Source organism: Salmo trutta, chromosome 13, assembly GCF_901001165.1.
Source record: "Salmo trutta chromosome 13, fSalTru1.1, whole genome shotgun sequence".
Taxonomy (NCBI): Eukaryota; Metazoa; Chordata; class Actinopteri; order Salmoniformes; family Salmonidae; genus Salmo; species Salmo trutta.
The window spans coordinates 5,364,521-5,587,292 of NC_042969.1; the positions used below are offsets into that span (position 1 = coordinate 5,364,521).

The following is a 222,772-nucleotide window of genomic DNA, read 5'->3' on the forward strand; positions in this document are numbered from 1 at the left end:
AGAGAGAGAGGCAGAGAGAGTGAAGGAGTGTCTACAGTTCCTGGCTCTAAGTAATAAGAATGATATGTAAGGATGGGTTTTGTCATCCGTTTTTGCCCTGGCTCCCCGTCTTATCTCAGCACATTTTCAGGTGCTTTGTCACAGAGGGACCACAGTCCACTTCAGTCAGAGAGCGGGGTGGAGAGAGGGTATATGTGAGAGAGAAACAGAATGGGAATGAATCAGCCTGCTGCCTTCTTGTCTGTACCTTCAGACTAACCTAATGCAGCAGGCGTAGAAAGATGCCTGAGCGGAGTCCCCACTTCCGTTTTTCAAGGGAAAAGTTAGGTCGAAAATACTGTATCCCTGAAAACCAGAAACATCTGTTTTCTACCAATGCCGCTAAGGGTGCCTTCAGACTAATGTTTATTTATTTTTATTATTTCACCTTTATTTAACCAGGTAGGCTAGTTGAGAACAAGTTCTCATTTACAACTGCGACCTGGCCAAGATAAAGCAAAGCAGTGCGGCACAAATAACACAGACTTACACATGGAATAAACAAACGTACAGTCAATAACACAACAGAAACAATCTATATACAGTGTGTGCAAATGTAGTAAGATTAGGGAGGTAAGGCAATAAATAGGCTGTAGTGGCAAAATAATTACAATTTTGCAATTAAACAATGTACCAGGATATACTTACTAGCTTTGAGGATAACGATGAAGAGGAGGGTAAAGGTGGTGGTGATGGTGGAGATGGTGACAATGATGTATTCTAGCTTTGCCACTAATTACAATTAAGTATTATACATTCAAATATATCAAATCAAGTCCGTCTCTGCACCTAGATCCAAATCAGCTACTCGATTTGAACATTTTAACGTTACTCTCAAACGACACTACAAATCAAGTAAAGCTTTGTGTCTAATAAATTCACTGCCCTTGTCAGGTATTTCGCCACATAAAACTAGTAAGCACCTGAATGTAGCCTTGTAGCCACTATACCCTTTCTTTGTAGCATACTTTAACATTCCATGACTGCATTCCTTCTCTATTTGGCCTTCAGACAGATCCTGGTGAAAGGACGTGACATCTCCACTCTCGGATCTCCTCAGCTTCAGTGCTGCCGTCTTCATCCAATTTAGCATGAACGGCTCCCAGACACCCCCATAATACTGCCCAGAGTATGCCCATTGAACACAGTCGACAATGCAAGAGCCCGGGCTTTACACACAAAACTGGCCATTGCTTTGCATAGTAATGTGGATGTCTGGTGCTTCATGATAAGGCGTGCTGGCAAAGGGACTGAATATTCACCCAGACAATATTTACTGGGAAACAGTGCATCCATTTGGTGGGGAGTACACACTACATGTGGAAAATAGGTTTGTGTACTGTATGTGGTCTTTCTGAATACATCATGCACTGTACCCAAGTAAGAGCAAAACCGGATTGCATTGGGTTCATATTGAATTGTTAAAATGTGTTCACGTGCATGGTTCATGTGCAATAGATGGCAATGGGATTTTGTCACGAGAATTTTCAATTCCAATGATGATAACTAAACAATCATTTAAGCTTTGACTAATCCCTGAGGTTTGTAAGACCCTGGGTTTAATAATAATTAGGCAAAGTCTCAGATACTGCAAAAGGTTCGTAGTTTATTCAGAGAACGTTCTTATGTCAAAAATGCATACACCGTCATTTGATAACTCTCACCCCCCACGCACGCACACACACTTTTCTACCAGCCTAAGCCTCCCTAGATTAGAGAGGCCTTGGAAGGGGCCTCTTTCCTGTTTTCCTTTGTTGTCTCAAGTCTCACATTACTACATAGTAACACAATGGTCTAGTCACGCGCACGTTATGGAATTATGACTCTAACTCATTTCATACAATTATATGATTTCAGGGTGTAATCCTTTAGTCATTACTTTAAACATACAAATTCCTTTATCAAAGGTCTACATGTTGCCTAGGAAACAACAGTTGGGGTTGCAAAAGGTTCTGTCAAAATACATGTGGGACTCATGTATCAGGTTAGGAAATTGTAAATATGCTGACAGAAGTGCCTAAGGAGAAATCTCTTGATATACATGATTCATATTGTATCATACACAGGGGACTGAAAGGAGTGCTGTTAGAAAATAGGCCACCGATAGTTCAGTGCTAAGCACCATCAAGGACTCTGAGGAAGACGTCAGTTTGACATTGAAACGTCAGTCACCTGTTCGCATCCTGTACAATGGATTAAAGTGAGCTAAAAGAAAATTGCTCCTTTCTGCTCCAACTCCTTTCTGCCTCAAATTAGTCCTTTCGGAAGTTTTTCTTGGTAAGCCCTTCTCACCATCAAGGACTCATTGAAACACATGATCTTGTATATAGGGCTCTATCCATCTATTGCCAATGGCCATAACATAAGCAAAATGATATACTCCTGTTGAATTACCTGAAACAGCTTTTTAGACGGTTCTTAATTTACTAGAATAGCCATCCACTGAAAAAGAACAAAACATGTCATTAAGAATGTTGTTGACACAATAGTAATTTTACACAACAGAGATGTTTGGGTTGAGATGCAATATATTTTGTTATATATATTCTGTCAATTTTACAAGGCTATCTCCAATGGATACAAGACAAGAGGTACAGCCAGAATGATAAACCAACAATGTCTATGTTTATCAAATAGCACACACACATTGTCCTTGGATATAGAGTTTTCAAGAGAAATCTAACCCCAAAGACCTATTTCCCTACATCACCTCCCCTTATTTACTCCCAACAGACAAACAAAAGAGTTCTGTCTACTGTATATTCATAATGTTTCCTTAAACATTGCTACTGGGAAACCCTACACAGAGGTTGGAGGAGTGGAGAAAGCTTTTAATTGCTGACTAAATCGACTTTGCCAGATAGAGAGACAGACAGGACCCATCTCTCACACACTCACGGGCGCACACATCAGATACACGTACTGTTCACTCTTCCCCACAGTGTCTCCTCCCTTTCCGCCTCTTAATCTGGCTCCTGTTATTCACTTCCTACTCCCCACACACCCAATCCTGATTAGCTCCCATTATGTACCAACTCTATCACAGACACACACTCTCCTTCAACACACTCCACTATCCGACACAATTACAACAACAGCTACTGTACTAGGGCCCACAATCAAGTCACAAACACACACAAGCACACTCACTCAATGCCATAGTCCCCTGGCACAACCATGGCTGAAATGAAATGGGCTGGCCGTGTGACAACAAAGAGAGAGGCATGGGGATAGGGACGAAACAAGTTGTTTGGCAGCCTGTGTGTCACGAACATCAAAGGCTGGGTTTGAAGCAAGACCTTAGGTAGGATATCATGTTTATTAGTGTCACACTGTGATAAAATGGAATCACAACCCCTTTGAAGACTTGATGGAGCCAAATCTCATTCATTTGGCCACATAATAACTAGCAAGCTGCTGCAGCCAGTGTTATTATGGAGACTATCGTTCAACACCACAATGGAGAGTAACATTGAGATTGTTACAAAGGCTATAGAAGGATAACACGAGGGCACTACAAATCTTAACCTTTGCATTTGAGAACAACATACATTACCATTCAAAAGTTTGGGATCACTTAGAAATGTCCTTGTTTTTGAAAGAAAATCATTTTTTTTGTCCATTAAAATAACATCAAATTGATCAGAAATACAGTGCAGACATTGTTGATGTTGTAAATGACTATTGTAGCTGGAAACTGCTGATTTTGAATGGAATATCTACATAGGTGTGCAGAGGCCCATTATCAGCAACCATCACTCCTGTGTTCCAAAGGCACGATGTGTTAGCTAATCCAAGTTTATCATTTTAAAAGGCTAATTGATCATTAGAAAACCCTTTTGCAATTATGATAGCACATCTGAAAACTGCTGTCCTGATTAAAGAAGCAATAAAACTGGCCTTCTTTGGACTAGTTGAGTATCTGGAGCATCAGCATTTGTGGGTTCAATTACAGGCTCAAAATGGCCAGAGACAAAGAACTTTCTTCTGAAACTCATCGGTCTATTCTTGGTCTGAGAAATGAAGGCTATTCAATGTGAGAAATTGCCAAGAAACTGAAGATCTCGTACAACGCTGTGTACTACTCCCTTCACAGAACAGCACAAATTGTCTCTAACCAGAATAGAAAGAGGAGTGGGAGGCCCCAGTGCACAACTGAGCAAGAGGACAAGTACATTAGTGTCTAGTTTGAGGAACAGACGCCTCACAAGTCCTCAACTGGCAGCTTTATTAAACAGTACCCACAAAACACCAGTCTCAACGTCAACAGTGAAGAGGCGACTCCGGGATGCTGGCCTTCTAGGCAGAGTTCCTCTGTCCAGTGTCTGTGTTCTTTTGCCAATCATAATCTTTTTATTGGCCAGTCTGATTTGGCTTTTCTTTGCAATTCTGCCTAGAAGGCCAGCATCCAGGGGTCACCTCTTCACTGTTGAAGTTGAGACTGGTGTTTACAGGTACTATTTAACCCCAAACTTTCGAACGGTAGTGAATGTTCAAGATGTGGCATTGTATTGAGGAATGAAGGTGGCATTATACACGGTCCTTCACATTAAAATATAGAACAGGATACAAAACCAACAGATGCAACGCTTAGTTTTGGAATGTTTTACCCAAGACTGCAAACAGAAAGGAACATCATCAACCCACGCTCCAATGCCAGCATATACAGTTGAAGTCAGAAGTTTACAAAACACCTTAGCCAAATACATTTAAACTCAGTTTTTCACTACTCCTGACATTTAATCCTAGTAAAAAAATCCCCGTCTTAGGTCATTTAGGATCACCACTTTATTTTAAGAATGTGAAATGTCAGAATAATAGTAGAGAGAATTATTTATTTCATTTTTTATTTCTTTCATCACATTCCCAGTGGGTCAGAAGTTTACATACACTCAATTTGTATTTGTATTTGGTAGCATTGCCTTTCAATTATTGAACTTGGGTCAAACGTTTCAGGTAGCCTTCCACAAGCTCCCCACAATAAGTTGGGTGAATTTTGGCCCATTCCTCCTGACAGAGCTGGTGTAACTGTTAGGTTTGTAGGCCTCCTTGCTCACACACACTTTTTCAGTTCTGCCGACAAATTTTCTATGGGATTGAGGTAAGGGCTTTAAGATGGCCACTCCAATACCTTGACTTTGTTGTCCTTAAGCCATTTTGCCACAACTTTGGAAGTATGCTTGAGTTCATTGTCCATTTGGAAGACTCAATTGCGACCAAGCTTTAACTTCCTGACTGATGTCATCAGATGTTGCTTCAATATATCCACATTGTTTTCCTACATCATGATGACATCTATTTTGTGAAGTGCACCAGTCCCTCCTGCAGCAAAGCGCCCCCACAGCATGATGCTGCCACCCCCGTGCTTCACGGTTGGGATGGTGTTCTTTGGCTTGCAAGCTTTCCCCTTTTCCTCCAAACATAATGATGGTCATTATGGCCAAACAGTTATATTTGTGTTTTATCAAACCAGAGGATTTTTCTCCAAAAAGTACGATCTTTGTCTCCATGTGCAGTTGCAAACCATAGTCTGGCTTTTTTAATTGCAGTTTTGGAGCAGTGGCTTCTTCCTTGCTGAGCGGCCTTTCAGGTTGTGTTGATATAGGACTCGTTTTACTGTGGATATAAATACTTTTGTACCCGTTTCCTCCAGCATCTTCACAAGGTTCTTTGCTGTTGTTCTGGGATTGATATGCACTTTTCGCACCAAAGTAAATTCATCTCGAGGAGACAGAACACGTCTCCTTCCTGAGCGGTATGACGGCTGTGTGGTCCCATGGTGTTTATACTTGCATACTATTGTTTGTACAATTGAACGTGGTAACTTCAGGCGTTTGGAAATTGCTCCCAAGGATGAACCAGACTTGTGGAGGTCTACAGTTTTCTTTGAGGTCTTTTGATTTTTCCAATGATGTCAAGCAAAGAGGCACTGAGTTTGATGGTAGGCCTTGAAATACGTCCACAGGTAAACCTCCAATTGACTCAAATCATGTCAATTAGCCTATCAGAAGCTTCTAAAGCATGACATTTTCTGGAATTTTCCAAGCTGTTTAAAGGCACAGTCAACTTAGTGAATGTAAACTTCTGACCCACTGGAATTGTGATACAGTGAATAAGGGAAATAATCTGTCTGTAAACAATTGTTGGAAAAGTTACTTGTGTCATGCACAAAGTAGATGTCCTAATCGACTTGCCAAAACTATGGTTTGTTAAAACCTGTTGAGGCCAGGGGGCAGGATCTTATCCCGGTATTGGGATTCATTGTCATGTGACCATGGCGGGGAATTCAAAACTGCAAGAGTAATCATTTCAAATAATCAAATAATCAACTATTTTCCTCCATTTGAAAGATATATCTCCTAAATCTAACCACGCTGTCCGATTTTCAGAGGCTTTACGGAGAATGCATAAAGTTAGGTTATGTGAGGAGAGTACATTGACAATAGCTGCGTGTAATGTTTAGCCAATTCAAAGAAGGGCATCAACAGACAGAAAACTAGCTAGAATTATGCACTTACCTTTGACAATCTGCATCAGATGACACTCATAGGACATTATGTTAGACAATACATGCATTTTTAGTTCCATCAAGTTCATATTTATATCCAAAAACAGCATTTACAGTCGCGGTGAAATTCAGAATTTTTTTCGGCTCGAATGCTCCCAGTGAATCCAGCATTACAAATCACGGAATTACTATTCGAAAACATTGGTAAATTATAATATTGTCATTCAAAGAATAATATATTATCATCTCGTAATTGCTACCGAATGGCCAGATCTCAAAATAACTTTACTGGGAAATCACATTTTGCTATAAACTGGGTACTATGCTAACAACATAAGCTAAGCTATAAGCTAAGCTAAGCTAAACCGTTAGCATTAGCATCATCTAATATCGATAATAACATTCTAAATATCCCCTTACCTTTGATTATCTCCATCAGAAGGCGCTGCCAGCGATCCCAGGTCCAGAACAAATGTGGTTTCTTTTGACAAAGTTCATAATTTATGTCCAAATAGTTAGCGTTCAGTAGGCTCCCACAAAATGAGGTGGGCAGTGTAAAGTCACGCCGAAAAGCTAAAAAAAACCTAGTAAATAATCTATTTATGTTTGTTCAAACATGTCAAACGTTGTTTAGCATTAATCTTTTGGTCCATTTTTAACGTGAAACATCAGTAAACATCAGTAATATTTTCACACAACCTATCAAGTGTCTAGAATAAACGATTATGACAAAGACACTCTTCTCAGATTCATGCGCAGGCGCAAAAAATGAAGTGATGACGTGTCAACTTGTAAGCTTTCTAATTCGGTCTGTATTCATGACAGATGCTTCCAACAACTTTCTAAAGATCGTTGACATCTAGTGGAAGCAGTAGGAGTTGCGAACTGAATCCTTTCTCACTGTGGTATCTGTAAAACAATGACACTAAATAGTACAGTCACAAAATTCTCATTTTTTTAAATCTATTTTTCACAGGTTTTTGCCTGCAATATGAGTTTTGTTATACTTACAGACACCATTCAAACTGTTTTAGAAAATTCAGAGTGTTTTCTATCCGAATGTGTTAATAATATGCATATCCTAGCTTCTGAGTTGGTGTAGGAGGCAGTTAAAAATGGGCACATATTTTTTTCAAAATTCTCAATACTGCCCCCGTGGCCCGTAGAGGTTAACAAGAAATTTGTGGAGTGGTTGAAAAACGAGTTTTAATGACTCCAACCTAAGTGTATGTAAATTTCCGACTTCAACTGTAGGTCTTTGTTATGTTGTCCTTCATGGTTACAGCCAGGATCGAACCTAAGTGTAGCTGAAGTTGTATTTTGTACATTGTATCGCATGGCAGATTTTTAAATGGACAAAGAAGAATGATGATGCATTTTCCATTTACTGCAATCTGAAAAGGTTCTCTAGAAATTCCAAGGTTAAAAGGAACTGAAAAATGATGGTTTACCACAATATCAAAACAAACTGGAGGTGAAGATCAAGGATAATGAGTACAAACCCAAAATAATGTTTTCAAATTTAATTTGAAGTTGCTGCAGTACTCATATGATGCTGCCGATAGAGTACGTCCACCATATTCCAAGTCAAAGGGTTGATGCTGTCCACTTACTGCAGCCCACACCACACTAGACTACTACATACGTAGACTTATGCACTTCCTGGACTGACACCTCCACGAGTTCTGTGGGTACAGGAGGCCGAAACAGGCCCACTGGCGCTCATCATCGGCACAACAGGAACTCATTTCACATGGTGTGTGTGTGTGTGTCAGACTGAGGCTTTTCCACTGTGATAGAGGGGGAACCAAGGCTATCTAGCATGTTTTATTAATGCGGAATAGGAATGTCTAGTTTAGAGCTACAGGGTGACTGAAACAAGGGGAGAGCAGTCAGAATGACTAAGCCCTAGAGCCAAGCTGGTATTCTCCATAGTGACACTCCCTAGATAGAGTATCTCTGTCTGTTTAAACTCACAGAATGACAGAAACATTTACTCAAAGTAGTCAGAATAGCAAGGTAATAGCTATAGTAGCCTATAGCAGTGTATAAATCGAATCCATTGAAGAAGAAGAACAAGAAGCCTATGGGTAGTATTATCAGATAAAAAATAATGACACTATAAGTTCTGGATTTTCAGTTCTATAATACTTTTGAGCAGGTGTTGAAGAGCTTCACTAAAAGCTACGTTTGTAATGTAGTGGTGTAATGTAGTGTAGTGGTGTAAAGTGCCTAAGTAAAAATACTTTAAAGAACAACTTAAGTCGTTTTTTGGAGTATCCGTACTTTACTTTAATATTTATATTTTTGACAACTTTTACTTCACTACATTCCTAAAGACAATTATGTACTTTTTACTCCATATACTCCCTGACACTCAAAAGTTCTCGTTACATTTTGAACGCTTGGAAGAACAGGAAAATGGTCAAATTCACACACTTATCAAGAGAACATCCCTGGTCATCTCTACTGCCTCTGATCTGGCAGACTCACTAAACACCAGTGCTTCATTTGTAAAGATGTCCGAGTGTTGGAGTGTGCCCCTGGCTATCTGCAAAGAAAATATATTTTTTTAAATGGTGCAGTCTGGTTTGCGTAATAAGGAATTTGAAATGATTCATACTCATACTTTAACTTTTGATACTTAAGTATATTTTATCAATTACATTTACTTTTGATACTTAAGTATATTTAAAACCAAATACTTTGACTTTTACTCATGTAGTATTTTACTGGGTGACTTTCATTTAGTCATTTTCTATTAAGTTATCTTTACTTTTACTTAAGCATGAATGTTGGGTACTTTTTACACCACTGAATGTATTGTGATTTTGCAACAAGAGAGCTTCCACCCTAACTCGTCATTAAACCAGAAAGAGGGAGTGGAGTCTAAGACTAATCTGAATGTTGGCTGCTGATGTACTGTTCGATTCTTTAGAAAATAGTGCCACCTTGTGCATGACACCACCATTTACAGAAGCAACTTTTTGAACTTCCTATACCACTAAGTAGAATCCCTCCATGGTTCATGAAGGAATTATTTGAGGTTGATTTTGGAAGGTTTTAGAATGCCTGGAAAACAAAGGGTAGACTTGGAATTTTAAAGGAGGACAACCTAACCAATTGGGTTGGCTTTAGCGAACAATATTACATTCTCAGTGCATTTCTCACTCCAATTAGTTATAAGGAAATTGTATGAATAAACATGGTAGTTGTATACATCGATATTTCTGGTATTATTATATAATTCTCAATTGTTAATATTATGGTCTGCATCTTCAGTGTGGTGTGTGGTGCTGAAAGGGCAGCGCGGCTAAACAGCGGGTATAGAGACTACGGGTGGTCCTGCTGGCGATTTTCGTGGTGCTGAAAACAGCTCTGTAATTCAGAAAGTTTCATTACGAAAACTCACGAATGAGAGCACACTTTGTTACAGTATATTATTATTAACTAAACCTACTGTATCACAAACGCACACTTTTTAAGTAGCTTAGCTGATACGCAAACTAAACTATTCAATGTGTATCCCCCTATTTTGCCCTAAGATCCGCCTAAATTGGTCGGGGCATGGACTCTACAAGGTTTCGAAAGCGTTCCACAGGGATGCTGGTGCATGTTGACTCCAATGCTTGCCACAGTCGTGTGAAGTTGACTGGATGTCCTTTGGATGGTGAACCATTCTTGATACACACCGAAACTGTTGAGTGTTTTGACACGAACGAGTGCGCCTGGCACCTACTACCATACCCCATTCAAAGGCACTTAAATATTTTGTCTTGCCTATTCACCCTCTGAATGGCACACATACACAAATCCGTCTCAATTGTCTCAAGGCTTAAAATTGTTTCTTTAACCTGTCCCCTCCATCTACACTGATTGAAGTGGATTTAAAAAGTGACATCAATAAGGGATCATAGCCTTCACCTGGATTCACCTGGTCATTCTGTGTCATGGAAGGAGCAGGTGTTCCTGATGCTTGTTTTTGTGTGAAAATTATATTAATTTTATTCATGATGTTGTTGAACTTAACAAGGGCCCCAGGACCAGTGGAAGCAAAACAGCCCCATAACATCAAAGATCCACCACCATATTCCACAGTAGGTAATGAGGTTATTTTCATTTTCTGCTCACACATTCTCATTTCAACGCCAAACCCACCAATGGTGTGTGTGGCCAAAGAACTCTATTTTCATGGGGAAACACTTTCCATGTAACACATATGCATAATGCATTATACATGTATTTATAATGCGCTATGATAGAGTAATAATTAAATATGAGCACAGTTCTAAACATACAAAGACTTACAGAATATAGACTCATAATTCCGTATACCAATACTCCTAATGCATTGTAAGTATAATCACTTATAATGTACAGCAACAGATTTAGGCAATTTGTGTTATGCAACCTTTTTGAATAAAGAAGAGTGAGAAGGAATGAAGAGCTTTGTGTTGTGTCCTCATGAAATGTGAAGAAAGTTTACTAAAAGCAGACAATGACCACAATATAATTATAAAGTAACAGCTTGGGGTATATGCCTTGGGCATTTTATCCCTTTACCTTAATCAAAGATGACTTTATAGTTGCTCATAAGTATGCTATAAAAACACACCATAACAAAGATTATGATGCAGTAATAATGATCTTTGACGAAAAAATGAGAAATGCATTACACTGATGGTCATTATAATGCTGTATGATCCTTGAGGAAAAGAATGACCAGCAATTATGAAGAACTATGTTGCTGTACATTATAAGTGATTATGATTATACTAATAATGCCTTAGCAGTATTGGTATACAGAATTCTGAGTATATAAACTACCGTTCAAAAGTTTGGGGTCACTTAGAAATGTCCTTGTTTTCCATGAAAACATACATGAAATGAGTTGCAAAATTAACAGGAAATATAGTTAAGACGTTGACAAGGTTATAAATAATGATTTTTGATTGAAATAATAATTGTGTCCTTCAAACATTGCTTTCGTCAAAGAATCCTCCATTTGCAGCAATTACAGCCTTGCAGACCATTGGCATTCTAGTTGTCAATTTGTTGAGGTAATCTGAAGAGATTTCACCCCATGCTTCCTGAAGCACCTCCAACAAGTTGGATTGGCTTGATGGGCACTTCTTACGTACCATATGGTCTAGCTGCTCCCACAACAGATCAATAGGTCAGATCAATTGAGATCCAGTGACTGTGCTGGCCACTCCATTATAGACAGAATACCAGCTGACTGCTTCTTCCCTAAATAGTTTTTGCAAAGTTTGCAGCTGTGCTTTGGGTAATTGTCCTGTTGTAGGAGGAAATTGTCTCCAGTTAAGCGCTGTCCACAGGGTATGGCATGGTGTTGCAAAATGGAGTGATAGCCTTCCTTCTTCAAGATCCCTTTTACCCTGTACAAATCTCCCCCTTTACCACCACAAGACCATCACATTGCCTCCACCACGCTTGACAGATGGCGTCAAGCACTCCTCCAGCATCTTTTCATTTTTTCTGCGTCTCACGAATGTTCTTCTTTGTGAGCCGAAAACCTCAAACTTAGATTCGTCTGTCCATAACACTTTTTTCCTATCTTCCTCTGTCTAGTGTCTGTTCTTTTGCCCATCTTAATCTTTTATTTTTATTGTCCAGTCTGAGATATGGCTTTTTCTTTGCAACTTTGCCTAGAATGCCAGCATCCCAGAGTCGCCTCTTCACTGTTGACATTGATGGTGACTGGTGTTTTGCGGGTACTATTTAATGAAGCTCCCAGTTGAGGACTTGTGAGGCATCTGTTCCTCAAACTATACACTAATGTACTTGTCCTCATGCTCAGTTCTAAGTTTGAGCCTCCCACTCTTTCTATTCTGGTTAGAGACAGTTTGCGCTGTTCTGTGAAGGGAGTATTACACAGTGTTGTATGAGATCTTCAGTTTCTTGGCAATTTCTTGCATGGAATAGCCTTCATTTCTCAGACCAAGAATAGACTGACGAGTTTCAGAAGAAAGTTCTTTGTTTCTGGCCATTTTGAGCCTGTAATCGAACCCACAAATGCTGATGCTCCAGATACTCAACTAGTCTAAAGAAGGCCAGTTTTATTGCTTCTTTAATCAACACAACAGGTTTCAGCTGTGCTAACATAATCGCAAAATGGTTTTCTAATGATCAATTAGCCTTTTAAAATGATAAACTTGTATTAGTTAACACAACGGGCCATTGGAACACAGGAGTAATGGCTGCTGATAATGGGCCTTTTACGCCTATGTAAATATGCCATTAAAATAAATCACCCGTTTCCAGCTACAATAGTCACTCACAACATTAACAATGTTATTTTAATGGACAAAAAAATTAGCTTTTCTTTCAAAAACAAGTACATTTCTAAGTGATCCCAAACTTTTAAACGGTAGTGTAATTGTACGTGTGGGGTACAGAGATGGGCTAGTCATTCCAAAATAATGTTAATCACTATTACAAAAACAAATCAAACACAAATTACATTTTATTTGTCACATACACGTGTTTAGCAGATGTTATTGCGGGTGTAGCGAAATGATTGTGTTTCTAGCTCCAACAGTGCAGTAATATCTAACAAGTAATATCTAACAACACACACAATCTAAAGTAAAGGAATGGAATTAAGAATATAAATACTAACGAGCAATGTCAGAGCGGCATAGACTAAGAGAATAGAATACAGTATATACATATGAGATGAGTAATGCAAAATATGTAAACATTAAAGTGACGAGTGTTACATTTATTAAAGTAGCCAGTGATTTCAAGTCTATGTATATAGGCAGCAGCTTCTAATGTGCTAGTGATGGCTATTTAACAGTCTGATGGCCTTAAGATACAGTGAGGGGAAAAAAGTATTTGATCCCCTGCTGATTTTGTACATTTGCCCACTGACAAAGAAATGATCAGACTATAATTTTAATGGTAGGTTTATTTGAACAGTGAGAGACAGAATAACAACAAAAAAATCAAGAAAAACACATGGCAAAAAATGTATAAAATGATTTGTATTTTAATGAGGGAAATAAGTATTTGACCCCTCTGCAAAACATGACTTAGTACTTGGTGGCAAAACCCTTGTTGGCAATGACAGAGGTCAGACGTTTCTTGTAGTTTGCCACCAGGTTTGCACACATCTCAGGGGGGATTTTGTCCCACTCCTCTTTGCAGATCTTCTCCAAGTCATTAAGGTTTCGAGGCTAACGTTTGGCAACTCGAACCTTCAGCTCCCTCCAAAGATTTTCTATGGGATTAAGGTCTGGAGACTGGCTAGGCCACTCCAGGACCTTAATGTGCTTCTTCTTGAGCCACTCCTTTGTTGCCTCGGCCGTGTGTTTTGGGTCATTGTCATGCTGGAATACCCATCCACGACCCATTTTCAATGCCCTGGCTGAGGGAAGGAGGTTCTCACCCAAGATTTGACGGTACATGGCCCCGTCCATCGTCCCTTTGATGCGGTGAAGTTGTCCTGTCCCCTTAGCAGAAAAACACCCCCAAAGCATAATGTTTCCACCTCCATGTTTGACGGTGGGGATGGTGATCTTGGGGTCATAGGCAGCATTCCTCCTCCTCCAAACACGGTGAGTTGAGTTGATGCCAAAGAGCTTCATTTTGGTCTCATCTGACCACAACACTTTCACCCAGTTGTCCTCTGAATCATTCAGATGTTCATTGGCAAACTTGACAGGCATGTATATATGCTTTCTTGAGCAGGGGGACCTTGCGGGAGCTGCAGGATTTCAGTCCTTCACGGCGTAGTGTGTTACCAATTGTTTTGGTGACTATGGTCCCCGCTGCCTTGAGATCATTGACAAGATCCTCCCGTGTAGTTCTGGGCTGATTCCTCACCGTTCTCATGATCATTGCAACTCCACGAGGTGAGATCTTGCATGGAGCCCCAGGCCGAGGTAGATTGACAGTTCTTTTGTGTTTCTTCCATTTGCGAATAATCGCACCAACTGTTGTCACCTTCTCACCAAGCTGCTTGGCGATGGTCTTGTAGCCCATTCCAGCCTTGTGTAAGTCTACAATCTTGTCCCTGACATCCTTGGAGAGCTCTTTGGTCTTGGCCATGGTGGAGAGTTTGGAATCTGATTGATTGATTGCTTCTGTGGACAGGTGTCTTCTGTGGACAGGTGTCTTTTATACAGGTAACAGAGATTAGGAGCACTCCCTTTAAGAGTGTGCTCCTAATCTCAGCTCGTTACCTGTATAAAAGACACCTGGGAGCCAGAAATCTTTCTGATGGAGAGGGGGTCAAATACTTATTTCCCTCATTAAAATGCAAATCAATTTATAACATTTTTGACATGCGTTTTTCTGGATTTTTTTGTTGTTATTCTGTCTCTCACTGTTCAAATAAACCTACCATTAAAATTATAGACTGATCATTTCTTTGTCAGTGGGCAAATGTACAAAATCAGCAGGGGATCAAATACTTTTTTCCCTCACTGTAGAAGCTGTTTTTCAGTCTCTCGGTCCCAGCTTTGATGCACCTGTACTGACCTCGCCTTCTGGATGATAGCGGGGTGAACAGGCAGTAGCTCGGGTGGTTGTTGTCCTTGAAGATCTTTTTGACCTTCCTGTGACATCGGGTGCTGTAGGTGTCCTGTAGCTTGCGTTGGACAGACCGCACCAGCCTCTGGACAGCCCTGCGGTTATTGCACACATGAGTTTATGCAACCTATTGACATTTTAAGCAAATTATTACTCCTGACCTTATTTACGCTTACCATAACAGAAGGGTTGAATACTTACTGACTCAAGACATTTCAGATTACATAATAATTGTTTTATTTAATGACTAAAAACAAAATTCCACTTTGACATTATGGGGTGTTGTGTGTAGATTAGTGACAACATCTTAATTATTTAAAATTTAGGCTGAAACACAACAAAATACTTTCTGAAGGCGCAGCATCTCTCTGACATGTAGGCGTCCTGGTTGTGCTCAATTCAGAATTTTGGAATCGACTCCAATTGAGTTGAAATTCAAATTGATTTTGCCACACCCTACAAGATGTAGAACTTGAATTTGAGTGACAGGAAGTCGAATTTAATTCAGTGCAATTCAAAGAAATTTCACTCAGTCATAGAACATTAGTTTCATTGAGCATAGTGCTTAAAAATAGTCTGTCCTCGGTTGCAACACTCACTACCGCGTTCCAAACTGCCTCTGGAAGCAACTTCAGCAAAATAACTGTTAGTCGGGAGCTTCATGAAATAGGTTTCCATGGCCGAGCAGCCGCGCACAAGCCTAAGATCACCATGTGTAATGCCAAGCGTCAGCTGGAGTGGTGTAAAGCTCACAACCATTGGACTCTGGAGCAGTGGAAACACGTTCTTTGGACTGATGAATCATGCTTCACTATCTGGCAGTCCGACGGACGAATCTGGGTTTGGCGGATGCCAGGAGAATGCTACCTACCTTATTGTATAGTGCCAACTGTAAAGTTTGGTTGAGGAGGATTAATGGTCTGGGGCTGTTTTACATGGTTCGGGCTTGGCCACTTAGTTCCAGTGAAGGGAAATCTTAATGCTACAGCATACAATGACATTCTAGACGATTCTGTGTTTCCAAATTTGTGGCAACAATTTGGGGAAAGCCCTTTCCTGTTTCAGCATGACAATCCCCCCGTGCACAAAGCGAGGTCCATACAGAAATGGTTTGTCGAGATCGGTGTGGAAGAACTTGACTGGCCTGCACAGAGCCCTGACCTCAACCCCATCGGACAACTTTGGGATGAACTGAAATGCCGACTGGGAGCCAGGACTAATTGCCCAACATCAGTGCCGAACCTCACTAACGCTCGTGGCTGAATGGAAGCAAGTCCCGACAGCAATGTTCCAACATCTAGTGGAAAGCCTTCCCAGAAGAGTGGAGGCTGTTATAGCAGCAAAGGGGGAACCAACTCCATATTAATGCCCATGATTTGGAATGAGATGTTCGAGCAGGTCATGACTTTTGGTCATGGAGTGTATCAATTTCTCTGGAAACAATGCTCATATATACTCCTTTAACCTCAGTGCTTTGAATAGCCAATTATATGTCCACCAACCATTTCACTTGTTTGGCTTCTTGAGAGTTAAACAAATTCATTCTGGGAAATGTAGTATTTTCCCCATATGGACAAAATGTAAGTGATTCATGAAATATAATAACTTAGAATATTTGCATACAGGTTTTGTTTTCCTTGATCATTCATTTTAATAGTTTGTCTTCAAAATGAATTGTTTAAAAAATAAAATATGCATATAACGACATGTTTGATGTTTTGTGTTCAAGATGTATATTTGTATAGATTACACATAAGATGTATTTGCATTTAATTGAATTTCACTGAATTCATTTCTATTTCCTTATTTCAAATTCTGTATCCTGTTTACTACTACAATTCAAATTCAAGAATTTAATTTGAATTATTGAGCACAACCCTGGTAGGGAATAACGATTATTGCGCACACAGTGAGTTGTGTTGTTTTTACAGGGTCAGCCATAGTGGTACGGCCTCACTGGAGCAAATTAGGGTTAAGTGCCTTGCTCAAGGGCACATCAACAGATTTTTCACCTTGCTGGCTCGGGTTTTCAGGAAACATGTTTTAGTAGAACCCTTTCGGTTACTGGCCCAATGCTCTAATTGCAAGGCTACCTGTAACCCAGTTAACTGTTAGAGAGTGTAATGGCTGTGATAGGAGAAAACTCCACAATACTAACCTAAATGACAGAGTGAAAAGAAGGAAGCCGGTACAGAATAAAAATATTCCAACACATGCATCCTGTTTGCAATGAGGCAGTAAAGTACTACTGCAAAAAAATGTAGCTAAGAAAAAAACTTTTTGTCCTCAATACAAAGCTCTAAGTTTTTATGGCGGTTTTGGAGCAGTGGTTTCTCCTTGCTGAGCGGCCTTTGTGTCGATATAGGGCTCGATATAGGGCTCGTTATGTCGATATAGGGCTCGTTATGTCGATATAGGGCTCGTTTTACTGTGGATATAGATACTTTTGTACCTGTTTCCTCCAGCTTCTTCACAAGGTCCTTTGCTGTTGTACTGGGATTGATTTTCACTTATCCAAAGTACGTTAATCTCTAGGAGACAGAACGCGTCTCCTTCCTGAGCGGTATGACAGCTGCGTGGTCCCATGGTGTTTATACTTCGTACCATTGTTTGTACAGATGAACGTGGTACCTTCAGGCGTTTGGAAATTGCTCCCAAGGATGAACCAGACTTGTGGAAGTGCACCATTTTTTTCTGAGGACTTGGTTGATTTCTTTTGATTTTCCCATGATGACAAGCAAAGAGGCACTGAGTTTGATGGTAGGCCTTGAAATACATCCACAGGTACACCTCCAATTGACTCAAATTATGTCAATTAGCCTATCAGAAGCTTCTAAAGCCATGACATAATTTTCTGGAATTTTCCAAGCTGTTAAAGGCACAGTCAACTTAGTGTATGTAAACTTCTGACCCACTGGAATTGTGATACAGTGAATTATAAAGTGAAATAATCTGTCTGTAAAAAATTATTGGAAGAATTACTTGTGTCATGCACAAAGTAGATGTCCTAACCGACTTGCCAAAACTATAGTTTGTTAACAAGAAATTTGTGGAGTGGTTGAAAAATGAGTTTTAATGACTCCAATCTAAGTGTATGTAAACTTCCGACTTCAACTGAATACACACATACAAATTATTATAATTTTTTTGTTGTTGCAAATTTAGAATTATTCTTCCACTTTGACAGATTATTTTGTGTACATCACTGACAAAAAAAGGACAATTAAATCCATTTTAATCCCACTTTGTAATATAACATTTGGAAGAAGTCATAGGGGTTGAATACTTTCTCAAGGCATTGTGCTAGTTCACAGAGCATACAGAACGTGGCCCCTGTGAGTTTCTTGTCACACTTACCTGCCACACAGGCATTGTGACATCAGCTCAGAACTCGCCTATTACTTTGATGTGACATACTGAACTATTAGGATTCTGAGTTCCACATGCTGCATAAACACAGCAAAGGAAATGGCATATTTGCCACACGTAGGAAAGTATTTCACATTTAGATCTCAGGGTTTAGCTAAGTTGGTCAAATAATCCATTTTTATTAAAATCATTTGGAGAAAACAGCAGTGCAAAGAAATCCTGGCCCCGACAAATTAAGGTGTGTAGCTAAAATAACCCAATCACTATTGTGCATTGTTCCTTTTGAGATAAATCTTGTCTTCAAAAAACATGCGAAGGCAAAAAAAAAAGATGTAGATTTATGCCTTAGAGTTTTTTTGACAGCGCAAAATGTCTGCTTAGAGAGACTTACTGTATATTTGGACTAGTGTGTATGAGTTTATGAATGAGGCTATATAGTAGGAGTTCTACCTGGAACCAAAGAGGGTTCTCCGATTCTAAGAGTGTAGAGATACACTTACTGTATCTGTCTATCTACAGGATGGTTGGTAGTTATTCTTCCCATTCACCACCATTGGAGCCTGGTCCCAGATCTGTTTGTGTTGTCAAACTCTTTCAGGGTAGGGTGTGAAGCTCTTTCAGTCCCCACTTGAAGATGATATGTTACGGCGCGCCCTCTGAAGAGAGAAAAATGTAAGAGTTGACCTCATGTCAAATCAAATTTTATTAGTCACACGCGCCGAATACAACCGGTGTAGACCTTACAGTGAAATGCTTATTTACGAGCCCCTAACCAACAATGCAGTTTGAAAAAAAATACGGATAAGAATAAGAGATAAAAGTAACAAGTAGTTAAAGAGCAGCAGTAAAATAACAATAGCGAGACTATATACAGGTGGGGTACCGATACAGAGTCAATGTGCGGGGGTTCCGGTTAGTTGAGGTAGTATGTACATGTAGGTAGAGTTATTAAAGTGACTATGCATAGATGACAGCTGAGAGTAGCAGTGGTGAAAAGAGGTGGTGAGGGGAGGGGAACTGCAAATAGTCTGGGTAGCCATTTGACTAGGATGTTCAGGATTCTTATGGCTTGAGGATAGAAGCTGTTTAGAAGCCTCTTGGACCTAGATTTGGTACTCCGGTACCGCTTGCTGTGCGGTAGCAGAGAGAACAGTCTATGACTAAGGTGGCTGGAGTCTGACAATTTTTAGGGCCTTCCTCTGACACCGCCTTGTATAGAGGTCCTGGATGGCAAGAAGCTTGGCCCCAGTGATGTACTGCACCGTACGCACTACCCTCTGTATTGCCTTGCGGTGGGAGGTCGAGCAGTTGCCATACCAGGCAGTGATGCAACCAGTCAGGATGCTCTCGCTGGTGCAGCTGTAAAACCTTTTGAGGATCTGAGGACCCATGCCAAATCTTTTCAGTCTCCTGAGGGGGAATAGGTTTTGTCATGCCCTCTTCACGACTGTCTCGGTGTGCTTGGACCATGTTAGTTTGTTGGCGATGTGGACACCAATGAACTTGAAGCTCTCAACCTGCTCTACTACAGCCCCGTCGATGAGAGTGGGGGCGTGCTCGGTCCTCTTTATCCTGTTGTCTACAATCATCTCCTTTGTCTTGATCACGTTGAGGGAGAGGTTGTTGTCCTGGCACCACACGACCAGGTCTCTGACCCCCTCCCTATAGGCTGTCTCGTCGTTGATCAGGCCTACCACTATTGTGTCATCGGCAAATGTAATGATGGTGTTGGAGTCGTGCCTGGCCGTGCAGTCATGAGTGAACAAGGAGTACAGGAGGGGACTGAGCACATACCTCTGAGGGGCCCCTGTGTTGAGGATCAGCGTGGCAGATGTGTTGTTACTTACCCTTACCACCTGGGTGCAGCCCATCAGGAAGTCCAGGATCCAGTTGCAGAGGGAGGTGTTTAGTCCCAGCGTCCTTAGCTTATTGATGAGCCTTGAGGTCACTATGGTGTTGAACGCAAAGCTGTAGTCAATGAATAGCATTGTCACATCGGTGTTCCTTTTGTCCAGGTGGGAAAGGGCAGTGTGGAGTGCAATAGAGATTGCATCGTCTGTGGATCTGTTGGGGCGGTATGCAAATTGGAGTGGGTCTAGGGTTTCTGGGATGATGGTGTTGATGTGAGCCATGACCAGCCTTTCAAAGCACTTCATGGCTATAGACATGAGTGCTACAGGTCGGTAGTCATTTAGACAGGTTACCTTAGTGTTCTTGGGCACAGGTACTATGTGAATCACTAACTCAGTATCTTCTCTCAGTTGACTACTTTTGGACAATGCTTGTAGCACCGTCTAGGTTGTGTGTTCTGTAGTAGCCTAGGCAAGCACTGTCTACAATTATACTGTTCTGCCTGTTGTCTCAGTAGCACTGAGTGCTGCTTTCATTGTGTGTAGCTTTCATTGTACTGTATCTAGCAGCTGCCTACAATGTGATCTTACTATCAAATCAAAATCAAATCAAATGTTATTTGTCACAAAAGGTGGACTTTACAGTGAAATGCTTACTTACGAGCCCTTTCCCAACAATGCAGGAGTTAAAACGTAAGAACATTTTGAAAAAGAAAAAGGAAATAGTAACATAATAAAATAATAATGAGACAATATAACAGGAGTACTGGTACCGAGTCAATGTGCAGGGGTATGAGGTAATTGAGGTAATATGTACATGTAGGTTTGGCTAAAAGTGACTAGGCAATCCGGATAGATAATAAACGGAGTAGCAGCAGTGTATTTGCAGAGTGTGAGTGGGTGTGGTGTCAATATGCACGCGTGTGTGTTTTATGTGAGAGTGCATGTAGTGTGTGTTGGAGTGTCAGTGCAGTATGTGTGTGGGTAGAGTCCAGTGAGTGTGCATAGAGCCGTTGCAAGAGAGTCGGTGCAAATAGTCAGGGTAGCCATTTGATTAGCTGCTCAGGTAGAAGCTGTTCAGGAGCCTTTTGATCTGGAGGCAAAAGAAACGCACACCTGTTTAGGTGAGGTGCTGGCTAGCGGAGTAGAACATTTGAAAATAGAAAAGGAGAGCCGCACGCTCTAGGACCTCAGATGCAATCATTTAATAACCTAATAACCAGCATTTCAACAGATAAGCTGTCCGTAGTTTATATAGTGTCAAAGGACACACACAGGTGTCTGTAATCATGGCCGGGTGTGGCTTGATATCATTGGTTAATTTACAGATATAAATAGAACATACAAAAAATATAAATGGATAGCATACGATCATAGATACAATTTGGCTACATAGACCTAAAAACACTTACAATGAACAGAAAAATCACAACAATCACAAGAATGGCTTCAGATCAAAGGCCAAAGGGAGCAAGGGTCTTTAAATTAAAGATCCAGGCAGCCTCTCGTTTTAATAATAAATTGTCAAGGTCACCTCCTCTCCTAGGGAGGGTGACGTGTTCGATGCAGATATAACGTAGGGACGAAATCGAGTGGTTCGCTTCCAAAAAGTAACTGAGTATGTCGAGTTTTTTGCACCTAATGGTGCTACGATGTTCGGAGATTCGTACTTTTTACTTGCGCTTCGTTTTACCCACATCATTTTTACACAAGGACAGGTTATAAGATAAATAACTGCCGTAGTGGAGCACGCGATAACACCTTTGATTGGGATCTGTTTCCCTGTTTGAAGGATCTACATTTGTAAGTGCCATTGCATTGAGCGCAGCCATTACACTTGTAGTTTCCATCTGGGAGAGGCGCAAATAGACGGGTGGTAAATCAGAGTTTACCAATTGTTCTGCCCAGCGAATACGACCAAGGCAGGGTCCGAAAACTCATTATCGATACTGTCATCGGATCTTAGAATGTGCCAATGTTTACCCGACGGGGTACGAAGAAACAACTACCAGAGGCAGAGGGGGTCGTCGTTTCTTCACTCAGAACCCACGGGACTGAGTGTCTTTAATTTATCAAGGATAGATATTGAGCCTTGCCCATGTGTCCTTGATTAAAAAAAGGGTTATTTTTTGTGCCTACAACTCAGTGCAATGATTTCGATGTTAAGGAAGACGTTTTAATTTTTTTTTTTTAGAAACATCCGTTTAAGGGAATACTTTAGCTCCCCTAATCGTGATATTTCAACTTAACATGTAGGCTGCTCAGCTGCACATACTCTGACTCCTTTTAGAAGTAAGAGTTATTTTGTACCTCCAGCCAATCGCAATCACTCTATTGAGACAAATTGCAGACTCGTTAAAAAAAGATGTTGGTAATCTCTTTAAGAACAAACATGAGTACATATCTTTCCATAATTTACCTAAGGATGAAAAACAAGCTTTGCTTAATTTACAATTCGTTAGGTCAGTTGTTACCTGCCCTGCTGATAGGACAGTTTATGTAAATGACTGTCAGACAACGGCTTGACCTTTTACATGAAACTCAGAAGTGACCCCACTTCTAAATTTCAGAACACTATCTTTACTGTCCTAGATGTGTATTTAAGTTTTGGTCAAATCACCCAAAAACAACATGACTTTTTGGCTATTCAACACCATAAAATTGCGACTTTCTATACTTTGACAAATTTACACAAGAATGTTACAAAACCTCCTGGATGGCCTATTTTAGTGGCCATTGATGCAGTAATGGCCCCTGTATCATCTTTTTTATTAGACCACTCGCAGAATAGCTCCCCTCCTTTGTATTGGACACAAGCAGTATGATCTCTATGATTGAATCTCTTGATCCTCTCCCTGAGAATACTTTGTTAGTTAATTTTGATGTTGAGTCGTTATACACAAATATTCCACACGAGGGCGGTAATGAAGCCATGGAACATTATCTTCTGCAACGTGACCCTAATGAACTACCTTCCAGTGCATACATTATAACATTGGCTGAAATAGTACTCACACATAACTACTTCATGTTTCTAAATATTCGTATTTCTGCGGGGATTCTAGCTCTTAGGAAACTTTGCAGCATTTCTTTTTTTTAAATGTGTTATTTCTTACATTATTAGCCCAGGAAATGTTGTGTTTTTGGATTTCAGAGCCGCGGTAACCAGCATTACAACCAGGAATACAACTTTCCAGAATCGGATCCTTTGTTCGTACCCTCCAGGGCAATTGAACTGATTCCAGAGGTTGTTCCCGTGTGGCTCAGTTGGTAGAGCATGGTGTTTGCAACGCCAGGGTTGTGGGTTCAATTCCCACGGGGGACCAGTACTGTATGAAATGTATGCACTCACTACTGTAAGTCGCTCTGGATAACAGCGTCTGCTAAAATGTAAAATGTTCCAAAATACTGCCAGCAGAAAAGTGGTACTCAGAGCGGACTTTTAGTCTGACTCAGGAGGCGCGCACACCACCCACCGCTTCCGAGTATATTACTCAATAATGTTCATTCTCTGGATAATAAAGTTGACGAGCTCAGGGCGAGGATTTCCTTCCAGAGAGACATCAGGGATTGTAACATACTCAGTTTCACAAAAACATGTCTCTCTCGGGATATACTGTCGGAGTCCGTTCAGCCAGTTGGGTTCTCAGTTCATTGCGCAGACAGGAACAAATATCTCTCTGGGAAGAAGGGTGTATGTTTCATGATAAACTATTCATGGTGCGATTGTGATGATTTTAACAAAGCAAATTTGAGGAAATTGTTACCGAAGTTCTATTAGCATATTGACTGTAGTACTCGCGCTGCTAAAACAATCAACCACTGCTACTCCAACTTCCGGGATGCCTACAAGGCCTTCCCTTCGGCAAATCTGATCATGACTCCATTTTGCTCCTCCCTTCCTGTAGGCAGAAACTCAAACAGGAAGTACCCGTGCTAAGGACTATTCAACACTGGTCTGACCAATTGGAATCCACGCTTCAAGATTGTATTGATCACGTGGACTGGATATGTTCCTGGTAGCCTCCGAAAACAACATAGACATTACAATGGCCCCGGAGGAGATGGCTGCCATTTTACAATCACCTAACCGATTGTGCTATTGTGTGTTTTTTGCATTATTTGTAACTTATTTTGTACAGAATGTTTCTGCCACCGTGACTTATGAACGAAAGGAGCTTCTAGATATCAGGACAGTGATTACTCAACCCGTACAGGAGGAATACCTTTTCCTTAACGAGTCGGATGGGAAGGATTTACTTCAGACGTCCAACAAGGCCCTCATCCCCATCATTCGCAGAAGAAAGAGACAGAGATATCGGGGACGAAGGTCCGGGTGCCTTGTAAGGATCCGGCGGCGAGCGTGTAATCTCCCTTTACCATCGGTCCTATTAGCCAACGTACAATCAATGGAAAATAAAATAGACAAACTACGATCACGTATATCCTACCAATGGGACAATAAAAACGGTAATAACTTATGTTTCACCGAGTCATGGCTGAACAACGACATGGGTGGCTGGGGACTTTAATGCAGGGAAACTTAAATCCGTTTTACCTCATTTCTACCAAATGTTAAATGTGCAACCATAGGGGGAAAAAAACACTAGACCTTTACTCCACACACAGAGACATGTACAAAGCTCTCCCTCGCCCTCCATTTAGTAAATCTGTCCATAATTCTATCCTCCTGATTCCTGCTTACAAGAAAAAACTAAAGCAGGAAGCACCAGTGACTCGGTCAATAAGAAAGTGGGCAGATGCTAAGCTACCGGACTGTTTTGCTAGCACAGACTGGAATATGTTCCGGGATTCTTCCGATTGCATTGAGGAGTACACCACATCGGTCACTGGCTTCATCAATAAGTGCATCGATGACGTCGTCCCCACAGTGACCATACGTACATACCCAAACCAGATGCCATGCATTATATGCAACATCCGCACTGAGCTAAAAGGGTAGAGCTGCTGCTTTCAAGGAGCGGGACTCTAACCCGGACACTTATAAGAAATCTCGCTATGCCCTCTGACGAACCATCAAACAGGCAAAGCATCAATACAGGACAAAGATTGACTCGTACTAAACCGGCTCCGATGCTCGTCAGATGTGGCAGGGCTTGCAAACTATTACAGACTACAAAATGGAAGCACAGCCACGAGCTTCCCAGTGACACAAGCCTACCAGATGAGCTAAATTACTTCTATGCTTGCATCGAGGCAAGTAACACTGAAACATGCATGAGCATCAGCTGTTCTGGGCAACTGCGTGATCTCCGCAGCCGATGTGAGTAAGACCTTAAAACAGGTCAACATTCACAAGGCCGCAGGGCCAGACGGATTACCAGGACGTGTAATCCGAGCATGCGCTGACCAACTGGCAAGTGTCTTCACTGACATTTTCAACCTATCCATGTCTGAGTCTGTAATACCAACATGTTTCAAGGTAACCCGCCTAAATGACTACCGACACGTAGTACTCATGTCTGTAGCCATGAAGTGCTTTGAAAGATTGGTCACAGCTCACATCAACACCATTATCCCAGACACCCTAGACCAGGCCAGGGCAAAAGCCGGCCCGGGACCCGTATGCGGCCCGCGACCCGATTCAATACGGCCCACAGAATATCAGATCACATAAAGAGTTTGCGATAGTAAAGTTTTGAACTCTCTCTCTTGCTTGTGATTTTGTGCATACCCACTAACAAAAGTACTGTCCACGGTGCTGAATGCACAGTGTACTTTTACCTCTGTGTAGTTCATTACATGTTTAATAATGAAAACACCTACCAAAAAGGAGAACATGGATGTGATTTATCTCTGTGCATGTTAAAAAAGTAAAATAAGTAGCATATCTGGGTGTGATTTACAGTATATATATCTGTCAACACAGTCATACACATTATGTATAATGTGAATCTTCTTAACAGCTTCTACCCCCAAGCCATAAGACTCCTGAACAGCTAATCAAATGTCTACCAAGACCCCTCTTTTACAGTGCTGCTACTCTCTGTTTATTATCTATGCATAGTCACTTGAACTCTACCTACATGTACATATTGCCTCAACTAAACGGTGCACCCGCACATTGACTCTGTACCGGAACCCCCTGTACATAGCCTTGCCATTGTTATTTTACTGCTGCTGTTTAATTATTTGTTACTTTTATTTTCAAGGAGATGATTGTGGACTACAGGAAAAGGAGGACCGAGCACGCCCCCATTGTCATTGACGGGGCTGTAGTGGAGCAGGTTGAGAGCTTCAAGTTCCTTGGTGTCCACATCACCAACAAACTAATCATCTAATCAAATGGCTACCCGGACTATTTGCATTGTGTGTGTCCCCAACCCACCTGCTGTATTCAGCGCTTGTGACAAACAACATTTAATTTGATTTGAGACAAATACACTGAGTTTATCAGGAAGTGTATAGGAGATGTTGTACCCACTGTGACTATTATAACCTACCTTAACCAGAAACCGTGAACAGATGGCAGCATTTGCACAAAACTGAAAGCGTGAACCATCGCAAAGTGACTGGGAACATGGCTGAATACAAACAGTGTAGTTCTTCCCTCATTAAGGCAATCAAACAGGCAAACCGTCAGTATAGAGACAAAGTGGAGTCGCAATTCAACGGCTCAGGCACGAGACGTATGTGGCAGGGTCTACAGACAATCACGGACCACAAAGGGAAAACCAGCTACGTCACTGACACCGACGTCTTGCTTCTGGACAAGCTAAACACCTTCTTCGCCTGCTTTGAAGATAACAGTGCCACCGACGTGGCCTGCTATCAAAGACTGTGGGCTCTCCTTCTCCGTGGCCGACATAAGACATTTATGCATGTTAACCCTCGCAAAGCTGCTGGGCCAGACGGCATCCCTAGCCACGTCCTCAGAGCATGCGCAGACCAGCTGGTTGGAGTGTTTCCGGACATATTCAATCAATCCCTATCCTAGTCTGTTGTCCCCACATGCTTCAAGATGTCCACCATTGCTCCTGTACCCAAGAAAGCAGGTAACTGAACTAAATTACTATCATCCCGTAGCACTCACTTCTGTCATCATGAAGTGCTTTGAGAGGCTAGTTAAGGATCATATCACCTCTACCTTACCTGTTACCCTAGACCCACTTAAATTTGCTTACTGCCCCAATAGATCCACAGACGATGCAATCGTCATCGCACTACACACTGCCCTATCCCATCGTGACAAGAGAATTATCTATGTAAGAATGTTATTCATTGGCTACAGCTCAGCATTCAACACCATAGTATCCAAGCTCATCATTAAGCTTGAGGCCAAGGGTCTGAACCCTGGCCTGTGCAACTGGGTCCTGGACTTCCTGACTGGCCACCCCCAGGTGGTGAAGGTAGGAAACAACACCTCCACTTTGCTGATCCTCAACACTGGGGCCCAACAAGGGTGCGCGCTCAGCCCCCTCCTGTACTCCCTGTTCACCCATGACTGCGTGGCCAGTCACGCAGACAACACAATAGTAGTAGGCCTGATTACCAACAATGATGAGACAGCCTACAGGAAGGTGGTGAGGACCCTGGGAGTGAGGTGCCAGGAAAATAACCTCACACTCAACATCAACAAAACTAAGGAGCTCATCGTGGACTTCAGCAAACAGCAGAAGGTGCACCCCCCTATCCACATCGACCGGACCGCAGTGGAGAAGTTGGAAAGCTTCAAGTTCCTCGGTGTACACATCACTGACAAACTGAAATGGTTCACCCACACAGACAGTGTGGTGAAGAAGGTGCAATGTTGTTTTAGAGAATTTGGCATATTGTCCAACCGGCCTCACAACTGCAGACCACATGTATGGCGTCGTGTGGACGAGCGGTTTGCTGATGTCAACCTTGTAAACAGAGTTCCCCGTGGTGGCGGTGGGGTTATGGTATGGGCAGGCATAAGCTACGGACAACGAACACAATTGCATTTTATCAATGGCAATTTGAATAAATAGAAATACAATGACAAGATCCTGAGGCCCACTGTAGTCAAATCAAATGTTTTTTTGTCACATGCGCCGAATACAATAGGTGTAGACCTTACAGTGAAATGCTTACTTACAAGCCCTTAACCAACGATGCAGTTTTTAAGAAAATACCAAAAAAATAAAAATAAAAAAGTAAGAAAAACTAATAATGAAATGTAACCGGTGCTGTACTGCAGCGCTGTAACTCTGCATTGTGTGTGGTTGATCGAGGCTATAGACGTGGACTTTGAAGATCAAGTTGTTTTAATTTATCAGAATTCACTCTCTGCATCCTGCATCCAAAAGAAAATAATACATTTTTGAGCACATACGTTCTGCAAATCGTCGTCTCTTTCTCTCATAGTGCATCAAAATGAGTTTTAGAGTACAAAAATGAGTACAGCCTCTCCTTATTATGCATCAACACATAACATATATTTTACATAGATAAAACCACATACCTGCATCCAAAAGAAAACATTTGTAGAGCACATATGTTCTGCGAATCGTCGCCTCTTTCTACAACAGATTAATGATTCCAGTCCCTTGTATTGTGCGAGGAGTTAGCCATCATTCACACATACAACAGCCTGCTAATACCTTAGTTAGCTATTAACCACATGTTGAATTCAGAATGTTAATACTGTAACGACCCTGGGTTTATAAGTAAGGATATCGACTCTGCCGCACGAGCATGCTTTTGCGGCACAGTCGATAGCGCGCTGGACTTCGGGCTAGAAGGTCGAGGGTTCGAGACCTGCTCCCTCCTCGTTTCATTACAATATCATCCTAAAAAGTACAATTACAAGTGCATCTTAACAATACCATCCACTTATGAGTAACCTCTAAATATACATCATTCATGAACAAAACACTGTGTATGACTTTGTGCTTAATACCTCACATAGTGCATCAAAATGATTTCAGCACGAGCACGCAGGGCAAAATGTAAGTACACACTCCCCTACTCCCAGGATGCAGGCATGCACCGGTGTCGAGGTAATTAAGATAATTATGTACGTGCAGATAGGATTGTTAAAGTGGCTATGCATGGATAATAACAGAGTAGTAGCAGCGGGGGGCAAATAGTCTGGGTAGCCATTTGATTAGCTGTTCAGGAGTCTTATGGCTTGGGGGTAGAAGCTGTTCAGAAGCCTCTTGGAAGTGTGGCATTCATCCCCCACAATGTCGCAAGGATCTGTACACAATTCCTGGAAGCTGAAAATGTCTCAGTTCTTCCATGGCCTGCATACTCACCAGTCATGTCACCCGTTGAGCATGTTTGGGATGATTTGGATCGACGTGTACGACATCGTGTTCCAGTTCCCTCCAATATCCAGCAACTTTGCACAGCCATTGAAGAGGAGTGGGAAAACATTCCACAATCAACAGCCTGATCAACTCTACTCAAAGATGTCGGTCTGCATGAGGCAAATGGTGGTCACACCAGACATTTACTGGTTTTCTGATCCATGTCGCTACTTTTTTTTTTTTTTTTAAGGTATCGGTGACCAACATATGCATATCTGTATTCCCAGTCATGAATTTATTTCAAATGACTGATTTCCTTATATGAACTGTAACTCAGGAAATGCTTTTAAATTGTTGAATGTTGCGTTTATATTTTTGTTCAGTATAGTTCTCATTGTATGTAGGCCTAGCTGTTGCCTTCTATACTATAATGCCTGTGCATTGCCTACTGCTTTCATTGTGCGTGTAGTACTCTTAATGTTTGTAGGTTTAATTGTATGTAGCAGTCTACTAGGCTGCCTGTGGGACTCAATTGTGCCAATTACTGCTTTCATTGTGTATCATAGGCTATACAGCTTTAATTATATACGTTGGCTACCTGAATCCAGTGGCTGCATTGGCTTCACTCAGTGAGCAAGGAGGAGCATCATGGAGCCTTTCAACCCTGTGTTGATGTGTAGTGAGCTACTTGCACCCTTAATGGCTCCATTGGCTTCACTCGTGTCTACACTTGACACTTACAGTGCCTTCGGAATGTATTCAGACCCCTTTTTCCACATTTTGTTACGTTAGAATTATTCTAAAAATAATTAAATACAAAAATCAGCAATCGACACAATACCCCACGATGACAAAGCGAAAACAGATTTTTCGAAATGTTTGCAAATGTATAAACCCCCCCTGAAATAACATATTTATATAAGACTTCAGACCCTTTGCGATGACACTAAATTGAGCTCAGGTGCATCCGGTTTCCATTGATTATCCTTGATGTTTCTACAACTTCGAGTCCACCTGTGGTAAATTCAATTAACTGAACATGATTTGGAAAGGCACATATTAGGTCCCACAGTTAAAAACCAAGCCATGAGGTCAAAGGAATTGTCAGTAGAGCTCAGAGACAAGATTGTGTCGAGGCACAGATCTGGGGAAGGGTACCAAAATATTTCTGCAGCATTGAAGTTCCCCAAGAACATAGTGGCCTCATCATTCTTAAATGGAAAAGTTTGGAACCGCCAAGACTCTTCCTAGAGCTGGCCGCCCGGCCAAACTGGGCAATCGGGGGAGAAGGTCTTTGGTCAGGGAGGTGACCAAGAACCCGATGGCCACTGACAGAGCTCTAGAGTTCTTCTGTGGAGATGGGAGAACCTTCCAGAAGGACAACCATCTCTGCAGCACTCCACCAAATCAGGCCTTTATGGTCGAGTAGCCAGAGGGAAGCCACTCTTCAGTAAAAAGCACATGACAGCCCACTTGGAGTTTGCCAAAAGGTACCTAAAGGACTCTGACCATGAGAAACAAGATTCTCTGGTCTGATGAAACCAAGATTGAACTCTTTGGCCTGAATGCTAAGCGTCACCACTGGAGGAAACCTGGCACCATCCCTACGGTTAAGCATGGTGGCAGCATCATGCTGTGGGGATGTTTTTCAGCGGCAAGGACTGGGAGACTAGTCAGGATCGAGGCAAAGATAAATGGAACAAAGTATTGAGAGATCCTTAATGAAAACCTGCTCCAGAGCACTCAGTGGCTTCAGGACAAGTCTCTGAATATCTGAGTGGCCCAGCCAGAGAAAATAGCTGTGCAGCGATGCTCCCCATCCAACCTGACAGAGCGTGAGAGGATCTGCAGAGAAGAATGGAAGAAACAGACTTTCTGAAGGCACTGTAGATAAGACTATCTGAATACGAAGCTTGCATAGAAAACACAGGTCTAGACCCACAAGTTGCTTTGTGGTCTGATTGTGTTCATCAGATCGGTCTGACCACTTCAGGACATGGTCAGGGAAGCATTGTGTGCAGATTTCTTCTGTCTGGATGCAATCAGGTTACTGAAAGGACATACAGTGGGTGACGTCATCAGCTCTCCTCCCACAAGTCTCCAGAAAACGTGCGTTTTGGGACCGAGAAGCACCGTTTTCATTAGAACGTTGGAGGAAATACGTTCCTAGCGTGTGGAGAACGCGTCTGCTGGACTCATAAATGCTAGCCAGCTCGTTAATATTTAGATAAGGATTTGTCTAGTTATGCTAACTAATTTGCAATCGCCTTAGCGTTGCTTTGGCTATAGTAGTTACCTATTGCCATTAGCTGTTGTGTTATCATATTTTGCCAATTCCACTGTTTATAGAATGCATACTGGCATTTGAATATAGCGCAGGAATGGACACAACATGGAAATGGTGGATACATTTAAATGCAGATGTTAATGCATGAATTCCATGATCAGAACACAAAAGCTGAATTCCATGATTAGAATACAAAAAAACTGCATATACTGTCAAGTCTAGACATGGCCTCAGGACACAGAGGAAGAAGCAGCATATTGGAGCCTTCCTAGCCTGTGTTGATGTGTAATGAGCTACTTGCACCATTAGCGGCTGCATTGGCTTCACTTAGGTCATCCCGGGAGGAAGGATGCACACGTTGGCGCCTTCCCACTGCATGAGGGGCTCAAAGACCCTCTATTTAGACTTTGGCTGTCTATAGTCAACTCATGCATGCTTCTGGATCTCTTCTGCCCTGGTGCTGTTCGGCAGCTTTTCACATAAGTGTGCATTTCCGCCAACTAATGGTTTACTGTAGCAATGAGATTTCTCCCCTGCCTCTTTACCAATTTAAAGATGGATTGAGCATGGGCCTGCAGTATGGATTGTAGAGATGGATTATCATCATGTGATTTCTTTACACTGTATCACACCAGAGACTTGGTAGGCTGTCTACTTGGCTCTCACCCCAGAGTTTCTTCATTCACAGTGGATAAAATTTAACCAATGTCTAATGCAAGGTCTGAAGGTACTCTAACGCGAAGAAACAAGGGGGCTTCAAAAAGCCTCATACATATTACATTGCTAAAGGGCAGGCTCCAGTCAATGGCCATGAACAACTTTAGTTATGAAAAGTTGAAAGGTGTTTAAAAAATATTTTTGGTAAGAATTATGATCAGTGAACATAAAACACACTCTCTCTGGTAGAAATCATTTGTAGAAAACATGGTTAACTATACCTTACATTGCTGTCACATTAATTGTAGTCATAACTATTCAAAATAAATGTACAAAAGTTAAAAAAAACTAATTATTTATATTTATATTTCTGACATACACTGCTGTCAGTTACAAAAGTATGAGAGTTACACATTTCAAGTCGCTTCCATGTCTTATTTTGTGCAAACACTAGAAGGTGTGTAGGTTAGGTCTTGGAAAGGAACAATATTCAAAAAGAGGAAACCTGAAAATGCAGGGAAAAAAGTAAGGGCATTTAAACCTATGAGTTGATAACTTTTGTCGTATTTATTGATTTCCCAGCTTCATACAAACTGGATGTTGAGGCATAAACATAGTACATTTCAACAAAAATATAACCAATATTTACAATTATTGTATTAAAAATACAAAAAAAACAACCGAAACATACTCCACCGATTGTCTTTTTAAAAGACATACAGGTCAAAGTAGTAGAAGAAAGTATGAGAAAAATCACCAGCTAAATGTACACTTCTCACTTGACATCACACATCAAAACGGAGTAGCAGTTCTACCTACTACAATTATCTTTATGCTTGTACAATGTTGTGCAACGGTTTTTTGTTTTTCGAAATAGGCCTTGGCCCTGCTAATATGCACATGCTCTTCAGAGCTGAATGACAGTGAATGATGGTGCATGTCACTATTGTATTATTAAAACGCATTATTGACAATCTATCGGCTGCCATGAAAATAATAAAAATGGACAGAAATGATAAGTGTATTAACAGCCCACAGTGAAAAACACAGCACTTGTTTCTTCTCTTCTTCTCAGTCTATCGTTTCTAACTACTGATCAATGTGATCAGCGCAACTCAGTGAAAAGAAAAACAACAACAGCAAAAAGTGACTAATTCTGATTGGCAGCCTTCAAAAGTTAATTCTTTCATCTAGATAACTTCCCCACCGGAGTCAAAAACAAACATATTCAATCATTTTCTTCAGTCAATTCCAACGATGTTAAGAAATGGTGGGAAACAGGTTGCTCTATGCTAGCATTGCCTAGTAATATACAAATCCATTGATCTTGATGCCTGGAACAGCGGAGGACTTTTCAATGAAGAGGAGGATGTAGCCGAGAGCAAGGTAGGAGAGAAGGTGTATTCTAGTTCAGTCTAAAAGTAACTGTCCAGTGTTTCGTTTCCAGATTTCTATGAAATATGACCTATAATAATTACACCATGAATGAAATCGTTTTCCTTCCACAACAAAAAAAGAAAAGCAGCTTGTGTGTTGGAATGGTGTGGGCATATACCTGTCATAAAACATATTCATGCAAGTAGACCGCTGACTGGCCAGCACATCCTCCTCTATGATGAAATAAGCATTTTTAAAAATGGTCTGTTTGAGATGTTTTTTTAAGTGTTTTTTCTCCAATTAATGTTTGGCGACAAATACGAGTATAGGATGAGTCAGTCAACATTATTTCGACATGACTTAACAGAATATGAACTATTTAAAGTTAGATTTTCACTGGACAGTTACTTTAAATGGTTGACAGAACCCAGGGAAAGTGTTTGGTTTTGTAGCACCACTGAAAGGCCTGAGACTCCATTCACCTGTACAGGATTTAAGCCTTGACTTGCCTTTGGGGTGTATAACTAAAAACACGTTCCCCGAGTTGGTTGATTTGCCAAATCGGGTATAAATACCCTTTGTGCTTATCTTTTAACATCACAACCCATTCGGGACAAGACTAAGCCAAGATAAATGTCCTGTAGTTGTCCTTTAAAATGCTGTCTAAATACAGAAGTAATACAAGTCACCAGATGACCTAGGTTAAAACACAGATATCAAATAGCCAGATAGACTCCCTAGTTGGACCACTGCTATGATCCACACAACCTGCCACATATCGTATATGACCTAGAACTGAAGATGTGGCTGGCCATATGGGAAACAGACAGATATCCAGGCCAAGGTTGGGAATGGAGGGTTGCACTAAAACCTAAAGTTGTACTGAGAAGTGCTGAAGCCAGACTTTCCCAGTGTGTCAGAACATTAGATTATGAACGTGCATGTTGGTCACCCCAAATGACATATTGGTCACCCCAACTGATTTATCTCACTGTGACTGTCCAGGTTGCAGTGGGGGTTGAGCCACCATTAGGATATGTCTAATATGTGAATGACAAGATAATACTGTGATTGTGGAATAAAACTCTAAGTTTCACAGATCTGTTTTTCAGAGTCCACACAGGGATATGAGACTTGGGTATAGCCGCTTTTACACCCCCCCCCCCCTCCCCCGAGTGCAGTAGTTCTGGAAAGAAGACCTCTAGAAACCTGGCAGAAAGTTCAAAAATGGATCAAATGTTATTTTTTTCCTCCATCGTCATTGTCCGTTTTGTTCTCGTTTTATAAAGTACAAAATTAAAAAGTGCAGACAAAGCTCAACACGTCATGATACTGTGTGTAAAGCGAGGTGGGGCTGGGATAGGGGGGGTTCATAGTCTTGGAAAGCTGTTCCAGGACAGCTGTGTGTGTGTGTGTGTGTGTGAGAGCGCGGTTGCCGCACGTAGCTGTGTTTTTTTCAGCAAAACCGTTTGGTTGGTTTTTCTTTTTTCCAAAGTGCCAGGCATTTTGTGTCTTTCTTTTTCCATCTCTCCATATTCTTCTACTTCTTCACAGTATTTTAATTTTTTTGCATGCAGGGTCATTCAACCCCCCATGATGCTTTAAGGCGAGGGGGGGATACGAGCAGAGGAGTCCACCAATGACGGAGAGTCCGGAAGACGAGGCAGGCAGGCACGTACGTACGTACTGGATTGGTCTGTCCATCAATCAATCAAGTCAGTCTCTCTTGTTCCGCCCCCATGGAAGGGACTTCAAGTCACTGCAAAGGACATCCAGCAGAAGACTGTTCTCAGACTGCTGATACCTGCTCATCCTCTGGCGAGAGAGAAAGAGAAAAAAAATGATATATTTTTTTTGCAATGTTGGTTAACACGATGGTAAAAACATCACAGAAGCAGAAACCCCCACAAAAACATCACTAACTGTCCTCTATGTGAACTTACCGTATCATAACAACTATCAAAACTGAACAATATGCATAATGACTACAAACAGCAATGTTAAGTGCAAAAAGTGTGAAAAACACTGCCAGGGATGGAGGTGCATGTGTGCAAGCATCGTCAACACAACTGTGCCCGCAGATGAATGACATTCGACACTACTTGTGATGTGAGAGACAGTAGAGAGTGAGGAGCAAAATGTTGCTAATGCCTGGTGAGCTTTGGTCCAAGCATGATGACTTCATGCACATGAGATGCCGTGGTGGGTTTGTGCTAGCCTGGTCACAGATCTGTTTGTGCTGTCTTGACATCTCCTGAGTGCTCATTCCCCATAGGAGTTGGCAAGACGGCACAAACAAATCTGGGACCGGACTAGGTTTGCGGTGGATATGGGGGTAGTGGTTCAAGTCTGTGTTGTTCCTGGTGGGCATGCAGGTTATCGTTGGTATAAATCAGTCATTTACCTCAGCCTGAGGGGGACCTGCCCTGTAACCCGTACACTCATCTCATGGCCTGGTTGTCTCTGGTGTTGTGTGTGCCACTGTCTTCCTCAGAGCGACTAGTTTGGGAGACAAGGACTCACCCTCCTCTTCCTCCTCAGGCTCTTCCTCCTCGCCTGGCGAGCGGGTGCGGTGGAGCCCTTGGCGCTTGGCATGTTGTTGGGCCTGGTGGTGGTGATGGGAGTCAGGCGACTGGGTGACCATGCGCGAGCGTTGCAGAGCCGTGGTGTAATCGGGCGGGCGGCGGGCGGAGTGGGCCGGGGCTGTGGGCGGCGACTGCGTCTGCCCTTCGCTGAAGTCAGAGATTGTCAGGGCAGTGTAGCCCGGCGGGGTTGGAGGGGGCTCGCGGTACCGGCTCTCCTTTCGCGCTGAAGGGGATGGGAGGATGGGGGGGTGAAAGATGGTGGAATTGGAATTAATACTTTACGCCACACACACCTCCCAGAAAAAGTGTTGGCATGGAGATCTTCACGTGGACATACGTCAGCTGACATGCACTTCGCTCCAAGGATGTATGCAAATCGTAAAAAGCATGAATGCATACATATGTGAGCAAGGTTTGGTATTTTCAGAACATTCTAAAAATCAGCCCTTTCACCAGGAGACTGTTTATTTTTAAAGGAACAGGTATGGACACCATAACATTAAATGTTTATTTGTTGAGGAACAGGAACATTCGCCTATGAGGGCAACTAAACCCTTCAGAACAGACAAAGTTCAGAGGTCAACTCACTGATAAGGCCCTTGTTTCCGGCAGTGATGGGTGATGGCGAAGGCCTTCTGTGCTGCTTGGCCTCGTCGGACCCCATCGATGTGATACTACTCGTCTCCGGGTCGGTGTTCACATCCTTCCCGCCTCGCCGTTTAATCGTGCCCGTGTCGCCCTCGGAGTCCTCACCCCAGTACGCCGCAGAGGAAGATGAAGAGGCTGATGCCCAGCTCCCTCTAGCCTGGGACGCCCACAGTCCAGCGGGGCCCCCTAGTAATGCTTCAGGCCCCCCGGGTGGGTGGACACCAACGCTCCCGCCGACGACACCCCCTGGACCGAAGGCCAGGGTCTCCCAGCTGCGTCCCTGCTGCATGGTCTGGATGTTGTCATGGGAGCCCGAGGAGCAGGAGGTCCAGGAGCCGCGGCCGCTATCTGCGGCGTCCAGGGAGACACGGTCCCCTTGGTCCTGGGTCAACTCCTCCGAGCTGGGGGAGGAGAGCACCATGGCGCAGGCGTACAGGCCCCGGCAGTCCTGCATGGACGAGTAGGAACTGTGTGGGAAGGGGATAAGAGACAAGCTATACCTTTACAATGTTTTCGCCATTCATCGACAACACAGTGGACAGGTAGACAAATAAAGGGCTGGGATGAGAAATCTTCCGTTTTCAACTTTTGAAATTAAACTCATCACTGTAACTGTAAATTGTCAGCATTGATTCATACCCGAGGCTGTACTGATCAGAGTCGGTCGTAGCCCTCCTCTCCAGACGCACACCTCCAGCGTGGGGGTCTCCCATCCCTCCTGAGTGCCTGAGCCCCTTCCTCTCCTCCTGGGCCATGTCGAAGGAGGAGTTGCTGACCAGGCTGGAGCGCGACGAAATCTCGCTGTGACCCGAGTCCGAGTAGGTGTCTCCCGTTCTTGGGTAGCCTGGAGAGAGGAGGGGGGTGGTTACAATTAACTGACTGATTCCAATCTACTAGTCCATGGGGTTGTGTTCAGAGGGTTGAAACGTTCAGAACCTCCTAGCAGCATGGATTAACGGCAGGCATAATAAGAGAACACATAGGCTCACTACAAGAAACGTATCATCTTTCTAACTGCACCTAGAAAACAAAACGTCTAACCTCTCAAATCACCACCTTCACTCAGCACACCAGCGAACGTAAAACTTTTAACACCCTCAAGTCACGATCAAAATAATATTCAAAGATCCCACTACCCACCTAGAATCACTAGCCTAAGAAAAGGATAGGAGAAATACACAGCAAGACCTAACTCTATAACAAACCTCAGAACGTGCTTGGGGCAGCGATCCAATCCAAAAAAAACCCGAAGATCCTCACACCTTTAGCCTGGAGTCACAATGACTGACATTACAAAGATATCCCATTCACACACATCAAGAACCCCATCTCAGAGTCATAAATCCTATCAACTTCCTCTCCAACTTTGCGCACCAGTCATCAAAAATGTGAGTCTTCTGTGACATTAAATCACTGGGCACGCCAACCTCCAGCTACCATTCAGAAAATGAAGTGCTATTCTAAGTCCGGTGGCCTAGCGTCAAGACAGTCTCTGAAACCCATCCAATAACTAATGCATTCGTTTTTCCCCGGTGGACCAAAGGGCTTCTACTGGCTTCTAAGCCCACTCCACTATCAAGTGGAGTAGTGGATATCAGTGAAGCAGCAGCAACTGAGCGTTCCATCTTCTGAAGCAACTGCCGTACTGCGTTTAATACTACTAGACATCACAGCAGCAACTCAGCTACTAAGACGAGTGGGGCGACACAAGCCCCCCCCACTATATACACAGGTTCCAACCAGTTCCTCTTTGTAAGATCAACTGGGTCGTGTTCATTTTTGGCAACGGAAAACAGTTTTATTGGATATGTTTAGGTAGTCCCTCCCCGTTTCTCTTTTCTTCCATTTAGTGCCTAATGAACACGACTCTGATTTGTTACTTCATCAAAAATGTTGCAATATTAGTCATAATTTAAGACTTGGTTGGAATTGAACAACAAATACCCTGCATATATAAAGGGGGGGATCACATGGGGAGCCCCAGTATGCGTTCTAGGCCAGCAGCGTCTGTCTGGGTTTAGGGCCGGGCTTAGTTTACCTGTGGCTGTCTGTTTACTGGTAAAGGTAACCTTCCGGACACTTTGGCCCTTCAGTGTCCCGAGCCCTACGTGCAGCAAGGCAAAGAGACCATCACACACAGACAGGACACAGGACAGCAACACAGTATGTAAGGGGTGAGGTAGTTGGGATGGGAGGAAGGGGCATCTGGGGTTGACAGCCGATTCCAATACGGACCAGTGTGGACTAGGCGCTCTCTAAGAATGGCTTGGCTAAGGGGCAGTTTAGTGTTGTGGTTAGGGCTTGGCGATATCCAATTCATTTGATTCATTCGAATGTGTTTTTTTTTGTTGCGCGCGCGATATTCCAAAACCATGTATCGCAAGAATCTAGGTTTTGTTCGTTTTCGTATTCATGAGCGTTTATGTCCGCTTGTTCTCATGCTGTATTTTGGTCTCGTGTCTTTCGCTCCTCTGTGCACCTTCCCATTTACACCAGAGATCTGCATAGAATGGCGTGATGCTCATAACTCCGCCCTAAAAATGGGAGTCGTTGTCCCGAAGGCGAGAAGGCAGGTCCAAGTTTAGGTACAAAATAAACCCATAGAAACGTATTGGCCTTTTTTTGGTCAGATTTTAGTGAGAGGTTGTTTCGCCTCATCCTTTATGGTTTACACAAACATACACCAAGCCCCTCCCACTTTCTCTCCCACCAACAAAGTTCAGAGATCACATCTTCTTATCTGACAAGCGGTTTCAACTAGCTATTTGCATTTGAGGTTTGGTCCAACAGAATCGGTCATATGAACACAAACACATTGAGACATTATTTTACTGCAATAGAGAAGATAAAAAGGGTATCGTTAGAAAAGTTATGTCTCAACTATTCAAATTGCGCGCAGAGCAGACACTACTAAAACGAGAGTATTAATGAACATTGATTCTGGAAAATGAATGTTCAGTTTGTCACGCGCGACATTTGGTTCCCACCTACCGCTAGCAGCATTATTAGTTAAGAGCTGTCTAGTCTGTGTTCTATAAATGTGCAATAAGCATTTAAAAACAATCATATAAGGAAATATAAGGAATTGGCAACTCGTTCTCATTCTGAGAAATAAGGTAGGCCACTTCATTTCAACATCTGAACAAAGTGGATAGGCTAGCATGCTGTTCAAACAGTTCGTGACAGACAGAAGGGTGTGTTCATAACAATTCAACTGTTCAACCTTGTTAGCTAGCAAATACTGTAGATCCAAGTTGGCTAAACTTGAAACACAAAGATTAGCTGGCTAGTGCCTAGCACGTGGGCTTGAGAGATTGTTGATGAGACCTGTGTTCATTTTCTATAGCCTAATGCCTGCTATAAGAAGTTAGTCATTATTAGTGAATGTGTACTATGTATGATTCTAGTTAAATTTGTAACAAAAAAGGGCATTTTCATACAGTAGATAGACTTGATCGCCAGATCAGTGATTATTGCAACAGCAAAAAAGCTATTTTGATAAAATAATACAATTATTAGTTGGTACGACAACGCTTATTTAGACAAGACGAAGAGAATCGAAATATATATCATGAATAGCCATCAGTTTGAAAAATGTGTAGATATGATTTAGATATCGCCCAGCCCTAGTTGTGGTGTGTGCCTTTTAATGTATTGTAACTCCACAAGTAAAGCACAACTTTCCATTTTCATAGGTCATGTCCCATAGCCCCCAAAAACCTTGAGTAACTGTTGCTATATCAACACGACATCACAGGAGGCTAAAGAAGTAGTTCCCCTCTATGACCACTAGGTGTCAGCAGTAATTTGCTGAGTCTCTGTATGGGTGAGGGGGGACTGGGCTAAGGTTGAATTGAGGGGATTATAATTTTACCCTTCCTGGGCGAGCTCTGGGGGGAGGTGGGAGGGGAGGAGAGCTGGGAGGCATTAGACACCGTGTCCTCCGTCTGACGCTTGTGACGCTCGCTGGCCTCCTCCGACAGCGATAGGATCTTCTTCAGCGACTGAGGGGAACTCGTGCCTTCAAAACAAAATAGTCAAAATTAGCATTTGCTAATTAGCATTCAGCAAGGGCCAATTTCCCAGACGCAGTTTAATCCTTAGAATCTCCAGTCCATATTGTCTAACTAAACTAGCTACCAACAATACAAGCAACATTGTGATCGGGTACATTTGACATGAAACTGAAATGAATGCATTTTCCTTAGAGGAATCACAGATTGTTTCTTTCTGACACCATACAATGTTCTAAAACGTGCATAATTGCCTCAAGTATGTTTTCCCCTTAACTTGTGCAGGTTCTTACCGAATGGTGGCAGGTCCTTGACTGGCACTTTCTTGCGGGAGGGGTAGAGGGCCACAGCGGGCACCTGAAGGGCCTGGTTGCCCTTCTGCAGCTGGCCCCTCTGCTGGCTGGCAGCCCTGGACACCACCGGAGACGTGTCTGGCCTCTTACCGCCACCAGCATTCTTGGGCACTGAGAAAGGGTTGAAGGAGAATGTGGTGTGTTAACAATCAATAATACCAGTGAGAAACTGAGTGTTGCTGCTGAACCAAAATGGCCACCCGGTGTGCTGGTGTATACACAGCATGCATGTGTGCAACATTTACATGTTTTGATGGAGGGCTCACATTGCAGTTAGAGAACACAAGCCTGTGTATGTGTGTGCACAGCATGTACTCTATCCAGCACTTACGTGTGTTGATGGAGGGCTCACACTGCAGCGAGAGGGTCTGCAGCGCCTCCTCGTTGGTCTCCAGGCTGAGGTTGGACAGGTACTGCTTGACCTTGCGGGCCATCTGGGCATCCTCATACAGCTTCTTGGCGTTCAGGAAGGAGCTGCGCCTCACCCGCTTCTTGTGCCCGCCCGTCTGGGTGACGTCTAGCACCGCCGCGTTGGCACTGCCCTGGCTAAGAGACCTGGTCACACGCGTACATATACACACACACACACACACACACACACACAGACAGACAGACAGACAGACAGACAGACAGACAGACAGACACACACACGCGCACAAAACACACACATAGAAATGGAGAGGGGAGAGCGAGACCACCATCAGACTATGTGTGTGTACTAATATGTAGATGTCCTGGAAGGTAGTAGAGAGGAGGGTCGTTTGAGAGTCTGACATGCAGAGACCAAGAGGCTTTGGGGGCATTCCTCTCAGCTCCAGAACATTCCATGCATTCTAAGGAAGAAGGGGAGGTGTGTGTTGTGGGTTCAAATAGTGATGTATAGTCATTTCTGTGGTAAACACCAAGGTAGTTGTATTGAAATGCCTTTTCAGCAGAAACTATGGTACATACTGAGTACATGCATAGTATAGTGGTATAGTACCTCCTTGGCCACTGTAATGCTGTAATGTAAAGCATGACTAGTTTGGCTGCAGGGCCTAAAATGAACTTTTTGGTCCGCCAGCCACAATGGCAGGTAGATGAAAAAAATCTACACAGATTTTTTTACCAGCCAAAATATTTTTGGGGGCATAATTACATTAAAAACAACAGATGACATGCTTTGTAATGTTTCTAAAACAAGAAACGTATTAGTAAGAAGTCATGTGGTATATTGCTAAATTTGATGTATTGTGACCCAGGTCTTTTAACCAAAATATCAGGGCCAAAATGTTCAGCTACCCTTAAGGCCTGGAGGTTACCATGGTAACGGAACCACTCGAGTCACGTGGGTCTTGAAAAACAACCGAGCTTGTGAACAAACAATGTAAATAGCCAAAAAACAAGGACAAAGTCTCACTTTGTAGACTTGAGTAAATGAGACCTGTGTGCATTGCCTCCAAAAACAAATCTATCAGCACTTCACTCCCCTGCCAGTGTTGCTGCGTGAGGATTCATATTTCTTGTGCGATTAGCAACTATGAAACAAAACAGCAGAAATACTTTGAAAACTGCTACGGCAGCATTTTTTTTAACCCTAACTTGCACATCTGCTCGACTTTTGACTATTTTTATTCGCGAACGTAATGCTTGCACTGTAGAGCCCTGCAAATTGACCACCCGCCATTGTGGCTGGTGAATAGACATTCTTACCCCCAATACCTAAATCTACCCGCATTTGGCAGGTGTTAATTGTATGCCCTGTTTGTCATTGTAGCACACTACAAACTTCCATGTTGAAGAAGATATTTTCAGTCTGGAGGCTGACAAACTGATGCAAAACAAAAGTAGGCATGCCATTTTTGGTAAGTAGGCTACCTTAGCTGGGAAAACACACAAAGTAATCACTTTTGCTAGTTCATGGATTGTGAATTGCATGGGATGCAAAATCGCTCTCAGTTTTAATGCATAATTGCAAAATATTTTGAGAATTCAAAAATGGTGGTGTGACCTGAAAAAAGCAAAAGTGATTTTAATTTCCATTTCTAAAGACATTTTTGCCAGAGCCAAGCAGTGTTAGAAGGGTATCAAACCAAACAGGGTAGTAAAATCAGCACTAAAAACAAACAAACAAACAAGGCCTCAGAAATGAGGGAGGGAGCGAACAAATGGGGCAAAAGAAAAAAAGCATGGAAAGGTCGGTCACCAAAACTTACCCTAAACTCCTCCATTTCTTCTTCCTAGAAGGGATAGCCATGAACAGTGAAGCGTGGAGGGCAAAGAGTGCACAGGGAGAGAGAGAACGAGAGAGAGAAAGAGAGGGAGACAAGCTTAGACAGGATAGACCACAAAGAGCCACCAAGATGAGCAAGTTTACCAGAGGCCCACAATAGCGAGAAAGAGACAAACATTGACAACAACCACCGACACCCGGAAGTGACATCACAGCATGGTGGACATACATAGTCACAGTCAGACACACACTTACACATGAGCACTGTGGTTTTTACGCCAACGATAAGTGGAGAGTACAGAATACAGGAAACAGTTGGGTTGCCCAGGGAAACAGCTGCTCAAGGGAAAAGCGTGGAAGCGCGGAATATTGACAATCTACATGTGAACAATCATTGACAGTGATTTGATTGGACGTATAGGGGATGGTGAAGCGTTGTTAGTCTTCTGGGATTATATTGGTTTTCCGTGTTTTTCCCGATGTTACCTGGTTCTGAACATTAGTGCAGGGTCCATGTTGACGGAGGCCATGCGACCCACGTGGCGGATCTCTTTGGCGATCATACGCAGCTTCTCAAAGTTCACCAGGCCGTCCACTTTTGAGTCGTTCCCTGGTGAAAGACGAGAGAGACTATTTGTTATAGCAGATTGATTAAGATGCCTTGTATTACAGTATTGGCATACAGTGGAGTGCAACATCCTATACAAAAATGGTAGACAAATAGCCAATGTATTTATCGTCTCTTGTGAAGGTCTGTTGGCGACACGTGCTGAATCTGACAGTGGAAGGGCTGGGGACGGGCTTTGGCAGAAGCTTTGAGAAGGGTGGGCGTTTATCTTAAGATTTGGTTCTGGGTTGCAAAATGAATGTTTCTGAACACATTTGTGACACAAAATGACAAAAATGTGTCATTGGCTACCTTCATGCAGGAAGGTGAGGTCCTTCTTGATGACGGGGAATAGGGGGATGATGGGTGGCTGGAGGTTCTGGTTGTTGAGCACGTTGCGGTACTTGGCCATGTTCCTGGACGGGTCAAACAGGTCCTGCAGGTCCCCAAACAGCTTCTCGTACTTACTGGGGAGCTTTTCCCACGTGCCCCGGAGTCTAGATACCGGGGCCAGGTTCAGACCACTGATGGGGGAGGACCACAGACAGACAGTGAAGTTAGAAGGCTGATAATGTAGAGGGGGTGTGCTAACCTCTGGGGATTAGGGTTTGGGGGCTAACTCTGGTTCTAGAGGATGAAAAGGTTTGCAGGCTTTTGTTCCAACACCACACAAACACAGCTGATTCAGCATAACTGCTGGACTTGGTGTAAAACTCTTCAAAATCGGTTTAACCCATCTACATCACAACAATACAACATGGCCACCTGGTCTCCTCTCGTCCTCCTCCTCTCCCACCTCACCTGATGATAGCGAACATGGAGTTGAAGTTCTTGCACTCTCTACAATGGAGAGCAATCTTGATGAAGTGCTTGACAATCTTCATGCGCTTGAGCTGGTTGGGCTCCCGGATCACCTCCGACGCCACCCAGAAGGTCTCTTGGTTGATGACCTCCTCGAAGCGCTTGAGGCAAAACGAGCCTGTCTTGGACTTGAGCTTGAACAGGTCATCGATGTACTCGGTGGGCTCGATGGCGCAGAAGAGCTCGAAGGCACGCATGGAGAGCTGCGTGGCTACTTCCACAGTGGAGAGCTGGAGGAGGGAGATCTGGCCTTCACGAAGAAGGTCCTGGGCGTCCTCGTCTGAACAGAGAGTCTCTGTCTCCATGTTGCTCTTCAGGTAGTATCTAGAGAGGGGAAGAGCAGGGAGCTCCTTTAGTATTTACAAGCAGGTATTCTATTGTAGACAGATAATCTGTCTCTATTTTGTTCGTCCAGTAGAAATCTCATCAACACAAAGCACTTTTGTTGTTAGAGTTATTCATAGTATCACGCTGAGTAATTATTAACAAGCACCTGGTGTTGTGACTATGATGTGACTCGAGTTTAAATAGAAAAAGATAATAAGGGATTATGGGAGAGGGGCGATTTGAGAGTATTTGCTAGCTTTTGTACAAGAGACAGGACAAAACTGTATAAATAATTGAAGAAAATGAATCAATAAAACCAGTCCTTACCTGCCACTGAGCTGTATCCTGTCTGCCAGCTTGGACAGCTGCTCTGGTAGCCGCCGTTGCTTGATGACACCCTCCGGCGTGACGGACACCTCGCACAGCGAATAGGCTTCGGGCACCGCGGTCAGGGCGAACTCCCGGATGGCCTGGGCCACCACCTCCTTGGCTGTGGTGTCCTTACCAATCATGATGTATCGACTCTGTTGGTCTGCCTTGAACACACGCAGCACCTGGTCGGACATGTCTGGGGAGGGAGGGGAGGGGGGGGGGTAGAGGTACAACGTCAACACAATGTTGGACAAACATTGGGGCGGAATCCTCATTTGGGATATGTTGATCACTTAATTGCATTGAAATTACCTGAACAATTACATATGTCAGAATTCAGCAATTTTATCATGCAGTCACATAATTCATGTACCATTGTTTTTTCCCCAAAGGTTAAAGAAAATCATGGCATGCCCACCTAAATCATTTTGATGTCACCATGCCACCCCGATTATAAGTGAAAACACACCAATATGCACTGAGAATGAATGGGTCAATGTAATACTGCTTATACTCCGTAAAAATTTTTACAGGATTGATTCCTTTCAAACTGTACTCCAGTTAGATTTAGGCATGCGAAACCCATTAAAACACACTGACTCGATGCCTGCTATTATCAACACCGACAAGCCCAGACCATAACCACAGTTAAAAGTTAGCCCTTTAGAGACAAGTTTTAGAAACACCATAGGACGCTTGTAAATGAAAAAGTAGTTAGCTGGCAAAGAGGACAAGCGTTGCCGTGGACAGAGCAGTAGCAGCGATACTCACTTGTCACGACCGGGGCTGAAAGAACACAAAGAGTGTGTGTAGGAGAACGTAAATGGGTGTGTCAAACGTGGATGCCAGACATCTGGCAAAGTATGTGCACGGTTAGCAATGTATATAAATGCATGCGAAATAGACGGCTTCAAGGGAGCTGAAGACAGCCAAGTTGTGCTTATCATATACAGTTGTATACTAGAGGTTCAAAGGAGGGGTGTCTGTCTGTCCTCACCCGGTTGGTTGTTGAAGTCCAGGATGCGGTGGTGGGACTGCAGCAGGTCAGGGTTGCTGGACGATAGGTTGCTGCTGACAGGCAGCGAGGCCGGAATCTGTTTGGACTGCTTCAGGCCCACGATGCTGTCGTCCTGCGACTGGCCCACGCCCACATCGCTACGGAAACACAGAGGGAGGGGTTAGAAGCAGTTCCACTTTCAGAGGATAGAGGGCGATGTTTGTACAGCACACAGGGTACAAAAAATTAAGAATATCCTAATATTGAGTTGAGCACCCCCCCACCCTCCCTGCCCTCAGAACAGCCTCAATTCGTCAAGGCTTGGACTGTACAAGGAGTCAAAAGCGTTCCACAGGGAAGCTGGCCCATGTTGACTCCAATGCTTCCCACAAATTGGCGGAAATGTCCTTTGGGTGGTGGACCATTCTTGATACACACGGAAACTGTTTAGCGTGAAAAACACAGCAGCGTTGCAGTTCTTGAGACAAACCGGTGCACCTGGCACCTACTACCATACTCTGTTCAAAGGCACTTAAATCACCCTCTGAATGGCACACATACACAATCCAGGTCTCAAGGCTTAAAAACCCTTCTTTTACCCGTCTCCATTCATCTACACGGATTGAAGTGGATTTAACAAGTGACATCAATAAGGGATGAGAGCATTCACCTGAATTCACCTGGTCAGTCTATGTCATGGAAAGAGATCAATACATCTTCAGAAATACAACAAATTAAGCCAAACCCATTTTATTCCACACTCTCCTCTTCTATTTTCTTCAACTCCACTATTATTATTATTATCCTTCTTCCACTCTCCTTTCCTCTCCTCTCCAAATGTGACGTTACATTTTCCCCTGGGATCTTACTTGTATGGTTTTGGGGGAAGGATGCTGGTAAGCGTCTTGTCGAAGATCTTCTTGAGCTTGTTCCTTCCTCCCACCGTGTTGGCTTTGGCCTTCTTACTGGCCTTCTCCAGGCCCATCACCTGCATTAAGGAGGAGGCAGGATACCATTAGGTTAGGCTTTAGGAATACCTTTACTAAGATAAAACCGGGGACATATTCATTAAGGCACATTGTAGCAAAACATTTTGAAACAGAAAACGAAAACAAACATTTGCGATTGGACAATGTCAGGTAGTCCCTTCCTGTTTCAGTCTTTTTTCTTCTGTTTGGTGCCTAATGAATACGTGCCTGATACCATACACAAAGCATTATGGGTACTGTAGTCCACCATGATAAATCACCTGCTCAACATCCACCGCCAGGTCAGGGATGGAGTAGCGCGAGCCCTTCTTGATGTCCCCAATCTTGGGCAGGTGTGCCGGGGCTCCATTCTTGCGTTCCACCTCTGGCGGATCCTCACCCTCTGCCTCGTGGTCGTGCTCCGGCCGGGCTAGTAGCTCCTTGAACACTGGGTGGATGAAAGGGGGGAAACGGATTAGTATTTCTTACCTGGTCCTCTTCATTACTGTGTGAAACAAGGCTTCCGTGATAGTGATACTGTTACTTATATTATTAGTTATTATACTGATCAAAAATATAAAAACGCAACATTTTCAAAGATGAGTTACAGTTCGTATAAGGAAATGAGTAAATTTAAGGAAATTCATTAGGCCTAATCTATGGATTTCACATGACTGGGAATACAGATATGCATCTGTTGGTCACAGATACCTTAAAAAAAGTAGGGCATGGATCATAAAATCAGTCAGTATCTAGTGTGAACACCTCATGCAATGTGACATCTTCTTCGCATTGAGTTGATCGGGCTGTTGATTGTGGCCCGTGGAATGTTGTCCCACTCCTCTTCAATGGATGTGCAAAGTTGCTGGATATTGGCAAGAACTAGAACACACTGTCGATCCAGAGCATCTCAAACATGCTCAATGGGTGACATGTTTGACGAGTATGCAGGCCATGGAAGAACTGGGATATTTTCAGCTTCCAAGAATTGTGTACATATCCTTTCGACATGGGGCCGTGCATTAACATTATGAAACCTGAGGTGATGGCGGTGGATGAATGGCACGACAATGGGCCTCAGGATCTCGTCACGGTATCTCTGTGTATTCAAATTGCCATCGATAAAATGCAATTGTGTTCGTTGTCCGTAGCTTATGACTTACCCATACCATAACCACACCGCCACCATGGGGAACTCTGTTCACAACATTGACATCAGCAAACCACTCGCCCACACGATGCCATACACGTACTCTGCGATTGTGAGGCCGGTTGGATGTACTGCCAAATTCTCTAAAACGACGGAGGCGGCTTACGGTAGGGAAATTAACATTACATTCTCTGGCAACAGCTCTGGAGGATATTCCTGCAGTCAGCATGCCAATTGCACGCTCCCTCAAAACTTGAAACATCTGTGGCATTGTGTTGTGTGACAAAACACATTTTAGAGTTGCCTTTTACTGTCACCAGCACAAGGCGCACCTGTATAATGATCATGCTGTTTAATCAGCTTCTTGATATACCACACCTGTCAGGTGGATGTATTATCTTGGCAAAATTAGAAATGCTCACTAACAGGGATGTAAACTGATTTGTGCACACAATTTGAGAAAAATAAGCTTTTTGTGCATATCATATTATGAACCAATTCTGTGATATGGGACCAACACTTTTTATTCAGTATAGTATTACATTCGTAGTTAGTTTGCCCTCAAAATTCTCACCTAAAAGATTGGTTTTCACAGAAATGGACAAGTGGGTGTTGTTCCTCAGGATCTCATTGGCTTTGGTGAGCTGGACATTTTCAAAGTTCTGCCCATTCACCTCCAGAATCTGTTCAAAGACAAACAAATAACTCACAACATCACATACAGTAATCATCCGCATCCTCAATCCTTTTAACTCCCGCAGGAGTCAAATCCACAACTCTGACGTAAGCACCCCATACTGAGCCACGTGAACTATTTTATTACATGACACTGAAACCCATATATCCTCCCAGGTGTTGGAAGAATCCTCCCTTCCCATGTCCTTCTCTCGAACTGCTACGCTACTTGTCTATTTCCTCTTAGCTGCTTTATGACCAGCGCTGCCTTGTCATGAGGACTTTGCATTTACACATGAGCGTGCCATCTTTCATTCCTCTGGGTGTACCAGGAAGTGATCTCTGGGTGAACAAGGAAGTGATCTTTGATCTCTCTGTGAGTGAGGGGCCTTCCCTCTGCAGTCATTACCACAGTGTTGATGGCGCAAATCAGGTCTAAGGGCTGTTTCTGGGTCAGCCCTTATTAAAAGAAACACTGGTCGTAAGTTTGGCTAAGAGGTCTCGTTAACAGGCCGATGAAAAGGGTAGTGAGATTGATAAGGATATTTGAGCTCGTTAGAGCAGCGTTTTCCATACTCAATCCTGGTGACCCCAAGGGGTGCACATTTTGATTTTTGCCCTAGCACTACACAGCTGATTCATATTATGAATTAATCAGCTAGCTTTGATTATTTGAATCAGCAGCTAAGGCAAAAAACCAAAATGTGCACCCCTTGGGATCCCCAGGACAGAGTTTGGGAAATGCTGTGTTAGAGTCACTCACTGTGTATATGGCAATACGTGAGAAGGTTTGACAGGAGAATTGTAAGAGTAAAAATGCTTTGCAGGATGCTATGGTTCATATTTCCTTTGGGAAGCAGCTGCAGGGAAGTGTTTAAGAGTATACATTTAAGCCACACAAAAGCACAGCCAAGCAGGGTTTCCAAGCTGGCATCCTGGATTTAACCTAGGATCTTTGGAACGCTTGGGGCAGAGTGGAAAAAAAAATCAGCGCTGAGTAAACTAGTCTAGTGAATGAGCACTCCTCACTTCTACACTGTCATTGCTGTCTGATATGTAGTGGTCTTTCTGGTGCAAAGCAGAGCCATACCATCAATCTGGTGGGTGCCACACATACACTGGTAGTGGATGAGGGAAGTTTTCCTTACTATTTTCTTCTATGTAAAGCATTTTGAACATATGAAAAAACGCTATATAAAAAAAACGTCTTGTTACTTCACCTGGTCTCCTCGTTTGAGGCCGGCCTCTGCGGCCTTGCTCCCGGGCTCCACGCTGTCGATGAAGATGCGGAAGCCCTTCTCTGAGCCCCCCAGCAGGGTGAAGGCTAGCGGGGCCTCCCTCGACGGCTTGGTCAGTGTCACTAGTCGCAGTTTGGCTTTAGCAGCACAGGCAATGTTTAACAGTCTAAGGTGGCCGCACATTTTCTGTAAAGGAAATTGAGAATGTTTAGTATATTGGACAATTCAGGGTTTGTATCTCAACTTTGTTACTATGTGAAAGAAAGAAAAAAAGCATTTTAGCACTTATTTGTGAAATAAGAGGCTATTGCAAGGCAAATATTTTGACAATTTGAATGCTTGACTGAATATATAATGAAGGCAAAGGTGGAGTAATGGTTGAACTGGATATGAAACATGCTATGCTTAACTGAGACACGGACCTCTCTCTCCAGATTGTTTTCGAACTCTTCTAGAAAGTGAGTCATTGCGGGGTCGCCTTCAAAGTCATTGAAGTGATTGTTCACCCACAGCAAGACTACCCGTGTAACCTGGGGATGTAAGAAGAAAGTTCATTTTCACTCACAGTAAAAAAAAAAAAAAAAATTTAAAAAGTGGGTGAGCATGGGCTTGGATTGAACGTTAGCTAGTTAGATGCATTTCCTCACACTTAGGTCTGTGTGTGCGTGCATGTAAGTATGTATTAATATCAATCTGCGTGCATGTAAGCATACGTGACTCGTTTCAGGAAACTAGGCGTATGTCGCACATCACTACTTCACAGGAACAATATAAAAAAATGTGTTGCCTTAATAACAAACTTGTATTCCATCCACAAATACAGATGAAATTGTTAAATTACGAGCCTAGTTGGTTTAGCGATGGAAAAAGTCAGGAACCTTCCCACTGGCCACGATTGGCTGAGATAATGTATGGGCTAGACATGCCGGGAGATGAGTTTGGATTGCTCTGCCATGTCGCACGCTTTTGTCTATAACGTGAGCACTTCAGTATGTGTTGACAGTACTTTCTACCTTGCCGGGTTTTTTTTAAGATAAAACGTTAGCCATCAAGAACTACAAAAGTTGTGCTACTTTTCTCAACAACATTGATGCCCTGAATTTAGCAGGCGCTACTGACAGATCATGAGGAAAAAAGTGATGGGCTACTTTCTGCACACGCCACGGTCAGTGTGAACCGGAGTGACTTGACATAAAGCTGACCAAACAAGACATAGCTACAAACAAAACGGAGATAAAATGGTTCCAGTCCACCATGAAGCATTCCGCCATGTATACAGGTAAGAGTCTAGCTACATTTTCCAGATCTAAGCTTCTAATTTTGTCAGAAAGTAATGTTTATCGCAAGTTAAAGCATACTGCAAGTTAGCTAGCTAAAGTTACATGTATGATCTGTGTAGTAATATTATTCGAATCAGAAATCCATTTGATTTGCTAGTTATAGCCTAATGTTAGCTAGTCAACATTGAACCTAGTTTGTTAGCTTTAGCTACCTGCAGATTCATACTGGAGCTATGACAATGTTTGTATTGGTAGTAGTATGAGCTGGGGTTATGCCGGTTCATTGTTTAGCTAGCTTGCTACCTAGCTAGCTACATGTCTAAACAAAAGACGCCACTTCGGCCGGGTTATTACATGACCCATCAAATTAGCAGGTGTGTCTGGGGGTGATTACAGCCATCGATTGCATTTCATGAACATGTGTACATGTCTAGACAATAGTGACCCATCCACTTAGCTAGATGTGGCTGGGTGGTGGTTATAGCGTTTCCTTCACATGGTCCATCAATTTAGACAAGTGGATCTGGTATGCGTCATCTAATAACGATAAAATATTTCTAAAAGTATTTTCTCTGGACACTTTCTGTTATTGATATTGCAAGTATGCAAGTACTATCACTGTGCCGTTTACGCCTTCTGTATTCTGTGCATGTGACAAATAAACTTGTGTTTACCACATGGCCTCATGTGAATCCTTAAAGAGGGTGGGTGCGACTAAGTCTTAATAGAGTGTGAACGATGCTGAATGGGTGTAGACAAAGAAGAACTCTCCAGTAGGGTTACCAAAACATTCAAGGGCCATTTTCTCAAAAGTGGGCTTCAAGTTAATCAAACTTCAAAGCAGAATTACTTTACCATTGTTCCTCAACTGCAGTACATTATATACAATTTTATAGCTCTGAGTCTCTACTTTTATCCATTGTTAAAAACAGGTGGTCAAAAACAAGCGGTCGGTCATATGTAAGAGTGTTGCATGCATGCATCTATAATCTATGTGGTATTATCTATGCGTTAGCTATTACGGATGTTAAGTACTGTCTAGCTTCCATTACAATACAATGACTGAAATACTTCACTGAAATGGATAGTAAAGCTTTTGAACTGGAAGCTGACCTTGTCCCTGAGGCTTGGGTCGTGGAACCACTCGAGGAGCTTCTTGCCCACGACCATGGGGCTGGAGAGGAAGGTTCTGTAGGTCAGCAGGAAGTCCTCGATGTAGGTGGGGTCCACCACCGAATGCTCCTCTACCAAGTGCATGGTCAGACGCTCCGTCGTACCCTAAGGGAGATGGTGTATGAAGAGAAGCGTTTTAATGTTTGTTTTGAGTCTCAAGTATTATGTCACTGTGAAGACACCAAAGGCAACTTTCCACATTTATGTGGACAATACTTTTTTCTGTTCTATTCACAAAGATAATAGTGATTAGAATAGAATCCTTTAGGTAACACTAAAAGTTGGATACATAGCATTTATAACACCTAATATGAATGTGTCATGGCACCTTTAACGAGGCTTATTCAAGAATGAACGAACTCACTTTGATGACGATGTGTCCCTTCCGGGTGCCGGTGCGGTCCAGCTCGCGGTGCTCCTTGACCATGACGATCTCGCCCTCCTCCTCCACCTTCTGCATGTTCTTCTCCACCTGGTTGAGGATGCAGCAGTAGTCCTGCTGCGCTATGCACACAAACTGGAGCAGAGAGAGAGTAGTAGCTCGCTTGGGGACACAATCTTTTTTAGACCAACATGGCTGAGATCCAATCTATTTTTTGATAACATTGACATAAATACAATCTCTTAGTAAATTAACCCCAGTGTCTTAATTTGAATTATTGGCAAATGGTTACAATTATAACTAGATACTTAATTCAAGCCTGCTTTAAAATACAACTGACTATCTGCACAAGTAAATAACAGGGTCTAGTAAATCACACAGCTCAATATACCAATCGTCCATCATAAGAGCCAGACGGAGTGCTGGACCTTACCTGACAGTCGTCCACCTTGGTCTTCATTACTCCCTTCATGTATTCCTTCTCCATGGTGGGGGAGACCCCAAAGCTGTTCCCCATACAAAGAATCTCAGGCCTGCCCTCAGGGTACGTCACCTCCACCGAGCCATTCAGGATCACTGACCAGGAGTCCAGCTTGGGGGGGTAAGACCACAAACACAAACCGTTAACAGTCAAAAGTACTCCGTGATCATTCAGTGGATAGCAATGGTTTAATAGCAGGCTAGGATCAACGTTGAAGGAAATGATCACCACAATGATCCTTTAAACGCATTGTGAAATCAAAATGAGCAATTAGTTATCAGGTTAGCCATGTCTGATTGAGGATTGGATCAATGATTAACGCTATTTATTGGCAGGGAATCAAATTGAACAAAAATCATGAGCATCACATTCTTTGACAGGTGATATCTTTAATGATTGGTCACAAATGTTTCAATAGTATAAAAACAGCGCAGTTTTAACGCTACAATAACTGGAAGCTTTTACCCTTTTATTACAGTAGTAAAAGATATCACATTTTATAGCAAGAGATCAATTTCTCCCTCAATTTCTTCCCTATAGCATCATCAACAATATATATAAATCCGACACTGCACTAAGGCAGTATCGTGGACATATTACTAACACACAAATGGGATGTTATTTTACATTGACTGGACTACCATTGAAGTAAACTGCCCTTAAGGGTATGGCTCTTCACTATTGGTTTGGATGCAAAAGCAGACCAAAATGGTTTCATTCAAGAGAAAGTAGATAAGTGATCTCTCTTCTGGTCCCCTTAGGGAATCTTAGGATCCCAAGACGCTTGGAGATGGCAGTCATTCATGTTTAATAGGGGGAAAAAAACATCAGAAACCTTCATTGGTAATGGCAAGGGCAAAGTGCATGCCCAGGCCATAGATGTGCAAACCCAGACACATTCAAGGCACACACACAATACAGACATAAGAGAGTCACTTAAGACACACATCCCCTTCCACACACACACACACACACACACACACACACACACACACACACACACACACACACCTCTTCCCCGTCATTGAGGACGATGGTGCCGGCCCGCTCGACCACGGCAAAGACCATGACGGCACACAGCTCCCTCCTCACCGACATGGTCATGTTGGCAAATGCTGGCAGCTGATGCATGAACTCCAGTAATTGCTCTGTGGAAAGGTTGGAGGGGGGGGGGGGAGAGGAGGTTAGGAAGGTCTTGACACATACACACACACAGAGAGAGAGAGAAAGACAGAGAGAGAGAGAGTCACAGAGACAGAGAGACAGAGAGCATAGGAGGACTTGGCAGTCCTTCACTCTTCCTTCACCTTCTCTGTGGCTTTGGACAAAAAAAGGGCACAGCTAGCGCGAGAGAAAGTGAATTCAATTCAACCCCACAACAGTGATGAGTACCCAACAACGGGATGATTAAGGCACTAAGGCAAACTATCAATTTCATTTTCATCGAGAAAAAAATAAAAAACGGTGCACGAGCGTAAAAGCAGACACCACGCGACCTTTTGCGTGTAAACATTTTGTGATCAATGTTTAATAGATACATAGGTTGAGAGTCAGCCACTTCCAAAACAAAATTCACTTCCACAGTGTGTCAACCTTAATTCACATTTGGGGCTGTCAGCTCAGCTGTATAGGTCATTGCCTATCCTGATTCCTGAGCCATGCATTTTTTTTGGCTCCTTGAAATAGCTTCCTGTGGAGTTTTGGGGGGGGGGGGGTTTTGGACTAAAACTGGAACCAGCAAAGGACTCCATCCCCTTCCAAGGCACCTAAAGCAAGTCTGGGGTGCGGGCTGACCTGTGTGGTTGGCATGGTAAACAGTGTCATGTGGGAAGCCTGCGGAAGCACTGAAACTTTAATGTGCCGAGAGAGGCGAGGATGTACGGCGTTTGACCTAAAAAAGCCTGCTGGCACAGAGAGCAGGGAGGGGCGGCAGGGAGGTTGGGGGGTGTAATCTCTCTTTCTGTATCATTCCCTCTTTCTGTATTTACATCCACTATATCATCCACAGACCACATCTAAGTTTCAAATGGGAGTAAATGTGAACTAGTCTCTTTTTTTTGGATCGCTATCACTGTATTGCTGCTAACAGGCCTATGATATCACAGGCTTTTGTGTGGCACAGACAGAATATCACTCTGGGCTAAAATAAATTCACCTAATGAAAGCAGTAAAACAAAGGTCTAGAGTTGGGCACATAATTCACAGTGGCTAGCTAATACAGACGGGCGGGGTTGAGACGCACTAAGGGCGTGGCACTGGGAGGAAAGGGGGGTGGCTGTGGAGCGTTTATTTAAAATCGTGAATGCTTTATTAAAAACTCTGATGAGCCTACAATGGGAACTCAGGGTAGGATTTCCCCTTTGTGAACAAAGCCGAAGCTAATTGGTTCCCATTGCTTTTCCAAATGTGTTGGCAAAAAAATAGCAAGCACTTACAAGATATTTTAGCAGTAGTACTGTAATCAACCAATGGAATAAGCATATTAACAGTTGTTTCTAGATTTAGCGTAAGGGTTCTATCGTAGTGTGGAATAGTCGTAGGATTCCCCTTTCTGTGCCAAAATGATCAATTAATACCAATAGGAGCCAAACTGAGGCAAGAAGCAACATAGCAAAGCAGGGAAGGGAGAGGGAGGCACTCTGCCTAGTGACTACTTAACAGTAGGGAAACACTGGCACACTACCAGGTAAATACATTTTTGCTCCCAGAATGTTGTGAGAAAGTTCCTTTTCAAACAATCAAAGGGGAACCTTTAGGGAATGTTAGAGGAACATTCTGTGTGCTCGCACGGACTCACCTATGTCGTCATCGGTGCGGTCCATGGGGTCCTTCTCCAGGCAGTCCCGCACAATGTCGCGGCTCATGAGGGGGTCCGACGCTCGCTCGATGTCCTCCTCGTCATCGTCCTCCTCTGAGTCGACGGCGGTCTCGGGCAGGCCGCTGAGGTCCATGTCGCCCGGTTCGTTCTCCGTGGCCTGCGGGTCAAAGGAACAACAATAACACAACAGTTAACGCCAACCATCAATCTTAACCAGTGAGTTTTAGTAACATGAGTGCAGGAAAATGGTCACTGGTCTGTACTAAGCATTCGTCAGCGCCATCCATCTCCTCCATGTAGTAATAGCTGTAAACTGGTGGGCTGAGATTAGAGGATGGTAAATATAAAAATCAGGGTTTTGGTGCAATAACTTCACATCATGGCGGGCAAAAAAATTACAAATAAAACTATGCTTATAAGCAGAACCTGCATCAATTCAATGCATCAAAAGCGACAACCATGTCAGTGGTAACACAGCACAACCAAGAAAAGACACCGCCAATAGTATTTTCAACATCTAGCCCGTTCCGTAAGACTGATAAGTCTAGGCGTATGTGAGAGACACTGCATATCAAGCATCCCGCTATGCATAAAACACCCAGCTAATTACCTCACAACTCTTTCTCTCGCTCCCCCACTCCAGCTTGCACTTAGAGCCCGACAACCTCTTTGAAAGAGTGAAATAAAATATGGAGGAAAGAGAGAAAAACTAACAACGAGAGGGAGCAAAAGTAATGCAATTGACAATGTCACAGAGATATTAATAGAAAGCTTGGCGCTGCGCATCCATCAAGGCTTCTCACACACTATAAATACCGCTGAGAGGCCATATTGCGTGTTTTGCGCTCTCAACACGAGCCCCGCCTAGAGAACGAAAACCACACATGAAACACAGGGAGATGAAAACTGAAAACAATCCTGGCCCAGATGTGTCGAGTGCTAACCAACTCCTCTTACCTGAATGCGGTCCCTAAACTCCTGCCTTTTCAAAGCGAGAGCTAAAAAACAACGTTGCCTTCGTAAATTGCCTGCAGAAGCCTTGTCCGAGATGCATCTTTACCGCCCGGGCTGCCAATTGGGTTTACATTTTTCCAAAATTGAAAGAGTGTCCGTCTTTCACAGAACGAATCCCTATGTCATTTCTCCTTAACCACCATGTGCAAACGTCTCAATGATTCAGGTTGCAATCGGAGTAGCCATTCAGGCATCATGAGGTCAGCGATGTGGGCGGGGCAGGAGCCTGATGGGGCGAGAGAGTAAAGGGGGTGTGGTTCTTCCCTTGGGGAAGGGGTTGGTAAAGTGTGGATTTGTGGAGGAGTGAAACAGCGAAAAATCGGAAGATCGAGGCATGTCGGTTTTCCATGCGACAGGGAATAACCGAGGTGCTGAGACGGAGAATCCTAGAAAATTGTTTCGAACTCATCTGGAAATCTCGGCAGCAGTGAAAGCAGAAAACAGATATCTGACTTCAGCTTCACCTTGATGTGAAAGTCAATGTCTATGGATGCCAAAACCCGGTAGAAAACATCTACATTCCACAGTAATAAACCATTGTTGGCAGGCTCCAAACCTCAGAAGGACACTGTCCTAAAATAGCAGAGAGATGAGTCACTGGGCATCTTCATTGACCCTATTACTTGTCTACAGTAGGATCTAGGCTAGTCCTCACCCAGTAGCTTTCATTGATTACATATTGTTGTATTGTCAATTCAATATTAGCCACCCACCTAGGTTTGTGAATCAGGCTTATAATATACTAAAACGCTCAGTAAAACGCTGATTCACCTAGGTTTGTGAATCAGGCTTATAATATACTAAAACGCTCAGTAAAACGCTGATCATAATTTAGAAGTGTGTTCGTGAGGGAGATGGCAACACCTTCAAATCTGATTCGCACAACATTTCCAAGGAGCTACACAATGTTCAGCAACCCACTGGGAATTCTGAACCGTTACAATCTACTCGAAAACGTCAAACGTTAACCTCGAAACACAGAGAAACTCTGAACCCCCTCGCTGTGTGTGCGCATGTACATGCATGTGTGTGTATGTGATGTATGATCCATAAATGTGTGGTGAGCGAAAAAAGAAAGGGGGGGGGGGGGGGAGTTAATATTTCAACAGGGCTATTCTTGGATCAATGCATTCAAGTGTCCTTCTGAAGAACCAATTTCATGATTTATTCAGACACAAAACAGTCGGCCATGTTTGCAAGGCAGTGACAGGGAGGACGCAGCTCCATTCTTCTCGCCCGGGAGAAAGACAATGGCGCACTCCAGCGGACACGGCTCGTGGATGAGAGGAACGGGCAGCATCGCCAAAAGCTTTACCCTGGCAGACATCTGTCAAGAATACTCCGAAATTTGAACAGTTGTCTAATTGTAGACAAAGTCTTATTAATAGACAATATTGTCTAAATATTGTTATTTAACCATGTAAAATATCTGAATTGGTCTCATCACTACTATGGAGATTGAAGCAACAAACAGTCACAGGTCCGCAGCTGCGGAACAAATCTAATTGGAGTCCCATGATATTGTTATACACTGTCTAAATGTTCCTGTGTTTTTTCCCTGGATCAACCCTCCTTCACGCCATCTTCCAGCCCTGATGTGGACAGCTATAAACCCAAAGCATGCTTGTCCAGGGAGGAACTACTACCATGTCATCCATTAACTCTAAGCTTTGAAGACGGTAAATCTAACATTCTCAGACGAAGTGATGGTGGGTCTGGGTCATCTCCATTAGTGAGAGAGTGGGACTGAATAGAAATGGGGAGGGACAGAGAGAAAGATATAGTGATGAGAAGCTATGGACAGATAGATCATAAAGAGAGAGGCAGACTGGCGAAGGAAAGGTGTTATGGAGGGAAAGAGGAAAGAGAGCGGACAATAGACAACGGCTTTAACGGAGACGCTACAGCAGACCTGTTAATGAGGACCTAGCAGATGGCCCTAAGACTGGATGAGGGCCTGGGCACAACCGGCCCCCAACGCTCCACATGCACGCACACACTTGCAGTATGTACTGTACACAGATAGTGCACTTGCACACACAGAAATGGCAACAGACTGACACAGACTAATGCACACCCGCACAGTGCACTCACACACACACACACACACACACAGCAGATGACGACGTAGGGAGCCAATGGGGTGCCTGTGTGTGGTAAGAGGATTAGGTGAGATTGGCTTTGGGGGCCCGAATACAGTCATGAGATGGTGGAGTGGGAGGGGACTGTTCTGTTCTATGGGCGTTTAGAGGGTGTTGGGTGGACGTTGTTGGGAGGTTATGGGGACAATTGAGGGAGGCCTGCTTACCTGGTTGGTTGCTACTTCCAGAGTGGGGGGGTTGGAAGGGGGACTGCTCTATTGACATTTAGAGGATGTTGTACGGACGTTTTTTATTTAACCTTTATTTAACCAGGTAGGCCAGTTGAGAACAAGTTCTCATTTACAACTGCGACCTGGCCAAGATAAAGCAAAACAGTGCGACAAAAACAACACATAGTTACACATGGGATAAACAAATGTACAGTCAATAACACAATAGAAAAATCTATATACAGTGTGAGCAAATGTAGTAAGATTAGGGAGGTAAGGCAATAAATAGGCCATAGTGGCAAAATAATTACAATTTAGCATTAACACTGGAGTGATAGATGTGCAAATGATGATGTGCAAGTAGAGATATTGGGGTGCAAAAGAGCAAAAATAAATAACAATATGGGGATGAGGTAGTTGGGTGGGCTATTTACAGATGGGCTGTGTACAGGTGCAGTGATCGGTAAGCTGCTTTGAAAGCTAATTCTGAAAGTTAGTGAGGGAGATAAGTCTCCAGCTTCAGTGATTTTTGAAATTCGTTCCAGTCATTGGCAGCAGAGTACTGGAAGGAAAGGCAGCCAAAGTAGGAGTTGGCTTTGGAGATGACCAGTGAAATATACCTCCTGCAGCGTGTGCTACGGGTGGGTGCTGCTTTGGTGACCAATGAGCTGAGATAAGGTAGGGCTTTACCTAGCAAAGAGTTATAGATGACATGGAGCCAGTGGGTTTGGCGACGAATATGAAGCGAGGGCCAGCCAACGAGAGCATACAGGTCGCAGTGGTGGGTAGTATATGGGGCTTTGGTGACAAAACGGATGGCACTGTGATAGACTGCATCCAATTTGCTGAGTAGAGTGTTGGAGGCTATTTTGTAAATGACATCGCCGAAGGACGGTAGGATGGTCAGTTTTACGAGGGTATGTTTAGCAGCATGAGTGAAGGAGGCTTTGTTGCAAAATAGGAAGCCGATTCTAGACTTAATTTTGGACTGGAGATGCTTAATGTGAGCCTGGAAGGAGAGTTTACAGTCTAACTAGACACCTAGGTATTTGTCATTGTCCACATATTCTAAGTCAGAACAGTCCAGAGTAGTGATGCTAGTCGGGCGGGGGGGGGGGGGGGGTACGGACAGCGATCGGTGGAAGAGCATGCATTTAATTTTACTAGCAATTTAAGAGCAGCTTGGGGGGGGGGGGGGGGGGCTGTGCTTACCTGGTATATGTCTGACAGGCTGCTGCTTCCAGAGTCGCTGGTGATACTACATCCTGAGTGGCTGGAGGAAACGTGGGTCACCTGTGGGTGCAAGCCGTCGGCCAGGTGGAGTCGGCTGAAGTCCGCGGGGAGCTGCACACACACACACACACCATCACACAAACAGACAGATGGTCAGTTTCACCAGTCGCAACCCACTCACACCACCGACGCACGGCTGTCAGGCGTTTAGAAGGCACTTGGCTACATGGTGGGTGCAACACTTATTTAGCCCTTACCAAAACATTGCAATCGAAAGAAGTGTACCGTCTGCATTAGACGTTAGTGCAGCCAGGGCACGAGTGGAGTTGGTAGGGGAATGCGTGGGAGCAGAGTTCCCAAAGTGTAGAAACGATTTGACATGTTGAAATCATTTTGGAGCCGAATTGCCCTTTGAATTGACAGCGAGCGAGTTCTGAGTTCCCAGAGTGATTTTTGATTTTAGATGTAATTGATTAATCTTCTTCAGTTCATTATGTCCCTCCACATTCATTTCATTTAATCCATCTCCTCCTCCTGTGATTACACAGCAGTCTTAATAGAACATGCATGAAAAAAATATTAATGAAGCCTGTGAGTTAACGCGGAACTTCTTCCAAATAATTCATAGTCAAACGAGCCGCCATTAATAACATTTCCCACTTTCATGGTATCCGTGGGGAACATTTATGGAGTTTAACAACATGTATTTATCTAACATAATAGATCATTGATTTTAAAATGTGTCTCGAAATTTTAAGCCCCCTGTGATAGTGTAATTTACTCAACATTTAAGTGCAAGATCTATTGTCAATTCAATTTGAAAGTGTAGCGTTTGGTAGGCAAACTTTACTGTTCTGCTAAGTGTCCATATTTGCTGAGCTCATCTTACGTGTATACAAAGTAGCCATAGGCCAAGCAGCGAGGGTAGTTGGGTACTGCGTCTTGCTTGCTGGTGTGACCGACTGGGATTCAAACCTGGTTCTCCAACACGTCACAAGATTGTGCTAGCCCATTGAGCTAAAGCCTTAACAAGACTTCATGACCAATGGCAACAAGCATGTACAATATAACTACCGGACTCCCAGAAACATTTTGTGGTGTTACTTACACACAGACTCATGATGAGGCAGTGAATTTAACATTGAGGCTTCAAGTAGCCCATCATTATGTGTTTAATATGGAAGAGTGCCTACTAGATCCAGTTGAAATGAATATGACCCAATTTCCAAGCTATATGGAGATGACAGACGCCCCACCACCAGAATTCCCAGGGCAGAATTAGCATTAAAGCTAATGGAAGAAAATGGTGCAAAATCTCAAAAGGGCTAGATAGAATAACAACAACTGCTATTAGCATTCTGGAGCATGAATCCGCACAAATATCTATCCGGACAGAACCAAGTCTATGTTAGGAGTAGAAAAATCATGAAACGTATCAAAAGGAGATATAGGCTACAGTACTCCAAGAGGCATAGTTAAAAATGAATATTTGCGAGTTTTAATGTTTTATTTATCTATTTATTACCATTCTCAAAGCTTTAAGGAAGGCACTTGCTCCTTAAACCCAACCCCTGGCAGCGACAGGGCATGAATATTTAAATCTTCACACCTAAAAGCACAGCGCATGTGATTAAACTGCATCAAATCAGGGCGTCACTGCCGGAAAGAAAATGTGAAAAGAAGAACATTGGCAGCGCTTCAGCTAAGAAATTTGAATACAAACTAGAACAGGAATATAGTACTGATCCAGATATTAGGCCTATACACCTACCCATGCTATTCACCACCACCAAATACATGCGCGCAGGTAAAAATATGTGTAGGGATAGAGTGAGGCTGTGGAGGAGCGGTATTAACATTGGTTTGAATGACTTAATCAACAGCTTTTAAAAGGGTGGGAAAAGTGATGACTGTTCTGCTCCTGGAATCAACACCTCCAAATTCTCCATATTCTATGGTGAATGTTTTTGGTTAAATCACCACTCCTCAATATTCTTCACTTTCATTAGGCTATATCATTTTTTTTTGACAGGAACCACCACAGAACTGTAGTAGATACTAAACAATGTCACGGAATTGAAAAATAGTTGGTGAAGAACTGCAATGACTTGTAAGTCACACTTTGAAACATTAATTAACTTGGGGCAACTAATCATGCTGTGAAGTGTGTGTGTGTGTGTGTGTGTGTGTGTGTGTGTGTGTGTGTGTGTGTACCATAGAGTAAAAAGCTAGCCCACACCCCAATACGACTGTGAATGTGATGTCATTACAGTGTATCAAAGACGGCAATCACATTTCATTACCCGGCTTGGTGCACAGAACCAAATAGTTAATCAGGGGGGCTAAAGCCAGGGCCAGGCCACAAGCCCCTCAGGCTGGTAGAGCCCCTCTCCCCATCTGAACCCCCTCCAGCTAAGTGGCCAGAGATTATTAGTGGACCCTGAATTGTGTTACAATGATAAAGATGTTATACATTTGCAGTCTGCATTGAACACACTGAACGACATTCCTTGGCACTATATATTAAGTGGAAATGTTACCGTCTTATATGACTGGACACCAGATTGTGTTCCAATGGTTCACGTTGACTACAATTGCAAACTGTATTAAAGTCTGCATTGAACAGCATTGGCATTCAATGGCACTATATAGAAGAAGAGGCAATGTCAATTTGTATTTTTGTATTGCATTCTTTCATTTCAAGAAAACATTGGTCTCAAAAATCAATGCTACCGATAGACTAGGGCACAATGTTATTGCCCTATTTGATAAGAATTCTGGGTGAAAAAAATCTATGCTGCCTATAGACTAGTCTGAGATGGCCTGCATTTTTTTATGTTTGGTGGAGCAGATTGCTGATTCCATCATGATGTAGAAGTGCATGGCATGGTGGACTAACAGAAAACAACCCTGAACATGAAGCAATGGGAGGTTTATCAAAAACCATATGGGGCGACCACAGGTTGGGAGTAGTACACACATGGTCGATATCCACATGTCAATAGCAATATCCAGGCTGTTTCCCCCCACCCTAAAGCAACTGGCTAGACCGCGCCCCCCCCCCCCCCCCCCCCCAGTTCATTGGCAAGGCCAGTTCTGAGAAAATGGCTGCTAACAACATCAACAAGGCTCGCTAAACTATTCTAAATCAGCGCTGCTGCTAGGATGCTAATCGCTATACATTTTTACATGTCATTACAGAGACCATTTCTCAAACTCTCTAAGGATGTGGGCAAATCATTAACACGCAATGTCTCGAGGTCAAAAAATAAATAAATCCAAAGCGCACGATTTGCCTAATCCGAGCCGTAGCCACAAATATTTACAAATCAACTGGTCACGATGGGATTAGAACAGTAGCATCGAGCCACAGCACTACATTTCCCAACCTTCCATGGTGAGCAGATGTGGTGCTCCTAAAATTATACTGTAGACCTAATGACCTAGATTGCCGCACTGGCGGCAACCCCGTGGATGTGGATGGAAGGGCTGGCCGGGGCCCAACCTCTTTATGGGGATTCGGTATACAGTGGAGGGTGAACCGCGAAACTAGGTCTGTGACCGACTTGGATGACCTAGCTTGGAGGCTATTCCTTCTACCTGGAGAATTAATAAAAGAGACTTAACTAAGGTAGATGGGGGAAATTGAGGTTTGGAGAGGTGGGAAAATGCTGATGTTGGAAGACCAGATACGGCAGGCGCTATTCCCAGAGTTCCCCTGGCTCCCAGACGGTGGGGGCTTCTCGCTTTCCTGAGCCGGGTGGATCAAGAGATTAAAGCCGTTTGGGCTGGGTGTCCGATTAAACAGGCCTGATATTCGCCCTTCCTGTGTTACGACTCTACTAAACCCAGCCAGAGCACATATTCACACACACACACAACATGGCAAAGAGATGGGGGAGAGCAAGTGAGATAAAAACACGCTTACCAACCAACACATAAGACATCCATTATAATATAACTTTGCTGCTGACAATCACCTAATACTCATATTGCAATCTAATATAAAACAAATGGGGCATTGTCCAATGCCTTTAAATGGACAGTAGAAGGGTGGGAAAGAGATACACACAGGGGTCAACAAATAGATGCACTAACTCATAACAGCCATGCTACTATGACAACCACCTACTCTCACTAAATAGGCATACAATTTCCCCATATTAGTCGCATGCATGATGCCGCTACTCCAGAAATATGATACTCTTCTTTGATTGCCGTCTCCCACTGTATTCGCTTATAAATATTTGCATACTTCTTACTTGCTGAGGAGGAAGAGCGAGAGAGAAAGAAAGAGTAGGCTAAATCTGTGTGCTACATAGATGTAATTTACCCTCCACAATCCGTCTACCGCTGTGATTTACAGCTATAGGCACGAAGCTTCGGAGGGTTGAGTGATGCCAGCGGTCGCTGACAGCCAATCAATTCATTTACGGCTCATGTGCAGGCCACTCAGTAGCCTACAAATGTCTGCATGATCGCTGTCTCTAGTCTGGCTGTCACTATTAGCACCATGGACAGCAGCCCACACAAGGCTGCCTCCATCAAACCGCACGTCTCAACACAACCCTTGCAAAAAAATTAAAATAGGATCTACGACACCTGTATTGCATTTGCACAAGACGTCGGCTAACCTTTATTTAATAAGGTCGCGTTGCGCAGAAAGACGCAAAGTATTGTCTCGTAAGTGCCTCGTAAAACTTAATGAGGAACCCAGATACTCTCGAGTCATGGTCGTAAACCATTCCAACCGTCTTGCAACCGGAGTGTGACAGCGAGCACATGGCCGTGGTGACTAGCCTACAACACTACCGGCACACGGGCTGACGGATAAATAAGGTTGAGATTCAACGCGTCCGCGCTCCTGTGTGGCGCTGGGCTATAGCCTAGTGGGCTGGGCCCGGCGTATTCATTAATCTAAGCGCGGCTTGAGAGAAACCCGATGGCCATCCATTAGGCTATAGAGTAGCGAATCGCATCCAGACATCGGGTCACAGAACAAAACATACACGCACACTTACCGGGTTTTTATCTTGCTGGCTCGGGACTCCATGGCTGGCTGCTGCTGCTAATGGTTTCATAATGATACAATATACGCCGGGCTAAAATGTAACATTCTGGGTCTAGCTCTCTATGCTACAGCGCGCCTCTTCCCCATCTTCCTCGTCCAATTCCTCCCCTCTCTCAGCTATTCTACCCGGGCTGTCTCTCTCTCTGGGAAGTGAGGGGGTGATGCTGAAGGGGGGTGATGCTGAAGGAAGCCGGCTTCGGTTTCAGACGCACCAGCAGCCCTGCATCGGGGTTCAACTCCAGCGAGAGAACAGCCCAGTCTGCAGTGCCGAGCGCACGCTACTGTCTTGCAGCGCAGGGATGGATAAAAAGGTTAAGAGGGAGAGAAAAACAATCGAGCGTCGTGCGTTCTTTCTTTTTACGCTGATGCCAATTAGATAGTTTCCTCCTCCAGTGAGCTCCGGTGTGTGGATAATAAAGCCGAAAAATAGGGGGGGAAAGGCTAAAATGGCTGACAGCACTTTCACTCACGTTCGCTCCCTCATCCTACCTCTCCCTTCCTGCTCTGCTCTCTTTCGCTGCCGATGGTAGGCTGGCTGTCACAAACACAAGCACGCCTACGCGCACGCAAAGACTCGCTCACTCGGCTTTTACGCGCCATTAGATTAGTCTGAGACCTAGGAGCCACCGCCTCCACGATCCTGGCTTTGTTAACACTACTCTCAGTACATTTGTGCACCAAAGCGGGGGACGTGTGTGTGTCAGTGAGTGTATTGGGGAGAGACGTGGGGGCTTGAATAGGGACCGCCCTCACTGATGCTGAGTCCAGCCGGTGGTGCCTGCTGTTCTTCTACTCACACAGTCTACATGGCTTAAAAAGAGAGAGAGAGAGGGATAAAGGAGGAGAGAAAAGGAGAGGGATGAGGATGAATAGGCTAGCTAGGAGACAGATAAACAGATACACAGGGAGATAGAGAAAAAAGAGAGATAGAGGACGCAAAGGAGAGCAAAACGCTGAGAGAAATCAAAAGGATACTAGTGAGAGGTGGGGAGCCGGGCGAGAGTAATGCCATTATCACACTCACTTCAGCAGAGGACCGCTGGCTGCAGCCAGTTGGCATGGTAACAGAACCAGGAAAGCAATTTCCTGGGCGGTGGAGAGAGAGGGGGGGAGAGAGAGAGGGGGGGAGCATCCTCTTCAGTGAGAGTGGAGAAAAGAGGAAAGGTGGACCTGATAAAGACTTGCTCAAAGACAGTGGGTAATAAAATGAAAGAGGACCATGGCTATGGAGATGAACAGAGCTCTCCTTGAATCAGTATGACAATGATGTCACCACTGTCAAACGGCTGGAGTATAGTAACCACGGCGACTGAGCATGACTCGCCCCCACGGGGCCTTTGGTGGTTGCTGTGGCGACAGAAGCATAGAGACACGGAAAGATGGAGGAAGTAGAAAGAGAGAAGAGAGAGGGGGGCACACGCGTGTCAGAGACAGAAGCCATCTCGTCACCGACTCCCCCGTCCGACTTTGGGGAAAAGGCCCCCATCGAGCATGGGCTGTGGTATCACATCATAGACAGTGCTGAAGGATCTATCAAATCATGACATGCAAGCACACACACACTATAACCACCCTTCACAATATACCACTAGGTACACACACACACACACACACACACACACACACACACACACACACACACACACACACACACACACACACACACAGGGGATGCCCATTCCCCTAGGGCTGGGATCAACTAGATTCAGCCGTGGGCCGATTTTGTCTTGAGTGGATGATCAGGGGGCCAGAACATTATTACAAAATCATTTGTAGACTGCAAATGGACTGCAAGAAGCCCAAACGGATATAATATTTAATTAAAACATTTTAAAACTTGCTTACATTTGGACACGATCACATACTGTATATCTCTCAATTATGAGTGGGAATACTTGGTGGGCCAAACAGCCGCCAGCTGCCCTAGGGGATTCGGGTTATTGGCAACACAAAGGGCCCCTGTCAGATATGAGGCCAGCGGGCCAGGCTTGGTGACGGACACTGAGATATGAGAAGAACAGCGCTTTAAAATGACGAAGGCACAGCGAACAATGGCTTAAAGGGCAATGCAAGGCTACGCGGCACCCAAATGGCACCCTATTCCCTACAGGCACTATGGGTCCTGGTCAAAAGTAGTGCACTATATAGGGAATAGGGTGCCATTTAGGACGCAACCCGAAACAATGAACAATAGGCAGCCGAGTGACTCGGAGCTGATATTATTATCTCGAAATGGCACAATAATAAACTGCCAATTCAAATGAGAATCAAAGCCCCAACGGGCAAATAGGAAAACCCAGTAGTGTTCCTACAATGACAGTCAAAGACAAATAGCTTTGTTGCACTAACAAAATACACTACATGACCAAAAGTATGCTCGTCGAACATCTCATTTCAAAATCATGGGCATTAATATGGAGTTGGTCCCCACTTTGCTGCTTTAACAGCCTCCACTCTTCTGGGAAGGCTTTCCACTAGATGTTGGAATATTGCTGTGGGTACTTGCTTCCATTCAGCCATAAGAGCATTAGTGAGGTAGGGCACTGATGTTGGGCGATTTGGCCTGGCTCGCAGTCGGCGCTACAATTCGTTCCATAGGTGACCGATTGGGTTGAGGTCAGGGTTCTGTGCAGGCCAGTCAAGTTCTTCCACACAGATCGACAAACCATTTCTGTATGAACCTCACTTTGTGCACGGGGCATTGTCATGCTAAAACAGGAAAGGGCCTTCCCCAAACTGTTGCCACAAAGTTGGAAACACAGAATGTCAATGTATGCTGTAGTGTTAAGATTTCCCTTCAATGGCACCAAAGGGCCTAACCCAAACCATGAAAAACAGCCCCAAACCATTATCCCTCCTCCACCAAACTTTACAGTTGGCACTATGTATTGGGGCAGGTAGCATTCTCCTGGTATCCGCCAAACCCAGATTAGTCCGTCAGACTGCCAGATGACTGCCAGATCACTCCAGAGAACGCTTTTTCACTGCTCCAGAGTCCAATCGCGGCGAGCTTTACACCACTTCAGCCGACATTTGGCATTGTGCATGGTGATCTTAGGCTTGTGAGAGGATGCTTGGCCATGGAAACCCATTTCATGAAGCTCCCGACGAACAGTTCTTGTGCTGACGTTGCAACCGAGGACAGACTATTTTTACACACTTCAGCACTCGGTGGTCCCATTCTGTGAGTTTGTCTGGCCTACCACTTTGCGGCCATTCTCCTGTCAATGGAAATTGCATGGCTGTGTGCTTGATTTTATACACCTGTCAACAATGGGTGTGGCTGAAATAGCCGAATCCACTAATATGAAGGGGTGTCCACAAACTTTTGTATATATATAGTGTATGTGTTGCCTTTCTTCAGATTTGCAACTTTTCTGTTTACACCATCCTTACATTAGCCTTGGATGTGTTGTGGCAAAGTGACCTATAGTGATTCTTGTTATTGCAGTGTTGGATAGGAAAACAACAACTACTGAACATGCGTATGTACAGTCCATCTATATATGGCTCTCTGATGTAGATCAATGTCGGTCAATGGAATAGTAAACACCACATTTACACAGCGAGTGTATCGAGTTGTACTTGAGGGGGCTATTTGTTCACGTATACGCCGTATAACTACTGTGTTAATAGAGACAATGCCTCAAAACCAGGGGTTGCATTTATTATTGGCCGGCTGGCCTCCATCCGACGGAACATGAGAATACCCACTGTGACATCATTCCCATCACCCTCTCTAGGCCCCGGGCAATGATGTAATGCATCACCAAAACAAGCTCAGGTGTTTGCTTCTGGTGCTGGTGACGGTGTCATTAGCATTGCTGGCAACAATAGTCAAGGGACCAGGGCATCATTATGTCATTACATCACCACGGCAATGGGTGAGGCAGTGGGGGGGTGTTGTTGGGGTCGTGTCTGGGGACCACAACCAGACACTCTTGGTTGCACTTTAACGCTTTCCAGTGACAACGAGACTACGGCTCCGTTCAAAATAGCATCCTATCCCCTATATAGTGCACTACTTTCGACCAGGGCCCATAGGGTGCTATTTCAGACATAGGTTATGGGGTTGGCATTCGGCTGAACAACCTCAATCTAAATGCAAAGGAAAGGCAGGGGCGCATTGATTGGACTTGATTGGAACACTGATGTAACAATGCTAGCGGTGCGTGACATTAATGGATTCTGATTCATTGGAGGGGGCAGGAAAGCCTTGACACCAGCCATTTGTAATGTTCTCTGCTAACCGCTGTGGCTATAAGTTTGTTCCAAACATTCTGGGTTCGGGATGCATAGCATTAGGGTCGTACAAAGTTTATTACCACGGTAGGGAAGATAAAAGCAAACTCACATGTATGTGCACAGATATACACAGGTGCATGCTGTAGGCAGACAACAAGCACATGAAAGCAAGAGTAATGTACTGTCTTTAGATAAAAAGCATTTTACAGTTAGTTTTATTACTAGCACGACTGCACATGATGAACAAGAAAATTAGGACATATATATAGGACATACAATATAAAAACCAAGTCTATTCCACAAAGCCACTGTATCAAAGATAACTATATTGTGAATCTACCAAGCTACTATAAAAAGCTAATCTGACATGGCCTTTCCCACTCACACACAGTACAGTAGCTGGACATCAGTACAAAGACTAAGAGCTCAAACGTTCTCTCTCCCCCTCTGCATCTTCCTGCAAGTCAATAAGTACCAGTCAAAGAAAATACCGGTACTAACACCTCGCCAGATAAACCACTGATATTACAATTTCAAAAGGTTAACCAATGCAAATACTCTTATCATTGGGTAACATTGGCCATTTCTTAAATAGGCCAATGGCATATAAGAAGAGATCTATTATGCCTGGATATAAATCTAAAAGTCTCGGTTCCTTTTTAGTTTTGCAACACAGTTGATTATTTCAACAACAAATATAAAACTGATTAACAACCTGTAAGCGATTAGCACTAGTCAAGCTAACCAAAGCAGCTAAAACGGATGCCACCAGCATGCCAATACTTAACATGGCGGTGTAATTCCCACAGTATATTATCTTCATGTCAGTATACGTGAAAGAGTCTAAAGCCTTGTTAAATTGCTGACTGTGCATATCAATAAGGGACCAGGACCCTTACTTATAAAAAAGTTGCTAATACACTGCTACCATCTCCTCCTCTAGGGTCGACTTCCTGATGCTGCTGTTCCCACGCCACTTGTGCCAGTTCAAGAGGCAGCAAGGTATTGTGTTGCTGTTGGCATGAGTTGGCGTGGGCACGTTTCCTGTCCGGGCAGGAAGTGGACAGGATTTGCGACCCAAACATGGTTACCACAGCCACAAAGTCGTAATTATGGCTAAACCCTGGCTATTTCAACAATTTCTCTTTTTAAAATCAGATTTTGAACCTAATCTTCAACCACACTGCTAACCTTATGCCTAATCTTAAATTAAGTCCAAAAAGCACATTTTTGTTTTCATGAACTTCTATGACACAGCCAATTTTGACTTTGTGGCTGTGGTAACTAGTGACAACCGATATGAGGGGAGGATGGGGAGGGCGAGGAAGAGGAAAGGCCTGAAATAATAGGCTCAGACATCTCCCAGGATGTAGGGCAAGTAAGCGGGATCAAAAACAGCCAGGGTCTGGTTTGCCAAAAGCATCTTAAGGCCATAGCTGCAGGAAGTAGGGGAGCTGGAGGTGCTGCAGCAATCACTGAAATTGAAAAAAATGTCCCCAAAAATATATTTTTATAAAAACATTTCTTCCAAAAACTATATTACTCCTGTCTGAACAGACAAATAAAATCAGTCAAAATACTACACCAGAGAACATAATTTACCCACAGAGGATCAATAGATAGAAAAAAATAGTGCTTGTGATAAAACTTTATCCACAGCTTAGTCGAGAGGGCCACAATTTGGGCAGCATGCTCGCCAAATATAGAACCACTTGTTGCGTTATGTCCATAGACATATAATCCAAAGAAGGGTTTTGGAACATCTAACCCTGGCAATTTGACTGTTAAACTCATGGGTACACCAGCAATGGCTGCCAGTTCTGACTTGAATGGGAACCAAATCAAATCGTTATTAGTCAGCTGCACTGAATACAACAGGTTTTTACAGTGAAATGCCGACTTATGAAGCTCTAACCAACAATGCAGTTTAAAAAAAGATGAGGAAGAATAAGAAATAAAAGTAAAAAGTAATTAAAGAGCAGCAGTAAAATAACAATATCGAGACTATAGGTACAAAGTCAATTTGCGGGGGCACCGGTTAGTTGAGGTAAAATGTACAGTTGAAGTCGGAAGTTTACATACACTTAGGTTGGAGTCATTAAAACTCGTTTTTAAACCACAAGTCGGTTAGGACATCTACTTTGTGCATGACAAGTCATTTTTCCAACAATTGTTTACAGACAGATTATTTCACTTATAATTCACTGTATCACAATTCCAATGGGTCAGAAGTTTACATACACTAAGTTGACTGTGCCTATAAACAGCTTGGAATATTCCAGAAAATGATGTCATGGCTTTAGAAGCTTCTGATAGGCTAATTGACATCAATTAAGTCAATTGGAGGTTTACATGTGGATGTAGGTCAACGCCTACCTTCAAACTCAGTGCCTCTTTGCTTGACATCATGAGAAAATCAAAAGAATTCAGCCAAGACCTCAGAAAATAATTGTAGACCTCCACAAGTCTGGTTCATCCTTGGGAGCAATTTCCAAATGCCTGAAGGTACCACATTCATCTGTACAAACAACAGTACGCAAGTATAAACACCATGGGACCACGCAGCTGTCATACCGCTCAGGAAGGAGAAGCGTTCGGTCTCCTAGAGTTGAACGTACTTTGGTGCGAAAAGTGCAAATCAATCCCAGAACAACAAAGGACCTTGTGAAGAAGCTGGAGGAAACAGGTACTGGTGGTGCTTTGCTGCAGGAGGGACTGGTGCACTTCACAAAATAGATGGCATCATGAGGTAGGAAAATTATGTGGATATATTGAAGCAACATCAAGACATCAGTCAGAAAGTTAAAGCTTGGTCGCAAATGGGTCTTCCAAATGGACAATGACCCCAAGCATACTTCCAAAGTTGTGGCAAAATGGCTTAAGGACAACAAAGTCAAGGTATTGGAGTGGCCATCACAAAGCCCTGACCTCAATCCTATAGAAAATTTGTGGGCAGAACTGAAAAAGTGTCTGAGTGCAAGGAGGCCTACAAACCTGACTCAGTTACACTAGCTCTGTCAGGAGGAATGGGCCAAAATTCACCCAACTTATTGTGGGAAGCTTGTGGAAGGCTACCCGAAATTTTGACCCAAGTTAAACAATTTAAAAGCAATGCTACCAAATAGTAATCGAATGTATGTAAACTTCTGACCTACTGGGAATGTGATGAAAGAAATAAAAGCTGAAATAAATCACTCTCTACTATTATTCTGACATTTCACATTCTTAAAACAAAATGGTGACCCTAACTGACCTAAGACAGGGAATTTATACTAGGATTAAATGTCAGGAATTGTGAAAAACTGAGTTTAAATGTATTTGGCTAAGGTGCATGTAAACTTCCGACATCAACTGTACATGTAGGTAGAGTTATTAAATTGACTATGCATAGATGATAACAACAGAGAGTAGCAGCGGTGTAAAAGAGGGGAGGGGGCGCAATGCAAATAGTCTGGGTAGCCATTTGATTAGATGTTCAGGAGTCTTATGGCTTGGGGTAGAAGCGGTTTAGGAACCTCTTGGACCTAGACTTGGCACTCCGGTACAGCTTGCTGTGCGGTAGCAGAGAGAACACTGCCTGGTGTAGAGGTCCTGGATGGCAGGAAGCTTGACCACAGTGATGTACCCTCTGTAGTGCCTTGCAGTCGGAGGCTGAGCAGTTTCCAAACCAGGCAGTGATGCAACCAGTCAGGATGCTCTCGATGGTGCAGCTGTGGAACCTTTTGAGGATCTGAGGACCCGTGCCAAATCTTTTCAGTCTCCTGAGGGGGAATAGGTTTTGTCATGCCCTCTTCACAAATGTCTTGGTGTGCATGAACCATCTTAGTTTGTTGGTGATCTGGACACCAAGGAACTTCAACCGCTCAACCTGCTCCACTACAGCCCAGTCAATGAGAATGGGGGTGTGCATGGTCCTCCCTTTTCCTGTAGTCCATAATCATCTCCTTTGTTGAGGGAGAGGTTGTTGTCCTGGCACCACATTGCCAGGTCTCTGACCTCCTCCCTGTCTCGTCGTTGTCGGTGATCAGGCCTACCACTGTTGTGTCATCAGCAAACTTAATGGTGTTGGAGTCGTGGCTGGCCGTGCAGTCATGAATGAACAGGAAGTACAGGAGGGGACTGAGCACACACCCCTGAGGGGCCCCTGTGTTGAGGATCAGCGTGGCAGATGCGTTGTTACCTACCCTTACCACCTGGGGGCGGCCCGTCAGGAAGTCCAGGATCCAGTTGTAGAGGGAGGTGTTTAGTCCCAGGGTCCTTAGCTTATTGATGAGCTTTGAGGGCACTATGCTGTTGAACGCTGAGCTGTCGTCAATGAGTAGCATTCTCACATTGGTGTTCCTTTTGTCCAGGTGGAGTGCAATAGAGATTGCATCATCTGTGGATCTGTTGGGGCTTTATGCAAATTGGAGTGGGTCTAGGGTTTCTGGGATAATGGCTGTTGATGTGAGCCATGACCAGTCTTTCAAAGAACTTCATGGCTACAGATGTGAATGCTACAGGTTCAGTAGTCATTTGGGCAGGTTACCTTAGTGTTCTTGGGCACAGGGACTATGGTGGTCTGCTTGAAACATGTTGGTATTACAGACTCAGACAGGGAGAGGTTGAAAATGTCAGTGAAAACACTTGCCAGTTGGTCAGCGCATGCTGGCAGTACACGTCCTGGTAATCTGTCTGCCCCTGCAGCCTTGTGAATGTTGACCTGTTTAAAGGGCTTACTAACATTGGCTGTGGAGAGCGTGATCACAGTCTTCCGGAACAGCTGATGCTCTCATGCATGTTTCAGTGTTATTTGCCTCGAAGCGAGCATAGATGTAATTTAGCTCATCTGGTATGCTCGTGTCACTGGGAAGCTTGCGGCTGTGCTCCCCTTTTGTAGTCTGTAATAGTTTGCAAGCCCTGCCACATCCGACGAGCATCAGAGACAGTTTAGTACGAGTCAATCTTTGTCCTGTATTGAAGCTTTGCCTGTTTGATGGTTCGTCAGTGGGCATAGCGAGATTTCTTATAAGCGTCCGCGTTCAGAGTCCCACTCCTTGAAAGCGGCAGCTCTACCCTTTAGCTCAGTGCGGATGTTGCCTGTAATCCATGACTTCTGGTTGGGGTATGTACGTACGGTCACTGTGGGGGGGACGTCATCGATGCACTTATTGATGAAGCCAATTACTGATGTGGTGTACTCAATGCCATCGGAGGAATTCCGGAACATATTCCAGTCTGTGCTAGCAAAACAGTCCTGTAGCTTAGCATCTGCTTCATCTGACCACTTTTTTATTGATCAAGTCACTGGGGCTTCCTGCTTTAATTTTTGCTTGTAAGCAGGAATCAGGAGGATAGAATTATGGTCAGATTTGCCAAATGGAGGGTGAGCTTTGTATGCATCTCTGTGTGTGGAATAAAGGTCTAGTGTTTTTTTCCCCCCTATGGTTGCACATTTAACATGTTGATAGAAATTTAGTACGACAGATTTAAGTTTCCCTGGATTAAAGTCCCCGGCTACTAGGAGCGCCGCCTCTGGGTGAGCGTTTTCTTGTTTGCTTATGTGTGGTCTTAGTGTAAGCATCAGTCTGTGGTGGTATGTAGACAGCTATGAAAAATAGAGTATCTCATGATAAGCTATAGACCACACTACCTCAGGCGGGCAAAACCTTGAGACTTCCTTAGATATCATGCACCAGCTGTTATTTACCAAAATAAACAGTCCGCCGCTCCTTGTCATCAGACGCCGCTGTTCTGTCCTGCCGATACAGTGTATAACCAGCCAGCTGTATGTTGAGAATGTCGTCGTTCAGCCACGACTCCGTGAAGCATATAAGATATTACAGTTTTGAATGTCCCGTTGGTAGTTTAATCTTCCGCATAGGTCATCAATTTTACTTTCCAAAGATTGCAAGCAGAATGGAAGGAAACGGGGGTTTATTTGATCGCCTATGAATTCTCAGGAGGCAGCCCGCCCTCTGGCCGCTTTTTCTCCGCCTTCTCTTCACGCAAATGACGGGGATCTGGGCCTGTTCCCGGGAAAGCAGTATATCATTCACATCAGGCTCGTTCAAGGAAAAAAAAGGATTCTGCCAGTCCGTGGTGAGTAATCGCAGTTCTGATGTCCAGAAGTTATTTTTCGGTCATAAGAGACGGTAGCAGCAATAGTATGTACAAAATAAGTTAAAATATAAAAGTTACAAACAACTCAAAGAAACAAACAAAAACCCAATTGGTTAAGAATACGTAAAACGTCAGCTATGTTCTCCGATTGATTGTGGCTGTCTGTTTACCTTTTACAAATTTCAAAATACAAATCGCTCAACATGTGGGAACTCCTTCAAGACTGTTGGAAAAGTATTCCAGGTGAAGCTGGTTGAGAGAAAGACAAGAGTTTGCAAAGCTGTCATCAAGGCAAAGTGTGGCTATAAAATATATTTGTTATTTTGTTTAACACTTTTTTTGGTTAGTACATGATTCCATGTGTTATTTCCTAGCTTTGATGTCTTCACTACTATTCCACAATGTATAAAAAAACCTGGAATGATAAGGTGTCCAAAGTTTTGACTGGTACTGTATGTACAGTATTTCATGAAGTGTATCAACGCAATGATGTGCCAAATATTTTATTTAGTGCATTATTATACAGTATAAGCACTAGAATAAGCTGCCTCAATATTTGCAGCCATATTGGTGATATCTCTCTAGGAGCTATTCGATCTATAGTATTATGGAATAATTCTAATGTTAAGGTAAGATTTGAATGTTGAAAGCTGATCAGAGAGCAGCGCTTCCTTTCTTTCGATCCTGTTAGTATCGACACATGCTCCAACGATGCACTTAGCGAACGTTCTCCGAGTGGGAAATGGATGTTACATCTTCGGCCGTTGTAGTAACGACACATCGTTAAAACAGTCGTAAGCCTAAGTTACAGTGCTATTGGGAAACCGGGCCCTGGTGAATAGGTAGAAATGCCCCTGTATTAAGGTGTGTGTCAGGGCCACGGTGAGGTGTTCAGTTTTAACAGATACACTCGGTCTGCAAACTGTATGATTGATGGCCATCAGTGATGGCCATGTGAAAGTGGGTCTGAGCATTGTACAATGTAAAATAAGGTATATGAAATAACAAGATCAGCAGTTGAAGTGTTTAAGCCTGGAAATGAACGTGGCTTGGTGAACATCACAGAATATTCAATCTCCCCATTATATTGGCTGCATAACATTTAATCTTTGCAGGCAAAACTGTGAGACAGTGTGTGTGATTGACTGACTACATGAGATTGAGTAAGGAGTAGAAGAGTACAGAGAAAGTCACAAACCAGGCACAATGCTGATGTCATCATCCAATGTTGACAGAGACATGGGACATTGAGGGAGAGTAGATGGCATAATATGACCCTCTACTAGGCCTACTCTTTCTATTATCCTTCAAATGTCTGTAAGCATAGTACTCAACACTGTTGCTTTGGAAGTTCAAACTCTTACCAACAGTCAGTGATGAGGGAATTGCCAAATCAGTCCAGGTTCAGGACAACAGTTCATATGCAAATTAATAGTTACAAATGTAGGCTACATAAGTCCATACATGCTTATCATGGGAATTGTGAACATTCAAAACTGTTCTGATTACATGAGGATAAAGTGCCCCCCCCCCTTACACCCCTTATCATAACTTGCCAACATAGCAGGCAAAAAAGAAAACGAAGATGTCTTCTCCCAAGTCGGTCATTACAGAAGCAAGTGCTTGGATCGGTCTCTATGTGTTTCTATGATGTTGTGTAAATCCTTTTAACCTGGGGCTTTTGCATCCGTGCAGCAGTTGAACCTAGGCACAGCAGAACAGGCCGCCACAAAGGACAGCTCTAAAAATAGGACCCCTGCTTTTCCACGGGCGCGTCTGTCTGACATGTTCGTCTGACTCCTCTCTCGCTCTCATTCATCTTGTGCTTAACTCTGAACTGAATGTTCACCTAGCACTCCTATTTTTTTTCCACCATCTCTAATCTGATTTTGTCCGGAGCCAGCAGCGTCCTCGAGTCAAATCGGGACATGAGAATACTGGAGTATCAGAACACCTGATAGAGAACGTGGGCGTACTACATTTAAAGAGTGGTATTCAATCTAAAGCAATAGCCAGCTAATTGGGTAACAAACACTATTCTTGGTAAATCCATTTGAATTCAATCGCTTGTTGACAGCATCCCTTTTGATTTTAACAAAACCTTACATACATATTTGCCCATTGTAGATATGCTCAGAAAGTGACTTCTTGGACCAGGACGCGAAAACATTCACGAGATAAAAGGTGCTCAAAGTTGACCCATTTTGCATACCCCACCATACCATGAGACATGCATGTCCATCACTGGAAAACATAAATGGCTGAGATTGATATCAGGGTTTTTTATGGATCAAAAAAGGGCTTAGGTAGTGGGCATGGCAATAGGCGCGGTCTGCCAGTTGAAGTGGCTGAATTTTAGAGAACAATTTTCGCAGTGTAGAGACATATTTTCATTATTAAGCCAATTTCCAGAAATTCTACACATTTCTCCATGGAGCTGTGAGAAATGTTTGCAGTTTTAAAGCTAATTTCATGCGATTCTACATATTCTGCCATGGGGCTGAGAGAACGTTATGTAGTTTTAAAGCAAATTTCCTTCAACTCTGCAATTTGCTATGGCTAATGCTGTGTTATTTTGCGCAAATTTAATAACATGTATAAACCGGGTAGTTTGGATACTGATTAGCTAAAACATCATTCAGTCGTGTGTATGTGAGACCGTATACCATGACTATGATGTTTAGCGTTTTCACCTCGATAAAATGGCTACATCAACAATAGTTTGACATGCCGATGTACAAAATAAGCACTTAGATTAACTTGAGAAACCGAAACGAAAAGAATATTGTGAAACAAACAAAGTGGGCACTTACCTGCTTCACTGACTGATGTGCAGAAAAAGGGATACATTGTGAGTTTGGGAATACAACATAAAAACGGAGCTGAACGTCATTCTACGGGACTTGTATGGTTCAGTGAGAAACATGAATGCCGAAGAATATGAGATTAGCAGCTATGCTGGACTTGAACCGACATATCAACGACCCCCCTCTCAGTTTGGCATGGAGTATACAGAAGGACACCGAATTCACAACGAGCAACAATGTGTCTGTCGACGTAATTAAAAAGTTGAGGGAAGAGGGGCGCGATAAAGCTGCCCACCAGTGAACGGCTACATATGGTATGCAACTGTTAGCTTGCTAAATCACGCTAATGTACGTTGACAATATAACCGGTCGCTATGTAGGACTAACTATTATCCTAACTATTAGCTAATGTCTTATGTTTCAGGTACACAAAAACGCCAATGGGAAATGAACATCCTCGCAAAAATGCTGCCAAAGATCTGAAAAAGAGCTGGCCCTTCGCAGATTTACAAACCGCTGCTTTCGAATCAACATGATACAGAAACTGTCGGATGACAGAGACACGAGACAGAGGTACGATAAATACTGTCTGTCAGAGGACAGATTCGAAACCTCCCTTCAAAGTTGCTGGAGGCCAAATCTGGAAGCGGTGGATCACTAGGCTCTCTGACAACACAGCAGCAGCTCCCCCAGTTAAAAGAACGGCATCCATTTCCAGCAGCATGGAGCCAACAAACGATAACATGTGCAAGCCAACAACAAATGATAACATCGGACCATTTTTTCACTAAATGGCAACATTCAGATCAACGTGAATAAATAATTGCCATGTGTTAGTCACTCTAGAAGTGGTGCTAATGCTCGGTTTTTGCATACATTTAATGTAAGCATGCAAGCTAGCCTGTGGTTGTTGCATAGCAACCAGTCTAGGATGAGACTTTTGTCCAGACTACTTTTTCTGGCAGTATGTATTTATTAGTTAAAGCAACATTCATTTTCAATTTAGATGTGTAGTTCCTTGGCTTACTGTGTTGGCAACCCGTTTACAAAAGCAATAAGGCCCCTCGGGGGTTAGTGGTATATGGCCAATATACCACAGCTAAGGGCTGTATCCAGGCACTTCACGTTAGCCGTGGTGTATTGGCTATTTATACAACGGGTGTCTCTAATCCTGAATGTTGATTAGTTAAAACCTTGCTGGAGTGCTGCATCAGATCACCTGACCTCAACCCAATTGAGATGGTATGGGATGAATTGGACCGCAGAGTGAAGGAAAAGCAGCTAACAAGTGCTCAGTATATGTGGGAACGCCAAGACTGTTGGAAAAGCATTCCAGGTGAAGCTGGTTGAGAGAATGCCAAGAGTGTGCAAAGCTGTCATCAAGGCAAAGGGTGGCTACTTTAAAGAATCTCAAATATATTTTGACCACTTTTTTGGTTACTACATGATTCCATGTGTTATTTCATAGTTTCGATATCTTCACTATAACTCTAAAATGGAGAAAATAGTACAAATAAAGAAAAACCCTGGAATGAGTAGGTATGTCAAAACCTTTGACTGGAACTGTATATGGATGCGGTAAAGAGGTCAATCAAACCAATGGAATTGCCATGGAAATGTGTGGGGGAAAGGGCCATTTGAAAGATCCCGAATCTCCTCATGGCCCCTCAGCAAAAATATTTTGCACTATGTTGAGGTAAAACAAATGTAGTTTAATGCTTGTATGGATGTCAACCCCAACACATGTTCGTGTCAGTCACCAATCAACTGCATTACAGTTAAAAACGACTGGCTACCACTACCGATTTCTGTGTGTGAGCTATACACCAGCTTATATGAACAAAAGTTAGCATTTAGCAGTCACTTCTTCTAAACCTGAAAAGGGAAAACTTCTAAATGTTATGCAGCGAAAACCGCCAAATATATCCAAATCGGATTTAAGTAACCACATTGTGGCCCTGTGACAATACATAAATCAATATGGATGACAAATATCCACTTTGTTAGATTAGATTTGTTGAACGTGCACTAATCTGGTCAATGGAACAGTCTGTGTTACATTGACCCCTTTACCTTATCTATTGCCAGGGTTAGAGGTTCCAAATCCATTATATTCATTGTATTTATATGGTTTTTCCACCCGAAAATGTATTTTCTGGAGATTTTATAAAAATATAAAATTACCTTTATCCAAAACCATTTTTTCCCCCCCAGATACACATTTTGTGTTGTGCCCGCCATTGGTTAAGACAACATGGTCTTGAATGCAGGGTGGGTGTCATGTTTTGGCAGATACATTTACTAAAAATAAATGGGAATATCTGTTGTTTTAAATTATACTGCCAATCCTCAACAGTAAACCTATTGAAATCATAGAAATACGGATAATAGAATAGACAATATTTAAGTTGACATTCGATGGTGGGTGGATCTTTTTGGTAGTAATTAGAAGTTAAAATGTCAATTCAATGAACATCTGAAATAGTGTACGAGCTAAACTGCAGTGGTCTGAAGGGATAGGTCAATTCAATGAGTTCTATTTCTATGATTGAAATGACACCAACCCTGTATTCAAGAGCATGTTGTGTCTCAACGTATGGCAGGAACACAAAAACCTCATGAAATAGGGTCTAAGCTACAACATATGAGAATGTTTATGCATTTTTAGATAGACGTTAAAGGTTTAAAAATGTCAATTTTATGAAAAAGTTGAGTTTAATAACACTAATCTTTTAAATTAAATCAAACTCAACTGTTTATCTTTTCCAGTGATGAAGACATGGATGTCTCATGTTATGGTGGGATATCCAAAATGGGTAAACTTTGAGCACCTTCATCTCCTGAATGTTTTGGCATTCTTATCAAAAATGTCACTTTCTGACCATGGGCAAACATGTATGGAAAGTTTCGTTTAAATCAAAAAGTATGCTGTCATAAAGAGATTGAATTCAAATGGACTCACACTTCTTCACTAAAGAATTTTACTATGCAAGAACGAATAGTCGTGTAGGCTACTCAACTCATGGTAGTCAACACAGCAATGTTCACACATAGAAACAGGAAAACCTCAACCCAATCACACATCGATTAAAAAGCATTCACAAACCCACTTACTGGTTTGGTTCATGATTGTCTAAACCCAGGTATAAAGTAACACCAATTTTGTGATACCCAATTAGTAGTTAGTCTCGTCCCATCTCTGCAGGCGAAGGTCAAGAGCCATGCATCCACCGAAACACGACCCTGCCTAGCCACACTGCTTCCTGACACACTACTCGCTTAACCTGGAAGCCAGCCGCACCAATGTGTCGGAGGAAATACCGTACAACCGGCGACCGTGCATGCGCCCGGCCCGCCACGGGAGTCACAGGGGCGCGATGGGACAAGGACATCCCGCGGGATCGAACCCGGGTCTGTAGTGACGCCTTAGACCGATGCGCCAATCGGGAGGCCTGATTAGACCATCTTGAACATCACTTTAACTTTGGTTCAGCGGTTGAGATTCGATGTTCCTCCAACAGCTAAATTGTGCTAATTATCTCAGTTTGTAATCATTAAGCGGTGCAGCAATCCAAGTTATCATGTTCACTGCACTGATTACGACCATATTCCATATCGCTGTTTAATGGGTATTGCAACATATCAGCGGAGAGGAGACTAATTTTCAGATGCGAAATTGTGAATCTCTATACAACCACAATTGCTTTTCAAATTCTTGTCCCAATAATATAGCTACAGGAAAATGCATTTGACACCATTAAATGAAAAGATATGCAAGTCTATATCTAAAGGTAAAGCTACCTACATACATGAAAGTGAGAGACAGACAAAGGCACATCAGACACACAAATAGAACTAGCACAGACAGCTGCAAAGCACAGGTTAGCGAACACACTGTACTGTTTTGTTCATGCATACATGTGTATAGATGTAATGTATCATGACACCTGTACCATGTATGACCATGATGGCTTTTCGTGTGTCAAACCTCAATGTGAGTGGTCCACAATGTGGTTGAAAAAAAATCTATATTTTGTATTATTGTATCGTTTAAGTGACACTTAAATACATTGTTCTAACTCCAACACACACACAGTACCTGAGCTTTAATGCATTCCTGGGAGCATTCAGGATGAAATGAAAGGCATGAAAAGAAGAAGCAGAGACGAAGATGGGTGTTATTAAACATGCAACTCAGGGATGGAGAGAATTAGGCCTGATGCTTCAATAGCTGCAATTGACAGCTGTTAAAAAGCATTATTCTGTGCCAGTTGGGCAGGGGTAGAAACACAAAAACATGTACATTATTCATTGAGCCAAACACTCCCATCGTCCTTTACCCGTTTCGCATCACAACTGAGCCATCTGAAGACAATACTTCACTGGTTGGGCATAAAAGAGACCTTATAACAAGACTCAACACAGACAGACACAAAAAGATTGAGAAATCGCAAGAAAGCCCAAATTGCATTCAGCAAGGGCACAGTCAAATAAGCGCCCATATTGTGAGACAAAACGGTTTCGGAATCATCATTAGACGCAATAACTACAATCCCCTCTGGGGAGTTTCAATTTTACATTGAAACAATTAACACCAATCATGGACGGAAATTAGCCTGTGGTTGGTTGGATACCGAGACGAAGGCGGGAGGTGATGTTGAGTTGAGGGGCATTGATTCGCTGAGGCCGCCGCAGGCCGCGTACGTCGCACCATTGAAATGAAGTAACAGCTGCTCAGGGCCTAGGCAAGACGCTGGCGGCCACCGAGCAGACCCCGAAGAGAGGGATTACTCATCTGTTTGAGTGGAGAGGGAAAGATGGTGAAATGGAGAGAGTGATAAAGAGAAATTGAGTGAGCAAGAAAGAGAGAGACACAAACCACCATCACAGAGACAATACCGTCTAACCCAGGGTTGCCATGTCAGCGGTTTTCTCACAAATTGGCCTATTTTGAAAACGATGTCGTGGGTGAAAATGTATTGGTCGCGGGTTGTAGGTTTTGGGGCTGCTTCTAAGTTGCACTGCCACCACCATGAAATTTCTCTTAAAAAATAAAAAATCTATTTCACTGTGACCTGCTGCTGACTATCAGGCAGTAAGGCAAGCTGTTGCTGAGTGAGTGAGTGAGTGTGTGTGTGGGGAACGCCAGAGGCGTGTGTGTTGGTTGAGAGAGCACTGCAGGTAGCTTAGTCCGCCTCTTACATTTTGCCCAACGCAGTTAAGCCAAAACCACGCACCGTTATTCAGAGGGGCGTTCTACAACGCTTTGAGCGCTCTCTAAGTCTCCACGTCCGGGGAAGTGAATATCATGCAGCGCGGAATTTACGTCACTGATAAATAACATTTGCCCTTGTATTTCAAGATTGAAAAATAGAATAATATCGTGGACCGATCTAGCCATAAACTTCCCTTAACACTCAAAGACATTCAATGGCTGTAGCATAACGTATTCGACTGAATGATTGGCTAATAAATATTTGAGAAATTATGAATAATAAGCATATGCTTTTACCTGATAGACTAATGACAATATAACTTCAAATACCGAGCTAGTAACGTTAAGTAGACTAGTTAAACTTAGCTGACCTTCAATTGAGGGAATTCAGCAGAGTTCTCTGAGACATTTTTACAACTCATTCAAACTCTGAAAATAAATACATGGGCAAATGTTGCCAAACATGAAGATAGTAGGCAGCTAATTGTTAAATGACACTTTCTGTCCTTACCTTGGAAGGCCACGGTCTTCCAACTTTTTACCAGTTGTAGGTAGGCTATTTAGATTATCATTATGGAGACACCTATTTCCAACCTTTTTTCCATAAAACATTAACATGCTAGAACTGATGCGCATCAAGAAATAACATTGACAAAGCACTGGAAAACTACTTTGGGGACATTAGATAAATTCGCTCTGCGGTGGTTTAAACTCCATGCTAATGTCGACTTTGCTTATGGAAAACGGTATCAAGCGAAGTGTTTTACGCATTTTGGGTCTCAGGGGTTGTGCGAGTGGACATTTTAAATGGAAGGTTTGAAACTCCCTCTCATGCTTCTGTTATGGAGGAAAGTCCTCAATGAAACTGTCATTAAAATGGAGAAGCCCGACTGCAGTGTGCATTTCGGGGCAGGGGGCTCAATGTGGGCAGAGTCAAACGTATTTAACCCGAACCCTTGAACCTCACCCAAGTTGAGGTTCAAGTCGAAGGTATTAAAGTCAACGAAAGCGAATCTTAAACGTAACCTACATGGATAAAAATATAAACCATGGAAGTGAGACTGTTATTATGCATAATGTACTTTGTAATATTCATGTTACACCAGTGCAGTGGTATATTTTTATATGACCAACTACCGCACCGATGTTAGCATAGCATTAATTAGCACCCATTTGCACGTGAGCTAGCTAATTGTTTACATTTAGGAAATCTAATCTGGACAAATTTGCCTACTTGAGCAGTAAGCCTAGGTTTACATGTACAGTTATGTAACCGATTTGATCATTGATTGCGTTTCTTCAATGTATGCCTTGTTGTGTTTGGCTGGATCTAAATGTGTATCGTTGATGCCGACAGCCATTCCCTAAGTTACACATAGCGAGTCTACACAGCCCACACATAGAATATACAATTATGAAATTAAATGCCTATTGCTTATTTTATGCCTTTCTAATTATCATGCCTTTTATGTCTATGCTTATTTTCTTTGATGTATAGAGACACTAGTGTGTTATTGGAGGGCGATAGTCTCCCCCCAAAAAAACTTCATCACTGCCCCTTCTGCACATAAGGCTGAACAATATATGGTCAACAACCACATCAAAGGTCATGCTTCAGTGAGGCACAGAGGTACTATTTCTTTCTTTGTTTATTAAATATATTTGACATTCCTGTTTTTTGATTTGCTCTATTTTTTCAGTTACATCAGTGTATTTAATTGTATAACTTGTTACTTTACTGTTATTCCTCTCTTTCAGCGTTCACAATCAAAGTGTGACTTCAGTTGTAGAAATGCGACACACGTTCATTGTTGCACGGCAACAATAATCAATAGAGCCGTTTCGGAAGCACCCAGAGGGACCTCAAGAGCACCCAGAGGGACCTCAAGAGCACCCAGACGTAGAAGTCACCAGAATCTCTGATCTCTTTACTGGGGCTGGTATAACTAAATGTACCAAATACATTCAGCTTGTCAGTATGTCTATATTAGAGGTCGACCGATTAATCAAAATGGCTGATAAATTAGGGCCGATTTCAAGTTTTCATAACAATCAGTAATCTGCATTTTTGGACACCGATTATATTGCACTCCACAAGGAGACTGCGTGGTAGGCTGACTACCTGTTATGCGAGTGCAGAAAGGAGCCAAGGTAAGGTGCTAGCTAGCATTAAACTTATCTTATAAAAAACAATCAATCTTAACATAATCACTAGTTAAACTAGTAATATCATCAACCATGTGTAGTTATCTAGCTTGTCCTGCGTTGCATATAATCGATGCGGTGCCTGTTAATTTATCATTGAATCACAGCCTACATCGCCAAACGGGTGATTTAACAAGCGCATTTGCGAAAAAAGCACTGTCGTTGCACCAATGTGTACCTAACCATAAACATCAATGCCTTTCTTAATCAATACACAAGTATATATTTTTAAACCTGCATATTTAGTTAATATTGCCTGCTAATATGAATTTCTTTTAACTAGGGAAATTGTGTCACTTCTCTTGCGTTCTGTGCAACAGAGTCAGGGTATATGCAGCCGTTTGGGCCGCCTGGCTTGTTGCGAACTGTGTGAAGACAATTTCTTCCTAACAAAGACAGCCAACTTCGCCAAATGGGGGGATGATTTAACAAAAGCGCATTTGCGAAAAAAGCACAATCGTTGCACGAATGTACCTAACCATGAACATAAATGCCTTTCTTAAAATCAATACACAGAAGTATATTAAACCTGCATATTTAGTTAAAAGAAATTCATGTTAGCAGGCAATATTAACTAGGCAAATTGTGTCACTTCTCTTGCGTTCATTGCACGCAGAGTCAGGGTATATGCAACAGTTGGGCCGCCTGGCTCGTTGCGAACTAATTTGCCATAATTATTACATAACATTGAAGGTTGTGCAATGTAACAGCAATATTTAGACTTATGGATGCCAGCCGTTAGATAAAATATGGAACGGTTCCGTATTCCACTGAAAGAATAAATGTTTTGTTTTCGAAATGATAGTTTCCGGATTTGACCATATTAATGACCTAATGTGACTCCGCCCACATTTGGCCCCATCCCAAACTGCACACTGCAGTCAGGGGTACTTGATGAAATGTGGAGAATTAACTCTACAAGCAACACTAGACTCTTATTATGGTGGGAGATTTTAATACGGTCTTCAATACCTCTATGGACCGTAAAGGAAATCACACTACAAACTATCACCCTCAGGCACTTAGGAAATCATGAATGTCATGGATATATTGGAATTAGTGGATATATGGAGGCTTAAATACCCTGACCTTGTAAGATACACATGGCGGAGGCTTAATCAAGCTAGTCGTCTTGATTACTTTCTTATGTCTATCTCTCTGGCACCAAAAGTTAAAAAAAAGTGTTGATAGGGGACAGAATGCGGTCGGATCATCACATAATTGGCATATATATATGTATATATATATATAAAAAACTCTTACAGAATTTCCATGTGGGTGAGGATATTGGATATTTAATCAAAGCCTACTAGATGATAAATTGTTTAACTAGGACAGAAGAATTTATAACTGACTTTTTCCAGACATACCATACACTTAGGTTGGAGTCGTTTAAACTTGTGTTTGAACCACTCCACACATTTCTGGTTAACAAACTAGTTTTGGCAAGTTGGTTAAGACATCTACTTTGTGCATGACAAGTAATTATTCCAAAATGTTTTACAGACATATTATTTCACTATCACAATTCCAGTGGGTCAGAAGTTTACATATGCTAAGTTGACTGTGCCTTTAAACAGCTTGGAAAATACCAGAAAATGATGTCATGGCTTTAGAAGCTTCTGATAAATTAATTCACATCATTTGAGTCAATTGGAGGTGTACCTGTGGATGTGTTTCAAGGCCTACCATCAAACTCAGTGCCTCTTTGCTTGACATCATGGGAAAATCAAAAGAAATCAGCCAAGACTTCAGAAAAAAATTGTAGACCTCCACAAGCCTGTTTCATCCTTGGGAGCAATTTCCAAACGCCTGAAGGTACCACGTTCATCTATACAAACAATAGTATGCAAGTATATTTTTGGAGAAATGTCCTCTGGTCTAGATGAAACAAAAATAGGAATGTTTGGCCATAATGACCATTGTTATGTTTGGAGGAAAAAGGGGGAGGCTTGCAAGCCGAAGAACCATGAAGCATGGGGGTGGCAGCATCATGTTGTGGGAGTGCTTTGCTGAAGGAGGGACTGGTGCACTTCACAAAATAGATGGTATCATGAGGTAGGAAAATTACGTGGATATATCTAACGGCTGAAGCAACATCTCAAGACATCAGTCAGGAAGTTAAAGCTTGGTTGCAAATGTGTGTTCCAAATGGACAATGACCCCAAGCATACTTCCAACGTTGTGGCAAAATGGCTTAAGGACAACAAAGTCAAGGTATTGGAGTGGCCATCACAAAGCCCAGACCTCAATCCTATAGAACATTTGTGGGCAGAACTGAAAAAGCGTGTGCGAGCAAGGAGGCCTACAAACCTGACTCAGTTACACCAGCTCTGTCAGGAGTAATAAGCCAAAATTCACCCAACTTATTGTGGGGAGCTTGTGGAAGGCTACCCGAAACGTTTGACCCAAGTTAAACAATTCAAAGGCAATGCCACCAAATATTAATTGAGTGCATGTAAACTTCTGACCCACAGGGAATGTGATGAAAGACATAAAAGCTGAAATAAATCATTCTCTACTATTATTCTGACATTTCACATTCTTAAAAAAAGTGGTGATCCTAACTGACCTAAGACAGGGAATTTGTACTAGGATTAAATGTCAGGAATTGTGAAAAACGGAGTTTAAATGTATTTGGCTAAGGTGTATGTAAACTTCCGACTTCAACTGTAGGTACAGCAGATCCCCTTATTGTATGGGACACTTTTAAATGTGCCTTTAGAGACCATGCAATTCAGTACTCCTCTATAAAACAAAAGCAATTTAGATCAAAATAGTCCATATTAACAAAATAAATTGAAGGACTAACAGTACAGTTAGATAGCAATAAAAACAGTACCATAGAGGCACAGAATAAGTTAGAGGAAAAATAAAAATAAATGGAGGAACTTAGTCAAGAAACATCCAATGTAATATATTATAAAAATAAAGCGAACTGGATGGAATATGGGGAAACATGCACCAAATGATTTTTCAATGTTCAATATAGAAATGCTACCAAAAAAAAATGAATTGAAACTTCTTACAAATGGAGTCACGCATGATTCACCGAATTATATTTTGAAAGAGGAAGTAAAGTACTTTAAGAATATGTTTTCGTTTCAGTCTCCTCCATCTTCACTAACCGAAGCTAATTGTGTTGATTTTTTCCTAATAATAATGTAAAATTAACATCTGTACAGAAAGACACATGTGACGGTCAAATTACAGATGCAATTAAAACCTTTAAGGCTGGGAAAACTCCAGGGCTGGATGGCATACCAGTGGAAGTATACCCAAGTTTTTTGATATACTCAGAGGACCATTATTAGCATGTTTTAACCACTCCTATATAAATGGTAGATTATCAGACACACAACAAGGTCTGATATCATTATTACTGAAACAGGACCCAAGAGGCCTCTTACACTTCAGTATTGTGATGCAAAAATCCTAGCTAAATGCTTGTCGCATTGAATAATAAACAAAAGTATTGTCAGATATTATTCATCCTAATCAGACAGGTTTTTTACACGGACGATACATTGGAAATAATATAACACAAGTACTGGAAACAATAGAATACTATGACATATCGGGGACACCAGGCCTGGTTTTCATAGCTGATTTTGAAAAGGCTTTTGATAAAGTACGACTGGAGTTTATATATAAATGCCTAGAATATTTCAATTTTGAGGAGTCTCTTATTAAATGGGTTAAAGTTATGTATAGTAACCCTAGGTGTAAAATAGTAAATAATGGCTACATCTCAAAGTTTTAAACTGTCTAGAGGAGTAAAACAAGGTTGTCCACTATCGGCATATCTATTTATTATTGCCATCGAAATGTTAGCTGTAAAAATTAGATCCAACAATAATATTAAGGGATTAGAAATCCGTGGCTTAAAAACAAAAGTGTCATTGTTTGCTGATGATACATGTTTTCTTTAAAAACTACAATTAGAATCCCTCCATGGCCTCAGAGGATCTAGATACTTTTGCAAACCTCTCCGGATTAAAACCAAATTATGATTACGTATGATTACGTATTATTATATTACGTATTGGATCACAAAAAATGGCTAATTTTACATTCCCGTGTAGTTTACCAATAAAATGGTCTGACGGGGATGTGGACATACTTGGTATTCAAATCCCAAAAGAAAGAAATTCTCACTCCAATAAAGTTTTATAGAAAGTTATCAATTTTTGCTCAGATACCGGTCTATTTGAAGAAAAATCACCCTGATTAACTCTTTAGTCATATCACCTATTTGCTATGGTTTTGCCTACACCTAATGACCTGCTTTTTAAATTATATGAACAAAAAAATTCAATTATATTTGGAATGGCAAGCCAGACAAAAAAATTAAAAGGGCCTATTTCTATAACAAATCTGAATTCGGAGGGAAGAAATTATTAAATATTAAAGCATTAGACCTCTTACTAAAGGTATCAGTCATACTTAAATCCAAACTGGTTCTCTAGTAAATCGGTCTCACCCGATGTTCAAGAATGTCCTTTTCCCCTTTATTCAGATTACAACTGCTCACTTTCGGTTGTTTGAAAAGGAAATAATCTCCAAAATATATATATATTTTTAAACAAGCCTTAGAAAGTTGGTTGCAATTTCAGTTTAATCCACCTGAAAAGACAGAACAAATAATATAACAAATATTGTGGTTAAACTGAAATATACTAATTGATAAAAAAAATGTATTTTTCGTTGAAATGTTTAAAAAAGTTAATTTTAGTGAATGATATAAATAGGACTGGTGGAGTTATGTATATAAATTGCAAAATAGTTGGGTAGAGATTTTCAATGTACCCATTCCATGGCACATGGTTTATGAATTGACACGTAAAACAACGCCAGATTCAAAACTTCCATTTTTTCAATTTAAATGACTATACAAAATTCTTACAACCAATATAATGTTATATATATGAGGGATACAATCTCACCAGCTCTGCAGATTTTGCTGTGAGGAGGCAGTCATTCAATCATTTATTTTGTTACTGTCCATATGTAGCTCATTTTTGGTCACAGGTCCAGGAAAGGCTGAAGAATTGCAATCTTTGCCTAGAACTAATGCTGCAGATAGAAATACTGGGTGATTTGAAAAGCCATAATCAATCAATAATATAATAATTATTTTAGCAAAAATGTTTATCTTTAATTTACAATCTGTAGAAGCTATGAGAATAGAAAGGTTCAGTACTTTTGTGAAACATCACAGCACATTTGAAAAATATATGGCAAATAGAAATTCAATATGAATGGTGTTAAGAGATAGATGGGAGGGGTTGAATGTAGCTGAAGGGTGGGAGTAATAACAAGAACCAATGTAAAACGTATATAGGTTCAGAAATGTTGTGAAATAGCACAGTTGGATGGACATCAGAAATAGAGGAAGGACAAAAACAAACAAAATATAACTATTGTAAAATAGATTGTCTGTAAAATGTATATAATAAGTATAAACTGAAGGTAGAAGCCTAAGTGTTATTGTTTATTAGTTTACTCCAATTGGGGGAAGGGTGGTAAGGTTTGCGGGGAATAATAAAGGTATATTCTAAAACAAATTATGTATATATGTATGAATGTTTATGTATGCCCTGTTTATGTATGAATATGTTATGTATGGGTATGTACATGGATATATATATATTTACAAAAAAAAGATATGGGGATTGAAAAAAAAAAAGTGGAGAATATGTTTGCATCTGTTGGCCATCTAGTAGCCTATTCATTTATATGCCATTGTAGGCTACTGTAGGCTACCATTTGACACAATAAATATGTTGAAAGTACAATATCACTGAAGTCATTGCAAACCAATTTGTGCCACTTGTGTAACCTACCTGGAGCTTGCAAACGGATTTAATAAATATCCTATAACTTCAGTTTATCGTTGTTGTAGCCTTAAATGGGAAGTTATGAAAGCTCTATCGCAATTGTCGATTAGTTATTATAACACATTAGATTGACATAAATCAGTCAGATTAGGCTACAGATAAAGATAAGCATATACAGATGATTAACATTTAATTCAGTGATTGAAATTAAGACCCCATCTTCAGTAGGCTATTCCAGCAGGCTATTGAGAAACAAGCACTTCCTACCTCGAAATCGACCCCCCATTCATGTATAATAAATGAGTCTGTCAATTTGAACTAAGCTAAATCGTTCAGTTTACATCTTGCCTAGGCAACTGTAGGCTATCTGAAATTATATGTAGGCCTATCAGGGGCTATAGGCTACCTGCATCTAGCTAAGCAAACCATGGCAAAGTTGATATCATAAACCCAGGTTTTAATCTGTAGCCTATGCCTATTGAAATGACAAGTCAACCTTGCAAATGGGCTATTTATAGCTAACTGTTTGTAGTCTTAACATCTGGCACATAATAACAGCACAGTTGCCAGAAAATAGACTAATATTTATTTTTTAAAGTTTGTCCAAGTGTTTCTGGCACACAGATTGAGATCCTCTGTCCAACTTTCGTCAAACTCAAACTCTCCTGTTGGATTAGTTCCTATAGCAAAAGGGATTTATATACAATTATAAACTGGGTGGTTTGAGCCCTGAATGCAGATTTCAGCTTTGAGTGTTGCTAGTGCAGGTAGCACATGGAATCATGGTAATTCTGCCAAAAAGTTATATTTTTAATTATAAACTGGGTGGTTCGAGCCTCGAATGCTGATTGGCTGAAAGCTGTGGTATTACAGACCATATACCAGGGGTATGACAAAATCTTTATTTTTGATGTTCTAATAACGTTTATAACCATCTTATTATAGCAACGGCTAACGGCTGTATTTAGACACTCCGCATTGTGTCATGCTTAAGAACAGCCCTTAGCCATTGGCCATATACCATAACCCCTCGTGCATTATTGCTTAATCATAGCAGTCAAACGAGTTAAACCGACATCCATTGATGGAAAATGATCTGGCGAGTTTCATTTGTTTTTGTTGTTGTTGACATTCAAATTCCTTTATTATGGTCACGTCATAATATTTTGATGAAAATGCTACTAACGTCATTACGTCGATATTCCTTCTTCATTGGCTTGATGTTGTTATGGAAAAAGGGTTTATTGTATAAATGTGGAAACTCCTACCTTACTGCGGCAAAAATTACTACATTTTTTTACTAGTTTTCAGGCCTTTTTGGCATGTTTTGAGTGGTCATTGTTATGGAAATGTTAACTGGACCTGGCAACCCTGATCGAACCACACTGTTGACAGATTCTAAATTGACATTAATTTTACTACATCATGAAAGAAATAAAGAAACCAAGAGAGCAAGAGGGACAAGGAGAAAAAGGAGAAAAAGGAGAAAAAGGAGAAAAAGGAGAAAAAGAGCCAGCCTGAATAGGTGGTGCCTATTCTGAGGACAGAAGGAGCTCAGTCAGTGTGGCCGACCTCGTCTGAGCGCGTGCGGGTGGTGTGTGATGCATTCTAAGATGTCTGATAGCGTCAGCTGCAGGGCTCACAGATAGTCTAAACCACAATTGCTGATTTGACGTCCGTTTTTAAGTCTGTTTAACTGCATTTTTCATTTGGAACTTGTCCTTTAGCATTGCTATTGTTTCAGTAGCTTGGTTTCTGCCTTTGAAGCTATTAGCCTTACCCTCATGTGAGAGCCAGGCTATTCTAGGCTTTTCATTTGGTGAAGCACCAGATCATTTTTGCTTTCTGAGACTGAGGTAAAATGGATGTCTGGCAAGTGACAACTATCCATTATTTAATGAAGCGTTTACCCTTGGGAGTGTCTTTTTCAGGGGAAGACCAGGACATTGGGCTACACACAGAACCATACGTCCCAAGGAGACCACCAGTGCTAGGTTAGCATGCCATTGGCAGTATACCTGTTATAATTTATTAAGACACAGTAGCTGTTGGTCACATCCCATCACATCAGGTCTACGCTGGGGGAACAAATGCTTGGGACCATCTCTTTGCTTAGAGGGCCTTCAATGGGGATGGACCCCACTGAAGGAAGGCCCACACTTAAACCGAGTGTCCTGTAAATTGTTTTCAATAAAGCACGTTCCTGTCAACCATAGATGATTGGCAATATTTCTATATATTTTGTTGAAGAAAAGAAAGGTGAAAGTAGAGACAGCAGATATATTTGGATCGGTGTCACCATAGGTAGATAGATACCTTGAATGAAAGACCCCTTGCTGTAAATGGGATATCCCCACAAAAACAAAATGTTCATGCAATACACCTATTCCGAATGTCTACCAAGTGAGATTTAAAGGGACGTAAATTTGAGTTCCGAAGACAAACCCAAGCTTTTGGCATGTTACACTGCTCTCTCTATTCCTCTGCCAAAAGTTTCTCTCTGGTGCATTTTCCACCTCTAAATGCGCCTTAGGGTTTGAGAAGGAAAATCCCAGCGCAGCCTGGCATTCCAAATGCGGGAGATTAGCGTGCTACATGTCATCTTAACATCCCAGCCCATCCAAGCTTTCCCCCAATGCGCTCAGCAGTATAGTCTCAACTGAAGTTATTCCCTCTACGTACTGCTTTACTTCAAGTGCACTACACTCCACTCGGGACTACTTGTTACCATGGCACCCCACTTATTCTTCCCACAGGGCCTCTGAGGAGAACTAGAATTTTGTGACAGGCGTCGTCAGGCCATGAGAAAGTTCAGGGTATCCTTTTATGTAAAAACAAGAGCCAGTCTACATTTAGGGGGCGGTGTTGGGGGGGGGTGGATGACGTCCGGCGCGTTTCCGCTTTGTACGACAAACCCAGATTATTCCATGGTGTTCCAAACGAGCCGGGGTACTCTCGCTGACACCATCCTCCCTTTGGAATTGCAGAAATAGGAGGAATGGATTGAAATAGGGCAGAACTGAGGCTCATGAAAAATAACATGGGGCATGGGGTGTGTTCACATCATGAGTGAACATGGGTTCCCATGAATAGCAATATGGGGTGTGTTCACGTGATTGTACTGTACACTTCATTATAGTGAACATGGGTTCCCATGAATAGCAATATGGGGTGTGTTCACGTGATTGTACTGTACACTTCATTATAACAGAACACACTTTAGGACCCATCTCGGGCACTGCTGTGGCCACCTCAGTGGACTGTGGTGTGCTCCATTGGAAAATAAGAGAGACTCCATCTCCACACATCCTGCCTTTTTAGAATATTTGAGGGGAGGGGTTTGCATAAAGATAGGCACAGCTTTGGGACTACATGATGAACAGGATCCCTGTTCTCTCTTCCACACAGACTGTTCTCTTCTCTCCCTTCACTCTCCTCTTCCCTCCTTTCCAGTCATGCTCCTGCTGATTTCGCTGGAGGAACCAGCTGGCTCTACAATTACCATCCACATCAACCCCTGGTGGGTGACTCAACACAGCTTCTCCCTTCAACTACATGGAACTCCTAGAGCTACACTGTGTAGAATAACAACCACCCTGACACCGCCTGGAGCAATAGGGGACACAGGGGTTATGGGGTGAAGGAAAGATGCAAAGGGAGTAAAGGCAGTGGGTATATGGGGGTGTTGCATAGAAGCACTAGTTCTAGAAAAAGGGCCCAAAGATGACACAGGAGGGTATAACCTATATATAGTCTATTAAGGTCAGACAGTGAGGTTGTAGCAAATGGTGCACAAGAGTCGAGTAGAGAAAGGTATACAAGGTAGCCTACAGCGAGGATAGCAAAAGGGTGCACGGCATGAACAATGCATTTTGAGTACAGGTACCCAGAAGGGTAGAATAATAATATAATGGCCAAACAAGGCACAGCAAGCCTACAGCAAACACGATACATTGACAACAACCTAACTATAGAGCACAGCAAAGTAGAAACAAGGGTGCACACAGATCAGGGTATACATGTAAGGTACTATAACTAGTAGGCTACACAGATCAGGGTATAAGGTATTCACTAGTAGGCTACACAGACCAGGGTATAAGGTATTAACTAGTAGGCTACACAGACCAGGGTATAAGGTATTCACTAGTAGGCTACACAACCAGGGTATAAGGTACAAACTAGTAGGCTACACAGACCAGGGTATAAGGTATTAACTAGTAGGCTACACAACCAGGGTATAAGGTACAAACTAGTAGGCTACACAGGTAAGCGCCCAACAAGCTTAGACTATGTTAGCCGACCCAAGCGGAGGCAAGGTAAGGAGTATGTTAGGCCAACACAGAAACTCAAACTACACAAACTAGACACGAGTGCCAAGCAACACAAAACAGCCTATTTACTAACTAAACAGGAGGAACCAGGTAGCTAGATGGTGACTCACCGTATGGTATCCCCTGGCTATGGGCGGCTTGCCGGTGGGGTACGGGTCCACCGTGTCGATGATGGTCTGCCGCTCGCCCTTCTGGTTGATCTTGCGGAACCTCCGGCGGGACTGTCGGTGCGATGCTTGCCGCTGGAAGTACTCCTCATTTTCATCCATATAGTCCACCTGGGGAAATCGGGTAGGAGGAAAGGAAGGAGTGACTGTCTCTTATTTTCCTCGCCCCCTCCTCCTCCTCCTCTTCCCGCCCCTCTCACTGCGTAAAAATTGCAGCGTGTGTGGGCTGCGCCTCAACACTCCTCTCCGACATCAAAGGAAGCTATCACAACTCCAGGAGAGGGGGAACTAGAGAGAGGTACATAATTAATTGGCAAGGGAAGTGTGTGAAAGGAAGAGGGATAAAATAGAGGAAGAGATCAAGAGAGGGATGGAGAGAGAGAGGAAGAAAACAAGATAGAGGGGAGACAGAGGGAGATGGAAGGAGAGATGGAGAAAGGGAGACATACCGGCCCCTTGCCCTGATGTGATTCAGATTTAGTCATGCAGTCATTCAGTCTTGAGTTCAGTCATTCAGTCAGATGCTGCCCTCCCTCCCTTATGATCACACTGCTCCTGCCGTCGATCACCTTCGGGAGTCACAGTCCCATGAAATGGCTCAAAATGACCGTCGTAATAAGGGATAATGGCACAACTGGCCTCAAATGATGAGTACAACTTGAGGTTGAGGAGAAAGCGAGTCACAAGGCAACGACCATCAGAAGACAGAAATACATGTTCTGCCTGCAAAATATTGCAACAACATCTTTTCTCTGCCCACAAAATGCATTTCAACGACTTAATACTTAACAGTCAAGAGTAGTAGCCTGATGAAATAGGCCTGGTGCTAGAATGACAAATTTAAGGCGTTTACAGTTGGCGCACACTCCTCCCTCACAAGCTTCTTCACTGCGGCTTCACATTTCACAGCACTCAGCCTTTGGGATTACACATAAAATCTCTCTACCTCTCTCCCTCTCTCTCTCTCTGCCGTACCAACTGCTGCTATGGCAACGGCAGGGGAGCTGTGGTGGATGAGAGAGAGTTGTGTTTGAGAGAGGAGCGAGAGTGCATGTGGTGTGTGTATCAATTTGGTTTGAGTGTGTCAATCAGTTGCAGTGTGTGTTGACTGTGCATATGTGTGTATGTATCGGTTTGAGTGCATGCGTCTGTGTGCGAGTATGATTTTGGTTTGCGTGTGCATGAGTTTAAGTATCTTGCGTATATCGCTTTTAGTAATGTGTTGGAGACTGGGGGCTTAAGAGCGAGAGCTGCTGGTGTCTTAGTATCATAGCACCCCAAAGCCATTCTCCCAGTAATTATAGGCTGCTTGTTGCGCCCATAATAGCTGAGGCTATGCCAGGAAGTGGTAATGATCAACAGTAGGACAGAGAGGAGGAGAGAAGGCTATTAGAAAAGCTGAAGCTTAGCGGTTGGAGCCACATTTAACAAAAAGGTGCCATCTATATAATTATTATTGTAGACATTCATAGGACACTATGATTACAGAGAATATCTTTGTGGCAGCCATACTGTAGGATAGTTGGTGATTAACAGTAACATGACGTAACTGGTAAGGTATGTTTGCTCTATTCAAAACGGAGCAATTTTTAGGCGATAGAATCTGTGTCAAATTGTAGTGTGCGTGTCTGTGTACGCGCTTGATTATGTGTGTGTGATTGATTATGTGCGAGTGTGATTGTGTGGTGTGTGATTGATTATGTGCGAGTGTGATTATGTGTGGCGTGTGCACGCACACGTCAGAGAGAAAATGACAGTGGGCTTTCATATCTTTAAAGATATAGCACGCCTCCAAGGCCTCCTGTTCGACAGCAGATTGTGTTGTGCTGCTACTTTTATATCCTGGTAAAGCTGGATTGATTGGTTTTCAATTTTGCTTTTTATAAGGTCTGTGCCAACGTTTGATGTTACCATAAAACTCGGTCAAACTTAATATCACTGACTGTAGCCTTATATCACTGACTGGAAATTACTGAAGCACTTTATTATATTCATTACATTTTTCCAAGTACGCGAGCGTGCAGTGAACAATAAAACAGCTGCAAGTACTATAGCTGAATGTATGCATGTCAAGTGAAGCACTAGCATTACTTATAGTTGGTTAGTCCACAATAAATAAAAAATAAAGGCCATTAAGTAGACCTAAAATCTAGGCACCTAAATTAGGTGGGGTGTAAAAGTCCTCATAAAACATACTAGGTCATTGCTAAGCCATGTCCCTATAAGTCCTAAGCCCTAAGTCGCATCTTTTGTAAACCACCCATCCCAGTACATCAGTGTATGAAGTGAGTGTGGTGTGCTGTTGCCTGATGCGACGCCACTGTGGTAAATTTGGCAATGGCGGCAGGACTCACCACAATCATCTCGGAAGGTTCCAGAACGATGCACTCGCATCCGCGTCTCAGGCTCCCTGCAGAACGCTTTCCAAAACTGGTGATGGAGCAAAGGAGAGAGAGAAGAAAGAAGAGTTTAAGGCAGGAAAAGGCACTTCTGGCATCATTGGGATTCAATCTGGAAATCCTGTTCCAAAGATGGAACAGACATACGAAGATTCACTCTAAAGTTCCTCAGAGTAAAATACACCACAGAAATACACCACAAGTGGAAAAGTCCACTTGGTGACATCACAGGCTCTACAGTATATGTGCTCTCCAGTGAGGAGGGGTGTAAAATATTGAAGTGGAAAAACCAAAAGTCTTGAAATGGGGCAGCAGCCATGGAAATTATGAGTAGGGTAAATTAGGAAAAAAAAAATTAAAAACTTGGGGCTGGATGAAGATTCGAGACTGCAAGCGTTGTATGATGCATTCAGACCCAAATTTGAGTCAAGGGCTCCCTTGTGCCGTATTTACAAAATGATCAACACCAAAATGTGTGTTGATGTGACCCCCCAAACTGATGCGATTATTTCTTCAACATAAACTCTAGTTACTGAGTATGTACACATAGTGGTCTGAGAAACATCCACCAGTTTGGGATATATTTTTTATATGCTGTGCAGAAGCCATTATTCTTGCCATTTCACCACCAAGTTGTGTTGCAAACGACTTTGAATAGGCATCATATTTACAACACCTCCTACTGATGGCAGCCTATCCTTAATCCAGCGGATCCCAAACTAGGCGTTATGGAAGAACTTCCAAAATCGCCCCAAAAATATATACATACAACACACAAACACAGTACAAGTTTTTATTTGTACTATTTTCTACACTGTAGAATAATGAGAATGTTGAGAGTGTGCAAAGCTGTCATCAAGGAAAAGGGTGGCTACTTTGAAGAATCTAAAATATATTTTGATTTGTTTAACACTCTTTTCGTAACTACATGATTCCATATGTATTTCATAGTTTTGATGTCTTCACTACTATTCTACAATGTAGAAAATAGTAAAAAATAAAAACCCTTGAATGAGTAGGTGTGTCCAAACTTTTGACTGGTACTGTGTGTGTGTGTGTGTGTGTGTGTGTGTGTGTGTGTGTGTGTGTGTGTGTGTGTGTGTGTGTGTGTGTAATATGTATAAATGATAGTCTTTGTATCTCAAAATCATTGTAATGTGGTTTACCTTAAAAATCTAAAAATGAAAATTATTAAAATCTAAAAGACAATTAAACCAGAGAGCGCCCTCAGATCATGGGAAAAGGCTGGACTTGACCATTGCACTTGAATCATTCCCACATTGAATGGCTACGTCCACTAATCTATGAAACCCACACACTATTGCAGAGACTTTGATATTACCGGCCGCAATTGATAGTGAAAACAATGTGTGGGGAAGGCAGATGCATAGAAAACTCACAATACCTTTGTCAGATAACCCTGGTAAATAAAGAATTTATGCTATTGCGAGCAATCAAGACGAAACTCTGACTGAACAACTCTCATTCACGGGTCACTATGGAGGAGTTTCGGTTTCTGACTCAAAGGGAATATCCTGCCGTCTCACTCTGAGCATTAATGCCACGTTCAAAACAACTGGGAACTCGGAAATCTCAGACTTCCAACTTCAGTGCGTTCAAGACAACTGGGAACTCCAAAAGAAAAAAAGAGCTCCGACTGCGTTTTTTTTTTTGAAAGGTCATTCAACTCGGGAACTCAGGCCTTTCTAGAGCTCCAACTTTCCGACCCGAAGATCACGGACGTCATAATTTGACCTCGTATTTTTTCCTGAGTTCCCAGTTCTAGTGAAAGCACCATAAAACTCACGGTACCCTTTCGACAGCTCATAACAGTGTGAAGCTGGATTCAGTGTTCTCGTCTGCAATAAAACTAAATATCGATTCAGGTTGAATGTGATAGCAGAGATGAGGTGCTCACTGTCGACCACACGCCCTGACTTTGAGAAACTCCGACGTGACATTCATCAAGTATCTCATTAGATATTATATGTCAGACTAATTTGCAATTGACTGTCATAGCCCCACGTTAAAAGTATGTGATGGTGAGTTGAGAAGACAGTCAGAAATAATGTTAGAATGTTTTTCAAATGACTGCCATAGCCCCAAATAAAAAAGTAAACATTGGCTGTTATTTAGATACTTTTTTCCTCCACATGGTTATGGGTCGCGAGAATTTCCAAAAATATCAAAATGGGGTCGTGAGCCAAGAAAGTTTGGGAACCTCTGCTTTAATCCAACCTGGATTATGCAATGGCATGTTACACTCTAATACCTGTCAATTAGGTACAAAATAATGACCAAAGAATTACCACCCATTCAATTAATTTATGGTCCATTAATTAAAACTCATAACTCAATTATTTCTGTCATTAGGGTGTTTTGAGATCAAGAGCTGGGCGAACTATTCACCATTACACCCATAGTCTCTCAATCCTCATAAATCGGTTAGTGCCGCGGCTAACTGCATCAAGGCCAGAACGCCCATCCATCATAGCCCCCAGCAACACAGTCAGGTCTGACAGGTAAGGACCTCGGGCCAGGCATTTCTCAAACGCTTTAGAGACCTCAGCCCATGGCGACATGTTGCCGGGCGGCCTTCGTCTGGCTCGCAGTCTATCGATGTGCACCCCTCAGGGAAATAGGCCTACACCTACACCTCCCCCTACCCACCCCTCTCGCTCTCTTTCTCAAGCCATGTGCCTCGCTAGCCTTCACCTGACTGAGATTTAGTATTACCTCCCTCCATCACTCTATTTTTTCTCTGTCAGTTCTGCAGTTGCCACGCCAAAGTTTTTTCTTCCAAGCGTGTGACCCTCTCAATGTTCCTTTCACATTCCTGTCTGTTCCCATTGATCCTAAATGCTAGTATTTAGCATTTCAAGGTTACATTTGATGAGTGACAAGAATGTGTTCAAAAGCATGTTAAAACTTGTTCTAAAGGAGAAATGATTTGCAGGGCTGTTGTATGTTGAGTGTGTTAAGCTGTGTGGGGTTAACGCCAATCATTACTGTTTGACATCACTGGTCATGTGACTGACTGAGCTGCAGCTTAATGCACTATTAGCTGTGTCCCAAACAAACAAACACACACACACTACGCCATAATGGGAGAACACCAAGTATGTTCAATCATGCCCTACCATTTACATAAGTACTCTGACACGCCATTTCACAGTGTTCTTTCTGCACTGCAAATGCTATGAGATACTAAGAATGGATTATGGATGTAGGACTTGTTAGGGGTCAATCCACTACAACTTTCCCCACCTGGCCAGACCAGTCATAACAATGCTGTGTTTGCTCTTCGAGAATGTAAATAAGAAGATAGAAACAATAGAGGTTAAGAATTCGATAAGCTGTGAAGACATGACACAGGTTTATAACTTGTTACATGTAAAGGATGGGATGTGATTAAGCATTGTGAAAAATCAAGGATTACATAGAAAATGATTCAGATGTTTTTTTTTTTTTATAAATCTGAGAAACACTCCAGTCTCAGTTCTAGTAGGTTAGCGCTAACAAAGTTTGGTTTACACACACGTTTCCTATGTTAGAATGTGTCCCGTGTGTGTGAGCTGACTGTCTAGCTGTAAGTGACTGACTGTAAGCGTCTGTTCAAACACTGACGCAGTGTAAATACGACATAGGACTCCATTGTGCTCTGGCTATCATTATCATTCCCTGCATGCCAGAGTACTACCAGTCCCTTTATTAGCCTTGGTGCGTAGGAATTCTCCCGGCATGTTGACGAACATCATCTCCCCTGCTCAGCAGGCCTCTATTTGGCATTCCCGCGTTACACAACACCCCAGGCGTCTGGAATGTCATTCCATGCCATTCCACACACACACACCGCCGGCCCCCCCGTCTGTGGCCCCCAAGCTACATAGAGACTGGCAGGTTTGGCCACATCAAAACCCCTGCCCTGGACTGTGTGAACTGATCCTACAATGGGGTCTCCACACTCCGCTAAGCCCTTTAACCAGGAGACAGGGAAGGATGAGAGCCAGGGTGGAATGGCTTTTTAATTTTTTTTTATAAATCATCCATGGCCCATAAGCCAGACAAAGATTAAACCCCTGGTTATACAACACTTTTTGTGCTTGGAGGTGGTGAAGCCAAAGGAGGTGGGCGGAAGGAGCGCCTTTCAAAACACGACCGGGAAAGGAATGGTTTACAGAATCCAACCAACCAACGGCTAAAAAGAAAGTTGGATGGTTAGAGGGCATCAAAAGGTGCCGAGAGTCAGATTACTTTTTGCCCTTCCAACACAAACAAATAATGTTCAGGCACACAGACGTCCTGAACTGGAAATAGCCGCTGACATCCCAGCAAAGAATTCACGAGTGACTTGTGACTTTCGCTTCCCGAAATATGACTTGACGATGCTTGAATGGTGCCGAAATACAGTCGAGTGCCTCAGAAACTTTACAAGACATCAATCATGCCTACAGCCTAGTCAACACGCAAATTTCCCAAACATACTCAAAGGTATAAGGGTACATTTAGTCAGTTTCCCTCTCCAAGTTTTCAAACTGATGTATAACCTTCTCGACCCAACAAATCTCTCCGGTGAGCTGAACTGGAGGAACAGTTTGCACGCTAACAATACCAAAAATAAACATTAAAAGAGATCCCTTGCATTCCTGACATCTTTCATATACTCACATGTTTTATAGCTACCAGCTCCCTTGCTGGAGAAGTTAACATTTCATCTACAACCTTTCTACTGTGCTACCATACGCCGTTACTCCTGGGGAAAACATATGCTCTCAGATTCACACCCAGTGCTTAAGAAAAGCTCAATGGATACTTACCCCTTGGCTATAAACTTGTCAGAGGGTTGACACTTGGTAGTATATCCACTTTCTCAAAATCCTTCCTCAGCGTAGAACTAGTCCTAGAAGTGTAGCTATATCCAGTTCAGGAAGTTCTGATCAATCCCAGCATTTCGCTCCGCTTGCAGTCGCACCCTCGTGCTGGTGTTTGAGTGAGTGTGTCAGAGGGTGTGTGTGGAAGCGACGGTCTCTGCCTCTTTCTGGCTACGCTGTGCGGACAGCCAACATTCCAGAGCACAGCTCACTTCATTTCAGCTACAACCTACCAGAGCACGGCTCACTCCCTGCAGGGCAGGGAGCAGACAAACCAGGAGTTTGGCCAGGGGTGGGATGGTGGGAGTGAAAGTGAGATGGTGAACCCGTGCTCCCCCCCACACCCTGCAGACCGTTCACATGAACCCTACGAGTGTATTGTGCAATACAGCACTGTTTTGGTCCTGGTTTTTGTCTTAACCAAGTGTTTAACCCACAATCAGGTTTTGATTCACTGGTTGAAATCAACAAGCTTGCTAATAGTTATGCAGTTTGTGTGATGACGATCAGCAAATTAAGTACACTACATGACCAAAAGTATGTGGACACCTGCTCGAACATCTCATTCCAAAATGATGGGCATTAATGTGGAACTGATAGCAGCAAAGGGGGGACAACAGCCTCCACTCTCCTGGGAAGGCTTTCCACTAGATTATGGAACATTGCTGCGGGGACTTGCTTCCATTCAGCCACAAGAGAATGTGATTAGGCCTGGCTCACAGTCGGCGTTCCAATTCATCCCAAAAGTGTTCGATGGGGTTGAGGTCAGGGCTCCGTGCAGGCCAGTCAAGTTCTTCCACACCGATCAACAAATTATTTCTGTATGGACCTCACTTTGTGCACGGGGGCATTGTCATGCTGAAACAGGAAAAGGCTTTCCACAAACTGTTGCCACAAATTTGGAATCACAGAAACGTCTAGAATGTCATTGTATGCTGTAGCGTTAAGATTTGCCTTAACTGGAACTAAGGGGCCTAGCCCAAACCATGAAAAAAAGCCCCAGAATTATTCCTCCTCCAAACTTTACAGTTGGCACTATGCATTGGGGCAGGTAGCGTTCTCCTGGCATCCGCCAAACCCAGATTCATCCTTCGGACTGCCCGATGATGAAGCGTGATTCATCACGCCAGAGAACATGTTTCCACTGCTCCAGAGTCCAATGGCAGCAAGCTTTATGCCACTCCAGCAGACGCTTGGCATTGTGCATGGTGATCTTAGGCTTGTGAGCGGCTGCTTGTCCATGGAAACACATTTCATGAAGCTCCCGAAGAAACAGTTTTTGTGCTGACGTTGTTTCCAGAGGCAGTTTGGATCTCGGTAGTGAGTGCTTCTACACCTGCATTGCTTGCTGTTTGGGGTTTTAGGCTGGGTTTCTGTACAGCACTTTGAGATATCAGCTGATGTAAGAAGGGCTATATAAATACATTTGATTTGATTTGTTGCAACTGAAGACAGACCACACTCGGCGGTGCTGTTCTGTGAGCATGTGTGGCCTACCACTTCGCGGCTGAGCCGTTGTTGCTTCTAGACGCTTCGACTTCACAATAACAGCACATACAGTTGACCGGGGCAACTCCAGCAGGGCAGAAATTTGATGAACTCACTTGTTGGAAAGGTGGCATCCTATGACAGTGCCATGTTGACAGTCACTGAGCTCTTCTGTAAGGCCATTCTACTGCCAATGTTTGTCTATGGAGATTGCATGGCGGTGTGCAATTTTATACACCTGTCAGCAACGGGTACGGCTGAAATAGCCGAATCCACTAATTTGAAGGGGTCCACATACTTTTGTACAGTATATATAGTGTACCTCAAAACAAGGGTTGGGCAACAACATTGCCTTAGTGAGTAACAATCAAAAAAAATAGTTCCAATGGTCAAGTTATTATGCAACTCCCACAATAGCAAAACTGGATGAATGTGCCAAGTCCGTTTTTCTGTCACAGAGTTGTCATTGTATGTCTTGCAGAGGCTTTACAGAAGTTCATCGGAGACAAAGGCGCGACCGGATCGCAATAGGAAATTACTCCGGTTACAGTGAGTAAAGGGTTGTGTCCCAAATGGCACCCTTTTCCCTATTGAGTGTACTATTTTTGACCAGAGCCTTGTGGGCAGGAGTCAGTTACACACACGATAAGGTTTACATTCCTATAAAACAAAGTGTGGGTGGTTTGCTAAGTTCAGGTGATAATATGGGGAAATGTGATCCATAAAGGGTTAATATAGGGCACTGCACCCATTAACCATTTCTAGCTCTGCTGGCTAACTGTGTTATATTAATCAAGATATACAAAGTTAATCCTAAATGGAGATGCTCAAACCACCTCCTAAAAGAAATGAAAGGCTACATGAATATTAAATGAGCGATTTATCAAGAGATTTCATATTTGGACAGAAGTGGAGTGGGCATCAGGAAAACATAAAACCCCCAGCGCTTGTACAAGTCAATATTACTCAACCTTTACTTTTTCTAAAACAAAAAAAGATTGTGACGCTTTTGACATTTGCACGTGTCGAAATGTATGCCAGCCAAAACATTTAGAACATGCTATTTATACCCAAACAAATTATTCTTTGTCTTTGATTTCACGTAGACCCTCATTTAAATAGGGCAGACTGCTCTTGTGAATCTTCATTTAATGACTGTCTGAGTCATCCTTCCTTCTGAGAAAGAGAGAGAGACACAGAGAGAGAGAGACACACACAGAGAGAGAGAGAGAGACAGAGAGAGAGACAGAGAGACAGAGAGAGAGAGAGAGAGAGACAGAGATAAAGCGAGATGGACCGCGAGCAAGAGAACGTGAAAGAGTAAGAGAGAATGAAGGTGTAAATGAGAGGAGAGAGTGAATGAGAGTGAGCGATTGAGAGAGAGGGAGAGGGGAAACTGGATAGAGCGAGTAAGTGTGAGAGAGCAAGAGCAAGAGACCTAGATTGAGAGAACAAGAGAGACTGATGGCATATCAGCTTCTCCCAACATGCCTGGTGGTGTTGAAATGAAGAGTGGGGCCTACGGCTGTTGCGGTGGACTGTATTACCGCCACACCGGTGGTCATGAGTCATGAAGGCAGTCAAGTTCCACGTGGCTGTTTAGTCACGGTAGTTAGACTTCTCCAAGCTCTGATGCTGCTGATGGTCATTAGTAGCCTACTAAACTTGTTAACTGCCTGGTACTCAGCACTCTATTGTCCCTCTAATAACTCTGACATCAATGCAAATGTAATTGAAAATCTAATCAAAACACTACATGAAAGCCAATGAGCTCATGTTGCGCAACATTTCTATAGGCTATGCAATTGCAGGAGAAAACCGAGTGATGGCCGCTAATTAAAAGAGGATCCCTTCAGCTTTCTATAGGCTTACTATATTTATTTCTCAACTTTCCTAATACTAAGCACATTGCTTATCTTTACAACAGGAGTATAGTCTACCTGGCTGGCATGAAAATAAACCACGGGGAAAAGCGTCCTCCATTCGCTATTTAAGTGCATAGATGACATGTATTTTTTCCCGCTGCCCGTTTTGATACAGGTGCATGATGATGGTCCATTCTAAATCAAAGCAAATTTCACACATATTATTTAGTATATGTAAAGACAATATTAAATCAAGTGTAGTCTGATGGGTGACAATATTAGCCTATCACTTGTGAATTATATGTTATCACTTGTGAATTATATATTATCACTTGTGAATGATACCCACTTTAAAAAAGGCAAGAAACAATGCCTTTTTTTGCGACTTTTCTAATCATAGTCGCACACCTCATGTAGCCTAGCCCATAGCTTTATTTGTTTTGATAAGGTTTGTATCACAACTATAGTGGCCAAATAACTTCTTAAAATGAAGCACATGTATCCGCTTTACAACGGGAGTGGAGCGTAACTAGCATACATTGTTTGCAATGCGTGAGTTTCAAGTTTGGGGAAGATCATTTTCACCATAATAAAAGCATTACATGCATAATCGCATTTGTGGTCCCTTTTGATTGATAATGGTGTTTTCCCGCTAAGGGAACATATTTGCGCTTAAAGCCTACTGCCGTGTGCGCATTGCAGCGGCTATGGTGTGAAAAAAAATGCTGAATATTTTATCAACATTTTAAGCTAAACGTTCTGATCTGTTGCGTCAGCCACATTGCAATTGTAGAACAACTATAGTTACATTAATAACAAAATGAAACATATAGGAGTACCTATTTGATTTTTTAACCACTCAACACAGAAAAAGGCGCAATATCCGTTCTATTTTATTCAGCTTTGTTCAATTGTACTCTTCACATAAAATGCCACGGAATTCTAAGCAAATCTTGTCTGCTAAATAAACCAGTGTAGCCCACAGCCATATGGCATAGCCAAATCAGGACCTAACATAAGGACAACCGCCACAGCCCTAGTGGGGCCCATTCCACCTAGTCTTTAAAAGCTCCAGGAACTCCCATCGGGGGTCTATTCAAGTTCATCGTGTCACAACCAATACCGTCGCCCTCGCCGGTAGCATGTTAATGGACTGGCTTGATGCAGTACCGAACGCTGATCGGCTGGTTCCTGGCCTATCACGGCGTGTAAGGTCACACGGCAACTGTGGTGATGACTTATCGTGCCATGACCTCTTGCGGCCTGCAATCAGATTGATGAGCGGAATAATTTCTATTGTGGGTCATCAAAACACATGATTCCCAAATGATTAAAGTGCACACATACAAACTACATACACTAGTAATTCCAAGACGTACCCAAGATGTTCATACAGTATCTTTCACTGCATGTTTTGTAAGGATTGGGCTGGAGCAGCATAGTTCTGAAAACAAGTGGGCTAATATTCAACCCATATAGCTCCTCCTGCATGACTTAGTGCATCTCTGCATGGTGCCTGAAACATTCGCTAAGTAAAACATTTTCAGACCCCTTCTCCCTAGTGGTTGCCTCTCAAGCATTAAAAGTGTAATCTGCCAATATCCTCAAATCCTTCGCACACGTTCACCTTGAAAAACGGAAAAGGGGGAGTCGCCGTCTGAGTCCTGACACTTTTCCCAATAGGCCTACATTGTGCCATTCTGTGGAAACGTTGATCCACGATGAGTTGTATGACTGATACGGACCCTGAGGTATGGGAGAATAATTAGTGCTAAGCTTCTAAAGTCGCTGTTGTAGCCTTGTATTACCAGTCTGTTACAAAGAAGAACGTTGTTTCAAGAAACCCACAGGTTGGGAAAGTGAATCCCATGTGAAAGACTGGATCAGATCACAGAGTTTATTCATTTTGACTAACATTTCAGTCGGGGGACAAACATTTCAGATGTTGACACTAATATTTCAGTCATAGACCATCGTCATTTTATTCACTTGTGTGCACCTATAGTGCCTGTAGTCTTGCATATATAGCCCTACTCCGATATAAGACTTGCCTGGTTACTCATCCACATCGCGCTGGCTAAAATGTCACGCCCACTAACGTACAGTTGAAGTCGGAAGTTTACATACACCTTAGCCAAATACATTTAAACTCAGTTTCACACTTCCTGACATTTAATCCTAGTAAAAAAATTCCCTGTCTTAGGTCAGTTAGGATCACCACTTTATTTTAAGAATGTGAAATGTCAGAATAATAGTAGAGAGAATGATTTATTTCAGCTTTTATTTCTTTCATCACATTCCCAGTGGGTCAGAAGTTTACATGCACTCAATTAGCATTTGGTAGCATTGCCTTTCAATTGTTTAACTTGGGTCAAACATTTTGGGTAGCCTTCCACAAGCTTCCCACAATAAGTTGGGTGAATTCTGGCCCATTCTTCCCGACAGAGCTGGTGTAACTGAGTCAGGTTTGTAGGCCTCCTTGCTCGCACACGCTTTTTCAGTTCTGCCCACAAATGTTCTATAGGATTGAAGTCAAGCGTTGTGATGGCCACTCCAGTACCTTGACTTTGTTGTCCTTAAGCCATTTTGCCACAACTTTGGAAGTATGCTTGGGGTCATTGTCCATTTGGAAGACCCATTTGTGACCACATTTTTACTTCCTGACTGATGTCTTGAGATGTTGCTTCAATATATCCACATAATTTTCCCTCCTCATGATGACATCTATTTTGTGACGTGCAGCAGCCCCTCCTGCAGCAAAGCAACCCTACAACATGATGCTGCCACCTTCGTGCTTGATAGTTGGGATGGTGTTCCTCGGCTTGCAAGCCTCCCCCTTTTTCCTCCAAACATAACGATGGTCATTATGGCCAAACAGTTCTATTTTTGCTTCATCAGATCAGAGGACATTTCTCCAAAAAGTACGATCTTTGTCCCCATGTGCAGTTGCAGACCGTAGTCAGGCTTTTTTATGGCGGTTTTGGAGCAGTGGCTTCTTCCTTGCTGAGCGGCCTTTCAGGTTGTGTCGATATAGGACTTTACTGTGGATATAGATACTTTGTACCCGTTGCCTCCAGCATCTTCTCAAGGTCCTTTGCTGTTGCTCTGCCTTGAAATACATCCACAGGTACACCTCCAATTGACTCAAATGATGATGATGATCAGAAGCTTCTAAAGCCATGACATCATTTTCTGGAATTTTCCAAGCTGTTTAAAGGCAGAGTCAACTTAGTGTATGTAAACTTCTGACCCACTGAAATTGTGATACAGTGAATTAGAAGTGGAATAATCTGTCTGTAAACAATTGTTGGAAAAATGACTTGTGTCATGCACAAAGTAGATGTCCTAACCGACTTACCAAAACTATAGTTTGTTAACAAGAAATTTGTAGAGTGGTTGAAAAACAAGTTTGAATGACTCCAACCTAAGTGTATGTAAACTTCCGACTTCAACTGTATCTTCTTCACGATAAGTCTGGATTTGCTTCCTTCCTGGCAACTTCTCAAATGCGAACACATTCAAACCATTCTGACTGGTCCCAAAAAACGATTTGCGTAATTTTGACATCAGCACAGACAACTTCTAGGATAGCAAGTTCACTGATGTATGGAGTGATCGATAGAGCAGCCAAATTAAATTCAGGATAAGTCATCAGGCAAATATAAGATACCCTCGGGTCAAAAACATGATTACAAAATGGTGGACAATTTGATTAAACACAGTATCAACTTGCTGTTGTTCATACCTGCTTCTTGGCAGGAACATGGACTCCTTGATGAAGACGGACCCGGACAGTAGAATAAACCAGCAGCTTCCAACGTCATCCGGGCTGTGAAAGAGAGAGAAATGAACACTTGAATCACATATCCAAACCCGCCCACACCCAAGTGAAAACACAGACAGCATGCTACAGTAAACTCACACTGACCCTAAACAGTTCAGCTCGCTGTCAAGTTATTAAAACATAGAAGATGACACACAGTTGTCCAGCTTCCAAATCAAAACTGTCTAGTTGGCATTTCCAGTGAAGAAACTGTCAGGTTTGCAGTTTAAAGTAGCCAGAAGCACCAGAGGACTACAGTACACTAGCGAATGAGGGAGGATTCAATAGTCCAATGAGAGGGTTTTCCGACAGAGAACCATGGCTTGCCAAGAAAACGATTCAAACAATAGTACCAACACAAAACCGCTCATTGATAATGAGGAAGTGCAGATCGAGGAGGAAACACCAGTACAGACAACACTGTTGTTCCTTCTTCTAAATGGAGCGTCGGAATGGGTACGGCTTTATTATGAGGGGATTTTGGCTTAGCCATATGAGTTCACACGAGACCTCAGTTCAATGGACAATGGTTTTCACCTTCCTATGGGCCTACTCCCCTAGTCTCTACCATATGACGCTATAACAAGGAATAGACTTTTGCTTCACCGTCACAGTTCAGTCCTACAGTAACTACGGAGTAGACCGCGCTATTGCTGTTCTTCAGAGTAAGCACAGTCTGCTGTGCATTGTTCATGTGCTTTTAAAGTGCTCGTCTAGCCATTGGACTCCCTTTAAAACCAGTGCTAAAATCGGCCAGTCATGTGTAACTATTGGTCAGCGAATTCACCAAGTCCCACCAGGGGATGGCTCTATGGCTCTGAGAGGTAGTCTGGAGGAAATCAATCAATGGCAAATATGGCACGCCCAAGGTTTGTGTCACACTCATATTTAGAGAGGAGGGATATATGGGGATAAATGAAGGCCCAAACAAACAGACGAGCACATTGCACACTCAAGTGCACAAGTATGTGCACGCATGTGAACATACAAGTACATCTATATACACACACACACACACACTTTAAAGACTTTATTTGAATCCACAAATCACATCTTAAAAAGGACTCAAACATTTCAAAGGTCTTTGATGCAAAACCACTTAAGGAATCAAAAAGCACCTTCTCCTGCACACAGCTTGGCTGCCCGTAATGGCTGAAACAGAGCAATACCAAGCCAGTTGTTTTTCAATCTGAAAGCCACATATGATAAGCCTACGTACGTGTACACACACACACACACACACACACACACACACACACACACATTCTCTGAGAAACAAAGTAGTCGCCCCATCCCCATCTTCCCTCTCTCCACACCTTCATTCGGGAGCTAATGAGGCTGAGTATAAGACACCGTACTGACGCAGCATGAATCCTCCTTCCCTTCCTCTTTCCATCCCTCCATCTCCCTCCCTCGGCTTCCATTTTCCCTCCTTTCCCCTGATGCACTCGTTGCCCCCTTCATCGTCCTCCTCTCCTCCCTCGCAGTCGCAAATGAAATTTTCAATTATTCATCGCTGGCATGCAGAGGCGCTCCCTTGCTCCTAGTTAAGGAGAGGAGCAAAGAAAACGAAAAGTAGAAAAAGACAGGAAAGTCTTATGCGCCATGAAGGCTTGACTGAACTGGGTCACGTGCATTTTTGGGGAAACGATCGTAGGGAAAGCACTTGGCGACAACCAGCCTGAGCCACTGGGAAGCATCTAGAGACAGGATGAAAGGTGGTAGGAGAGGAGCCAAGGGTCTGTTAGAAGCTGGAGAGGCAATTGTTTAACCATCAATATTTTTACGAGACACACCCTTCCTTATGACATTATGTTGATCAAATGTTGGAGTGAGAGGAAGGGGATTGGGGGAGGGAGAGGCAAAACAATGACCCGACACCATTTCTAAAGGGGTGGGTCTGCTAAACTACAGTATAGTATATATACTGTGCATTTAAAGTGTGCTTGAGATGATGGTTCTTAGTACAGAATATTGTTAACCCAAATACTGACATGACTCTCCCTGTGCATGCTTCATGTGCTTTAAAAGTGCATATTATACCATAGGGCTCCATTTAAATCTAGTGCTAAAATCGGCCAGTCATGTGTAACTATTGGTCAGGGCGTTTACCAAGTCCCACCAGGGGATGGCTCTGAGAGGTAGTCTGGAGGAAATAAATTGATGGCAAATATGGCACGCCCAAGGTTTGTCTCACACACATATTTAGAGAGGAGGGATAGATGGGGATAAATGAAGGCCCAAACAAACAGACGAGCACAAATGCACGCATGTGAACATACAAGTACATCGAAATACACACACACAGACACACACTTTAAAGACTATTTGAATCCACAAATCACATTACATCATAAAGGACTCAAACATGGCAAAGGTTGTTGATGCAGGAGCATTTAAGGAAACAAAAAGCAAATTCTTCTCCTCCACAATCAATCAAATGTATTTATAAAGCCCTTCTTCCCTGTAGCTCAGTTGGTAGAGCATGGTGTTTGCAACGCCAGGGTTGTGGGTTCGATTCCCACGGGGGGCCAGCACAGAAAAAAATGTATGAAATTGTATGAAATGTATGCATTCACTACTGTAAGTCGCTCTGGATAAGAGCGTCTGCTAAATGACTAAAATGTAAAAAATGTACATCAGCCGATGTCACAAAGTGCTGTACAGAAACAAAACCTAAAGCACCAAACAGCAAGCAATGCAGATGTCGAAGCACGGTGGCTAGGAAAAACTCCCTAGAAAGGCCGGAACCTAGGAAGAAACCTAGAGAGGAGCCAGGCTCACAGCTAAGCTGCCCATAATGGCTGAAACAGAGCAATACCTAGCCTGTTGTTTTGCAACCGTAAGCCTATGTACGTGCACACACACAGACAGACACACAGAGAGGATGGTTCTTACTACTGAATATTGTTAACCCTAAACATGACTCTTCCCAATTCCTACAAAAACCATCACTCTCATTGCGATTAAATCAGTAAAGCATCAATTGACACATTGAGTCTGCCTTTGTACACCCATCTTTACAGTCTTTTGTCCTTTACAGTGGTATTTCTCATAGTAAACTAAATATCAATATATATTAAAAATATTTTTAATCTAGATTTGCACATACAGAAGGATGTAAATGCAATGGTCCTAGAACAGAGGACATAAACACCATGTTCCCTACGCGTTGTCTGGATGTAACATAACATTTTTCCCCAGTTCTCATCCCTAATCGGATGACCTTGTTTCCAGAGGCAAGCGGGCACGTTCCCAGCTGATTACAGTAGGACCCTGGTGGGAATAGGAGCTGGGGTGGGGAAAACTTTCCGACAGCTGCGTGCGAGCGCTGCACACACACAGGAAGAGACACACACACACTGGGGAAGTTAGACACGCATGGACACATAAGACAGACAGACAGACAGACAACACATCAGGGAAGAGGAATGCCCAGATATGAGGACTGCTGAAAAGGTATAATCAATTCCCGTCAAGTGAAATACTCCGGGTTTAGGAACTCTGATGTACTAAGATGGCGGTGTATTGCCTATAGCACACGCACTATCAACCTCACTTTGGGGTTTCAGGTTTGGACAGAATTGGTTTGGAAGTGAGATGGGAGTTGCTTAGCCTTGTAACAGTTACAGCTCTTAACCTCCCAATCCAAAATGTGCCGTCTATGCCTTGATCTCAGGAACTGTGCAATTAGAGCTGGGACAATACCAGTATCACAATATATTTTTCAATGGCAAAGAATGAAAACACAAAGCAGACCGAACTCTTTGGTCCTTTATAAACCTGCTGTATGTTGTCCGCTTTAGCTTGAAAAATAATTAACTGACTCTGGATGACAACATAATGTTTGTTTCCAACATTAGGACTGTTTTCCCAAAGAGGTTAAATCCGCTTCGTGTTTTGTTTCCTTGCCACGATACTAACGAGTATCGCCATACTGCTATCGTCCCGGCCCTACTGTGCAGAGCAATGGGGGTTTACCTTTAAAAAAGGGGCCATCAGTATTTCTATCTTACAGCGTTTGGCTTTAATGCCTCAGAGTCCCCAGGTAGACAGAACTCATTGTTAAAAATAGAAAAGTAAAAAAGGGAACCATTACAAGTTAAAGATCCTTAATCAGATTCTCCACAGGGGGAGGCTGTATGTTATTTTCCCACTGTTTGCTCCCAGTACTTATCCAGGAAGAACCCCAGTCAATGACAACAAGATGAATCCCCTACCCTGCCCAGTAATATTCATGCAAGCATACATACTCCGTACACATTTGAACAGGCACGCATGTGCTCGCTCGCACACACAATAAAACACACACACACGTAAGCGTGGGTAGAAAGAGAGTGCTGAAAGTGTCTCCACACTAGCCCCAAGCTAGCAGCGGGGGGAACCAGATGCCCCCTCTCTCCACTACTACTTTTGTCCAATGGGAGCGCATACAGTTGAAGTCGGAAGTTTACATACACCTTAAACAAATACATTTAAACTCAATTTTTCACAACTCCTGACATTTAATCCTAGTAACAATCCACTGTCTTAGGATCACCACTTAATTTTAAGAATGTGAAATGTCAGAATAATAGTAGAGGGAATTATTTATTTCTGCTTTTATTTCCTTCATCACATTCCCAGTGGGTCAGAAGTTTACATACACTCAATTAGTATTTGGTAGCATGGCCTTTAAATTGTTTAACTTGGGTCAAACGTTTCAGGTAGCCTTCCACAAGCTTCCCAAAATAAGTTGGGTGAATTTTGGCCCATTCCTCCCGACAGAGCTGGTGTAACTTAGGTTTGTAGGCCTCCTTGCTCGCACACACTTTTTCAGTTCTGCCCACAAATGTTCTATAGGACTGAGGTCAGATCTTTGTGATGGCCACTCCAATACCTTGAATTTGTTGTCCTTAAGCCATTTTGCCACAACTTTGGAAGTATGCTTGGGGTCATTGTCCGTTTGGAAGACCCATTTGCGACCAAGTTTTAACTTCCTGACTGATGTCTTGAGATGATGCTTCAATATATACACCTAATTTTCCTACCTCATGATGACATCTATTTTGTGAAGTGCAGCAGTCCCTCCTGCAGCAAAGCAACCCCAGAAACATGATGCTGCCACCTCCGTGCTTCACGGTTGGGATGGTGTTCCTCGGCTTGCAAACCTCCCCCTTTTCCCTCCAAACATAACAATGGTCATTATGACCAAATCAGTTCTATTTTTGTTTCATCAGACCAGAGGACATTTCTCCAAAAATTATGATCTTTGTCCCCATGTGCAGTTGCAAACCGTAGTCAGGCTTTTTTTATGGCGGTTTTGAAGCAGAGGCTTCTTCCTTGCTGAGTGGCCTTTCAGGTTATGTCGATATAGGACTCGTTTTACTGTGGATATAGATAATTTTGTACCTGTTTCCTCCAGCATCTTCACAAGGTCCTTTGATGTTGTTCTGGGATTGATTTGCACTTTTCGCACCAAAGCACGTTCATCTCTAGGAGACAGACACGTCTCCTTCCTGAGCGGTATGACGGCTGCGTGGTCCCATGGTGTTTATACTTGCATACTATTGTTGGTACAGATCAACGTGGTACCTTCAGGGGTTTGGAAATTGCTCCCAAGGATGAACCAAACTTGTGGAGGTCTACAATTTTCTTTGAGTTCTTGGCTGATTTCTTTTGATTTTCCCATAATGTCAAGCAAAGAGGCACTGAGTTTGAAGGTTGGCCTTGAAATACGTCCACGGGTACACCTCCAATTTACTCAAATGATGAAGGTTGGCCTTGAAATACGTCCACGGGTACACCTCCAATTTACTCAAATGATGTCAATTAGCCTATCAGAAGCTTCTAAAGCCATGCCATAATTTTCTGGAATTTTCCAAGCTGTTTAAAGGCACAGTCAACTTAGTGTATGTAAACTTCTGACCCACTGGAATTGTGATACAGTGAATGATAACTGAAATAATCTGTCTGTAAACAATTATTGGAAAAATGCACAAAGTAGATGTCCTAACCAACTTGTCAAAACTATAGTTTGTTAACAAGAAATTTGTGGAGTGGTTGAAAAACCATTTTTAATGACTCCAACCTAAGTATATGTAAACTTCCGACTTCACACACACTGTACGTGTGTGTGTGTGTGTGTGTGTGTGTGTGTGTGTACAACTGTGTATGCACGCACAACTCTGTGTGTGTGCCCTCTGACTAGGGCATTCTGGGACAGCCCTGCTCTCATCTAATGAGGCAGCTCCTTGGCTAGGGCTAAACCGTATGGGGGAGGGGGGGGCCTAAGGGGGTCTCTGTGAGAGGTGCTCCAATAATAAAGACAATACTGGCTAATCTGCATTGCGTTTGTTTAAATCAGTTCCCGCGTCGCTCTTAATGAGATACTGAGCCCGTCTCCTGCACCTATATGTGCACACAGACACAGAGGAAAGAAGGAGGGGAGCCGATAGGGATCTAGACCACTCTTGGCTTTTGAGGAAATGATAGGGTTAACTCATTGACCTTTTCCTCACCTTAAAGCCACTGTTGATAAAGCTATAACAAGTCATTTTTTTATGAAGGTCATTATTTCTCTTCAGAGATATTTGACAACAGTTAAACCTCTCGATATGAGGTAAGTCCTAATACCAATTAGATAGGCACAACCACATTATAGAACATTTACCTAGATAAATTGCACAACAGCTACACCATTATATCCATCAAATGAAAAATCTCTCCACTGTTCAACCAAATTATACATTAACATTCTCTAACAATTAGATTAATAATTAACTACTCAAACAGCAAATTATACAAAAATCATTTAAAAAATGGACCGTTACTCCTAGTCTGTCAATTGCTTCTGGTGTCACTTAGTTTCAGAGGACAATTCCCATCTAGAAGGGATATTGGAGAAGAATTAACTCTTAATGTAGTGGTAATGGTAGCGTGGAGGATCTCTTTTGTTGCACACTCCCTTTGGAAACAAAAATTGAGTGTGAAATCACTGGGACTGTCCATGGTCAGGGTTGGGGGAAGCCTACTTGAGGGATAGGTGTGTGTGTGTCTCTGTCCGTTCTCAGGCTCTTGGCCTCATAACAGGATGTCTTGGGGCAAAGCAATGAGTGGCCCATGCCAACGGGAGACAACTGCGCCAGAGGGGTCCTTCATTCTCATGCACCAACATTGTGCGCACACGCACACACGCACACACCATAAAAACACCACATGCACACACATGCTCAAAAGCTCATACACACGGAGGTGCAGAGCATTTTCAACCCTCTGAAGGCACATCACTATCTTATCTCCGTCTGAATTGGAAGACAGAACGCAAAGCATAACCTCAAATAGCCTTGCTAGCCAGGAGCTAACGATCCAAGACGAGCGATTTAGAAGCCATTAAATCTACACTCTGCCATCAATCCACAACTCGAGGACTTGTAGAGTAGGCCAAATTCAATTGTTCCAGAAGACCTTGCAGGTCTCTGCTTCAGCGGTGCAGCAGAGTGGTTTAGAATCACTCCTAGGTAGCACTGAGAGTGTATCTGGTGACCGCGTCGATGCGCACGCCCATTTGTTTTCATTAGAGTCAATTAAATCATTCAGCTCTGTGCTCTGCGGCATTGGGGGCCTAATCGCAGTATGTCAATAAGTTGGACTTTGATCATGTCTAGTGTAAAGGCATCTGGCAGAGAATATGTAGATATGATTTATTAAGAATGGATGTATTAAGAATGGATGTATTAAGAAAACTTGCACTTAGGCACACACACGGGTACTTACTAGTAGAGCACTTCATTGGCTTCGTGTCTTTGATAGCGCACTGTCTCACATATTATCCTGCAGGGAAGAAGGGGAGAGAAGGGAAAAGACAGTCAGATATATGAGTTACCAAATACAATAGAACAGATGAATGGGTGGGTCCACGAAGTTCGGTTAATTGAGTTATTAACAGCTCACGACGGAGTTAACCTTTTTGAGAGGACGGAAATGTCACTCATATAGGTGTTTTAAAAGTAACTCGAGAGCCTACCGAGTTTGTGCAACTTTACCGTAATAAACAGCGATATCAAAAAAACACCACCTCCCAAACTAGATTCGAGCATTTGTCATGCATGTTGTTCTTGTTGCTCAAGGATTCAAAACAAGAGTCCCAGAGAACTAGCTACCGCAGAGGAAAACAACACATTCCTTTAATACAGATGGAAAATATCAAAACCTATAGCTTAATCCCATAGTTAGTGTGATTGTAGGGTAGTGGGATTTTTGCTAAAGGGTTAACATGTTTTAGACCGGTTGGATTGGTCTTTTCGACCAAAGGCGTTGGGGACATTCTTTGGGAATCCGAAGGGCAAGCAGGGGGGGGGGCTTGTGGTGTGTGTGTGGACAAGGGGGGAGCGAATGGGTCAAGTTGTGGAATGTTCTATCAGGCCCGGGTCATGTGCTCTGGTATTGTTCCCCAGCAGTATAATCCACATGTATCCACACATGGCCTGATGGGAACCGACCCCAGACTAAGGACTGTTTGTAGAGTGGACTAGGGTTGAATATTTTCCCAGTATTTTACAGCCCGAGAATAAATCCCTTTTCTCCCAGGTAACCCATTATTTCCCGCCAAAACCACAAGTGTCATTCTAAAGCATATAAATGTCTGAATTTGATTAGAGCTTTGATCAGCATGAAAATTCAAGCCTGATGAGCCATACGTTAAAATACATTTTATGTGCTAGACATATTTTGAGCCCAAGCCAAAAAAGCCCAAATGATTTTGCCGTTCTCCAGCACATGGATAGCACATTACGTACAACATCAAAAACATAAAAGCCCATAGATGTAACTATGCTGTCTTGGGTAAAAAAATTAAACAAGCTCCAGTAGGCTAATCTTTGAGTGTGGACTGTATTACTGTATTGTATTATACTGTATTGTATGGAATGTAATTACGCACCTCGTTCAAACCATGAAGCTGGGAGAGAACATGCAACGCTGGTGCAGGACATGCAGTCTTACAAGGTTACAATTATTTGATTTGAATTTTTAAATATAATAATAGAACCTATTTAACATGTTTATAATTAAGTAGGCTGACACATATATACACTACCGTTCGAAAGTTTGGGGTCACTTACAAATGTCCTTGTTTTTGCAATTTTCTGCAATTTTTTTGTCCCTTAAAATAACATCAAATTGATCAGAAATACAGTGTAGACATTGTTAATGTTGTAAATGACTATTGTAGCGATAAACGGCTGATTTTTTTTATGGAATATTTTCATTAGGCCCATTATAAGCAAATATCACTCCTGTGTTCCAATTGCCCGTTGTGTTAGCTAATCCAAGTTGATCATTTTAAAAGGCTAATTGATCATTAGAAAACAGTTTTGCAGTTATGTTAACACACTTGAAAACTGTTGTTCTGATTAAAGAAGCCATAAAACTGGCCTTCTTTAGACTAGTTGAGTATCTGGAGCATCAGCATTTGTGGGTTTGATTACCGGCTCAAAATGGCCAGAAACAAAGCACTTTCTTCTGAACCTTGTCAGTCTATTCTTGTTCTGAGAAATGAAGGATATTCCATGCGAGAAATTGCCAAGAAACTGAAGATCTCGTACAACCCTGTGTAATACTCCCTTCACAGAATAGCGCAAACTGGCCCCGGTGCACAACTGAGCATGAGGACAAGTACATTAGTGTCTAGTTTGAGGAACAGTCGCCTCACAAGTCCTCAACTGGCAGCATCATTACATAGTACCCACAAAACACCAGTCTCAACGTCAACAGCGAAGAGGCGACTCCGGGATGCTGGCCTTCTAGGCAGAGTTGCAAAGAAAAAGCCATATCTCAGACTGGACAATAAAAATAAAAGATTAAGATGGGCAAAAGAACACAAACACTGGACAGAGAAAGATTAGAAAAAAGTGTTATGGACAGACAAATCTAAGTTTGAGGTGTTCGGATCACAAAGAAGAACATTCGTGAGACGCAGAAAAAATGAAAAGATGCTGGAGGAGTGCTTGACGCCATCTGTCAAGCATGGTGGAGGCAATGTGATGGTCTGGGTGTGCTTTGGTGGTGGTAAAGTGTGAGATTTGTACAGGGTAAAAGGGATCTTGAAGAAGGAAGGCTATCACTCCATTTTGCAACGCCATGCCATACCCTGTGGACGGCGCTTAACTGGAGCCAATTTCCTCCTACAACAGGACAATGACCCAAAGCACAGATCCAAACTATGCAAGAAATATTTAGGGAAGAAGCAGTCAGCTGGTATTCTGTCTGTAATGGAGTGGCCAGCACAGTCACCGGATCTCAACCCTATTGAGCTGTTGTGGGAGCAGCTAGACCACATGGTACGTAAGAAGTGCCCATCAAGCCAATCCAACTTGTGGGAGGTGCTTCAGGAAGCATGGGGTGAAATCTCTTCAGATTACCGCAACAAAGGCTGTAATTGCTGCAAATGGAGGATTCTTTGACGAAAGCAAAGTTTGAAGGACAATTATTATTTCAATTAAAAATGATTATTAATAACCTTGTCAACATCTTGACTATATTTCCTATTCATTTTGCAACTCATTTCATATACGTTTTCATGGAAAACAAGGACATTTCTAAGTGACCCCAAACATTTGAACAGTAGTGTACCTTTCATAATACTTCCCCTAATGTTGTGCGACGTGCATATTAGCCGAACTCTCTCTATTGTTGCTTCTATCCTTCTTCGTGTTCAGCAGTTAAAATAAATTTGTTTCGTTGTCCTTACCGTCATCATTGTAAGGACATGCTTGAATAATACAGGACTAGAATAAGATGCTGATGGCCGACACTTCTCTTCACGAAAATTGAACAGTCATGGCTCTGAATAAATAGCTGGTATAACCTACCGCCATCGCCGGATCTCTCTTCTTTCTAGTGGCTGCTATATTTAACATTCAGCAAATAAGAGCTTACATCCTTCATCGAATACTCTATTTAATAGACTAGTCTATTTAATAGACTAGATTATTTTTTTTTTATAGCATGTGTTATACTAATAGACTCTATTAGTATAAGACATGCTATAAAAAAAAATGTCCAGCAAGCTATTCAAGGCTTTTCCTGAGACTCCAAGAGCTAAGAAGCATTTTTTTTAAGGAGAGAGGCCAGCGGAGTGCAGGTGCGAATTGCACAAGAGACAGAAGCTATAAATTAGAAGCTTATGAATAACCCATCATTCATTAGCTAAATATGAGGCTAATAACTGCATAGAATTTACGGTGCATTCAGAAAGTTTTCAGAACCCTTGACTTTTCCCACATTCTGTTATGTTACAGCTTTAATCCCCAAAAATAATAATCCCTCATCAATCTACACACAAAACCCTATAATGACAAAGCAAAAACTGATTTTTAAAAAATGTTTGCAAATTTATAAAAAAAATCTAAAACTGAAATATCACATTTACATAAGTATTCAGACCCTTTACTCAGTACTTTGTTGAAGCATCTTTGGCAGCGATTACAGCCTCAAATCTTCTTGGGTATGACGCAACAAGCTTGGCAAACCTGTATTTGGGGAGTTTTTCCCCATTCTTCTCTGCAGATCCTCTCACGCTCTGCCAGGTTGGATGGGGAGTGTCGCTGCACAGCTATTTTCAGGTCTCTCCAGAGATGTTTGATTGGGTTCAAGTCCGGGCTCTGGCTGGGCCACTAAGGAACATTCAGAGACTTGTCCCAAAGCCACTCCTATGTTGTCTTGGCAGTGTACTTAGGGTCGTTGTCCTGTTGGAAAATGAACCTTCACCCCAGTCTGAGGTCCTGAGTGCTCTGGAGCAGGTTTTCATTGAAGAACATCCCCACAGCATGATGCTGCCACCACCATGCTTCACCGTAGGGATGGTGCCAGGTTTCCTCCAAACGGGTCGCTTGGCATTCAGACCAAAAATTTCAATCTTGGTTTCATCAGACCAGAGAATCTTGTTTCTAATGGTCAGAGTCCTTTCGGTGCATTTTGACAAATTCCAAGCGGGCTGTCATGTGCCTTTTACTGGGGAGTGGCTTCAGTCTGGCCACTCTACCATAAAGGCCTGATTGGTGGAGTGCTGCAGATATGGGAGAACCTTCCAGAAGGACAACCATCTCCACAGAGGAACTCTGGATCTCTGTCAGAGTGATCATCAGGTTCTTGGTCATCTCCCTGACCAAGGCCCTTCTTTCCCGATTGCTCAGTTTGGCCGTGCGACCAGCTCTTGGAAGAGTCTTGGTGGTTCCAAACTTCCATTTAAGAATGATGAGGCCACAGTGTACTTGGGGACCTGGGGAGGCAGGTAGCATAGTGGTTAGAGTGTTGGCCCAGTAACCGAAAGGTTAGTGCGTTGGCCCAGTAACCGAAAGGTTAGAGCGTTGGCCCAGTAACCGAAAGGTTGCTGGATCAAATCCCCGAGCTGACAAAGTAAAAATCAGTCGTTCTGCCCCTGTTCCTCGGGTGCCGAAGACGTGGATGTCGATTAAGGCAGCCCCCCGCACCTCTCTGACTCAGAGGGGTTGGGTTAAATGTGGAAGAGACATTTCAGTTGAATGCATTCAGTTGTATAACTAACTACGTATCCCCCTTTCCCTCAATGCTGCAGATATTTTTTGGTACCCTTCCCTATATATGTGCCCCTCAGAGCTCTACAGACAATTCCTTCAAATTCATGGCTTGCTTTTTGCTCTGACGGCTGCACAGTAATGTCTCTTATCGATGGCGGTTATGATGTCGTTTAGGCCGTTGAGCGTGGCTGAGGTGCACCCATCACCAGCTCTGAAACCAGATTGCATAGCAGAGAAGGTACGGTGGGATTCGAAATGGTTGGTAATCTGTTTGTTAACTTGGCTTTCGAAGACCTTAGAAAGACAGGGTAGGATAGATATAGGTCTGTAGCAGGTTGGGTCAAGAGTGTCACCCCCTTTGAAGAGGCGGATGACCGCGGCAGCTTTCCAATCTTTGGGAATCTCAGACGATACGAAAGAGAGGTTGAACAGGCTAGTAATAGGGGTTGCAACAATTTCGGCAGATCATTTTAGAAAGAGGGTCCAGATTGTCTAGCCCAGCTGATTTGTATGGGTCCAGATTTTGCAGCTCTTTCAGACCATCAGCTATCTGGATTTGGGTGAAGGAGAAATGGTGGGGCACCTTGCCATAAGACAAAAGTGATAACTATGTAGCTTGGGGAACAAAACATCGATATTTTGGGTCCATGGCCAGGAAACTCCCCAGACCTTTATCCCATTGAGAACTTGTGGTCAATCCTCAAGCGGCAGGTGGACAAACAAAAACCCACAAATTCTGACAAACTCCAAGCATTGATTATGCAAGAATGGGCTGCCATCAGTCAGGATGTGGCCCAGAAGTTAATTGACAGCGTGCCAGGGCGGATTGCAGAGGTCTTGAAAAAGAAGGGTCAACACTGCAAATATTGACTCTTTGCATCAACTTCACGTAATTGTCAATAAAAGCCTTTGACACTTATGAAATGCGTGTAATTATACTTCAGTATTCCATAGTAACATCTGACAAAAATATCTAGACACTGAAGCAGCAAACTTTGTGAAAATTAATATTTGTGTTATTCTCAAAACTTTTGGCCACGACTGTACATTGATGAGGGAAACAAAAGAATGTAATCCATTTTTAGAATAAGGCTGTAATGTAACAAAATGTGGAAAAAGGGAAGAGGTCTGAATACTTTCCGAATGCACTGTAAATAGTAATTTATATGCTATTCATGTGTAAATAATTTGGAATACATATTTGTTAACTTCAACTCATACGATCAATGTGAAACAATTGGGAGCTCTCACCTCAGCTGGTGTTCTCTGAGGTTAGAAAGGGCCTCCATCCCGTGAAGATAGGAGTAGACTATCTCCAGGTCCTGTGGAAAGAGAGGAGACGGTCAGTTATTAGCTGTTGCATTTAAACATTTTGAATAATTCGAGGTAGTTTAGCAGATTTGACCAGGTGTATGAATATCATTGAAAAAAAAGGTCAGACATGAAGAATCAGCAGTTCTAAGCTGGATTATTTTATTCATGGACAGTACTCTCCCTCACACATAGGTCTTTACACTGAATACGAGGGAGTGGGTATGGAAAGGCAGGGGAATAGTAGCCTACTGCTGAGGGAAAAGACATGAGGTACCACTACGAATTCCCTATTCAGTGCCTCCCTTTATCAAGTGTCCAATTGAAGTCTCAGGTTGTGCCTTGGTTGTGGAGCTGGGCGATCTGAAAAAAAATCCATATCACGATCAATTGCCTGAATTGATGCAATAATGATAAATAGAAATATATTGTTCTAACATAACACAAAAAAAACCTACTGGGAACTAACAATCGCACTTGACTTTTTCCCCCTACATTACTAAAGATAAAAACATCTATGTGCACCATTTTTTTTAATGATCCTTTAAAGTACTACTACTACTACTACACTGGACAAATATATAAACGCAACATGAAACAATTTTAACCATTTTACTGCGTTACAGTTCATATAAGGAAATCAGTCAATTGAAATAAATTCCTTAGGCCCTAATCTATGGATTTCACATGACTGAGCAGGGGCGCAGCCATGGGTGGGCCTGGGAGGGCATAGCCAGGCCCAGCCAATCAGAATTCGTATTTTTTATTTTTTTACAGACAAAAAGGGCTTTATTAGAGACAGAATTACTCCTCAGTTTCATTAGCTGTTTGGGTGGCTGGTCTCAAGACAATCCCGCAGGTGAAGAAGCCAGATGTGATGGTCCTGGGCTGGAGTGGTTACACATGGTCTGCGGTTATGAGACCGGTTGGATGTACTACCAAATTCTCTAAAACGACGTTGGAGGCGGCTTATGTTAGAGAAATTAACATTCAATTATCTGGCAACCGCTCTGATGGACATTCCTGCAGTCAGCATGCCAATTGCATGCTCCCTCAAAAGTTGAGACATCTGTGGCATTGTGTTATGTGATAAAACTGCACATTTTAGAGTGGCCTGTTTTTGTCCCCAGCACAAGGTGCACCTGCGTAATGACCATGCTGTTTAATCAGCTTCTTGATAACCCACATCTGTCAGGTGGATGGATTATTGTGGGAAAGGAGAAATGATTGCTAACAGGGATGTAAACAAATTTGTGCACACAATTGGAGATAAATTAGCTTGTTGTGTGTATGGAACATTTCTGGGATCTTTTATTTCAGGTCATGATACATGGGACCAACACTTTACATGTTGGGTTTGTTCAATATAGTTTGATGGTTGCAGCCATCCATTGTCCCATTAACAAATCACCCATATCAGCAAACTTACTTCATTTCAAACTTCACATTTCTCTAGTATAGGCTACTTACTGTAATGAACGATATCGGCAAAATGCCTGCGATATGGTCGTTGTCTATAATTTTCAGTTTATCAGCCCCAGCTCTACTTGGTCAGTGGCACTCTTCCAAGATGGAGGTGAAACTAAGTGCCCATGCAGTCCACACAGCATAGCCAGTGTGTGTGGGTGCACACTGGATCAGTGTGCAGAGGGTATTGAGTCAGTGAGTGTGTGTGTGTGTGTGTGTGTGTGTGTGTATGTATGTAGAGTCCATTGAATGTGAAGGAGGGGGTAATGAAGGGGGGGTATTGAGGGGGGGGGCAAAGTGTTCGTAGAGTGGCGACTGGAGGTCGATGCGACGGGGGGCGGGGGGACAAGAGGGTCTGTGTTTTGACAGAGATCCCACTCTTCAGCCACCAGCCAGCTTATGTGACACAGCCCTGGGGCCCTGGCGATGCAACACTCTTCCTGCCTCCCAGACATCCTGCCCCTTCCTAATGCACAGGAGCAGAAGCACATGTACTCACAGACATACATGGAAAAGATGTGCAGATACACAGATGTGCAGATACATTTAGGCACAGACACACCTCTGCCATTCTGAACAACATAGTACACCACCACAGAACCCCAGAATTGTTTTTATTCTGAGAAGCACGTAATCTAAGAAATATTTATTTGGGAGAAAAATTCAAAAGAATAAAAAATTAAAAAAACAGGACGGTGGTGCTTCCCTTCATTTGTCTTGACTTTTTCAGCTGACAGCAAGTTCCTGGGCTCTGAGACCATCTGACACCAACGGGGAAGGAATGGAAGGGTCAACAGGTTTGAATCAACTCCGGTTAGAGGTCAAAGATTGAGAAAGGGAGGGAATGTTTGGTTAAAATGTCCCGTGGGTCGCACGAACTTAACACCCACCAAAGCGTGAGTTACTACAAATACAAGATCATAGATCAAACACAAGTTGTTGTATAGATCTGAAATCTGATCTTTTGCAAGTTATTATTAGAACAATTGCACATATGAATGTGTGCATGTTGAACAGAAAAGGCCTATAGGCTATTATGCAAAGTCAGATTTGCTAATAGGGTATCAAATATAGGCCCGATATCCCCTCAAAATACACTGCATCCATGCAATATAAAACACGCTTTAGACTGTTGGCTGTTGGTTGAATTAGAATTAAAAAACAAAACTAGGTTGGCCTTCAAAGCTCCATAGACTGGGTTACTTCACCCCATATTACATCATGCAGTGATTTCCCCAGCCTAATTGAAGCCTTATGTTCTGTTCTGAAATTGCCTACTGTTTTGTACACGGAGTAGGCCTGAGAATTCTGCATGGAGACTATGGGCTCTGGCGCCATCTATTGTAAAAGGACAGGATATTTGGGATTCGTCATAATAAAATAGTACAGTACATTGAAACAAATCATCTAGCAAGCTGATATATCAATAGAAATTGATAACACCAAAGATGTATTGATATATCCTTATAGATGTCTCTAGGGCAGCTGGTAGCCTAGTGGTTCGAGCTTTTCTCCGGTAAGCGAAAGGTCACTGGTCGGATTACCTGAGACGACATGGCAAAAAAAACGTTTGTGTTCTTTGTGCCCTCGAACAAGGCACTTAACCCTAATTTGCTCCAGGGGGGCCATACTACTATCACTGACTCTGTAAAACTATTTTGACTGTGCATGTCATGGCAGGTTTAGCAAAACAAATTGCTACCTAATTGATACAAATAATCATGTGGTAAGCCTAATTTTCAGTTTAATTTAATTGAGGTTTTTGGGGAAGGCCTTTCTGTCGACACACAACATGGTTATCATTAGCGTCGCTGACTGGCTACAGTGAGGGAAAAAAGTATTTGATCCCCTGCTGATTTTGTACGTTTGCCCACTGACAAAGAAATGATCAGTCTATAATTTTAATGGTAGGTTTATTTGAACAGTGAGAAACAGAATAACAACAAAAGAATCCAGAAAAACACATGTCAAAAATGTTATAAAATTATTTGCATTTTAATGAGGGAAATAAGTATTTGACCCCTCTGCAAAACATGACTTAGTACTTGGTAGCAAAACCCTTGTTGGCAATCACAGAGGTAAGACGTTTCTTGTAGTTGGCCACCAGGTTTGCACACATCTCAGGAGGGATTTTGTCCCACTCCTCTTTGCAGATCTTCTCCAAGTCATTAAGGTTTCGAGGCTGACGTTTGGCAACTCGAACCTTCAGCTCCCTCCACATATTTTCTATGGGATTAAGGTCTGGAGACTGGCTAGGCCACTCCAGGACCTTAATGTGCTTCTTCTTGAGCCACTCTGTTGCCTCGGCCGTGTGTTTTGGGTCATTGTCATGCTGGAATACCCATCCACGATCCATTTTCAATGCCCTGGCTGAGGGAAGGAGGTTCTCACCCAAGATTTGACGGTACATGGCCCCGTCCATCATCCCTTTGATGCGGTGAAGTTGTCCTGTCCCCTTAGCAGAAAAACACACATTTGTACTGTACTATTTATATTTTTCACAACCTTTGCTTTTTTACTTTAAGACTTTTACTCAAGTAGTGTTTTACTAGGTGCCTTTCACTTGAGTAAAAGATACCTTAATAGAAAATGACTCAAGTATGACAATTGAGTACTTTTCCCACCAATGCTGATTCACACGGGACGACAGGCCCCGTTGGAGGCTTAGGTGACATCCTTTAGTCCTCCCTTCCTTTTTTTGTGTCATCCGACCTAAAAATTATTTCTAGATGAATTTGATCTGTCATTCTCATTGAAAGCAAAACTAAGAATCAGTAGATGTGTTCTGTGTGTGCTATTTCTATGCTTCCCGGTCTTACATTTTGTTTTTGCATCTTTTACTTTTGGTTTTGTTACACCAGCTTCAAACAGCTGAAAATACAATTTTTTTGGTTATGAAAAATATATTTCACAGCGGTTTAGATGGTACAATGATTCTCTACACTATACTTGCATGTTTTGTCACATAAACTGAAATTAGTCCAACTAATAGAATTTTAACAACCAGGAAATGGCAGAGCGATTTCTGCACAGTGCATCTTTAAGTAGGCCTAATCACAGATTTGAGAGGTCAGGTAGGTGTACCCACGAAGGTGGAAACCTTGCTTTGACTTATCCAATCACATACAGTAACAACGACTATAACGTCAAGGAAGTGTGGTAAGGATTCAAAACACCGGAGCGCAAGTCCAATAGGCCCATCGACACAGAAGTAGACCTTACCAAGAACGACCACTAGGTGGCATGCTAATGCCGGTTTTCCTTTAAGCCTACAATTGCTCTGTGACATCACAGCGTGGGAAACAGCGCCACTCCTATACCACTCAGGAGCACCAGTGAGAGAGAGACAAATATGCATAACCATCAATTGTGGCTTCTGTCTTAAATATTTAAAAATTGTCTTTTGAGATTGGCTCCATGGAAAGAATGCGAGGGACCCCATTTTTCCACTCCCTCTCGCTATCATGCACTTTCATTTTCCGGTTTCGTGTTTTTGTATTGGATAATGTTTGCGACGTTGGGGCCGACCGCAAGAACACAGAGGGAGGATATCTAAGTTCATCTTGTATTGTATATTCAAAGCAATAATACACTCGGTATGAGTGTGAAGCAATTTAAAGTGAGGTGTGTGTGTGTGTGTGTGTGTGTGTGTGTGTGTGTGTGTGTGTGTGTGTGTGTGTGTGTGTGTGTGTACAAGAGAGCGCGATCGAAAGCACGGGCAAGCTTGTTATGGGTTTATTAATAACAGTGCTATTCAAGCGCAAATCAGGTTGGTCAGGAATTGCGACAAAGGTCTAGCCTATGATTTCACCCTGAGAGTAGCCTAACAACTACACCATGTTTCCTCTAGGCTTGGTGTGGTTGAAATTACATCCATCTTATATTCATTTCCTGACTTTGTACAAAGGCCTGACAAGGTTATGATCCAGAGTGGGGCAACGCTGGAGAGATGAAAAGGAGGTGGGCCAAGCCGGCTCAAACCACTAGGCTACCAGAGTTCCCACAGCATAACATCCCACAGCTGTCACCAACTGTAAATTCCAGGTAAATTCATTTCGGCAGTGATCCTTCCAGGAACTCTGGTGGACCCCTCCAAGAGCAAAATAAACCAGGCCACCCTGACTTCCTATTGTTGTTAAGAAAATACTTAGGATTCCTTCAAAGCTGCTTGTACAAAAAAAAGGTACTCATTCTGACCCTTTGCATTTTTGAAATACCAAATGAATAATATTCTAGTCTTTAATGGGTCTGGGACATTTTGCTCTGTTACCAAAGCATCCACTTCCTAACTTGTTCCTTAATGAAACCAGATATATTAGGGGGGATCTGATGTTTCACCACACCTCCGGGTCCAAGTCAGACAGTAGCAGTGTACCGTACCATACCGTAGGCAAACTACTGGAGGTATTTCCTCCCAAGAGGACATTAGCTAACAATGATAGCCTTGTGTTCCCTGTTTTGGGGGCCAAACACAATATGACTGAGGCTGCCTCTCCGGTCTCCATTCTCTATGGGTTGTTAAGCAACTCCGTTGGGAGAAGGGTGCAGAACAGGGCGCTGGGCCAACGTGTTGAGCGACATGACAATTGGGTCGGGCAGACAGAATTCAAGGAGGAAGTGGCAACGTCGAGCTAAGCAACGCACGCCCACTGACATCCTACCTCACCCAATGCACGTCCACTGACATCCTACCTCACCCAATGCATGTTGGAATGGGTTGAAGTTATGGGGAGAACTAGGCCTATGACGTTCGAGGGTGAAGAATTTACAACCTTTTCACCACACATTTTAGCCATTCCATCTAGCAATCCTCCACTCGCTCCCTTTCACTTTCAATAAAATGGGAAGGGACGCTGGAACAACAGAGCGTCGTCTAAATGATAAAATGGCAGCCACTTATCTCGATCCCACTGCTGTGTCTGCTAAAAGGAGGGAGCTTTCATTGTCCGCTCCCTTTATTGGCCTGGTTTAATTTGGGTCGGGGTGAATGCAGAAGCCCCTGCATCTTATCACACTGATACTGTAGACGGAACATAAAGGGTGGGGTCACAACCTTAAGACAATGAGGTCCTGTAGGGAAGGTAAAGGTGGACGTCACCTCCAAAGAGGACAGTACAAGTCTGCTGACCAAGACCTACTTAAACCTCATTGGCTTAGCCTAAATATTATGATACAAATTCTCACAAAACACTCAGAAATATTGTAATGTTTAACATGTTCAATTTTCTATTTGGTGCCATTAGATGGGTGGTTAATAGTGCAATCTTTGGTTTCCACAGGATATTACAATTATATAGATTTTTTATTTTTTTTGTTTAAATGTACCTTTATTTAACTAGGCAAGTCAGTTTAGAACAAATTCTTATTTACAATGACGGTCTACCAAACAGTGGGTTAACTGCCTTGTTCAGGGGCAGAACTACAGATTTTTACCTTGTCCGCTTGGGGATTCGACCCAGCAACCTTTCTGTTACTGGTCCAACACTCTAACCACTAGGCTACCTGCGCAATGAGAATTACAAATGGGTGCACTGACCTCACAAAGGGAAGTAAATCAATGATATGCGCTATGAGGGCATTATGTAACACAGTGTTACCATAAAAACCCTCTATCATTCAGTCAACAGTGGTAGCCTCTGCTGTAAGCCCTGCTCCGATGCATTGTAGCGTAGAGATTTTAAAGATCTGACAGTCAACGGGATTCACCTCTATAGCAGATCAGAGATCCCCCCCTTGAAGGAAAGAAGTATGGATGCATTTTAAAAGTATTCCTCAGGAGACACTCAAAACACTGGCCATAAGTGACAGAAATAGGCCAACAGTGAGGATTCCTTCAAAGCTGTTCACAGTGAACCACATCCTGTTGGCATGCCTGCAATGCAACTAGACTGGTTCTCCACTCCATCAAATCAATGTAGGGCACCTTAAATCGGGGGCACTTCGCACAGAGGATTTGTTGTGGTTCTGTTTCGGAGAAAAGCACAAATTAATCCCCCGCGACTCGAAGCTGAGCCGACCTAGATTCGCAACAATTGCTCACTTGTCAGAGACTGAGGGTGATTATTTCTCCATACCTTGAGGTTTTTTATTTTTTTAGGGGAGGTTTAACACTGAGCAATGAGACCCGTGGCAGCGAGTTCAAAGCTCAACCTAGTGACGGGTGAAACAGAAAAAGAAAGAGGGGAGAAAAAAAAACACCATCATCAGTCTGATTGCCACCATTCTGAATTCCAACCTTTATCCTTTACCACGTTGGGCCTTTTTTAAACCGGGTCGTCCCTCCCACCAGGCCGAGTCATGGTGTCAATGGATCCCCTTACCGTGACAGCTAGGAATGTCAGCTAGGGATGAGGCCTGCATTCCTCAGATGACACTGACGAAATAATGTCTGTGTCCACACAAATAACACACAAGGCCTATGCTATGCCCCCCGCCACTTCCTAACCTATAGAAGGTATGACATGCCGGGAGGAAGAGGCATCTAGGTTGTCCATTAGTTAGAACAGGTCTGGTGCCTGGCTACATTCTGGGGCTTACTCACTGTCAAGTTTTAGCCATCAGTGAAAATAACTTTTTTTTTTAAATGGCTAAACATGCCAATATCCTCCACATAAATATTTTTAAAAGGCATATTCTGCAATATGTCCTGCTGTACAATGGTCATTTATATTAATCTCATTGGGCTGAAACAAAGAGTTTAAAAAAAAATGTGGCTTTAAAGTGATCAGTATTTAGCAAAAGGCAGCAGACTGGGTGTAGGGTATGTGTGTATAATGAGATGCATTGGACAGTGAGTCAGCCAGACAGACAGAGGTGAAAGTCACCAGGTCAGTGTTTCCGACAGTGCATTATGTGCAAATGCCATATACAAGGTTCATACTGTTGGTTCAGCACAAACACGCCCAAGCCTCGTCAGCGTGCCAAGCTGGACTCATGAGGCCCCCAGCCCATTCAAAATAGCAAGGATAGCAACTTGCTCATAATGTTGCAGAAGATTTACACACCTCAGGCAGGCAGGCCCATGATGCTTGTGCAAGTGTGTGTCATTGTGGATGTAGCATCATTAATGTGTGCAGTGAATGTGTGTGTGTGTGTGTGCTCGTATTCCTGTGTATGCCTGTGAGTGAAGGGACATTTAGCTGCTGTCCTTGAATCCCTATTGACAAAGAGTGTGGGGCTTGAGGGGTATTTTTATCAATTGCCTGGTGTGAGCCAGGCAGCAGGTGGAACCTTTATGTGGTAGCGCAAGGTCACGGTGGAGCGGAGAGTTACACACCGTGTCGGTGGGTGTCCTGGCCAAAAGACAGCCAACTGTCTTGTTTTCAAAACTCAATGTGGGCTACACTATGGTAGGAATGTTGATGTGGGCCAAACCGTGTCCCCCTCCCGGTGCAAACTTAAAATGATTTGCTAAATAATTGGAGGTTGGCGCCAACACACACTTCACCAAGCTAAGTAGCTAGTAGTTACATTTGCATGGTTGTGCAAGCAGATCAGATGCTAACTCGTCACGCCAATCACTCGGGAAATTGGAATACAATACTACCTGCAATACTCATTTCAAGAACACCCAGTCTCTAGCCGTGCTTCACAGCCCGTTAGTGTTAATTGTGGGAGGAGGGACATGGTGGCTTTCGGTAACAGGAATCTGGGAGGCATGTGAATGAGCTTAGCACCCTCCAATTCAGCTGCCGGGATAAAGCCTTTAAGAACAAAAGTGGAGTGAGATTCTTTAAGAATGCAAATAGGATGCATGCATGCTACGCTAAAATGAGCCGTCTGTAGTGTTTAGTGGGTCACCCTTTGGACTACTTTTTCATATTTCTTAAATCAGGTTTGAGCTGTAAATCAAAATTGGCTAACCTGCATTGTAAATTGCCATTTACAAGTAGGAAATCTTCTACGCATTTATTCATAAGATAAATGGGGCCAATAGGGTGTGCAGGACTTGATGACGATTGGGGACCACTGCTCTAGCTATCATGCTAATATTCTATGTTAGCATCACAAAAGGACCAGGACAGGTACAATTCTCCGTAACACTGCATTCACTCAAAGAGCATCAAAGTGCATGGGAAACAAAGGAGGTAGAAAAGGACAAAAATGGGCACATTAAATATTCTAAATATTGGCTGTAGGGTGGTTCGGTGAACACGGCTGTCGAAGCAGTCTTTTAGGCCCCTTCACATAAGACTGCTAATTATTAGGGATTACATCTTTTGGTTATGGGCAGGGTGAGAGGGTGCAGAGTTAAAAACATGGTGGCAAGTTACTGATCGTAATCTCCAAATCTAAATTAGTGAACAATAAAAAACGGGCCCCATTTCTAAAGGCAATGGCCAATTTTCTCTCAGCGCTTGCCATGTCAAAATGGAGGAAGAGAACATCTAACCTCCCACCTGTCCACCGAGTCGCCGCGGCTGACCGGCACTGATGTAGTGCGCGTTTGTCATTGGCTGCATTAATCTAATTCTTATGGACCGCAACCTCATTACCTACATCAGCTATAGTATTAATACCTGGCTGTAGTCAATACTACCAAAATGGGACCGAACTCATGTCTCACAATCATAAAGATTGTGATCTCATAATAACAAGATAACAATAAGCTGCTGAGGTAAAAAAAAAATGGAGAAGCTTCAGTTATCAACACGACTCACTTGTTTATGTGAAACAATCTGATGGTAAGATAATCCCTGTCAGCATAGTTTCTATTTGACATTTTTGCAGATGACTTACAGTAGTGAGTGCATACATTTTCATATTTATTTGTACTGGTCCCCCATGGGAATCAAACTCACAACCCTGGCATTGCAAGTGCCATGCTCTACCAACTGAGCCACACAGGACCATCTATCAATCTCTCATACCCTCAGGCAGACAGCTAGGGGATAGGAACTTTAAATGAGACAGGAGTTCTGCCTGTGCTGGCATAACAGTAATAACTTCCTAGTTTTGCAAATTCAGCTAAACATTCCTTAGGCTTCATGGTGGGAAAATTGGTACATTTTATACCGCAAAAAAACCTATTGGGGATAGTTGCATTTTTGCAAAGGTTGTCGTCAGCATAGAGGAATAGTTTGCATAAGCAGGCTAGTTCTTTTTGTAAGAGCTACTATTACTGAATTATTATTATTGACAACAGCCAAGAAAATTCCACGTACAATATCATCAGGTACTCACAAAACTCATAAGCCATCATTTCTTGCTCAGAAAGCTAAATTCAGCCAACATGATTGTGTTTGTCTCCACAAACGAGAGCCCCCCTGGCAAAAACCAAGCAACTGATATCTTCTGAATAATTTATGTGGTAAATAAACATGTATGTATCATTCATGAGCATGTTCACCTTTCCTCAGAGTGGATCCTCAGAGAGGTAACAAAGATGGCAGCGGCAGTCCTGTTTGTGAGTAAACATGTAACAATGTCATTTTGGGGGAATGTCAGGAAACAGACATTTTAGGCCTAAGCCTATGTATAGAGTCTATACATAGGCTTATAGTGTCTATTCCATTGTCTATACTATAGACAATGGAAATTATGGGGATAGAGTGGGGGGGCTGGTATGATTGTTGGGGGCGAAAACGTGATCTAAAAGATAGAGCAAGAAAGGAGTTTTAACATCAGTGAAAAGAGTATCCATGTTGAATAATGCAGGGTGTGGACCCATCACAAAACATCAGATTATGCATTGTGAGGACACGACATTGTAGCCTTGCTATGCCTCTGGGTGCGAAAGAGCCAATCTGTTCATGCTAAATGAGCAATAGCTTGCCCGCAGGTCTTCAGTCTGGTGTTATTTTAACATTATCCACACAACATTAGTCAAGCGAAGTCAATACAGGAAGTCTTTTTATGCTCTGAGCAGGGCGTGAGTTGTGTGTGTAACTACAGATCACAATTATGTAAGCATGGTTAGTAGGGCTGTCTCCCCAAAAAATTATAATATTGGTCGACAGTCGTCGTCTGTTCTTCGACCAATCGACCACGTGACCAATGGGGCCTGACCAATAGCATATCATAATCACAACAATAAATTGGTTATAACAAACTCCAAACACCGTAACACGTGACAGCACAATGGATGCAGAGGACTTGACGAATGAAATCGAAAACGGGGGAATGTTTACTGGTTGTGGACTATTTGTGTAAAATACTGTAGATCAAGAAAAATAATTTAAGGAGCAAGGGCTGGGTGAATAATGTGTGTCAAACAGGTGCTGTTAGATTACAATATCATTTCTGACGGTTTGGAACATTGTAAACTCAAAATAAATTATAAATGTAGAACAGAGGGGTTTTTTTTGTAAAGCTTTTATTACAGCGAAGACAGGAATACAATTTCCGAAATGGAATGGTGTATTTATTGTTTACGCTAATTATTTTAAGGGTCACTTTGTTATTTTATTTTAAAACTAATGCTTGATTGCATTTAAAAATCAGGAATGACTCGTATGCTGTGTGATGACATGAATGAATGAATGATTGTATAGGCTACAGTACTGAATCAATCAGTGGCAAGAAAAAGTATGTGAACCCTTTGGAAATACCTGGATTTCTTCATAATTTGGTCATGAAATTTGATCTGATATTCATCTAGGGTCACAACAGACAAACAAAGTCTGCTTAAACTAATAACACACCAAAAATGTGAAGTTATCATGTCTTAATTGAACACACTGTGTAAACATTCACAGTGCAGGGTGGGAAAAGTATGGGAACCCTTGGATTTAATAATTGGTTGACCCTCCTTTGGCAGCAATAACTTCAACCAAATGTTTTCCGTAGTTGCGGATCAGACCTGCACAACAGTCAGGAGGATTTTGGACCATTCCTCTTTACAAAACTGTTTCAGTTCAGCAATATTCTTGGATGTCTGATGTGAACCGCTCTCTTGAGGTCATGCCATAGCATCTCGATCGGGTTGAGGTCAGGACTCTGACTGGACCACTCCAGAAGGTGTATTTTCTTCTGTTGAAGCCATTCTGTTGTTGATATACTTCTGTGTTTTGGGTCGTTGTCCTGTTGCGTCACCCAACTTCTGTTGAGCTTCAATTGGTGGACAGATATTTTGCAGGAGAATGTAAGACTGTCTTGATAAACTTGAGAATTCATTTTTCCGTTGCTGATCGCAAGCTGTCCAGGCCCTGAGGCAGCAAAGCAGCTCCAAACCATGACGCTACCGTCACCATAGTTTACAGTTGGGATGAGGTTTTGATGTTGGTGTGCTGTGCCTTTTTTTCTCCACACATAGTGTTGTGTGTTCCTTTCAAACAACTCACCTGTAGTTTCATCTGTCCACAGAATATTTTGCCAGTAGCGCTGTAGAAAAACCAGGGGCACTTCTGCAAACTTCAGACGTGCATTAAAGTTTTTTTTGGACTGCAGTGGCTTCTTCCATGGTGTCCTCCTATGAACACCATTCTTGTTTAGCGTTTTACGTATCGTAGACTCGTCAACAGAGATGTTAGCATGTTCCAGAGATTTCTGTAAGTCTTTAGCTGACATTCTAGGATCCTTCTTAATCTCATTGAGCATTCTGCGCTGTGCTCTTGCAGTCATCTTTGCAGGACAGCCACTTCTAGGGAGAGTAGCAACAGTGCTGAACTTTCTCCATTGATATACAATTTGTTTTACCGTGGACTGATGAACATCAAGGCTTTTAGAGATACCTTTGTAACCCTTTCCAGCTTTATGCAAGTCAACAATTCTTAAAACTTAGGTCTTCTGAGATCTCTTTTGTTCCAGGCATGGTTCACATCAGGCAATGCTTCTTGTGAATAGCAAACTCAAATTTGAGTGTTTTTTATAGGGCTATAAACAACATCTCCAATCTCATCTCATTGATTGGACTCCAGGTTAGCTGACTCCTGACTCCAATTAGCTTTTGGAGAAGTCATTAGCCTAGGGGTTCACGTACTTCCTCCAACCTACACTGTGAATGTTTAAATTATGTATTCAATATAAACAAGAAAAATATAATGTGAGTGTTATTAGTTTAAGCACACCATGTCTATTATTGTGACTTAGATGAAGATCAGATCAAATTAGATGACCAATTCATGCAGAAATCCAGGTCATTCCAAAAGGGTTGACATACTTTTTCTTGCCACTGTTTAAGTATTGAAATATAGGCCTAAGTAAGTTACGTATTAAGACTAAACAGGATGTGCTCCAAGCCTACAGCTCGATGGTGGTTATACAAGACTGCTATACTAAGCCTACTTATGATGATAATGACATTACTTATTATTATAATAATAAGGAGATCAAGAAAAATGGGGGTTATTATTATTATAATAAATATAGTTTGACAATTTGGGACAGTGTAAACACTAAATAAAATTAGAAGTAACACCAGACTGTTCTAATGAAAAAGTGTACAGCTTTGATTACAACATAGCAAAGATTAACAAAACCGACAGATTTGTGAAATTGCTTATTGACTTGTGGTTGCGTGAGGCTTGGTGCTCACGGAATCAGTAGGCTACACTCAAACAAGCAACAGAAGCAGGATCTGTCTTATTTGTGTTGATATACAGTACCAGTCAAAAGTTTGGACACAACTACTAGTTCTTTATTTTTACTATTTTCTACTTTATAGAATAATAGTGAAGACATCAAAAATATGAAATAACACAAATGGAATCACGTAGTAACCAAAAAAAAAAAGTGTTAAACAAAACTAACTATATATTTTATATTTGAGATTCTTCAAAGTAGCCATCCTTTGCCTTGATGACAGCTTTGCATTCTCTCAACCAGCTTCATGAGGTAGTCACCTGAAATGCAATTAACAGGTGTGCCTTGTTAAAAGTGAATTTGTGGAATTTTTTTCCTTCTTAATGCGTTTGAGCCAATCAGTAGTGTTGTGACAAGGTAGGGGTAGTATGCAGAAGATGGTCTTTTACTAAATAGGGCTAAATCCATATTATGGCAAGCACAGCTCAAATAAGCAAAGAGAAACGACAGTCCATCATTACTTTAAGACATGAAGGTCAGTCAATCCGTAAGATTTCAAGAACTTTGTGCAGTCGCAAAAACCATCAAGCGCTATGATGAAACTGGCTCTCATGAGGACCGCCACAGGAAAGGAAGACCCAGAGTTACCTCTGCTGCAGAGGATAAGTTCATTAGAGTTACCAGCCTCAGATTTTGCCGCCCAAATAAATGCTTCTCATAGTTCAAGTAACAGACACATCTCAACATGAACTGTTCAGAGGAGACTGTTTGAATCAGGCATTAATGGTTGAATTGCTGTATAGAAACCACTACTAAAGGACACCAATAAGAAGAAGAGACTTGTTTGGGGGCAAGAAATGCGAGCAATGGACATTAGACTGGTGGAAATGTGTTCTTTGGTTTGGAGTCCAAATTTGAGATTTTTGGTTCCAATCGCCATGTCTTTGTGAGACGCAGAGTAGGTGAACGGATGACCTCTGCCTGTGTGGTTCCCACCATGAAGAATGGAGGAGGTGGTGTGATGCTGCTTTGCTGGTCGACACTGTCTGTGATTATATTTAGAATTCAAGGCACACCCGACAACAACCCAATTGAAATGTTTGGGATGAGTTGGACCGCAGAGTGAAGGAAAAGCAAAAAGCAGCCAAAGCACTCAGCATATGTGGGAACTCCTTCAAGACTGTTGGAAAAGAATTCTAGGTCAAGCTGGTTGAGAGAATGCCAAGAGTGTGCAAAGCTGTCATCAAGGCAAAGGGTGGTTACATTTTTGGTTTATTTAACACGTTTTTGGTTACTACCTAATTCCATGTGTGTTATTTAATAGTTAATGTCATAACTATTATTCTACCATGTAGAAAATAGTAAAAATAAAGAAAACCCTTAATCCAGTAGGTGTGTCCAAACTTTTAATTGGTACTGTATATGGATAATTTATAAAGCCAGGCACATTTAACAGTTAGGCTATTGATTATAAACTTAAGTGAGGAAACCCCAACTTAATTTTCTTAAGGCAAGGGCTGTTTTCTCGTCTCCGAACTCCGCTGTTGCCTCCACAGCATTTTTCTTAACACCAATATGCTGGTAAATGTTGCTGTTACGCACATAGCATCATGGTCTAGGAAAAGATGCCAATTCAAAACGTGGGAGAAGGCACATGTTATAAAATAATATTATTTTTATTAGTGTTGCACCATTGTTCTTCCGTTATATAACCATAAACAATTTCAGTAGCAAGTCTTCGAGTGATGGACTGTGCCATCCCCACGGCCTCCACAATGCATTGGTACACTCATGATTCATAACTGCAACACAACTGTTGCCCAACCCGATAACTTTACCACAATGGCCCAGTATGGATTTAACCGTGGACTCTGAACCCTCGTTTAAAAAAAAAGGATAATTCAGCACTGTCATTCAACCATGTCATAGCAGGTCCGAGCTGGGAACAAAGCCAACTGTCCGGCCAAATGAAATCCGCTCCATTTCGCCCAAACAAAGACTTCAAAAGAAAGGTGCAGGGTAATTATCACAAATTTAAGCAACATCGCATTAAGATATATTAATGCTAATCCACCCCAAAATGAAGCAAACTGGGAATAACTATACAATACTTAAGGTGAATTTGTGCTCAAATCTATCGAACAAAACAAATTATTTGCTGTGTGTGGTCAAATATGTTTTTAAAAAATCCTATTAAAAAATACACACATTGGCAGGATGGGGCAAGGTCATGAATCAGAACTAGTTGGGATGATGAGGGGAAAATAATAAGTCAGGTCTGGGCTCCACTACAGTGCTGTAGTGACTGCATGCATTTCGGCCATTCTCTCCGCTCCTGTGGCCATTAATTCTCAACCTATCCTCCAATGTATATTTTCAGGCCTCCACTTGGGTATTTATGGAATCCAATCATCAAATCTCCTTACTACGTGCAATTTCTCCCCTCTGCATTCTCTGGATGGCAATTTCAGCCATGTGCTATGATGATATCTTGCCCCAGCTGCTAGAGAACAACCAGTAAAAAACAGCTTTGCTATGATCATGGCTTTCGTTAAGGGGGAATATTTCAGGCCCCAGGGGCATAAACTCTCTCCCCTTGCCAGATGGACATGGAATTTTAGGAGGGTAGTAAATCTGTGGTGGTAAATTGTGATATCCTCAGACTAATTAGAGGCAAGTTTTTCTCTTATCTTGTTGATGGGTTGTCAATGACAGGGTGGCTTCAGATGGAATTGGAATTGATATCCTTTATGATATGCAGGTCGACAGAGATGAGCCTGCTCACAACTAGTTATTTCTAACATTTAGAGGAAGAACACACGTGCATCCCTCTCCCAAATCACTCCACCTCTATACACACTAAGGCTGACCCCATTTAGTCGACTGGTCGATTATTTGGTTGATAGGCAGTTGGTCGACCAAGATTTCTTTAGTCGAGCAGTAGCAAAATAATATCATTTTTTAAAAATCATGGTGTACAAGACACCTGTCTGATTCACGCCAGTCTGAGTGGACTGATCCATTGTGGAGGCCATCAGGATGGCACAGTCCATCAGTCCAAGACATGTGCTACTGAAATTGTATATGATTATATAAATGTTAGAACAAAATGGTACAATATTATTTGTTTTAATATTATTTTATGACAAATGCGCATACTCCTGCGTTGGGTACTGGTCAGTGTCAGCGGGTTCTAAAACACATCAGTGCGCTGTTGAATTGGCACATTTTCCTAGACCATGTTGCTATGTGCATAATAGCAAAGTTACCCAGCGACTTGGTGTTGAAAACAATGCGGCAGAGGCAGCAGCTGAGTTAGGAGATGAGAAAAACAGCCCATACCATAATTGTCTAAGAAAAGTGAGGAGAGAGGAAACCAACTTAATTAGGTCTATAAAGCAATAGCCTAACCAAGCCTCACGCAACAATTTCACAAATTCGGGTGTTTTTCATCTTTGTTATGCTGTAATAAAGGCTTTAGACTTTTTTTCATTAGACCAGCCTCTCTCGTATACGAGTCATTCACTGTTCCAAATTGTCAATATTTGTATTTATTTATAATAATAACAACAATAATTGAGAACAACACTCCCTTTTCCTCGATCTCCTTATTCCTATTATGATCATCATTATAAAAATAAGTAATGTCATTATCATTAATAGGCTTAGTATAGCAGCCTTGTATAACCACCATTGAACTGTAGGCCTGTAGACATGTTCAGTCTTAATACCATAACTTATTTAGGCCTATATTTTAATACTTATTATATAGGCTACTGTATCAATCAATCCATCATTTATTTGTTCATGTCATCACACAAGTCATTCACGATGTCAAATGCAATCAAACATTTTAGTTTTAAAATAAAATAAAGCGAACATTGAATAATTAGTGTAAACAGTAAATAGGCCTAAACCATTTCAGACCATTACTGTTTAGTCTTTGCAGTAATAAAGGCTTTACAAAAAATAAAAAAAAATAAAAAAATAAAAAAAAGTTACTCTGGTACGCTTATCATTTATTTAGTGTTGTTTACATTGTTCCAAACAGTCTGAAAAATTATATTGTAACCTAACAGCACTTGTTTGGCACACATAGGCCTAATATGCACACAGCGCTTGCACCATACCTTCTTTTTCTTGATCACCAGTATTTTCCACAACTAGTCAAATTTATTCCACACATCTGACTTCCCCTTTACCTCCCACGCAACCAGTAAACATTTCCCAGTTTCAAGTTTATTTATCACGTCCTCTGCATCCATTTTGCTGTCACCTGTTAGTGTTCCAAGTTAGTTATAACCCATTTTTTTAAAATGTGATTATGATATGCTATAGGTCAGGCCCTATTGGGCACGTGCATAAAAAAAACATAAATGTGTCGTCACATAAAGAGAGAGCAAGAGTTGAGGGAATGTTTTTCCCTAAACAAATGAGGGCTTTCGGTAAGAGAACTTCTCAGTCAGAAATGGCGTTAATTATGTTGCAACGTCAACAATACGGACAGCTAGTCATTTGTGTCTTAATTATTTCATCAAAAGGTTTGCTTAAAGCATCAGATAAGCTCAGTGCATATATTTGACTTGATTAAAACACATAGGACGTGTCTATATGGAAAAATACATGTTTTAAAATTTCATCCAATCGATTGGTCGAAAGAACAGACTCTTGGTCAACCAATATTTTTTTATTTTTTTTTTAAGTCGGGGACAGCCCTAACACACACACACACACACACACACACACACACACACACACACACACACACACACACACACACACACACACACACACACACACACACACACACACAGAGTTAATCCTGACACCAACACTGAGCAGTACAAAAAGGCATTTCAATTGCTCTACCTTCCATGTCAAGGTTACTTTCCCCTGTCACCAAACATATGTTTAGTGTATTTCAAAAGGGGCTCTGACATCTGGAGGTTATCTGTGCAAGGACAACATCTTCCCAGTGATTCAGGTGCAGGCCAGAGGCGAGATGCCGTTGCTAGTAACCAGATGACAGTCACTAGCGTTCCTTCATCGTTCCAGCAGTAATGGAGATGGAACTCTCACCAGTCTCCTGTCGATCTCCCCTCTCTATCGGAGGGTGTGTATGTAATATATATATATTTTTCGTCTGTAAAAAGCGGCAATGGCACTTTTGTTCACAGTCTTCGAAAAACTTTCCTCATTGTATGCTGATGATGTATTTGGTTAAAGTGCAAGTGTCATTAAGGTGGATACAGGACCTTCCATGACCATGAGACATGTAATACTTATTTAGGTTATTTCAGTGTGGCTTCCCGGCACAGGTAAAATGGTCCATTCTAGTGCCACAATTAATTAAGGCATATAACATAACTGCATCTGTTATAGTACTTTGTATGAAGGCCACTACAAATCAACAGTGCTAATGAACATTAGCTGTTGCAATTACATTGGCCAAAATACAAAATGTGTATCGTTATGCAACTGTTTAGAAATGTGAAATCAGTGTTTATCCAACAGACCGAGCTGGCTAACCCAGCTAGCCTTTTAAATGTTCCTATACTTCCTGTTTACAGTTGCCTTATGATCCCCATCTAAGGCCCTAGCTCCACGCTACGTCTAAAATAGGGCCCCGAGCTACAGAGGGTGGTATTTCAAGCTACATGCTAAGGATGTTGTTTTACAAAAGAAACATGGCGGAATACATTTCACTATTGTGATTTGGCGGGACCCAAGTCACATACGTAGGCTTCCTTAAGCACTACTCACCCAGCCTAATCATGTTAGAAAATGAAAAGGTTTGATTTTTCGATTGGGTGTAATTCTCAGAGTTGTGGAGATTTGGAAAATGAAGACCCTGGATATTGGTGAATTCTGCTGGTGTGGTATAGAGACATCATTTCAATGTGTGTTGCTGAAAATGTACTAGACTCTACAAAACGTTTTTCCAACCAAGCTAAGTTTTACAGGTTGAGCAGGCCTAGGACACAGCTAGGCAACCAAGATTCAGCCGCGGGCCAATTGTTGTCGGCATGGACGGCCGGGGGCCGGAAAATTATTATCATTATTTGTACACTGCAAATTGACCACAACTAAGCCCCAAAATAGATTGCATTTGAACATAGCAATAATTTCATACCTTAATTACACTGTGTCTCAATCACATCTCTTTTCTATTTCGTGGAAATACTTGGGAACAGATGTCAAGAATAAAACTCATTTTAGCTTAATTCCTGGCGATTTGAATGATTATTTTTTACTAAAAGATTTGGGGGGGCCAAATCCACATTCACTGTTGCTGACACCTGGCCTAGGTTATATGTGTTTAAATATACATATTTGGCATGGGTACAACCACAGTCTGTGATAATGGCGCCAGAGGGGATGGCTGCCATTTTAATTAGTTTTTTCGCATTGTTTGTAACTTATTTTGTACATAATATTGCTGCTACTGTCCCTTTTGACCGAAAAGAGCTTCTGGACATCAGAACAGTGATTGCTCACCTTTAATTGGACAAATCATTTTTTTTTTATTGAGATGGACGGGAGGGATATCCTCCAGACACACAAACAGGCCCTCATCCCAGTCAATCGCAGGAGAAAAAGATGGAGGTTTCGCAGAAAGCGATCGGGGTGCCTTGTAAGGATCCAGTGACGAGTGGCTAATCTGCCTTTGCCATCGGTACTGTTGGCCTATGTACAATCGCTGGATAATAAAGTGGATGAACTAAATGCACGTATACCCTACCAACGGGACATTACAAGCTGTAATATCTTATGTTTCAGCAAGTCATGGCTGAACGATGACATGAATAACATACAGCTGGTGGGTAATACACTGTATCGGCAGGATAGAACAGCAGTAAGACGGGGTAGCGGTCTATGTATATTTGTAAACAACAGCTGGTGCACAATATCTAAGGAAGTCTCGAGGTTTTGCTCACCTGAGGTAGAGTATCTCATGTTAAGCTGTAGACCACACTATCTACCTAGAGAGATGACATCTATATTCTTCGTAGTTGTCTACCACTACAAACCGATGCTGGAACTAAGACCATACTCAATGAGCTGTATACCGCCATAAGCAAACAGGAAAACGCTCATCCAGACGTGGCGCTCTTAGTGGCCAGGGACTTTAATGCAGGGAAACTTAAATCTGTTTTACCTCATTTCTACCAGCATGTTAAATGTGCAAACAAGGGGGAAAAAAACATCAAACAACCTTTAATCCACACAGAGACACAACGACGCTCTCCTTCCATTTGGCAAATCAGACCGTAATTCTATCCTCCTGATTCCTGCTTACAAGCAAAAATTAAAGCAGGAAACAACAGTGGTCAATAAAAAAAAGTGGTCAGATGAAGCAGATGCTAAGCTACAGGACTGTTTTTCTAGCACAGTCTGGAATAAGATCCGGGATTCTTCCGATGGCATTGAGGAGTACACCACATCAGTCACTGGCTTCATCAATAAGTGCATCGATGACATCATCCCCCCAGTGACTGTACGTACATACCCCGACCAGAAGTCATGGATTACAGGCAACATCCGCATTGAGCTAAAGGGTAGAGCTGCTGCTTTCAAGGAGCGGGACTCTAACCCGGAAGATTATAAGAAATCTTGCTATGCCCACCGACGAACCATCAAACAGGCAAAGCGTCAATACAGGACTAAGATTGAATTGTACTACACCGGTTCTGACGCTCGTCGGATGTGGCAGGGCTTGCAAACTATTACAGACTACAAAAGGGAAGCACAGCTGAGAGCTGCCCCAGTGACACGTGCCTACCATACGAGCTAAATTACTTCTATGCTCACTTCAAGGCAAGTAACACTGAAACATTCATGAGGGCATCAGCTGTTCCGAAATACTGTGTGATCACGCTCTCCGCAGCCGATGTGAGTAAGACTTTCAAACAGGTCAACATTGACAAGGCCGCAGGGCCAGACGGATTACCAGGACGTGTAATCCGAGCATGCGCTGACCAACTGGCAAGTGTCTTCACTGACATTTTCAACCTATCCATGTCTGAGTCTGTAATACCAACATGTTTCAAGCAGACCACCATAGTCCTTGTGCCCAAGAACACTAAGGTAACCTGCCTAAAAGACTACCGACCCGTAGCACTCACGTCTGTAGCCATGAAGTGCTTTGAAAGGCTGGTCACAGCTCACAACACCATTATCCCAGAAACCCTAGACCCACTCCAATTTGCATACCGCCCCAATAGATCCACAAATGATGCAATCTCTATTGAACTCTACACTGCCCTTTCACACCTGGACAAAAGGAACACCTATGTGAGATTGCTATTCATTGACTACAGCTCAGCGTTCAACACCATAGTGCCCTCAAAGCTCATCACGAAGCTAAGGACCCTGGGACTAAACACCTCCCTCTGCAACTGGATCCTGGACTTCCTGACGGGCCACCCCCAGGTGATAAGGTTAGGTAACAACACATCCGCCACGCTGATCCTCAACACGGGGGCCCCTCAGGGGTGCGTGATCAGTCCCCTCCTGTACTCCCTGTTCACTCATGACTGCATGGCCAGCAACGACTCTAACACCATCATTAAGTTTGCCGATGACAACAGTGGCCTGATCAGTGACAATGACGAGACAGCTTATAGGGAAGAGGTCAGAGAGCTGACCGTGTGGTGCAAGGACAACAACCTCTCCCTCAACTTGATCAAGACAAAAGGAGATGATTGTGGACTACAGGAAAAGGAGGACCGAGCACGCCCCCATTCTCATTGACGATGGTGTAGTGGAACAGATTGAGAGCTTCAAGTTCCTTGGTGTCCACATCACCAACAAACTATCATGATCCAAACACACCAAGACCGTGGTGAAGAGGGCACGATAAAACCTATTCCCCCTCAGAGACAAGCATTTTAGCATGGATCCTCAAAATGTTTTACAGCTGCACCATCGAGAGCATCCTGACTGGTTGCATCACCGCCTGGTATGGCAACTGCTCGGCCTCTGACCACAAGACACTACAGAGGGTAATGCGTACGGTCCAGTACATCACTGGGGCCAAGCTTCCTGCCATCCAAAATCTCTATACCAAACGGTGTCAGAGGAAGGCCCAAAAAATGGTCAAAGACTCCAGCCACCCTAGTCATAGACTGTTCTCTCTGCTACCGCACGGCAATCAGTACTGGAGTGCCAAGTCTAGGTCCAAGAGGCTTCTAAACAGCTTCTGCCCCCAAGCCATTAATAAAATGTCTACCCATACAATTAGCATTGCCCCCCCCCCCCCCTATACTGCTGCTACGATGTTGTTATCTTTGCATAGTCACTTTAATAACTCGACCTACATGTAAATATTACCTCAATTACCTCGACTAACCGGTGCCCCCGCACATCGACTCTGTAGCCGGTACCCTCTGTATATAGCCTTGCTATTTTTATTTTACTGCTGCTCTAATTATTGGTTACTTGTATTTCTTTATTGGTATTTTTCTTAAAACTGCATTGTTGGTTAAGGGCTTGTAAATAAGCATTTTACTATAAGGGCTGTTGTATTCAGAGCATGTGACAAATAACATTTGGTAAAACAATTACTACCAGTGTTGGTTTGATGGTTTTTGACAAGCAGAAGTTGGTTTCAACAGGAGGCCATTGTGTCAGGCCCACACTTTCTGGTTGACTCACAGCGCCAGGGCCAATGGGGAGGCATGCATAAATGGCTGTTGTCTTTCCCTCCAATTACAATCAAATACAGTACTGATTAAAATAATGTTCTCAAGTTCTCATTTAGTCCCCAAAAAAACAGAGCAAAAAAATATTTCACTGCTGATTGTGAAGACAAACACATTATCCTCAAAGCAGGTAATATAAAGGAGTACCCTATAATTTGTGCCACGTCAGCAAGCCGAGTGAGACATAGCTCTAATTAACCTTAGGTCGGCCATAGACAAAACACATACAGACATACTCTCTACAACAACATGGCCTTTGTAAAAGGCTACACGTGCCCACGCATGAAGGTGAGACACTGATGTAAATCAAACAAATTGACATTGATCAATTAAATAATATTGTCTTAGAGACCACATGATACTGTATCTTTAAAGTGGTGTCAGAGCACAGCAAACAATGCTGGTATTAGGCCCCACTTCAAACAAGTCATTATAGTTACCCAATGGGAATATAGTTCAGTCCTTGAGCTGTTCTTGTCTATTGATGTTATGTATTATGTCATGTTTTGTGTGGACCCCAGGAAGAGCTGTTGTTGCATACTAACACTAAATGAAGCCCCTAGGACTACATCCAACCACCAACTGACGCTACAGAAATGTCCCCTTGTATCACATCTCACCTAAAGGAACTTGACAAAGAACACAATGTTTTTTTTTTTCCTCCCTGGACTGCAAATTGGGTTACTCCCATGTAATAAATCATTCACTAGACTGATCACCACTTGACTGTGCCTGACCTGGTTAAAAGCTCTGCGGTGGACAGTTGGTAATATGCAAATTACCGGATGCAACTAGCTTAGGTTCATTAAGTATAGGGGATTAGGCCTGAAATAGGCCTACGGTCACAAAATGGTACTTAATGTGACAAGGAAAAGCCTGGCAGTCATGGTGTACAAGACACCTGTCTGATACGCGACTGCCTGAGTGGACTGATCCATTGTGGGGGCCGTGGGGATGGCACAGTCCATCAGTTGAAGACATGTGCTACTAGAATTGTATATGGTTATACTACGTAAGAACAATGGTACAACTAAAATTATTTTACTTCATAACAAATGTGCTTTCTCCCGCTTTTGATAGCGCTAGCTGTCTGTGGTTCTGAAGCACATCAGTGCGCTATTGAATTGGCGCCTTTTCCTAGACCATGTTACTATGTGCATAATAGCAAAGTTAACCATCTTATTGATGTTGAGAACAATGCGGCGAAAAAGCAGAGTTTGGAGATGAGAAAACAGCCCATGACTTAATTGTTTAAGAAAAGTGAGGAGAGCGCAAACCAACTTAATAAGGTCTATCAACAGCCTAACTGTTAAAAGTGCCTGGATTTATAAATCATCCATATATCTTCGGTTTGCAAGCCTCCCCCTTTTTCCTCCAAACATAATGATGGTCATTACGGCCAAACAGTTCTATGATTTTCTAGATAGGTGATTGCTTAAGTATAACCTACCTGTGGTCTCCATTATTAATAAACCGCCTCTTTAGTCTGTATTTGAGAATCAGGCAGGCATCTCAAGTGAACATTTACAAAATTGTCCACAAATTAGCCTACCATCATCCGATCATATTAATCGATGAGTACTTTTATATATCTCTCTCAGAACTGTATAAGTACCAATGAGGGATTTTTTTCTTTTTTTTTACAATAACGTATAAATTAATACAGGAGTCCTTTTGACGACCTGCAAGAAGAGCACTTAGGGCAGGGGTTCCCAAACGTTTTGGCCCGCAAACCCATTTTTGATATAAAAAATGTTTTGCGACCCCACCATGTAAAAAAGTGATGTAATACAGTGCGGGTATTGCCTACATGATGAGATTATTATGGACAGAGCGAGATTATAAAAATGAAGTCAAACGGCAGCCAAATAACGATGATCAAGCTCATACCTTGCACTTTCACCAACCTGTTAAATTCATTACAATTGATTTAATCTGTAGTCGTATAAACTGCATGCGTTCCCGAGTAAAGTGAACACGTGATTTTAACCATATAACTAGCATCACGGCGATGGCTAAATATTGCATTGACATTGATTTTCTGACAGCCGAGGTCATATTGGAGCAGCTGATGCTCATCTCTGCAGCACACTTTGCTCTTAAGGCAGAGAGCTAGCAAGCAACACCAGGTCCGTCATGACCGTCTGTCTACTTGATGAGAACACAAAAATAATGAAAACACAAAATAACTCTACCCAATGCTTTCTAAAAGAAGAAGATTGCGCAAACATCTACCAGGAAAATGCACTAATATTGTGTTATGCAACAAATACCACATTCTTGGCTGTTGGGCCATATTGCATCAACACTATGTACGTACGACATTGGCAATATGAATACTAATGATGACAAGATGATTAATGCAAAGCATTTGTTCTCAGCAGGAATAGCTTATGTGCAAAGGAAATTCCAGACCATCTGGGAGAAACCTCTGGCAGTGGATGGCAGCTTGAGGTCAAGCCAGGCATGAGTCAATTAGCCAGGTCTGCGACAGATATGATGTAATCCTATTAATAAATGATGCGCTGTAATACATCAGGCAATTTAGAGCGCATCACACTGAGGAATTACCGTCCTCCCCTTCACCCTAAAAGTACAGAGGGAGGGCATCCTTGAATGATGTCACAGAGGCACCCCAAAATCAACGTGGACTTGGAAAAGGTGTCGTTACAAAAGTGTACACTACATGATCAGAAGTATATGGATACCTGCTTGTTGAACTTCTCATTACAAAATCATGGGCATTAATATGGAGTTGGTTCCCCCCTTTGCTGCTATAACAGCCTCCACTCTTCTGGGAAGGCTTTCCACTTAGATGTTGGAATAATGCTGCGGGGACATGCTTCCATTCAGCCACAAGAGCATTAGTGAGGTCGGGCACTGATGTTGGGTGATTAGGCCTGGATCACAGTCGATGTTACAATTCATCCTATAGGTGTTCAATGGGCTTGAGGGCAGGGCTTTGTGCAGGCCAGTCAAGTTCTTCCACATCGACCTCAACAAACCATTTCAATATGGACCTCGCTTTGTGCACGGCAGAATTGCCATGCTGAAACAGGAAAGGGCCTGTTACCACAAAGTTGCAAGCACAGAATGTCATTGTATGCTGTAGTGTTAAGATTGCCCTTCAATGGAACTAAGGGGCCTAGCCCGAACCATGAAAAACATCCCCAGACCATTACTCCTCCTCCAAACTTTACAGTTGGCACTATACATTAAGACAGGTAGCATTCTCCTGGCATCTGCCAAACCCAGACAGATTCATCCGTACGGCTGCCCGGTGGTGAAGTGCGTTTCATCACTCCAGAGAATGCGTTTCCACTGCTCCAGAGTCCAATGGCGGTGAGCTTTACACCACCCCAGCCGAAGCTGGGCATCGCACATAGTGATCTTATGCTTGTGTGCGGCTGCTCGGCCATGGAAACCTATTTCATGAAGCTTCCGACAAACAGTTCTTGTGCCGACGTTGCTTCCAGAGGCAGTTTGGAACTCGGTAGTGAGTGTTGCAACCTAAGACAGACAATTTTTCAGAGGTTCCGTTCTGTGAGCTTGTGTGGCCTACCACTTTAAGGCTGAGCCGTTGTTGCTCCTAGATATTTCAGCACTTACAGTTGACCAGGACTGCTCTAGCAGGGCAGAAATTTGATGACCTGATTTGTTGGGAAGGTGGCATCCTATGACAGTGCCACGTTGAAAGTCAGAGCTCTTCAGTAAGGCCATTCTGACAATGTTTGTTTATGGAGATTGCATGGCTATGTGCTCAATGTTATACACCTGTCAGCAACAGGTGTGGCTGAAATAGCGTAATCCACAAATTTGAAGGGTTGTCCACATATTTTTGTATATATAGCTTTTGTCACATCATCTGACAGACACACGTAACCGGTAAGAGTCTAGCGTACTGTCAAGGCCTTAAGCAAGTCTGAGAAATACATGTCGTAAGAAGCTAGCTTGTGGAGGCAGAATCACATACGCACAGTATGAGGAAAGACTGGTCGGCTAATCTTTAGGTTGACAGTCTGGTAGCCGAGTCTTTAGCCGTTAAAATATAATTTAGACGGAGGTTCAACCGAGGCAAGGCTCTACCTGAGATAATGACCCCTTTTTTTCCCCCAAAAGAGGGGAAAAAATATGAAACTGACATTCCAATGAGAATTGGATTAAGATCGGGCGTGGCTAGGAACGGACATTTTCTCCGATGGGAAGAAGAGGGACAGGGTCTTGGAAACGTGACCAGCCACAGGTCAGACAATGCCTCAGGGACCTACTACACAGGTAGGGTATCCCTCTATTTGAAACCCTATACCTCGATTCCCATCCACTGTACAGGGCACAAGAAACCATAGGGACGTAGGAGCAACTGAGGATTTCTCATTTCTGATTAAATATAACAATGTTGGGCTTAGTTACCGTTTTGGTAATGCAATTAGAGCCCAAATAACAAAAGTAGGCCATTTGAAAACAAATGTTGAAGACTGCGAAATGTAAAACAATGAAGTCCACTTCTAAGTAATCAAAGGAGCATGCGTCATTTTAACAACAACTGATGAAGGCATTGTGCGGTACTCTACTCACTGTAATGTGCTTTCCAAACTTGTAAAACATAGTCTGTGAGGACGGTAACATCAAGGCCAGGGTGGACTGACCAAATTTAAACTACTTTGCAATGTCCATGGATGTCTGGTACTCAGTGGGTGAGGATGCTGGTTACAGTGAACAGAAAGAAAGGGGACTCATGAGTAGGTGTCAGTGAGAGGTGGGGAGGTGACATTAACGGGAGAGTGAGTGAGAGAGAGAGAGAGAGATGTTGTGCAGACTCAGAGTGTTTTAATGCTCTTTGTTTGACTAGACAACAGAAAGACAAAGAAAAACATTATTAGCTGAACATAACAGTATGCCAGTGGAAGGGAGGACAGCAGCAGGTGACCCAACTTTGGTTTGTGACTTTTATGATTTCCCATTGTAGCCAATTCAGTTGTAGTAATTCCATTACAGATTTTTTGGTAATTCCGTTACCAATTTGGTAACGGAATTACGAGTTTTAAATCACTTAACGCAAAGAGAATTGATATCAGTAAAAACACTAACTAAATGGATGGTCTACGTCTACCTTGACGTGTTACTTGACGTGTTACTACTGTTTTCTTTCAGAATCCTCCCTCATAACGGAGAAATTTGAAAATCTCAGACACAGTATGTGGGTTTTTGTTAACGGAATTACAAGGCAATATTTCTGAAACTTTACAGAAGGTAAACAATTTCTCCAAAACTAAATATAAAAGTGTTGCTATTAGTTGTCAGGAGTCTTATACGTCAACAATTTTGTGTTTTGATGAATTTCTAATACCTTAAGACTTTCTGGTAGATGTTAAAGATTTTATTTTTTAAGGTTTATTCAGAAATCAAAGACTTTCCTTAAGACTCATTATTTTTGATGGAAATGGTTGAAGAATTCATCTATGCCTTCAATTCCCACAAATATAGACTGAGCAAATTTGATATGCTCCTATGAACTTCACATGCTGGTGCTAATGCTTCCTTTTAGATGGAAATGCCCAGGCCTGTCATTTTATTGTCCAGTTGTCTACTTTAATAAAATGTCAAAACCTACTTTTTTTCCCCCTGACGTTTTCTTTTGACAATGGCATCCATTAACAAAAGGCTGCTGTTCATGCTTGTGCCCATTTCATAAAGAAACGGATATGAATCAGCTATTTCTGTTCACATGTCAAGCAGTCATACCCTCCACAGCACAGTGGATACAACACAGCCTATGTTAGCATATGGTATGATAAGCTAAATTAATTAAATTTAGACTAGGTCTCAAAGCCCTTTACATTGTCTGGGAAGAGAAACTCCCCCACCATCCAACACTGATGTCTAGCAACCCCCTGGGTGATGCACTGAAGCAGTCTTGCGGCAGAATCCACACCACACATTGGCTTTGAAGGTAGATGGATAATTAGATGATCATGATAGCATGCTGTGAGGTTAACATCTCCACTTTTGAGAGAAACGCTTAATCCACCAGATGGTCTAGCAAATCAACTCACGTCAGGAGCTTGACTAGCACAAACCCAAACCTACAGAAATGCGATGATTACCATAGGACACAACTCTAACGCTGTACAGCGATGAACTTATCGTCGTCGCATAACAGGGAGGCTAGTTGAGAGATGGAGGGAGGGCAGTACAATGTTTCACTGCCGAGTAGGCTAGATCGTTTTTTCCACTGTTACTTGCGAGTGAGAGCATAGGTCAAAAGCATATTGAAGATTTGTGACTGTCACTCACATGCCAGATCGGATGTCTTTATCATAATGTCAGCAGAAAGCAAAATACAGTCAGCTTTGATTTTATCTGATCAGAAGAGATAGCGGGACAATCCCAATCTATGCGCTAGTTTCGCATAAAGGCAGAAGACAAATGTAAATGCTCAGGCAAGTAGGATGAGGGTTGAAGGACGGGCATGCATTTTGGCTTAGTGTTTGTTTAGACATTGATCAGTCACAGATATTAAAGGCGCAACATATATCCAGTCACCAGTGCTAGGGTAGTTCATCTAAATCATGAGGTTTCTTGAGCCGATATGTTACGAGTGGGAGTCTGGCAAAAGTTTCTGCTGGTAGTCCAACAACTCGAAAGGGGCAAATGGATAAGGTGACCCATGTTGGCCAAAAGTAGAGACAAAAACTGGCCAGTACAATACAATTTCATCTGTGCCCAGACGCCGACCCTTGACACTAAGATGGAAAACTTTGTAAACAAGCATTAGCTATATAGTGGACTATAGCCCCTTTGGATTTACAGACTTCTAATCAGGCAAATAATCAGCTCACCGTTTTATCCACTTCATGTCTGGCCAGTTCACAAACAGGAAGGATTACCCTGTGCAGTAGGGATCGAGGCCAAAAGGCAATTTTCACTCATAAGCCATTCTGGTGCTTGTTTTCTTCTAGTGCCATACCGTCCTGCATTAGATTCAATGCCAAGCACAGCGTGAGCCATGTAATACAATAGCAAAAATGTAAATATTGCGTGTCTGGGCATGTGCATGGGTTTATTCTCGCTCTACCCTTTGCACAATGTCAAGGACAATGGAAGTTATGTAAAGCATGTAGTGTTCAGTGATATGTTGATCTCTTGCATTCTGCAGTGAAGGACAATAGTTTACACTGTGGGGCCTTGACTCATGTCTGATGTTTTCGTTGCTTTTAAAAATATCTCATGAGGCATGCGAGCATAAGGAACTGACACGTGCCTTTTCCATGAGACAATGAGGGGGATTCATGCCTGACAAATGCATGACTGTCAAACCAATCGCGATCCATCTACATTTCAAGTGCTGACAGATATGGGAATCATGCAGCGCAAAGAAAGTAGTGTTTCCCCCCAAGAGCAGTGAGAACACATACAAAAGAAACAAGGTCTAAGTCTTGACTTTGCACTGCCCCGAGTAAGTATGGCTGCAGACCCAAGTGTACAATCACTTTGATCACAGAAACATGTTTTGCAATGTGATAGAAGAAAGCGGGCAGCCTAGTCACACTTCAAAGCTACAGTGTGAAGGGGCATTACCCGTAGTGTGCCTTCCACACATGAGCATTAGACCAGAAGATGAAAGAAAGTACAGAGGGAGCACTGGATGCTAACTACTTATTGGTTAGCATCCAGTCCATTGAATGAAGGCTATGTTGAATATTCCTGCTTGATTTGCACCTTTCCTTCTCGAAAAACAGTACTGTATCTGAAATATACTGCTCAAAAAAATAAAGGGAACACTTAAACAACACATCCTAGATCTGAATGAAAGAAATAATCTTATTAAATACTTTTTTCTTTACATAGTTGAATGTGCTGACAACAAAATCACACAAAAATAATCAATGGAAATCCAATTCATCAACCCATGGAGGTCTGGATTTGGAGTCACACTCAAAATTAAAGTGGAAAACCACACTACAGGCTGATCCAACTTTGATGTAATGTCCTTAAAACAAGTCAAAATGAGCCTCAGTAGTGTGTGTGGCCTCCACGTGCCTGTATGACCTCCCTACAATGCCTGGGCATGCTACTGATGAGGTGGCGGATGGTCTCCTGAGGAATCTCCTCCCAGACCTGGACAAAAGCATCCGCCAACTCCTGGACAGTCTGTGGTGCAACGTGGCGTTGGTGGATGGAGCGAGACATGATGTCCCAGATGTGTTCAATTGGATTCAGGTCTGGGGAACGGGCGGGCCAGTCCATAGCATCAATGCCTTCCTCTTGCAGGAACTGCTGACACACTCTAGCCACATGAGGTCTAGCATTGTCTTGCATTAGGAGGAACCCAGGGCCAACCGCACCAGCATATGGTCTCACAAGGGGTCTGAGGATCTCATCTCGGTATCTCGGTACCTATTGGCAGTCAGGCTACCTCTGGCGAGCACATGGAGGGCTGTGCGGCCCCCCAAAGAAATGCCACCCTACACCATGACTGACCCACCGCCAAACCGGTCATGCTGGAGGATGTTGCAGGCAGCAGAATGTTCTTCACGGCGTCTCCAGACTCTGTCACGTCTGTCACGTGCTCAGTGTGAACCTGCTTTCATCTGTGAAGAGCACTGGGCGCCAGTGGCGAATTTGCCAATCTTGGTGTTCTCTGGCAAATGCCAAATGTCCTGCACGGTGTTGGCCTGTAAGCACAACCCCCACCTGTGGACATCGGGCCCTCATACCACCCTCATGGAGTCTGTTTCTGACCGTTTGAGCAGACACATGCACATTTGTGGCCTGCAGGAGGTCCTTTTGCAGGGCTCTGGCAGTGCTTCTCCTGCTCCTCCTTGCACAAAGGCGGAGGTAGCGGTCCTGCTGCTGGGTTGTTGCCCTCCTACAGCCTCCTCCACGTTTCCTGATGTACTGGCCTGTCTCCTGGTAGCGCCTCCATGCTCTGGACACTACGCTGACAGACACAGCAAACCTTCTTGCCACAGCTCGCATTGATGTGCCATCCTGGATGAGCTGCACTACCTGAGCCACTTGTCTGGGTTGTAGACTCCGTCTCATGCTACCACTAGAGTGAAAGCACCGCCAGCATTCAAAAGTGACCAAAACATCAGCCAGGAAGCATAGGAACTGAGAAGTGGTCTGTGGTCCCCACCTGCAGAACCACTCCTTTATTGGGGGTGTCTTGCTAATTGCCTATAATTTCCACCTGTTGTCTATTCCATTTGCACAACAGCATGTGAAATGTATTGTCAATCAGTGTTGCTTCCTAAGTGGACACTTTGATTTCACAGAACTGTGATTGACTTGGAGTTACATTGTGTTGTTTAAGTGTTCCCTTTATTTTTTTGAGCAGTGTATATTTATTTTTGAAACACAGAGAGCAAGTGGTATTAGCAAGTGAAAGTCCAAATCTAAAGAATACATAGGCCTACTTGTTTAGTCCACTGTATAAGTATCCTAGATATTTCATAATTCACCACATTGGATATTACTGCCTTCAAAAGCCCAATGAATTCTTATCTTACCTTTGTAATGAACAGAGTAGAAACAATTCACTTCCAACAGATTGTAATGCAGAGATGGGAACTATACAGTAGCCCTGTTAGAGAGGTTCAGACAGAAGGTGTTCAGATGTTTCTAGAAGTCCAGGGTGGTTAAATTGTGTGCCAAAGTGCAGTGGTTTGTTACCAGTCTCAATGGTGGATTTGAATATAGAGGATAAGCCTACCTCACTGGCCTTCTCATTATTCAAATGTTTTTTACTAACAGACAAACACGAGTACCCTAGCACTCAACACCCTGGTATTCCAGTGAGATATTCCAGTACCTAGAATTTAAAAATGCAGACCGCAAGTCAAACCAGGCAAAATGAGGAATTCAGCCGTATTATTTTCCTGTCCTCCATTGCTACTGTTTGTTACAGAAAACTAATGGCTGCCCACTAGGTCACAGATTTCACATAATTTGAAGAGAATGGTGGCGGAGGTGATGGCTGCTGTTTTTTTATGGGCTCTTGACCAACTGTGCTATTTTGTGGGGGGGGGGGGGGGGGTTGCGCCGTTTTAAAGTTTCTTTGTACATAATGTACATTGTTTCCTATGTCCGAAAATAGTTTCTGGACATCAGAACAGCGATTATTCACCTCGAACTGGACAAGCATTTTTCTTTAAATGAGTCGGACTCAAAGGATATATTGCTCTTCCCGGACCAGGCCCAAATCCCTGTCATTCGTATGAAGAGGAGACGAGGTCGATGAGCCGGATTCCTGGGGAGACTACGTCGGCAAGTGGATAATCCACCTTTCTACTGGCAAATGTGCAACCACTAGAAAAAAAACTGGAAGGGCTCCATTCAAGACTATCCTATCAACGGGACATTAAAACTGTAATATCCTATGTTTCACAAAGTTGTGGCTGTACAAGGACATGGATAATATACAGTTAGCTGGGTTTTCCATGAACCGGCAAGACAGAGCATCAGAGGGGAGGTGGTGTGTGTCGCTTTGTCAACAACAGCTGGTGCGCGATGTCTAATACAAAGGAAGTCTAGAGGTTTTACTCACCTGAATTAGAGTACCTCATGATAACTCTTGGTAAATAGTGTGGTCTACAGCTGATCTATATTTTTCGTAGCCATCTATTAACCACCACAAACTGATGATGGCACTAAGAACTCACTCAACAAGCTGTATAAGGCCACAAGAAAATGTTCATCCAGAGGCGGCGTTCCTAGTGGCCGGGGACTTTAATGCAGGCAAACTTAAATCCGTTTTACCTCATTTCTACCAGCATGTCAAATGTGCAACTAGAGGGGGAGGGGGGAAACTCTAGATCACCTTTAGGCCACACACAGACACATTCAAAGCTCTCCCTCACATTACATTTGGCAAATCTGACCATAATGCCATCCTCCTGATTCCTGCTTACAAGCAAAACTTAAACAAGAAGTGCAGTACCAGTGACATGCTCAATATGGAAGTGGTCTGATGAAGCAGATGCTATGCTACAGGACTGTTTTGTTAGCACAGACTGGAATATGTCCCGGGATTCATCCCATGGCATTGAGGAGTATACCACATCATTCACTGGCTTCATTAACCTGCGCGTCGACGACATCGTCCCCACAGCGACCGTGAGTAAATATCCAAACCAGAAGCCATGGATTACAGGCAACATCAGCACCGAGCTAAAAGCTGCCACTTTTAAGCAGCGGGACACTAATTTGGACACTTATAAGAAATCCCGCTATGCCCTCCAACGAACAGCAATCAAACCAGCAACTCATCAATACAGGACTAAGATCGAATCCTACTACACCGGCTCTGGTGTTCGTCGGATGTGGTAGGGCTTGCAAACTATCACGGATTACAATGAGAAACCCAACCGCAAGCTGCCCAGCGACGAGAGGCTACCAGTCAAGCTAAATGCCGTCTATGCTCACTTAGAGGAAAGCAACACTAAACCATGCATGAGAGCACCAGCTGTTCCGGACGACTGTGTGATCACGCTCTCTGTAGCCGATGTGAGTAAGACCTTTAAACAGGTCAACATTCACAAGGCAGCAAGGCCAGACGGATTACCAGGACATATACTCAGAGCATGCGCTGACCAGCTAGGAAGTGTCTTCACTGACATTTTCAACCTCTCCCTGACCCTGTCTGTAATACCTACATGTTTCAAGCAGACCAGCATAGTCCCTGTGCCCAATAATTCTAAGGTAACCTCCCTAAATGGCTACCAGATAATTTGGCTGAGAACAAATTCTCATTTACTGCAAAGACCTGGGGAATAGTTACATTGGAGAGGAGGGGGGATAAATGAGCACCATCATCCCAGAAACTCTGAACTCACTCCAATTTGCATACTACCCCAACATATCCACAGATGGCGCAATCTCTATTGCACTCCAATCTGCCCTTTCCCACCTGGACAAAAGAAACACCTATGTGAGAACGCTGTTCATTGACTACAGCTAAGCGTTCAACACCACAGTGCCCTCCAGGCTCATTACTAAGCTAAGGACCCTGGGACTAAACACCTCCCTCTGCAACTGGATCCTGGACTTCCTGACGAGCCGCCCCCAGGTGGTAAGGGTAGGTAACCACATATCCGGCAGTGTGGTTCCTGGACAACAACCTCTCCATCAACGTGAGCAAGACAAAGGAGCTCAACATGAACAACAGGAAAAAGAGGGCAGAGCGCACCCCATTCAAATTGATGGGGCTGTAGTGGAGTGGGTCAAGTGCTTCAAGTTCCTTGGTGTCCACATCACTAAGGACCTATCACGGTCCAAACACACCAACACAATTGTGACGGGCACGACAATGCCTATTCTCCCCCCAGGAGGTTGAAAATATTTGGCATGGGGCCTCAAGATTCTCAATACCACAGCTGCACCATCGAGAGCATCCTGACCACTTGGAATGGCAAATGCTCTGCATCCAACTGCAAGGCGCTACAGAGGGTAGTGCGTACAGCCCAATACATCACTGGGCCCAGGTTCCTGCCATCCAGGACGTCTGTACCAGGAGGTGTCAGCGGAAGGCCCTAAAAGTTGTCAAAGACTCAGACTCTGACCCAAGTCAGAGGCTGTTTTCTCTGCTACCGTATGGCAAGTCTGGGACCAAAAGGCTTCTAAACAGCTTCTATCACCAAGCCATGACTTCTGAACAGTTAATCAAATGGCTACCCAGACTATTTACATTGACCCCTATATTTACATTGACCCTTATTTATTATAATTTTTTTGCACGGACTCTCTTGCACAGGCTCGATGTACACTCACTGGACTCTAACCACACATACTACTACACTGATAATACAGCACACACACACACACATTTTCACACTCGTCACATACGCTGCTGCTACTACTTGATGTTTATTATCTATGCATAGTCACTTTACCCCTACCAACACTGTACATATTTCCTCAATTACCTCGACTAACCCGTACCCCTGCACATTGACTCGGTACACCTTGTATATAGCCTCGGTATTGTAATTTTATTGTGTTACTATTTTTCCTGTATTTAGCACATTTTTCTTGCCATTTTGAAACTATAGCTGGTAAATGGTGAGTAAGCATTTCATTTGTCATTATGAGCTAAAATACATTAGCCAATGTGGGACTGCCTTAGACTAAATGTTGTGCTCTGAGCTAGCGTGGGCATCGTTCATTGGTGCATTTAGTGCTTTTGTTCACCTTTTTCCATTAAAATACGTAGCCTCTGTATTTAAAATGTGATGAATACGTAATTATAACCGCAATGTGTGTAACCATTTTAGCCAGAGCTCGGCCTCCACTTTCAATACAAGAATAACACGTGACATCACCTAAATTCCACAGGGTTAGCGGAGCAATGAGGCCAAGAAAAGTTGCTTTTGTGTTTATGGACTGGGAGTTTGAAGCATTTAGCCTATTAGCAAATAGTCAATGCTATATTTTCTATGGGCAAACTACAAGGTTCTGAATTAGGCCTGTTCAGTTTAACTCTTGCTATGGGAATACATAAATGATAGAACACATCAAATATACTGAGCAAAAATTTAAACGTAACGTGTAAAGTGATGGTCCCATGTTTGAGCTGAAATAAAAGATCCCAGACATGTTCCATACGCACAAAACGCTTATTTCTCTCAAATGCTGTGCACAAATTAGTTTACATCTGTTAGTGAGCATTTTTCCTTTTCCAAGATAATCCATCCACGTGACAGGTGTGGCATATCAAGAAGATGATTAAACAGCATGTTCATTCCACAGGTTCACCTTGTGCTGGAGAAAATAAAAGGCAACTCTAAAATGTACAGTTTAATCACAACATAATGCCACAGATGTCTCGAGTTGAGGGAGCGTGCAATTGGCATGCTGACTGCAGGAATGTCCACCAGAGCTGTTGCCAGATAATTTAATATTACATCTCTAACATAAGCCACTTACAACATTTAAGAAATCTAACTAAATAGACATATGAAGAACCATCTAAAGATCTATCTATATATCTATCTACAGAGAAAAAAAATCCAGAAAATCACATTGTAGGATTTTTTATGAATTTATTTGGAAATTATGGTGGAAAATAAGTATTTGGTCACCTACAAACAAGCAAGATTTCTGTCTCTCACAGACCTGTAACTTCTTCTTTAAGAGGCTCCTCTGTCCTCCACTCATTACCTGTATTAATGGCACCTGTTTGAACTTGTTATCAGTATAAAAGACACCTGTCCGCAACCTCAAACAGTCACACTCCAAACTCCACTATGGCCAAGACCAAAGAGCTGTCAAAGGACACCAGAAACAAAATTGTAGACCTGCACCAGGCTGGGAAGACTGAATCTGCAATAGGTAAGCAGCTTGGTTTGAAGAAATCAACTGTGGGAGCAATTATTAGGAAATGGAAGACATACAAGACCACTGATAATCTCCCTCGATCTGGGGCTCCACGCAAGATCTCACCATGTGGGGTCAAAATAATCACAAGAACGGTGAGCAAAAATCCCAGAACCACACGGGGGGACCTAGTGAATGACCTGCTGGGACCAAAGTAACAAAGCCTACCATCAGTAACACACTACGCCGCCAGGGACTCAAATCCTGCAGTGCCAGACGTGTCCCCCTGCTTAAGCCAGTACATGTCCAGGCCCGTCTGAAGTTTGCTGGAGAGCATTTGGATGATCCAGAAGAGGATTGGGAGAATGTCAGATGAAACCAAAATAGAACTTTTTGGTAAAAACTCAACTCGTCGTGTTTGGAGGACAAAGAATGCTGAGTTGCATCCAAAGAACACCATACCCACGGGGAAGCATGGGGGTGGAAACATCATGCTTTGGGGCTGTTATTCTGCAAAGGGACCAGAACGACTGATCTGTGTAAAGGAAAGAATGAATGGGGCCATGTATCGTGAGATTTTGAGTGAAAACCTCCTTCCATCAGCAAAGGCATTGAAGATGAAACGTGGCTGGGTCTTTCAGCATGACAATGATCCCAAACACACCGCCCGGGCAACGAAGGAGTGGCTTCGTAAGAAGCATTTCAAGGTCCTGGAGTGGCCTAGCCAGTCTCCAGATCTCAACCCCATAGAAAATCTTTGGAGGGAGTTGAAAGTCCGTGTTGCCCAGCGACAGCCCCAAAACATCACTGCTCTAGAGGAGATCTGCATGGAGGAATGGGCCAAAATACCAGCAACAGTGTGTGAAAACCTTGTGAAGACTTACAGAAAACGTTTGACCTGTGTCATTGCCAACAAAGGGTATATAACAAAGTATTGAAAAACTTTTGTTATTGACCAAATACTTATTTTCCACCATAATTTGCAAATAAATTCATTAAAAATCCTACAATGTGATTTTCTGGATTTTTTTCTCATTTAGTCTGTCATAGTTGAAGTGTACCTATGATGAAAATTACAGGCCTCATCTTTTTAAGTGGGAGAACTTGCACAATTGGTGGCTGACTAAATACTTTTTTGCCCCACTGTATAACTCATAGAACCTTACAGTTCCATGGTCTCACGTTGTAGAAGTGCTGATAAACGTACAAAAATAAGAATAAGATTTACATTTCCACTTTCAAAATGATACCACAAAGATGGTTGGAGGTCCACATATAAGATGATGTTGACTTGTATGGGAATATCTGTTATTTTAAATTATACTCTCAATCCTCCATAGGGAACCTATTGAAATCATAGAAATATTTATCATGGAATAGACATGACCATTTAAATTGACATTTAACAGTGGACATCTTTGTGGTAGTAATTAGAAGTTAAAATATAGGCCTCCCGAGTGGCGCAGCGGTCTAAGGCACTGCATCACTACAGCCTGGGGTTCGATCCCAGGCCGTGACCGGGAGTCCCAGCGAGCAGGTGTTAAGAAGCACGGCTTGGCAGCTCATGTTTCAGAGGACTTTTTTTTAAATTATAATAAAATAGTTTAACAACATTATAAGCTTTTAAATGACAAACTCAACTGTTTATGTTTCATGGTATGGTGGGGTATGCAAAACGAGTCAACTTTGAGTACCTTTAACTCCTGAATGTTTTGGCATTCAGGTCCAACAAATCACTTTCTGACCACTTCGTCCATGGGCAAACATATATCGAAAGTGTTGTTTAAATCAAAAGGGAGGCTGTCAAAAAGTGATTGAGTCCTTGCCTAGTCAAATAAAAGGTTAAATAAAATAAATTAAAACATTTAAATGGATTTACCTAGAAGCTAACTGCTAAGCTAACAAAAGCACGAGACCAAAGTTATTCTCAATCCATTTTATTTCTCAATCAAGCCCGTCTCACATGCTTCTGTTCTGACTGGGTGATCAAAATAGGACACACACAAACCACACACAAACACACAAACAAGCATCATAAAAACAGTCACTTCAAAAATGTTCTCTCCTCTCTTTTGCAACCAGCCCTTCCTTCCTGCCGGCCCGGTTCAAAAAGCATCCTGATGCTTCTCCACTCGCACACCGGGCAGGATGCTGTTCACTGGAGAGAGAAACAAGCTTCCACCCTCTCTCTGACCCTCCCGGGCTCCTGTCTCCACCTTCTTCTTCGCACTGCCTTTTCACTTGGATATTCCTAGCCACTGCTTGACTACTATGCTAATCCCTTGCTAAGTCCAGCACACAAGGACAGTCTGAGCTCCAACGTTTGAGCTATATGATTCACTGCCAGCCAGAGGTCTTGCTGACTGTACATGGCCTTTGCAGTTTTGCCGCCGCCTAAACAATTACAGGGAACAGACAAGCCTGACTCATTGTCCCTTCTTGGATGGCTCCTGCATCTTAGGCGAAAAAGTAGCCTGTGTGTTTCTAATTATAGATTTAATCTTTCCTCTCTGTTTCCCCAATAAAAATATTGTAGGTGCCCAATCAACATAATGCATTGTCAAACAATCATACTGTGTGTGTAGGTAGGTAGGTAGGTAGGTAGGTAGGTAGGTAGGTAGGTAGGTAGATAGATCGGTAGATCGGTAGATAGGTAGATGGTGGTTTGTGTAATACAGTCACCGCAAAGTACTGAACAGCAACCTAGGCAAGCAAAAGCAACCGTTCCATGGAAAATCTCACTCTGTCTCAGTAGGCTACCACCATGGATGCCAGGTTACGATTAGCACTTTAAGACGGCAAAATCCACACCAGTCCAAACACGATGTTAATCTCAAGAGGTCATGTGCCATCTCCAATAGGACAAACATGGTCAGTTGCTAATGGGGGACACTACTTGCTTAACATTTGAATGAGTGACAAGTTACAATTCCAAAACAAAAAGCGCAAGGGGGGCCTGTCCAGTTATAATTCAAAAATATTCTGGACATATTTCAAGGATAACTTGTCTGGTGACTGTGGTCAGTCCACATTTTTCAAAAACTTCTTTACTCATGTCATAATGGTATGCACCACCACTATGAGGTTTAATGAAACGTGCCTGAAATGTGTTGGCATACTCGCACATGGTTAACGAGTCAGCAATGACAACACTTGACAGCCGTTTAATTGTTTCTTCAATGTCAGATAGACAGATACATCAACATGTGGCTGTGTCACTGTGCCAGCAACAGCTTGCCCACTATTTTAATTGGTGGTCTATCGATTCTCTGGGCTATTGTTGTGCGTATCCCTTGCTGCCATCGAACCACAAGGCCCATTGCCTAATGGTTGAAATGTACTGGAAATACGAAGCAAATACTTGCAATAAACAATTGTGTGGGGGCACTTCCACAGTAGCGCAATTGTGCTGATTCAGATTTTTCCACTTAGAAATGTATGCAAAACAAAAACCATTGATTTCAAAGTTTAACAAACCATGCAACTCCGTGCACAATGACTTCAGTGTAAATTGTTAAATGTAAACTATGAAAACACATTTACTGGAAGAACTGTGCAGATTCAAAGTTTGATAACAGAATTTCAGTAAAATCTCACTCCGTTTTTTATGTGACCATAAAAAAATACATGCTCTGAATTAAGATTCAAAATGTCTGCAGAAAGAATGGGGTGTAATCTATGACATCGTGAGTTTGAAAACATATATTCTGGTTATTGAACTACAGTAAGTGACGTGGATTTACATCTGGTAACAAAATTGTGGCAATTGAATTTCATCATGGGTCCCTGACCTGTACTAGAAAGAAATGCATAATTATGGATATAAATGTAATTCACTTTATGGTGATATATCCTAAATAGGTACGCAAAAGGTAGAAATGTGCAATATCCTCATTTGCATAGTTGGGTGTTATTCTACGCACTAGCTATTATTTTAATGAGCGCCGCCACCAAACAAGACCAAATATGGACCAATCATAGACGTCTATGTTTCACAAGTTTGGACATCAAATTACAGCTCAGTAGAGTAAAATCTTGTTAATCTTGTGTATATTTTGTATTTTCACGAGGACCACAATGGAAATACATGTAACTTTGTGTCATCCTCAATGATTTTAATGGCATTGTACTGTATCCATGTTTGGTTGTATTGTGTTTTAAAAAAATTGTCAAATAAATCAAATACCTTTTTTTTTTCATCTTTTTTTTTTGTTGTACAATACAGCACAGAACAGTGGAGTAGAGTTCAATACAGTAGGCTATAGTATTGTCACGATACCAGAATTTTAACTTCAATACCAGGTTTAGTATGACGATACTCGATAACATCTAAATAATCATTACCAAAACGATACCAGAACAAAAAAAGAATGGCAATTGATCCAGACAAACTCAGCTACTGCTTTGTTCAATTGTTGGGCATGTTTTAAGTTCAAATATCATTACATTTGAAATGTTTTACACCAAAAATGTTTCAGAGACAGCCAACGATTAAAAAAAAATTATACAATCAATTTGCCTTTGTTTTTACCAATCTAACATTTCTTTGAATGGTAAATCTCTAATGATAAACTGGGTGAATCAAGATGTAGCCTAGGTCTATTCACAATACAGCTGAATGCATATTCAATAGGACTGTGGGCGTGCATTGATTGATTGAGCTTGTTTTGGTTGCTTTCATGGGGATACAGATGATAAACAACCTGTTTCCCTTCCATGTGGGACTTTTATTGTACTGATCGACATTTGCATAGAAGTAGCTTCTTTTATAAACATGCGCACTGTCTCCAACCAGTAATGACGTCCTTCACGAGGCAAGACGGGTACGGCTCGTCGGAGACCTATTCACACAGACAGTGTTCGCTGAGGCAATAGATCATCTCTGGCTGATGGAGAAACGTGACAGAGAGACCAATTAAGTGAACGAATAAAGTTTTTGGTACCGAACAATTTTGTTCTAGTATAGAAAAAGTATTGATGTTTCGGTATACCGTGCAACAATAGCATAGTCAAGTAGAGTATAGTACAGTAGATTACAGTACAATACAGTAGAGTATCGTTCAGTACATTATAGTTTACTCAACTGTGCTCTACGTACCAACGACGTGCGGTGGGCTGCCTTAATCGACATCCACCTCTCTAAATCAGAGGTTGGGTTAAATGCGTTAAACATTTCGGTTGAATACATTCAGTTGTGAAATCTGACTAGGTATTCCCTTTCCCCCCTCCTCAAAATGTTTACTGTACTGAACTCTACTTTTCTTTAGCGTGCCCTACTGTACTGTGCTGTCCAAACTTGTCAAACAGAGACATCCCTTTTTTGGGCCAAATGAAGGCTGGTCCAGATGTCTGTGGACGTTGAAATGAAAGGCCAGGGCGGACTGACATTTACATACATTTACATTTACATTTTAGTCATTTAGCAGACGCTCTTATCCAGAGCGACTTACAGTAGTGAATGCATACATTTCATACAATTTCATACATTTTTTTTTTTTTTCCCTGTGCTGGCCCCCCGTGGGAATCGAACCCACAACCCTGGTGTTGCAAACACCATGCTCTACCAACTGAGCTACAGGGAAGCTAAGCTACAGGGAAGCTACTGACCAAATGTCAACTACTTTTCAACGTCCATGCACGTCCAGTGTCGTTTTTGTGCTCAGTGGATGAGTACGCTGGTTACAGTAAATGGAAAGAGAGTGGTCTCATAGGTAGGTGTCAGTAAGAACACACACACAGAGAGAGAGAGACAGAGAGAGAGAGAGAGAGAGAAAGAGTCAAGACTTGACCACCAGATGACAGAAAGAAAACAGTTATCAGCTGAACATAACAGTATGCCAGTGGACGGGAGGACAGAAGCAGGTGACCCAACTGTGGTTTGTGACTACTATGATTTCCCATGATTATACACAATTCAATTGCGGAAATTGAATTGAAATCCCGGCGCTGTGTATAAACGTTTAGAAACATTGATAGTCACCACTTGCAATACGGCTTTAGGAACACACGGCTCTATCTTTCATCAGCGTGAAAGAATCCTTCAAATAAAAGATCCACTTCCTGCAGCAGATTCACACAGCTAAGGGTGCCGCCATCCAACGAAACTACACTTCCTGAGTTACGCTTACACACAGGTGTTCGGAGCACGCTAGACAGCCAATTAGTGCAGGTGGTTGCCGCCTGTCTTCCGTCTGTTTTCCGTAAACAAGCGCTGTAACATGGAGATATGGCCGTGTGAGAACACTAACCTTATAACAAAAAAGGTGTCTATTAATTTAAAACATTTTTGCTAATATGAAAGATATGATCCTTATGCTTCCAAAACCATACCACAAGCGATGTGTGTTAAAGTTCCGACTGAGCGTCGGGGTTCTTAACAAAACTCCCCTGTACAGAAGACGCCTTTGTCCAATGACTCTTATGTGTAAAGTAATGGGAACTAAGAGTCATGATCAAGGGCTAGGCTACATTATCTTAAACAAGGCAATACAGGCCAATACCCTGATATAGACTACAAGAGGCTACAGATTAGGAATCCCAAATGTTCAAATCAGTTCTAGGAGAGGCCTAAAGTGTACATCTGAGAGTTGATCATGGTCTATTAAAATCAACACACACACTATTGTATAAATGTCCACGCAAGCTCAATATGCCTGACACACATTTAAGGGTTGTTTAGACTTGGTTTACGCCTACAGCATTCGTGTAGGCTTATGTTTTTTTTTTTTTCTTGCTTACAAAAATAAAATACATCTAGCAAAATTGGTCAATTATTTGACTGTTTGCGAAACAATGCAGCCTATGAATGTTTACATAGCCGTTTGGGAAAACAGGAAACATTTGCTGGAATGTGCCAGGTCTGTGAATGTTCGTGACATAAGTGGCCGGGTTACTATCAAGTCCTGTTATGTTAAGTACCTCGAGATTATCTCCCTTGATAGAGCTTTAGCGGGATGTAGACAGGATACGTAACCCTGTAGCAGAATGGCAACGCACAGAAATAATGTAACAATGTAGCGAAGGAGAGTGGCTGCGGGAAACGATAGACCTATGTCATAGTCACCGAGTGGTTTCACAACACGTCGAGATTAGTATTTGAAGGTATATCAAATCATTATACTGACCTGTTGCGTTCTTTCGGCCGGATTCATCATCACAGCTTGACGAAAGCTGTTATCGACATAAGACGCCATTGTTTTGAAGACGAGTTTCAAATAATGAAATTGCTTATATTGTTGACAATGTGCAAATATTCGCGGGCTGGATATTCACAGACCAAGCCACAGTCGGAGTCGGTTATCCACTAATAAGAGAACTCCAGTGGTCTAAAGATCGGAAATGTATCAGTCCCCAGGCCACAATGGCCAGGCCACAATGTGAGCCTAGGGGTTTCTTCTGTCCCCAAACCGATATCAAAAGGCTGCCACCGATCCCAACAAAAAAAAAACTTGCTATTAAGGTGCGGCTCGAAGAATCCTGAATCCAAATCCCAGTAGACGTGTCGCTATACAGTTGTATTATGGAAAAACTGTTCCTTTATCTAAGCCGACGCTAAAAGCAAATATATGTATCTTCAGCATTCTTGATTTTGCCACAATTCAATGTATCCGCCTTCAAATAAAATAGCAAACTACTCATCTATCCTGACAATAACCGGTTGTCCATTTTTTTATAATAAATGTATAGGCTACATGTACAAAGGCAGCCTTTAAAAAATCATTATGATGGGTTTAAAAGTGACGATGGGTCCGCCGCCACAGCTTTTTGCTGTATGCCACCATGGTGACTGACACAAGGGGAGGCTCATGGGCGAGTCCATTTACAAAAATGGAGCCGGAGGACAATGTATTGTGGCCTACAAAGTTATCATTTGTCGCCATCCAACGACAGAAAGGGGGAATAACACATACAGATAGGCTATTCAAAGAGCAAATATGCCACTCAAATGCACATTTTGGAATAGTTCATCGTTACAATTACTTGTTTGGGGGCCTATTTGTTGAAGCTTTATTTGACTGGAATTTCATTCTGCATTGATCTATGGAGGAAAATGTCAAGTGTGGAAATAGGAAATGGGAAAAACTTATGTTCGATTGCATTTGATTTTATTAGATGTATTTCTACTATATTCTAACCACGTGTTATATTTGACATGCTCCAGTGCTGTTCAAGGTTTCCAGAAAAATTGGTGGACCATGGTACAATTACACTTTGTAAAATTGGACACCGAATTGGAGGTAATTATGACACAACAGAGTTAAGTACTAATGTCGCGTTCAAATACTACTCGGAACTAGGAAACTCGGAAATGTCCAACTTGCTGGTTCGTTAAATACGGCAGGTGGAGTTTAGCAAATCGGACATTTCCGAGTTTCCTAGTTCCGACTAATCCGGAAACGCGGCACTAATGCGTTCAAACACTGACACCGTGACAACCATTAGTCGCATGGCAACAGCCCACTGACCCTATGACTAGCGCCCTCAAATTATCCCCCTCGGGCGTGCTGCTGTAACCGTGTACTCGGCTGCTAGTATCTAGTCCAAAAATAACAGTTCCAATGCAGAGTAGCACAATGGAGGAAGGAAGGCTCCCCCAAGCCTATGGTCAAAGGATGCTTTTTACAGGTATGTGTCACATAATTATTGGGTTTGATGTAGAATGTTACAAGGGTAGAAATAGGTTACACAACAATCACCTCTTATTACATAGGCTATTGTGTGTAGCCTACATACTGTAGCCTACATGATGTATATAATTAGGTCTGTTTTGGAAATTATACATTAGGGGTCTGTCATTATAAATATTGGTATTTTGTGATTTTAATGACATGTAGATAGGTCGGGACAAGAAACTGTGGGGGTGAGTGGATGAGAGATACTTGACACAGCCTTTTCATTGGCAAATGAGCTTTCTGTAAAAGACCACTGTCAAATGAACTTTCTACCAACTGTGGCTCAGTTGGTAGAGCATGGTGTGTGCAAAAAAATGTATGAAATGTATGTATTCACTACTGTAAGTCGCTCTGGATAAGAGCGTCTGCTAAATGACCAAAATGTAATGTAATGTAAAATGTAACCACCCTACCACCCTATTCCTTAGTGCACTACTTTAGACTAGGGAAAAGTCTAAACGGGATCCTTTGGACATACCAACTCTGACGTCACCCCATGGAAGTTCACAATTAAAATGGTTAAGGTTAGGGTCATAGTTAGGTAAGAGTTAAAGTTAGGGTTTAGGGTATGGACGTCCCAAGATTTCTGGATAGCATAAACCTTTAGAGTAGGGCTCTGTGTTGCTCACTATTTTCTGAATGGTTATCACATTTCATTATGTTGATTCTAATAAGGTCCAGATGGAGTTGGAGACTACAAGGCAAGATTGATCGACTTTCCCCGCTACATTGGCATTGGCCCTTTGTCACCTGAGGGTACAAGCGATTTGAATTACCTGTGCCGGCCTGCTCCCTGCACCCCAGCCCCCATGCCCAAACAGTGCTGCATTGGAGGGGTGGGATGGGGCATGGAATATCACCAGCTGTTGAACCGTAGGACGCTGCTCAGCAATATGCAAATTAAGGTGGGGCCCAAATTGTATTTTATTTTGATTTTTTATTTCACCTATATTTAACCAGGTAGGCAAGTTGAGAACAAGTTCTCATTTACAATTGCGACCTGGCCAAGATAAAGCAAAGCAGTTCGACAACATACAACAACACAGAGTTACACATGGAGTAAAACAACATACAATCAATGATGCAGTAGAAAAAAATAAGACTATATACAATGTGAGCAAATGATGTGAGATAAGGGAGGTTTTGCCATGGTGGCAAAGTAAATAAAGTATAGCAAGAAAAACACTGGAATGGTAGATTTGTAGTTTGAAGAAAGTTCAAAGTTAAAATATAAATAATATGGTGCAAAGGAGCAAAATAAATAAATAAATACAGTAGGGGAAGAGGTAGTAGTTTGGGCTAAATTATAGATGGGCTATGTACAGGTGCAGTGATCTGTGAGCTGCTCTGACAGCTGGTGCTTAAAGCTAGTGAGGGAGATAAGTGTTGAAGCCTGTGAGCTGGATGTTAATTCGATTATTAATAAAGGAGGGAGTTAGGTGACCTTGATGAACATTTAGTAGATTAGCTACATCATACATTTTATTTCATAAGCCCTCAAAGTTCCATAATGGGGTAAAAATGTCAGCCATCTTGGTCAGGGAGAAACCCAAAACCAGTCTAAATTGGAATGAATGGCAGTAGAGGCATAGGTGACGGATTTCCTGCTTTTACTTATGCAGGAAATATAAAGTAAGGCATGTGATGTATCAGAAATTGTTTCATGGAATTATAGTCAACCTAAAATATTTTCAAATAATGATAAATACAGTTTATACGGGTTTTATACCAATTCTGTATAAATAACCTCTAAAATATATGTAAACAGTCCATAAATGTTACAGATTTTGTTTTCTTAGAATGCTGTGAGTGCTTATTATATGATACAATATCAGTACTTGTTGGATTTACAACTTGTCTAAATCCTATCATCAACTGCTTTGCGCCAGTGAATGGCTGTGGATTGGCTAGTGTTTGAATGAAATGTTGGCATATTGGCAGTTCATTTGAAAAATTAATGGGATAATTTCTCTAAAACTGGCTGGCTAGTTAGCTAACACAAAACAGTGCAGATACATTCTTCACTATCTTATCACAGCACTGGCAAACCATGGTTGACAAACTCCCTGACCAACATGGCTGACCTTTGGACCGTCATAAAAAGGTTAAAACACATTCTAGTATTCTAATTAATAATTATATGGTTATTATACTCACCTGTTACAATGGCCAGAATGTCATAAGAGAATACTGTAGTCATGAAGTCATAATGCTCACCAAGTGTTTGACTTGGCCAGGAGCTCACCGGAGCTTTGTACCGGCACCTCATGTTCTACTGCTTGAGCTCCTGTTCCTCTTATAGAATATTAGCTCAAAAGTATTGTGGAGCTCCTGCATCTGTAAATGTAAACAGTGCTGGCACCCAAAATGAGAGCCGGCACCTATTTAGTCCAAGTCAAGCACTGTGCTCACCTGTCACAATGCTCAAAACTGTAATCATGATTCTCAGCAAATGTCACAATGGACACAGTGCTCAGAATGTTGTCAGAAGACAACAATACTCAAATCACGATTCTCAAGTCATGACCCTATTCATTCTGATGCTGGCATTACATCGGTATTAAGACAAGCCACTTTAATTGAGTCAATTTATTCTATTCATTCAAATGTTATAACATACAACTTTCAAAGTGACTCGGACCATATTGTTCCTACAGAGAGCTGAATTCCGCTCAGCCCTTGAGGACAGAGTCACCCACAGATATCAAAACCCATGGTAGGCCCCACATGTGGTAACCCACACTTTTATATAGTATATTTTATTTTTCAACCAGTCAGAATCACTTTACCTGCAAGCTGTGCACATTTCCAATGTGAAAGTGATAGCATCACAGCAGGCTTGTGGAGTGTTGAGTGAATGTAGGTGCACCCTTCTTCATCCATTATTCACCATTTCCACTTTTGCAGGCACGCACCGCCCCACTTTCTAGATAAGCAATCTGTTGGAGCCCGCAGCAAACTCGCATGGACACACAAGTACGACTGTTATATCCAAGATAACAACAAACAGTTCCTTCTCAACAGGGTAAGTCATTAACTACAGGAATGTGACATTTCCTCCCTTCAAACACCAGTATGAAGGACACATTGCATAACTGGAGATATATTTGACCAACTAAACCCAATTGTAAGGGAGAGGATGAGGGGCCCCTCTTTTCACACGAACACTCCTATTTCTGCATAGGCCTTGTCCTCAGGGTGTATCTGACCTCTCATTTGACATATCACTTATTAGTACTATGAAACTATATACACAGCATTTGAGGAATTCGATGCAAATGCATTCGAAGTTAAAGGGTCATACGTGATACAGTGCCATACAAAAATGTTCATACCCCTTGGATTTCTTCACATTTTATTTTGTTACAAAGTGGGATTAAAATATATTTAATTGTCAACAATCTACTCAAAATACTCTAATGTCAAAGTGGAAGAAAAATTCTAACATCTTTTAAAGATTAATAAAAATGTGATAGCTAAAATATAGTAATTGCGTAAATATTCAGCCCCTTTGTTCAGGCAAGCCTAAATTAGTTCAGGGGTAGTCACATAATAAGTTACATGGACTCAATGTGTGAAATAATAGGGGTTGACAAGATTTTTTTAATGACTAACCCTTCCTTTGTCCCCCATACATACAACATCTGTAAGGTCCCTCGGTCAAGTATTGAATTTCAAGCACAGATTCAACTACAAAGACCAGGGAGCTTTTGGAAAGCCTCATAAAGAAGGGCAGTGATTGATAGATGGGTAACAATAACAAATCGGACATTGAATATCTCTAAGCATGGTCAAGTTAATAATTAGGCTGTGGATTATGTATTAAATCACCCAGACACAAAGATTCAGTCCTTAACTGAGCTGCAGGACAGGAATGAAACTGATCAGGGATGTTACCATGAAGCCATTGGTGATTTTAAAACAGTTACAGGGTGGGTGTGATGGGAGAACTGTGGATGGATCAACAACATTGTAGTGACTCTACAATAATGACTTAAATGACAGAGAAAATTATACAAATATACAAAATACATGCATCTTGTGTACAACAAGGCACTAAAGTAATACTGCAAAAAAACATGGCAAAGGAATATACTTTTTGGCCAAAATGCAAAGCCTTATGTTTGGGGCAAATCCAAGACATTACTGAGTAACTGCCTCCTTATTTTCAAGCATGGTGATGGCTGTGTCATTATATGGGTATGCTTGTCATCGGCAAATACTGAGGAGTTTTTCAGGATAAAAATAAATGGGATGGAGCTATGCACAGGCAAAATCCTAGAGGAAAACCTGCTTCAGTCTGTTTTACACCAGACACTGGGAGATAAATTATCCTTTCAGCAGGACAATAATCTACAACACATGGCCAAATCTACACTGGAGTTGCTTATCAAGAAGACAGTGAATGTTCCTGACTGGCCAAGTTACAGTTTTGACTTAAATCTGCTTGAAAATCTATGGCATGACTTGAAAGTTGCTGTGCAGCCGTGATCCCCAACATCTTGACAGAGCTTGAAGAATTCTGAAAATAATAATGGGCTAATATTGCACAATTCAGATGTGTAAAGCTCTAAAAGACCTAAGAAGACTCACAGCTGTAATCGCTGCCAAAGGTGTTTCTAACATGTATTGACTCAAGGGGCTGAATACTTATGCAACAACATTTTAGTTATTTAATTTCTATCCTTTAAAAAATGTTCCACTTCCACTCACATTAGAGTATTTTATGTAGATTGACAAAACATATATTTAAAAATATATATATAAAAAATAATTTAATCCCACTTTGTAACAATAAAATGTGAGGAAATCCAAGGGCTATGAATACTTTTGCAAGGCACTGTATATGAAAGGACATAACTTTGCTTGGTGAATGAACCCATTCAAACCACACATCATGCTTGACCATTTCTGTATGGAGTGTTTTTAGTGAACAGTATTCAATAGGATTATTATGATATTTTTGCCTGACATACCTATAACTCATAAATGCTTCTTTGTGTTTTTCCCTTTCTAGAGAGATTAACTCGTTCAGAGAAAAGCTGCATGTGCCTCACAAATGAGTTCCTTGAAATAGTTTGGGTGAAGAACGGATGATGATTCAATCAGCTGTGTTGTCCTGAAGACCTGACCAAGTGTCTGATTAAATACCACCTTTTCAATAGTGAATCAAACCATTTTACTCTGTCAGTACTCAATTACAACTCTCATTAGTCATTTGCATGATCGAATTCACTGAAATGGTTTAGGAGCACTGCAAGTAGGCTACTATACCACACCCTTACACTGGTGTATTTTGCAGTTAGTTATGCATCAACATTTACAGTAAATTAGGAATCCTTTCAATCCTCAAATAAAGATTTGATGAGATGAAAATATCTCCAAGTTTTGTCTGAAAGGTGAAAGTAAAGCTAAATGTAAACCATACATTTTTGGTTAAGTCCATTGGCTTTACTTTAAAATCTAAAAAGTTTTGCCACTTATCTAAAAGTACTCATATGTTCTGCTCTGCTAGCTCTACATGGGGAACTTTGAATGAAAATGTCAGTTCACCAAGGATGCCTCGGACACCAGTATTGCATACCACAGGTCCGGGACCCAGGTCTCTCCTGTCTTGTGTCATAGATTCAAACTTTCGATAACAAGTGTGTGTGAAGATAATCCATCCCCTGAGCAAAAGCAATTACATTTACGAAAGTCTAGCTCCGATAACTGCTGCTGACTCAGATTGGGAGAGGAGTTTTTACTGCACCAGAGATTTCCAATTGTCATGTAATGAGGCACACCGACATATTCTTGTAAGCTCAACTTCAATTTGGTGTTAATCTTTCCTCCATTTAATATCTGACCCTTTCTAAGACCTCTTCTGGCGATACAGAAATGACTTATTTTTTCATCTATTTTTCTACAGTGATTTTCTATCAATACATGGCCAACATATTATCTTCCTCTTCGGCACAGCCAGAAGAGGACTGGCCACCCCCCATAGCCTGGTTCCTTTAGGTTTCTCCCTAGGTTCCGGCCTTTCTAGGGAGTTTTTCCTAGCCACCATGCTTCTACACCTGCATTGCTTGCTGTTTGGGGTTTTAGGCTGGGTTTCTGTACAGCACTTTGTGACATCAGCTGATGTAAGAAGGGCTTTATAAATACATTTGATTGATATTCACATGCACACTTTTGGGACATATCTACTATCAAGTAGGTTATAGCAGTGGTTGATTGGAATGGGATTAGGCAAAAGGGTCCACTCCTTTAGGGTTGGGGACAGAACACTGGGGATAGAAAATATATTTTTGGAAAAATATACTAATTTTGGGTGGAGTAGACAGCAGTGTTGTTCCCTGTTTTAAAACGTATCAACGCGTCTAAATATAATACATTAAATATCGCGAGATTTAACGGATTTGAATATCCTTAGCGTCACGGCAGCAACATTAGCATGCCGGTAGCAACATTTAGACTTCCGGTTTTTGGATTTTGCCGTCAAAATAAAAGTCTGCTGTAAAACGCTAATTGCAGCATGATATTTTTTTTGCATTATGTTGAATTATAACTACACGGAGGGAACTGAATGAAAGATAATGACTTATTTATTTAATAAATAATATTATAAGGTGGAGCAAATAAGTTTGCATGGGGCCCCTGGACACTATACGGTACACACAGAGTTGGGGAGAAAGGGATTACAAAAAACGGTAACTGTAATCCGTTACATTATCAGCAAAAATATTGTAATCAGATTAGAGGCTTTTGAAAAACTAGATGATTACTTCGAAGATTAATTTTAAATTCAGAAAAGATGTTTGCGGAAAAAAATCTTTGACACTTCTGTTTTCTCAATGACATTCAAATCAGGGTGTTAAAAAGCGCAAATTTAAGTGTGTTCCACGTGAGCGAGTCTGACCACAAATCAGAGACGACTATGATGAATCACCAAATGTGTTTGATGGATAGCGGGAAAATAGCAGGAATAGGTTTTTGTAGGCTACAGTCCAAGCCATTTCTTCAAATGGTGCGACTGCTGTCAGCATCCAAAGATTATCCAATTTGAATAAACGCTTACAGGTAAGGATGACAGCAGTTTAGTTTCCTGCGATCCGGATATCACTTATTATTGATATCTACATATCGCATTGATGTGTATCCCACTGCTGCTCTCTCATTTAGCTATTTGCACCTTACGGATTGTGGTTGTTGTGGATGGCTGTTCACAAATTTAAGTGTGTTTGAACCCAATAATGGTTCAATTCAAGAAGTTTAAACTGCCTATCAATCATTGTTTTTGAAACCAGTGAAAAATGCGCTCTTGCAACAGCTGCATAGTTCGGATCCCAGCCTATGGAATAAAAGTTGGTATTGTATTACTCAATCTAATTCATGCTGATAAAAAATGTAATAAATCCATAGGCCTAATGGACACATGCTCAAACTCGCACACTTTTGATAGACTTAAAAAGGGTCAGTCTGTAGTTGCTATATCCGTTTTTGGACTTATAAATTATATATATTAATGTAAAGATATAATTTAATCATATTATTGTGTGTAATAGAAAGCGATGGTTTAGATTAGAAAAATCCTACATAACCAACCCATAAAGTAAAATGTAACATCCATAAATGGCCAGTTATGTAAACTTTAACATTGATTTATCCTGCAGTAGATGTAGTTCAATTGGTAACATACATTTTTGTCTTCTTCTAATGCCTCTTAAGGGGAAAGTAACTGAATGTAATCAGATTACGTTACTGAGTTTGGGTAATCCAAAAGTTACGTTACTGATTACAATTTTGTATAGGTAACTGGTAACTGTAACAGATTACATTTAGAAAAGTAAGCTACCCAACCCTGGGTACAAATATAGCACTGTACAGGAAAAACGATCAATTGTGTGTCCATAAAATCAGGGTCCAGTCTATTCACTAGAGTCCCTAGAATCCAAAACAGGTGAGTCTGAACAAAAATCAAGGTCATAACAAGTGTTTCTGGACTTTTACTGTCGTAAAATAGAGTTATGGACACTTTAAGGTACAAATATTGCACCGTACAGGCAAAACGATCAATTGTGTGTCCATAAAACCGGGGTCCCTAGTTTACCCTAGTAGACTTTTACCAGGTGAGCACAAGGCAATAACGTCACACAGTCACAAAAACCCCAACCCACACCCCTGCTACTTTCAGTCCAAAAACCCAAATCCAAAATGCAAACCTTTTGATTAATTGCGACCAGGATGGGTAGAAGAAAAGCACTGTTAACCTCCGTGATAACCGTTGATAGGCTATAGGCATAATTGTGGTGATACTAACCTATAGCAACATGATCTTACTATGATACTGCCTCAAAAAAGATATATGTTTGCCTAGCCAAATCGCTTGACCTGATGCGTGCCAGGGCGGATTGCAGAGGTCTTGAAAAAGAAGTGTCAACACTGCAAATATTGACTCTTTGCATCAACTTCATGTAATTGTCAATAAAAGCCTTTGACACTGATGAAATGCTTGTAATTATACTTCAGTATTCCATAGTAACATCTGACAAAAATATCTAAAGACACTGAAGCAGCAAACTGTGAAAATTAATATTTGTGTCTTTCTGAAAACTTTTGGCCACGACTGTACATCTCAATTGTCAGTAGAAACCACATTTTTTAAGCAAGTCTGCCATATCAGCTTTGTTTTTTTTAAAGGCAGTAAATTAGGCTGAATGAACTGTTTCGCTGCCAGACAAGATTTCGCTGGTGTAAGCAGTGGTAAGTATTCACTACACGGTGCTGAAAAGAAAGCTTTGCTGTTGGGACAGCTTTATGTAGGCCCCTGTAGGGCACCATTTGTAACCGTTATAGTGCAATTAATGTATTGTTTTGTGTTGTGGCTTTGCCCCACCAAGATGTACATGCTAAAATCATCACTGGCAAGCTTACTGAGACGAGAGCCCGAACATTCATATTCAGCACAGGAGATGCAGAGAAAATTCTACTCCCTTGGGACTTAACAACCACCATAGTCCCAGAGAAGGAAACACTGGAAGAATATGAAATAAAATAACCAAAAAAGTAAAATAGAGAGTAATTAGCTTAGAGCTCCACGCCAGAACGCTCAGCAAATACTACAACAGTAGAATCCCACGAGGCTAACATATCCAAAAAGAGCCTTACATATGGAGAGAAGAGTCTGAATTCTGCAGACACTGGTGCAAGATACTTAATTACTGTTCATTGGACCAATTGCTACGCATCATTGACCATTCCTCTAGAGAGCGTTCTACTATAAATCAATCTACAAATGAATGCAAAATTGACATTGAGCAGACGTACAGTACCAGTCAAAAGTTGACACCTACTCATTCAAGGGTTTTTCTTTATTTTTTACTATTTTCTACATTGTAGAATAATAGTGACAACATCAACACTAATGAAGAAACACATGGAGTCATAGTACCCAAAAAAGTGTTAAACAAATCAAAATATATTTGAGATTCTTCAAAGTAGCCACCCTTTGCCTTGATGACAGCTTTGTGCACTCTTGGCAATTAAAAAAAATGCTTGATGACTTAATGAATGATAACTCGATTAATATACAGATCAGATAAGGGAGGTGGGATTGTGATTTCTAATACCAACATGTTTATCGGAAAAAAATTATAGCAAATGTTACAAGAAATAGATTTTCGATCCTACCTCCAACTATAAAATTGAAGTGAATAAAGTCCTCGATAAAGGACTACAAAATAAATTGTTGACATTACAGGAATTTAAATATCTTTCATGTGTTCTAGCCATAGTCCCAGCAAGCTTTATCCATGTTCTGAACATTTTAGTCATTTAGCAGACACTCTTATCCAGAGTGACTTACAGTAGTGAATGCATACATTTCATATATTTATTTTTTTGTACTGGCCCCCCATGGGAATCGAACCCACAACCCTGGTGTTGCACACATCATGCTGGCGTTGCACCATGCTCTACCAACTGAGCCACAGGGGGGCTTGAGGGTTTACGTAGTTTGAGGTTGTCACCTCATACAATTGAGAGTATGGCTAGAAGGTACACTGTCCTTCTCTCAGCACATATCCAAGCCAGGGCCGGCCCCCAGAACGAATCAGTTGGACGGACATTTGATTTCTATAGGTGGGCCCATTTTGTTATGGGACCTCCTGCCAAGCGCACGCACACATTTTGTTAATGGGTGTTATATTAAAGACCATAGGCAGCTTGTGAGTTTCGAGTTTGGGGAAGCTTACATTTATCCTCAAATTTTTACCTGTCTGCATGCCAGTTATGATTATTTTTATATGCACATTTTAGTGGAACAGTTTCATTTCAATAATAATGTTTTCGTTTAAAAAAAATATGAATCATAGTCATAAAAATCTGAATTAAAATGATACAAATCTAAAAGTTCAAACTCAACTAATGCAACAGCACCAGCCTTTGCCATATGGACACATTGATACATTTTGATCCATTGGTGGCTAAAGACGTTAGGGCATGGAAATTTAGAGATGTAACCTATAACTTCAATCATCAACTTAGTAAAATACATAGACCTAAAGCTGACAAATAAAAATAGTTGAAAATATACTGATAAAAATGCAGGTTCTTTCAATCGCATTGATCTCTCTATTCCGCCTGTCTGCCTCCCTTTCCATCTGTCTTGAGCTATCTCTAGTGAAGTGCAACATTGTATTACATTTTTTACATTTAGCAAATGCTCTTATCAGGATAGAGAAATCATTGCTCACATGGAGAGCTTGAAACAAAAGACAATTAAAAAATTGACACCAACGCCTGAATGAAGGTTAAAAAAATAAATCAAAACTTCTTTCTCACAAGTTTAGCAGGTTGTGAACTCTGCAAACAACATTTCCACTCCAAGAACGGTTAGTGACTGTAATACATGCATTAATGGAAATGAATTTAACCAAATGATGGGGATTAAAGGTACATTTACTACGCCTACTCGTTACATATGTAATGGGGAACTGATAAAAATAAACAATCAAAGGGCAAACAATTCACACAATGAAACAATGAATGTCCAATAATTGGCAGGAGACAGCGGAGCACATTCTGGAGAGAGATATATCCTGCCTGTTTGGCCCTGTCCGGGGGTATCATTGGATGGGGCCACAATGTCTCCTGACCCCTCCTGTCTCAGCCTCCAGTATTTATGCTGCAGTAGTTTATGTGCCGGGGGGCTACGGTCAGTCTGTTATATCTGGAGTATCTTCTCTCTCTCTAATTCTCTCTTTCTCTCTCTCTCAGAGGACCTGAGCCCTAGGACCATGCCTCAGGACTACCTGGCATGATGACTCCTTGCTGTCCCCAGTCCACCTGGCTGTGCTGCTGCTCCAGTTTCAACTGTTCTGCCTGCGGCTATGGAACCCTGACCTGTTCACCGGATGTGCTACCTGTCCCAGACCTGCTGTTTTCAACTCTCTAAAGACAGCAAGAGCGGTAGAGATACTCTCAATGATCGGCTATGAAAAGCCAACTGACATTTACTCTTGAGGTGCTGACTTGTTGCACCCTCGACAACTACTGTGATTATTATTATTTGACCATGCTGGTCATTTATGAACATTTGAACATCTTGGCCATGTTCTGTTATAATCTCCACCCGGCACAGCCAGAAGAGGACTGCCTCATAGCCTGGTTTCTTCCTAGGTTTTGGCCTTTCTAGGGAGTTTTTCCTAGCCACCGTGCTTCTACACCTGCATTGCTTGCTGTTTGGGGTTTTAGGCTGGGTTTCTGTACAGCACTTTGAGATATCAGCTGATGTAAGAATGGCTATATAAATACATTTGATTTGATTTTGATATCTTTGCCACACACCCCTCCCCTCCTTGTTTTACCACTTTAAATTATACTTAAGACAGATTATCTTCACACATTTTAGATGCTTTTCACTTACAGCCGCAACTCAATAATCTGCTAGGCTTATTGCCACGAGTGCTCCCCAAATTGCTGGCTTCCCAAATAGGCATAGGCCTATACACTTGTGATTTGAAAGAATCCAGAGTATTTAAAAAAAGAAGCTAATGATCCTCTGTGGCTAAATCAAGCCCTCTGGTAAAGTATTTTGAATGATTTAGACAGGAGTACCTATATCATTTTGGCAAAACATCAATTTACTTTAGGTGAAGCCAACTTCCGAACAGAGCACTGTGCACTCGCCAACTGTACTTTCTAAATAGCAAGTGGCTGAAACCAGAGATCTGACAGCCTACAGAGAGGAGGTAAGGGCCCTGGGAGTGTGGTGCCAGGAAGATAACCTCTTACTCAATGTCTACAAAACAAAGGAGCTGATAGTGTACTTCAGGAACCAGCAGAGGGAGCACGCACCTATCCACATCGATGGGACCGCAGTGGAACAGGTGAAAAGCCTCAAGTTCTTTGGCGTGCACATCACTGACAATCTGAAATGGTCCACTCACATAGACAGTGTGGTGAAGACAGCGTAACAGTGCCTCTTCAATCTCAGGAGGCTAAAAAATGTTGGCTTTGTGAAGGTTTTAGGTGCCAAGACACATTTTTTCAGCCTCCTGAGGTTGAAGAGGCGCTGTTGCGCCGTCTTCACCACACTGTCTGTGTGGGTGGACCATTTCAGTTTGTCCGTGATGTGTACGCGAGGAACTTAAAACTTTCCACCTTCTCCACTGCTGTCCCATCGATGTGGATAGGGGGGTGCTCCATCTGCTGGTTCCTGAAGTCCACGATCATCTCCTTTGTTTTGTTGACATTGATTGAGAGGTTGTTTTCCTGACACCACACTCCGAGGGCCCTCACCTCCTCCTTGTAGACGGTCTCATCGTTGTTGGTGATCAAGCCCACTACTGTTGTCGTGTGCAAACTTGTTGATCGAGTTGGAGGCGTGCATGGCCATGCAGTCATGGGTGAAAAGGGAGTACAGGAGGGGGCTGAGCACGCACCCTTGTGGGGCCCCAGTGTTGAGGATCAGCGAAGTGGAGATGTTTCCTACCTTCACCACCTGGGGGCAGCCCGTCAGGAAGTCCAGGACCAAATTGCACAGGGTGGGGTTGAGACCCAGGGCCTCAAGCTTAATGATGAACTTGGAAGGTACTATGGTGTTGAATGCTGAGCTGTAGTCAATGAACAGCATTCTTACATCGGTATTCCTCTTGTCCAGATGGGATAGGGCAGTGTGCAGTGCGATGGCAGTGTCTGTGGATCTATTGGGGCGGTATGCAAATTGCTGTGGGTCTAGGGTGACAGGTAAGGTGGAGGTGATATGATCCTTGACTAGCTTCTCAAAGCACTTCATGATGACAAAAGTGAGTGCTATGGGGCGATAGTAATTTAGTTCAGTTACCTTTGCCTTCTTGGGTACAGGAACAATGGTGGCCATCTTGAAGCATGTGGGGACAGCAGACTGGGATAGGGAGAGATTGAATATATCCGTGAACACACCAGCCAGCTGGTCTGCACATGCTCTGAGGACGCGGCTAGGGATGACGTCTGGGCCGGCAGCCTTGCGTGGGTTAACACGTTTAAATGTCTTACTCACGTCAGCCACGGAAAAGGAGAGCCCACAGTTGGTAGCGGGCCGTGTTGGTGGCACTGTATTATCCTCAAAGCGAGCAAGAAAGGTGTTTAGTTTGTCTGGAAGCAAGACGTTGGTGTCCGTGATGTGGCTGGTTTTCTTTTTGTAGTCCGTGATCAGACTCCCCCCTATCTGTGATACCTACTGCAACCCTCATCCTCCACATTCAACAACCGTTCTGCCAGTCACATTCTGTTAAAAGTCCACAAAGCACACACATCCCTGGTTTGCTCCCCTTTTCAGTTTGCTGCAAATAGCGACTGGAATGAGCTGCAATAAATAATCAAACTGGACAGTTTTATCTCCATCTCTACATTCAAAGACTCAAACATGGACATTGTTACTGACACTTACTTATTGTTGTCTCTTCCTTTTTGCCCTTTATGCTGTTGTCTGTGCCTAACAATGTTTGTACCATGTTAGTGGCGCAGCTGTCTAAGGCACTGCATCTCAGTGCAAGAGGCGTCACTGCAGTCCCTGGTTTGATTCCAGGCTGCATCACATCCGGCCGTGATTGAGATTCCCATAAGGCGGCGCACAATTGGCCCAGCGTCGTCTGGGTTTGGCCGGGGTAGGCTGTCATTGTAAATAAGAATTTGTTCTTAACTGACTTGCCAAGTTAAATAAAGGTTAAATACATTTAAAAAGTAGTGAGTAATCCCAACCCCACTTTTACTTCGGCACCTAGAATCGCTTTCTCTTTAACCCAATATGTAAATTATAGGCCTATAGTTTATTTCATTAATGGAGTAGAAAGTATTGCTGGCCATAAAGACCTCAGTCCCGCATGAAGGAACACCATACAGATCCTAGTGAGGAATCCTAACCCCACTTTTACTTCAGCACCTAGAATAGTTTTCTCTCTATAAGAGTACTGTATTGGGGGCATTTATTTGACCTTGGAACATGTTTTAAAACCCACATTTAATGCAAATGTCACTTAAATATGAACAAATATTCATCATTATTAATGTGTAGACAATGTTTCATGTCATGAATAAATACAGGTTAATGACACGTTTGTACTATTACGTGGGGGGCTTTTATTTTGATTTCTTTCCGAAATTCCGTGACCCGGAAGTTCTTTTTGAGTGTTGCTGACGAGACGCTGATAATCAGGAGTATCGTGGAAGTAACTTTAGCTAGCTGGCGTTTAGAATTTTAGAAATGTCTAACGCAACACCCGTGACCAAGCCTTCAAACAAAGAAAACCCCCGTGTCTTCTTTGATGTAGACATTGGTGGTGAAAGAGGTTAGGATATTTTCAATAAAGCGCTTTTAGTCATTCAACTGGACACGCTAGGCTAATGGCTAGCTAGCAGCACCCGGTGGTTTCTAGAAAAAGCACATTCATGCTAGTTAGCATGGTCTTAAATTAACGTTACAGCGACCAATGTATATTAAAGTACACATTTGTAATTCGTATGCTATTTTGAACCATTTAGGTACATGTATTGTTAGCTAGTTTTACTGTCTAAATATAACCAGTTAGTCTAATTTGTTACTATCCATTCGCCTGATACATTAACGTTACATTCGAAGCAACAAGCACGTGCTGTCATGTTTTTTTTTGTAAATAGCCAACACCCCAGTGTGTACCAGATTAGCTAGTTCAGGACTAAAATGCTTGTTTTGAGTTACATCTGCTTTGAATTTGCATTTTGAAAGACCAACTATCCACATGTCATGCTATGTTGTCACCAGTTGGCCGAATCGTGTTCGAACTGTTTGCTGATGTTGTCCCCAAAACTGCTGAAAACTTTCGAGCACTCTGTACTGGTGAGAAGGGAACTGGCAAAACCACAGGAAAACCACTCCATTTCAAAGGATGTCCTTTCCACAGGAGTAAGTATTGTGGATTTCCACAGTTTGTTAGCCAGCAGATCGTACCTGCTTGCTTACAGCTGGACAAGGGTCTAGTTAAGCAATAAGGCCTGAGGAAGTGTGGTATATGGCTAATATACTAATGCTAAGGGAAGTTATCGCACGACGCAACTCGGAGTGCCTGGACACAGTCCTTAGACGTGGTATATTGGCCATATATCGCAAACACCAAAGTAGCCTTATTGCTATTATAAACTGGTTATCAATGCAATTAGAGCAGTAAAACAAAAAAAATGTCATACCCGTGGTATATGGTCTGATATACCATGTCATTCAGCCAATCAGAATTCAGAGCTTAACCACCCAGTTTATAATTATCAATATGGGCTATTTATCAATGTCTTGTCAACAGGAGGAAGCAGCAACAGCATATTTTTCAAATGACATTTTTGGACTATAAATAGAATTTGAAACATTAGAACATACATTTCCAACGGTATTGTACTTAATCAGGTAAAAACTGCTGAATGAGTCCAAAAACGTGTTGTGATTTATTTTGATGATATACCAGAAATCACCAAAACTGGTTTGCCCTTCCTACACAAAGCTATATATAGATCACATCCATTTTATGGTAACAAACTGCAGTAAGATCAATAATGACCACATACATGTACGCTGTCAATCAATTTAAGTCATCAAGCAGTTCATGATCCAGGGAGGAGATTTCTCCAACCAGAATGGCACTGGAGGGGAGAGCATCTATGGGGAGAAGTTTGAAGATGAGAACTTCCATTACAAAGTAAGGATTTTCATAATGGCTTGGAATAACACAGGAGATTTTCTTGACCAGTATAAAGTCTGGGCTTTAGTCATAGGAATAACTCCTGGCCCTTATAACAAATGATTTATGTTTTCTTGGTCATCATTTAATTAACATGTCTGTGTCCTCTCCAGCACGACAAAGAGGGCTTGCTGAGTATGGCCAATTCTGGACCCGCCACCAATGGCTCCCAGTTCTTCATCACCACTGTGCCCACTGCTCATCTAGATGGCAAACACGTTGTCTTTGGACAAGTCTTGAAGGGGATGGGGCTGGTGAAAACACTGGAGGCCATAGAGACTAACGAGGACACACCTCTCAAGGTAAATCAATGGAAATAACTACCACTCTATTGCCACATTCAATAACATTAACGCAGCAGCAAGCTGTATGTTTTGCCTTGCAGCAGGTAGATTGCCTAGTATTTTTCTGTAGTGTGTGACACTTGTGAAATGCTCATTGTGTATTTACAGTTCTGCTCTGATTCTTTCCCCATAGCCATGTGTAATTGCTGAGTGTGGTGAGCATAAACATGGAGACGACTGGGGAGTAGCCCCGAACGACGGCTCAGGGGACACCCATCCAGACTACCCAGAGGACGCCGACGTTGATTTAAAAGATGTTAGTAGGCCTACCTCATTTTCTCTCTAAACGCTTCTCTGAAGATACTCATGCTGACTTTCTATTTTTTATTTTGGTTATTGTCAGTCTCAAAGGTGATCTAATGAAAAAATATATAGCTCCATTATCTTTTCTACGTACTTTATATCTGCTTTTAGTTTACACTGAAAACATTTTACAATCACGGAAATTATAACGCCTCCATATCTTTTGAAGTGGCGGGCCGCCTCTGCTAAATTTATATAGGGGAAACACTGATTGCACCTATATTACTGTACCCCAATTCCACCTTGCAAAGTTTGCATTTCCTTCTTATTTAACTTCTCAAAGTATTGCCATACAGGACTTTGCTGCTGTCGCATGCCTTTCTCTGCCTTTTTCCCAACTGTTAACGACAATAATGTAGTGGTGGAGAGTCCACTCTAAAATAATTCTTTCCTCTACTCCTTGCACGTCGACTTCCATTTCTGAGTGTCAAGATTAGATTCCGCTAGGAATCGACTACAAAGATTCTGTATTTTTGGAACGGAGGAGACTGATTAGTTGCCGAGAACACAAACACTTGCGTCTTTCATAGTGAGCAAGCGAGGGACGGAGAGAAAGGGGAGGGGCACAGTATAGGCAGGTCGGCCACCAGCCAGCCACTTTCTCCAGGCCTTTATAGCCTATTGTCTAGTTAGGCTATGACTAGGAAAATAATATGCTTTGTGATAACTGCACTGTGATTTTAATTGAATGGATTTAAAAAAAAATTGAGGTTAAGGGTGTTAACATTAAGGATCCCGATTTCGTTTAAATGTTCACAGCCCTATTATGTGGATTGATTTATTTAGTCAAAATGAAGTGTGACATGAACTATGAATTGCTGTGATTGTGAAATGCTGATGCAGCACTGATTGTGAAAATAGCATAAAAGTCTCATACTTGTTGTCTTTTTGGTTAGGTTGACAAAGTCCTATCCGTTGCTGAGGATATTAAGAATATTGGGAACAACTTTTTCAAGAACCAAGACTGGCAGTCTGCAGTCAAGAAGTACTCCAAAGCTCTCAGGTGAAATGTTGTCTCGGGTTCACTCCACTTGCACTGTGATTTACAGTGTGTGTGTGTGTACTAGGCCAGCTTGTGTCACAGCATGACATGCATTTGAATGCACAATGACCATAGGAGTTGGCCAAATGGCACAAACCGACCAGAACCAGCCTAGCAAAGGACTAAATGGTGAAACTTGTCACTTGCCAGGTATCTGGCGGTTGCCGGTGATGAGCAGGAGATTGAGAAAGCCCAGGCGAAGCTGGAGCCCACGGCGGTGAGCTGCATTCTCAACACCGCTGCGTGTAAACTGAAGATGCAGCTCTGGCAGGAAGCCATGGACAGCTGTGACGAGGTAAGTATTTTAGGCCAATATGGGGGCGTTGAACAGTCAGTCCTGTGCAGGTAAAAAAAAAAAATCCTATAAATCACATTGGCTATGCATGGCCTGTCTGCAACGAACTTGAAACATTGTATCAACTATGAACTTGGGTCAGTCTGAAGATCCATGCAACATTGTATAACATATTCTGGGCACTCATAGTTTCCTGCACCAGTGACCTCAGGACAGACACAGCTGTAGGCTATTTGCGCAAGGGATAAGAAGTAATCAGGTAGGCCTATTTTATGATGTTTCCACTGGATCAGAGCATGACATTTCAGGCTGAGTGGTTATTGAAAGGGAGAGGGCTGGAAAGATTTTTCAAAAACATTGAGGAATTGTCAATGTCTGTAAAAACAGACTTTGTTTGCTTGCTGTTTGAGGTGAAGAATACATTACTTTGAGAAGCTCCACAGCTCATTAGTGGTGGCGCGTTAAGCCAATCAGAAATACTATCAGATCTCCAAATGGGAACATTTATAAGCCTACATTTGCACGCATCCAGGTAGCTTATAGGGCTACTTCTATGCGTAATCAGGTGGCGTCATTATTCAACATTGACAGGAGTGCTCCAAACAAAAGACAATGACTAAATTGACACAACTCAAATGGAATGAAATAAACAAAAATGTGTTTCTCACAAGTGGTAAATGGTTAATGGTAAATGTACTACCGGTAATATATGTAATGGGAACTTGAGACACTAACAATCAAATGCAAACAATTCACACGATGAAGTTATGGAACAATGAGTGTGCACAAATTGGTGGGAGAGAGCGCATTCTGGAGCGAGACGTGCATTGTGCCTCCGCAATGGATTAGTTCACTTCGATTGGCACGAATAAGACAGGTGTCTCGTGTGCCCTAAAAAAAATATATATATATATATATATATTTGCTACTGCTCGACAAAAATAAATCTTGGTCGACCAACAGCGTATCGACCAAGCATTTGACCAGTCGAATAATTGGTGTCAGACCTACTCAATCAGGGGAGAGGTGGTAGGGTTATGGGATTTGTTTTTTTAAATAAAGTGGATTAGAAATTATGCAAACAATTTAAAATTGAAAGAACAATATTTTAGCCCAGCTGAAATCCTAGATGCCAGCCCCATCACACTTCCACCACTAGACTACGGTACAACTGTTTATTACTGGCAAAGATTCAAAGGCCATTTGTGGTCAGTACTATAAAAGTCTTTATGGAACTCATTGTGAATGCAACTGAGGATATGTTTTTGTAGAGTACCGTAATATTTCTCGTTAAATCTGTAGATAAACATTCTTATTCAGTATTTATGGCGCCAGGGGGGGATGGCTGCCGTTTTACTTGCTCCTAACCAATTTTGACCCGTTTCAGGAAACTAGGCGTATGTTGCAAGTCACAACTTCACAGGAGAGCCATTCTAACGTTATTACATTTTTAAAATCAAAATGTGTTTTTTTGCCGGAAATGCTTTCTGCAACGAACTTTCATGTACTTTAATAATATACTTGTATGCCATCTGTAAATACGAATACAATTGTTAAATTACGAGCCTTGTTGGTTAAGCCACAGAAAAAGCACAACCTTCCCACTAGCCATGATTGGCTGAGATGAGTGGGCTGGACATGCCAAGAGAGGCGTTTGGATTGGTCTGCCATATAGAAGGCTTCTGTCTATTTGAGTTGGTCAGTCTGTGTTGGTAATCCTGTTGAACGTGGCTTTAAAAAAAAAATGTGTAGTGGAGCTGGTTAAGTGTTGCTCTCCACTTTCTGGAGGATCAAGTTCTGAAATCAGTGGAATTAGAGTATGATAGCTAAAGAGATGGAGAAAACAACTGCGGCTTACATCTTCAAACTAAGGGAACGTGGCATGGCATCCGTGACAGGGAGACGCATCCATCATGCATGATGATGTATACGGACGGGTAAGATAGTCTAGCGCTAGCTAGCTACATTTTCAGATATTACACGTGTCTAATTTTCACAAAGTGGTTTAATTTCAAGTTAAAGTTAGCTAACATTAGCTGGCTGGCTCCCTAGCTAGGTTCATTGTTTACCTAGCTAGCTACATGTCTGAAGCTAAAGTGTACAACACCTGTTGAATATGGCTGGTGTCAGTAAACGTTGGCAAAAAAGCGTAATGAAATTGTTGCCAGCAGAGCTGGTTAGGCTGTTTTCATGTTGTCCAGAGGTAAACAAATCATTGGCCAGAGCCAAGTGTGTGCTCTGAATGCTCCGAGAGCGAAACGAGATGGGTGGGGCTAAAGCTTAAGAGGGTGTGAACGATGCTGAATGGGTGTAGACAAAGAAGGGCTCTCCAGTAGTAGTAGTACCAAAACATTCAAAGGACATTTTCTCAAAGGTGAGATTAGAAGTTGATCAACTTTCAAAGCAGAATTACTTTACCATTGTTCCTCAAAAATGCAGTGTATGATATACCATTTTGTAGCTCTGAGTCTCTACTTTTATCAACCAGAGGGGGAAAAACTTTAGACCACCTTTACTCCACACACAGATGCGTACAAAGCTCTCCCTCGCCCTCCATTTGGAAAATCTGACCATAATGCTATCCTCCTGATTCCTGCTTATAAGCAAAAACTAAAGCAGGTAGTACCAGTGACTCACTCAATATGGAAGTGGTCAGATGACGCGGACGCTACGCTACAGGACTGTTTTGCTAGCACAGACTGGAATATGTTCCGGGATTCATCCAATTGCATTGAGTATACCACCTGAGTCACTGGCTTCATCAATAAGTTCATCAACGACGTCGTCGTCGTCACCACAGTGACCGTACGTACATATCCCAACCAGAAGCCATGGATTACAAGTAACATCCGCACTGAACTAAAGGCTAGCGCTGCTGCTTTCAAGGAGCGGGACACTAATCTGGACGCTTCCAAGAAATATCACTATGCCGTCAGACGAACCATCAAACAGGCAAAGCGTCAATATAGGACTAAGATTGAATCCTACTACACTGGCTCTAACAGATGTGGTAGGGCTTGCAAACTATTACAGACCTCAGACGACCTACTGGCAAGTGTTTAAACTGACATTTTCAACCTCTCCCTGACAGTCTGTAATACCTACAGTTGAAGTCGGAAGTTTACATACACCTTAGCCAAATACATTTAAACTCAGTTTTTCACAATTCCTAACATTTAATCATAGTAAAAATGCCCTGTATTAGATCAGTTAGGATCGCCACTTTATTTTTGGAATGTGAAATTTCAGAATAATAGTAGAGTGATTTATTTCAGCTTTTATTTCTTTCATCACATTCCCAGTGGGTCAGAAGTTTACATACACTCAATTAGTATTTGGTAAATTAAGTAGCATTGCCTACAAATTGTTAAACTTGGGTGAAACGTTTCAGGAAGCCTTCCACAAGCTTCCCACAATAGGTTACGTGAATTTTGGCCCATTCCTCCTGACAGAGCTGGTGTAACTGAGCCAGGTTTGTAGGCCTCTTTGTTCACACACGCTTTTTAACTTCTGCCCACACATTTTCTATAGGTTAAGGTCAGGGCTTTGATGGCCACTCCCAATACCTTGACTTTGTTGTCCTTAAGCCATTTTGCCAAAACTTTGAAAGTATACTTGGGGTCATTGTCCATTTGGAAGACCCATTTGCGACCAAGCTTTAACTTCCTGACTGATGTCCTGAGATGTTGCTTCAATATATCCACATCATTTTCCATCCTCATGATGCCATCTATTTTGTGAAGTGCACCAATCCCTCCTGCAGCAAAGCACCCCCACAACATGACGCTGCCACCCACGTGCTTCACGGTTGGGATGGTGTTCTTCGGCTTGCAAGCATCCCCCTTTTTCCTCCAAACATAACGATGGTCATTATGGCCAAACAGTTCTATTTTTGTTTCAGTAGACCAGATGACATTTTTCCAAAAAGTCTTTGTCCCCATGTGCAGTTGCAAACCGTAGTCTGGCTTTTTTATGGCGGTTTTGGAGCAGTGGCTTCTTCCTTGCTGAGCAGCCTTTCAGGTTATGTTAATATAGGACTCGTTTTACCGTGGATATAGATACTTTTGTACCCGTTTCCTTCAGCATCTTCACAAGGTCCTTTGCTGTTGCTCTGGGATTTATTTGCACTTTTCGCACCAAAGTACGTTCATCGCTAGGAGACAGAACGCGTCTCCTTCCTGAGCGGTATGATGGCTGCATGGTCCCATGGTGTTTATACTTGCGTACTATTGTTTGTACAGATGAACGTGGTACCTTCAGGCGTTTCGAAATTGCTCCCAAGGATGAACCAGACTTGTGGAGGTCTACAATGTTTTTCTTAGGTCTTGGGTGATTTCTTCTGATTTTCCCATGATGTCAATTAAAGAGGCACTGAGTTTGAAGGTAGGCCTTGAAATAAATCCACAGATACACCTCCAATTGACTTAATTGATGTCAATTAGCCTATCAGAAGCTTCTAAAGCCATGACACCATTTTCTGGAATTTTCCAAGCTGTTTATAGGCACAGTCAACTTAGTGTATGTAAACTTCTGACCCCCTGGAATTGTGATACAGTGAATTACAAGTGAAATAATCTGTCTGTAAACAATTGTCAGAAAAATTACTTGTCATGCACAAAGTAGATGTCCTAACTGACTTGCCAAAACGAGTTTGTTAACAAGAAGTTTGGAGTGGTTGAAAAACGAGCTTTAATGACTCCAACATAAGTGTATGTAAACTTCCGACTTCAACTGTACATGTTTCAAGCAGACCACCATACCCCTGTAACAAAGAAAGAAAAAGTTACCTGCCTCAATGACTACCACCCCGCGTGGCTCACATCAACACCATCATCCCGGAAACCAACAGATGACGCAATCGCACTCCACACTGCCCTTTCCCACCTGGATAAAAGGAACACCTATGTGAGAATGCTGTTCATTGATTACAGCTCAGCGTTCAACACCATAGGTCCCACAAAGCTCATCACTAAGCTAAGGACCCTGGTATTAAACACCTCCCTCTGCAACTGGATCCTGGACTTCCAGACGGGCCATCCCCAGGTGGTAAGGGTAGGCAACAACACATCTGCCACGCTGATTCTCAACACGGGGGACCCTCAGGGGTGCGTGGTTAGTTTCCTCCTGTACTCCCTATTCGTCCATGACTTTGTGGCCAAGCACGACTCCAACACCATTAACTTTGCTGATGACACAACGGTGGTAGGCCTGATCACCGACAATGAGACAGTTTCTTTATAGGGAGGAGGTCAGAGGCCTGGCAGTGTGGTGCCAGGACAACAACCTCTCCCTCAACGTGAGCAAGACAAAGGAGATGATTGTGGACTACAGGAAAAGGTGGGCCAAACAGGCCCCCATTCACATCGACGGGGCTGTAGTGGAGCAGATTGAGAGTTTCAAGTTCCTTGGTGTCCACATCCCCAACAAACTATCATGTCCAAACACACCAAGAAAGTTGTGAAGAGGGCACAACGATGCCTTTTCCCCCTCAGGAGACTGAAAAGAGTCGGCATGGGTCCCCAGATCCTCAAAAAGTTCTACAGCTGCACCATCGAGAGCATCCTGACCGGTTGCATCACCTTCTGGTATGGCAACTGCTAGAGGGTAGTGCGTACATCACTGGGGCCAAGCTTCCTGCCATCCAGGACCTATATACTTGGCAGGTTCAGAGGAAGGCCCAAAAAATTGTCAGACTCCAGCCACCCTAGTCATAGACTGTTCTCTCTGCTACCGCACGGCAAGCGGTACCGAAGTGCCAAGTCTATGTCCAAAAGGCTCCTTAACAGCTTCTACCCCCAAGCCATAAGACTGCTGAACAATTAATCAAATGGCCAGTCGGACTATTTGCACTGCTGCTACTCGCTGTTTATTATCTATGCATATTCACTTTACCCCTACCTACATGTACAAATTACCTTGACTAACCTGTATCCCCGCACATTGACCTTTTACCGGTACCACCTGTATATAGCCTCAATGTTGTTCCTTTTAAGAAAAAAACCCTCTATTTTCTGAAAACTGCATTGTTGGTTGAGGGCTTGTAACTAAGCATTTTACGGTAAGGTTGTTGTATTCGGCGCATGTGACAAATACAATTTGATTAGGAAGGGAAAGAAACACTGAGAAGTGCAGTCACTATTTAGTCTGATTTATGTATGTTTGCTTGTTTTTTAGGCACTGGAGTTGAACCAGAAAAACACTAAAGCTCTGTTCAGGAGGGCCCAGGCCTGGCAGGGACTGAAGGAGTACAGTAAAGCCATGGTAAAGAAAAAAAGTTGATATACACTCTTATACCAACCATATGACTTCAGAATGTGTAGCCTTTGTCCCAGCTTAACAAAAATGGGCTCTCTTTCTGGACTGGAACCCATGCGACAAGGATGATTTTCACCACCGATTTAGAATTCATATGGGTTTATTTGCACTAAAACATTGCTTCCAAAGAGTTGGGGCAAATTGATTCTTAATGCTAAAATCCTTAATTGAAACAACAACAAAACGGTCACCCGGCCTGTGTATTGGTATAAAACTGAGGAATGGGCCTGGAGAAATGTAACCACTCAAATACAGACAGAGCTATGGATTTAAGGACTGACCATCCATGATATCAACATTTTAACCATGTTCTGACGCTATACAGTGTTTTACATTGGCGTAAAACAAGCATGTATTTTGGGTTCTGATGGGGGTACGACTGTTGAACTAAGCTCATGAGGCATTTATAAATTATATTCTTCAAGAATGAAATGGGTATATCATTCATTTATAAGTCCAAAAATGGATGTAGCAACTGAGGATTCCAGCTTTAAATCCAGAATTGGAGGAAGTGGTCAATAGCTGGATCATTGGAGTTTGACTTGTCTGTCAACTCACTAAAATATTTCTTGCTATTTGCAGAGTGATCTGAAGAAAGCTCAAGAAATAGCACCAGAGGACAAAGGTTGGTACTGCTTCTTTATGGTAACAATCAATCCAGGGGATCATTTGTGTCCTTATGGCAGCATTTACACAGGCAGCCCAAGTATAATCTATTGCGCAATTAGTGGAAAAAATATTAATTGGGCTGCCTGTCTAAATGCAGCCATGTGCTCTTTTGAATATTCTAAAGGCTAACTAGGACAAATGGTCAATAGTGAGAGCAGTATGATACTCAAAGTAACTTATTTACAAAACCCCTTCATGACATGCAACAGATTTGCCATTTCGTCGTGATAAGTTGTTTCCTTGCCTGACAAGTGAATTTACTTGTTCATCCTTTGACAGCAATCGGAAATGAGATGAAGAGAGTCCAGTTGAAAGTGAAGGAGGAAAAGGAGAAAGAGAAGCAAATCTATGCAAAAATGTTTGCATGAAGATCGGCCAACCCTTAAAGCCAATAATGAGTTATTTCTGTAAGGCAGCTAGCTACAATACAGATCCCAATTGAAAACCACCACTGTATAATATTGGCTGTTGAAAGTTCTTTTTGTGTGGCACACAAGGGTAGCTGAAAATTAAGTATGGAAGAAGCTTAACCCTGTCAGCATTTTACTGTATTTGGAGCGTTATGTCAATGATACTCATGTTTACAAAGAACTACTGTAATATCCCTTTGTCTGAATGTTTAAGATAAGCCATAAAATTAAATGTGGTTGGTTAGTTAAGACTCATTCTGGAATTTGCCTACTCCACCTGTATGCGGTGCAATTAAACTCTACCTGAACGTTCAATGAGAGCTGTGATTTGTGGATTAAGCTGACACCGAGGCATGGCAAATGTTTATTTCCCACTAATGACATTATGTACAGTATCTCTCAGATCATACGCTGTTGCAAATGGTACCTGCAATAGCTAATGAATTTAAGTGTGGGTTAAGTTAGTCTATTTTGAAGTTATATCAATGCAGCTTTCTGCTTATGACATGCATTATTCAGAACACCATACATGAACCAAAGCCACTTGTGTTTTATAACCATTTTACAATTCCCATATTGAAAGAATATGGTGACATTCAGTTTCATATCTAGGCACACAGTATAGTATTCTACAAGCTGTCTTGGCAGCAAGCCCTGAATGTGTTTCTGCAGCCACCTCAGAGGGTCTATAGACTTTCTGATCTCAATGCTAGAATCGTTGACTCGTGATATGCCTGGAGGAAAATAAAATCACAATCCGTTGTAGGCTGGTCCTCCACTGCCTTCGGGCACCACCCAGTTGATGTTTTGGCTGGGGTCCTTGATGTCACACGTCTTGCAGTGGACGCAGTTCTGAGCGTTGATCTGCAACCTCATACCTTCTCCAGTCTCAAGGGGAACGTACTCATATACACCTAGTAAAAGGGGGAAAGAAGGGTGTCATTCAAATGGAAACAGGAAGCAAAGAGATGTATTCCATCCACTGTGCATTTGTTACAGGAAAGATGGATGTTTGTGTTGCACCAGAATGCAAGGCCAAGCAGTTATGCATCGTAGGAGACCATTTTTTGTTGTTGATTGCGGTACTCCAGTAAATGTGACTCACTGCAGACATGGGCACTAAAAGGGATTCTAGTCTTCACCCAGTAGCTCAATTTGTCAATGTTCATTTAGTCTCCCTTGCATGCTTTTACATTTCTTCCCATTCTGACTTGGGTATTAGGCTATAGGCCTAGTGTAAAGTATGTACAGAAGAAATTGAAGTTGTAAACGCCAATTATTGTTACCTTATTTTAAAATGTTCAATGTAACTTGTACTTCTTTCAGGTTTTAATGAGAATGTATTCACCTCAGTTCTTGATTAATTAATATATCATTTGTCTGATTATCATACTGTATATGTAAGACTAAATACCATTTGTAATATGTTTTAGTGCAGGTATGTAGTTACACTTATCTGGATTGTGTCTGAAAAGAACATTCCATAGAATTCTACAAGAATACCACCGTTCACTAAAACTGCTATAACCCATACACAGTTAAATGTATTTCTATTCTGATTTCAAACCTTAGCATATTAAGTCTTCCTTATTTTGTATCTTCATTAGGAAGTGTGGGAAATGTGTTTTTCATAGAAACACATTTTCACAAGTGTTTTTTCCTTGACTGATTACACCATGTGATGTATGTGGTGCTATTCTATGCCCTATCATTTGAAAGGGCTGTTTCTCAGCTTTCAAAACATGCATCATCTTTTCATATGGTTCGACACCAGCAAATTCTGCTCATTAATGCAGTGTTCATGGTCTTAGTTTTGTGATTCAGACATTTTTGGGAAAGTCTTGCCAGTGATGCAACAATGGCAAAATGGCGATTTACCGTTAGCTGGTATTCTAAAGCCTATTGTTTACATTCCCCTTTAAGAAAAACAAATTGACACAACCCTAACACGGAACCCAAACCGGCTGCGCACGTGCGCCATCGTGCATACATTTATTTTGTCCCCCCACACCCAACGCGATCATGACACGCAGGTTAAAATATCAAAACAAACTCTGAACCAATTACATTACCGTGTCTCCAGCCAGCTTAACTACTCACTGGACCCCTATGATCACTCAGCTACACATGCCTCTCCCTAATGTCAATATGCCTTGTCCATTGCTGTTCTGGTTAGTGATTGTCTTATTTCACTGTAGAGCCTCTAGCCCTGCTCAATATGCCTTAACAATTCGTACTTCTAAAAATCCACCTTTCCAGAAACAAGTCTCTCACCGTTGCTACTTGTTATAGACCACCCTCTGCCCCCAGCTGTGTCCTGGACACCATATGTGAATTGATTGCGCCCCCCCATCTATCTTCAGAGCTCGTGCTGCTAGGTGACCTAAACTGGGAAATGCTTAACAGCCCGGCCATCCTACAATCTAAGCTTGATGCCTTCAATCTCACACAAATGATCAATGAACCTACCAGGTACAACCCCCAATCCGTAAACACGGGCACCCTCAGATATCATCCCAACTAACTCGCCCTCCAAATACACCTCTGCTGTTTTCAACCAAGATCTCAGCGATCACTGCCTGCATCCGTAACGGGTCTGCGGTCAAACGACCACCCCTCATCACTGTCAAACGCTCCCTAAAACACTTCAGCGAGCAAGCCTTTCTGATCGACCTGGCCCGGGTATCCTGGAAGGATATTGACCTCCTCTCGTCAGTAGAGGATGCCTGGTTATTCTTTAAAAGTGCCTTCCTCACCATCTTAAATAAGCATGCCCCCATTCAAAGAATTTTGAACCAGGAACAGATATAGCCCTTGGTTCACTCCAGACCTAACTGACCTTGACCAGCACAAAAACATCCTGTGGCGTACTGCATTAGCATCAAATAGCCCCGTGATATGCAACTTTTCAGGGAAGTTAGGAACCAATATACACAAGTAGTTAGGAAAGCTAAGGCTAGCTTTTTCAAACAGAAATTTGCATCCTGTAGCACAAACTCAAAAAAGTTCTGGGACACTAAAGTCCATGGAGAATAAGAGCACCTCCTCCCAGCTGCTCACTGCACTGAGGCTAGGAAACACTTACCACCGATAAATCCACAATAATTGAGAATTTCAATAAGCATTTTTCTACGGCTGGCCATGCTTTCCACCTGGCTACACCGACCCGGTCAACTGCCCTGCACCCCCCACAGCAACTTGCCCAAGCCTCCCCCATTTCTCCTTCACCCAACTCCAGATAGCTGATCTGAAAGCTGCAAAATCTGGACCCCTACAAATCAGCCAGGCTAGACAATCTGGACCTTCTCTTTCTAGAATTATCAGCCGAAATTGTTGCAACCCCTATTACTAGCCTATTCAACCCCTCTTTCGTATCGTCAGATTCCCAAAGATTGGAAAGCTGCCACGGTCATCCCCCTCTTCAAAGGGGGAGACACTCTAGACCCAAACTGCTACAGACCTATATTTATCCTACCCTGGCTTTCTAAAGGTCTTAGAAAGCCAAGTTAACAAACAGATCACCGACCATTTTGAATCCCACCGTACCTTCTCTGCTATGCAAGCTGGCTTCCGAGCTAATGTCCTAAATGATATCATAACTGCCATCGATAAGAGACATTACTGTGCAGCTGTATTCATTGACCTGACCAAGGCTTTTGACTATCAATCACCACATTCTTATCGGCAGACTCAACAGCCTTGGTTTCTCAAATGACTGCCTCGCCTGGTTCACCAACTACTTCTCTCATAGAGTTCAGTGTGGCAAATCGGAGGGCCTGTTGTCTGGACCTCTGGCAGCCTCTATGGGGGGTGCCACAGGGTTCAATTCTCGGGCAGACTTCTCTGTATTCATCAATGGTGTCACTCTTGCTGCTGGTGATTCTCTGATCCACCTCTACGCAAACGACACCATTCTGTATACTTCTGGCCCTTCTTTGGACATTGTACTAACTAACCTCCAGACGAGCCTTCAATGCCATACAACTCTCCTTCCGTGGCCTCCAACTGCTCTTAAATGCAAGTAAAACTAAATGCATGCTCTTCAACCGATCGCTGCCCGTCCGTCCAACGTCACTACTCTGGACGGTTTCTGACCTAGATTATGTGGACAACTACAAATACCTCGGTGTCTGGTTAGACTGTAAACTCTCCTTCCAGACTTACATTAAGCATCCCCAATCCAAAATTAAATCTAGAATCAGCTTCCTATTTCGCAGCAAAGCATCCTTCACTCATGCTGCCAAACATACCCTCGTAAAACTGACTATCCTACCAATCCTCGACTTCAGCGATGTCATTTACAAAATAGCCTCCAACACTCTACTCAGACAATTGGATGTAGTCTGTCACAGTGCCATCCGTTTTGTCACCAAAGCCCCATATACTACGCACCACTGCGACCTGTATGCTCTCATTGGCTGGTCCACGCTTCATACTCGTCGCCAAACCCACTGGCTCCAGGTCATTTACAAGTCTTTGCTAGGTAAAGCCCCGCCTTATCTCAGCTCACTGGTCACCATAGCAGCACCCACTCGTAGCACGCGCTCCAGCAGGTAGATTTCACTGGTCACCCCCAAAGCCAATTCCTGCTTTGGCCGCCTTTCCTTCCAGTTCTCTGCTGCCAATGACTGGAACAAACTTCAAAAATCACTGAAGCTGGAGACTCTTTTCTCCCCCACTAACTTCAAGCACCAGCTGTCAGAGCAGCTCACAGATCATTGCACCTGCACATAGCCCATCTGTAAATAGCCCATTCAACTACCTCATCCCCATACTGTATCTATTTTGCTCCTTTGCACCCCAGTATCTCTACTTGCACATTAATCTTCTGCACATATATCACTCCAGTGTTTAATTGCTATAGCGTAATTACCTCCCTTATCTTACCTCATTTGCACACACTGTATATAGACTTTTCTACTGTATGTTTGTTTATTCCATGTGTAATTCTGTGTTGTTGTATGTGACGAACTGCTTTGCTTTATCTTGGCCAGGTCGCATTTGTAAATGAGAACTTGTTGTCAACTAGCCTATCTGGTTAAATAAAGGCGGGGGAAAAAAAGCATTAATTTGGGGACAGGTTGAAAAGCATTAAACATTTATGTCAATTTAGCTAGCTAGCTTGCAGTTGCTAGCTAATTTGTCCTATTTAGATAGCTTGTTGTTGCTAGCTAATTTGTCCTGGGATATAAACATTGAGTTGTTATTTTACCTGAAATGCACAAGGTCTTCTACTCTGACAATTAATCCACACATAAAACAGTCAACCGAATTGTTTCTAGTCATCTCTCCTCCTAGGCCTTTTCTTCTCTTGACTTTATATTGCGATTGGCAACTTTCATAAATTGTTGTTTGCATGTCGAATCAATCATACTGCATGTATTACATCTCTGCCTTAGTAGCAGTAATGGGTTTGATGTCCATTTCACAAATATATATAACTGATCATTTGTTGAGACTTCCAGAGAATAAACCTGGCTGTGCTGATCAATATCTTGATATGTCACTTGGAAGCGGCAATTGTATGCTTGAGCTTTATTGATGGAGGGTCAGGTCTTTTAGTGGACAGTAATATTCAATTCCAGAGATCCCTGGCCTAGCTCCATACCTCCTAGGTGAAGCTATTGGGCAAGTTCCAGGTCGTTCTCATTGCAGTAGCGCTGCACAGATTATTATATCTCACAATGCCTGAAGGCACCACAGTAGTATTACACAGCAATCTTAAAAACATGCTGTTTTCAAGGAATTGTTAAATGAATGTTAACTATTTGGTTGCAGTATCATCACCTCTTGAAGAGCATAGTCAGAACTACACATTTTTGATTATTCCATGCAAAACAATCACACATTTAGCTTGAGTTATACAGCAGTTAACTGCATGCTTTTCATGATCAGTAAACATCAATTGATCATGTAATTTCAGATACGTGAGGGTAGCCTCTCTCTCGCTCAATATTGGCCACCATTAATTGGATATTTGAGTGATTTAAAATAAAAGTGAACTATAATTGACAAGTATGAGTGGTTTAGGTCAACTTCCCATCCTTTGTGGGCTCTGCCTGTCAAGCAGCAGAAGGGTACATTTGCCGATCTACTGTTAGCTGATAATGTTTACTTTGCAAGCTACCAGTAGAAACTTTGTACAGTTGGCTAAACATATTAATCAAAGGGAAGTTTGTTTTAAAGTGTTTGTCCTGTATCAGAGATAAGAAAGAAAAAGAAAAGACACAACCCTTTTTTTAGCCACTGAACTACTTCCATAAATACTGCCATTAATTGTCTAACTGGTACTGGGCTACCTTCTGGCGAGGCCTGTGGGCGTCCTAGAGCAAAACATGTACGTGTCCGTGAGAGACTCACCTTTCTATAGAGGGATCATATTAGTGTGTAGCCTAAACTGTTGGGACGCTACAGACAGAAGTTGGCAGATCGGCGGTACCGATTTCAGACGAGTCCCGTGACGCTTGTGGGGGTCGTAGAGCAAAACATGTAGGTATTCGTAAGAGTCTCACCTTTCCATAAGGGAGTCATAATAGTTTTTAGGCCAAACCATTCGGACGCTACAGACGTTTGTGAGAGAACTGATTTTCGGGATGTCTCATGGTCTGAAACACAGCTGTAGCTCTGCCACTTTTCACCGCCGATGTGTTGTATTGAGCCCACGCAAAAAAGATATCTCTAGCTTAAAACAGAGATTTTTAATGGGGATGTTTTTATGCTAATTTGATTTCCGCTAAGCCATGTAAAATTACTCTAGGGTTAATCACGATTGCTGCTGACAGACATGATAGTCTACATTGATTGATTGACCACGTCAAATTGACTAGCTAGCAAATACCAGATCACATCTCTTAACAAGCCAACTTTCAGGGGATAAACTAGATGGCTATATCCAAATATTGCTTGATTTGCTTGCCATCTATAGTGGTGATGACAGTAGTCCGACTGACAACTTTACCAGGACGAGGATTTGCCGATGTCAAGCTCTTTTCAAAAGCCTAATCTGATGAAGCAAATAAATGACACATTGTTTGCATAGCTGGCTACATGCCAATGGATAGGGTCTCCTTGCCCCGCAGCAGCCAGTTCGAATGCTCTGCACTGTATTTTAACGTTTTATTGATAATGACCTATTGCTTATACCTATCCAACCCTTTCAGATCTAAATTAAGTGCCTATGTTGTATGGGCTAAGGATGGATTTGTAATTGTGCATCAGTGGTACCTGCTGGACAGAAGCGCTGCTCGGGCCCATCGTAAATGGCCAGGTTGTTGGCCACAGGGATACTGTCGTCCTTCAGGGTGAGGTGGGGGGGCTGGTCCCCCTCGTGGTTGGTACCGCTCAGAGCCACAGAAGAGAGCAGGTCGAAGCTCAGCTTGCCATCAGGCTTGGGGTACTCGATGGGCGTGCACTCCTTAGCCGGTTTCAGTTGGGCTGAGTCCAAGCCTAGGGTAAAAGAGTTGGGAGTTATCAAACCTCAGTTGGTTACAGGCCAGATAAAACATTGGTTTGTTCCTTAAAGCAATTCTCAGCATGAGTGCATGATTTTGATGTGCATATAGCAAACCTGTGTTGTTGCCTTGTCCAATAACAACTAGGCTAAAACTGAAACAGACCATCTTTCCTGATGAATACATCATACAAATCATCAATATGCTGTACCTGCATGTTTCAGTGTCCATGGCTCTTTCCCTCTAAGTATCCAGTAGAAGACACCAGTGTAGACCATGCCCCCGTACAGTCCAAAGTAGTTGTGGAATGACGGCCTGATGTTCCTCACTGCGTACAGCTCTTTCCAGATCCAAGACTTCTTCAAATTGTCCTCATACTCCGGTATGTGAAGTCCTGGAGGACAAATTACCAGAAAATAAGTATAATTGTATTCGGATGACAGTAAAATGTTAGAGATGATCTTGCACCCACAAATTAAAATTGCTCATTTACTTTGCTTTTTTATTAAATAAAATTCCATTAATTTACATACAAAAATGATACACTGGAGAGAAGCAATTAACTTATTTTTCCCCCCTGATTAGCATTAGCGATAAATGTCTCAACAAATTACACTCTTTAATAGTGTATTCATTGCATATTTTATAATGTAGAAATGTGCCTTTGGCTTCACCTTACAATTAGTGAGAGGTGTGTGTGTGTGTGTGTGTGTGTGTGTGTGTGTGTGCGTGTGTGTGTGTGTGTGTGTGGGAGCATTTAAATTAAAGGAAAAGGTTTTGGTCTGGTTTAACCTACCTGCCGTTTCAGATGCTGGGTCTTCGGCTGTGACTTTGGGGAAGATGGCCTCTGCGGCCAGCATGCCGCTCTTCATGGCCGTGTGGGTGCCTTTGATCTTTGGTACATTCATGAAGCCCGGACTGCATCCGATAAGCATCCCCCCAGGGAATGTCACTTTAGGGAGGCACTGGATGGAGGAAGACGGGTAAAGATTATAATCTTGAATGTAATGGTAAAATGCTTTCACTGAATAAGAACATCAGAACCAGTGGAAAACCTGACCTAAGATTCACGTATTTCCCATTTTTGATGCCGAGACACACATTAACGTTACGAACATGTGGCGCAAGACATTCGACAGGCAGCATTTTTATTTACCGGACCTGATTAGGGTTTTCATCCATGGTTCTCAGAATGAGAGAAATCCCATTTAGATTATAAAAAGAACATTCAAGTCGAGGATGCAACAATGTGTGGTCCTTCTTACCGAATTCAGATGTGCATTTTGAAGATGTTAGAATAACTCTCCACGTGTACTTTTCCTCAGCCAACAAGATGAGTAACGAACAGCAAAATCACTAGCCTATGTCAATCTACTATCCCCCATAGTAGAAAAGTTTACCTATTGTATTGGTCAGCTTTTCGAGAAAGAAACAGCCTATTCCAAACAGACTCTGGAACACTTGTGGGACGATAGATCCCAAATTCATGCAACCAGAGGGCCTAGGCTACATAAAAATAAACCTTAAAAAGCAATGAGTGATGCAACAGATCTGAATGTTTAGCTTAAAATTTTGATAAACTGTTCATTTCTTTACTTAAAACGTAGCAACGCGCACAAGGCAATGCGCGAATGTTTGTTCCATAATGCAATTAATTGGAAAACACCATTGTGAAAGTGCACCACACACGCAAGCGGTTTCATGTGACAAAGATGAAAATATCTGTTTGAAATGTTGAAAGAGGGGAGCTCTAATATGCAACAACTAGCATGGGTTGCTAATATGACTTGGATTTTGCCTTTGGCTACTGGACAATGAGAGAAAGTTGATATAAAAGAATTGCCTCCACAGATATGGTCTGATTTTGGCTAGGCTACCTTGAAGCAAGGGAAGACATGCCTCATAATATGTATTAAAACGTTCAGGTTCCAAACAATTTAAGTATATGTTTTCAAAAAGCATACTGCCTCCAGCTCATTGCAAAGTGGTGTGTGACGTGCTGATGAAGCCTGCCTATGCATTTGTTGTTTGAGATGCTGTAGCAGCAGCTCTCGCGCTGTCTGACAGATTTTCCGCTCAAAGGCTTTGTATCTATATGCTGTACGCATGTGATAAATAAGATACATAAATACTGTACATGCACTAATTTAATTCCACATAATTATGCATTTAACCTATAGGACGATAAGCATGACCAGTCAAATGTATTTCCATCGACTGGTATTTCCATCAACGAATAGGTTAAAAAGCATCATTTCGCAATAGGATTTTTTTTCTTCTCCCGGGCAATTTGCCGGCACCAATTTTATTTATCACCGAAAAGCTGGCTATTATCGGCTAACAGAAACCTTGGCACAGAGCCACACGCATACCTTTGAGTAGTACATAAAAAAAATACACACACACACACACACACACACACACACACACCTGATAGCCTCCCTCATTGAGCGCCCTGGCTCCGTAGGCAATTCTGTTACCTCCCTCCAGGGTCTTGGCAACGAAGGGGTGGTGCTTCCAGCGCTGGAACTCTCTGAAGGGGCTGAGGTAGGGGTTGGTGTAGTCAAGACCAACCTGGAAGTGGGGAAATACACAGCATTACGTTTTTGATACAATCAGTCATTGACCTCAATGTATGAGCTTCATAAAAGTTTGAGTTATCACATATCTCAAGTTGTCCCTTTAGGCCCAAGTTGGCCTAATGAAGCGTCACAAGATAAGCATTCCCTTAAAAAGCCAATTAGCTAAAGAGAAGGGTAGAAGTATAGTGCATTGTCATACACTGACCTCAGTTTTACAAATGTTATTTCATTTAGTGTTTAGACCGTTGCCAAGTGTTAGCATGGCTGGTATTTTGGCAGTTGACATCAATGGCAAGGAGCCAAAATGGCTGCCATAACCGGAACTCACCACAAAGCCCAAGGCCACCAGTGGCTCGCCCTCGTTCAGGTGGTAGAGGAAGGAGCCGCCATACGTGTTCCTGTTCAACGGCCAGCCCACCGAATGCTCCACTCTGCCCGGCCTACACTTCTTCTCATCAATCACCCACAGCTGGTTAGACAGAAAAACAACATTCATGTAAGTCGTTGTGCATAAAGCATCTGCTAAATGACAAAAATGTAATGAATATGACATTCTGATTTGGTTACATTAAGATATCTGTATTGTATGACTGATTAAAAACAGATTATTTACAGTTGCTTTGGGATTTTACCTCTTTCAGGCCAATGGCGTAGGTCTGTGGTTCACAGTTCTCCCTGAGGTTGAACTGCCTGTAGAGCTGCTTGGCCAAGTGGCCGTGGCAGCCCTCTCCGAACAGGGTCACTTTAGCATGGAGCTCCATCCCCCTCTCAAACACATCCTGCAGAGGAAAATGTTATTCTGATATACCAGGGATGAGGCTACTTGTCGCTTTCATAAAACAAATTATATTCTATTCAGTGCTGATTCTTCCTCGTTTTTATAAAACTCAGTTTTTACAGTCAAACTCTATACTGTACAAAATGACCATACATAGGAGAAAAACATTTGTACTTTGTCCAAGGAAAATAACTTAAGACTTTCCGTACAGTGACGAGTCCATTTTATTGACATAAATCTGCATAAGTTTACCTTTGGCGAACCATCCTTAGCGATGCCCACGTCATTGGTGGCAATTCCTTTCACACTTCCATCTTCATGAAACAAAACCTTAAGAACAAAATCTGAAATGAAACACTTTTGAAAGTAGAATGACACCTCAAGCAAACACGATCAATGAAAGCCTGTCACGATACGTCAACACAATCAGTGAAATTGATCTCAGGCGTGAAAACGGAGCTGGCTCAAAATATCAGTCTATATCTGATTAAAGGCATACAATTATGTAAATGTTTACTGAGAAAAAACTGACGTTCCAGGAAAGATCAATGTAGCTTGTCAATGGTAATTATCACGCCAATATTAGTAAGATGCCCTGTGTTTTCTGAAATTGTCATGAATGGTAGGCGGTGCTCACCTCAGCAGCAGCGTAGCCAGGGTATATCTCCACTCCCAGCTCCTCAGCCTGCTCTCCCAACCAATGTACAAAGTGACCCAGCCGCACAATGTAGTTCCCATGGTTGTTCATGGGCAGACCTGTGGGGGGAAAATCAAAAAATTAAATAGAATAAAAAACAAAAACTGCACAGTCAAGGCTAATACCATAATAGCTTTATGTTTAGGACAGAGCTTACAGGTGACAAGCTAGAGTTTGAAAAGATGTCCTGTAAAACATGCATGTGACTTTACCTGGCAACATTGGGACAGGGATTCTATATTTCTCGGTTAGAATACTAAACAAATCCTCAGTCACTGGTGTGTTCAAGGGTGCCTAAGAGAAGAGTACAAAAATAACAGAACACTTTATTTTCAGCCTAGGTGTTGCTTGCAAGATGTTCTCTTGGGCAGGATCATAGTGTTGTCTAGGACTGATGTACTCTCAACGTTATGTCTGCAGTTAGGTATGGCGGCAGGTAGCCTAGCGGTTAAGAGCGTTGAGCCAGTAACTGAAAGGTTGCCGTTTCGAATCCCTGAGCCGACAAAATCTGTCAATGTGCCCTCGAGCAAGGCACTTAACCCTAACTGCTCCTGTAAGTCACTATTGTTAAGAGCATCTGCTAAATTACCTGAATGTAATGTCTGAGACTAAAAAAATAAAACAAAGAATATGCCAGGTCCATATCCTGTGTGTATCTGTGAATTATGCTGCATATTTCCCTCACAACCTTTCCATAGACTGGCAACCTTTCTTAGACTGACGTGCTCAATACTTAAATAATAGAGAGCAGCGTTGTGGACAATTTCATTTGAAATCTCTCTCAGTGGAAAGAAACTCCTGCAGAGTGAACTCAGTGTGAAGATGCTTCTTTCTTCTGAATGACATTTGAACATTTTCAACAGACCTGCTGAAGCAGCCCTCAGATGGGAGTGCATTTCATTTATAAATCTATCCCTCTCTCAGTAGAACTAGATAGGGCACATCTCCACAGGAGTGTAATTCAATTCATGAATGTGTATGGCCCACTGACTCCAAATCTGCTATAACTAACAGAATAACGTGAGCAAGCGAGTAGAGTAGGGCTGTCCCAGGCAATTTCTTTTTGCATATAGAGACACATCCTATGCGTTTTAATCTAATCAACTATATGCACTGAGCTTGTCTAATGCTTTAAGCGCACTGTTTGATGAAATAATTAAGACGCATAACTAAAGGGACATTTTTTTTTTTTAAGACAGCGAGTGAGTGACTAATACCCGTTGTTTCTCACTCCTCCCTGCTGCAGCTACCACCACAGAACACCAACAGTGTTTATCACGCTGTCCGTGTTGCTGAAGCGGCAACAAAATTACAGCCATTTCTGACTGAAAAGTTTCCATGACACATGTATGCATCACATGCACGTGACCAATAGGGCCTGACCTATAGCATATCATAATCACATCAATAAAATGGTTATAAACTCTGAACACATTAACACGTGACAGCAAAAGGATGCAGAGGACAACTCGAAACAGGGGAATGTTTGTTTACTGGTTGCTCAGGACGTAAAGGGGAAGTCAGATGTGTGGAATACATTTGACTAGTTGTGGAAAATACTGGAGATCAAGAAAAATAAGTTAAGGAGCAATATAGTTTGACTGTTTAGAACAATGTCAACACTAAATAAATTATAAGCGTACTAGAGAGTCTGTTGTAATGGGTTTTTTGAAAAGCCTTTATTACACCAAAGACTAATCAGTTGCAAGCATTCGTGAATGCAACTGCCAAAATGGAACAGTTTATTTATTGTTTACAGCTAATTATTCCCAAAAATGTGGTTATTTTAAAACTAAAATACTTGATTGCATTTCAAAACATGAATGACTCGTATGCTGTGTGATGACTTGAACAAATTAACGATTGATTCATACAGTAGCCTAAGTAATGAAGTATAGGCCTAAGTTACAGTATTAAGACAAAACAGGATGCGCTCTTAGGCCTACAGCTCTATCGATGGTGGTTATACAAGACTGCTATAATAAGTCTACTAATAATAATGATATTACTTATTATAATGATCATAATAGTCAATAACAAGGAGGGTTATTAATATTATTTTTCTGACCATTTGGAACAGTGTAAACATGACATTAATTATAAGTAATACCAGAGAGGCTGTTCTAACGGGGAGAAAAGTGTAAAGCCTTTATTACAGCATAACAAAGATTTGTGAAATTGTTTATCCTACATGTGGTTGCGTGAGGCTTGGTGCTCACGGAAATCAGTAGGCTATTAAACAAACACTCAAACAGGCAATAGAAGCAGGATGTCTTATTTCTGTAGACATACAGTGCATTTGTAAAGTATTCAGACCCCTTCACTTCATCCACATTACAGCGTTATTCTAAAATGTACACAATCTACACACAATACCCCATAAATGACAAAGCGAAAACAGGTTATTAGAAATGTTAGCAAATTTATAAAAAAACAAAACAGAAATACATTTTTACATAACTATTCAGACCCTTTGCCATGAGACTCGAAATTGAGCTCTGGTGCATCCTGTTTCCATTGAACACCCTTGAGATGTTTCTACAACTTCATTGGTGTCCACCTGTGGTAAATTCAATTCACTGGACATGATTTGGAAAGCCACACACACCTGTCTATATAAGGTCCCACAGTTGACCGTGCATGTCAGAGCAAAAAACCAAGCCATGAAGCCGAAGGAATTGTCTGTAGAGCTCCAAGACAGGATTGTGTTAAGGTACAGATCTGGGGAAGGATACTGAAAAATGTCTGCAGCATTGAAGTTCCCCAAGAACACAGTGGCCTCTCATTCTTAAAATGGAAGAAGTTTGGAACCACCAAGACTCTTCCTAGAGCTGGCCGCCTAGCCAAACTGAGCAATCGGGGAGAAGGGCCTTGGTCAGGGAGGTGACCAAGAACCCAATGTTCACTGATAGAACTCCAGAGTTCCTCTGTGGAGATGGGAGAACCTTCCAGAAGGACAACCATCTCTGCAGCACTCCACCAATCAGGCCTTTATGGTCGAGTGGCCAGGCAGAAGCCACTACTCAGTAAAAGGCACCTGACAGCCCGCTTGGAGTTTGCCAAAAGGCACCTAAAGGACACAGACCACGAGAAACAAGATTCTCTGGTCTGATGAAAGCAAGATTGAACTCTTTGCCCTGAATGCCAAGCGTCACGTCTGGAGGAAACCTGGCACCATCCCTACAGTAAAGCATGGGTGGAGTGGGGATGTTTTTCAGCAGCATGGACTGGGAAACTAGTCAGGATCGAGGCAAAGATGAACAGAGCAAAGTACAGAGAGAATCTTGATTAAAAACCTGTTCCAGAGCACTCAGGACCTCAGACTGGGGTGAAGGTTCACCTTCCAACCGGACAACGACCCTAAGCACACAGCCAAGACAATGCAGCAGTGGCTTCGGGACAAGTCTCTGAATGTCCTTGAGTAGCCCAGCCAGAGCCCGGACTTGAACCTGATCGAACATCTCTGGAGAGACCTGAAATGGCTGTGCAGCAAAGCTCCCCATCCAACCTAACAGAGCTTGAGAGAATCTGCCCAACTCCCCAAATACAGGTGTGCCAAGCTTGTAGCATCATACCCAAGACAACTCAAGGCTGTAATCGCTGCCAAACGTGCTTCAACAAAGTAGTGAGTAAAGGGTATGAATACTTATGTAAATGTGATTTGAGTTATTTTTTTAATACATTAGCAAACATTTCTAAAAACCTGTTTTTGCTTCGTCATTATGCAGAATTGTGTGTAGATTGAGGAATTAAAAAAAATCAATTTCATAAATAAGGCTGTAACGTAACAAAATGTGGAAAAAGGTTAATGGGTTTGAACACTTTCCGAATGCACTGTATCTAGCTGGCAAACATTTAGTTGTGAATTCCATACTGTAACTGCTGCACAACAAGGCACCGGTCTCTCATTGTGTGCTTGTAAACAAACACAACGTGACTGGGGACTACATGTAAGCTTCATAATGAAAAATTCATAATTAACGCAATCTTCTTTATCTCCTAATGTATTGCACAAGTTGACTGCAGGTATTTACTTAAAGTAGCTACAAATAATCACATTTATAAAACAAAATATAAAGTAAATACTTTCAACAGTATTGAAAAACCATTGCATGGTATACCACTCAAGCCTTACAGATACAATTGAAGCTAGAGACAGATAGCCTATAGGCCCTATACACACACACACGAGATGACACTAACATACCCCTCTCTCCTTCCAATCTGGGAAGAGTTCGTTGAGGGCGCTGGGCTCCAGGCAGGCCCCGGAGAGGGTGTGTGCTCCGATCTGAGACGCTTTCTCCACCAGGCACACACGCAGCTCCTTCTCCTGCTCTTTGGCCAGCTGCTTCAGCCGGATGGCTGCCGACAGCCCCGCGGGACCCCCTCCCACTATCACCACATCAGCCTCGTCAGCAAACCGCTCCATCTCCACACCTGGACAGAAACAAAATGCCACACACAAATAGGTATGCGTCACCAAGTGGGTTTGGAACCTCGGTCGTCTGAGCGGCACAAGAATGTGCTAGCCCACTGAGCTACAGCCTAGTCATTACCTTGGGGGAGATCACACAAATCTTCAGGTCTCGGGCAAGGTTACACAAGCCTCCATAAAGACAAACTGGAATATTAGTATGTAGTACTATCTGAATGTCAAAAGTAGAAACTTGTAGTTTTGACATCAGCGTTAATTTGCAACAGCATCCCATAGATGCACATTGAAGGACAACTAGTATTTTCCACAAGCACATGGAGTAGCCAGCCAAATAGAAAAAGTTGACAGCCAGGATCCCCCAGGATTGCCGAACAAGCTCTATTTTTCGTGGCATCTGGTACATTCTAATGCCTTGATTCAATCTGAAATACAAAGCAATTATTTAATACTTTGGAAAGTTTACCTCCCTGATTGGACACATTAGTTGTGCCATTGTGTTTACAATTTAAATGACTGAAAATGTATGAATTCAGTGTATTCTTATACAATTTTCTAGGCCTTGAAGATCTGGACTATTTTCTAAGTAAGAGAACATTAAACTTTTTTTTGTACATTTAACCTGTCTTTGAGATTAAAGTGTTTTACTGCAAGATATGAAATGACACAATTATGTTTGTTCTTCAACTAGTTTATCAAAACAGAATTTGGGCTATTTACTTAATTTATTAAATAAATCAAAGGTTCAATTTAAAAATCAAATTGCGTGATGGGCACTTTCTCAAATGGGTCTCTAAAATAAACAGAACAAATGCTCAAATAAGTTCTGGGTCCATAGGTGTTAAGAGATCAGTTAAATTAGTGAAATAATTAACAAGTGTTTGCAACTCTTTGAATTGCAGTATATCATTAACAAATAAAACACTTGTTTAACAACTTCTTCTTAAAGAATCTTGTAAGAGTCTGCCGACTTCCAAAGGCTTCAAGCTTCCTTTTAAGAGGCATTTTCTCAGCCATCTGCAATAAAAGGTATGACTGAAAAATGAAGCAGGTGTTAATCATGGGCTTTGCTACGCAGAAAGCAGCAGTTGATTACTCCATTGTCAACACTTGGATTATATCAGAAAACCTATATAAATAATCTTTGAAAATACTATATACAGTGCATTCATTAAGTATTCAGACCCCTTCACTTTTTACACATTGTTACGTTACAGCCTTATTCTAAAAATATTTAATACATTTTCCTCAATCTACACACAATAACCCATAATGACAAAGTGAAAACAGTTTTTTAGAAAATGTTTGCAAATGTAGAGGGCGGCAGGTAGCCTAGTGGTTAGAGCGTTGGACTAGTAACCGAAAGGTTGACTCAAATAGATAAAGGAGCATCATGCGCTCTCCCTCAGTGTAAAGAAATTTGACTTCAACCGCAGCATACACAACACACACACAGGTACCGGGAGGTGGGACAGACAGCAGACTGTTAAACCAACAGTGTTTCTCTGTCATCGCTCACTTTAACTGACAGGTGCCTGTCCTATGAATAGATCGCTAGAAGATGCATATCGTTTACTCTAGCGGGAGAGGGCTCGGCGGACTTTTTCTGACTTGAATTTAAAAGTAGCCTAGCTAATTCATATCATTCATTCTAGCGGGACAGGGCTCAGCTGACTTTTATTCTGACTTACGAATTGTAAAAAAGTACCTGGCTGAAAAGGAGTGGGTAACTGGCTGTATAGCCAACAGCCGGCACTAGAGGAAAACACTGCAAATGTTTGTTTTAGGAAGACAAATCTAATATAATCCCCGCCCACTCACATATGACATCAGTTCAAATGTTATCAGCATTGGTATAAGGTAAGAAAAACAAAGGTGTTTGGGTCTTGCATAATATAATACATTCCATTTCAGACAGTGTGCCAAGGGTGAGGAGGATTACACAGTACCTTCCCATCGTGGGTCTTTGTCCCTGGGGAAGATTGTGTAGTGTGACGTTATGCGAGGCATCACTGCAGACGAGCAATCCCGTCTCCACGTGTAGTGCTGTGGAGGTGCATGTTCCGCTTGCACGGTTTTCAATGCTCGTATACACCTCTGGGCTGCAAAGAACAAGGCAGATCCGGTCAGTGCCGACTGGGACTGGGGATGAAGCTGATAAGGTTAGGTCCTACTGTATACCTTCAGAGTGTGTACACAAGTTACCTCATGCAGAGTACAAACAATCAGACAGTAAAAAAGGACACTCAAGACATGACTTTGTTTACAGCCATCTTGATGACTCGAGTCATTATGGAAGTTTTATTGGGGTCATACAGCAGAACTGTTATGCTGTACAATACATTGCAACTGAACGTGTCACTATTCTTCTGCGTAGCAGCCTATGAGATTTGTATGGGCGTATGTAGCAGTGGAGGTTTATCAGGAGGTAGGGGAGGACCATCCTACTCAGCAAATTTCATAAAAATAGTGAAACTTTTTTTTTTTTAAGTGATCCTTTTTATAGTAAATATATTCATGTCACCAAATAACTGATTAAAACTGTTTTGCAATTAACTTCTACAGTAGCCTCAACAGCCTCTAAGGTAGCACCATGGTGTAGCCGGTGGGCAGCCATTTCCCATCGTACATTGACTTCAATACGAAACCCAGGAGGCTCATGGTTCACATCCCTTTTCCATAGACTTACACAGTAATTATAAACGACTTCCGGGGGACGTCCTCTAACCTATTAGAGCTCTTGCAGTATGAACTGACGTTGTCCATCCAATCAAAGAATAAGATAATTAATATAGTACTGAAAGCATAACCTACAGATAGCTAACGCTGCAGTGCATATAATGCGGTGAGTAGTTGACTCAAAGAGAGAGAAAGACAATAGCTTAACAGTTGAGCAAATCAATTTCTTCAAAAAAATAATGAGAAGCAGCAGAGAGAGCTATATTTTGATGTATTTCTTCTCTTCTTAGTTTACCTTTCACTTACTTAGCTTATGCAGCTAATTTAGCCTACTCAACAACCTGGCTGAAAAAGATAGGAATGTTATTTGTAAGCTAGTAGGCTAAGGCTATCCACCACTGCAACTCTTCCAAGTTAAGCTAAGCTTTCAGTTTTATTCATTTATTGCCACCGGGGTCCGCCGGTGTAACTGCTAAACTACTTGCTGTACACTGTACTGCATGATTGTACACATGGTTTGTGGGTTTACTACATGTTAGCTGTTAATATGGTAACATCGATGTAGGCTATGTAGCGGTTATGGTATGAAGGTTTGGCTTGGAGAGGTTTTTGTGCCTGGTCACAGACAGCGGTTGTGTTGTGCACTGAAGTCCACAAGCAAAGGGAAAAGGTGAGAGGAGAAGAGCGTGTATATGTGAGAAGGAATTAAACAACGAGCAAAGTGCTGTTGATGCATGCTTTATGTGGCTGCTATGAGAGTGAACTGTGTGTGCAGGTGATCTGGGGGGAATTCATTCTGCCGATTCTGTTGCAAAACGTTTCTTAAATGGAATGAAACAGGGAGGGACCTACCTGAATTTGTCCAATACAAACTCAAATTTTTGACTAATGATTACACCTCTGATCAGCTTGATGCAGGCAAGAGTGTGCAAGGTCGGTATTGTAAAGTTTCACTATGTCATCTAGATTTATCCAATTTGTTTCTCGAACTGTGCACCTACATTATTAACTTTCATTTGTAGGCTAGGTTGTAGCAACCTCATTATGGGTATAGGGCAAATTCTAGTATCCAGTAGATGCATGAACCCATCTGTTAGATTCTGGGTTAATGGTACAGTATATGAATGACAGTCATCCAATATGCTGTAATAGAAATAAGGCCATATACTCGTTTTCCCCGTCCTCCCCAATTTTGAACGGCACCAACCACCATGAGCAATTGTCAATAGGCATGTAATCCAAGTCCATTTAGGTCATGAGATTGTCAGCAAGAGTACTGGTATCAGCCAGTTAAGTTATCACCTATGGCAGTCAACAAATACGGCTAGCTTTCCCGAGACAAACAAATGATTCGTGCCTTGGCTTGTCAGTAGATTGACGCCATGAGACGTCACAACTGTCAATATTGACACTCACGGTCAAGCTAGCTAGCTAGTTAGCTAGCTAAGATAGTCAGCCAATTACCTTTGAAAGTGCATAACTAATGATATTACTTTCGTTCAATATTAGTTAAAAACGTACCAAATACTGAATGTATTTCTGCACGTACTAAACTAACATTGGCTGACCAAAGGACAATCGTTAGTGACCTATATTATAACAGTATTTGATTTCAACTTTGCCCTACATTTAACTTCGCTACGTAGCTAACTAGCTTAGCACAACGGGCAAAGGTGCCAGACTGGAGCTAGCGTTTCAAGATTCCACAAAGCTAATGTCAACCTTATTTACTAAGTAAATATTAGTCCATGCCACTCTCAAATTAAATATAACTATCATTTACAAAATAGGGGAACCAATAAGTGTCAAAGGCAAGACAGAGAACATATGGAAAATGACAGGCGTGTGAATAGCTCGCTACCTAACTTACCTTGAATTGAATATCTGCTAGCTGGAAACATCGTATGAATTGGTCAGCTAGTGCTAGTTCACTAGCTAGCAGCAGTCCTCTTTAGGTACTGACAAAGGGCTCTTGCAGCTCAGCCACCTCAATGATCATGCAAGTCTGTTGGGACAACAAAATGTGTCTCATAACAGACCAATGAAGTTGTCGGTAACTCCGCACAGTGCGCATATGCTTCAAGGTACTGGCACGTTCACGTGAGTCAAAAGAGGCGAACAACCGGAAATGAGTTACCTCTGTTTCGTTCCCTATGGGAAAAATGAATGGGGAAATAAAGTTTTGGGATAAACCGCAAAAATTAGGTCTGAGGCTAACACAGGCTTAGGAAATCTTATACGTTTTGTTTTTTATACTTTTTTTTATTGTTTTAAGTCCGTTTTTTTATTTTCGGCGTTTATCCAAAAACCCGACAAAAACGAAATGTATTTCCCCATATGCTTTGGCCAACAAGCCATGGCTGAGTTAGTGCCTACAAAAAGATGCCATTACTATTGCTTTCTATAGAACCCCACAGTGGACACATCATAATACCCATAAAACCTTGCAGTCAAATGGTTCTAATCATCTTCCACATACTACATTTTAAATGCTTGTAAAATTCACTGTTTGGTGTAATTTTTTACCTTGTGTGTGATGTTTTGATAACTATGTAATTCTCTCTTGGACAAGGTGAGTTTTATCAATATATTCACCTCAATTTACTCTGAAATTGTTATTAGCAACAAAGAGAACCTCAGCAAGGCAAAAAATCCTGCAGGAAGTTCCTGCACTTTATCTCTAGCCGACATAGTCAGCTACCATCCACCAGCACGATCAGCGCTGTGCCCAGTCCATGATGAATCCATGAGCTGTATTGAAATTAATTGAATTAAGTGTTGAGCTTCTTCCATCCCCTTTCTGTGTCTTAGCTAGCCACTGACTACACTTTAGCTAGCTAGTTGGCATAGCAGTAGATCAATAAATCAGCCTAGATAGTTGTTTGTACAGTATATTGACTTTGGTGTCTATTTAAGACCTTATAGCATTTTTCAAGGATGAGCATTAAAAGGGGAGAAGACCCCTATAAATCTGGCAATGTGGACAAGTGCAGCTATTGTGAGGTGCAATTTACTGGTTTGATCAGGGCCAGCATGAGGGATAAAGTTTATCCTGTGTCGGTGAGTGTATCTATTAAGTTAAGTTTGAGCATATTAGCAATACAATGTGTTCTATACAGCTGTCAATGTTCTACAAGGAAAGAGCCACTTAATCAACTATATAATCATTAACCAGATTACCCCGGATGTCAGACTTAGGTGAGTGATAACTCAGTTCTAGAATGTTGTCATTGATGAGAATGAATCTAAAAATCTATTGACATTCAGAATTGACTTTGTTTAGACATCGAGTCTGTATTGTATTTGCATGACCAGAGACAAATCTTCAAAGGCACATTATTTATTTACACAGTCTTGATTTATAGGATCCTTCCCACTATATGATTTACATGTCAAGTGATAAAATCCCAAGTTATCAATTAAACATTTATAGAAAAACTGCACTTGTCCAAGAAAATTACAGTTTATGAAATATTCTACAGCTGTAATGTCATCCATCAAATCAAACTTTTTTTATATAGCACATTTCTTATAACAAATGAATTAAGGTGTTCAAAGTCATGCATTGAAAGACGTGGCACTTAACATCCTTCCTCTTGGCAGGTGTCTATAGGTGACCAGGGGATTCTCTCTACTCCATGCAAATGCCTCCGTGGAGCTCATAAGTGTAGCCATATAGCCTAAGCCAGCCATGCCCAACCAGGTGAAGTTAGTGGAGGACCTGTACCCGGCCGAAGACTACAACCCTCTGTCCAGGGGATCCCACAGAGGTGGCTAAGGAACCGTCTCCAGGGCAAGTTCAGTGGAATGGCATATCTCCATGAACCTGAGCCAGAACAACTGCTACCCTTCCTGTCATCCCTGTCTGTACCGGACATTGTTTAGAAGCAAGGGAACCTGCGGCTTGCAGGCATCCTGGCTGGCATGGCGCTGTCGGTGGAGCAGCAGGAGGCTTTACGGCAGGCAACAGTTGGACAGCGCACCAACCCCAACTGGCACACCATGAGGAGAGGGAGGTTGATGGTCAGCAGTTATGGAGCAGTGGTTAGGGCCAAGCCCGTTACTCTGTTGCTGCTAAAAAGGGTCCTCCGATCAGTCATTGGATGGGTTGTTGTCTGTAAAGTGGGGCACAGATAACAAAGAGGGCATTAAAAATGGCTACAGGGATGGATCTGCAAGAGTCAAGGCTTTGGGTCATGGAGTCTGGGATCCTGGGTGCCTCACCGGATGGCCTGGTGGGCACCACAGCAGTGGTGGAGGTCAAGTGTCCCTATGGTGCAAGGGATCTTACCACTGAAGAGGCAGTGAAGTCGAAGGATTTCTATATCAAGGAGGTAGGGTCTTACCACTTCCGTAAAGACCATTCTTACTGATACCAGGTCCAAGGTCAGATCCTCATCACTGGAAGGGACACCTACTTCTTCATTGTGTGGACCACCAAAGCCTCCATCATCATCCCCATCCAGCGTGACAACCTCTGACAGACTCATATTCCAACAATATCCCACACAGTTCATACAAACACACTAGGCTCCCATAATAGGTTATATTACATACAAATAAAGTAATGTGGTTAACTTTATCATGGGCACAGTGGGAATTTATAAATGTGATGCCCCAGTTACCCCTGCCTGTACCTGACAATGCCCCAGTCACCCCTGCCTGTACCTGACATTGTTGAAAAACAAGTGAACAATGAATAAAGATCATACACAAACAAAAGGTTCCTAGAATAGGTTATATTATTTTCACGTTTTGCTCAAAGCAGCCAACTAAAGTAATATAGTTAACTTAAGTTCAATCACAGGCTGGTCTGAATGCATCTCCTCAGTTTCATTCAGTAGTAAAACAGTTTACATTGCATTTTATCATGGGCACAGTGGGAATATATATCTGTGATGCTTAAATTATGTCTTACCCCCAGAGTGAGTGAGAGAGAGAGAGTACATCACTTCCAGCAGATCTCCTTGCTGAGGATGGCGTTGATCATGCACTGCATCTCGTGGGGTGAGCTTGATGTTCCGCATGTCACGCCTCATGTCTAAAACATGGGTGAAATGGGACATGAAGTCAACATTTCGATGCATCTACAAATTCAATGTTTCACACAATATTGCATCACATTTGATGAGTTACTGACCTGTCCGTCCACAGGCTCGATCTGCTGTAGTCTCCACAACTAGACGCTCACGCTCGGATCACACCTGGCACAAGATGTCCATGCAACGGATTGTCTGAGGGATATACTCCTGTTGTACTGGAAAACAGAGACATTTGGTTAGTGGTAGGTATTTTTCAATGCTGTATCCCCATCTTTATCTGGACAGAAAACACATTGTTTATCATAACACAAAAACACCTTGGACAATGTGACAAGTGGTCCCTCAACACCCAATTGTCACACCTCATTGTTTGTTCTTGTTTCCCAATCTTCCTCTTCTGGATGAGCTACCTTTTCTGGTAAATACTGGGCCATTTATCTTTCCCAACAGAAAATGGCAGCTGCAGACCAGTGTGTTGTCACTGGGTTTCCAGTCCGCCCATCTGAAAGTAGCTAGCTAAATTAATGACTAAAATGGTAACATCTATATTAAAATACCATAACCCACAGACTTAACTATAGTAACGGTAAAATAGACTGGGCTTTGGTCTATCTGCACATCTAAAATCCTACTATGTGGATAGAACGTTTATGCTGGGATGGAGGAATTATCTGGAATGCTCAACTAGATGATCAGGACAGTCTAGGGTACTATTTGCCTGAGGAGGTGAAGTATTGCTTGGAGCTATAAGACTGTACTTCTGATTCTAATTCTCAAGATGAAAGTGAAAACCCTCAGCCGGAGGTCACTGAGGAGGACCAACAGTAGTTGGGGGATCGTCTGAAATGGACTGAGATGCAGGGATGGAACATAAGGATTTTGGCCAATGGCCAGCAGACCACGATTTCTACTGGCATTTAGGTCCTACATCTGTGGCATGCGATGTTTGTAAAGGCAACATTTCACTGCTGTTTCAGGCTAGTTTGGCACATTTTATACTAGACATTTCACTGCTGTGTCAGAATAG

The 222,772-nt window shown here is 42.3% G+C and overlaps 4 protein-coding genes across 17 annotated transcripts; 2 read left to right on the forward strand and 2 right to left on the reverse strand.

Moving 5' to 3' along the window:
• Nucleotides 1-33,049: 33,049 nt before the first annotated feature.
• Nucleotides 33,050-171,585, reverse strand: LOC115205100 (rap guanine nucleotide exchange factor 2). 13 transcript variants are annotated; one of them, XM_029770737.1, is made up of 32 exons: nucleotides 170,930-171,585; nucleotides 125,797-125,867; nucleotides 119,765-119,821; nucleotides 111,932-112,015; nucleotides 99,918-99,993; nucleotides 97,507-97,674; nucleotides 61,560-61,691; nucleotides 57,002-57,179; nucleotides 55,216-55,352; nucleotides 54,157-54,315; nucleotides 53,706-53,858; nucleotides 53,282-53,446; nucleotides 51,299-51,418; nucleotides 50,871-51,074; nucleotides 49,550-49,658; nucleotides 48,107-48,273; nucleotides 47,727-47,845; nucleotides 46,858-47,015; nucleotides 46,632-46,646; nucleotides 45,816-46,056; nucleotides 45,102-45,485; nucleotides 44,613-44,824; nucleotides 44,180-44,303; nucleotides 43,677-43,700; nucleotides 41,813-42,027; nucleotides 41,422-41,592; nucleotides 40,990-41,136; nucleotides 39,154-39,219; nucleotides 37,755-37,959; nucleotides 37,056-37,582; nucleotides 36,287-36,690; nucleotides 33,050-35,697 (listed from the first exon to the last, which is right to left on the reverse strand). In XM_029770737.1, exons 1-31 carry the CDS (start codon nucleotides 170,996-170,998, stop codon nucleotides 36,329-36,331), a joined length of 5,019 nt encoding a protein of 1,672 aa, XP_029626597.1. In that variant the 5' UTR covers nucleotides 170,999-171,585; the 3' UTR covers nucleotides 33,050-35,697; nucleotides 36,287-36,328. The 13 variants fall into 13 exon arrangements, with proteins under 13 accessions (XP_029626597.1, XP_029626596.1, XP_029626598.1 ...); XM_029770736.1 differs by having other exon boundaries at nucleotides 41,813-42,036; XM_029770738.1 differs by having other exon boundaries at nucleotides 41,813-42,036; nucleotides 51,311-51,418; nucleotides 170,930-171,584.
• Nucleotides 171,586-171,651: 66 nt separating this feature from the next.
• Nucleotides 171,652-177,847, forward strand: spmip2 (sperm microtubule inner protein 2). Of its 2 annotated transcripts, none has more exons than XM_029770749.1 (5): nucleotides 171,652-172,042; nucleotides 173,153-173,382; nucleotides 175,135-175,193; nucleotides 175,385-175,502; nucleotides 177,495-177,847. In XM_029770749.1, exons 1-5 carry the CDS (start codon nucleotides 171,958-171,960, stop codon nucleotides 177,501-177,503), a joined length of 501 nt encoding a protein of 166 aa, XP_029626609.1. In that variant the 5' UTR covers nucleotides 171,652-171,957; the 3' UTR covers nucleotides 177,504-177,847. The 2 variants fall into 2 exon arrangements, with proteins under 2 accessions (XP_029626609.1, XP_029626610.1); XM_029770750.1 differs by lacking the exon at nucleotides 171,652-172,042 and adding an exon at nucleotides 172,189-172,430.
• A 9,273-nt stretch (nucleotides 177,848-187,120) lies between these two features.
• Nucleotides 187,121-198,399, forward strand: ppid (peptidylprolyl isomerase D). The gene is made up of 10 exons (XM_029770753.1): nucleotides 187,121-187,290; nucleotides 187,743-187,883; nucleotides 188,558-188,664; nucleotides 188,820-189,008; nucleotides 189,184-189,306; nucleotides 190,250-190,356; nucleotides 190,546-190,690; nucleotides 196,865-196,951; nucleotides 197,588-197,630; nucleotides 197,954-198,399. Exons 1-10 carry the CDS (start codon nucleotides 187,206-187,208, stop codon nucleotides 198,040-198,042), a joined length of 1,116 nt encoding a protein of 371 aa, XP_029626613.1. The 5' UTR covers nucleotides 187,121-187,205; the 3' UTR covers nucleotides 198,043-198,399.
• Nucleotides 198,400-198,435: 36 nt separating this feature from the next.
• Nucleotides 198,436-218,805, reverse strand: etfdh (electron transfer flavoprotein dehydrogenase). The gene is made up of 13 exons (XM_029770752.1): nucleotides 218,574-218,805; nucleotides 215,974-216,126; nucleotides 213,800-214,029; nucleotides 209,805-209,886; nucleotides 209,533-209,651; nucleotides 209,148-209,225; nucleotides 208,750-208,896; nucleotides 208,446-208,586; nucleotides 207,966-208,109; nucleotides 206,332-206,500; nucleotides 205,747-205,929; nucleotides 205,309-205,530; nucleotides 198,436-198,998 (listed from the first exon to the last, which is right to left on the reverse strand). The coding sequence occupies exons 1-13, from the start codon at nucleotides 218,602-218,604 to the stop codon at nucleotides 198,835-198,837; spliced, it is 1,863 nt and encodes a 620-aa protein (XP_029626612.1). The 5' UTR covers nucleotides 218,605-218,805; the 3' UTR covers nucleotides 198,436-198,834.
• Nucleotides 218,806-222,772: the final 3,967 nt, after the last annotated feature.

Excerpts from the sequence above, each read along its gene's own strand:
- LOC115205100 (XM_029770736.1), bottom strand. The coding sequence starts at position 170,998 with ATGGCGTCTTATGTCGATAACAGCTTTCGTCAAGCTGTGATGATGAAT. Across the intron at positions 55,353-57,001 it reads CCGCACCGATGACGACATAG|AGCAATTACTGGAGTTCATG; the intron begins GTGAGTCCGTGC and ends ACCTTTCCACAG. Across the intron at positions 44,825-45,101 it reads TCCATGTTCGCTATCATCAG|TGGTCTGAACCTGGCCCCGG; the intron begins GTGAGGTGGGAG and ends CTCCCCCATCAG.
- spmip2 (XM_029770749.1), top strand. The coding sequence starts at position 171,958 with ATGCTCCAGTGCTGTTCAAGGTTTCCAGAAAAATTGGTGGACCATGGT. Across the intron at positions 172,043-173,152 it reads AATTGGACACCGAATTGGAG|GTCCAGATGGAGTTGGAGAC; the intron begins GTAATTATGACA and ends GATTCTAATAAG. Across the intron at positions 173,383-175,134 it reads TCAGCAATATGCAAATTAAG|AGAGCTGAATTCCGCTCAGC; the intron begins GTGGGGCCCAAA and ends TTGTTCCTACAG.
- ppid (XM_029770753.1), top strand. The coding sequence starts at position 187,206 with ATGTCTAACGCAACACCCGTGACCAAGCCTTCAAACAAAGAAAACCCC. Across the intron at positions 190,357-190,545 it reads AAGTACTCCAAAGCTCTCAG|GTATCTGGCGGTTGCCGGTG; the intron begins GTGAAATGTTGT and ends GTCACTTGCCAG. Across the intron at positions 197,631-197,953 it reads AATAGCACCAGAGGACAAAG|CAATCGGAAATGAGATGAAG; the intron begins GTTGGTACTGCT and ends ATCCTTTGACAG.
- etfdh (XM_029770752.1), bottom strand. The coding sequence starts at position 218,604 with ATGTTTCCAGCTAGCAGATATTCAATTCAAG. Across the intron at positions 208,897-209,147 it reads CTAAGGATGGTTCGCCAAAG|GATGTGTTTGAGAGGGGGAT; the intron begins GTAAACTTATGC and ends TTTCCTCTGCAG. Across the intron at positions 208,110-208,445 it reads TGGTGGCCTTGGGCTTTGTG|GTTGGTCTTGACTACACCAA; the intron begins GTGAGTTCCGGT and ends CCCCACTTCCAG.